The 212,229-nt window shown below is 30.5% G+C and overlaps 27 protein-coding genes across 30 annotated transcripts; 12 read left to right on the top strand and 15 right to left on the bottom strand.

Annotated features, from left to right (window-relative positions):
* Nucleotides 1–24,007: 24,007 nt before the first annotated feature.
* On the bottom strand, nucleotides 24,008–82,926 carry LOC130664894 (ubiquitin carboxyl-terminal hydrolase 48-like). Its single transcript, XM_057465073.1, has 11 exons — nucleotides 82,590–82,926; nucleotides 82,355–82,505; nucleotides 80,994–81,197; nucleotides 78,603–80,936; nucleotides 65,411–65,509; nucleotides 62,312–62,421; nucleotides 50,683–50,795; nucleotides 50,156–50,260; nucleotides 46,116–46,241; nucleotides 30,079–30,163; nucleotides 24,008–24,229 (listed from the first exon to the last, which is right to left on the bottom strand). Exons 2-11 carry the CDS (start codon nucleotides 82,498–82,500, stop codon nucleotides 24,207–24,209), a joined length of 3,345 nt encoding a protein of 1,114 aa, XP_057321056.1. The 5' UTR covers nucleotides 82,501–82,505; nucleotides 82,590–82,926; the 3' UTR covers nucleotides 24,008–24,206.
* Nucleotides 82,927–84,900: 1,974 nt separating this feature from the next.
* LOC130664440 (zinc finger-containing ubiquitin peptidase 1-like) lies at nucleotides 84,901–111,330 on the top strand. Of its 3 annotated transcripts, none has more exons than XM_057464308.1 (6): nucleotides 84,901–85,034; nucleotides 103,944–104,195; nucleotides 105,704–105,987; nucleotides 107,521–107,821; nucleotides 107,886–109,071; nucleotides 109,147–111,330. In XM_057464308.1, the coding sequence occupies exons 2-6, from the start codon at nucleotides 103,990–103,992 to the stop codon at nucleotides 109,189–109,191; spliced, it is 2,022 nt and encodes a 673-aa protein (XP_057320291.1). In that variant the 5' UTR covers nucleotides 84,901–85,034; nucleotides 103,944–103,989; the 3' UTR covers nucleotides 109,192–111,330. The 3 variants fall into 3 exon arrangements, with proteins under 3 accessions (XP_057320291.1, XP_057320290.1, XP_057320292.1); XM_057464307.1 differs by lacking the exon at nucleotides 84,901–85,034 and adding an exon at nucleotides 103,273–103,615; XM_057464309.1 differs by lacking the exons at nucleotides 84,901–85,034; nucleotides 103,944–104,195 and adding an exon at nucleotides 105,231–105,471.
* On the bottom strand, nucleotides 86,686–99,307 carry LOC130664439 (reversion-inducing cysteine-rich protein with Kazal motifs). Of its 2 annotated transcripts, XM_057464305.1 has the most exons (7): nucleotides 99,031–99,307; nucleotides 94,284–94,336; nucleotides 92,248–92,331; nucleotides 92,024–92,060; nucleotides 91,603–91,950; nucleotides 89,703–91,516; nucleotides 86,686–88,394 (listed from the first exon to the last, which is right to left on the bottom strand). In XM_057464305.1, the coding sequence occupies exons 1-7, from the start codon at nucleotides 99,104–99,106 to the stop codon at nucleotides 88,011–88,013; spliced, it is 2,796 nt and encodes a 931-aa protein (XP_057320288.1). In that variant the 5' UTR covers nucleotides 99,107–99,307; the 3' UTR covers nucleotides 86,686–88,010. The 2 variants fall into 2 exon arrangements, with proteins under 2 accessions (XP_057320288.1, XP_057320289.1); XM_057464306.1 differs by lacking the exons at nucleotides 94,284–94,336; nucleotides 99,031–99,307 and adding an exon at nucleotides 92,535–92,824.
* Nucleotides 111,331–115,195: 3,865 nt separating the features above from the next.
* On the bottom strand, nucleotides 115,196–115,796 carry LOC130664770 (histone H2B-like). Its single transcript, XM_057464860.1, has one exon. It carries the CDS (start codon nucleotides 115,770–115,772, stop codon nucleotides 115,398–115,400), a length of 375 nt encoding a protein of 124 aa, XP_057320843.1. The 5' UTR covers nucleotides 115,773–115,796; the 3' UTR covers nucleotides 115,196–115,397.
* Nucleotides 115,797–116,109: 313 nt separating this feature from the next.
* Nucleotides 116,110–116,738, top strand: LOC130665431 (histone H2A). The gene has a single exon (XM_057465813.1). The coding sequence runs from the start codon at nucleotides 116,151–116,153 to the stop codon at nucleotides 116,526–116,528; it is 378 nt and encodes a 125-aa protein (XP_057321796.1). The 5' UTR covers nucleotides 116,110–116,150; the 3' UTR covers nucleotides 116,529–116,738.
* A 3,302-nt stretch (nucleotides 116,739–120,040) lies between these two features.
* Nucleotides 120,041–124,784, top strand: LOC130665356 (uncharacterized). Its single transcript, XM_057465690.1, has 3 exons — nucleotides 120,041–120,218; nucleotides 122,753–122,959; nucleotides 124,267–124,784. Exons 1-3 carry the CDS (start codon nucleotides 120,112–120,114, stop codon nucleotides 124,376–124,378), a joined length of 426 nt encoding a protein of 141 aa, XP_057321673.1. The 5' UTR covers nucleotides 120,041–120,111; the 3' UTR covers nucleotides 124,379–124,784.
* Nucleotides 124,785–129,348: 4,564 nt separating this feature from the next.
* Nucleotides 129,349–130,094, bottom strand: LOC130666052 (histone H3). The gene has a single exon (XM_057466705.1). The coding sequence runs from the start codon at nucleotides 130,058–130,060 to the stop codon at nucleotides 129,650–129,652; it is 411 nt and encodes a 136-aa protein (XP_057322688.1). The 5' UTR covers nucleotides 130,061–130,094; the 3' UTR covers nucleotides 129,349–129,649.
* A 261-nt stretch (nucleotides 130,095–130,355) lies between these two features.
* Nucleotides 130,356–130,878, top strand: LOC130666056 (histone H4). Its single transcript, XM_057466709.1, has one exon. The coding sequence runs from the start codon at nucleotides 130,387–130,389 to the stop codon at nucleotides 130,696–130,698; it is 312 nt and encodes a 103-aa protein (XP_057322692.1). The 5' UTR covers nucleotides 130,356–130,386; the 3' UTR covers nucleotides 130,699–130,878.
* Nucleotides 130,879–131,675: 797 nt separating this feature from the next.
* On the bottom strand, nucleotides 131,676–132,732 carry LOC130666050 (histone H1-III-like). Its single transcript, XM_057466703.1, has one exon. It carries the CDS (start codon nucleotides 132,675–132,677, stop codon nucleotides 132,018–132,020), a length of 660 nt encoding a protein of 219 aa, XP_057322686.1. The 5' UTR covers nucleotides 132,678–132,732; the 3' UTR covers nucleotides 131,676–132,017.
* Nucleotides 132,733–139,081: 6,349 nt separating this feature from the next.
* On the bottom strand, nucleotides 139,082–139,530 carry LOC130666054 (histone H2B-like). Its single transcript, XM_057466707.1, has one exon. It carries the CDS (start codon nucleotides 139,504–139,506, stop codon nucleotides 139,132–139,134), a length of 375 nt encoding a protein of 124 aa, XP_057322690.1. The 5' UTR covers nucleotides 139,507–139,530; the 3' UTR covers nucleotides 139,082–139,131.
* Nucleotides 139,531–139,842: 312 nt separating this feature from the next.
* On the top strand, nucleotides 139,843–140,297 carry LOC130666053 (histone H2A). Its single transcript, XM_057466706.1, has one exon. It carries the CDS (start codon nucleotides 139,885–139,887, stop codon nucleotides 140,260–140,262), a length of 378 nt encoding a protein of 125 aa, XP_057322689.1. The 5' UTR covers nucleotides 139,843–139,884; the 3' UTR covers nucleotides 140,263–140,297.
* A 2,044-nt stretch (nucleotides 140,298–142,341) lies between these two features.
* LOC130666051 (histone H3) lies at nucleotides 142,342–142,813 on the bottom strand. The gene has a single exon (XM_057466704.1). The coding sequence runs from the start codon at nucleotides 142,777–142,779 to the stop codon at nucleotides 142,369–142,371; it is 411 nt and encodes a 136-aa protein (XP_057322687.1). The 5' UTR covers nucleotides 142,780–142,813; the 3' UTR covers nucleotides 142,342–142,368.
* A 265-nt stretch (nucleotides 142,814–143,078) lies between these two features.
* Nucleotides 143,079–143,477, top strand: LOC130666055 (histone H4). The gene has a single exon (XM_057466708.1). The coding sequence runs from the start codon at nucleotides 143,106–143,108 to the stop codon at nucleotides 143,415–143,417; it is 312 nt and encodes a 103-aa protein (XP_057322691.1). The 5' UTR covers nucleotides 143,079–143,105; the 3' UTR covers nucleotides 143,418–143,477.
* A 934-nt stretch (nucleotides 143,478–144,411) lies between these two features.
* LOC130664964 (histone H1-III-like) lies at nucleotides 144,412–145,454 on the bottom strand. The gene has a single exon (XM_057465171.1). It carries the CDS (start codon nucleotides 145,395–145,397, stop codon nucleotides 144,738–144,740), a length of 660 nt encoding a protein of 219 aa, XP_057321154.1. The 5' UTR covers nucleotides 145,398–145,454; the 3' UTR covers nucleotides 144,412–144,737.
* A 6,344-nt stretch (nucleotides 145,455–151,798) lies between these two features.
* Nucleotides 151,799–152,324, bottom strand: LOC130664757 (histone H2B-like). The gene has a single exon (XM_057464845.1). It carries the CDS (start codon nucleotides 152,298–152,300, stop codon nucleotides 151,926–151,928), a length of 375 nt encoding a protein of 124 aa, XP_057320828.1. The 5' UTR covers nucleotides 152,301–152,324; the 3' UTR covers nucleotides 151,799–151,925.
* Nucleotides 152,325–152,634: 310 nt separating this feature from the next.
* On the top strand, nucleotides 152,635–153,112 carry LOC130665432 (histone H2A). Its single transcript, XM_057465814.1, has one exon. It carries the CDS (start codon nucleotides 152,679–152,681, stop codon nucleotides 153,054–153,056), a length of 378 nt encoding a protein of 125 aa, XP_057321797.1. The 5' UTR covers nucleotides 152,635–152,678; the 3' UTR covers nucleotides 153,057–153,112.
* A 1,348-nt stretch (nucleotides 153,113–154,460) lies between these two features.
* LOC130665237 (histone H3) lies at nucleotides 154,461–155,625 on the bottom strand. The gene has a single exon (XM_057465559.1). The coding sequence runs from the start codon at nucleotides 155,589–155,591 to the stop codon at nucleotides 155,181–155,183; it is 411 nt and encodes a 136-aa protein (XP_057321542.1). The 5' UTR covers nucleotides 155,592–155,625; the 3' UTR covers nucleotides 154,461–155,180.
* A 268-nt stretch (nucleotides 155,626–155,893) lies between these two features.
* LOC130665400 (histone H4) lies at nucleotides 155,894–156,296 on the top strand. The gene has a single exon (XM_057465749.1). It carries the CDS (start codon nucleotides 155,918–155,920, stop codon nucleotides 156,227–156,229), a length of 312 nt encoding a protein of 103 aa, XP_057321732.1. The 5' UTR covers nucleotides 155,894–155,917; the 3' UTR covers nucleotides 156,230–156,296.
* Nucleotides 156,297–156,616: 320 nt separating this feature from the next.
* Nucleotides 156,617–158,480, bottom strand: LOC130664709 (histone H1-like). Its single transcript, XM_057464771.1, has one exon. The coding sequence runs from the start codon at nucleotides 158,421–158,423 to the stop codon at nucleotides 157,755–157,757; it is 669 nt and encodes a 222-aa protein (XP_057320754.1). The 5' UTR covers nucleotides 158,424–158,480; the 3' UTR covers nucleotides 156,617–157,754.
* Nucleotides 158,481–162,922: 4,442 nt separating this feature from the next.
* Nucleotides 162,923–167,209, top strand: LOC130665994 (5'-nucleotidase-like). Its single transcript, XM_057466627.1, has 6 exons — nucleotides 162,923–162,933; nucleotides 163,049–163,283; nucleotides 163,354–164,112; nucleotides 164,459–164,563; nucleotides 164,639–164,806; nucleotides 166,982–167,209. The coding sequence occupies exons 1-6, from the start codon at nucleotides 162,923–162,925 to the stop codon at nucleotides 167,207–167,209; spliced, it is 1,506 nt and encodes a 501-aa protein (XP_057322610.1).
* Nucleotides 167,210–176,691: 9,482 nt separating this feature from the next.
* Nucleotides 176,692–179,776, top strand: LOC130665993 (snake venom 5'-nucleotidase-like). The gene is made up of 7 exons (XM_057466626.1): nucleotides 176,692–176,834; nucleotides 176,951–177,185; nucleotides 177,256–178,014; nucleotides 178,384–178,488; nucleotides 178,561–178,728; nucleotides 179,242–179,437; nucleotides 179,520–179,776. The coding sequence occupies exons 1-7, from the start codon at nucleotides 176,710–176,712 to the stop codon at nucleotides 179,774–179,776; spliced, it is 1,845 nt and encodes a 614-aa protein (XP_057322609.1). The 5' UTR covers nucleotides 176,692–176,709.
* A 6,151-nt stretch (nucleotides 179,777–185,927) lies between these two features.
* LOC130665352 (uncharacterized) lies at nucleotides 185,928–188,291 on the bottom strand. Its single transcript, XM_057465686.1, has 4 exons — nucleotides 187,748–188,291; nucleotides 186,822–186,893; nucleotides 186,661–186,750; nucleotides 185,928–186,462 (listed from the first exon to the last, which is right to left on the bottom strand). Exons 1-4 carry the CDS (start codon nucleotides 188,279–188,281, stop codon nucleotides 186,406–186,408), a joined length of 753 nt encoding a protein of 250 aa, XP_057321669.1. The 5' UTR covers nucleotides 188,282–188,291; the 3' UTR covers nucleotides 185,928–186,405.
* A 2,026-nt stretch (nucleotides 188,292–190,317) lies between these two features.
* LOC130664750 (protein 5NUC-like) lies at nucleotides 190,318–196,007 on the top strand. The gene is made up of 7 exons (XM_057464831.1): nucleotides 190,318–190,603; nucleotides 191,962–192,193; nucleotides 192,372–193,136; nucleotides 193,731–193,829; nucleotides 193,930–194,097; nucleotides 195,350–195,545; nucleotides 195,629–196,007. Exons 1-7 carry the CDS (start codon nucleotides 190,434–190,436, stop codon nucleotides 195,799–195,801), a joined length of 1,803 nt encoding a protein of 600 aa, XP_057320814.1. The 5' UTR covers nucleotides 190,318–190,433; the 3' UTR covers nucleotides 195,802–196,007.
* LOC130664751 (putative gustatory receptor 28b) lies at nucleotides 195,532–197,340 on the bottom strand. The gene is made up of 4 exons (XM_057464832.1): nucleotides 197,153–197,340; nucleotides 196,992–197,063; nucleotides 196,093–196,182; nucleotides 195,532–196,023 (listed from the first exon to the last, which is right to left on the bottom strand). Exons 1-4 carry the CDS (start codon nucleotides 197,285–197,287, stop codon nucleotides 195,952–195,954), a joined length of 369 nt encoding a protein of 122 aa, XP_057320815.1. The 5' UTR covers nucleotides 197,288–197,340; the 3' UTR covers nucleotides 195,532–195,951.
* Nucleotides 197,341–198,299: 959 nt separating this feature from the next.
* LOC130665584 (SET and MYND domain-containing protein 4-like) lies at nucleotides 198,300–202,119 on the bottom strand. Its single transcript, XM_057466030.1, has 5 exons — nucleotides 200,601–202,119; nucleotides 200,255–200,532; nucleotides 199,691–199,852; nucleotides 199,478–199,621; nucleotides 198,300–198,663 (listed from the first exon to the last, which is right to left on the bottom strand). The coding sequence occupies exons 1-5, from the start codon at nucleotides 201,991–201,993 to the stop codon at nucleotides 198,388–198,390; spliced, it is 2,253 nt and encodes a 750-aa protein (XP_057322013.1). The 5' UTR covers nucleotides 201,994–202,119; the 3' UTR covers nucleotides 198,300–198,387.
* A 462-nt stretch (nucleotides 202,120–202,581) lies between these two features.
* LOC130665313 (protein OSCP1) lies at nucleotides 202,582–207,126 on the top strand. The gene is made up of 4 exons (XM_057465644.1): nucleotides 202,582–202,881; nucleotides 202,977–203,296; nucleotides 203,382–203,656; nucleotides 206,632–207,126. Exons 1-4 carry the CDS (start codon nucleotides 202,770–202,772, stop codon nucleotides 207,017–207,019), a joined length of 1,095 nt encoding a protein of 364 aa, XP_057321627.1. The 5' UTR covers nucleotides 202,582–202,769; the 3' UTR covers nucleotides 207,020–207,126.
* Nucleotides 207,127–207,140: 14 nt separating this feature from the next.
* On the bottom strand, nucleotides 207,141–211,447 carry LOC130665312 (enoyl-[acyl-carrier-protein] reductase, mitochondrial). The gene is made up of 3 exons (XM_057465643.1): nucleotides 210,920–211,447; nucleotides 208,657–209,109; nucleotides 207,141–208,583 (listed from the first exon to the last, which is right to left on the bottom strand). Exons 1-3 carry the CDS (start codon nucleotides 211,346–211,348, stop codon nucleotides 208,356–208,358), a joined length of 1,110 nt encoding a protein of 369 aa, XP_057321626.1. The 5' UTR covers nucleotides 211,349–211,447; the 3' UTR covers nucleotides 207,141–208,355.
* Between the last annotated feature and the right edge of the window lie 782 nt (nucleotides 211,448–212,229).

Here is a 212,229-nt window from a genome sequence, read left to right as displayed (position 1 = left end):
CGAGGGAGGACGAAAAGGGAAAGGGTAGACAGAGATGGAAGTTGGGAGGGTTAGATCGAGGATGCAGTTGGACGGTTTTTAAAGTGGGGGATAAAAATAAAAGGCCCTAGGTGTATCGCGCATCATGGGAGAGGCTAAGGATTTTTATATTTTTTATATTTCAGGTAATATGGATTATTGTTGTTATATATTTTATTTTTTTTCTCAATAAAAATTTTCGATTTTTCGATTTCTTTTTGTCAAGCGAAGGTCTAAATAATCAGTTTTTTGTTTAAAAAAAAAAGAAAAAAAAATTGGAATTTTTTTTTTTCGTGAATCAGAAATTTCTACTGGGGGCGGAAAAAATTCGTATTTTTATTGACGGAAAGTTATTTTGGAATTTTTATATTCAGTGCAACAGCAATATTTTTTTGAATGCGCATGAATTTGAAGAAAATTTTGATATTTTTGAAAAAAAAAAATATTAAATATTGCGAATTTGAATTTGAACTTTTTTTTTTTATGAAGATTTTGATGAAAAATTATTTTTAGACTTGTGTCTGGTATTTCAAAAGAAAAAAATTTTAGACATTTTTGACATTGGAATTTTCGGGCTTGTTTCTAAAAACGGAAAAATTTCTGACAAAATTCTGCTGGAAAATTTGTATTTTTTCCACTTGAATATTTAAATTATATTCGAAATAAAAATTTTTTCAGAGAAATTTCCAATCCATTTGTCTTAAAATAATCAAAAATTTTTTTCATAATTTACAAATGAGATTTTTCGGTTTGAGAACAAAGAAATTGGACCGTATTGAAGTCAACCATCTTCCAGTTTTTTTGAAAAAATTACAAATTTTTTCCTCACGGTGAAAAAAAAATGAAGACACGATGAACTATTCTGAAATTTCGAAAATATTAAATAACAAAAATTTATCTAAAATTTTTTTCCCACTCGATTGCCGAAAGATTAATTTCCCTTTTTTACCTGCATGCAGTTTTCCAAATGAAAATTCCGACTTTTTTCTAAAAACTTTTTACACTAATTTGGATTTTTTGTACTCCGTTAAAATATTAATTTCCGTAATTTTTTCCTGTATAAAATTTTCCCAAAAAGAGTTTTCTTTTTTCTGAAAATTTTTTGTGCATTTCCACTTATTTTTCAAAATTTTTTTTATGGTTAAAAATAGACAATTATTTTCTTTTCTTAAATTTTCAAAATTTCAAGAACTTTCCATGGAAAAATCGTCAGTCGGATTTTCAAATTCGTAATATTGAAAATTTTCTCAACAAATTATGAAACGAATTTTTCCGCACAGAAAGGGGGCGTCCTATTGTCAAATATCGATGGTCTATTACTTAATTAATAAATTAATTAATGAGTAAAAAAATGAATAATTGAATAAATGAATGAAATAAATATATGTATAAATTGTCAGATAAATTATAATGTTTGAGATGGAATAAATATATCGATGGATGAAATCTTATTATTATATGTACGGTGAGAATCTTAATTAATGTGCAAGTATCCCATCATTAATACATGCTTGTGTCCCATTCAATTAAAATCGCACTGGGACTGCGATACGAATACCAACGGCGACTTCGACGGTGGGCAACGCTCATCATTAATTCTAGTTCTTTGTAATAATAAATATAAATACATATATACATATATACATATATACATCAGTTGTTGGATTAAATAAATCCTAAAGCATTGTAATTAATTGCCAAGTAAAAAATTCACATCTTTTATTTTAATCTGACGTACATTATTTTTATTTTGTTTATTTATTTGTAAATACATAATTTATCAAGGATTTAATTGTCGTAAACTTTAGACAAATCAGTTTTGTTATTAAAGCCACTATTAATTTTATTTCATTACTTTTAGATGTTTAGAAACAAAAAAATTGTAATTTCATTTGATAGTTGAATTTTAAAAAATTATTAATTCAGTAGCAAATTGCCCCGGGTGACTCATTTTGGACTCCGTTTCTTTAAAATTTCATATTCTACAATTTTTGTCTGATAAAATTTTTTCATATTTTCGACCATTTCCGAGTTATACATAAAAATATATCAGAAAAAAAAATTTGGACGATTTTTTCCCAAGTCGAAATTAGTTACATTTTCAAAATTTTATAATTCAGTAGCAAATTTCCCCAGGTGACTTTTTTTGGACTCAATTTCTTTGAAATTTGATGCTCTACAACTTTTCTCTGATAAAATTTTCTCATATTTTCCACCGTTTCCAAGATATTTAAAAAAAATGTAAAAAAAAAATTTCGGCGATTTTTTTCCAAACCGAAATTAGTTAAATTTTCAAAAATCTATAATTCAGTAACGAATTGCCCAAGATAGCTCATTTTGGACTCAATTTCTTTGAAATTTTATGCTCTACAACTTTTCTCTGATAAAATTTTCTCATATTTTCCACCGTTTCCAAGATATTTAAAAAAAATGTAAAAAAAAAATTTCGACGATTTTTTTCCAAACCGAAATTAGTTAAATTTTCAAAAATCTATAATTCAGTAACGAATTGCCCAAGATAGCTCATTTTGGACTCAATTTCTTTGAAATTTTATGCTCTACAACTTTTCTCTGATAAAATTTTCTCATATTTTCCATTATTTCCAAGATATTTAAAAAAATGTAAAAAAAAAATTTCGACGATTTTTTTCCAAACCGAAATTAGTTTAATTTTCAAAAATCCATAATTCAGTAACGAATTGCCCAAGATAGCTCATTTTGGACTCAATTTCTTTGAAATTTTATGCTCTACAACTTTTCTATGATAAAATTTTCTCATATTTCTCACCATTTCCAAGATATTCATAAATATACATAAAAAAACCATTCCGACGATTCTCAACCAAATCGAAATTAGTGAAATTTTCAAAAATCCATAACTCAGTAACGAATAGCCCAAGATGACTCATTTTGGGCTCAATTTCTTCGAAATTTTATGCTCTACAACTTTTCTCTGATAAAATTTTCTCATATTTCTCACCATTTCCAAAATATTCATAAAAATATATTAAAAAAACCATTCCGACGATTCTCAACTAAATCGAAATTAGTAAAATCTAAAAAAATTCATAACTCAGCACCAAATTACCCTACTGACCTCTCCCAGCGTTCAATCTCTTCAGAATAAAACCCTCTAGAAATGTCCTCTCTTCATCTATTCTCATATTTCCAAGCATTTTCCTAATACGTCTCTTCTAAATCTCAAAACCTGCATTCCATTCTCCCTCATCAATAATAAGTTAACAAAAAAAACCATGAAAAAAACTTACTCTTGAGCATGGTTTAGCAAAAAGTTAAATATATAAGTCATTGACACATGTGACTCAAGATGTAAACAGTTGAGTAAGGTCAGTAAAGTTGATTTAACACGCAAAGCAAAAAGTCACCCCTAAAATAGTCCAACAATGGCAGTGGAAATTTTTTCCACACCCTTTTGTAGCACGCGGAGGGCTCGATTCAACTAACCAAGTAAAAACTCACCCTACCGACACATTCACTTCAGTCTGCATTCATATATATACATATACATATATATAGACCATTAACTTGCTCTTCTTTTTTATTACTAATTTTTTTTTCTTCATGACATTAAATATTGAGATAAAAACTAGAAAAGAGACAAATCTCTGGTTCAATCCAACCAAGGGTATAAAGAAATTACGTAGAAGAAGATTTTAGTCATGGACTTGGTCTAGATCTTGGACTTGGACCGGGGCTAAATGTTAGTCTCGGTCTGGGTCTGGGTCTAGGTCTTGGTTTCGGTCTTGGACGTGAATTTAAACTATAAATTGGTAAAATGTTTTCTACTTATACTGATACTGATACTCAGTGATGATCGTCGGCTATGTCCTAACAAGTAGCTGGTAAGAACGACTACCCCGTGCTTTGTAGAAGAAGACAAACAATCTCTTGCTCTTGCTGAGACATCCTCTGTAATGGTTGCTCAGAGCAAGAAAAACCTCGACACGCTTTTTCGGCCAATAAGGGGAGAGTACAAGAAGTTCAAGGCCGTGGGTTATGGTTATATAGATGTACTTGGTTAAGGGGGCACTTTTTTTTGTAAGACACTACTGACACACTTGGGCTGAAAGTTTTCTAAATCTTCATTTTTTATGCCGCCTTTGGATTTTTATTGCCGAAAAATGTGACGGTAAAATGGGTGTACCCTAAAATTTTGTGCTCTACAAATTCGCTCCTTATAGATTTTTGTGTAACTTTGATTGTTTGGGAGATATCTTCATATATTTGGAAAAAAACTGAAATTTTTGGAACAAGTTAGTTTTGGAAAAGGATTAAAAATTTATATCTCAAGGACTATTGGTCCGAGAAAATTGATCTTGGGTCGAGACTTTTCGGAATTTAATGCTCTACAAATTAAGTCCTTATAAATTTTATCGTATCTTCTGTCATTTCCAAGTTATCAATAAAAATATACGAAAATTCTAAAAAAAGATTTTCAAATTTTACCAACTGACTTTTTGACTAGACTTCAAAAATTCATAACTCCGAAACTAATGGCTCTAGAAACTTGGTTTTGGTCTCATTCTCTTCAGAATTAAATTCTCTACAACTTTTATATCAACAACTTTTGTCATATTTCTACTCACTTTCAAATTATCATCAAAAAACAGCCATGACAAAATTCAAATTTTAAAAGCCCAAATTTTTTATGAACACCAAAAACTCCATAACTTCCGAGATTCTGGTCCCACAGAGCTCACTCACAGCTCATTCTCTTCAGAATTCAATCCTCTACAAATTAGCTCCTCATAAATTTTTCCATATCTCTTATCATTTCCAAGTTATCCGCCCCCATAGCAATTAAATGACAGCAGAGACCAAAAAAATGGACTCAATTTTAATTACCAGATGATAAATATTAAGTTAAAATAAAAATTTTAACCAGCGGTAACGATAAGAATGCGAAAAAAAGTTGCTGGATAAAGTAAGAAGCGATTTATCAATTAGGAGTTTCTAGTTTTGTCTGGATTCCATGAAGAAATTCCAATGATCCGAGCCAAACTCCATAGTCATATTTTTCCAGTCTCCAGTCTTCAGTCTCCGGTTTCTGGTCTCTGATCTCCAGTTTCCAGATCGCAGACTCAGACTCCAGAGAATTCTCGGCATTACATCCAAGATGTCGCATAAATTAATTTGCAAAATAATCATCAAGTTTTCTTACAAAAAAAAATTCAGAAGATTTTTCCGAATTTTTTTTTGTAAAATTGAATGATGATTTTTTTTTAATAAAAATTGATAGAGTAACAATAAGTTAATTGGAATGAACACGTGATATGAGATTGTTAATATATATTCGATGAGATTGGCTGGCGGGAATAAAAAGCATGATCGTCGTTTGATGGCGTCACCGAGACTCGTATCTGGGGAATTTCAGGGACCTTTTTGCCGGCAACAACACACGGGATAGATAGATTTAATGAAAGACAACAGTTGAGAGTTAAATGTATATCGCTGTTAAGAATTCTAAGGCAATAAGCATTCAACCAGTCTCTATATATATATATATATATAGATATATATGTATACTGTCCAGGCTCTGACCGCGAACGGCAAACTTAAAACTCACTTCTTTAGTTCTTTGTTGCAGCTTAAACTTTTGCTGCAGCTTCGGTACCATCGCCGGCACCATCAGTATCAGTATCAGTAGCAACTGTTGAGGCCAATTTACAATAAATGTCGTTCCTAAGATCGATCGGTTTTCGATTCTTTATATTGCTTACTATACATACTTTTATATATATACGCTGAAAAAACAATTTATTTATATTAAATATATTGATGGAGTTGATGTTTTTTAGTAAGATCTTATTTATATTAAAGATATATTTTTGATAATAAATATATATAGTCATAATTTAAACAGTGACAAAATTTTGGAGTATTTATTACAAATAGATTATACTTGAGTAATTTATTCTTTTCAATTAAATGTCATTTTAATATTGAATAGATATTTTGGTTACTTTCAATTAGAACTGCGGCTCTATTGAAACCAATGGTTTTTAGTAATAAAACTACCTAAATTTCCCGCGAATATAATATCTTAATAGTTAAGATATCATACTTATTATTAAGATATGCCAAGGGTGCTCACACGCGCCAGCGGAAAATAATGAAATCAAAAGAAAAAGAAACTGCCCAGCCGTCTAAAAGATCGCGTAAATCAGCATCCATTTTTATTAATCAGTGTCAGTGCGATAATCATTTATAATTGTATACTATAGTGTTTTCAGTTAAATAAAAAATACTAAAAGCGAATCTTAATAATCTATTGAGACCAATAAAAGCCGACGTGTCGCGAGAAGGCTACGCAATGATTTCAAACAGAGAATTAGAGTGAATAAAATACTCATGTGAAATTGAATAATAATTTAAAAGCTATGATTGTTAGTTTTCGTTTTACTATATAATTATATTATTTATATTATATTCATTCTTATACTTATTTTTTATTAATTAATGTTTTTTATATTATTTTATTAAAATTATAATAATAAAAAATGATAATAAATGTGACAGTTTTATTATTGATTAAAATACATTCACTTTCCTCAGATAGTTTTACAATTAATTGAAAATTTTTTATTTTTAATTTAATCCGATATATTTTCAACGGAACTATTCGAATTATTAATTTAAATATAGACTTATTTAATATAAGTATCATATTATTAAATTTAAGAATTCTACTTCTTCATTCAAGTATCGATATCTTAACTATTAATATATCTAGAGTTGCGCTAACTATGAAGGATATTAGTAATTAATAAGTTCATGCCAGGTTCAAATACTGATATCTTAACTATTAATATATGTAGAGTTGTGTCAAGAATATTCGATTATTTAAAATGACTATATTGTTTATTCACAATGAACGAAAATCTAATTCTCCATAATTGACTCTCTCTAATCGAAAAATATAACCTTAATTGAACCTCAATACTGCAGAAACGGAAATAAGCGCAGCATAGAGGTTCAAATGAGGTTCGGAAATACGTTCATTAACAGCCGCAATCCGAGGTTGAAATTGAACTTCATTTTTTCGAGCCAGGCTACCATTTATTTGTATTAAAGAAAATATCTTTAAATATATCGTTTTTCATTTAAAATAAGTATATATATGCATATATTTGATACTAGTAATTATAATTGTGACTTTTGATATTTTATTTCGGTTTTTAAAAATTGTTTATTTTTAAAATTTAAAATTTACGAATTTTTTTCCCGCTCTTTTGAAGTTTGAAAAATTAATTTGAAAATTAAAAAATAAAATTCTCGAGAATTTTATCATAATTTTTTATGTTTAAGGAAATTTTTTCTTACAGATTTTTTTACTAATTGGTCAATTTTTGAAGATTTTGAAATTTACCTCAGAAAAAAATTTTTCCGTAGGATTTTATTTGAAAAATTAAAAACAAAATTGTGTTACACATATTTGTTTTTTATTAATTGAAAGGAATGTAATAATTTCTACGGTTATTTTTAGTCAAATTTTCCAAAAATTCTTTAAAAAAATAAAATTTTTCTAAACTTTCATTTGAAAATCGGAAAAATAAAATTTTCACTGTTTCTTTAAGTAAAACAATAATTGCCACAAAAAAACACTGGAGATTTTTCAGCCTTTATCATTCCAAAGTATCAACCCTAAAAAAAATATTTAAATCAATAACATTAATGACTAAAAATAAATAAATGTAAAAAAAAAAATGCTGTCATTCTATCCTCTATTTAAATTTAAATAAAAAATAAAATATAAAATAATCCACCATTGCCAACGAAACACCCCAAGCACCTGGTAAAGCTTAAACAATTCCAGCAAAAGATCCAAGGAGGTGCATCCGAGCAAGAGGGAGCGAGGATCCAAGAGAGGACACAAAGAGGATAACACACAGAAGGCGTTACCAGCAAATCCTATTGGCGGGAGTAACTGAGGATCTGGCCTCGCCTACCGCACGCGCGTTATTACAAAAAATACCAAACACACACACACACTCACCCTTATACATATATACATATATATAGATATATATGTGTTAAAGTAATGAGAGATCCTCAGTTGTATTGGAAGACTGGGAACCCAAGTCGATACAGTAAGAAAATAAAACCTAAACTTCACTCATACCCCGAACCAAAGTCTCAGTCATACTCGAGTCTAAAACTCGATGCCTGGAACCTAGAGCCTGAAATTTCATATCGAATCTCGATACTGATACCAGTCTAGTCTGTAGTCTGCAGTCTAGTATCTAGAGTTTAGTCTAGAGACTAGAGTCTAGAGTCTGGAGTCCTACCAGACTTCGAGTCTGACTAAAGGGGTTGAATTTCTTTTACTACTTAAACTTTAACAGCCGCCATGACAGTTGTCTTTTGCGTTTATTCTTATCTCGTTCTATTTAGGATTGAGGTTTACTCCTTTTACTCATATCCAGACATATATTTTTTTTTCTTATGCTCTTACTCCTTACTTGTACTCTTGCTGTTGCTTTTATTCTTACTATTGGTTATATATATGTATGTATATATATAACTTTTATTCTTATCTTACTTTACTTGATTCCTTTAAATTCAAGTCCATCAACTCAACTCGAGTCTTTTATGCCACCATCGTTTTTAATTTTTTTTTTAAAACAAGATTTGAATCTTTTGACTTTTCGCACTCATGATGGATTAGTATAAATATATATATATATATATATTTTTTTTTTTCGGTCAATTTTTTTGAAAATAATGTTTTTGGTCAAAATCAATTTGGCGCGGGAACCAGCATTAAATTTAAAAAATGACCATTGGTCAAAATTTTTCGCGGGTCAATTAACGTCATCGGTCCAGACAATTTTTTGTCTAACGTCACTAATATATAGTCTGTAAAAAAGTATTGGGTAAGATGGCCAGACTGAGTGTGTGACCATTTTAGAATTTTGACAAAAAAAAATTGTAATCTGAGAATTGGTCAGGAAGCAAAAATTACTCGACTAAAATTTTGCTATTTTATAAATTAAAAATACAAAAAAAAGAGGAAACCGATTATGGAAGCTTGTAGACTTTTCAGACATAAGAAGTTTTTAAGCTCCAGATTTAGAATCGACAATTTTTCCTCTTGAATTTTTTTGAGTTCACAAAATTATCAACTAAAAGTTCCGAATTCCCTCCGATTTGGAAGTTCACTATTATGACCTTTTTTGGAACTAATTTTTTACACGGGCACTGTATGGAAAAGTTTGTAATTAGTAGAGAAAATTTACAAATTTATTTTTTTTTTCAAATAACTAATAAAATATTCACTGAAAAAACAATGTATTTATAATTAAAATATTTTCTTTAAGACAAATAAATGGTAGCCCGGGTCGAAAAAATGAACTTCAATTTCAACCTCGGATTGCGGCTGTTAATGAACGTATTTCCGAACCTCATTTGAACCTCTATGCTGCGCTTATTTCCGTTTCTGCACTATTGAGGTTCAATTGAGGTTATATTTTTCGATTAGAGAGAGTTAATTATGGAGAATTAGATTTCCGTTCATTGTGAATAAACAATATATTCATTTTAAATAACCGAATATTCTTGGCACAACTCTACATATATTAATAGTTAAGATATCAGTATTTGAGCCTGGCATTAACTTATTAATGACTAATATCCTTCGCTGTTAGCGCAACTCTAGATATATTAATAGTTAAGATATCGATACTTGAATGAAGAAGTAGAATTCTTAAATTTAATAATATGATACTTATATTAAATAAGTCTATATTTAAATTAATAATTCGAATAGTTCCGTTGAAAATATATCGGATTAAATTAAAAATGAAAAATCTTCAATTAATTGTAAAACTATCTGAGGAAAGTGAATGTATTTTAATCAATAATAAAACTGTCACATTTATTATCATATTTTATTATTATAATTTTAATAAAATAATATAAAAAACATTCATTAATAAAAAATAACTATAAGAATGAATATAATATAAATAATATAATTATATAGTAAAATGAAAACTAACAATCATAGTTTTTAAATTATTATTTAATTTCACATGAGTATTTTATTCACTCTAATTCTCTTTTTTAAATCATTGCGTAGCCTTCTCGCTAAACGTCGGCTTTTATTGGTCTCAATAGATTATTAAGATTCGCTTTTTGTATTTTTTATTTAACTGAAAACACTATAGTATACAATTATAAATGATTATCGCACTGACACTGATTAATAAAAATGGATGCTGATTTACGCGATCTTTTAGACGGCTGGGCAGTTTCTTTTTCTTTTAATTTCATTATTTTCCGCTGGCGCGTGTGAGCGCCCTTGGCATACCTTAATAATAAGTATGATATCTTAACTATTAAGATATTATATTCGCGGGAAATTTAGGTAGTTTTATTATTAAAAACCAATGGTTTCAATAGAGCCGCAGTTCTAATTGAAAGTAACCAAAATATCTATTCAATATTAAATGACATTTAATTGAATAGAATAAATTACTCAAGTATAATCTATTTGTCATAAATACTCTTAAATTTTGTCACTGTTTAAATTACGACTTTACATATTTATTATCAAAAATATCTTTAATATAAATAAGATCTTACTAAAAAGCATCAACTCCATTAACATATTTAATATAAAGAAATTGTTTTTTCAGTGTTTAATTGAAGTTTAAATGTTTGGAATTAGTTTTGGAATTTTTATAAGTTTTTTAGTTAAGAAGTAGGGTGCTAGGGTTTAGGCTGAGTCATTGTGACAATTAGAGTAGAAAGAATTTTAAAATATCCATACATAGTTTATGAAGAATTTTCAGGGATAGGGTGAATCTACTAAAAATTTTCCTCGTTCTAGTAAAATAAAATCACCCCACGTAGAATAAAATTTTTCTTCACAGAAACAATTTTTTGGCTCAAGAAAATTTTTTCTTACTCCACGAAAATTTTCGTTTCAATTCTTAATGCAAAAATTTTCTTACGACAAATAAAAATTTTCTCGAGCCGAGTAAAAATTTTTTTTTCTGTGTAATCGTAAGTTTCCCAATTGGCTTCGATCGGCTCAATTGGTTCCCACAGAAAATAAAAATAATTTTTAAAAAAATTGATCGTGTGACGTAGACCGCAATAACCCGAAACAAAATAAAAAAAAACTAAACCGAATAATAAAATAGTCGAGTTCCTCTTTGACTTTATCCTCAATCCTAACCCTCTTATATTTTCAGATCGTTAACAAAAACAAATCCAATGGGGTTTTATTAGCATTTGTAATTCGCCTATAGAATTAAAACTCATCTCCGTCCCTTTATAAACTCTCCCGCTGTGAAATAAATATTATTATTTTTTTGCTAAACCGATCGATGACAATTTATACATTTTTTTTTTTTTTTTTTTTTTTTTTTCAACGATACTTTTATACGACGAGATGATGATTAGCTTAATTAATAGTTCCTAAGGGTAATCGACTGAGAGAAAACGTTTAAAGACAATATAATTCCTGTCACATCAATTTAACAATTATCGTACTCTAAAGTGCAATTAGCCTTCATTTTTTTTAAAAAATACAATAACACCAACTCTGGTGTCATCAGTTGTCTAAACGACAGCTCTATTTTATTTTTAACTTAAACTCTCAATAATTTATTTCTATTTGTTACTGTGGGAAAATTTTCGCACTCACTGGCGCACTATCTATTAATAAACAATTGTACGAGATAAGTAATTGAGTTACAACATTTTTAATTGATAATTTAATTTTAAGTGTTTTAGATTTTTTTGTCCCATTTTCGAACGCGGGAATTGAAGGAATTTTTTTTTTTTTATTTATTAATGGGAAAAAAGTTATTAGACTTTTTTTTTGGCGAAGAAAAGGGTAAGGAATTTTAGGAATGGATCCTTTTGAAAAGGACACTCGTGCCGCTTTATTACGTATACAATTAGAGTGCATTCTTTATATTTTTGAAACTTTATTTTTGTTTTTGTTTTTGGAATTATTTAATTATTGGGTTTAATCTGCGATGAAAAGTTTAGTAGAGATCCAAAATCGGCTGGAGATTTTTTTTAATATGGTAACGTTTAGTAAATGCCGATAAATTGGAGAAAAAAATTTATTTTGAAATTTTAAGGTCAGAAGATTTATAAAATTTTGGAAAAAAATTTTTTGGAAATTTACTTGCGACGCAAAAAAATCTAGACCATTTTTTACCGAAATTAATTTTAAATTTTTTTTCTCTTCAATGATTTGCCGCGCGAATTTTTGAGATCCGCGTTTCGAATTCTGCCCGCGGTATTTTTTCAAAAATTTCTTAACCATCAGATTTTTAATTACATTCAATTCATTTGTTGACCAAGTGCTCAAACTCGAATTATTAATAAATTCACAAACTTAAAAAATTAAAATTTCAAATTCATATTTCCCGCCTTTATTTCCCAAACATAAAAATCGTTTCTCAAAATTTTAATCTTTCATACGCGTCTAGCCTGAGGTCCGCGGTTCGAATCCCGTCCCGATATATTTCCATTTTTTCTTTTTTTTCAAAAATTCCTTTATTATAAAATAATTTTTTATTCGAATAAAAAAAAAAAAAAAAAAAAGAAACTAATGCGAATTCAAATTACGAAAAGATTAAGGGCTTAAAGTAACAGAGAATGTTAAATGAGACATGGGATAGATGGGACATAAACGGACACTGAAATCTCGCGGTAAAATTTACTGATCCCTGGATATAAACTACAATTGCTTTTATATATAAATATGTATATAATATATATATATATAAAGAATAAATGAACTCTTCTCTAGGCCACTGAAACATTTCGCGAACCAGCTAAAGATCCAACAAGCAAACGGTAGCAAAATCATACCAAAGAACCGCCAACTCTTTTATTTTTGTCTTGATCCTTATCCTGCTTGCACTCGCAGTAATTTTCTAACTGACTAGACTCTAACTCCCGCCTTGTCTGTCTTTCATCTTTACCTTAAGCTGAGGACGAGGATGGGGGTGAGGATGAGAACCAGGACGAGGGAGAGAGGGGATGGGACTGTTTTGTTCTTTTACACGGGTACGAAAATTCATCTGGACCTTACGGCTGTAAAAGAGCAGCTTTACGAGTGTGAATAGAACCAGTCCAATTACAGGCCTTAATTTCAATGGGATAATTGCTTACGGGGGTGGGTGTGCTGTGTAATGCAGAAGCTAAATCTCTTTTAGTTGTTGTGTACTTTTAATTGTTTATTTATTTTAAGACTAATCATTTTTATTTTTGTTCTTCATTTTTTTGGTCGAAATAATTAAGGATTTTGGTTTTGAATTTTTAAATACTCAAATTTAGTATATATTTTTTTTTAAGTAAGAGAAGAAGGGTGGAGGTAAAATGGACTGATAATTTTTTATGTATGAAAAATATAAGGGTGATTTGGGCCTGCGGAAGTTGCTTACAAAAATTTCGAAATTTGAAATCTGTCTTACAAATTTTTATGTGAGTAATTTAATTTGAATTTTGGAAATTGATGAGAAAAATAAATTTAACAGTGATAAGGTTGAGCGAATAATAGATTCGGGATCGATAAAATTTATTTTTATAATTTTTTTCGGGCGGCCGATTTTGTTGTGATTTTGAATTTTTTTCGCGACTGGGTCATATTGATACCAAATATGTGGGGGGCTAAAAAAATTGTAGTGAAAAAAAACTCACTGACATTTTGGTCTTAGGGGTCCTCCCTCACTCCCCTACTTTATAGATTTAAATAGATAATTATCCGATCGCTGACCTTATTAGTATAATTATTTTTTAAATTTATTGTTAAACAAAAATTTTTAAAATTCGTATGATAATTTAATGACATGTAAGGCGCAATAAATAAATTATTTTTGTTTCGGAAAATTATCACTCAATTGTGAGATAAATAATTTTTTGGAAGCCAAGTTCTCAAGGGGGATGAGAAAATAATTAAACTGAAAGTAAATATTATTTTTTATTTTTTGGGTAAATGGTCAGAGTTACAAGTTCTCTGTATATTTAAATAGATATTGTTTTATTAAAAAATAATGGTGAGCTAAAGGCCGGAATTTAGGCGCCTCAGGTTGTAACTGAGCGAATAAAGTTCATGTCCAAGAGTCATTGAGATAAATAATTAATTATAAAACTATTTGAGATAAAAATAAAAGATAAAACGTCCAACGCTCGTTGTCACTTTTATCGATAAATTTAAACGAGATCCCAAAATAAATATAATCCCTGTTATTTAAACAAACCAATCAGTGGTCGGCTCACATTTTATTTTATTATTTAAACAACAACAATATAAAAATATTTAAATAAAAACAGGACGAGTTGGGGCTAAATGGCCAGCGGCGAGATAAATCGATTCATAATTATTTAAATTTAGTAAAACAATAACTCATTAGATAAAAGTATATTTATTTAAAATCGAAATTACCGAGCGCCTTGAAAGGAAATAAATAAAATATAAATATTGTAATTTATAAGTTTTTTTTTTATCGGAAAGACAGATCGGTGGCGGTCATGTCGAGACACACAAATAAATAAACTGCTGGGACTTTTATTTGTTTGTTAAATAAAATCAGTAGCAACTTGTTTATTAATTAAATAAATAATAATTAAAAATCAACCGCCATCTTCCGGTTTCTCCCATCAGATCTATTTAAATATTTTTTTATTCTCACCATTCACCTCTCGCTACAATATTTATTAATCCTAAAGCAAAATCCCAATAAATTTATTTATTAAAAAAAAAATAATTTTCGGCGAATAAAAATCGAAGGGATAGTTAAATAAAAGTTAAAAGTTTGATGACATGCCGAAGGTGTTTGACGAGTAAGAGTACACAAGGATACATGTATAAACGATGATAAAAATAAAATAAATAGCAATAAAAAAAGTAATATAAGAAGGCGAATAAGAATAAGGAGAGAAGAAAAGATTCGCTGTTCGTGGAATGACGTTTTCAATTCGCGTCGCGGGTATTTTTTGTAATTAATCTTTAGACTACTCGCGGGACGCGGGGCTGTGATGGGGAATGGGTGAGCAAAAGACGAGGACGGACACAGGACCGAGCACTAGGTTGTGTGTCTTTCTGTCTTTGGGATCACCGAGCCTTCGTGGAAGCTAAATGGAAAGAGGTACAAGCGAGAGGAGACGAGACCCGAAGACCGGGAGTGAGAGTGAGCAGCAGCAGAAACAGGAGCTAAAGCTGATGCTGGAGCTGAAGGAAGAGTATGAGAAGAAGAAGGAGATAGAGAAAGAGCAATAAGAGAGACCAGTCTGGGTTGTAGCGTAGAGCTCTCGGTGTATCTGGTTTTTGCGGGCGTCAGATGACAGTCGCTTATTTACCGGGCGACCGGCAGTAGCTACGCTCTAGCGGCCATCTTGCTCAAGATCCACTGACTTAAGAAGGTACTTGGTGAAAAAGCTTAAGAGTAAAGAGTAAGGCGATGCCTGGGATTCCCCTTTGTCCTTTTTCTATCCGCAACTTAACTCTTTAGCTTACATCCCTTACCTCAAACTTCTTTCTAAATACTAATTTTTAATCTCTAATTACTATTAGTATTTTTTTTCATTAAATCGTAAAAAATGTGGAGTCAAATCGAAGTAAATTTGATTTTATTTAAATCCGCGTTCACTCCAATCCGAAGTGTCAACAAAATAGACTCCCCTTTGGAGTAAATTTCACTCCGAGGAAAGGGAATGAATAAAAAATCACCTGCGGCAAATTCACTATTTCACTCCGAATTTAACCCGCGTTCACTACGCAAATTTTTTGCAGTATATTTATTACTTTGCCCGGTCGAAGTCGGTTCTAGCGCCGATATATTAAATAATTTTAGGAGTGACCCAAAAGTTAGTAATTTTAGGATTTTATTTTTCGACATATCAATTGAAAAAAAATAAAAACTAAAAAAATGCACATGTAGAAAATTTGAAATACTATAGGTGCAATTTTTTCAAATATTTTTTTTTTTATTATTTATTGTGCAAAAAAAAATCCAAAAATTATTGGACGCCGGCGAACTTCAGTATCATTTTTAGGACCAATAAAAATTCATTTATTTTATATCAGTTACAAAAAAATGAAAACTAAAAAAATGCGCATGTAGGAAATTTGAAATACTATAGGTGCAATTTTTAAAAAAAATTTTTTTTTTATTATTTATTGTGCAAAAAAAAATCAAAAAGTTGTTGGACGCCGGCGAACTTCAGTATCATTTCTTAGGACCAATAGAAATTCATTTATATTATATCAGTTACAAAAAAATGAAAACTAAAAAAATGCACATGTAGAAAATTTGAAATACTGTAGGTGCAATTTTTTCAAATATTTTTTTTTTTATTATTTATTGTGCAAAAAAAAATCCAAAAATTATTAGATGCCGGCGAACTTCAGTATCATTTTTAGGACCAATAGAAATTGATTGATACCAGATGCTTGTATATAACCCATATAATTCCATCTGTTGATTGAATTAAAAACAATTTAGAATTTTATTTATACTCAGCTGATACTTTTAATTAAAATAAATTACGACGGCAACTAAAAAGTAAAAATTAATCAAAAATTATAGAAACCGTCGAAAAAAATTTTTTTCTCCGAAATTTCCACGGAAAAAATTTTAATACTGTTTTGATAAAAGACTTTATCTACAATTCGCGGTCAATAATAAGAAACTAGAGATCACGAGGTTCGAATTAAAATTTTGATCACTTTTGTACGACAATTTTTCTCTGAGTTATGGAGAATTGAAAACCAGCCTCCGGTCGCGGATGTACGGATGTGCGGACTCGAGATATCTCGGGAACGGATCACAAGATTTAGATAATTGGGGTCGCAATTTAAAGGGGGGGTCAATATTTAGCGCTCATATAATTTTGGAACTAAAATTTTGATCTTTTTTGTACGACAATTTGTCTTTGAGTTATGAAAATTTGAAAACTAGCCTCCGGTCGCGGATGTACGGATGTGCGGACTCGAGATATCTCGGGAATGGACCACAAGATTTAGATAATTGGGGTCGCAATTTAAAGGGAGAATTATTATTTAGCGCTCATACAATTTTGGAACCAAACTGAGGAATTTTTTGAACAAAAAATTTTAAAAAATAAATAAATGAATAAGAGCAAAAATTTTCACAGTCTCGTTTATTTCTAAGTATCATTGATGGTTAAAATAAAAAATAATAAAATAATAGGACTTATTAGTCAGGATTAGATAATGCGGGTCGGGTTGTAAAGTTACGGAAGCTGATGAGGGGAAACGAAAAACAAATTATGGGTAAAAACATTCTTCTACCCGTCTCTCATTCGTAAGGATTACAAACGTATAAAAACCTTGCTCAATATATGTATACATATATATATATATATATATATATACATATTTGTAAAAGTAACACGTAGACAAGAGATTTAAAAAAAAATAAGTAACACGAAAAATTCTTAAGGATTGAAACTAATTAGTAGATTTTAAATCTCATTAGCAACTAAATATATATAAATATATACATATACTATGATTAAATTATTATTACTGTACATTTACATTTAATTAATTAGCTAAGAATAATATTAATAATTAAAAGAGATTACTTTGTATGTTTGTATATATATTTAATGTACTGACAGGAAGTCTTAGTAAATACAAAGGGTTTTCCTTACTTTATATATATATGTATAGTACATATATAGATGTGTAATAGCAGTAAGTTGAACATTTTCTAGTGTTATATACATATATTTTATCCCAAGTACAAGAAAGTACGTAAAGTGGTAGATATATATATATATATAAATGCTTTGTTTAATTAAATTTATGCCAATTAACAGTGAATATATATAAATATATATATAGGGGTGGCCGGAAAAATCTACAGTGCCTGTAAAAATTCAAAATGTCGAGCAACGTTTAAATATTTGAACTGTGGGCTGAAATTTTTGGATTTAACAAAATTTTTTTTTCAAACTTTAAAAACGCGGGAAAAATTTTTAAATCTACGAAAAAAATTCGTAGGGTATTTGAAATTATTTGAGAATTCTCAAGAATTTTGTTTTTTAATTTTCAAATAGATATTGAAAATTTTTTTTTCTTTAATTTAAAAAAAGCGGGAAAAAATTTTGAAATTTAAATACGACAATTTCGCAGAAGTTTTCAAATAATAAAATAGATATGAGGGTGGCAATATATTTTTTCGGTTTTTTTTTCTTTTTTACTCTCACTTGAAAAACATTTGAAGGTTCGTCTGCAAGCTTAAGCTCAATCATGAATTTTCTACACAGAAAAAAAAAGATTTCTTGGCGGGAAAAATTTTTACTGCGCACAAAAAAATTTTCGCATTATAAATTGAAAAAAAAAAAATTTCTTGGGGCCAAAAAAAGTTTTTGGCATGAAGAGATTTTTGTCTTTAACTCATAATGTAAAATATTTCTCGCACCAAGGAACCGTTTTTTTTTTTTTTTTTAATATAGAGGTCGCTTAAGAATTACTAAACTTTTGAAAATCAACTAGAATTCATTAGGCAGCCGTAAATTTTATTACTGAGTAGAATTTCAAAAGGATTTATTTGAACTTATGGATCATTACACGAAAAAATCAACTAAGAGTTATAATTAAGTGTGTAGATTTTATATAGATTTGGTTAATGTATCTCGTGTTTATATTTTTAAGGCGCGATGTTTAAAGTTGTAAATGAGCTGGCAATGACTTGGAAGTTTGGAGATGAGACATCAAACCCGATAAATATAGATTGAATTTTAATTATGTTCTTTAAAAAATTTATTTGTTTACTGGGGATACGTTTATTTTTTACTTATAAGTTATTTAATAAATTGGATAAATTAAACTGACAGTAAATATTATTTTTTATTTGTTTGGAAAATGGCCAGAGTTACAAGTACTCCATATATTTAAATAGATATTGTTTTATTAAAAATTAATAGTGAGCTCCCCTACTTTATAGATTTGAATAGATAATTATCCGATCGCTGGCCTTATTAGTATAATTATTTTTTAAATTTATTGTTAAACAAAAATTTTAAAAATTCGTATGATAATTTAATGACATGTAAGGCGCAATAAATAAATTATTTTTGTTTCGGAAAATTATCACTCAATTGTGAGATAAATAATTTTTTGGAAGCCAAGTTCTTAAGGGGGATGAGAAAACAATTAAACTGAAAGTAAATATTATTTTTTATTTTTTGGGTAAATGGCCAGAGCTACAAGTTCTCTATATATTTAAATAGATATTGTTTTATTAAAAAATAATGGTGAGCTAAAGGCCTGAATTTAGGCGCCTCAGGTTGTAAATGAGCAAATAAAGTTCATGTCCAAGAGTCATTGAGATAAATAATTAATTATAAAACTATTTGAGATAAAAATAAAAGATAAAACGTCCAACGCTCGTCGTCACTTTTATCGATAAATTTAAATGAGATCCCAAAATAAATATAATCCCTGTTATTTAAACAAACCAATCAGTGGTCGGCTCACATTTTATTTTATTATTTTATTATTTAAACAACAACAATACAAAAATATTTAAATAAAAACAGGACGAGTTGGGGCTAAATGGCCAGCGGCGAGATAAATCGATTTATAATTATTTAAATTTAGTAAAAAAATAACTCATTAGAAAAAAGTATATTTATTTAAAATCGAAATTACCGAGCGCCTTGAAAGGAAATAAATAAAATATAAATATTGTAATTTATAAGTTTTTTTTTTAACGGAAAGACGGATCGGTGGCGGTCATGTCGAGACATACAAATAAATAAACTGCTGGGACTTTTATTTGTTTGTTAAATAAAATCAGTAGCAACTTGTTTATTAATTAAATAAATAATAATTAAACATCAACGGGCCATCTTCCGGTCTCTTCCATCAGATCTATTTAAATATTTTTAAATTCTCACAATTCACCTCTCGCTACAATATTTATCAATCCTAGAGTAAAATCTCAATAAACAAAAAAACTAAATGACAATTCGTGTGCACAGTTAAATATATTAATTAATAAAATATAATTACAAGTTATCATTATCGTCTCATTAATGAAATAAGTAATAAATTAGTCGTTGAATGTTTTATAAATATACAAATAAATAAAGTTGTGAAAAGAGGAGGTAGTGGATATCTATTAAAAGTATACATAAAAATGTCCAAACATGCCTGCATGAAAATATCATATATGGTAAACATATATTAAAAAGTATATGTTACAGATATAAATATACGTGACAATGCATGAAATCTTATATAAAACTATATATAGATTTTGGCCGATTTTATTATATTTCTATATATGTTTTCTCTTATATGATTTCATATATTTCCGTATAATTTCAATATATTATTTATATATATGAAAACAAATATGAATACATATTTAATTAATCATTATATGGCACGATATATGTACCATGTATTTAACTTTATAAATTTCTGTATATTTTTTGATATATAGAACCATATAAGTCTCCCCATATATATAAGAATAAATAAAATCTACACGGAAAGAAAATTATGGGAAGTTTTCCTATGCATTATGGGAATGGTTCCCATAATGGTATGGGAACCATTCCCATAATGGTATGGGAATCATTCCCATATATTATGGGAACCATTCCCATAATAGTATGGGAATGATTCCCATACCATTATGGGAATGGTTCCCATAATGATATGGGAATGGTTCCCATAATGGTATGGGAATGGTTCCCATAATGATATGGGAATGTTTCCCATAATAGTATGGGAATGGTTCCCATAATGGTATGGGAATCATTCCCATACTATTATGGGAATGGTACCCATATTAGTATGGGAACTATTCCTATAATATTATGGGAACTATTCCCATAATGTTATGGGAACCATCCCTATAATATCATAAAATTTTTTTTTTTGCGCAATAGTGTAGAAATTTCCCTCGTGATATCGGGAGATTCAAATGAAGCTTCTTCGACGCTATATTTGTATGGAAACACAAAATTTTTTTTTTTTGTGTTTCCGGCTAATCAGCACATTGAATTTATAACGTATAGACTATACTTGAATATGATTGGTTGCAGCATCTACGAGCATGCGCAACGAACCGCGAAGAAATTTAAAATTTGAAATTTTTACACATAAAGCATGAAGATAAAGTGTGAACTGCTTTTGATTAAATGTTAAAAATGATAATATTAATAAACTGTAAATAATTATGATCCTGAAGTTAGCAGACAATTAAAAATTTTTGGATTTTTTTTTTTCAACAAATCAATCACAAAAAAATAAAAAATAATAATATGCACATGTAGAAAATTTAAAAAACTACAGGTGCAATGTTTTAAAATATTTTTTTTTTTATAATTTATTGTTTAAAAAAAAAATCCAAAAATTATTAGACGTCGGCTAACTTCAGTATCATGTCAAATTAAAATTAATATAAACTTTCTGAGAATTTATACAAAAAATTTCAATTTTTGAAAATTTGAGATTTTATCAAAATTTAAATTTTTATTTCCAAAATTTGAATTTTTGTTTTTATGTTTAATAATATTTCTGTGTATTGTAGAAGTGATTACCACACTTTTCTTTAAATTAATTTTTTCATGATAATATGGGAACCATTCCCATAATATTATAGGAATGGTTCCCATAATGATATGGGAATGGTTCCCATAATATTATGGGAATGATTCCCATAATGGTATAGGAACCATTCCAATTGCATTATGGGAATCATTCCCATAATATTATGGGAATAGTTCCCATACTATTATAGGAACCATTCCCATAATATTATGGGAATGGTTCCTATAATTTATGGGAATGGTTCCTATAAATTATAGGAACCATTCCCATAAATTATAGGAATGATTCCCATAATATTATAGGAAGTATTCCTATAAATTATAGGAACCATTCCTATAATTATAGGAACCATTACTATAGTGTTATGGGTATCATTCCCATAATTATAGGAACTGTTCCTATAATTATGGGAAACATTCCTATAATTATAGGAACCGCTCCCATAATTTATGGTCGTAATTCCTATGATGGTATAGGAAAAAATTTCACAAAATTATGGGAACCGCTGCCATAATTTTCTTTCCGTGTATTCTTTTCTGTCTTCCTCTCTCTGTTATAAGATTCAAACATTGTGTTCAAAATATATATATATATATATATATATATATATATATATATATATATATATATATATATATATATATATATATATATATATATATTTATGTGTACTAGCTTACAAATTTATATATATAAATTATCAATGTATGTAATATATAGGTGTCAACATAAGTTTACATATATGATTATAAATATATATAATATATGTATTAACTTATAAACTTACGTATATAATTAATTATTTTGATACTTACTACACGGAAAGAAAATTATGGCAGCGGTTCCCATAATTTTGTGAAATTTTTTCCTATACCATCATAGGAATTACGACCATAAATTATGGGAGCGGTTCCTATAATTATAGGAATGATTCCCATAATTATAGGAATAGTTCCTATAATTATGGGAATGATACCCATAACACTATAGGAATGGTTCCTATAATTTATAGGAATACTTTCTATAATATTATGGGAATCATTCCTATAATATTATGGGAATGGTTCCTATAATAGTATGGGAACTATTCCCATAATGTTATGGGAATGATTCCCATAATGCAATTGGAATGGTTCGTATACCATTATGGGAATCATTCCCATAATATTATGGGAATAGTTCCCATACTATTATAGGAACCATTCCTATAATATTATGGGAATGGTTCCCATATTATTATGAAAAAATTAATTTAAAGAAGTGTAGTAATCACTTCTACAATACACAGAAATATTATTAAACATAAAAACAAAAATTCAAACATTGAAAAAAAAATCGAATTTGGCAAAAAAACATTAAAATTTTTAATAAGAATTTTTTGTCAGCACAAAATATTCAAGAAAATTTAAATTTTGGGAAATTTCTACACTATTGTGCAAAAAAAAAAATTTGATGATATTATAGGGATGGTTCCCATAACATTATGGGAATAGTTCCCATAATATTATAGGAATAGTTCCTATACCAATATGGGAACCATTCCCATAATGGTATGGGAACCATTCCCATATCATTATGGGAACTATTCTCATACTAGTATGGGGATGGCTCCCATAATATATGGGAACCATGCCTATAGTAGTATAGGTACTATTCCCATACCATTATGGGAACCATTCCCATAATGCATAGGAAAACTTCCCATAATTTTCTTTCCGTGTATATTATATACAAGAAAATATATATCGTTTTTCGTCACATATGGTTCCATATTAATTATATATTTTCCATATATATTTATCATATATGGTATTTCCATGCGGGCGGCTACAACAATTTATTACATATATATTACATTCAAAACTTACCTTATCCATTTTACCCCTTCCCCTCCCCCCTAATAAAATAATAAAATTGAATATTCATTCAGTTTTTTTTATTTAAACTCTGTACACAATATCTCCGACTTTTTTACAAACATAATATAAAAATTATATAAATCGTTATACATTAATATCATAATTAATAATTACTATTTAATGATAACACTTTCACTCTTCAGTAATGAGTTTAAAAATTTAAAAATCTCTCCATTACCAAATTTATTTACTCCATTACTAATAAACTTGCTAATGAACACAAATACTATCAACATTAAATATAAAACTGTATTTAGTTCACGTGGAAGATACAAATTTTTTTTTTTTACTTCGGTAGAAAAAAGAATAAAAAGTATTTTAATTCATTAATTTAATTAATAAATTTGTTCCATGACATTTTTTTCCTAATTACTCTATCATATATTATTTTATATATATACATAAATATATATATGTATATATATATATATATATATATATATATATATATATATATATATATGTATATATATATAACTACTATACTCGAAAGCGTACAAAAATATTTTATATTTCTTCTTTAATCAATTAATCAATTCATTAATTTATTAATTAATTGAAATAATTATTTTATTCTCTAGTATTTTCATTTTTAAATTATATTATTTTTATTATTATGATTATTAGTATTGTTAAAATTATTATTATTATTATTATTGATCGATCCATTCGTGTATTGATCAACTGGACACTAACTCCGTGCCTGTAAAAAAAAAAACAATTATTTTGTTTTATTTTATATAATAAAATAAAATCAAGACTAGTCGAAAGTAATAAAACTAAAAGTAAAACTTGGAGTAGAGTAGTCACTCATTGTAACAAACTACGATATATTTTCGGTTGGCTGCTTCAATTCTTTACAGATATATATTTATATACGTACACGAAAAGAAATAGTAGTGGTTACTGTTCTGCTTAGTAATCGATGAAAAGTATAGGGAAAAATACATTTTAATATGACTGATTAATATTAGATGAGGAGTAAGTCATAGCTTAACACGTACTATTACTTTTTAAACAGTAACCAGTGCTAAGCTATAGAGTACATGAAATATATGACTGGTTACTGTCAAAATAGTCGCCATTAACATCCAGAACAGGACTCAGTCCTGTTTTGGTATGAACGGTTACTAAATTCGTATGTGTACTTACTATTCTTGACAGTAGAAGTCTATGATTCAAATTTGTCAAGTATAGCTTATTAAAATTTCATTTAAATTCGGTACACGGTAAGAAATGCATGGCGTTTAACACCATACTACTATAGTCTGAAGACAGATAATAAAATAGTATGTGAAATATTCCATGACAGTATTGTAACAAGTCCCAAAAGTATGGTGTTATTTACTATACTGTATCCCGCATGAAAAAATATATATGTCGAAAATAAACGTGACGTATATGTGATATATACAAAATATATGTACGCAAAAAAAATATAGGGGAGGGTGGGGCAGAGCGGCCCCCTTAAGCCAATTATTACTTTTTGTGTCTTTCAACCATAAGATCACTTTACTTTCGTCCTATTTCGAACAAATTTATGGACATTTTGCCAAAATTCTGAAAATTTTTTTTTTTTTTGTGGGGCAGAGCGGCCCCCCTTCAAAAAGTGATAAAAAAAATTTTTTTTTTCGTTTTTTTTTTTTTTAAATTGTTTTCATCATTAAGAATGTATTTCTTTCTCTTGACAACTATTTTTGGTTTTATATTACTCGAAAAAAATTTTTTAAAGCGTAAAAAATCGTTCACTCTCGATTACCTTAATTACTAATTGTTATTTAATAAAAAAAAAAAATCAATTCTATAATTTTACTTTATTTCAAAAATTTATCAACTAAAAAAAAAATTTAATTTTTATAAATTTTTAGTGACCAAATTTGCCTCTTACATAGAAAAACGGCCGAAAAATATGAAAAAATAATTTTTTCGGAAGTTTCGGCTGGTCCATTTTGCCCCAGGTGTTATGCGTAGGGCTAGAAATGTGGAATTATAATAATTTTTTTTTAATTTGACGATAAAAATATGAAAAAATCACTTTTTCAAAATTTTGGGCTTGTCCTCTGCCCCACCCTCCCCTACATCAAATATATTTTCAGTTATATGTTGATATAAATGTATGCATGTATGATTTCATAGATGTCAGGATATACGTGGAATATATAAGAAATATATGCAGACATATATTTTCTCATATACGTCAATGTATATGCCTGCATTTAAATAAAAATGTACGAAAGTATATATCTCAATATATGTATCAACATATATGTAATTATAAATCTCAACATATATACAGCTATATACATTCACATATATATTAATCTATATAGAAACATATATATTTACATATATGCAAACAGATATGTTCATATATATGCAAATATATATTGACATATATTTCAACATATTTGTTACAATATCAGAAACTTACATGAATTTTTTTAATTTTCAATACCTGAAATCCCTAGTGAAAATTTTTCGGACTTTACTCTGAAAAACTCTGAAAAAGTCTAGATAATATATGTGGGTATACATACAAACATATATGAAAAAATATATGTCTGCATATATTTGTATATATATGCTCGTATATACACAAATATGTAAGTCAAAATATATTTAGTATATATGTAAAAATTTATGTAAAAATATATTTTTACATATATATAAACATATATGTAAAATATATGTTGGCGTGTATATAAAATATATGTGACTTATATATGAGAATATATGCAAACATATATGCAGTCTTATACATAAACATATATTTACACATATATGTAATCATATATGCGCACATATAATTTAATGCAAAAAAAATATATGTCAAAATATATATTTCTGTATTTTACTTATATTTGACATAGATTTATGAGTATATTTTTCAAATATATATTTTTCCACGGGGGATAGTACTGGAGCTATTGTATTGCTCATACGTATGCATAGTAAGCACGGCGAAACAACATGGCCTGAGACCCATACTACAATGCCGAGGGCACAATGCTACTAGTTTTTCCCGCCATAATTTCTGGGGTGTCAATCAATGTATACTATCGTATTACCACCAAAACGATATAGATGTCGTTAGACTAGGTTTATCGGCCAGAAGCAATGTGGATACGGCAATGCAGTAAAGGCTCGACGGCCATACTGACATTGCGGCGTCCGCGACAACTATTGCCAATGTTACTATTCCCGCAATGGTTGAATCATCTATGCATACAATGTTATAACCTATAAAAATTTTCGATACCATACAGTATGGCGTTTACGCCCATACTGGCATAGTGATATCCGCAAAACATTTCTTACCGTGTAATATCAATCAGTCATATTAAAATATATATTGATATAATTTTGACTGACTAAAAAATCCTAATGCTCAGTTACAAATTCAAATTTTAAAGTGGCTATTATTCGTTTTTGTGAAATACTGACATAGATTATGATTATTTTTACTTGCAAGACTAGTGTAGCTGAGCTCATTGACCCTCAAGGGCACGTATATATTTTTACGAGAAAATAAAACAAAAGAGTGTATACAGTCGGCAAACAATCAAGTTAGCGGTATGTTTAAACGATCCAAGGTGCCGAGGGGGTTGTATTGATGATCTTTTACTTTCATTCTTTTTTTTCACTTCTTCATACACATATATACTTATATATATAGGCAAGGTGTAGGTTTAGTTTAGAAAAGGTAAGACGTATTTTTAGTACCCAATTTTGCCAGCACATCGGCAGGTTTACTTTAACCCTGAGGCTTAGCGCCAGCAGCTATTTCATTTTTTTTTCTCATTTTATAATTTTTATTTTTTTTTTTTTAGTAAAAAAAAAAGTTTTTTTAATGTATTCTCAAACAATGCTAATTATAGTCTTCAACAAAACCAATTACAGCAGTATTTTTATTAAAAATTATTTTTAATTTTAAAATAATTAATATTGCACGTCACGAATAATTTGTCAATTATAATTATTTTTACCCCTCCGAATAATTACAAAAAAAAATTAATTTACGAATTAGTATTTTTGAAAATCGAAAAAAATTTATAAAAACGTAGATTTGTATCTCCTATGAATGTTCATAAAAGAAAATAACTCAATAACAAATAACATAGCCCGTAAACTAGCGAAAATGTATGCATTGACACGCGATGTCAATGCACTGAAAATAATCGAGAAAACGACGATTTTAAACGAATTAAAAAACTTGCATGTGAAAAATCAATTGTTGACGATAAATAAAAATTAATCACGTGGTCAGTAAATGAAAAATATGTATATATATTTCTGTATTGAAGCAAATAAATTATTTTGTTTATCGTAATGAGATAATTCAAAAGTAATAAAACAAAAATGTCGGACGGTTGTTTTCAACGCCTCGGATGCAGTCATTTGTACCTCGAGCTAGTAAATTATTCCTCAGTACCAACGATAATGTAATAATAAGTATAAGTTTGAGGTTTTAAGTATAAAAGAGGAGAGAAAGAATGAGATTATCCTGAATCCGAGAGGTTTAAAACAACTTGTAGATGTTGAGTATTTTAGTGTAAGAATATAGAGGAGTAGTGACTGACTATTATGTCGTTTCGAGACGAGCCTCTCAACTCAAAACCCTCGAGCACTTCACTACCATGAGAAGATTTTTTCGTAATAATTCTTTACGTTTTTGTATATTCATTTTTTTCTTTTTGAGGGGAAGATATGCAGTGCGGACATCAATGCAAGTGTTGGCCTATGGTGCTTATGGTTTTGAAACGGGATGGCGTTAAAGAGGCGGTAAGATATTTTATTAATTGGTTTTAATTAATTAGATAAAGGTGATGGTTTTGGAGATTTTGATATTGAAGGGAGAGATTGGGGAGAGACTTAAAAGGGAGTTTGATTATTTTGATAAATATGAGGAAAGAGGGTGGCTGGGTGGTGGCTATCTTTGCCACTCAGGTACGAGCGACGATGCAAGAGTTGTTTTTATTTTGGTGACCAGCAAATCTCAGGGCAGAGTCCTGATTTACGATGCCTCAAATTAGTTAATGACTTTAATTAACTTTTGATAAAATTATAAATACAATAATTATCATTAGTATGATTTAGTTATTTTTATTTAGATTTTTATTGCAACGAGTGTTGGACACTTTTTATTTCATACCAACACATTATTTATTTTATTTTAACTAAAGTCTTTTAATTATATTTTAGTTAATGTTTTAATTAAGATAACTCGTAAACTATTGGGTTTAAGTTTTAATTTGTAAGGACATTTTTTTTAGGAAATTTAATTCTCTACAAAAAAGTATTGAGTTATTCTTTACGTAAATTCAATAGTTTGTACATAATTTTAATTTTAACAAAAAATTATTATTTAAATCGAAATTTTTTTTATTAAACTTCAATTTAAAATTCACGTTTAATTATTCAAAATTAACGCTAAACTATTAAAGATACGTTAAAAATGTATCAGTACAATTTTGTAGGAAATTTAATTTTCTACAAAAAAGTATTGATTGACTTTTTACCTACAGTCAATAATTTCGGCAGAATTTTAATCTAAGCCCCAAAAATTTCTATTTCACTAAAAATTTATTTTTCTGAACTCCGATTTAAAATTCCCGCTCAATTATTTAAAATTCCATCTAAACTATTAAAGATACGTCAAAAATGTATCGATACAATTTTATAGACAATTAAATTCTCTACAAAAAAGTACTGATTTCCTTTTACTCTCAAATCGATAATTCCGATACAATTTGATCCCCAAAAAGTTCTAGTCCCCTCAAAATTTATTTTTTTGAACTCCGATTTAAAATTCCCTTCGAACTATCAAAGATACGATCAAAATACCCCAATAAAATCTTGTAGGAAATTGAATTCTCTACAAAAAAAGTACTGATTGCCTTTCATCCTCAATTCAATAGTTTAGTCCCGAATTAAATTCAAAGCCTCAATAACTTAAAAAATTAAGAGCAAAGTGGAATAGAAAAAAGATAAATAAATAAATTTCACTATCGCTTTTTCCGTTACTCAACACTAAAATTTTATCACTAGTATTGTTCTGTAAATCGTAGCATATTTGTCAGATTTCCGTTGTTATCTGCAGCATAAAAGCAGGAATGAGCGAAAGAAATGAAGAGAAAGTAGCTGGGGATTCTTAAGTGGATTGGCTTCATCTCTTTATTCTTACTCTTACATTTATCCAAACTCCTTACTCCTTATTATTTTATTTTATTTCTCCATTCACTCATTCTATTCTTTATTCTTTCTCACCAGACTAAACTCAATCGACAGCAGTCACCGAATCCTCAACTTTTACGTCCCGACCCCTTTCAAGACTTCAGTATCTACTCGATTTACTAAAGAATTCATTTTCACCCTCGATTTTTTTTCTTTTTCATGTTTATCTCTATCTCTATATATATTTTATATAAATATACATTTACAAGTATATCTAATTTATCTCTTAATATTTTTTATCATTCCCATAAAAAGTTATGACTGCTAATAGTTTATGGACTCGATTTTCTTGTAAAATTAATTTTTTTTTCTACTTACCCTTGAAACCTTTTTCTGGGGATGCAGCTTCTGGTCCCACGGAATCTGATTCTGGATTTGTTTCGCCATCTTGAGGAGTATCAATCTATAAAAAAAAAAAAAAAAAAATTTTTATTTAAATATTAAAATTTTTTTGTAAAAAATTATTAAAAAAACTTTTTTTTTTTTAATGTAAATTCAAAAAAAAATATACATATATATAAATATATACAGATATGTTTTGTGTATCGACAAATTAAGAAAAATTGAAAAAAAATTTTATTCGCGGATTTTAAAATTTTGAGAGAAAAATTGGCGGTAAAAAAAAAAAATTTTGAGTACTCAAATAAATACTCGATATCAATAGACCCCAATAATAAATAAAAATTCAAAATTCGGGGAAAATGGTCTATTTAAAAAAAAAAAAAATTCAGTTTACAGAATTAGTAAAATCGAAATTTGTAACCTGGTATGAAATATTTCAAATTTTTTTTTAAACAAAATTTTGAGTGGCCCATATTATACCTTGGAATAAAAAAAATGTTGATAACTTTTGTCAAAAAAAAATAATAATAATAATGATAATTAAATTAGTGGAAATTAAAACAGAATTACCACATGTTCACATGTGTGTATAAACTAGTGTATATTGTATATATGACATACGCTATTTTTAGACCGTTGGGAAAAAAGTTGAATGAGTACTTACACCTACATATTTTTTATACACATACATATATATATTTTTTTTATAAATTTATTAAAAAAAATTAAAAAATTAATTCGCATACTCATTACTAAAAACTAAAATATCACGTTAAGTATCAAAGATAGGGCAAAAATGAACATAAATAATTTTGTAGAGAATTAAATTTCCTATAAAAATGACCTCTGTACATTTTTTCATAAACGTCATAGTTTACGAGTTATAATAAAATAAAATTAAAATTTAATTTCTATAAACTGTTTAATCCAAATTTTTTGACTCTTCAAATTACCATATCTTCAAAAATATCAAATTCACCATAAAAAGTAATCAAAGCTTTTTTGAAGAGAATTAAATTTACTAAAAAAAAGGTCTTTGTACATTTTCACGTAAACTTGATTATTCACGAGTTATTTATGGAAACGTAAAATTTTTTATCACATTATTAATTTACAGAGACAGTCATGTAGTAAAATGATAAATATATGAAGTATGAAATATAAATAAATAAATAAATATGTTTGTACACGTTTATATATGATGAGGGAATTATTACCGGTATGCAAGGTTTATTAAGTCTGTGGCAACGAGTATTAAGACGCGGTTTAAAGGGGAAACTGTATCGTCGCTCTCAACCCTTAGCTCTGCGTTGAGGTTTCAAGAGATAAATACTCCAAGACATCTTGAGAATAATTTAATGATATTATTTCTCTTGAAAACTCCCAACTCATTTTTATATACAGTTAAAAAAAAAATTTTTTATTTAAAAAACAATATAAAGGAATTAAAAATTTGAAATTTCAATGATTAAAAAAATTCCTGAGGTTTAAACCCGAGGTAATAAGATGTAGTAAAATAAAAAAATTATTAAGTACGGAGATAAAAAAAAAATATTTTACAAACTGAAGATTAAGACATTCTCTGGCTAATAATTTTCAGGCTGCTCTTAAATGTTTTGTCCGTTTTGTTTAAAATTTATGCGGCTCGTTAAGAAAAAAAATTGAGATAAAAATTTTTTCGAGGCAAATTTATAGCGAAAAAATTTATATTTTTTTTTCGGGGAGGGGGTGAATTTTTTTTTAGAGTTAAGGTTTTTTTGGGAGGGGTTTCAGGAGTTGAATAAATTTTTTGGTGGACAATTGGTGTTAGTTGGAGAGAATTTGCCTGGAGGATCGGAGAGCCAGCAGATCTGTAGTCTACAATTATGAGCCATACCATGTCGGTCTGTTGCTCATAACGAACTTACTATATTACTCGAGTTATTTTCAAAAGCATATCTTTAGTTTAAAACCAAGAATTTTATTTTTTTTAACGTTGCTTTTTTTATTTACAAGTCACACTTTAGTACTTTGACTCGGATTTTACGTTTAAGTGAGAATGTAGTCAGGTATTTATTTGGGATTGAGTTTGTGGATAAACTATTGAATTGAGGATGAAAGGCAATCAGTACTTTTTTGTAGAGAATTTAATTTCCTATAAGATTGTGTTGGGGTATTTTGGTCGTATCTTTGATAGTTAGGAGGAAATTTTAAATCGGAGTTCAAAAAAATAAATTTTGAGAGGAATAGAAAATTTTGGGGATCAAATTGTATCGGAATTATCGATTTGAGGGTAAAAGGCAATCAGTACTTTTTTGAAGAGAATTTAATTGTCTATAAAATTGTATTGATATATTTCTGTCGTATCTTTAATAGTTTAGATGGAATTTTAAATAATTGAGCGGGAATTTTAAATCGGAGTTCAGAAAAATAAATTTTAAGTAAAACAGAAATTTTTGGGGATTAGATTAAAATTCTGCCGAAATTATTGACTTTAGGTAAAAAGTCAATCAATACTTTTTTGTAGAGAATTTAATCTCCTACAAAATTGTACTGATACATTTTTAACGTATCTTTAATAGTTTAGCGTTAATTTTGAATAATTAAACGTGAATTTTAAATTGAAGTTTAATAAAAAAAATTTCGATTTAAATAATAATTTTTTGTTAAAATTAAAATTATGTACAAACTATTGAATTTACGTAAAAAGTAACTCAATACTTTTTTGAAGAGAATTAAATTTCCTAAAAAAAATGTCCTTGCAAATTAAAACTTAAACTCAATAGTTTACGAGTTATCTTAATTAAAACATTAACTAAAATATAATTAAAAGACTTTAGTTAAAATAAAATAAATAATGTGTTGGTATGAAATAAAAAGTGTCCAACACTCGTTGCAATAAAAATCTAAATAAAAATAACTAAATCATACTAATGATAATTATTATATTTACAATTTTATCAAAAGTTAATTAAAGTCATTAACTAATTTGAGGTATCATAAATCAGGACTCTGCCCTGAGATTTGCTGGTCAGCAAAATAAAAACAACTCTTGCATCGTCGCTCGTACCTGAGTTGCAAAGACAGCCACCACCCAGCCACCCTCTTTCCTCATATTTATCAAAATAATCAAACTCCCTTTCGAATCCCTTCCCAATCTACACTTGAAAAAATCTAGACACCCGTTACCGAAATTCCAACTCAGTAAAAAAAAATGATTAATATTTTTCTTTGATAAAAAAAAAGAATTATTATATAATATATGAAAAATGACACAAAACAGTGACATAGATATGAAACAATACCGTCGGTTAATTTTATTACGAAACGACAACTCGGCATTATTTCGGGTGACTTTAACCGTTCCTTAAATATTTGCGGATTTTGTCTTGACGAAGGGAAGCTCATACACAGCGGGAACAGATAAAGAAAGAAAGAAAGAAAGTAAGGAAGGAAGGAAAGCATAAGACGACAGTGTTGTGTCGTATAGTGAGCATAGTAGTATTGTAGCAGCATATCAGAGGGTAAGTCTGGTAATAATTCTAAGGGGTGAATTAGCGCCATAAGTTTCTACGCGACGACAACGCGGCCACGGGACAATATTAATCTACTTTGAATTAATAGTCTCTTGTGCGTGACTTGAGATACATTGCAGAAATTCAAAATTCAACTATTTTTTTTTACTTATTCATTTTTTTGTTGTGAATGTATGGGGGAGCTTGGGCACAATGATATCTTATGAGTAATTACTTTCTATGATTTTTTGACGGCAAATTCAATTTTATTTAATTTTCAACAAATTTTTTTAATAAAAAGTTTCTGGAATACGACAGAATTTTTGGGTTCATTAAATTTTTAAGATGACCCGTTTTACCCCAAGTATTTTATTTTACTTTAAAAATTTTGAGGAAATTTAAAATAAAAGAATTTTCTACAAAAAAATTTTTGCTGACCACATTCTTTATGGTTCCATTTTACCCCGAGTATTTAATTTCGCTCAAAAAAATCGCGAGAATTTTAAAATAATTCAAGAAAATTTTATTTGCCCAAATTTTAGACTGATTTATTTTACCCCAAATTCTAAAAAAAATCCCAAATAAAATTTTTTTTTGTTGAACAAATTTATTGCACGGTCCATTTTACCCCAAACATTTGATTTTTCTCCAAAAATTCCGAACTCAAAATAATTGCAGAATTTCCGGAAAAATTTTTTTTTGCCCAGATTATGGACTGACCCATTTTACCCCAAATTAAAAAAGGATCTTATAAAAAATTTTTTTTTTAACCAAATTTATTGGATGGCCAATTTTACCCCAAAAATTCGAAAGAAATTCAAATAATTGCAGAATTTTAAAAAATAATTTTCTTTGTCAAAATTTGAAACTGACCCATTTTTCCTCGAGTTTGTAAAAAATTTTTATTTTACTGACCAAATTTCCTAAGTGACCCATTTTATCCCAAATACTAAATTTCTCCGAAAATTCGTAAGAAACTCGAAATGATTTCAGAATTTTCGAAAAAATTTTTTTTGCCAAATATAGACTGACCCATTTTACCTCAAATTAAAAAAAGATCCCATAAAAAAAATTTTTTTTAACCAAATTCATTAGATGGCCAATTTTACCCCAAAAATTCGTAAGAAATTCAAATAATTGCAGAATTTAAAAAAAAAATTTTATTTGTTTGAAACTGACCCATTTTTCCTCGAGTTTGTAAAAAATTTCTAGTAAAAAATTTTTATTTTACTGACCAAATTTCCTAAGTGACCCATTTTATCCCGACTACTAAATTTCTCCAAAAATTCGTAAGAAACTCGAAATAATTTAAGAATTTAAAAAAAACAATAAATTCCCGCCCAAATTTTGACTGTCTCATTATACCCCTTCCCTAAATTATTTCCGCAAGTCCTTGATATTTAAAAAATAAAAAAACCAAAGTGTGGAATTGACGTATCGCAAATTTTTTGAGCAAAATTCCTAATGAGCTGGGAGTAATACACTTGGATAGGAGAAGTAGATAAGAGGGACATAAGAGGATAGAGGATGGGAGAAATGACAGTAAGAAAGAGTAAGAAAGTGAGGAAATGATGGAACGTAAGAAGTATAAATAAGTGAGGAATATAATGTATGAGAAATATAAGTTAAGTATTAATGTTTGTTTTTCCTTATGAGGAATATGTAGTGAGGGTTTGCATGGAGTAGAGACACACGTGTGAACAGCTGCCGACGGATTCCAAAAGACACTTTACTCATCATCTTCCCACGCCGTTTTCTTATGACGTTCACATGTGATTTAATATGGATGTGTGATGATTATTTTAAATATTTTATCATTACTCACTTTTACAATAAATGACGAATTTTTAATCACCAGCGAATTCGTAAAAATCTAACCCGCTGACAACTTTTTCATTCAAATATTTTACTAAGGATTTTTTTATTTTACTCCAATAAATTATAGTAATTAAAAATTACAGGGGTAAAATGGGCCGGATTAATTTTTTTCACACAAAATTTCGAATGATCCTGAAATTGACAGACATCAAAAATATTTTTCAACAAATCAATTGCAAAAAAAAAAACTAAAAAAATGCACATGTAGAAAATCAAAAAAACTACAGGTGCAATTTTCTCAAATATTTTTTTTTAATAATTTATCTTGAAAAAATGAAATCCAAAAATTATTAGACGTCGACTAACTTTAGTATCATAATTTTAAATAAAAGCGCGATCGTACAACTTTCAAAAAACTAAATTTTTTAGTGAAAATTAAAATTGCAACCAAACTCTTTTTTAAATCCCTTCCCAGTCCATCCACTTGTCGCACTCAATCATTCCATCCATCCAAAATTAATCAACAAAACAAAAAAAAAAAATATAACACCCTGAGCAAAAAAATTAGCAAACAAAAAATGTAAACGATTTGCGCTCCCATTCCAACTCATGTCCCTCAGATTTCTTTCTTCCTCCTAAAAGGGATATCAGGGGCCGATATGGTCTTAGTGTGTCGCTTAGCACCCTATCTGCTCGTATCAACTCTCATCCCTCACTAGTATCCTCGCATCTAGCTTTCCAACCCTTAAACCCCCTTGAAAGCCTACAACTAAGCACGATCTCGAGTATCTAGAACACCCACTCCACCGGCAGATGAGCTAGGGACCCGTGGATGGAGATGAAGGGGACGTTGCTGCGTTTGTCGTGAGCATTACTCACTTTCTAGACGCCTACACCCTCCTCAACAAACCCCATCCCCATTCCCATCCCCAGTTCGGGGCCAGACTCGCACTGACTACATTACAGTCCAGACAAATCTTCTATTCCTTTGACGCCTGGATCTACAGACTTCCCACTAAGAATCTAGACGATGACCACTTTTTTCCCTCTCTCTGTCAAATTTACCCCGGATTTATATGATCCTGAAGTTAGCAGACAATTAACAATTTTCGAATTTTTTTTTCGATAATTTAATTTTAAAAAATAAAAAAAATAAAAAAATGCACATGTAGGAAATTTAAAAAACTATAAGTGCAATTTTTTTAAATATTTTTTTTTTTTTAATTTATCGATTTTAGAAAAATCCAAAAATCATTAGACGGCTAATTTATGATACTGAGGTCTAATAATTTTTTGATTTATTTTTCAAACGATAAATTATTAAAAAAAAAATATTTAAAAAAATTGCACCTGTAGTTTTTAAAATTTTCTACAGGTGCAATTTTTTTAAATATTTTTTTTTTTTAATTTATCGATTTTAGAAAAATCCAAAAATTATTAGACGGCTAATTTATGATACTGAGGTCTAATAATTTTTTGATTTATTTTTCAAACGATAAATTATGAAAAAAAAAATATTTTACAAAATTGTACCTGTAGTTTTTAAAATTTTCTACAGGTGCATTTTTTTATTTTTAATTTTTTTTTAATTTATTTGTTAAAAAAAAAAATCCGAAAATTTTCAATCGTCTGTTAACTTCAGGAACATGATAATTTCACTATCATATTTCAAATAATCCCGCGATTTAATTTCATAACCTCCATTATTTTTATAAATAAAATTAAAAAAAAAAATTATCAGCTCTGAAACTAATTAAGGATTAAAAATAAAACAAAAAATAAATTCCATTGATAGGAGCAACGGTCGACATTCTCGATGACAGTGTGATATTTCCAGTCGATCGAACATTTAGACACGGTTTTACATGGGTGTCGTCATGAAATAATTCTTGCTAAGAAAAGAAAAGAAATGTAACTTTTTTTTTAAACTGAGATAATTTTTTTTTTTTTGGAGGGATTATTTATTAAATTGTTGACGGTAGCGTGGATAAACTATTATATGTTGGGTCAAAGCTAAACAGCTTCTTCATTCACTGATAGACATGCGAGTTTATCATATTTGGGCGGTTTAGTTTAATCGAACATAAAACTTTTCAGCATTTTATTTTTATTAAGCAGGATACCAGTGGGGAGTCAGAGCATACTTCCGTTGCTTAATACAAAGGCGGCCTTTATTTTACTTTTAAATCTTGTTGTATAAGTGGGTATAAATAACTGGACTACTAATTTTATCTTAGTGTACTAGGTAGTGGAAATTAGTTTTTTTTTAGTTTATTTTGTATTTACATTTGAGGACTAGTAGTTAAGGCGGAGTTTTTTGGCGCGCAATTCAAATTTTCGCGGTTTTTTTTGAACGACGATTTTTGAAATTTTTTTGGCAAGTAAAGAAAATATTCATGCTAAGGAAAATTTATGGATTGTTGGGGCAAAATGGGCCACCATATAGAAGATTTTTTTACTTTTTGTCGTGTAAAAGAATTTTCGTTACTGGAAATTTTAAATTTCCCGCACTGTGAGCTGATTAATTTGCTGAGGTTTTTTTTACTAATGGTAACAGGATTTTTGTGTGAAAAATTTTTTTTTGTTTCATTTTATCCCGGGTTACATGGAAATGAGATGAAGTTTGTGTAGATTGGGTATAAAATGTAAAAGAAGATTTCTTTAATGATTATGTTGAGATAGCGAGTAAACTATTGAGTTTAAGCTTTAGTTTGTAAGGACATTTATAATAGGAAATTTAATTCTCTACAAGAAAGTATTGAGTTACTTTTTACGTAAATTCAATAGTTTGTACATAATTTTAATTTTAACAAAAAATTATTATTTAAATCAAAATTTTTTTTATTAAACTTCAATTTAAAATTCACGTTTAATTATTCAAAATTAACACTAAACTATTAAAGATACGTTAAAAATGTATCAGTACAATTTTGTAGGAAATTAAATTCTCTACAAAAAAGTATTGATTGACTTTTTACCTAAAGTCAATAATTTCGACAGAATTTTAATCTAATCCCCAAAAATTTCTATTTCACTTAAAATTTATTTTTCTGAACTCCGATTTAAAATTCCCGCTCAATTATTTCAAATTCCATCTAAACTATTAAAGATACGTCAAAAATGTATCAATACAATTTTATAGACAATTAAATTCTCTAGAAAAAAGTACTGATTTCCTTTTACCCTCAAATTGATAATTCCGATACAATTTGATCCCCAAAAAGTTCTAGTCCCCTCAAAATTTATTTTTTTGAACTCCGATTTAAAATTCCCTCCTAACTATCAAAGATACGACCAAAATACCCTAATACAATCTTGTAGGAAATTGAATTGTCTACAAAAAAGTACTGATTGACTTTTCATCTCAATACCATAGTTTAGCCGCAAATTAAAAAAATGTATCATAATTTCCTTTAGCTGATTAATTTGTCTAATTAATCCACTTAAAATTTTAAAAAAATATTGAAGATAAAAAAACGGATTGATCCTCCCCACTCCATCAAACTACACATCCTCTCAATAAAAATTAAATCGAGGATTTTAAGTATTCACACAACGAAACTCTCCGAAGTCAAAAAAATCTATACATAAATCACAGCATTTTCTAATTTTTTATTCCCCCGTTTTTATCAAACACACAGTGACCACGCGTGACCCTGTGCCCATAAATATTCCTATTAATATTAAGTTACGTTGTCTGTATACACATACACAGAACAGCACAATGCTAAGAAATCAGAGTGCACACGAGTGTCAAGTCTCGAGTTAAATCTCATAGTCGAGAAAAAATAAGCTAACGAAAATCGTTGGCAAGCAAAAAAATAAAACCAAAGAAGAAAAAAAAAGTAAATTTTGTATGCTAGGGACGAATCTCATATAGGACACAGCTGGGAATTGACCAGAGGCCAAAAATTCATGGGGAATCTCTCCGTTTATATTTTTTCATGACAGTTATCAACTTTCTTTTTTTCATATTTATCTTTATTAAATTATTTTTTTTTCTTTTATTTATTTTTAATTATTTTATTTTTTTTATTAAAGATCGCAAGAGATTTTTTTTTTCTAAAAATTATTACATATATATTTATTCATAAAATATATCGTTCATTTTTTTACCAATGGAATTTTGAATGACTGATTTTTGTGAACTTTTATTTTCTATCACAGAAAAAAATAAAAAAATAAATTCAAATTCGACTAGAAAAATCCGCGGAAAAAAAATTTCCAATTAAAATTAATAAATCGCTGTAATAATTTTCTACAAGTGAGATAAAATTTTCTAATTGGCCACCTAGCGGCACTTTTACGAACTAAAAGTAAAATTTCGTCATTTCTCATTTTTTTGACAAAATTTTTAAGTACCGTAATTTCTACTTTGAATTTGTGAGTCAGCTATTGATTTTAAGTGAAAAGTCAATCAATACTTTTTTATAGGAAATTAAATTCTCTACAAAATTGTACTCGTACATTTTTGTCGTATCTCTGATCCTTAAGCTCCCAAAATAAAATAAATTCAAAAATTATTTTTTCTGTCCCCTAGCGGTCATTTCTGAGACCCAATTCCGTCCGCCATTTTGTCGTGGTCATAAATAAACGATAAATTGGACAAATTTCCAGTTTTTTTATCACTGATTAACAAAAAAAAAATTTATTATCTTCATATTTGACAAAAATGGACCGGATGTTATTTATTTATCAATTTATACCCCAATCATTTAATTAAAAAAAAATAAATAATACGTTTTTTTGCAATAATGTTCCTAAAAAAAAAAAAGAAAAAAAATTCTCAAGCATTCTGATAAATAAATACGTTAATAAAAAATATTTATATTGTTTCCCGTCGTTTACAGTGTTGAGACCTGAAGCTGGTCTCTTTACGCGGCTCGAGTAAATAATAATAAACTCGTTACCGAGTAAAACCTTTAAGAACTTTATTACCCAAGATCTGGATGTGGATTTTCGGGGAGTAAGTGGCTCTCTGACACACCTGGAAACTGACTGACTGACTGACTATATAGTAGTATTATGTATATATAGACAAGTATATTCTATATATATAAATATATATGTATATACACAAGTGATTTGATTTTAATGCCAAGACTTGACCAGCGCGTATAATTATTGCCATTATCTGCACGAGAACCCGCGTTTACTGTCTTCAAGGTACCCATAAGATGAAAAATAAATAAATAAATATATAAAAAGTAACTAAAATGAAGAAAAATATATAAAAGCAAGTATGTACTTCAACGTCCAAGGAGACTATCCGGTTTTACGATAAACTCCATGTAAACAGGCTTCGATCTTGCCCAGAATTTCAATCTCACGCTTAACAATATCCACAAATAGAAAAGCTCATTGATAAAAACATTTTTTTTTTTTTTTTTTATTTAAAAAATTTGAATATAAAATTCAAATTATGGAAAAAATTAAGAAAACTCGTAAACTATCAATTTAAAAAAAAAAATTAATTAATACTTTTTTGTAGGAAATTTGATTCTCTATAAAATTGTCCCTTTACATTTTTTGGGTATCTGTGATATTTAAGCGGGAATTTTGAATTCAAATTTTTGGAGCATGAAATTTTAAAAAATTTCAAATTTCTGCTAAAATAAAGAAAACTCGTAAACTATCGATTTTTTGAAAAAAATTAATGAATACTTTTTTGTAGGAAATTTAATTCTCTATAAATTTGTATCCATACATTTTAGTGATATCCGTGATATTTGAGCGGGAATTTTGAATTCAAGTTTTCGGATCATATATTTAAAAAAAAATTTTTAATTTCTACTAAAATTAAGAAAACTCGTAAACTATCGATTTTTTGGAAAAATGTAATGAATACTTTTTTGTAGGAAATTTAATTTTCTATAAATTTGTTTCCATACATTTTTTTGGTATCTGTGATATTTAAGCGGGAATTTTGAATTCAAGTTTTCGGAGCATAAATTTCAAAAAAATTTCAAATTTCTCCCAAAATTAAGAAAACTCGTAAACTATCAATTAAAAAAAAAAATTAATGAAAACTTATTTGTAAGAAATTTAATTCTGTTTAAATTTGTTCCTATACATTTTTTTGGTATCTGTGATATTTGAGCGGGAATTTTAAATTTGAGTTTTTGACGCATGAATTTGAAAAAAAAATTTCAAATTTTTGCTAAAATAAAGAAAACTCGTAAACTATCAATTTTTACAAAAAATTTAATAAATACTTTTTTTTAGGAAATTTAACTCTATAAATTTGTCCCTCTACATTTTTTTGGTATCTGTGACACTTAAGCGGAAATTTTGAATTCCAGTTTTTGGAGCATAAATTTTTAAAAAATTTTACTATCATTGTTATTATTGTTGGTGTTGTTGTTGTTATTGTGACGATAATGATAATATTAGTGAAAATAAAAAAGTAGGATAGGACTGACAAGAATGTTTGAGTACAAGAGTGAAAGAGCGAGATTAATAAAAAGAGTGAGAGAGATAACTGAAAAGAAGAAGCGCGTCCAACGTGGACATTCGTCACACGACATCAAACGCGGGTGCCGACGGCGACGGCGACGGTCAACCGACTTTAAAGACTTTGTGTGTTGCGCGTTATGCGCCCGTACATATTGCGCTCCCGGATCATCGCTTTAATTTCGATCGAACGCGAATAGAACGTTAACGTGAACGCGAGCGCGAGCGCCCATCAACTAACTCTCTACTCAACTTGAGCCCGATTTTTGAGCCGGTGACATTCGGGGGCTGAGGGTGGATCATAAATAAACTGCGCTCGGGACTAAAAGTCACCGGACATTCGAATTAAACAAATTATAATATTTAAACAATAAATATCATTTAATTCGGTAGCATTGATCTCGGAATTCAATACGTCGGTGTTATCATTTTTTGGAATTTCAAAGTTTAGTAGGAAAAAAAATATTTGAATTTTACAGAAATTAAATCACTAGTTATTATTTTTAATTAACCGGCAAGTAGGGTAATTTTGACCACTAATTACATGGAATATATTTTAAAAATTCTTTAAAAGTATCGACTTTTCAATTGATTTTGATTAAAAAATTTTTATAAGAATTTATTGAAATATTTGACCCGGACATCGACTGAAAAATTTCAATTTACTGGGAATATTATTTTCTTTTTTTAATTGCGTTTGAATTTTTGTGTAAAGGGAAAAAGTTTTTGTGATTTTAAGTATTTAAAGTATCGCTTTTTCAACACTGATTCAAAATATATACGAAAAAATGTGAGAAGTGAAAATGAAAAAAAACAAGAATTTCAATAATTTAAATTTTTAAAAATTTCCCGCTCTTCCTGTGAAGAATAAAATTTTCGAAGAGCTTCATCCGCATGAAAATAACCTATATGGTCAAAATATATGATAAATATCAGAAAATATATGTGGCCAATTTAACTATATTTTCTGATATATTTTTTTTTATATTAAAAAATATATTCTTATCATACATACAAATATATACGTCTATCATATGCAAAAAATAAATTTTTATCGTATATAAAAAAAATATATATTTGTATTTTAAATCAGTTAATTCGATGCAAATATATATATACTGAATAAAATATATGTTTAAATATAACGAAGAAAATATATGTTGTCACATAATTTATATGCTACCATATATTTCATTTGATATAAAAATTTTATATTTTTTGAATATAATAGAAAATATATCGACACAATATATTTTAAGGTAAATGCAAATGTATACAGCTCAATATAAAAAACATATATTTACTACTGTATATAATTTTATATTAAATCAGCCAAAATCTCTATATGATTTTTTATAATATACCATATATATTTTCGTTGCAAACATATATGATTGCATATATTTTAACCATATATTGTTTTTTTATACGAGCAGAGTAAAATTTTTGTTCATACTTCGACATTGAGCCTCATGATGGTGTGACTTAAAAAATTTGATTTTATGAAAATCGTAATCGAAACAAATCGAATCGAAGTTATATTAGAGGTTACGAGTTTATTCTCAGTAGTTTTGTAAACAATACGATAATTACTATGAGTAATTTTAATTTTCACTGATAATATTCCCAGTAGATTAACAGTTACATTAAACACAGTAAGCGCGGTTGACAAACGTTTGTAATTTAGAGTTAAGATCTCAGACTAAGTCTAAGTCTAAGCCCTAGACCAAAACCAAGACCAAGAATTAGACCAAGAAAATTACATTTGCGGTATAAGAACAATAGTGTAATTTTCATAGTCATTATATTGTCGTCGCACACAAATCTTATGTCTTGATAACGAATCACATGATAAAGAATGCCTGACTTTAAACAACCGGTACATCTAACCCTTTTCTTACCAGGATTATAAGATTAAGTTGCGTTAAATAGAGATTTTGTTGGCCTGAGATATAAAAAATATGTCGATTGAGGCACGCGATCTTAACTTGGGTTAAAAAAAATGTTCGCTCTTTAATCTTTGAATTTTGAATTTTGAATTTTTACTATTTAAAATTTTTTTTAAATATCCCGCCTTTTTTTCTTAGATGTCGCTTTCCATTTTTGACTAATACGCCCACGCTAGTGCTGCTGTCAGTGGTCGGTGGAGAAAAAAAAAAATAAAAATAAAAAATGGCAGCTAAATTTTTAATGAATCACCGGTTTTAAGTTTTTTTTATTAATTACAATTAAACTAATAGGATTTGGATACTGATTTACAAAAGGGTTTTTGCGACAAAAAGTATAAAACTATTTAGAAAAAAATTAGATCAATTTATTATATTTTTTGAGAGTTATCGTGGTTCCAAAAATTCGTACCGACAGCAGTGGTTCCTTAGGTCGAAATAATTTATGTAAAATCAAATGAGTGTGAATGTAGCAGACATCTCGAAGAATATTTTACGTATAATTTTTGAAGAAAAAAAAAAATAGTCGATTTTTTTGACACAGCTTAATATATGTATTAGGTCGGTCGTTAAATATTAAATTTTCCCAGACGCCCCATAAAAAGCTTCTTTTTAGTAAAAAAATACGTGGGTAATTTGGTTTTTTCTTTTTAAGTAAAAAGAACACGAGCCTCAGGACGATCAAAGTTCATTTTTCGATACAATCGCGGTTTTTTTTAAATATCTCATGAAATATGCAGATTAAAGAAAAAAGTCATAGGAACAATTTTGTAGGAAATTAAATTCTTGACAAAAATGGTCATGTTTATTTTTTTTATAAAATGTGTAGTTATGAAGATATTTTTAAAAAACTTTTTTAGATCTTGTCAATTGAGCATTTTGAGGATTACGAATGTCAACAATAACGTTTTTTCTTAAATATCGACCACTTCGTAACTAGTAACATATCAATCATTGATGCTTGTTGTAGTTTCTATATACTTAGAAAAATGTTATTTTCAAAATTTGTAATCCTTAAAACGCTCAATTCATCAGATCTAAAAAAAGTTTTTTCAAAATATCTTCATAAATACACATTTTATAAAAAAAATGGACATGACCTTTTTTGTCAAGAATTTAATTTCCTACAAAATTGTTCCTATGATTTTTTCTTCTAATCTGCATATTTCATGAGATATTAAAAAAAAACCGCGATTGCATCAAAAAATGAACTTTGATCGTCCTAAGGCACGTGTTCTTTTTACTTAAAAAGAAAAAACCAAATTCCCCACGTATTTTTTTACTAAAAAGAAGCTTTTTATGGGGCGTCTGAGAAAATTTAATTTTTAACGACCACCCTAATATTTATATATAAAATACAAAATAACTAATAAATTACTGTAAGCGGAATAGGAAGTTTGAATGATGAAAAATTATTGAAGAAAATGGAGGCTTAACATTATGAAATAATGGATTTTGTAGTTGTTTTAAATTGTCTCGGGAAATATAATATATAATTGATACTTTGCGAGGTTTTATAGAGCAGAGTATAGTTGTAATAACTATTCAGTCGTAGCATTCTTCAGCTGGTATTACAGTTGACTGATTTTATTATTATTACTTCTTGGCATTGATTAAATAAAAGACAATGTAAACTATGTCATTAAATTCAATGGTTTAAGATAATTTTTTAAATTATTTTTACTACTAATTGGTTTATTAGGATATTTATAAGAAGTCGTTTGTAATTTTATGTGATTACAGAAAAACGGTTGAAGATACGGTAAATTTTGTAGGGATCAAATTTTTAGGGGGTTAAATTCTGAGAAGAATGAGCGGTTGGACAATTTTTTTGGACCATTTGTTCCCGAGTTATGAATTTTTGAAATTCAAGTCAAATTTCGATCACGAAATTTTGTATAATTTTTTCGTTGCTTTTTTATAAATATAAGAAAAATGGTCTGAGATATGAGAAAATTTGTGAATATGAAAGTTATAGAGGATTGAATTCTGAAAAAAATGAACCCTGGGTAAGTTTTCTAGGACCATTTGTTCCAAAGTTATGAATTTTTTAAAACAGAATTGTAAATTTGATGGCATAAAAATTATTTTAAATCTTGTGGTTTTTTTTTGCAAATATCTAACTAACGGTTCGAGATACGGGAAATTTTACTGATTTGAAATTTGTAGCTTAGAAAATTTCGAAGAAAATGGGGCCTTTAAAAAGTTTCTAGGTTTATTTTTTCCCAAGATATTCAGAGGTACCCGAGTAGAAGTCAATTTCCGAAATTTTGTCTGTCGATAATAAAATTAAAAATCTTACCTTCAGCCTTAATATCGCGCCGGGGAAAACACCTAAGGCGCCAATGTGCTGCGAGCTATCCTCGAGTTCATGTTCACCTAGGAGTAGGTGCTGGTCCATCGGCGGCGCGCCGCAAATATTCATCGTCTGCAACAGAAATTATAAAAGTTTCTGGATTCCATTAACTATTTGCTAAATATTTAAAATAGCTTTTATATTTGTTCATTTTTCAATAATTAATTATTGGTAGCGTAATGGAAAATTGGTGGAAAAATAAATCAGTATATAGAAAAATAAATTACTATGTAGATTAATATAGATAACAGTGGATTTTTGGGAAATTTCCATTTTTGAATCTGAGAGCGGGAACTTTTAAAATTCATAACTTCTAGGAAAATCGAGATTAAGGACCGATTAAGGGCTCAAATTAAAGGTTAAGGTTCAAGGATCAATTTTCATTTATGATTATTCAAGTTTCAATCGGTAGTTTCTGAGATATCGATCTATATAGATTCATATAGATTGCGGCAGATTTTTGGGAAATTTCCATTTTTGAATTTGAGAGCGGGAACTTTTAAAATTCATAACTTCTAGGAAAATTGGGATTAAGGATCGATTAAGGGCTTAAATTAAAGGTTAAGGTCCAAGGATCAATTTTCATTTATGTTTATTCAAGTTTCAATCAATAGTTTCTGAGATATCGATCTATATAGATTCATATAGATAGCGGCAGATTTTTGGGAAATTTCCATTTTTGAATTTGAGAGCGGGAACTTTTAAAATTCATAACTTCTAGGAAAATTGGGATTAAGGATCGATTAAGGGCTTAAATTAAAGGTTAAGGTCCAAGGATCAATTTTCATTTATGTTTATTCAAGTTTCAATCAATAGTTTCTAAGATATCGATCTATATACATTCATATACATAGCGGCAGATTTTGGGGAAATTTTAATTTTTGAATCTGAGAGCGGGAACTTTGAAAATTTATTACCCGTAGGGAAATTGAGATTGAGGGTTGATCAAGGGCTCAAATTAAAGGTTAAGGTTCAAGGATCATTTTTTATTTATGTTTATTCAAGTTTCAATCAATAGTTTCTGAGATATCAACGTATATAAATTTATATAGATAAGATATCGATTTTTGGGAAATTTCAGTATTTGAATCTAGTAGCGGGAACTTTGAAAATTTATTACCCGTAGGGAAATTGAGATCGAAGGTCGATTAAGGGCTCAAATTAAAGATTGAGGTTCAAGGGTCAATTTTCATTTATGTTTATTCAAGTTTCAATCAATAGTTTTTGAGATATCGATCTATATACATTTATATAGATAGCCGCAGATTTTTGAGAAACTTCAATTTTTGAATCTGAGAGCGGGGACTTTAATAATTCATAACTTCTAGGGAAATTGAGATTAAGGGTCGATCAAAGGCTTCAATTAAAGCTGAGGGTTTAAGGAACAACTTTCGTTTATGTTCGATCACTAGTTTCCGAGATATCGATCTATATAAATCGTCGTAGAATCTTTTAGAAATTTTCAATTTCTTGAGATTAAACTTTAAAAATTCACCTTAAATTCTGGTAAAAAAAAAAAATGACCGCATAGTAAATTGGGACTTTTTTTCAGCGGAGTGATTTCGTAAATCCGCATCTCTCTAATCCGAAGTTCCAATCATAGAATAAACTTCCATCTAAAGTAAATTTTACTCCGATAGAATCGAATAAATAAAAAATCATCCGCTTCGCTTTACACCGGATTTAATTCCCTTTTACTCCGAAAATTTCTTAGTTTACTTCTGAAAATTAATCTAATGCCAAATTTTGTCACAATAATTATCTACTGTCAGGAACTTAAGGTATTTTTCTCACAAAAAAATTTTCCCAGCACTGAATTATTTTAAAAAATAATAAATGAATAAATAAGACACACGTATAAAACAAATTAACGGCGCCTTGAGTATTATTTAAGCCTTACACATAACAACAAACCCAGTAATTGCTTAATTTGTGGAAGCACGTTTCTGTTTATGTCTCTCGGACCCTTGAGACTTAAATACTATAACCAACAGTCTCTCTTTATATTTATATTTATCTTTATCTCTTTTTTTTTTACTTTTTTACTTGAACTTGATAATATACTGAAAACCATATTCTCTTTGAATTTTACGAGCGCGAAACATTCAAGACGTTAAATGTTAACAGAAAAATAAATTTATCATTTTTTTTTCGGAATAATTTATCTTCTAAAATTTAAATTAACGAAATATAAATATTTTTATGGGATTGCGTTACATTGAGATTTGATAGTTTTAAAATTTGTTGAGATAAATTTAAAGCAAAATAAAACAAAGAGAAATACGAAGATAGAAAATGAAGTTAAGTCGAGGCCTGTTATTAACCCGAAGGTTTATGCTCTTGCTTTTTGCTTATGCTTCAGACTCTAAGAGATTATGGATGCTGTACACACTCCCAGGATATGTGGGGATATATACACTCGTTTTGTAATATAAATATGGTTAATAGTTTAAAAGTTGTGTGTAAGAGTGCGTGTGTGTGAGAGTGTGTGTAGCAGAAGCATATGCTGTCATAACTATGGATTTTACAACTTTCTGAGCAGAGTAGAGGATCTCAAGTTATTGAGATGCTCTTTGAATATCGGTGTTGGGAGAAAATTAGATATAATTATAATATAGGGGATAATTACTCAATTAGTAGGTTTTTTTTTTTACTCCGAGTTGGTTTTTTATTGACTGGCTGCGGATTTCTTGTGAACGAAGGAAAATATGGGTATGATATTTTTAGAGAATTTCAGTTGGAGGAGATTGAGCCCAAGACGGATTTTCTGGGACTATTTGGTCGCAAGTTATAAACTTTTGGGTGTAAAGAAAAATTTTGTCTACAGAAAATTTGGCTTTGAAGGTTGTTTTGGTTGATAACTTAAGAAGGGTTGGAAATATGAAAAATTTTGTAGATAGGAAATTTGTAGAGGATAAAATTCTGAAAAACAGGGACCCGAGATCGGATTTTTAGGAGGATTTGCTTCCGAGTTATGAATTTTTTAAAAATAAATCGGAAATTTCAGTCTTTGGAAAATTTGCTTCTATACTTCTGGGGTAAATTTTAGTGATAACTCGAAAAGGATCGAAAATACGAAAAAATGTAAAGATACAAAATTTGTAGAGGATAAAATTCTTTAAAAAGTGGACCCAGGTTCAAGTTTTTAGGATTAATTGCTTCCGAGTTATGAATTTTTAAAAAGAAATCAGAAATTTCATTTTTTGGAAAATTTGCTTCTGTTATTCTGGGGTAAATTTTAGTGATAACTCGAAAAGGATCGAAAATAAGGAAAAATGTAAAGATACAAAATTTATAGAGGATAAAATTTTGAAGAATATGGACCCAAAATCAGATTTTTAGGACTAATTGTTTCTGAGTTATGAAGTTTTGAATATAAATTATAAATTTCGATTTTTGGAAAATTTGCTTCTATACTTTTGGGGTAAATTTTACTAATAACTCGAAAAGGGTTAAAAATATGAAAAAATGTAAAGATACAAAATATGTAGAGGATAAAATTCTTAAAAAAGTGGGCCTAGGGTCAGGTTTTTAGGACTAATTGCTTCCGAGTTATGAATTTTTAAAAATAAATAATAAATTTCAATTTTTTATGAATTTGCTTCTATACTTCTGGGGTAAATTTTAGTGATAACTAAAAAAGGGCTGAAAATATGGAATAATGTAAAGATACAAAAGTTTTAGAGGATAAAATTCTTGAAAAAGTGGGCCCAGGAACAAATTTTTAGGAGTGATTCCTTCCGAAATATGAATTTTTAAAAATAAATCAGAAATTACAATTTTTGAAAAATGTGCTTTTATACTTCTGGGGTAAATTTTACTAATAACTCGAAAAGGGTTAAAAATATGAAAAAATGTAAAGATACAAAATTTGTAGAGGATAAAATTTTATAGAAAATAGGCCTGGAACCAGATTTTTAGGAGTCCCTGCTTCCGGGGTATAAATTTTCAATAATAAAAAAGTAAAATTAGTAACTATCACTTACCATAACTTTGAGCTCTTTGAGTGTGATTTGTGAGGAAACTTTAAGCTCATGCGATCCTTTGGCTTTTCTTCTCGATCTCGAGGGTCGCGAGCTCTTAACAGCACTCTAAAACACCGATGTACAACATATATATAAGACAAAGTATATAAAGTGTTAAGTCACGGTGAGAATGAATGAAGTGAGCGGCCTATAGACTGATTAAAAGTGAATTAAATTATCAGCGTTAAAAAAAATTAAAGACCTAAAATATAAAAAGAAATAGAGAAGGACAGAATGAGAGTAGTTTTAGGGTTTAAAAAAATCTAACAGTTAATTCACGAGCACTCAGAGTAACATAATAACAATTATTACTGTGAAATGAATGATAACTTTTTAATTATAATCAGCTACTATTAATCTACTGTGTGTAATAAAGTATTAAGTATATATTAGAGATAAAAAGTACTTTCTAATGAATTTATTGTATGACTTGACAGAATTAATCTTTTACTAATTTCAAATTATTTTTATTAAATCATTTTTTTTACCTCGGGCTCTTCGGCTCCTTCGACGCACTGAATAAAAATAGATGCATTTTCATACGTTAATAAGTCCATTCTCTCTTGTTCTTCCCTAGCTTCTATGCAAGAATTACATTGTTCTGAAAAAAATTAAAAAAAAAAATTTTCTTAAAATTGTCAATCAATTTTTCGGTAAATTAAAATTCTTCAGGCGAAAAATTGAAGATATCTTTGAAACGGTTGGAGATACGAAAAAATGTTATCAGATCGAATTTGTAGAGCGGAAAATTCTAAAGAAGATAAGCCATTGGTAGAATTTTTCGGACAGTTTCCTTAGAAGCTATGAATTTTTAAAAAACAATCAAAACTGTGGGAGAAAAATTCCCGTGATTTTTTGGGATATTTTTGTGGATATCTAGTAAATGGGTGAAAATATGGGAAAATTTGTGGGAAGGAAATTTGTAGAGGGTGAAATTCTGAAAAAGATAAGCTATTGATAGAATTTTTTGGACAGTTTCCTTGGGAGCTGTGAATTTTTGAAAAGTAATTAAAACGGTGGGAAAAAAGTTCCCGTGACTTTTTCGGGATATTTCTGTGGATATCTGGTAAATGGGTGAAAATATGGGAAAATTTGTGGAAAGGAAATTTGAAGAGGGTGAAATTCTGAGTAAGATGGACATGGGATGAAATTTTAGGGATGATTTGTTTGTATGTGGGGAGTTTTTGAAATTAAAAAAAAGGAGTAATTTAAAATGGAGAATTGATGAAATTATTAAATTGAGATTTATGTTTAATAAACAAGTGGGAAGGAATTAAGGTGAGTATGTATAATGGATTGTCTGTCGGCTTAGGTGATTAATATAGTAATTAATAATAAACGGTGACCAAGCGACGGGGATAAGAAGCACGAGTTTGACCATCGCCGACTGGACATGACAAAAACCCTCAGCCGGTCTTGAACTTACAAACTTTACTGTAACTTATTTCATCCGAGCTTATGACACTCAACTATTATTTTTTTTTTTATAATAATCAAAATAAAAAAAATAAAATAAAAAAATTTTAATAATTTTTGAATTGAAATTTCCATCACTTTAATTCAAAATTCCCGCTCAAAAATCACAGATACCCAAAAAATGTATAGGAACAAATTTGTAGAGAATTAAATTTCCTACAAAAAATATTCATTACATTTTTTTCAAAATTTGATAGTTTACAAGCTTTCGTCGTTTGAAAATAAAAAAATAATTTTTGAATTTATACTTCCAACATTTGGAATCAAAATTCCAGGCAAAATATCAGAGATACAATAAAAATGTACAGGAACAAATTTGTAGAGAATTAAATTTCCTACAAAAAAGTATTGATTACATTTTTTGAAAAATTTGATAGTTTACCAGCTTTCGTCGTTTAAAAATAAAATTACGAATTGTAAAATTTTTTTTCACGAAAATGATTAATAAAAATATTAATTAATTGAAGATAAATTAATTTCGATGAATGAAATTAATTAAAAATTAATTCAGTGTTATAGAATGGTAGCGAGTAATAAGTAATAACTGATAGGGCTGCGATAACGAGATAATCAATGAGGATTCGTCGGTCTTGATATCGGAGATTTACCGTTACCTCGTGATTGGTTTTAATAATTTCTATAAAATTAATTATTCATACAGATGATTATGGGTAAGAATAATGTAGATAATTAATCAATTATTCAATGCAATTTTTTTTTTTTTTTTTTTTTTTACTGATAAAAATTTTGATCTGAAGCCTCGAAGTCTCGAGGGGGAAAATATAGTTAGCGAACAATTTTATTGTCATGTAATACACAATGCAATACAATACAATAGGTAAAGTGTATATGGTAGTATAAGTAAGAAGACTAGGATGATTGTATTTCCCTAAAGTACCATAAGAGGGCAGTCAAACCATAAAGACGAACAAGAGCCAGAACTTGACAAAAAGTTTTGGACAGGATACGTGTTAACGGCGATGCTAACTTTGCTCGATTGTATTGTCAATTTTATATATACAGATAAAAGTTAAATAGTATATTTAGGATATGACCTTTGAGGTTTTATGGATTTTCGTTTTTATGGTTTTTCAAAATGGTTAAATTATAATGAGTTTTGAATTTTTTGAATAAAATGGATTTTCTTTTTTATTTTTATGATGGTTTTTTATCGGTAGATTGAAGAGGGTTAGAGATATGAAAAAAGTCAATCAGGTCAAATTTGTAGAGTATTAAATTCTGAAGAGAATGAAATTTTGACTGAATTTTTACGACCACTGGGTCTGAAATTATGAATTTTTAAAAACTAATATTCAATTTTTTTGAAAGAAAACAACTGACTTCGTCCTTATGATGGTTTTTTATCAATTTCTTGAGAACGATTGAAAATATGAAAAAAGTCAATCAGGTCGAATTTGTAGAGGATTAAATTCTGAAGAGAATGAAATTTTGACCGAATTTTTACGACCACTGGATCCGAAATTATGAATTTTCAAAAATTAATATTCAATTTTTTTAATAGAAAACAACTGACTTCGTCCTTGTGATGGTTTTTTATCAATATCTAGAAAAGGATTAAAAATATGAAAAAAATCAATCTGGGCAAATTTATAGAGGATTAAATTCTGAAGAGAATGAAATTTTGACCGAATTTTTACGACCACTGGATCCGAAATTATGAATTTTCAAAAATTAATATTCAATTTTTTTGAAAGAAAACAACTGACTTCGTCCTTATGATTGTTTTTTATCAATATCTGAAATAGGATTTAAAATATGAAAAAAGTCAATCAGGGCTAATTTGTAGAGGATTAAATTTTGAAGAAAATGAATTTTTGACCAGAATTTTACGACCACCCGTTCCAAAGCTATGAATTTTCAAAAACGAATTTCAAATTTTTGGTTAAAAATGATTAGATTTCGCCTTTATGACAGTTTTCGATAAATATCTCGAAAACAGTTAATAATATAAAAAAAATCAAAGAGATCAAATTTATAGAGCATTAAATTCTGAAGAAGATAAGCCTATGGTCAAGTGCCTGAGGTCATTAGTCCGAGATAAAAAGTTCAAAGTTTAAATAAAAATTATCGACTCAATTTTCATGAGTTTCCAAAAAATCTTGAAAACGATTAAAAATATAAAAAAAATGTTACTAAGAAAAATTCATGGTCTTTAAAATCTCGACTAAAATAAACCCAAGACCAGTCTCCTCACTAATTTCTTCCCATCACAAATTAAAATAAAAAAATATCCCGATCCCCAAAAGTCCAAAAGATTAATATTTCCAAGATAAATCTCAACTCGCGATCTTTATGAATGAATATAAAAATATGTATCAATATAATACAGTCACGTATGTCGCTAACGTCTTTTCAATTTTGATGGAAGACCCATCAATAAAATATTCTCCATCAATCCTTAAATTTAAGTTCTCTCAGAACTCAGAGCCCAAATCTTACAACTCCTGACATTTTTCTTCCCAATTTTATTTTTATTTTTCACAAAAAACAATAATTCGTGTCCACGACCTCTGACAATTTTTGACAGTACCACTTATTAATCACCTCAAAGATGAAAAATAACAAAAAAAAAAATTAGAAAAAAAACAAAACTAAGGACGAAAGAGTAAAAAATAAAAAGGGAATTTGGTCGAATGCCTTTAGGCACGGAGACAATTCTCTTTCTGTCTAACCGTGACGATCCTTATATTCATCACATATATATATATATTTTTTTTTTCGTTCCTTGTTTTCCCTTTTCGTCCATTTCAGTTTCCCCTCGATTCGCGTCTTCACAAACACACACGATTCCGCTTAATTCTCTCGAGGATTTTCGGCCTCGCCGGATATGGCTGGCTCGTGGTTAGTGTCCTTCATTCTGATATATTTTATCTTTGTCTAAAACTTGGTCTTTCTTATATTTTTTATTTTATTTTACTCGTCTTCTTCTTCCTTATCCTTCACTTTACTCGATCACTTATACACGACAGACTGCAGGAGCATCATCATACGATTGTCATCAAGGAGACAAGACAGGAGGAGTAGAGACCAGAGACAAGACCAAGACTTGGTCCCTTTTGTCGAAAAAATAGGACAGTCTCGAAAAAAAAATAATAAAAAAAGATTACTTGGATTTTTTGATTTATTGTTCTTAATTAGTTGAACAATTCTACGGGAATTGGTAATTATCTTTTCGACTTTGTCCTCTCTTGTATTTATGTCCGGCGTATTTAATTTTCTTTAACAAAAGGCCACAGGTGCACTTATTTAATCATACGTCAAATTGATTGATTGATTAATTATTAATTAAATATATATATATATATATATGTAAGGACATGAACCTCTAAAAATTTTTTTAGGTTTTCAAGGATAATTGTCATGGAAATTTATTGATTTTACAGGAAAAAAAAATTTTCTTGCGTCAAGAAATTTTTTTCTCGTTCGTAGAAAATTTTTATTTTATATTCATAATACGAAAAATTTCTTTGAGGGACTAAGGATTTTCTTGGGACGAGGAAAAAAATTTTCTTGGGTCGAAAAAAAAATTTCTTGTATCAAGAAATTTTTTTTCCATTCTAAGAAAATTTTTCTTTTCAATCCGTAATGCGAAAAATTTTTTTTAAGGAGTAAAAAATTTCTTGGGACGAGAAAAAAATTTTCTTGAGGTTAAAAAAAAATTTTTTTTTTAATTCATAGTACGAAAAATTTTTTCGGGGGACTAAGAATTTTCTTAAGACGAGAAAACAAAAATTTTCTTGGGGCAAAAAAATTTTTTGTATCAAGAAATTTTTTTTTCATCCTAAGAAAATTTTTCTTTTCAATCCATAATGCGAAAAATTTTTTTTAAGGAGTAAAAAATTTCTTGAGACGAGAAAAAAATTTTCTTGAGGTTAAAAAAAAATTTTGTTTTCAATTCATAGTACGAAAAATTTTTTCGGGGGACTAAGAATTTTCTTAAGACGAGAAAACAAAAATTTTCTTGGGGCAAAAAAATTTTTTGTATCAAGAAATTTTTTTTTCATCCTAAGAAAATTTTTCTTTTCAATCCATAATGCGAAAAATTTTTTTTAAGGAGTAAAAAATTTCTTGGGGCGAGAAAAAAAATTTGTTTTCAATTCATAATACGAAAAATTCCTTCGGGGGACTAAAAATTTTCTTAGGACGAGAAAAAATTTTCTTGAGTCGAAAAAAAAATTTCTTGTATCACGAAATTTTTTTTCCATTCTAAGAAAATTTTCTTTTCAATCCGTAATGCGAAAAATTTTTTTGGAGGAATAGAAAATTTCTTGGGACGAGAAAAAAATTTTCTTGAGGTTGAAAAAAAATTTGTTTTCAATTAATAATGAAATTATCATTTATATGCAATTGCATTGATAAATTTATTAAATGGATTAGTTACGATGGGCATGGGGAGAGATTGAGGTGGAGAAGAAGAAGGGGGTGGAGACTGAAAAGGGACAAGTTGATTTCTGGCGTTGGGTCACCGCACAGTGAATCAAGAGATATCGGGGGATACTAATCTACAAATTTGTGTTCTAAATCTAAGCTACATTGCGAATATTAATTTTCAAAGTATGCCCGAGTGGAATGGTGGCTAAAATGGACGTTTTATCTATGGCTGGTTTCTGAATGCTCGATTGTTGGGTTTGGACAAAGTATGACCACTGGTACTTGAGATGTTTTGCGATACTGTACCACTGTAGTAGAGGTATCAAGTGATTTGCGAGGACCTAAAGTTTTGTGATTTATTTATGGCTTTAATAAGAAATAAAGCTGATGGGAATTCGAGATTTAAATGTTTACTTGCACCATTTTATTTTGTAATTTATCGTTTATGATTGAGTTTTTTGGAGTTGAAGGCTGATATCTGGAGAACGCTTGAAAATACGAGATTAATTGATGGGATTGATTTTTTAGAGGGTGAAATACTGAAGAGAATGAGCGCAAGATCGATTTTTTTGGGCCACTTGGTCCAAAGATATGAATTTTTGAAAATTTTATTAGAAATTTTTGACTTATGGATAATTTAGTTTTTCTTCTGATGGTTTTTTTTAAATAAATAACAAACGGTTGAAGATACGAAAAAATGTTATTAGAGCAATTTTGTAGAGCATAAAATTTCGAAAAAAATGAGCCCTTAGCCAGATTTTTGGGACCGTTTGTTCCGAAGATATGAATTTTTGAAAATATAATTAATAATTTTGATAATGAATTTTTTGAATTTATCTATTGGTATTTTGTAAATATTTTGAAAATGGTTAAAAATATGAAGAAATTTATAGACACAAAATTTTTAGCTTATAAAATTATTGATAAATTGCTTCCATGACCAGGTTCCTAGGACGATTTGTTCTCGAGTTATGAACAAAGAAAAAAAATTAAGCGTGACAAAAAATAGTTTTTAATCAAATTTTTTTTTCACCTCCTAAATACAAAAATAAATTTCATTTTCATTCACTACAATTTATGAATGTACGGCAATAAAGAATCCAAAAACAAAAGAAAAAAATAAAATACAAAACAAAAGGACTACAAACCCGTAAGACTGAATCACATGTAATTTACCTTTTCGAAATTAGATCCGCACTGTAGGAAATCAAATTGGATACCGTCATCTCGTTCATTCACATTCTCACTCATCTCATTTAGGTTTTATTCCAGCCATTAAAATTTATCAAGCGATTTTTCAGGCTCTCTGGCATCGGAACCTCAAATAACAAAAAAAAAAGAAACAAACTTTCTAATTCTTTAACAAAGGGATCACTATAAAACAGAAAAGTGTCATAGGGATGTTGCTAGATCATGATAGATAAAATTAGCGCTTCAGGACTTATATTCCTGTCGTTCCCTGATCCTGAAGGAGGAAGGACTCAAGAAAAAAATGAGATTCTAGTTCGTAGGATCTATCCAGTAGTCGGTAGATGGAGTAGTTGACTGTGTTGTGAACAGACAAGATCCCTCTACTCTTGGACCGTGAAAAGACAACGGGGGGTTGGCTTTTCCTCGAGGATTAAATGGAGCGCCTAGATGACCGATGCTCAGCACTGGAGGGATACCACCGACGAGAGTTGCTTGCCGAGGGTGAAAAACAAGATAAAACAAAACTAAAGCTCGTTTACCAGCTAGATCTCGTCACTCTAACTACTAAAAGCTTATCTCATATTCTAATCAATTATATTTTTATAAATTTATTTTTAATTTTTGGGTTTTATAAATTACCATTGATTTTTTTTTCTATTCTGATAAATTACTCATAAACGGTTGGAAATACAGTTAAATTTGAAGAGACAAAATTTGTAGAGCATAAAATTCTGAAAAGAATGAGCTCGTCGCCATTTTTCTACGACCATTTAATCCCGAGTTATGAATTTTTTGAAATTGACTCAAAATTTTGATTTCAAGAATCCACCAAATCTTCATATACATTTTTATATATAACTCATGAACGATTGAAATTACGGTAAAAGTGAATCAGACCAAATTTGTAGAGCATCAAATTTTGAACAAAAATGACCTCATGATTAATTTTTGTATGATCATTATTTTCCGAGTTATGAATTTTTGAAAATTGACTCTAAATTTCGTTTCAAGAATCCATCAAATCTTCATATACATTTTTATATATGACTCATGAACAATTGACATTACAGTAAAATTGAATCAGACCAAATTTGTAGAGCACACAATTTTGAACAAAAATGATCTCATGATTAATTTTTGTATGATCATTATTTTCCGAATTATGAATTTTTGAAAATTGACTCCAAATTTTGATTTCAAGAATCCATCAAATCTTCATATACATTTTTATATATGATTCATGAACGATTGACATTACAGTAAAATTGAATCAAACAAAATTTGTAGAGCATCAAATTTTGAACAAAAATGATCTCATGATTAATTTTTGTATGATCGTTATTTTCCGACTTATGAATGTTTGAAAATTGACTCCAAATTTTGATTTCATAAATCCATTTATTCTTTATATACATTTTTATATATAACTCATGAACAATTGAAATTTCGGTAAAAGTGAATCAGACCAAATTTGTAGAGTAGGAAATTTTGAATAAAAATGATATCATGATCAATTTTCTATGATGACTTTTTTCCAAGTTATCAAAAAAATTATCAAAAAATTGAGTAACAAATGAATTTATTTGAAATTTTGTCATAATGAGCAAGTAGATAATGCAAAATAAATGGCTATTAAAGCAATGTAAGACGTATAGAATTTACATAAAAGGATTAATAGATTTAATTTGACAAGTTAAGAAGCTTAAAACAGACTTTGGTGTGGTAACGAAGATGTTTGCTAAGACGTCTGATGAAAACCACAGTTGCGTTAATATTTAATATTAATATAAAAATAAAATAAATAGCAAAAAAAAAATAAAAATAAAATAAACAGTGAAGATGTGAGGAAAAAAAAAAACACTTGTACATGTACATCTTCATTTTGCAGAAACCAAGTTTTTTTTTTTATATTTTTTGCCGTTTCTGGGAGACAAAGCTTTGGGGTAGTGATTGATACTAAACTCAGTCTGTGCCTAATGTGGCCCAGCGTTCTCATACTAGAGAACCCTAAAAGCCTCGACTGTACCCAAAACATAAACCAAAACACTCGAAATACTAAAAACAAATGTTTGCTCATTACTTTATTGTCTGTCGCCAAATTGTGATTTTTCATTAAACCCACCGACAATTTATTTCATTTTCGTAACACCAGAGACGGCTCTGCTGTTTAGAAAATATCGCGACCTTAGGACCAAAAATAAAGGGCGGCGTTTCAAGCGGCTTATTAATTACAACAATTTTTGAGTTTTTCAAAACTATTTTTTTTGATAACTTGCAATTTACTTGATGGTTTCATTAAAAACTCTAATCAGCTCTGAAACTTTACAAGCCGCGTCGAATGTCACCTCAATTATCAAAATCGGTTCATTAGTCCGAAAATAATCTTCGAAAGAATTTCGAAAAAGAGTTTTTTTCTATGCCTGAAGTTAGCCGACGTCTAATAATTTTTGGATTTTATTTCAAAACGATAAATTATAAAAAAAAATATTTAAAAAAATTGCACTTACAGATTTTTTAATTTTCTGCATGTGCATATTTTTAGTTTTTTTTTTTTGCAATTGATTTGTTAGGAAAAAAATCCGAAAACTTTTAATTGTCTTCTAACTTTAGGATCATTTTTTTCTAATAAAGTCAAAAATGTTTAACTAATTGGAGTTTTTTTTAACATGAGTACACGGAGAAAAAAATATAGCTTTTACTTAAAAATATGAGGTAAGATTACTAAATTCATATTGTAATCTCAAAATGCTATTGAAATTGTGTAACTTTTACTTTCTTGAGAATTTAATTTTTAGTAATTTTTATTATTCAAATATGGAATTAAATATAAACTGCATTAGTAAACTTGACTATATATTTAGTAAATTTTACTATATTACAATGGAAATAAATAAAATTAAATTTTTAATAGTTTTTCAACTTTTTATTATTATTTTTATTATTTATGTCATCTGTGTTGGTGTTGGTGTAAATTTTTATTTTTAAAAAATCACTTGTCTTAACCGAGATTCGAACCCTGATCTCCCGCGCGCGAGTCCTCTCCTATGTCTGACGGTCCGATGTCTCCTTTGAACAAAGGGTTTGTGAACTTGTAATGCATATTTGTATATACTATCCCCACCAAATTTTAATTTTATCGATCTGCTTCGGAAAAATTACAAGCCGTTTAGTAATTTGTTAGTTGCTGTACAATACTTAATACTACGCCATTCATCTGGTTTACATAAATTACTAAACAGATTGTAATTTTTGTATACTGTGGGGTATTTAATGCATATTCTTAGTTAATTTATATATTTTTAAAGATCAAAAATCGTTGAATCGTATTATCAAATGTAGTACTAAACGTTTAGTAATAATTTAATATTTTCTTTATAAAATTTGTTGTTTGATTAATAAAGAATACAAATAAATTAGTAATAAAAGTAATAATATATCAATTTTTCATAAGTAAAACACTTAGTATACGTATGGAAAACAGAGTGAGATGTATACGAATGTTAACGTGGAAAAAAAGGACAGAAAGACACATGGACGATAAATTTTAAGAAAAAATCTCAGAAAATTCATCGATTTTCAATGATATCTTTTAAACGGGAAAAAGTTAGTTGGTGATAATCAATAGGGTTCATCCCAAGGATGAATAACAACTTCTATAACAAGAATTATGTTGATTCATTGTTCGGGACAGCATAAATCCAGGCGACTCACAGACATACATCCTAAAGGACGTCACAATAATAAAAAATTTGTGACTGAATTTTCCTTAATTATAAACAATTAAATTTAATAAAAAACATCGACCGTCGTATCAATCAGATTTTAAGGTTTCCAAAAGTCAGTAATGAATAGACAATTAACTAATCATCTGCGTTATTGACATGATTCTAAGTGAGCATTTTGCGAAACGGTGGATATTCGACAGTAAAGCCCGCCTAAATGCTTCGCATTTGAGGCGTGCAATAATTGATATTAATAAAGTAAAGAAAAGTAAAATTAAACCGTAAGTGCAAGTTATTTAGCAATTCAAATATTTGGGATTCGAAAAACCCATGGCAGGGGTTGGTTCGGTGATAGTGGGCTGTGACAAATGTAGCAAAAAATAACGTACACCAAAAGACAGACAAGACAATGGGATGTTTAGAGATTGCCGTTAACTGTTTGTCCAAACGAAAAAAAAAAAAAAAAAAAAAAAACGAATTAAAATATAAATTCAAGGTATCGGAGTTTGTCCGTTCCCTTTTGTCGAATTTCAATGGCAAGTTGGCAAGTTGCTAAGATTAAAACTTCTTCACTTGTTTTAAATCTCAAATCATTGAATTGTCCTCGGAATAAAAAATAAAAATAAATAAATAAAAAATATAAAAGTAAAAAAACACCAGACAAATGAAGACTACCGAGCAATTTGCCTGCATAACAAGCTCTTATCGTCTGGAAATAAAGGAGAGTCACCCGATTTAAATTTTTATTTTTTTTTATCATTATTTTTTCCCGGTTTTTTTAAATGATTGTATGCAGAAGATGTTTTATGCTGTAAGTTAGTAAATAACGAATGACAAAAGAAGCTGAGAGAGCCATCAACTGTCTTAACTCGCTGTATCAAATGTCCTTTTATTTATTTATTTATTTATTTATTTTTCATTTTTTTTAAAAAAGACACTGGAGTTTAAACTTGTAGTTAATTTTAAAGACGCTAATTAATGAAGCTTTTTATGAGTTTATGGGCAATGGATTTATGTTAATTGTCGGCTAATGTCTTGGGGCATTATCATGCTCGTTTAAGTACATCAGACACGGGGAGAGAACAGAGACAAGCTAAAAGAGTGTACTCTTAGTCCAGTATGCTAAGTGTATGCTTCCGAGTATCACGAGTACGGTTTCCGTTATGAAGAGACAACGGGACGGTTGAGGACTCTATCCACCCTTAATTTACATAATGATAATGATACCACTGTTTGTTCGAGAGTTTTATCATCAGGGGAACGGTTCAAAGTTTGGGAATCGGTAATTGAAATATGGAAATTCATTAAATTTAATTAAAGATTTTTTAGGACTTACCAGGCACTGTGTGGAAATCGTTCTCGGAGAAGGTGATTTGGATTGAACAGTCGGTTTTGTAGAAATCTGATAATTTTCCCCATTCCTCGGAGGTTACTATACTGTATTTCCTAAACAAAATTGAAAAAAGGAAATTTAAGTTTTATTTAAAATTGGCGCGAAACTATTGGAGATATGATAAAATAGCTCTGATACATTTTTGTAGGAAATTTAATTCTTGACAAAAAAGTATTGATTTACTTTTTATGAAAATCCGTTATTTTGGGCGGAATTTCAACTTTAAAAATAATTTGTTTAGTTGAAATTTTTTTTGAGAATTTCAATTTGAACTGACGTTTAATTATTCAGATTTGACGAGAAACTATAGAAGATACGGTAAAAATGCTCTGATACAATTTTGTAGGAAATTTAATTCTCTACAAAAAAGTATTGATTGATTTTTTACGTAAATTCAGTAGTTAAGACACAATTTAAAATTTTAAGAGACATTTTTAATCTCAATTTTAAAAAATGAATCGATTTAAATTCCACGATAAATTTTTTTAAATTAACACTAAACTATTAAAAATACGTGAAAAATGGACTGATACAATTTTGTAGGAAATTTAATTCTTGAAAAAAAAGTATTGATTGACATTTTTCCTAAATTCAACACTTCAGACGCAATTTCAATTAATACAAAAAAAAATTTCATTCCAATCAGAAATATTTTTATCAGAATTTTTTATTACAAAAAAATATATAAGTTTGTAACTGGAATCATTAATTAAATCAATTATAAATTACTGTAAGTAGTTATACAAATATTTGGTATAAATTTTTACTTAAAGTTCACAAAATTAGTGATAATAAATTATAAGTGTTCTATTATGGACGGACGGACTAAAAATAAAATAAATAAAGGAAATTCTATTTACTTAACTTGAATAATGTGAGCAGATACATAAAGTAATATGAGAAATATATAGAGTACACACGAATAGTCTTGTAGTACACTACCGTGGAATTCACGATTTCCTGGTATAATCACCCGTACGTTTTTGCCCTCACTTGCCCTTAATTATACCGCAAATTAGAAATTTCTTGCCGTTAACTAACATCAACCCCTTGTGGACTGGCTTAAAAAGTTATTGTATTTACAGTAATGTAATCACGAATTTAAAATCGATTTTATTAAAACAAAAATTACTTGTTTACTTAATTAAAGAAAATTGAGTCGAAATGAGTCACCATTTTTTTTTTTAACAGAGAAACTTTTTTTTTTGTAAAAAATTATATACCAGTCAGATGTCAAATTGACTGACAATCGATCGTCAATTGACGTCAAAAACTTAACGGTCAATTTTTTGAAAAATAATTTTCGCGCAAAATCAAATTGGCGCGAACCGGCATTGAATTCAAAAAATGACCGGTGGTCAAAATTTTTCACTGGTCAATTTTCCAGGAATTTCTTTGCCTTTAATCACTAATATTAAAATTCCTAAAAAAAAGTATGGGGTCAGTTGGTCAGCCCAAGTAGTGCGACCATTTTAGAATTTTTACCAAAAAAAAATTTTTTTCACGTTTTCAAAAATTAAAAAAAAGTAATACAAGTATGAAAAATAAAAAAAAAATTTTTTTAGGATCATTTTACCCATCAATTTTTTGCCAAAAAAAAAAAATTTAGAAAATAAACGCGAAAAAAAAAAATTTTCGGCCAAAATTTTGAAAGGGTCATACTATTATAAAGTGACCAACTTACCCCAAATTTTTTTCTACAGGCAGACAAACATTTACAAAAGAAAAATAATTTTTTTTGTTAAAAAATAATGGGCATTTTGTCCCACTCCTTAAAATTATATGGTACTGAAGTTAGCCAACGTTGAATAATTTTTGAATTTTTTTTTAAACCAGTAAATTATTAAAAAAAATTATTTTGAAAAATTGCACCTATAGCTTTTTAAATTTTTTACATGTGCATATTTTTAGTTTTTTTTTTCTTTGTAATTAATTTGTTATCTTAATGATCATTAAAAATGATCCTGAAGTTAGCAGACAGTTAAAAATTTTCGAATTTTGTTTTCGACGACTTAATTTAAAAAAAAAAAAAAAAAAAAATATGTACATGTAGAAAATTTAATAAACTACAGGTGCAATTTTTCCAAGTAATTTTTTTTTTATAATTTATTGTAAAAAACAAAATCCAAAAATTATTGGACGTCGGCTAACTGCAGTATCATTCAGTAAAATTATCTAGATAAACTATCGTCAGTACAAATAATCAATAATAAATAATAATAAAATAAAGTGAATAATAATACGGCTGAATAATTTAGTATAAGCGATAATTATACCGTCAAATTAATTTCAATTCAACGCAACCTGTGCGTCAGTCTAATTTGAATTTTCCCTGTCAGTCGTGTTGCCGCTGCAAGAAACGTATGACGGTGTCACTATTTTCCCTAACGTTAAAATAATACGTCAGTTAAAAAAAAGTATAACAAATAAACTAAAATACGAGGCCATGAAAAATGAAAAGTCGATGAGGGAGAAAAAGTAAATATGAATATTCAAAAATTTATAACTCGTAAATAATAAACGGGGATGTGATGGCCGCTTAATTATTTTTTAAATTTTTAATGCTCTTGAAATAACGTTTTTTATCATAAAACATGAGCTGTTTTATCATATATGTTTTTGAAATATAATAAATAATATGAATAGGGATAAAAAATGGAAACATTAAGTGTCAGTTGGATGTATGGAGAGAAAAAATGATTTTTTAACGGTCGGAATCGGAGTTAAGTAGCAAAGGACTGGAGCGACATGAGAGGGTGAAATTTTCTGCTAAGGAGAGATACAGAGAGAGAGAGATAAACTTTTGTGAGGGACGGTATCTTAAGCAGATAGTGGACAATGGCTTAGCATAATGGTGAGAGGGTCGAATGCCAGTGGCCTCAGGGCGTGTGGTTGACATTTTCGCGTATCCATCACCAGCTAAGTCCCTTCATGAGGAGTGAAAGGCGTGCCGTGGCACGAGGATCAGGACAGACGTTTTCGTCCAAATAAACTACAAAAATAATATATATATTGAACTAAAAAAATATATAAACGACTTACTTTTCGGTGGACATGATTGGCTTGTGGACGAAACCCTTGTGATCCTGGCAAAGCAGTTGCTCGTTATTTACTTCCGTCGGTGGATGCCTTCCGCCACTTCTGCAATCAAAATGGTAACGAATTTATGATAATTTTTTGACGTCACTTGAAAGCCGGTTTTTAGCTCTGACGGCTGGTTGGTATGAGAGCTAATCGGAATCGGATGTTAGTGAAGATGGGTTGGGGTAAAATTATTGATTGACAGGATAAATGATCATGTGACCCAGAATCAGGGATCGGAAAAGTCTAGTCCATGAGTTGGTTCCTTCGGGACATTTAGTTGTGACGAGTAAGCAAGACAGAATGAGCGTGACATTTAAGGTTGCCGGGTAATAGTTGAACGAACGCTGGAAACCCACCAAAGGGAGTAAAGAAGTATCTAGAGGGGGACAAGTCACAGGATAATCGGGGGTTGTGCATCATTTTTCACATACCACGAAGGGGCGGACCGTTTTTGTGCTCCCTTAGCGACTACCGTGTGCCAGATAATGTCCTTAAAGGAGGATATCTCGAGTTGAGTCTACGAACAGGTATATGATTACTAAAATTTTATCGACAAGGAAAATTATCCTACAGCTGATGTGTTATTTTCATTTTCTGTTACTGAAATAAATTTTTTTACACAAATAATGGGGTTTAGTTCAATTTAGAAGAACGAAATTAAGATTTTTTATGGGAAAAAATGCACGCACTTCCGGTTAAAGCAGGAATCAAAATTTATAGCCTTCAATCCCTAGACTTTGAACTTCAAAGATCGCAAGTTCTGTATTTTTAGAACCGGTAATCAAAAAAACGGATTTTCGGCAAAAACGGATTTTCAATTCGGGCGTTTTGGGTTTTAATGTTTTTTGGCGGCCATTTCGTATCTAAGGGTCAGTTTGCTATGAAAATTTATACATACGTGAATACGGTCGGGCTGAAGGTGATAAAAAAATCTAAATTCCCTTCGGACTTTATACGGAAGTGTAAGAAATTTTTTTACACAAATAATGGAGTTTCCTTCAATTTTGAACTACAGATTAGAGTTTTTATGTAAATAAATATACGCACTTCCGGTTGAAGAAGGAATACAAATTTATAGCCATCAATCCCTAGACTTTGAACTTCAAAGACCATAAGTTCTGTATTTTTAGAACCGGTAATCAAACAAACGGATTCTCGGCAAAAACGGATTTTCAATTCGGGCGTTTTGGGATTTAATGTTTTTTGGCGGCCATTTCGTATCTAAGGGTCAGTTTGCTATAAAAATTTACACATACTTGAATATGGTCAAGCTGAAGATTATAAAAAAATCTAAATCCCTTTCGGACTTTATTCAGAAGCGTAAGAAATTTTAAAAAAAATGTAAAATCATCGAAATTTGAGCGTTTTTGGGTTTCGTTATTTCTGTCCATCAATGCGTCAGCTGGACATGAAAATCTGCACACACTTTAATTTTCCTAGCTTAAGGTGATAAAAACGAAAAAAACTCCGACTTTATTTCCAAGCGTAAATTTTTTCCAGCGAATGACAGAGATCCCTTTGAGGCGGCAGTTCCGCATACAATTCGCATGCTTTAGATCAAAATATAAAAGCCTCGCGAAAAGGGGACGAGCAAATACTAATAAATATAGTTCTGTGCTTTTCTCATGAGACAAACGAATGCGTATTAATTATGAGGCTTGTTCAAATATAACGAACACAGCAGGAACAAGGTGGACGAGCGTAAAACCACTAGCCCCTTATTACACTGAGACTAGAACAGAGAACATGGAGCCGAGGGTGCCGTGTAGGTGGACGCAGTGATACTAGCCTTCAACTCAGTGATATTTTTTCAAAATTAAACCTACCGTTTCATTGTTTAACTTTCGTCGCGGAATTTTTATCTCCATTCTCTTTTAATTCTTTCTATCGTCCACTCCAGAGGCTCTATCCCCGACTCTACTCCACACCACCCACTAAATTATTACTCCCTAGAGGATCCAGGCACACGATATACTCATATATATTTACTAAACATATATATTTACATTGTCCATGAATTAGCTCGCTCGGTATATTTATTTAATATAAAAAATGTCACTCTTGATACTCAGAATGGACAATAATTCGCAGATGAATAAAAATATTTCAATTGGTTGAACATAATTACCGCGTTATTTTCACTGGACCAGAGTAATATATCAGATAAATTTTTTATTTAGCTCATTGTCCAGTTATTGGTACGTATATAACCACAGAGAGTGGGCGTTTAGTCAAATGTTTGCCGTCGGGCGTTAAATCAGAGCTACCACCCAAGCTGGGTACGGTCCTCAACGGGATCCCGGCGGCGACGACGTTGGCTGGTCCCGAGGTCGGAAGACAAATGTCACAACCAAGGGTGACTACCACTACTTTAAGCATTACAACCTATCTTTGCTCTCTGTTCACTTGCTCCCATTCAGCATAAGAGTATCCGAGCTATCCTGGTATACTAGGTGACCGTAAATCAACGATGGTGATATTAAAAGGCCGCTTATACGCGAAAACATAAGATTTATTTCCAGATACTGAGGAGACGATGGTTAAAGAGAAACCAACAACTCTAACATTAAATAGAGGAGGATAAAATTATCGGGTTTAAGTTGCAGAGCTAAAGAATCTGAAAAGGACATGCCGGAAGCGTCATGCTGAAGAATAAAAAATCTACGATAGAAAATAATGGTTAAGTTTTAGTTTTCGCTCGGATTTACTGTCTTTGGCACGTGGGTCCAAGATATTTGGGTTTGGGGTGAGTCTATAATATGAAATGGCCCTAAGGCACTTGTATGTAACCACCTCATATATATTGAGCTACACAAAAATCGAGGGGATGAATTGTCCGAGTTTATAATATATTTATGTCAAGTCAATGTTTTACTTCAATTTAAGGTATTTAGTGACGCTTCATTACACGGATATATTTTTTTTTTTTTTTTCATAAATATTCGTAGACTGTAAAAAGTTTTGGACTCGGTGGTGTAAATCACTCGGTGTGAAAATTACATCAAATGTCGTGTTAAATTAAAGCGGTGCAAAAAATATTTAATGATCATTTGTTGCTCATTAATTGAAATTATATCGAGTAACACTGAATGGTGTAAAAAAAGTAGATTACACTGTTAAAATTGCACGAATAGATAATTTACACCATGGATTTTTTTCACCAATATTTCACACTTCACGGCAGTGTAAAATTATCGGGGGTCATTTTTACATCAAAATTTTGTGAAGTGTACACTGTGAGAAAGTGGTGTTAAATGAAGTCACACCCAAAAGTATGAGGGTGTGAGGATAAGTATTAAAGATCTACAAAATAGAAAAAAATTTCATTACCTAGAAAAAAAGCAAAGATACTTTTATTAAACTGAACAAATTGCTGAAATTTTTTGTGATTTATGTTGCATTTGCTATACATTCGACTTATTTCTTAACACCACTTAACACCGAGAAAATATTAACACCACTACAAGTGTATTTATTTTAACACCGATTTCGGGGTTAAATTTAAAACTGATAACCCTAACACCCATATAGTGTGGACTTACACCGTTTTTTAGTGTAATTTTCAAAATAATAAAATTTTTTGTATTTTTAATACGTTCGACTTTTGATAATTGAAAAATAAAACTACTTTTTTTTAACACCACCTAACACCGAAAAAATATTAACAGTGTTATGAGTGCTATTTTAACACCGATTTCGGGGTCCCATTTAAAACTGATAACCCTAACACCCATATAGTGTGGACTTACACCGTTTTTTAAGTGTAATTTTCAAATTAATAGAATTTTTTTGTATTTGTAATACGTTCGACTTTTGATAATTGAAAAATAAAACTACTTTTTTCAACACCATCTAACACCGAAAAAATATTAACACCTCTACAGGTGTTCTAAAATTTTTTACACCGTTTTCGGGGTTGAATTGCATACCGATAATCTTAACACCAAAATACCATGGATTTACACCGTTTGTTTTTAAGTGTAATTTTCAAAATAATAGAATTTTTTTGTATTTGTAATACGTTCGACTTTTGATAATTGAAAAATAAAACTCGTTTTTTTAACACTATCTAACACCGAAAAAATATTAACACCTCTACAGGTGTTGTTCTTAAATTTTTAACACCGTTTTCGGGGTTGAATTGCATACCGATAATCTTAACACCAAAATACCATGGACGTACACCATTTTTTTTGTATACCACAGCCGAGATAGAAAATTTAAAACACTATCTGGGTCATGGAACCTGAACCAGAACCGATCTTGGAAACCGTTTACCGCTAAGACAAAAAATATGAGTTCGATTGTCGCTATTAATTTTTCACACTAAATATTTCGTTAATAATTATAATTAAAATTATAATTAGAAAAATAAAATAAAGAAAGGTTTAAAAAGTAATTGACGGAAGTTGAAAATAGTCTAACGCATTCCGTGTTCAGCGAAGCATCTATTGATTTCTTGCGTCGCATAACTGAAGCCAATATTTTTTTCTAACCAACAATTTATTTTTTTCGGGCTGTTTGTTTAAAGGCCTGTTGTCACGTACTCAAACTATCCAAAGGAAGAACTAGCTCGCGGTCAGGATGTCGATTATCGACGCTTTTTCTTGAGACCTTTTTTTATTTTCGGCTGTATACATTTTTTAATATAATTAACAGATTACAAATTTCCGGTTTGAGAAAACGTATAAATTTACTTGTAATTATTATTTTTTAACAGAGTAAATAAATTTAATTGCTAATTATTTGCAGACGCAACAAATGTTGTAAGTTTAAGACAAAATATTACGAAGAGAAGGACTAATAGGAGAACGAGAACGAGAATGAGAATAACGTTTTAGATACAGAAAAGCAAACGTATAACCTGAGAAAGAAGAACCAGAGTAAGAGAAATGTGAATAGAAAGAGATACGGAGCCTTGAGCTCGCTTTGCCCGAGCACTGATGATAGTTTTTGCCCGGTAAGATTTTTTGCCAAACTCACCCCCGTGGGGTGGATGATATATGACCGCCCCCCCCGAGACACTGGCCACCCTTCTCCTTTTCTTCCCTCACTCTTCTACCCCTTCGTTCCTCTTTTTCTACACCCCGACTTTACTCGATCCCTCCTCTTGTGTGTACTAACTACACGTTAAATTATAGAAAATATATTAAAAAACTATTTAACGCCGTCTTGTTTGATCAATAAATATGAGAAAAAGTAAAAAGTTCCGTAATTTTTCGTTTTAAAACGAATTTTTTTTGACGAAAAGGAACAAGGGGTTGGTAATCTCGCAGGAATTAGCGAAATATCAACAACAAGTCCCCATCGAAATGTATTTAGTTTGATAGTGTAACGTTTTTTAGAGTGTATTATGTATATATATATGTAGTATTTGTATATATATGCAGGGTGTATAGGTATGGAAAGGCGACTGAAAGGGAAGACGCAATGAATCAAGTTATTTAAGGGTAGTTGGATTTCGCGAGTCGATGCACGATTGTTACTCTCTTATTTCTTTTATACTCAGTGTCCTTGTTATATTTATTGGTATATTTAAGGGGTTCTCTGTCTACTTGCTGCTAACTCCAAACTCTCATACAAATGATTTATTATATTCCTTCCGCATTCTACTATATCATTTCTCGTACTTTCAGGATTAAAATTTACGCAAAATACCCGAAATTTGGTTATAGTTTTTTTTATTTCTTACATGGGATGAAAGTTAAAAGAAACGGAAGTTGACTAATTTTGTAACTTTTTAATTTCTTTATAGATTTTTTTTTAGAATGCAAAATAATTTTTAGGGTTTGTTTAGTAAAAATCTTAAAAAATTAATGGTGAGTTCTGCACTGTAAAAAATCACCGGGGTAAGTCCAAGCGGTGTAGGTGTTAAAATCGGCGGTGTTAAATTTCAACACCGAAAGCGGTGTGAAAATAACGCCGCTGCCGGTGTAAATATTCTGTACCGGTGTGAAAAAAAATTCTCCGGTGTTAAAATAACACCGCTGCCGGTGTAAATATTCCAGATCGGTGTTAAAAAAATTATCCGGTGTTAAAATAACACCGCTGCCGGTGTAAATATTCTAGATCGGTATTAAAAAAATTATCCGGTGTTAAAATAACACCGCTGCCGATGTAAATATTCTAGATCGGTGTTAAAATAACACCGCTGCCGGTGTAAATATTCTAGATCGGTGTTAAAAAAATTATCCGGTGTTAAAATAACACCGCTGCCGGTGTAAATATTCTAGATCGGTGTTAAAAAAAATCTCCGGTGTTAAAATAACACCGCTGCCGGTGTAAATATTCTAGATCGGTGTTAAAATAACGCCGCCGCCGGTGTAGATATTCTTTACCGGTGTTAAAATATTTTACTTTGTAAATATTTTTACATACTCGATCACTATACTTGTTAATAAATGATATTTTTTATTAATTTTCATAAAGAACTGACATTTTTTGTGTTTTATAATCTTTAGAATTAATACTCCAAGCGGACGCAGTTTATCCTGCTTTTACACCAGTATTACACCGCTTTTACACCGGTTACCCCGCTTTTACACTGGTTATCCCGATTTAACACCGGTGAATTACTCCTCCTACACCGGTGTAATTTTATTTTAACACCGGGTGGAGTTAAAATGAGTCCATTTTTAACACCGCTCTTTTTACAGTGTATAGGTTACGGTCTGAAATTTAAATTGAATATTTTTTGTACTTTAACTGACTTGATAAATGAGTTTGCAAGCGAAAATCAGTAGCCATCAAGTGAGATTCGGTGGAACTACAATTTTAAATTATAAAACTGAATGATTGTAGTCTTTAGTACACGTGTGGATTATTTGACACCCAGGTAATTATTTGGTTATAGAAATTTAAACCATTACACTGAGAGGTTACTAAGGAAATTTATTATTTAAATAATTATTGTAACAATAAATAATTTTATGTAAAAAAATTTATCTAACAGACACGATAGCCAGAGCTGGTTTAAGGCGACTTTATTTATTTTGTTTATCAAAAGTTTTTAAATTTTATTTATTTAAATATTTCGCGCCCTTGCGGTCATGTGTCATTTGATTTTTAAAAATAAATAAATAAAATTTATATTAAATATATATTTATGAATAGACCAGCGAATTTTATTTTTTAAATTATTTAAATAATAATAAATATTTATAAATAAAATAAATAATTATATTTATAAAAATAAAATCCACAGCGATGTCTTTCGTTATTTTAAATAGATCGCGATATAATAATAGATTTTTAAACTCTACGATTAATTGTTTAAAATAAAATAAATAATTAATACGCGGTCGATAATAATAGAAAAGGAGTTGGTATATTTATTTATTGTTTATAATTAAGAAGAAAGGAGACAAAGGGCGCCAACAAACTTAAACAAAACATTTATTATTATTTCTACACATACTCACGTTTGTTTATTTATTTAAAGACAAAGTTAAAAAATTTCGATACGTCTTTTTTTAAATTTTCAAGTTTTCAGACCCGCGGCCCCAATTTCTGGGATATTTTTAACAATAAAAAAATCCTACTTTAAAATATTTATGAATCAAGTCACAGTTTACTAACAGCAACTGCCTTCATTGTATTTTACTAAATACTGACTCGCTTTTAATAGGAAGGAACTGCAAGTTAAATAATTAAATGTCACGGTCTATTAATAATATTGTAAATGATTGAGTAAAATCTTTGGGATGATAGTTATAATCGTAAATGCATTTAGCAATAAAGATAAATCAGGCGAATGAATCAAATGAGTTAGAAAAAAGTAGCCTCGTAATATAATGGGGTGTGTAGTGTCTAGTGTAAGCCAAAGGGTCCTTGTATCTAGATTTTCTCATTCATAAAGGAGATGAGGAATGAGGAATGAGGAGATGAGATGAGGGCACAAAAATAATACCGGATGGACATGGATCCACGGTATATACAAGACGCGAGTCATGTGTGCATGACGTTGCTCTAATCCAGACAAAGAGTTGATCCGTTGAGCACGTAAATGTCCAGATGGATTACACGCGATGTCATTCAAATTTTTTTTTTTTTTCATGTCCAATAAAAAACCGCAAACCAAACAACCATTTATCCTTTTTCTGAATATTAATTATTAAATTTTTCAGATAATTACCAACCACTGGGAAAATTTTTACGGAAATTCCTAGCAAATTACTTGAAATTATCAACAAGTTCAATTTCATTTAAATAATTAGATTTTTCTTTCCCTAAGTCAATTAATTTTAAATATTCATTTTAAAGCCGATAGATATTTAATTTCCCATAATTTCGACTGCAAATTTTTTTTCCATGTGTAATTAGTACGAAATACGCGAAATTTCATAGCAAGACTTTAATAAGCTCACAAATGTAAAAAACTAATTAAAGATTTTGAAAAAAAAAAGTTAGTAGTGTATTTTAAAAATTTTTTGAATTTAAATCCAACTAAAAATCGATTACATAGAAAATGTATGACGTATTGTCATTAAAGATTACGCAGAAAAAAAAGGATTTTCCCGAAAATTATTACTCGCCCCAAGAAATTTTTCGTATTATGAATTCAAGACGAAAATTTCTTATCCCAAGAAAATTTCAATTTTCAATTCATAGCACAAAAAATTTCTTGAGGCGGCTAAAAATTTTCTCAGGGCGTGAAAATTTATTACCCTAAAAAATCTTTTTTCTTTTTTTTTCTGTGTATAATTCGATTTTGTTTGAAAACGAATCGATATTCCAGTAAAATTAATAAATTTCCACGACAATTATCTTGGAAAATCTTAAAAAATTTCAATACTCGATAATTATTAGGGTCGTCGGTAAAAATTAAATTTCCTCAGACGCCTCATAGAAAGCTTTTTTTAGTGAAAAACTACGCGAGGAATTTGGTTTTTTCGTTTTGAGTAAAAAGAACACGGGCCTCAGGACGATCAAAGTTCATTTTTCGATGCAATCGCGGATTTTTTCAAATATCTTATGAAATATGCAGATTAGAAGAAAAAATCATAGGAACAATTTTGTAGGAAATTAAATTTTTGACAAAAAAGGTCATGTTCATTTTTTTTATAAAATGTGTATTTATGAAGATATTTTAAAAAAACTTTTTTAGATCTGATGAATTGAGCGTTTTAAGGATTACAAATTTTGAAAATAACATTTTTCTAAGTATATAAAAACTATAACTAGCATTAAGGATTGGCATGTTACTAGTTACGAAGTGGTCGATATTTAAGAAAAAACGTTATTTTTGACATTCGCAATCCTCTAAATGCTCAATTGATAAGATCTAAAAAAGTTTTTTAAAAATATCTTCATAAATACGCATTTTATAAAAAAAATGAACATGACCTTTTTTGTCAAGAATTTAATTTCCTACAAAATTGTTCCTATGATTTTTTTCTTTAATCTGCATATTTCATGAGATATTTAAAAAAATCCGCGATTGCATTGAAAAATGAACTTTGATCGTTCTGCGGCACGTGTTCTTTTTACTTAAAACAAAAAAACCAAATTCCTCGCGTATTTTTCCACTAAAAAGAAGCTTTTTATGGGGCGTCTGAGAAAATTTAATTTTTAACGACAACCCTAATAATTACATTATCGATAACTTATCTATATATGACGATATAATATGTAAATACAAGAATGTAATTTATCTACTATTATATATATACATATATATATAAATATCCTTAAAAAGTCTTCGCCAATTCGTCAACGTCGCAAAGATGGATTTTCAAAAGGATTAGCTATTTGCATAGACAATCGCTCAAGTCTGGCTTTTCTATCTGTCAGGGCTCGTGTTTTTTTTTTTCTTTTTTATTCATACATTTTTTACCCCTCAACTTGCTCAGCAATTAGCCGAGTGTATTGTCTTTAAGGTCTCTATCAAAATGCAAATAAACATTTTATAAATTTGAACGAACGCGCGAAAAAAAAATGCGCGAAAAAAAAATTCAAATCCTCCCTACTGCTAATGATATATAAGTAAGACTGAGTCGTCATTAATGAATGATGAATTGAGTGGGTGAGTGAGTGAGTGGGATGTTGACACGTTATTGTTATGTAGACAATGCCGGTAATTTAAATGTGCGGTCTGTAACGAGGACAACTAGACACCAAGTGTGTGCGATAGTGTTGTAATTAATAACTTTTAATTGATTAAGGTGTCAGATAAGTCTATAGAACCGTTACTATGACCCCCTTAATTCTCCATCCTCTTTAGCTTTATCTTTTATTAATACCCCTAATGTTAAATCTCTTTGTCTTTATCCCTCTTTTGGCTTACGCTCAAATATGATTAATAATTTTGAGATAACGCCAGACTATGGACCAAACCTTACATTTTACTCACTAACCCCATCATCCGTGAGGTCATTATTATTTTATAACCGGGTTTATGGTCACGTAAATGACTAATTATTGTACGGGAATTTTTTTTTATTATTTTGGCGATTGGATAAAAATTATTGGCAATTTTTTTAAATGTTGAGAAAGAATTTTTCGGAAAGTTATCGATGTAAATTTTATATTTTCACGGTAGTAAATTTGAATTTTGATTTGGGAATTTATTAAGAAACTAGGAAATTTAATTTGGAGGAAGAATTTAGTTTACAATTAAATTGCGGCTAAAATATTAGAGATATGATAAAAATGATAAGGGACCATTTTTTAGGAAATTTAATTTCTGATAAAAAAGGTCCTTGGAAGTAATCACTAAAATCTGGTAGTTTAGGAGTTAGGAATTATTAAAGTTAATTAGTAATATAAAATTTTTAAAAAATCACAGGATTTAGTTTTTTATATTTTTAAATTTTAATTCTGGCCAAACTATCGAAGATAAGGCAAAAATGATAAAAGACAATTTTTTAGGAAATTAAATTTCCTACAAAAAAGGTCCTCATGAATAATCACTAAAACCCAGTAAATTAGGAGTTAGGAATAATTAAAGTTAATTAGTAATATAAAATGTAAAAAAAAATCACAGAATTTAGTTTTTTATCTTTTTAAATTTAAATTCTGACCAAACTATCAAAGTTACGGCAAAAATGATTAAAAATAAACTTGTAGAGAATTAAATTCTCTACAAGAATTATCTTGATCAACTTTCACGTAAACTCAGTAGTTTAGACAGAATTTAAATTTAAAGTAAAAATTACAATTTCACCAAAAAAATTTTCAAATTTCTAATTTAAAAATTCTAATCAATTATTTCGACGTTTGAGTTTGCCGATGTGTTGAAAACTCTGTATCGTGTTTTATTGCTGGCTGACTTTTGTAATAAAAAATAACCGTCATGTTTATAAAAAAAAATATTTGTTGGGTTAAAAATATAAGAAAAATATATTTAGTATGAAAACTATTAGAGTAAAAGTTGTAATTGAGAAGGCAATGTAGAATATAAGAGTATAAGCATTTAGACAAACTCATTTTCTTTTCAAGAGGGTGGTAAACTCGATGTATCATTTGCTCGTGGATCGTTAGGCGGTTTCAATTAGTTTTCTGTGCTCCCTTCTTTACCTTAGCCCCTAATCGCGAGTGAGCCGGGTTTCCTTTTTTCTTTTTCATCTTCATCTCTGTCTTCCTCCCTTCCCTTTTTTTTTTCGACGCACAATTAGGAAAAAGGTCGTTAATACGAGACGGATAACGCTTATTTCCTTTATTAAGGTAACTTCCGTTTTTATTTTTCAAATGTAGATTTTTAAAATTATTTTATATAAAATTGTTATTTTTCCGGATAAATGAAAATTTTTAAATTATTATCAATAATTAACTATTGGTAGTAAAAAAAAAAATTCATTAATCGAGAGAAATATTTTTAAAAAATTTTTAATTTATCGCGGGTTTAAATTTCTATGGAAAAGGATGAAAAGATACTGAGCGCGCCATCTATAAGTTAGTTTATGACTACAGGCTGGAAATCCCCTGATAATTCAGTGAGGGATATCGACCTATGGGAATCTATGTGAACAACTTATGGTGAACAAATTCGAAATTTGATTTTCATTGATTTAAAATTTTTTTAAATTTCGGCGCGATTTTAATTAATTTCAAAAAATTCGAATTTTTATTAAACTGAAATTTAAATAGAAACTAAGAAAAATATTTATAGAGATGTTAACGTCAGGTGATGTTGTATCTTATGAAATTTTAATTTAAAAGTATGGGAAGTAAGTCAGTGAAACTTTAGAAATTTAATATTAATTTTTTATAACTCCTAGCTCTTAAACTACTAGATTTAAGTGATTCCTCATAAGGACCTTTTTTATAGAGAATTTAATTTCCTACAAAATTGTATTCTGGTATTTTTTTCGAATCTCCCATAGTTTTGCCATAATTTGAATTCAAAATTAAAAAAAAAAATATTCACAATTAACACCATAAAAATTACATATGACTTTTAATAGCTCCTAGCACCTAAACTACTAGACTTACGTGAATCCTCATAAGGACTTTTTCTACAGAGAATTTAATTTCCTACAAAATTGAATTCTGGTATTTTTTTCATATCTCCCATAGTTTTGCCACAATTTTAATTCAAAATTAAAAAAAAAAAATTCACAATAAACACCATAAAAATTGCATATCACCTTTACTAACTCCTAGCTCCTAAACTACTAGCGTTAAGTGTTTCCTCATAAGGACCTTTTTTACAGAGAATTTAATTTCCTACAAAATTGTATTCTGGTATTTTTTTTGTACCTCCCATAGTTTTGCCACAATTTTAATTCAAAATTAAAAAAAAAATATTCACAATAAACATACCATAAAAATTGCATATCACCTTTAATAACTCCTAGCTCCTAAACTACTAGCGTTAAGTGTTTCCTCATAAGGACCTTTTTTACAGAGAATTCAATTTCCTACAAAATTGTATTCTGGTATTTTTTTCGAATCTCCCATAGTTTTGCCACAATTTAAGTTTAAAGTAAAAAAAGTAAATATTCGATTTAAATACAAAAATTTCTTAAATTCAGTAGATCCAGAAAATCGAAATCTCTCTACAGAATAACTATCAAATAAATATTCCACTGCTAATAAAAAATACTCAACACCCAAATTTTTCCGTACCCCACAACCGCTCAAAAAAATCCGCGGATAATTTTAAGTACCACTCCCTTAAAAAAAACTAAACAAATAATTAAAAACTCACCTAATAAATGATTTCCAGGCGTCCAAGAATCCTTTCTCCACAACATAAAAGACTTTGCCTTCACACTTGGTAATATCAACCCTATTCTTCATATAATACAAATCCCCCAACTCTTCTTTCTGCATCTTGGCCTTGATCTTATCATCTTTTTTTGCCTTCTCCGCATTCTCAACCTTCTCCTCACAAATCATACAAGCCGCAGCCCCATACGGATACTCAGCCGCCTTAGGAAAATATTTTTTCAAAATACTCCAAGCCGCAGCCGGGACTATTTTCCTCCCCGCATCCGGAGTCCTGAGCTCCCCATGCTCGCAATGCAAGTCCTCATTAAAATTAAGAATTCTATCAGCCTCATCATCAGCATCATGATGTTCCTCCTGATGCTCATGATCATCAAACCCACAGTTGTCCCCCTGATTGTCTTTGTCATCCAGCAGCTCCATAGCCAGCCGCCTCCAGTTTTTCAGTGAATTTGCGCCGACAATAAAACAATCCTCATTAAATTCCTTTATTTGCTTCATTATTTCCATCACCTCCTTCTTGTCTCTCTCCAGCTCGGCCTGGAACCTCAGGACCCGGCACCTTCTTTTCACGCAGCTCTCGCACAGCGACTTGTTGTCCATCCGCGGGCCTCCTTTATATTTTATAAAAATCATTTCCGCGGCTTCCCGCGGCACACATTTTGCCCGGTTTATTTTCAACGGATCGAGCCGCCCGTGGGAGCACATCAGCACCGAATTGTCAACCGGCACAACAGCTTCCGGGTTACCCGAGTGATCATTTAGCCATTTGGTTAACCAGCTAGTGGGGATCCACTCATACTCACTCCAGTCTCCCTTGCCAATTATTCCATACAAGTCAATGACTTCCTGTCTCTTTATATTCTGGTTGTCAATTTCCCTCAAATTTTCCGCCTGTATCGCCAGCAAACTGTCCTGGTGCGTATCGTTCTCTTGCCTCACTATTTTCCTCAATGTTTCGCTCAACTCCCACTTGTCGAACTCAAGATTCTCATAGTAATCGCGCTTGCAACAACTCATTGCTCGATGAGCGTCACCATTTAATGACCTGTATTTTTTTTCCCAGCTGTCAACGTCATTGACTTCTTGATTTACTTTATCATCGAACTCTATTTTACGGACAGCTGATTTTACTTTTATATTTTTATCATCGACTTCCATCAATTCATCAACTGATTCCTTATCATTGACCTGATCATCATCACTTTTATATTTTTTACTCGGACTAAATAATGATGGGGAATCATCAGGATCAAGATCTGCTGGTTCTTTTCTCTTCCCATTGTCTGTTATATTTAAATCCTTTATTTTTATTTTATTTTTATCGTTATCCTTAAATATTTCGTCGTCAGCTAAATTATTTTTATCATTTAATTTAAGCGATTCTTTGGCAGCAGATCGTTCTTTGCTGCTCAGACGTTTGTAGACCAACATGTACGCGCTGTTTGATGACAAACATCCTTTTAAAATTTTAGTTTTCTTTACTTTACCCCCGCCGTCATTTATTCCGTCTTCTATGCGTTTGTTGTGCATGCGCTCGACTTTGTCGTCACTGAACTGATACCACTCGTCGGAGGACTTGCATATATTTACTATGTAGTGTCCTGAGTGTGTAGAAGGCCCTTTGTGACTTAGGACAGCGACCAGTGAGTAGAGGTGCGTTCCTGCCGGGCAGTTCAAGTACTCGGACATGTCCAGTTCCTCGGGGAATTGTATCGACGAGGTCAATTTTTTTTTTTGCGCTGACTCCCTGTGGAAAACGAACCTCAGGAGCTGGAAGTTTAGAGTATCGGGAAGAGTATTGAGTCTGATAAAACGTTTTGCGTCGCGTTTATCTTTGCAGTTCATGCATAAATACTTGTTGGTACCGGACAAGTCTTCTTCGCTTAGATAATTACCGATCGCTTGCTTTAAAGTCGGGGCTAACTGGAGATCCAGCTCGTAGAAGGTCGTGGGAGTCTCGTACTCGGTACTGCAAGTCGAGCAACGATTCACGTAGATGTAAGTCCCTTGGGTGAGCCGCTGGAGAAGAGTTTTTAAGTGATGGTTCTGCTGGATTTTACCTTCGATGTGAGCGAGAAGAAGTTTTGAAAATTCCTGGGCGTCTTGCTGGGTTCCCGTGTCGAGGGACAATGCGCGGGCGAGACTTGTCGGGTCTAGGAGACGGCGATTCCCGAATTGCATCATGGCGAAGATGTACTGGAGCTGCCCGACGACTGTCACTGGCTGGTACGGAGAGTTTTTGCCCTGGGAACGTTGGAGAGACTCCCGTTCCTCGGGGTCTTCTGTGATGTTCCACTTGTAGATTATCCGCCTGGAAAGTTTTGGTGGTTAGTTGGTGCAGTGGAGGGTTGACGGTGATGGAGCTTACCTCATGTCTTCGTTGTGGAACCAGACTTGGATGAGACTGTTTACGTAACATGTGGCGCCTAAATTTTTTAAACCGACGTACTGCGTCGGGTCCCGGAGCTCTGCTAGTGAACTTTCTAGAGACGCTGACTCTATAGGCTGGGATTTCAGGTATTTTTCTTCGCCTAGTCCTACTAAACATCGTGGGTTATAACTGCAGTTACGTCTGGAAAATAAATTTTGATGATTAATTAGCGTGCAAGACATGAGTTCATGGATATTTTCAACTTTGAACGATTATTGTGGCTCAATGGTTGGAGATAAGACAATAGCGCTCAGGGAAATTTTTTTAGGAAATTTTACGCTTTATAAAAAAGGTTCTAACAAATTTTTGAGTAAATTAAATAGTTCGGCCAGAATTTTTATTTTAAGAAAAATAAATGTTTTTACTGATTATGACGTTTTGATAAATTTAGATATTATGACTCAATTATTGGACATACGATAAAAATGAGTCAGTTAAATTTTGTAGAGAATTTAATTCTCTACAAGAAAGGTCTCATTGATATTTTACCAAATTTGATAGTTTGGAAATAATTTCGATTTTAAGTTCGAATAGAATTTACAGACGAAAATTTTCATAGTTAATAAATTTGAAATTGAAATTCCCGCTTAAATAATGAAAACTAAATAAAAATGCTCTCTTACAATTTTATAGGAAATTAAATTCTCTACAAAAAAGGTCTCATTGATATTTTACATAAATTTGATAGTTTGGAAATAATTTTGATTTTACGTACGAATAGAATTTACAGACCAGAATTTACATCGTTGATGAATTTGAAATTGAAATTCCCGCTCAAATAATGAAAATTAGATAAAAATGCACTCTTACAATTTTATAGAAAATTAAATTCTCTACGAAAAAGGTCTCATTGATATATTACATAAATTTGATAGTTAGGAAATAATTTCGATTTTAAGTTCGAATAGAATTTACAGACCAAAATTTTCATAGTTAATAAATTTGAAATTGAAATTCCCGCTTAAATAATGAAAATTAAATGAAAATACTCTCTTACAATTTTATAGGAAATTAAATTCTCTACAAAAAAAGTCTCATTGATATTTACCAGAAAATCACTATTTTCCACATGAATAATAAATTTTTAAATTACCCGCCTAAATATTCCCAGTCCCAAATTAAATTTAATTACTCTCTTAATTAATTATTTCTATGCAACTTCTCTGTCATAAATTCAAAAATCGAATTTTCGATTGTCATTAAAAATAAAATACACAGCAGAAAAAAAACAAAACATTTGAAGTTTAAAAAAATATCTGGTAACTAAAAAAAGTTGAATAAAATTTGAAAAAACTCACTTGCAATTCTTACAAATATTTAATGAAACTCTGTACGCTAGATCTAAGTGTTCATTAGTTATATTATCTGGAGATACGGATTCAGACCAAGACCAAGCTTCTTTTTCAGCAACATCAGCTCTCTTGGGATACGCGCGATTTGGCATTTTGTCTTATAAAAGAAATAAATTATTTGAATATTTAAATGACAGTAAAAAATAAATAAAATCACCCACTCAAAAAACTTACAACTCACCTAACAATTAACTGGCAGTTGTATTAATAAACTTTTTCTTCATAAGCTAATTACCAAAAAGTTATTAACTTTTTTTCGGGTAAAAAAAATGGCGGTTTGTTGATTGAGGTTATGTTCACTTAAATAATTGACATTTAAATTTTTATTTATTATTAATGAGTAATTGAGTACTTTTTTAATTTCCACTGTTTAATTTTTACTTAAATATTAACTTTTTTCAATTTATTATTTAATTACTATTGTCTTTTAACGTTATTATGATTTAATTTTATGGAAGGCCACTAAACTTTTGCCAGGACACGCGCAAACTCATTTTTTATTTTTATTTTTCCGGCTGCCAGAGACGTCCGTAAATGGAATGTACGTTGCAGGGGAATTTATATGAAACGAAAGTAGCAGGTATATATATATATATAGACATTAATTGTTAAGTGATTATTCAAAAAATTTTAATATAAAATGTAATTAATGAAAAAGTATCGCATGTAAAAACTTATGAGTATAGCAGACAGACAAATTTAAAATTATAAATTAATAGAGTAAATAATTTAAAAAATAATATTTGAAAAAAATGCACTTATTAATTTTTAAATTTTTTAAATGCGTATTTTTTCTAAATTTTAGTTTGTTAATTATTTACTCTATTTATTTATAATTTTAAATTTGTCTGATATCTGCTACATTCACGCGCATAAAAAATTTTGATCGGATAGCAGACAATTAACAAATAATTTTTTTTCAACAGTTTAATTTAAAAAAAAAAAAAATAAATAAAAATATGCACATGTAGAAAAATGGAAAAACTGAAGGTGCAATTTTTAGAAATACTTCTTTTTTCATAATTTATCGCATTAAAAGAATCCAAAAATTATTAGTCGGCTTATTACGGTGTCATAAGTTAGCAGACGATTAACAATTGGATTTTCTCTCAATGGTTCAATTTAAAAAAAAAAATAAAATAAAAATATGCACATGTAGAAAATTTGAAAAACTTAAGGTGCAATTTTTTTAGATATTTTTTTTTCATAAATTATCGTTTAAAAAACTCCGAAAATTATTAGTCGGCTTATTTTAGTATTATAAGTTAGCCGACAATAAACAATCGGATTTTTTCTTTTAACTTTAATAAAAGAAAAATAACAAAAATAAAAATATGCACATGTAGAAAATTGGAAAAACTAAAGGTGCAATTTTTAAAAATATTTTTTTGTTCATAATTTATCGCATTAAAAGAATCCAAAAATTATTAGTCGGCTTATTACGGTGTCATAAGTTAGCAGACAATTACCAATTGGATTTTTTTTTCAATAGTTCAATTGAAAAAAAAAAATAAAATAAAAATATGAACTTGTAGAAAATTGGAAAAACTAAAGGTGCAATTTTTGAAAATATTTTTTTTTTCATAATTTATCGTTTTAAAAAAATTCAAAAATTATTAGTCGGCTCATTTATGAGTGTGAACGATGATCCTGAAGTTAGCAGACAATTAAAATTTTTTGAGTTTTTTTTCAATAAATTAATTACAAAAAAAAAAATAAAAACTAAAAATATCCGCATGTAGAAAATTTAAAAAACTATAGGTGCAAATTTTTCAAATATTTTTTTTTCTATAATTTATTGCTAAAAAAAGTCAAAAAATTATTAGACGTCGGTTAACTTCAGTATCATGAGTGAACGTATCAGATTTGAGACAAATTTTAAACTACAAATAAACGAATAAAACAATAAAAAATCGAAAAATAAAAAAAATGCACATACTGATTATCAAATTTTATAAATGCGCATTTTTTTAATTTTATTCAATTTACATTTAATTTAAAATTGCCAGCTGCATTCACACTCAGTTCATTTTCAAAAATTATAAGTTCGCGCCATTAGCAGCCATATTGTAAACAAACAGTTCGATGTAAATATAAATAAAAAAGATATATTTTATTAAATATATGAGTGTAATATATATTAATAAATATATTTTGTGTTAAAATATACATTTTTTATCATTAATTGATTAATTAATCAATTAATGGCTTCAATAATTGCGAGAAGTTCCTCTTAATTTAAAAAAAAAATGTCCCAGTGTCAAATAGGTTAGAATTTTTTTTCCATTTTTAAAATTTATTTTGAATACTCATGAGGTTTTTAAATTACAGTTAGTTGCGATATTTTATTAGAATTATTGGAAATATCTTTCAATAACATTCTCTACGCACGTCAGTTGTACCCACGTGAAATATTCACTAAAAAAAAAATCTACAGTTCTGCTGTTTATAAATCAGAGCATCCGGAGGTCAATGAGTATTTTAAAAATATTTTATCATCTATCAGGGAATTATTGAACTCAGATGTGACGTCAGTTAAAAAAATTAATTTTGTCATTTGCGAGGGAAACCAACAGATTGAAAAATTTGTCTTTGATTTGTTTAACTTTCGCATCACGGATAATGAGTAAGTTTGTCTCTGATTAAAAACTCCGATTAAATCCAATTAAATCTGATGGAAATTCAATCGGGTTTCTGTCAAAACAAGTCGGGAACGTTCCAAATATCCGATTAAATTTAAATCGGATTCATTCTGAACTTTCCGATTAAATCCGATAGAAACTAATTGGAGGGCAATCGAAAATTTCCAATTAAATCCGATAGAAATATTTAATTCGAATGTTATCGGAAAATAATAATTTTCTTTCCAATAAACTTTCCGACTTTCGATTAACATCCAATCAGATTTATTGTGGGCTCCGATTAAATCCAATAGAAATATTTTAATTGGATTCTATTGGAAAATAACAATTTTTTAAAATAATTTTTCGATTAACTTCCAATCGAATCCATTCCGGACTTTCCGATAAAATCCAATAAAAATATTTTAATTGGATTCTATTAGAAATCAACAATTTTTTAAAATAATTTTCCGATTAACTTTCCGATGTCCGATTAACTTCCAATCGAAATATTTTAATTGGATTCTATTGGAAAATAACAATTTTTTAAAATAATTTTCCAATTAACTTCCAATCGAATCCATTCCGGACTTTCCGATAAAATCCAATAAAAATATTTTAATTGGATTCTATTAGAAATTAACAATTTTTTAAAATAATTTTCCGATTAACTTTCCGATGTCCGATTAACTTCCAATCGAAATATTTTAATTGGATTCTATTGGAAAATAACAATTTTTTAAAATAATTTTCCAATTAACTTCCAATCGAATTCATTCCGGACTTTCCGATTAAATCCAATCGAAAAATTTTAATCAGATTCAATCGGAAAATAATAATTTTTTATCCGATTAACTTTCCGATGAAATCCGATCAGAACTAAGTGGAAGTCAATCAAAAATTTCCAATTAACTCCGATAGAAATATTTTATTCGAATGTTATCGGAAAATAATAATTTTCTTTCCAATTAACTTTCCGACTTCCGATCGACTTCCAATCAAATTCATTCTGGACTTTCCGATTAAATCCAATAGAAATATTTTAATTGGATTTTTTCCGGAAATAAAAATTTTTTTTAATAATTTTCCAATTTCCGATTAATTTTTACTCGGATTCATTTGTAACTTTCCAATTAAACTCGATCAAAACTGACTGAAAGTCAATCAGAAATTTCCAATTAAATCTGATGAGAATTTTCCAATCAGATTCAATCGGAGTTTTTAATCGGAGTATTATAAAATTTACTCCTTTCTAAATACCCCAAGAAAAAATAAATATATAAATTACATATTTTTAATTTCATAGAAAAGATCCTTATTTTCTAAAAACGGAAGACGCACTACGAGAACTAACTCTCAAGTTACTAATGTCCGATAATTATTTAAGTAAATTACCGGAAGATCGCACATTTTTCATTGAAATAGAAACAAATGAGTCAGCCCACATCGGTCTTAGTGAGAATCCAAAGTGCTTGGAATTTCCATGGATCAGCAAAGAACCCGCAGGTTCATTAACTCAGGACAGTAATTATTTATTACCATTAAAGACAATAAAAACAGAATATCTAGGGTTACAAATATATGTAGTGACTTCTAATCCTCTAAATAAATAAATTAATACCCAAGTTTATTATTTTTTAATTCATTATATTTTTAAAAATATATTTTCCATACAAATTTAATTTACATTCAGTTTTACTTCGATCAGTAGTTTGACAACAAGATGGCGGTTTATTTCAAAATGACCGCTCGTTAATGTCCGAGGTTACGTTCGGATTGTAACCGCAAATTTATTCTTTCAGCAGCGGAAATTTTATTTTTGAATTTAAAAATTATTTACAATAATTTTAATTATTAAAAAAATTAATTTTATTTTCTTATTATTTTTTATAATAATTAACAAAATTTACAAATAAATTTTTCAATATTTTTATTAAGGGGGGAAACGGGTCTGAGATACAAAAAAAAGAGGATATTGTGATTTTTTTTTTCAGAGTGACTTCGTTATTAAAATTCTTAAAATTTGTGGCATTATTGAGCGACATTCCAAGAATATTCTGCTAAATTTTCGGAAAAAAATATTGAAAAATAAGCCAGTGGCAGTGGGGAGAGACGAGTCACTTAAAAAGAGTCTCCATGCCGTAGGCAGGATAACTCATGACTGCCTCATCTGAAATAAAAAAACCAAGAAGATTTCTTTAGTACATAAGTTTATTTTGGATTTGAACGAAGGAATAAACAAAATATTCATTTTTGAATTTTTGGTAAAGGCGCAATAAAAAAACTTTGATTTTTCCCAAAAATTGCGCCTTTTGTTTAATTAATAAATAAGTAGTTACTGAAAAAAAAATCCTTCGTTCAAATCTAAGATAAACTTGTGTACTAAAGAAATCTTTTTGGTTTTTTTATTTCACATGAGGCAGTCATGAGTTATCCTGCCTACGGCATGGAGCCTTTTTTTAAGTGACTCGTCTCTCCCCTCTACCACTGGCTTATTTTTCAATATTTTTTTCCGAAAATTTAGCAGAATATTCTTGGAATGTCGCTTAATAATGTCACAAATTTTAAGAATTTTAATAAAGAACATACTCTGAAAAAAAAATCACAAAAATATCCTTTTTTTTTTTTGTATCTCAGACCCTTTTCCCCCCTCAAGGTATAATTATAATAATAAAAATTTTAAATTACACATTAATTAATAACTAGAACACACAGTAACAATAAATTCATATCAATAAGTCAAATAATTAAAAAAATTATACGCAAATAATCTTATTTCTAAATAAAACAAACAAACCAATACGCGTAAATAATTCTTCTTTGGCAATACAAGTTTTAAAAAAAATACTAATTACATATAAAATAAAAAAAAAAGTGAACAATCTAAATAAAATTAAGTATAGGCACTAGAAGGATCACAGACTTGAACACTTGGCAGCCACGGAGGGCGCCAATGGTTAAAAAAATTATTGCGTTGTATTTTACGCAACGAATTTGATGGTAACGTAGAACAGAATCGTTATCGCGAGTGAGGAAATCGGTGAGGTGGCCGTAGAAACGTGTCCATGAGCGATTTCTGCTCGGGTTAGGGATCCTAGGGGCACTTCAGCGACGACTTTGGAACTGCGTTCAGTGATTCGAACGATGAGTTTCTCGGTTTCCGCGATGCAAGCTCTCAACTGCAGAGCCGACGGCTCTTTTACCGTTGACTGAACAATGACGAATATGTCGTTCTCTGGGGTAACGTGACCGCGCAACGAGCACTGGGCAACTTGGATTTGTCTTCCTAGGGCTAGTAGAAGTTTGTCGAGTGTGACGGCATCTTTGTCGGCTTCTTCTTCCATCATGTAGTAAATCCGGTCCAACTTTAAATTTAAAACAAATATTATTGTGTCAGATTGTCTCTCAATAGCGAGCGTATTAAAAAAATCCATGGGGGAATGCGTGGGAACCCATGGGAATCCATGTGAGAAAGTATGGATTTATGTAAGAATTCGTGAGAATTAATATAGGAGTGTATGAGTTTATCTAAGAATTTATGTACGAAACCATGGGTATCTGGATTCTCATATGTGAAATCCATGGGTATCTGGATTCCCTTAAGGAAAATCCACATAGAAAACTGTGGGTGTCTGAATTTCCATATGAGAATCCATGTAGAAAACGATGGGTATCTGGATTCCCATAAGCGACATAAGAAACCATGGGTACCTGGATTTCCATATGGGAAACTATGCACAGAAAAAACAGATATCTTGAGTCAAGAAAATATTTTTGAAGACAAACGTTTTCGGGAACCAAGTCAAGATTTTCTTGAGCCAAGAGAATTCGTCTTGGTTGGAGAAGATTTATACTTTATCTGAGAAAATTTAGGTCTCCAAAAAAATTTTCTTGAATCAAGAATATTTACCTTCAGTCGAGAATTTTTTTTTTTTGTGTGTGTGTATCTGGATTCCCCTAAGGAAAATCCACATAGAAAACTGTGGGTATCTAGATTTCCATATGAGAATCCATGTAGAAAACCATGAACATCTGGATTCCCCTAAGGAAAATCCACATAGAAAACTGTAGGTGTCTAATTTCTATATTGAAATCCATGTAGGAAACCATGGGTATCTGAATTCCCATATGGAAAATCCACATAGAAAACTGTGGGTATCTAGATTTCCATATGAGAATCCATGTAGAAAACCATGAACATCTGGATTCCCCTAAGGAAAATCCACATAGAAAACTGTGGGTGTCTGAATTTCCATATGAAAATCCATGTAGAAAACGATGGGTATCTGGATTCCCATAAGCCACATAGGAAACCATGGGTACCTGGATTCCCCTAAGGAAAATTTACATAGAAAACTGTGGGTATCTGGATTTCCGTATGAGAATCCATGTAGAAAACCATGAGTATCTGGATTCCCATAAGGAAATCCACATAGAAAACTGTGGGTGCCTGGATTTCCATATAAGAATCCATCTAGGAAACCATACAAAATTTCCATATGGATTTGGCATGGTGTGGATTCCCGTAAGAACCCATGTGAGAATTTATGCTGGATTTCTATAGGAAACCACATGGAAACCCATCCGAAAAACGCCGTGGGAACCCACATAGGAATCTAGGCTGGATTCCCATACAAATTTTTTTGATAGGGAAAAAGTAATCAGTGACTCACTTGTTTTTTGGAGTAAAATATACGGGCAGCGCCGCCACAAACTGGACAGCAACTTCCTGGAGGAGTAACGCCAATGCAATTCGTAGGATTTAGTCTAGGACATTTTACATTGTCACCACATCTAGGGATGTTCCGATCGCCAATCACACCCACGGCAACGCAAGTTCCCACGTAGTCGACAATAGTCCTATCAGCCCAGGCAGCACATTCGCTGCTGTAAACTTCACCATTTACGGCACAAATCGGCCCCCGAAGACTGCATCCCCGTAAACAAGGCCCGTGATACGCTAGAATAGCTCCAGATTTTACTAAAGCACATGACGAATTGTGCTGACGGTTGTCCCGATCGCAAACTGGATCCCCGTCTGCACTCCGAAGATCGCAATCCATGGGAACGCATTCGTACTGTCTGCAAGGTTTGTGGATCGGCGATAAACAGACGCGTGGTTTGCGCAGACATCTTTCATTGGTCTTGCATGGATTCGGTTGGCATGGATCAATGGACGAGCAACTTCCGAATTGAATTTCTGTGGAAGATAGTCCTGTGCACTTGGCCAAGCAGGCGCTCGCATAAGTGACTCCAAGCCGGCTGCAAACTGGGACATAGTGCGCGGGACAGTCACAAGGTAGTGAAGGAACCCGTAATTCGGTACACGTTTTCCGTGAGCAAGTAACTTCACCTTCGAAACAGTGGCACGGATTGCAGTCCAGGAAAAAGTTGGTCCTATGAGCTACGAAGCGATCTTGAACCCAGCACGAATTTGGGTTGTAGCAATTGAGTGTTTTACACTTTTCTAGCCCATTAGAAGTGCACTGACAGACCCGGTGGCATCCTTGCTGGTCAATCCGCGGTATCTGAACCCAACTATTCAAAGGAACTAACAATCGCGACATTTCTCCCAAAGTACACGAAGCAACGCACCTGTACAATTTACTGTCATTGGGCGTGATAACGCAGATTTGATCATCAGGGCAGGGATTTCGTTTACAAGGAGTCGAAACGTCTGCCGAAGGTAGAATCCCCCCAAAAACTTCTAACTCCTGAGCATCTTCCATAAACGGCCTCAAAGAAACGCAAGGCATCCCGGGTCTTGGTGGAGACAACTTGGCACAGAGACTCGCCGCCGTATGAGTCCGCCCTATTGCCGTCCAATCGACACAATTGGCCATCAGTTCTAGGCAATCTTCCCGACACAGTTGAGTCTCGTGAACGCGGTTTTCGCAAGGCCTTAACTGGAGAACACACGCCGCGGCACGCAACGATTCCAAAGGACACGAAGGATCCGCACGAACCGGAACACCCAAACCCCGGATCACTCCCCCACGGGCCCAATGGTCAGCTTCCCAGCGTGCCGCGTCATCAGCCGACTTCGAACACGACCTAAACAAGTTTACCGGCCGGTTATTGAACTTAGTGCAGTAAGACAAACCAGTGCAGCCTATTTCGCACGGTTCTTCCGAGTCATCAATACACCGACGCAAGTCTGCTTCATTTGCCGAAGACAAGCACTCAGTCTCCATTTGCGACCAAGCGACTTCCCAATCAGCTTGGAACGCTTTCCAACATAAGCTCTGGCAATTAGTACTCGTAGCACGCGAACAACACGTCAGCTTTCCAATATCTAGCGGTACTCGCGATGGTTTTATTGGCGTTGTCTGCAGAATGCAGCTCCAAAGAGGCGTATGCGGCTTAACTGGGCCGCATTTCTCTTCCAAAGTATCCAGAATATCACGAATTGACGATGCACTGAACAAAACCTTCCTACAAGCATCCAGACAACCAGGCGTCGATGCTTCTTTACAGCAGTTCAAGTCTGAAACAGGTCACGGAAATTAGTATCAGTTGAACAAATTCGGTGTGAAATAAATCTTATCGGGGTTTTGTTGGGCGTATGCTTACACTGCTTAGGATTTTCAGGATTCGCTGACTCCGCGACTGTTTTCAAGCACTTTGGCACTTGATGAAAGCATCCCTTGCTACTGTACAATTTTAGACTGAATTGCTTGCCCGGTTTATGAAATAAATCACGACAGACCGAGCGGCACGTTGTGTTGGAAACATTGCTGCAGCAACTTTCACCCTCTTCCCGTCTTTCTAAGCATGAATAGAATTCCAATTCATCACTCGGACGGCAGGAATTTTCTAAATGCATCCGTGAGCCTGCTAATGCACAAGATGACTGACACAGTGGATACTGCGCTAAGTGGCAGCAGCTTCTGCCGACCCAGTCTCCATTATTTTCAGCCTCTATAATATTTTTATTATTTTTTATCAAAACGTTTGCTGTTAAGGCCACAGTTCAAAGCAATTTTCTACCTACCAGTCAAAGTCGAATTGACGCATGCCCAAAATTCCGTCTGTAAAATATAATTTTTTTTTTAAATTACGCACAATAACGAAATCGGAAATCGGCTGTAGTCTAGTGGGAAAATATTATATTGCTCTCTATTGTGCAATTGATCGATTGATCGATCGATTAAAAGAAGAAAGAACATAATGGGCATGGAAAGGAAGATAAAAAATGAATTTAATAAAAGTATTTACCATTTCATGAGAACATAATTCGGTCAATCTCGAGCTGACGTTTTCACGCGCTTCGGAATCGGCTCCTATGGCGACCAATGAAATCTTTGATAACAAAAAAAAAAATTAATACTTTTGAGATAACATTTAAAAACTTGGTCATGTTTTTATGAGTCGTAGGTTGTAGCAATATCCTGTTCTACGACAGAATATCAATTGATGAGGAGGAAAAAAAATAAAAAGGGACATGAGCTAATAGTGTATACATTAAGTTTATAAAAAATATAAAAAAATAATTTTGTTTATACTCAAGTCCTCATTGGAGATTCAATAGACGTTTTTCTTATGGTATTTACATTATATTAGTATGTGTCACGTATATTGTTGCATATAAGTATGAGTCGGAGAAGGGTCGAGCTGAGTTATAACTTTGGTAATATAATGTAACTAGTGTATACAGTATAAATGCTTTTGTGAATGTAATATAATAAGATAATAAGATGGATTGTATAAATTTTATATATTATATAAGTATTGTGGGGATAGAAAACGGAAATGTATAAGTAGCAACGATTATCTTAAATTCAGAGTACAAGTCAGGGGTCACGTTCTTTTATCAGTTTATCTAGTTTTTTACGAAATTGAATGAAACCCTGTTGATTTAAATATTTATTATTATTATATCTTCGATAGTTTTGTTTGAATTTATAAAAATGTGACCGGTTCAATGAATCACGTAACTCCCATGAGAAGTTTTTTACTTTGAAGTGAAATTACAGCGGAACTATCAAAGATACGGCAAAAATGTTCATGATCAATTTTGTAGAGCGTTAAATTCTCTACAAAAAAGGTCCTAATGACTTTTGATATAAGTTCGATAGGTTGGAAAATATGGCGGTTTGAAGAAAAGTAAGAAAATGAAATCGCAATATTTATCAAAATTGATTTTTTTTGAAATTTTGATTGTAACTCGTAAACTACTGGGTTGTAGGGAAAATATGTAAGGACATTTTTTGTAGGAAATTAAATTCTCTACAAAAAAGGTCCTGATGACTTTTGATGTAAGTTCGATAGGTAGGGAAGTATGGCGGTTTAAAGAAAAGTAAGAAAATGAAATCGCAATATTTATCAAAATTGATTTTTTTTTGAAATTTTGATTGTAACTCGTAAACTACTGGGTTGTACGGAAAATATGTGAGGATATTTTCTGTAGGATATTAAATTCTCTACAAATTTGGACTCATACATTTTTACCGTATCCTCGATAGTTTAGGAGAAATTTTTAGTTTTAGTGTGACGTTAATTAAAAAATGAAAATTGTTACTTTAAAATAAATAATTATAACATTTATCCTCTCGAAAACCCTTTGAATAATTTTAAAGCATCTAACTAGAGAGCTGGGTATTTGAACCGCGATATTATTAGCAACAACTTCCTTTTATATTTTTTCCTCAGCTGTAAATTCGCGACCCTCACAAGAGTACTTTTAGAAGACAAAATAAAAATTAAAATTGAAAATATAAATAAATAAAATAATTGACGTTTATTTAAATATTTAAAAGTATGAATTATTCAAATAAAATAAATTTACTCATAAATGAAAGTTACTAATTACGTAAACTTTCAATTTAAAAACAAGAGAATCAAATATTTTTAAAAAAATAATTTTTAAATTTTATTAATTTTAAGTCGAAAAAATAAAAAAAAATAAAATTCATATCCGGTTTGTCTAAAATAACAGAGGAAGTATTCATCAACAGTCAAAACCATCAGAGATTCGTCACTTTTCATTTATAATTCCATCTTCACCTTTTTTTTATTTTCATTTCTTTATATATTTATATCTTTATCTATATCTTTTAAATCTTAACTCTAGCTTCTTGATCTTTGAAATATGAAAGTTATATTTTTGTTTACTTCCTATCAAGTCATTTTTATCTGATAAGTTATCTCGCTAACAAATATATCGATCATGGTAACGGATCTTCGTTAAAACGTTGGATAGATTTATAGATAAATAAAAAAAAAATATATATATATATATATAAATTTGTTACCTCAGAACATGCGTTACGACACGGTCCCTCGGCAGCTGAACAACAAGACATTTCTGTAAAAAAAATTAATAAATTAATAAAAAAAAAAAACAATTTTTTGGCGTTAGCGATTTTTGAATTTTTATCCCAGGGCTTAAAATCAAAATTTCTCCTGAACTATCAATAATACAGTAAAAATTTATATATACAAATTTGTAGAAGATTAAATTTTCTATAAAAAAGATCTCTGTGTATTTTTACTTAAACTCAATAATTTACGAGTTGTAATTAAAATTAAAAAAAAATGGATTTAATTAAATTTCACAATAAAAATTTTTTACACATAAAATCAAAATATCTTCTAAACTATTGAACTTACGTCAAAAGTTCATGAGTACTTTTTTGTAGAGAATTAAATTTCCTAAATAAATGTTCATGTAAATTTTTTTTATATCTGTGATAGTTTCGCTGTAATTTGAATTCAAAGCAAAAAAAATTCTATGGGATTTTTTATAATACGATTTAATGTATGAAATACTTAAGTAATTAAAAGATTTAATTAAAAAAAAATTAATTTGTTGACTAAAAAATGACTGTAAAAGACTAAAGATGAAATTAAAAACGAGATACATAAAGTAAAATATCCAGACAAGTTACAAAAGTAAAACTGAACAGTTTAAAAAAATATGTCACTAATTTTTACGTATGTTCTGTGACATGTAATAAGAGAGGTAGGTCATGTGGTAGGAAAAAATTGGTGTAAGTGTAGGGGATAGAATAAGTAGAGAAATAAAAAAGTAAAGAAAAGTAAAAGCAGAATACGGAACGTATGGTTTTGTTACAAGAGACGTGAGAGACTTTAAAGAAGATGCCGGTCACAGGCACGCCCTCCGTGTCATAACGGGGGCCCTTTGTGGACCCCACATGCGGGACCGTTTGACGTCTGATCTATACTAGATCCAGAGATCTACAGACCAGAGATCCAATCCAGAGACCGAAGACCAGATACTCTGCAGATGTAATGAGACTACTATCGGGCCCGGTTGCTCTCAAGAGTCGCAAGGGTGTCAGTGCGGGTGGAGTAGATCGAGTACGTTACCTAAATGCTTGTACAGGAAATGCTCATTCATTGTACATTATACAGTTGGTTTAAAAATCAAGGGGAGAAATATTGTAGATTTACTTTCATTTGACTCATTCGACCTTTTGTAGTATCGTCAAATAGACCCGATGATTGTTGAAATTTTTTTTTTTTCTTCTAAAATAAATAAATTTGTACAAGTGACACTACAAAAAATTAATTTTAAATAAATATAGATATAGGAGACTGGACAACGAAATACTGAACCGCGTAATTTTAAATCATTCGAATAAAAAAAAAAACTGGAGCTCCGAGTTCGGGTTCTTGTCGAAATTTTTATTAAAAAATTTTTTTTTCTGACTCAAGGAAAATTTTTTTTCGCGGCCCTTTTTACCCCAGACAAATGATAATTAAGAAATTTTTTGGTGTCCATTGCGCCTGCCCTTAAATTTTTGAAAATTGGGTTTTCTAAAAACCAAAAAAATAAAATTTTTTTATTAATAAAAAAAAAAATTACGGAGCAAGACGAGCTCTGACTAAATTTTTCTCTGGTTTTAATTACTGGATATAATTTAATTATACATATAAATAACGAAACTAATTACGTTGATTTATCGAAACTTTTTTTTTGGAGCAATAAAAATTTTTTTCCGCGGCCCATTTTAACCCAGAGTTTAAACCACTAAAATTTTGAGTAGCAAATTTTACTTAAAAAATTTCTTGGTGTCCCATCGCGCCCTTCCGTAAATATTTAAAAATTGTGTTTTATTAAAAATTAAAATTTTTTTATTAACAATAAAAAAAAAAAAAAAAAAATTATTAAGACTGTAGTGATACTGAATGATGCATGTTGAGTTCTCTGCAAACGAAACAGCAAGACAATTAAGTTAATAGATGCCAATTAGTCTGCAAATTGTTCTGGCATTTCAACTCATATTTTTAAATATTTTTATTATTATTAATTTATTATTATTATTATAATTCCAAATATTTTTTTATGTAAATTCACTACTCAAAAAATAAATTTATAGAATGTAAACATTGGACCCTTGAATTTTGTTAACTTCCGGGAAATATTTAAAAATTTTTTTAGAATTTTCATGTTTACACAGCTGGACTGTTTTATAAATGTCTATATATTATATTTTATTCTATAAAAATATAAGTATTTTATTTAAGTAAAATAAAAAATATATTTATAATTATTAATTTTTTGGATTTTTGCCAATTCGATGTTGGGAGCTCGTAAAATTTTAAGTACCAAAAAAATAAAACTCGCGGGATTTTTGTGGCTTATGATGTGGGATAAACGAAAATAGATTAGACGTTGTGGTGAATATTTAAGCGCAAAGAGAGTAGTCTGGAGAGTTTTATTCGAGTTTGAGTAATGTCTGTGATATCTGGTATTTATTAAGATAACAGACACTTTTAACACACTTTTTTAATCATTTTAATAACAATTCATTCATCATTTTTCATTTTTCATTAGTACACTTAACATTAATATCAACATTTTTTTATTTGCTTCTAATAATAATTCAAATTTTTCATTTTATTTTACCCTAAATTATTTATATTCTCTTGGAAATTCCGATTTTTCAAATTAAAACGCAAACCTTAAAATTTTCTCTACAACCCTAAGGTCCGCGGATCGAATCCAGTCCAAAGCAAAAAATGACTTTTTATTTTGTTTTTATTTTTTTGTTAATAATTTTTACGTGTACAGATCAAATTTCGTCTGTGTAAAAAAAATGTTCGGACTCAAAAATTTTAAATAAAATTTTTATTATTAATTACCAGAATTAATTATAAGTGGAAATTTTATTTATTATCCTGAGGTTTACGGATCGAATCCCATCGAATGCAAATTCAACTTTTTTTTTCAAATTAAAAAAATCATTTTATATGATAGACTTGAATATTTTTTCTATTAGTGAAATTTTTTTGTTTTTAATAATAATTAAAATTTTTTATTTCATTTTCCCCTAATTTATTTATATTCTCTTTAAAATTCCGATTTTTTAAATTAAAACCCAAACTTTTTCCTACAATCCTAAGGTCCGCGGATCGAATCCAGTTCGAAGCAAAAAACGACTTTTTGTAAAAAAATTTTTTTTTTCGTAAAAATTAATTATATATTTCATAAATTATTTAAAATCCACAATAAATTTTTTTAGCAAAGAATTTTCCAGTCTACGAATTAAATTCCGCCCGTATAAAAAAATTCAAAATTTGACTGATTCAAATTTCCAAATAAAATTTTCCAACAAATTCTTATCAAAAAATTTTCTTCTCATTTACTAAAACAATTAATTATAAGTAGAAATTTAATTAATTATCCTGAGGTCCAAAGTTCGAATCCCATCGAATGCAAAATAAATTTTTGACTTTTTTTTACAATCAAAAAAATTATTTTCACTAATAGACAAATATTTTTTCTATTAATCAAATTCTATTTTCTCAATCTTGAGGTTCACGGATCGAATCTCATCGACTGTAAATTAATTTTTTTTTTTAACGCTTGTATATTTAAGCACTCGGTTAATTACAATCTAGTCACGAAGTAAAAAAAAAGTATTTATGCAAAAGATGTCCAGAATAAAAATGACTTGAATGCCTGCAAGTCTTAACTCTCATATATTAACTCGTAAATAAAAAAAAAATTTAATACTTAACGCTAATTTACTCAATTGCATAGATATTTAAATGACGCAATTATCACGGCAACCACATCCACTATTAAAATGAATGAAAAAAAAGTATAAAATCATAGAAAGTGCTAAATTGAATTTAAAAACTAATCGGCGGCAATAACCGACACTCGCTACTAGTTTTCACTAAAATTACCGCTACCGCATCTACTCATATATTAAACAAGTTTACAATATTTAATATATATCACTCATCATAAACGGTGAATAGATTTATTATATATAGATATTTAAATTCAATAGCCGTTCATCTCTTTACTTAATTTTTTTTTTATGTATCGCACACATGTGGGTCACTTAAATCCTCAATTTATAATCATATCTACTAACGAGAAGTTGACTCCATGTACTTTGAATGAGTTCTTATTCTTACTCTTCATACTTTTTATTCTTTATATATATATTCAAGAAGGATGGATCGCGCGAGAAATTAAAGTGAGCGTGAAATAGCTCTCACATTTTATTATTTTTTTTTTTCTTATTTTCATTACCTGGTTTATAAATTTTTTTTTCTTTTTATAGAAATTTGTCAATTTTTTTTTTTTATTTTTTTTTTAACGCACGTGCGCATCAAATTTTTTGTCGCGAAAAAATTCGCTAATTTTTATTTTTTATTTAATTGTTTAATTTATTGACACAGAGGAAATTTTTTTTTTTTTAGATAATTAAAATATTTTTTATTTATACCGGATGTTAAGACAAATGATAATTGCAACAAATATATATATACATACATATGAGAATGAAATGAGATAAATTCAGTAGTAAAAATATTTAAAAAAAAAAAAAAAAACTTATGGCGGGAAGCTGTCGTCAATATTTTATTATATACATTAATATAAGAGTGATGACGAATACTTATGACGATGGGTTCAATGAATTTGTCATATGTAATATTTGAAATAAAAAAAAAATTTTTTTTGAAAAAAACAAAAAAAAAAATTGGAGTATAAAATAGAGAATGAAAATAAATTACCTTGTAAAGAGTATGATAAATTAAAAATTCCAAATAAAATCCATGGGCACAAATAAATAAATTTTTGAACCCACATTTTAGACACTGGATTATTTTTAAAAAAATGAATTCGGAGTAAAAAATAAATAATAATTTAACGGGTGAATTAATTGTTACATATTGAGAAATTAATGGGAGTATATAAGTGATTTTATTTATGGTAATAAATAATGTGACGAGAAGCGTTTGGTTCAACGCGTCTCGATCGACTGAGTAGTCCGGACTCCGGAGCTTTTTGTATTCTAGAGGCGTTGAGAGTAAGCTTTGACTGAGAGAAAAGAGGATGGATAAAAAAAATATAAAAGTAGAGGGAGGAGGAACAGAGATAGTGTCGGGAATTACTGTGAATAGAGATGAGAAGCTGGTAAGATGCAAGAGAAGAGGATTAAAGAGAATGTAAAAGATGCGGGTGTAAACACGTGCTTTGTTGACAAAAAAAGTTTATTTATTTCATTTTTTATTTAAAAAAAAAAGGTTTCAATTTAAAAAATTCTTGTAATCAAAATTACGGGTTAAATATTAAGAATACAGTAAAAACATATAAAAACAAAGTTGTAGAAAATTTAATTTTCTATAAAAAATATTCCTGTGGATTTTTATTTTGACTCAGTAGTTTACGAGTTATCGATAAAATTTCATTTAAAATTCGATTTAAATAAATTTTTTAAGCTCCATTTTTTTGTGCTCTTTTAACTCGTCATATCTTTGAAATTATTTGATTTACGTGAAAAGTTATAAGAATATTTTTGATAGGAAATTTAATTCCCTACAAAATTGCTCATGTGTATTTTTGTCGTATCTGTCATAGTTTCGCCACAATTTTAATCGGAAGTTCAAAAAATATTTTTGAACTTTATTTTTCTATCATTTATTGTTGCGGAGTTAAAATAAAAATTCTAGCTAAAATATCACAGGTACAGTAAAAATGAATAAAAATGAATTTGAAGAAGATAAAATTTTCTATAAAAAAAATCTCTGTACATTTTCCTGTAAAGTTGATAGTTTACGAGCCTCATTAATTTAAAAATTTAAGTAAAAAAAATAACAATAGTTTATTTATTTAACAAAGAAAAAGTTAAATAAATAAAAGTTTAGTAGGTTTTTGAAAAAAAAAAAAAAATAAAAGTAAAATAAATAGTTCCGTGAATGGACGCACCTTCTGCAGTACGTGATCTGAATACTGATGATAGGATTCCTCTAACTGTTGATTTCTGGCACTTGTTCATAAGAAATAAGTCAACAAAAATAAATATGTAGATAGATAATAATAATATCAATGCCCTAAATATCATCAATCAATAGTCATATGTATAAATATTAGCTAGAGTTAAATTTAATCATCATAATTTAATAAAATAAATTTATTATATTTTTGACTTAACAGATTGATCTTTGATGGAATGTCTTGTATTTCCTCATTGTTGAGTGCAAATGTAAATGTACTGAGATAATTGAGAATAAAACAATCGTCTCACGTGATGTGTAATTTAAATACCAAAGGAAAACGCATTAAAAAATAAAGAGAATGAATAATTGGTAGTGAATTCAATTGTCAATTTAATCACGTGCTTATGATTGATAGGCGGTCAATACAAATTTTTTTGTTTTTATGTTTATTGCAATAGTAAAAAGTAATTTTGAGGTCACAAGATCGTTCACCATTTATGGAATAAATGAATAAATATATGAATTAATTTAATTTCAATCATTAAATTTTTTTTACGGGTTGAATATTTAAAAGTTAAATCTTGAGGCGAATTATTGAATAAATTGATGGAAATTTTTTTGGATTAGAAAATAAAATACCGAGGCCGGGATTCGAACCGCGGATCTAAGAGACACGAGACGCGCGCAGTAAATGTCGCGTGTCCGACAAAGAACAATTTTTAGGAGAAGTTTTGGGGTTTTTTCTACTAGAAGACATCATACCAAAGAAAAAATTTCCAACCCTGCGTCATCTGAGGTGTCCAGATGCCAAAAAAAAGTTTTCTCGGAATTTTTTATGACTTTGTGTACTAGAGGACTCAATAAAAGACAAAAAACATTTATTTTGTATTGAGTAATTCCTAACAGGAGCAAAAATACGGGCCACTTTTCATAAAAATACGTCAGTGTCGTCCTCATTCACCCTCATATGGTTCATGAGTAAAAAAAAAAATTATTTTGGGACCTATTGGGTTTTTTTTTTACCAAAAGATATCAGAAGAAATAAAAAATGTTCATATTGTGTTGAGATGTTGGCAATAGGAGTGAAACTACCGGCCAATTTTCACCCTCTGTGATCTTTCCTAACTCGAGTTCTCCCTAATCTGACGCATGGTTATGGACTACTGTGGGTGAAAATGGTCACACAGAGTCAAGAAGACGAAACAGGACCAAACTCCGAGTTACATATCACTCACTCTTTCTCCCTCATTTCCGTTGCATTTTTTCATTACGTTTCACTTTTTCTGTTAGATCCCAACCCCAAAAATTACGGCCTACTCTTTATAAAAATGCTTATACGGTATCCTCCTTCTATCCCCCTACTCCGTCCCGGCGTCATAAGTAAGAAAAAAAATTTTTCCCATGACTTTTTGGAGCTTTTCCTACTAGAAGACATCGTAATGAACAAAAAACCTTTATATTTTATGAAACTCCTAACTGCCCGATGAAAAAAGATTTTATACAATTATATATAGACTGTATATAATTATATATAGCCTATATATAATTATATATAGGCTATATATAATTGGATAGAAAAAATACAAATTGTATACAATTCTATATAATTATATAGGGGAGGGTGAGGCAGAGCGGCCCCCCTGAAATTTTGACCAAAAAAAAAATTTTTTTTTTTTTCGACTAATTACTATAAATCCGATATGTTTGCGCATTTTTACCCCTACGCATGACATTTGGGGCAAAGTGGACAAGCCCAAAATTTTGAAAAAGTGATTTTTTCATATTTTTATCGTCAAATTAAAAAAAAATTATTATAATTCCACATTTCTAGCCCTACGCATAACACCTGGGGCAAAATGGACCAGCCGAAACTTCCGAAAAAATTATTTTTTCATATTTTTCGGCCGTTTCTCTATGTAAGAGGCAAATTTGGTCACTAAAAATTTATAAAAATTAAATTTTTTTTTTTAGTTGATAAATTTTTGAAATAAAGTAAAATTATAGAATTGATTTTTTTTTTTATTAAATAACAATTAGTAGTTAAGGTAATCGAGAGTGAACGATTTTTTACGCTTTAAAAAATTTTTTTCGAGTGATATAAAACCAAAAATAGTTGTTAAGAGAAAGAAATACATTCTTAATGATGAAAACAATTTAAAAAAAAAAAAAAACGAAAAAAAAAAATTTTTTTTATCACTTTTTGAAGGAGGGCCGCTCTGCCCCACAAAAAAAAAAAAATTTTCAGAATTTTGGCAAAATGTCCATAAATTTGTTCGAAATAGGACAAAAGTAAAGTGATCTTATGGTTGAAAGCCACAAAAAATAATAATTGGCTTAGGGGGGCCGCTCTGCCCCACCCTCCCCTACAATTCTATTATTGCAATTATATAGAATTGTATATAATTATATAGAATTGTATATAATTTGTATAAAATTGTATACAGCTATGTAGACTTGTATACAATTTGTATAGAATTGTATACAATTTCTATACAGTTGTATACAATTGGATCGGGCCATTTTTTGTATATAATTTTATACAATTGTATAAAATCTTTTTTCATCGGGTGGAGCAAATCTACCGGTAACTTTTCAAATCAAACTATTTTTTTCAAAAAATTTCTGAGGTCATACTCCACAATTCCAGTCCTCAGAATCTCCTAATTCTTAGAAACCGCGAAAAATTCACGTAATTTCCCTAATTCCGTTTTGGCGCGAAAAGAATATTTTCAAATTCCGATGTCATAAAATCCATGCTGAGGCTCATGTGTAAAATAATAAATAGAGTGACATGTATTTTTAAAGTTCGAAAATCTGATACATTTATATAAATATGAAGTAAAAAAGTTAACCAGCAGCTAGTAAAATATTTTTATTACCACTAGAGTAAATCGATTATTTAAACCCGAAAAAGTTTTCAACCCTCATCCAGCGATAAAAGGAGTAGAGACAGCGAGTCTGGCATAGCCTGGGGTGTCTGTAGTAACTCTGTGTAATGCACATACACAATAGTTACGTGAGGGTAGGTCGAAGTCGAACTCGGCAACTCGCGGAAGTACCAACGCGGGGGTGATATAATCTGTCATATGGGGTCGAGGAAGGCGCCGTGTCGGTTCTTTTGAGCCAACACGGACGCCTTTAAGTCGCATCGATAACTCCAGTTTCAATAATTAAATAGAAAAAAATATATATACATATATATATAAATTTTTTTTTCTTCGTATCAATAAATCGCCTGAACTTTATTTATTACACCATTTTCTAGTAACAAAATAAAAAATATATATATATAATAATAAAAATAGTAAAGTGAAGTGAGTGACAGTTTGACCTGGAGTCTCATTTATAAATGGGTCAATTCAACTTAGCAACCATACAAGTAATTTTATTTTTTATATCCTTGAAAAAAAAAGTATATTTATTAGTCTTGTATTGTCATATATTTATACATTTTTAAAAACATTATTTTTATAATCAAAAAATTTTTTTCAATCGATTATTTTTTATAATTGCACTCTTGGTTAACAATCGATTCGAGCTCCTCTGCCAAGATTATGAAGATTAAAAAATATGAGAATAAAAAAAACTAATTAATTATAAAATTAAGTGGCAGTTTATTGATTTATTTTTTTTTTTTAATCTATCGCTTGTATATATAGAAGATTTATGAGCTTGTGATAAAAATTCCGTTATATTTTTTACAATAGGAAGAGATTATAAATAAATAAGGAAGGATATAATAATATAATAAATATGGCGACGTGTAAAGCACCGGAAATGACATACACGTGTGAGATTTGTGGTCTCGAGGGATTCAATGACGAAGAAATGAGATCTCACATGGTTTTATATCATCTTCAGGGTGCTGCCAGTTGTCCTTTTTGCGATCTTGGTGAAATATCACCTGCTGAAATGCTTGTACATGTCAATAGTGCACATTTGGATTATTTGACACCCAGGTAATTATTTAGTTATAGAAATTTAAATGATTACACTGAGAGGTTACTAAGGAAATTTATTATTTAAATAATTATTGTAATAATAAATAATTTTATGTAAAAAAATTTATCTAACAGACACGATAGCCAGAGCTGGTTTAAGGCGACTTTGTTTATTTTGTTTATCAAAAGTTTTTAAATTTTATTTATTTAAATATTTCGCGCCCTTGCGGTCATGTGTCATTTGATTTTTAAAAATAAATAAATAAAATTTATATTAAATATATATTTATGAATAGACCAGCGAATTTTATTTTTTAAATTATTTAAATAATAATAAATATTTATAAATAAAATAAATAATTATATTTATAAAAATAAAATCCACAGCGATGTCTTTCGTTATTTTAAATAGATCGCGATATAATAATAGAGTTTTAAACTCTACGATTAATTGTTTAAAATAAAATAAATAATTAATACGCGGTCGATGATAATAGAAAAGGAGTTGGTATATTTATTTATTGTTTATAATTAAGAGGAAAGGAGACAAAGTGCGCCAACAAACTTAAACAAAACATTTATTATTATTTCTACACATACTCACGTTTGTTTATTTATTTAAAGACAAAGTTAAAAAATTTCGATACGTCTTTTTTTAAATTTTCAAGTTTTCAGACCCGCGGCCTCGATTTCTGGGATATTTTTAACAATAAAAAAATCCCATTTTAAAATTTTTATGAATCAAGTCACAGTTTACTCACTTGTGTTTAAATTGTGTCAAATTTTTTGACATTTTCTTCTAATACTCATCAAAATTACATTTTTTGTTGCCGAATTAATTTAATTTCCTGATTAATTTTTCCGTTAAAAAATTTCCCAATCACTAATTAAAATTTTCATTTTAAAAAATCCAAAAATTAAATTATCATTCATTTCATTCCAATAATCACATTTAAAATTCAAACATTTACGCGGGAAAAATGATTTTATCGACTGCGTTCACCCAACAGCTGTCCACTTTCGCACATTTTTTTTTATAATCAATCACAAAAGTCTCTGCACTCACACTAACCTCATCACTCAGTACTCAGAAAAAATTTGGCTAAATTATATCCATTATTATCCATAAATTTAAAATAATACCAAAATTATTTAAAAACGCGCCAAATTTTCCGCCAAATTTCAAATAAAAAATAAACATTTTTTGTAAAACTCAACTTAAATCGTAAACAAAAAATTGTAAATCAATAATGACTATAAAAAATCAGACTTCGTGTAAACGGAAACGAAAATGGTAATTAAATATTTATATAAATAATTAATTAAAAAATTAATTAACTAAAAATATATTTAATGTTTTTTTTAATTTTGACAGATAAATTAAATTATACATATATGTAGTACTGACATATCTATATATATATATATATATATATATATATATATATATATATATATATATAGTTTATTGTTATATAATTTGAATAATTATCAATTAATTAATTAATTAATTAATTAAATTCCAGTACACCCGAGAATGACATGATGGCGTTTATAGACGACGACTCATTAATGGACGACTCGATAAAAGAAGAAGAATCTCAAGATTTATCATCATCATCATCATCGTTATTCACACGTCAACATATGGTAAATGGCTGGAGCGAATCATCACCGCGAAATGGAGAATCTTCGAGTTATAATAATAGATCGTCATCTTCGTCAAATGATTTGACTAAAAATCACACCTCGGTATCGAATGTCAATAATATAAATAATAATAATAATGCACCAGCGACTAGTATCAATGGTAAGTAAATAAATAAATAAATGAATATATGAATACTAATGACTATTTTTAAATTTTTGTTTGAAGATCAGTTTATATTTTTATTTAGGTCGTAATTAATTTTATTTTTGATCCTGAAGTTAGCAGGCAATTAACAATTGGATTTTTCTTTTCGACAGTTTAATTTAAAAAAAAAATAAAAATAAAAATCTGCACATGTAGAAAATTTAAAAAACTATAGGTGCAATTTTTAAAAATATTTTTTTTTTTATAATTTATCGGTTTGAAAAAAATATAAAAATTATTAGACGTCAGCTAACTTTAGTATCATATTTTCTTTTCGGCTATTTTGATATATTATCTATGATATTTTATTATTAAAGGCCTATTAGTGTGACTGTCCGAAAAGAAGGTGGTTTGAATATAATTACTGTTTTAAGGGAGGAAACGGGTCTGAGATACAAAAAAATCACGAGTGTGAGTGAAGCAGACATCAGACAAATTTAAAATTATAAATAAATAGAGTAAATAATTAATAAAATAGAATTTTAAAAAAATGCACATTTAAAAAATTTTGAAATTAATGAGTACATTTATTCAAATTATTATTTTTTAAATTATTTACTCTATTTATTTATAATTTTAAATTTGTCTGATGTCTGCTACATTCACATTAGAGAAAAGGGGATATTTTTGTGATTTTTTTTTCAGAGTGACTTCGATATTAAAATTCTTAAAATTTGTGACATTATTAAGCGACATTCCAAGAATATTCTACTAAATTTTCGGAAAAAAATATCGAAAAATAAGCCAGTGGTAGAGGGGAGAGACGAGTCACTTAAAAAAAGTCTCCATGCCGTAGGCAGGATAACTCATGACTGCCTCATCTGAAATAAAAAAACCAAAAAGATTTCTTTAGTACACAAGTTTATCTTAGATTTGAACGAAGGATTTTTTTTTTAATAACTACTTATTTTTTAATTAAACAAAAGGCGCAATTTTTGGTAAAAATCAAAGTTTTTTTATTGCGCCTTTACCAAAAATTCAAAAATGAATATTATGTTTATTCCTTCGTTCAAATCCAAGATAAACTTGTGTACTAAAGAAATCTTTTTGGTTTTTTTATTTCAAATGAGGCAGTCATGAGTTATCCTGCCTACGGCATGGAGACTTTTTTTAAGTGACTCGTCTCTCCCCACTGCCACTGGCTTATTTTTCAATATTTTTTTCCGAAAATTTAGCAGAATATTCTTGGAATGTCGCTCAATAATGCCACAAATTTTGATAATTTTAATAACGAAGTCACTCTGAAAAAAAAAATCACAATATCCTCTTTTTTTTGTATCTCAGACCCGTTTCCCCTCTTAAAGATATATAATAAATCCATGATAAAATTTTTGGTCCACAAAACCAAAAAGTTTATTAAACTAGGTATTGACTCTCGATCGAAAAAAAAAATTGAAATTTCCCAAAATAGCGGAAAAAAGAAAATTTATTTCAACTTTAAAACTAATGACTATGACGAGGACGATTAATTTATTATATATAACGCAGGTGAAAACTCAGCCGGACACGGGTCTCCATTACGTACAAGTTTAAATTTACAATTACGTTCATACGCGACGCCAAAGCCACGTGTTCAGGAGTGCCCGATGTGTCCATTTAGTTCAGACAATCCCTCTAAGCTAGAAGAGCACATCAACCGCCAGCACTTTGATCTCACATCGCCCTCGTTTCCTCCAGAGTCGCCGCCTACTCGTGACGGTTCTTACAACTGTCCTCTCTGCGTCACATCATTTCCTAATCCTTCGGATCTTGAGCTACATGTTAACATTGAGCACAAAGATATTCTCAGGTAACTTTACTATTATTTTTATTTTATTAATTTATTTATATTTAAACATATCTTGTAATTACAGCCCAGCAAAAGGCACAACATCAACTCCTGAAGTAACATCGAATGACCCACCAGCGTGTCCAGTTTGCTTAAGCACGTCGTTCCGCACAAACGAGGAGCTAACCGTCCACATAGAAGAGCACTTTGCTAAGAAAAGCAGCACACCCTCGCCAATAGACGTCGCTGACAGTTCTCTGACCTCAAGCGACCGGTTGCTGGCCCGGGACATGGAGCGTCGGGAGAAAGAAGTCCGCAAACTCCGGGAGCAGCGGGAATTCGAGATGCTTCGCGCCCAGTACGGGATGGACAACCAGGGGAACTTCAGAGAGCAAAGCGTCACTAATATGCAGCGCGCCGTCTACGCGGGGGAGATGTCAGTCGCAGATTACTACGAGCGGCAGATAGAACTGAAAGCCGCGGAGAACAACGGGATCGATGACGGCAGTTCCTGTACCCGCGGACTGGTGTCGCGGGTCCGAGCAGTTTCTCAAGCCTGCCACAATGTTATCACCACCTGGATGTGTTCAACAGTCGACCACTACGCGTCAACTTACGGCGACAAAGGCTGGGGATGCGGGTACAGAAACACCCAGATGCTGATTTCTTCTCTCCTTCAGCACACGGGGTACAATGAGTTGGTCTATCGCGCCTGGAGTTCAGTAGCCGCTGGATCGACGGCGAACCCAATGCGGAGCTCAATGCCCTCGATATCGCGGCTCCAACGGATGATCGAGTGGGCCTGGTCTCTGGGCTTTGACGTCCAGGGCGCAGAGCAGCTCGGGGGTAAATTAGTAAACACGCGCAAGTGGATCGGAGCCACCGAAGTCGTCACTCTGCTGTCCAGTTTGAGGATACGCTGCCAGCTCGTGGACTTCCACAGGCCCACGGCTCCAGACGGCAGCCATCCGGAAATGTTCCAATGGGTACTCCAGTACTTTCAGCGCGCTGACGACTTCAAGCCTCCCCTGTACCTCCAGCACCAGGGCCACAGCAGGACCATCATGGGCGTCGAACAATTGAGAGATGGGTCAATTACGATGCTCGTACTCGATCCCAGTCACACTCCCGCGCAAATGGGTCAGTTCAATAGCACCAGCAGCGCTCCGGGTGCCATGAGATTGATCAGAAAGTCCACAGCTGCCATGAAGGCCAGGCAGTATCAGATTGTCGCGGTCGTCGGGACCATGGAGACAGAGTCGCGTTATCAGGTTCGTATAAATTTAATAAATAAGTAAATATCCATTGATTTATTTATTTATTTATGGATTTTATTTTTATTTTAGATGAGCAAAGTGCTGAGAACGACGCGAATTCCACAAGATAGGTGAGAATTAGCTGAAATTATCAAAACAATGACGTCTATAATTATAATTATTACTGAAAGAATTTATAACTTTAAATTATTTATTGACTACAAAATATGTCGGTTAATTAATCACCGGTTTTATCTGTTGATTAATTGATTGACTGAGCTATCACTTCTGTCCATTTATATAAAACAAGCTGCTGCTCAATGTTATTATTTTTTTAATTCGTATTGTATTTTTACTGTTGTTTTTAATTATTGTCTAATCACTGATGCTGGACTTCGTGAAGTTTTTTTAATAAATTCAATTTTTTTTATGTTGTTTTTTTTTTAATTTATTTAGATCGGAAGAAATTCATTGATCATGATCAGTATTTTATGATTAATTAAGTAATGGTAATTAATAAGTAATAAATATTAGTCAATAATTATGTCAATCCAGTGTTTGTCACTATTTTTAGTCTCAGGTTTACATAAAAATTTAAATGCTGATATATTTAAATGTATATATCGTGTCTTTAATACTGAAGTAAAAATTATTTTTATTATTTTTTTCGGGTGGCTGATTTTGTTGTGATTTTGAATTTTTTTGTGACTGGGTCTTATTGGTACCGAATATGTGGGGGCTAAAAAAATTGTAGTGAAAAAAAACTCACTGACATTTTGGTCTTAGGGGTCCTCCCTCACTCCCCTACTTTATAGATTTGAATAGATAATTATCCGATCGCTGGCCCTGTTAGTATAATTGTTTTTTAAATTTATTGTTGAACAAAAATTTTTAAAATTCGTATGATAATTTAATGACATGTAAGGCGCAATAAATAAATTATTTTTGTTTCGGAAAATTATCACTCAATTGTGAGATAAATAATTTTTTGGAAGCCAAGTTCTTAAGGGGGATGAGAAAATAATTAAACTGAAAGTAAATATTATTTTTTATTTTTTGGGTAAATGGCCAGAGTTACAAGTTCTCTATATATTTAAATAGATATTGTTTTATTAAAAAATAATGGTGAGCTAAAGGCCTGAATTTAGGCGCCTCAGGTTGTAAATGAGCAAATAAAGTTCATGTCCAAGAGTCATTGAGATAAATAATTAATTATAAAACTATTTGAGATAAAAATAAAAGATAAAATGTCCAACGCTCGTTGTCACTGTTATCGATAAATTTAAATGAGATCCCAAAATAAATATAATCCCTGTTATTTAAACAAACCAATCAGTGGTCGGCTTACATTTTATTTTCTTATTTAAACAACAACAATATAAAAATATTTAAATAAAAACAGGACGAGTTGGGGCTAAATGGCCAGCGGCGAGATAAATCGATTTATAATTATTTAAATTTAGTAAAACAATAACTCATTAGATAAAAGTATATTTATTTAAAATCGAAATTACCGAGCGCCTTGAAAGGAAATAAATAAAATATAAATATTGTAATTTATGTTTTTTTTTTAACGGAAAGACAGATCGGTGGCGGTCATGTCGAGACACACAAATAAATAAACTGCTAGGACTTTTATTTGTTTGTTAAATAAAATCAGTAGCAACTTGTTTATTAATTAAATAAATAATAATTAAAAATCAACCGCCATCTTTCGGTTTCTCTCATCAGATCAATTTAAATATTTAATTGTTCTCCCAATTTACCTCTCGCTAAAAAATTTATCGAGCCTAAAATAAAATCTAAATAAACTGAATTTATTTATTATTATCGACACGATATATTAAAATTACTTAAATTTCAATTACTAATTAATTGCAATAAGTTTAATTAATTATACAAATAAGTAATGACTAATAATTAAAGAATTTAATCAATTAAAAAATAATAAAATAGATAACAAGTGCACGTTACCTCACGAAAATAAAAATCACGAATTATCTGACGGTTATAAAATTTAAAAATAAATAAAATATGTAAAATTATACTTTCATACTAACAATTGATAATTAATAATTAATAATTAACAATAAATAAAATTAAAATAAAGAGTATATTTAATAACTAAATAAAGTTTAAAGTAAAAAAAATATTAAATCACAATTGACCTTTATAGTTTGTAAGTCCACGTAAATTTGCTGTGAAAAATTATAATTAATCTTAAAAAATAATTAATTAATTAAATTATAAATTGTCACTAATAAATAAATAAATTATTTATCTAATTAACGCTTAAAAAAATTTAATCTCACAATTAATTAATTAATTTAAAAAAAAAATTAAATATACTAGACTGTTATCAAAATTAAGACTAAAATTAATAATTATATTAAGTAATTAGTTTATTTATTAATCAATTTTTATTTATTACTGTCTGTGATGGAATTGGACAAAAAAGTGATGAATGTTAAGTTTTTATAATTAAATTAAAGTGTTTAATTATTAAAATAATTCGAATCGCTTAATTATTATTAAGCACTTATTTATTTATTATATTAATTAATTAACAGATTAATTTATTATTTAGTGTAATTAATAAATTTAAATAAATAATTGTCATCAATAAAAATTTATGCTTTGTTAGAATATTGTATTTATTTTTTGTTTACCCAGTAATTTTTATTTTCCTTTCATTTATTTATTAATTACTATCTATACATTTTGAAGTAATTCGAGGATTTGCAATAAAGGAAAATTTTTTTTTATTAAGAAAATTTAATTAATAGACAAAAAAAATATTAACGAGTGATGGAATTAAATAACTAAATTATTATTTGGTAATTAAACTTTTACATTGTAATAATAAATTAATTTTAAGTACTCGATACTCATTAATTAATTATTCAAATTTTAAATCCATAAAAACGCATACAGGCTTTGTGGGCTTCTATCAAATGTCCGCATTCTGTTTCTCCATTTTCAATTATACTGAAAATAATTAATTATTTATTATTATTATTATTAATGGGGAGGTTTTTAAAAGTAAGAAGTTGGTTTTGATGATACATAGAAATTAATTTGTATATATTATGAAAAATTAAAGTGTCCCGTTAAAATTGACCCCGATGATTTGATATTTCAACGAGTAATCCTAGACAACTGATCCTGTAATTCAAAAAGTCATGTCCTGAAGGTAGTACGAGTTGACGTGGGATCATGTGTCTAGATCAGTTGATATGAAACCGGAAATTAATTATGGAAGAGAATAAAAATTTTCTTAATGATCCATGAGTGTAAATGTATGAGTGTGAATATAGCAGACAGGCGAATTTAAAACTATAAATGAATAGAGTAAATAATTAAAAAAAAAATATTTGAAAAAAACGCACTTGTTAATTTCAAAATTTTTTAAATGTGCATTTTTTCAAATTTTATTTTATTAATCATTTACTCTAGTAATTAATAATTTTAAATTTGTCTGATGTCTGCTACATTCATACTCATAAATGTACCAGTAGGGTGTATCAAAAAAATCGACTAATTTTTTTTTCCTTCATCATATCGAAAATTTTGTTGGAAATGACGAAAAAAAAAATACTGTGAAAGTTTGAGCTCTTGATATTAATATTAACAGCTGCCGCATCGCAATTTTCTATTTCCCGTTTAAATAACATGGGAAAATTTATTTTTTAAGCTTTGGAATTTTGTAGCTCACGGTGGGATCAATACTTTTGAATGTTCAAGACACATTCTTATGGGAAATTTGACGCTCTACAAAAAAGGTCTCTTATAATTTTTCGATATTTTTATTTATTCAAAAGTTATTCAAAGTTAAAGTTAGATTGATGATAATTTTTACATTTTTTAAATTTTTTGACGCAACCATCAACTTTATCGGAAAATTTTATGGGACATTTTTTGTAGAGCATTTTATTTCCAATAACTTATCTCAGAGAAAATTTTTGATATTTCTCACAAGTCGTAAGTTATTGGCAATTAACTGAAAATTTTCTGAAATAATCTAAATTTTGTTGCTTAAAATTAATTACATTAAATTTTCAGTTAATTGCAAATAACTTACGACTTGTAAGAAGTATCGAAAATTATCTCTGAGATAAGTTATTGGAAATAAAATGCTCTACAAAAAATTTCCCATAAAATTTTCCGATAAAGTTGATGGTTGCGTCAAAAAATTTAAAAAATGTAAAAATTTATCGTCAATCTAACTTTAACTTTGAATAACTTTTGAATAAATAAAAATATCGAAAAATTATAAGAGACCTTTTTTGTAGAGCGTCAAATTTCCCATAAGAATGTGTCTTGAACATTCAAAAGTATTGATCCCACCGTGAGCTACAAAATTCCAAAGCTTAAAAAATAAATTTTCCCATGTTATTTAAACGGGAAATAGAGAATTGCGATGCGGCAGTTGTTAATATTAATATCAAGAGCTCAAACTTTCACAGTATTTTTTTTCGTCGTTTCCAACAATATTTTCGATATAATGAAGAAAAAAAAAATTAGTCAATTTTTTTAATACACCATAATGTACCAGACATAAGACAATTATTTAATTACATATAAAAAAATAAAATAATAAAATTTTAAAAAATGCATCTACTGATTTTCAAATTGTCTATACGTGCATTTTTTTATTTTTATTTTATAAACATTTTATATTATTATTTCAAAGTTTTAAAAATTGTCAGATGTCCGCCAACTTCATTGTCTTTACCGATCCTAAAGTTAACATACAATTAACTATTTACGGATTTATTTTTTAAGTTTAATTAAAAAAAAAAAAAAAACTAAAAATATGCACGTGTAGAAAATTAAAAAAACTACAGGTGCAATTTTCTGAAATATTTTTTTAAAAAAATTATTAGACGTTTTTATAAATTCCATGTCTCAAAAAAATTAAATATAATTCTAAAAAGTTTTCTGCAAAATTTTTTATGATACCCAGTGTCAGACATCGAAAAATTTTTTAATTTTAATAAATAATTTTTTGTAATAGAAAAAAAAATTTTTTTAAACTGCAGTTTCATTTATGATAGTAAAAAATTTTTTGATTAAAATAATAATTAATAATTAATTTCACAAATTTCATTAATGTTGCATCATATTATAGGTTAAAACCAACTCCTTTCCCACGAGTTTTTTGAATAAAAATACGATCGTCATTAAAAAATAATAAATCGTTACAGAAAATCAGAGTATCAATTATAATAATTAATAAAAATAATAAATTTAAAAAACCCACCATTTGTCGCGGATTTGTTTAGTCTCCGGACAAGCACAGCAAGGTTTTAATTTCTTGTCATCTTTAGGTTTACTATCACCTTTTATCGGTTTCACTTCTGCTGTCGTAGCCGAATTGCCCATCTTTCAATAACAGATTTTTTACAATTCAGCTAATTATTTAAAATATATACAATTAAATATTGAACTGTTTGGTTAAGATATAAATTTTATATAAATAATTACAAGCTTGAAGGTTAAAGAATTCGATATCTCGATCTCGAATTGTCAGCGCGCGTAATTTGAATACTTCACGTGGTGTTTAAAGTTTTGAATATTTTGGAGTAGAGAAAATTGAGAAAATTGAGAAAATAATAAAAAAAAAAAATATTTTAAAAAATTGCACCTGTAGTTTTTGTGATTTTCCACATGTGCATAATTTTATTTATTTTTTTTTTAAATTAAATCGTTGAAGAAAAAATTCGAAAGTTGTTAATTGTCTGTTAACTTCATGATCCAGAAATCAGCAGACAATTAAAAATTTTCAAATTTTTTTTAACCCATTAATTTAAAAAAAAAACACAAATACAAAAAAATGCACATGTAGAAAATTTAATAAACTATAGGTACAGTTTTTTCAAAAAGTTTTTTTACTATTATTTATCATTATAAAAAAAATTCAAAAATTATAAGACGTCGGCTAACTTCAGGATCATTTCTTAGGAGTTTTTCTTTAGAAATAATTTTTTTTGCGCATGCGCAAATGTGGATGCGCAGAATTTTTGCGCGTTTTTTTTCAAGGGCGTCTTAAGAAAAGATTCGGGGAAATTAATTCATATTTTCTATGACAGTTTAATCTATAGATTATCTAGACACTTTGAGTAGATTTTCTATAGAATTTGTAGGGAGTTTCTATGGATTTGCCAAGACAGTGACAAGGTTGGGTATTCTATAGATTTTTTTTAGTTGTAGGTAGGACATTATATATTTATTAGTAAACGTCATTAACGATTAATATTCAACTTGAGATTAATTTACGTATTAAAAAATTTTGTGGCCCTGAAAAGGGCCGTTTTGTTTTAAGATTTGGATCAGGAAATTTATTTGGAGCTGGTGTATTTAGTGACAGCTTTGGTTCCTTCAGAGACGGCGTGCTTGGCCAATTCACCAGGAAGCAGAAGACGAACTGCAGTTTGGATCTCCCGGGAGGTGATGGTTGACCTCTTGTTGTAGTGCGCAAGTCTTGAAGCTTCGGCAGCGATACGCTCGAAGATGTCGTTGACGAAACTGTTCATGATGCTCATCGCTTTACTGGAGACTCCAGTGTCGGGATGAACTTGTTTCAACACTTTGTAGATGTAGATAGCGTAACTTTCCTTACGCTTCTTCTTGCGTCCTTTCTTGTCACCCTTGGTGATGTTTTTCTGGGCTTTACCAGACTTCTTGACGGCTTTACCACTTGCTTTCGGAGGCATGATGACGGAGCGATGAGTTGACTATTAGAGAGTAGTCGGACTGTGGCAAAAATTTTTTTTCGAGGTGATGCCATAACTTTTGAATCGGTAACTGCGAGGCCAATGGAATTGCGTAAAAGTAAGTAGAGGGGATAAATGTAATCTTATTAGCGCGCTGGTACCGACGGCTTAAAAATAACAACAATAGTAATCAAATCGGGACCTGCGAGCCAATGAGAACGCAGAACTGGTGGAGGAGATAGAAACTCGTTCCGGATTGGGTCGCAGGTCCCGATGAAAAGTTGATAACACTCGATTTTTCGGCGCCATCTTGTATAACAAACCTAGAGTTCGCTCTGTTCACTTGTGTCACGTTTTTTAACCTCAAAACTTATCATCATGTCTGGTCGCGGTAAAGGAGGCAAAGTAAAGGGCAAGTCAAAGACCCGTTCAAGCCGTGCTGGACTCCAGTTCCCAGTCGGTCGTATCCACCGAATGTTGCGTAAAGGAAATTACGCAGAACGAGTTGGTGCTGGTGCTCCAGTCTACCTCGCAGCTGTAATGGAATATTTGGCCGCTGAAGTTCTCGAGTTGGCAGGCAACGCTGCTCGTGACAACAAGAAGACTCGTATCATCCCACGTCATCTCCAATTGGCCATCCGTAACGACGAAGAGTTGAACAAACTTCTCTCAGGAGTCACCATCGCTCAAGGTGGAGTCTTACCCAACATCCAAGCTGTCTTGTTGCCCAAGAAAACCGAAAAAAGCAGCTCATAAATTGAACATCAATTCAAATAACTAAACAAAACGGCCCTTTTCAGGGCCACCAAATTTTTTAAAACGAAAGATTCTTATTTAAGTTCATTATCTGTAAAACTTGTACACTTCATCCATTTATTGCATTATTCCCTATATCAATTTTCTCATAACTCGTTTTAAATTACAAACGTTTTAGAATTTAAATAAATCAAGCCTTTTTTTCACATAAGTATGAATGAAATCTAAAAAATTCTATCATGTCACACATTGCAATTGTTGATCCTACCAAACTCTACTGATAAATGATATCAATTTTCAGCATCAGCAAATTATCATCTATTTGATCGATGAATGAAATATCAAACATCTTACGAAAGTACACGGAGAAAAAAATATTGCTCCTCGAACGATCTAAAGTATAGTAACTCGTAGATCGTTACCACAACAATACGTATGCTTATGGTAACAATACCGTATCGTTCCAGTAACTATCTATTAGATAGCTGTGAGCCCTATACGACTTTCCGTAGTCGTCACCTCACACGGCACCGTCTAACCTAACTAAACATCCATTTTCGCGCCAACTTTTGAATATTGTATAATTATTGCTAGCAGACGTTTAATAAAAAAAATAGTGTAAAAAATAATTGTGATGTTGAAATATGGACCCACGGATAATTAATAAATTAACAGTAGAATCTCCATAACTATGTTGATATATTTATTGATAAGTGTTTTTTATGCTTTTTGTAATCAAATATACATTCATAACCAAAAATCTAAATATTATATATAGTCGATGTTTTATAATTTAAATGTGATACGTAAATAGTAGAAAAATAATTAATAAACAAATGAGATCTGAATTATTATTTAATTTAAAATAAAATTAATAATAAATAAATTCAAAAAATTAAAAGATATATTTATATTTATATTTAAAATTTATTTAGATTATAACTAACTAATAAATCAGTTTTATAAATTATTTTATTTAATGAAAGTTATTTGCTTATCATTTATTTATAAATGATAAAGGTTTTTAAATATCTCATATAATTTGCAACGCGCGTGACGTCAGATAGGGCTCAGAACGATACCGTATAGGTCTCAGAGCTATCCACCGTATTGTTGTCAGAACGATACAGTAGATCGTTGCAGTAACAATCTAGTAGATAACTATAGCGTATTGTTACTGTAACTATACAGTATACTTCTGAGAACAATATTTTTTTCTCCGTGTACTGATCCATTTCATAGCATAAACAAAATTAACAAATCTTGTTCTCAACGTTCAGAGATTCCATAGATCAAAACGAATCAATAGATCTCTGGTTTCACGAATAATCGGATACCGAAACCTCTTATATTATTTGCAGGTGATATTTTTCCTGCAATCGTCTAATCAATAAGATGTTGAACTATAATTTTTACACCATTCAATTTCAAAACCTGAGTCACAATCTTTTTATTGCATCAACAAGGGTGTCATCGAATTGTCCTCAAAGCTAGTTACCCACAATGCTACAAAATGTCAGTTGCTGTTTGTTCCCTATATAGCTACGAAGCAGTTGATATTTATGCCGGATGTATTTAATTCCAATGACTGTTTCAGATAGAAATATTTTTAGTCTTTCAAATTTAATCACTAGTATACTTAAATGCATTTGACTTTAGAACCATTATAATTTCAGCACCAATGTATTAAATCTCTTATAGACTTAAGCCCCATGATTGTTATCATCTCTTATACTTGTTCGAATATAAAAAAAATTTTTAAAACTTATTAATTAACAATAAGAATGCCAGGACGAACCAATGTAAGAGAAATCTGTCTGATCAGTAAAAATAAAGTTTTAAATATATTCGTAGCTCAATATTATTTTTTAGATTTTTGCGTATTCATATCTGGCAATCTCTTTTATATTTTTTGATGTCTTTTTTTTATTGTTGTACTTATGAAGTCGATTATAATAAATGCAAAGTTTCTTTTGTATTTCAGATTCAGCTGATTAACGTTAGCAAATATTTCGCTCACACGCATTCTTTGTCCTGCGAGAATTAGAAATCTTTCAGGTCGACATTTCGTCCTTTTTGAATTTAGCAATAATCTATTTTTCGAAGCATCATTCGAGAGAAGCACGTTACATACATGTAATTTGTGTAGAGCGGTGATTTACTGCAACGAATACGTTTCTACTTTTTTAAATGTTTAAAAAAAAATTTTAATTAGGGGAGGGTGGGGCAGAGCGGCCCCCCTAAGCCAATTATTATTTTTTGTGGCTTTCAACCATAAGATCACTTTACTTTTGTCCTATTTCGAACAAATTTATGGACATTTTGCCAAAATTCTGAAAAAAATTTTTTTTTTTGTGGGCTAGAGCGGCCCCCCTTCAAAAAGTGATAAAAAAAATTTTTTTTTTTCGTTTTTTTTTTTTTTTTTAAATTGTTTTCATCATTAAGAATGTATTTCTTTCTCTTGACAACTATTTTTGGTTTTATATTACTCGAAAAAAATTTTTTAAAGCGTAAAAAATCGTTCACTCTCGATTACCTTAATTACTAATTGTTATTTAATAAAAAAAAAAATCAATTCTATAATTTTACTTTATTTCAAAAATTTATCAACTAAAAAAAAAAATTTAATTTTTATAAATTTTTAGTGACCAAATTTGCCTCTTACATCGAGAAACGGCCGAAAAATATGAAAAAATAATTTTTTCGGAAGTTTTGGCTGGTCCATTTTGCCCCAGGTGTTATGCGAGGGGCTAGAAATGTGGAATTATAATCATTTTTTTTTAATTTGACGATAAAAATATGAAAAAATCACTTTTTCAAAATTTTGGGCTTGTCCATTTTGCCCCAAATGTCATGCGTAGGGGTAAAAATGCGCAAACATATCGGATTTATAGTAATTAGTCGAAAAAAAAAAAATTTTTTTTTTGGTCAAAATTTCAGGGGGGCCGCTCTGCCCCACCCTCCCCTACTTGCTATAAGCAATACTTAATAAAAAAAAAATTTATAATGTCAATAAACAATTTATTACTTTAAATACCTCATAGTCTTTAATTTTTATGCAACTATACATTGTTAAAATAAATGTTTGAAATTTTATAACATTGTATATAACACCATAAAATCATACATTTTTTGCTTGAAATTTTATTGCAAATATCGTATAGAATTTAAAATACATGGTTTTAAAAATGAAATAAAACGTATTTGAAAATTAAAAAAAAAAAGTAATTAAAAATCGAAAGCGTATATTTGAAAATTTAAAAACGTTAATTGTATATTCTATATAAAATTTTAAATCAACTTTTAATCACAAATGTATGTAAATCCATATTTTGTTAAATTTGGTAGATATAGATATAAAAATACATGAGTGGTCGGGTACTAGTTGATTGGTCGGGTATTGGGGCTTTTACCCCTTCCTGTGCAGAAATAGCAGCGAGTGTGATGGCAGGAGGGGATACAAAAGGGTACGGTCTGGCTGCACTGCCAAGAGCTTTAGTGTCCCGCCAAACTTGGTGTTGTGATAGCGCGTGTCAGCATTTTATTTTTTTCAACATTATATTTTCATAAATATAAAAAAAACATGACCCATAGAGTTATTTATCGACGTAAAAACTCTCGTTTAAAGTTTTTTGAAAAAATTCATGATGGCTACTCATATCACTGTTATCAAACTACCAAGGATACCAGGTAATTGACACATGACTTATTAAGTATAAATATACACTGTTAAAAATGTTGTTTGAATTTTCAAAACATTGTATATAACGCAATAAACACATACTAAAACACATGTGCTTGAAATTTCATTACTAATTTCATATACACGGAAAGAAAATTATGGCAGCGGTTCCCATAATTTTGTGAAATTTTTTCCTATACCAACATAGGAATTACGACCATAAATTATGGGAGCGGTTCCTATAATTATAGGAATGTTTCCCATAATTATAGGAATAGTTCCTATAATTATGGGAATGATACCCATAACACTATAGGAATGGTTCCTATAATTATAGGAATGGTTCCTATAATTTATAGGAATACTTTCTATAATATTATGGGAATCATTCCTATAATTTATGGGAATGGTTCCTATAATTTATAGGAACCGTTCCCATAAATTATAGGAACCATTCCCATAATATTATGGGAATGGTTCCTATAATAGTATGGGAACTATTCCCATAATATTATGGGAATGATTCCCATAATGCAATTGGAATGGTTCCTATACCATTATGGGAATCATTCCCATAATATTATGGGAATAGTTCCCATACTATTATAGGAACCATTCCTATAATATTATGGGAATGGTTCCCATATTATCATGAAAAAATTAATTTAAAGAAGTATGGTAATCACTTCTACAATACACAGAAATATTATTAAACATAAAAACAAAAATTCAAAAATTGAAAAAAAAAATCGTATTTGGCAAAAAAACATTAAAATTTTTAACAAGAATTTTTTGTCAGCACAAAACATTCAAGAAAATTCAAATTTTGGGAAATTTCTACACTATTGTGCAAAAAAAGAATTTTATGATATTATAGGGATGGTTCCCATAACATTATGGGAATAGTTCCCATAATATTATAGGAATAGTTCCTATACCAATATAGGAACCATTCCTATAATATTATGGGAACCATTCCCATAATAGTATGGGAATCATTCCCATACTATTATGGGAATGGTTCCTATAATGGTATGGGAACCATTCCTATATCATTATGGGAACCATTCCCATAATGGTATAGGAACTATTCTCATACTATTATGGAGATGGTTCCCATAATATATGGGAACCATTCCTATAGTAGTATAGGTACTATTCCCATACCATTATGGGAACCATTCCCATAATGCATAGGAAAACTTCCCATAATTTTCTTTCCGTGTAGAATTTAAAATACATGTTTTTGAATTTTCAAATTAACACTTTGGATTTTCAAATACTTTTTTTTTAATTTTCAAATACTTTCTTTTTAATTTTTAAATAAATGTATTTGAAAATCTGAAGCGTCTATTTGAAAATTCAAAAGCGTGTATTTTAAATTCTATACGATCGTTATAATGAAATTTCAAACACAATTGTATGTGTTTATTGCGTTATACAATGTTTAGAAAATTCAAACAATTATTTTAACAGTGTATATCACATTTAATACTGTATCATTTTATCATTTATCATACTGTCAATGATGTTCAGTTCAGTCACAAGTTTTATTAACTTTATATTATTGAGGAATCAAAAACTTAACAATAATAAAGTCTGATGTACATCGCTCACATTACTCACACAGATATTATATATTTCACTACACAATCCTTGATTACTGAACGCGCAGCACGTCACGCGCAGAAATTTCATATACAAGCATTTGAATTTTCAAAAAAGTATTATGAAATTTCAATTGGAATTATTAAAACTCAATATGTCTTAGAATTTTCAATACTTGCTTTGAAAATTTAAAAAACACGTATAAATTTTAAGTACGTTTATTAAAATTTATATTTTTTATCTTAATTTTAAATACCAGCTTGATTATTAAATTACGTATGTTTGAAGCTTTTTTCATTGAAAATACAATTCAAATACCTAGTTATGAAAATTCAATTCCTTTTGTATTGTAATTTTCAAATTATTTTTAACAGCGTATACCCAATAATAGAGACCTGTGCTGACACGATTAAGTACACGTAGCCCTCACTCATAGAAATATTTTCAAATCTTTTATAAAGTATCAATTTTTCAAATTTATTAATCCTCGCTTTTATTTTTATTTAATTCAGATAATTATTTTTTATCCTCAAAAATTTATTTTGCTTTCAAAAGTAATTCGTATGACAAAAAATTTTTTGGCTATTGAGGGATTATGTATTTCATGAAATGGTTGGTGATGAAATTATGGATTATTAAAGTAAAATTAAAATTATTTGGGACAACAGATTTTTAGCGTTTCCCAAGAAACTTATTACAATGCAGTGATTTTTTCGTGCCGAGAAAGCTTTTCTTTTCTTTTGAAAATTTTCATATTTAATTCATAATTTAAAAAATGTCTTGCACCGAAAAAATATTTTTTTTTTAAATCCGGGCTTTTAACGGATCCTCCGACTTGTAGTAACCTCAACTACAGCTGCTGTTGTAGCAACTATAATTTCTTTTCCGTGAAAGTTTACTTTTTTTAAATAAATTTATTGTGTATGTATTTCAGATATATAAGATGCTGTGAACATCGAAGTCATGCTTGTCCTGCTCGTGGAAAAATAAAGAATGATGTACTTGAGTTATCGAAGGATCATAACCATGTCAGAGATCCTCAGTTGCAGAAATATTGCATCTTTCAAGATGCATTGTTTATCGCGGCAACGGCACGCCCTTATAGGTCCCTGAGACTTATATATGATCAATTGAGTGTGCAGTAAGTTTTTTCAGTAGCTTAGATTTTTTTTTCGACACATATGTGCCCTTATATATATATATATATATTAGGGTGCATTTATTTTTGCGACTATTTTTTTTTTTTCGCTCCCATCCTGAAAATTTGTTGGAAATACCCTCAAAAAAATTTCCTGCGAGTTTGAGTCCTTAATATTAATATTAAGTACTCGACCACAGCGTGTGAAGATTTCCCATTTAAAATACACGTAAACTTGGGTTTTTATTTTTTAAACTTCTATAACTCCGCGGCATTTTATGATATCATCTCGCCCAAAGTCGGGATTTTCTCAAAATTAAATGCTCTACAAAAGTGCCCGCGGTCACGAAGTCGTAACTCATACGGATGGGATAGTACGGACTGCTAAACCGAATTTTTTCATAGAATTCTTGTTTTTTCTCTCAACAACAAGACCTACAGAAAAAATGTAAATGACTATTTTATTGGAAATTTTATTTCCTACAAAAAAGGTCCTGAGCACCAAATCACTCAGATTGATATTTTCTGAGATATTAGTCAAATAACAAATCAATATTTTCTAAGATTTGATTCGACATTTTATGAGAATTCAATGCTACGTAAACTTCAATAATTAATATCTCAGAAAATATCAATATTAGTAATTTGGTGCTCAGGATTTTTTTTGTAGGAAATAAAATTTCCTATAAAATTGTCTTTTACATTTTTTCTGTTAGGTCTTGTTGTTGAGAGAAAAAACAAGAATTCTATGAAAAAATTCGGTTTAGAGGTCCGTACTACCCCACCCATATGAGTTACGATTTCGCGACCTCGGGCACTTTTGTAGAGCATTTAATTCTGAGAAAATCCCGACTTCGGGCGAGATGATATCATAAAATGCCGCGGAGTTATAGAAGTTTAAAAAATAAAAACCCAAGTTTACGTGTATTTTAAATGGGAAATCTTCACACGCTGCGGTCGAGTACTTAATATTAATATTAAGGAATCAAACTCGCAGGGAATTTTTTTGAGGGTATTTCCAACAAAATTTCGGGATGGGAGCGAAAAAAAAAAAATAGTCGCAAAAATAAAAGCACCCTAATATGTATATATTTGTATGTATGTCTACAGTTATAACTCCCTTGCTGTATCATAAAGTCTAACTATTTCGTTTTTTTCGAGTATGATCTTCTGTAATTAAAAATTTGAATTATTTTTTTTATTTTTTCAATAAACTTATTCTCTATTCTGTCTACCAAATGCGAATTTTCTCATTATCTACTTGAATTCATGTCAATATCGGATGAATAAAAATATATTCTTTTACATAGACATCATGAAGCAGCATCAGAATTCACATGGGCGAAAATGCAGCCGCTTATGGCAAGTTGGCGCCGCAGTGACCGACAAGCTCGTCCACCGATTCCAAATAATCTACAATAGTTCGCCAATTATTTAAACATGCCACAGTGGGCCAATTTAAAAAGCTACCCACAAGGACAATTAAGTGTTTCTACGTGTGCAACACCTGATGGCAGTTTTTTAACCATCCTGTATAACTCGAATTTTGTACAATCTGTAACGAATATAACAACATTATTCATGGACACAACTTTCAAGATAACGCTTAAAAAACCAAAAATTTATCAAATTTTTAAAATTCTTGGTTTAATTAACGATAAGAAAGTTAGTAAACTGAAACAAAATCTGAAAAGCGGCTGACCCGCAGATGATCTCTGCAACTTTCTACTATTTTTGAGCTTATATCGTTTAAAATATTTAGTTATATGTACTTTAATGAGCTCCACGAGCTCAAAATATAAGATATCTATACATTCTGTACTTAAATCTCCAATAAAATTTAATTTTTAGATGAAATTGTCTAGAATGTTTTTTATAATACAGTTTTTTATTTTATCCTCGTGTTTGGTGTTAAACTTCTAGTAATTTACACTAAACATATGTAATATAAAAGAATTAAATTTCTAAATTCGATAGTCTGACCATTATCGTTAGGTGTATCATGATTGTAATTAAAGCGTCGAATACACCAGTCACAAAAACCGAGAGATATTACTAAATACCAAATTTGCAAATGATTTTCAACATACTATAACTTAGAGAAAATGGCTGTACAGCAAAAACTAAAAAAAATAAAATTATACATTTTAGTGTCTACTTTTTAGACCTAGACTTGGAGATTTTATCATACACTGCTCCGGAGTAATCTTAGATCTTTAGAAAACTACTGAAAAAAAATTTTTAATTTTTGCCATTAATAAGATACAGAATGAATCATTTTTTATTTTAATAGAATATAATTACTTGTTAGCAAGAAAATTTTTTTTGTAAAATAGAATACAGTTGAAAATTTCTCAAACTGGGAACTTTTTCAATACCGAGATATTTTGCACGACTGTTAATGCGAAGCATTAGAGTGTGCTTTACGATAGAAAAATACTTTACAATATTACTGCCCTGTTATGACAAAACGACGTATCTCGAGATACGCTGTTTTGTCGTAACAAAGCTAAAAAGGTTTATTTAGTGTCACTTAATAATAGGGTATCATCAAAATTTTACTAATTTAATTAATTATGCCAATAATATTGATCAAATGTGCGTATAAAAGAAATGAAAAAAAACGTATCTTTTTTGCATTGGAAATTTAATTCTTCGAGTTACAGCTTTTTGTCATAACAATTTCATCTATTTACCAAAACAAGCATTAGTTTCTTACGATAAAAAAATCGTATCTCGAGATACGTCGTTTTGTCATAACAGAAATTAATTTTTCTGTTAAATTGTACTCAAATTCTGTTAAAACTTTAAACGCTATTTTCTCGAAACTATAATTTTTGAGATAGGGGAGGGTGGGGTAGAGCGGCCCCCCTAAGCCAATTATTATTTTTTGTGGCTTTCAACCATAAGAACACTTTACTTTTGTCCTATTTCGAACAAATTTATGGACATTTTGCCAAAATTCTGAAAAAAATTTTTTTTTTTTGTGGGGCAGAGCGGCCCCCTTTAAAAAGTGATGAAAAAAATTTTTTTTTTCGTTTTTTTTTTTTAAATTGTTTTCATCATTAAAAATGTATTTCTTTCTCTTGACGACTATTTTTGGTTTTATATTACTCGAAAAAAATTTTTTAAAGCGTAAAAAATCGTTCACTCTCGATTACCTTAATTACTAATTGTTATTTAATAAAAAAAAAATCAATTCTATAATTTTACTTTATTTCAAAAATTTATCAACTAAAAAAAAAAATTTAATTTTTATAAATTTTTAGTGACCAAATTTGCCTCTTACATAGTGGAACGGCCGAAAAATATGAAAAAATAATTTTTTCGGAAGTTTCGGCTGGTCCATTTTGCCCCAGGTGTTATGCGTAGGGCTAGAAATGTGGAATTATAATAATTTTTTTTTAATTTGACGATAAAAATATGAAAAAATCACTCTTTCAAAATTTTGGGCTTGTCCATTTTGCCCCAAATGTCATGCGTAGGGGTAAAAATGCGCAAACATATCGGATTTATAGTAATTAGTCGAAAAAAAAAAAATTTTTTTTTTGGTCAAAATTTCAGGGGGGCCGCTCTGCCCCACCTTCCCCTACGTCGTTTTGTCATGACAGGGCAGATTAGGACATTGTGATAAAGCTTCAGTGAGTTACATAAACTTAAGAAATGATACAAATTACTGCGCTACAAAATTAACACAGAAAATTTATCCTAATTTCATTTTCATTCTATTGTTAATAAGAAAAAAAGCATCATTTTATTTTTTAATTCGAAAAATGCTCATATTAAACTATTTAGTTTTGAAGAAAAAAAAGACAGTATAGTTTTAAAAAATTACTAAATTGCTAAATTCACTCCTTCAAAAGTTGTTCAAGGTTGAAGTTAAGTAAAACGACTTTAATAATCTTGAATAACTTTTGAAGGAGTGAATTTAGCGAAAATTGTTAAGAGACCTTTTTTGTAGAGCATTCAATTTCCTTCAAGAATATTCATTGACTTTCTCCGGAAACTTATTTTTACATATATTAAAAAATTCCAAAGTTGAACAATCAAATTTTAAAATCATACCAATGTTCAAAGCATGATTATAATGAAACGGTTTAACTGATGAAAAATTTCAATCAAACCCTTTTTGTAGAGTATCAAATTTCCTTCAAAAAATGTTTCCAACTCAATTTCGATTATCTCGATGGTTTGAGAGTTACGAGACAAAAACCCGCTCATTAAAAAAAAAATCAAAAATTGCGATGATACACCTTTCAATTTCATTATTAAGGGCTCAAATTTTCACAATAATTTTTTTTTGTCATCCCAAATAATATTTTCACAGTATCGTTAAAAAAAAAAATAGTCGATTTTTTTGGCCCAGTCTAATAATTATAATAATAGAAGTGACAAAAACTGAGTTGATAAGTAAGAAAAATAGTCGGCACATGTTTTTCAATGTCTTCAGGAAAAGAATGACGTCTGTAAGTCGAAAAAAAAAATTATCACGATAACATAATTTCCCTAATCAAAAACTTTGATTGAAAAATTCAAATTGGGTTTAAATCGGAACTTTCTGATTGGCTCAATAGGATTGAATCGAGTTTAAGCGAAAAATGATAAATTTATTTTTCGATTATTTTCCGATTTAATCTTATTGAAAAATTTCAATCAGATTTAATGAGAGTAGTGATAAAATTATTTAATAATATTTTCAGAAGAGAACGAGAAGGTTTATTACGCATTTTAGAGATCGATGGAAAACCTAAAAATCAAAGACACAAAAAAGTTGATCCCGCTAAAACAATAAAATGTGTTCCAAGATCCAGTATGGGGAAGTCATTTGCGGATGACCCTAGTGAGTTGAAACCAGAACCAGTATTTATGCTCACAGTCAGGTATTTATTTAACAAGTACATTTATGAACGAAAATAATTTATCTGTATAAACAAATAACCCATGTTAATTAAATATAATATGTTTTTCCAGAGTTTCACTCGAAAAAAAGTAAGCTGGAGCTTAATTTAGGAATTCACACTCAACAGGATCAGGGCAATAAGACAAGACATGATTATATAGAGATTAAATGCAATCAAAAGTATTAAAATTTCAGAACCAGTTGTGAAATCTCATATTTATGCGGCTAAAAGGTAAAAAAAAATTCAATCATCATTTATTTATTGAATATTACAACAAATATTCTGTTTTAAGAATACGGAAGAGACCTTGCCAATGCCTATATACGACTATTGCAACTGCGCACTCACGAACTTAACAGTGGACCTCGAGAGATCACTGTTGGTTTCATTAAATAACTGCGTACGATTTGTATTGCGAATTAAGAGAGATGAGCATATATCACAGTATCGACATCGATTAGGATGGCTAACACCTCATAGTCGTAGGCTACAGCTTGTCTCGTGCGAATTCTATAAAGCTTTATGTCTTATGCGACCAGGTCTTTTTGGGCATCAGTTAGTCCTCAGGCCCAACATTGCGTCTCGTAGAGATTTAACCAAGACAGATACTCTTTTAGTTCCATTTGCTCGAACAACAACTTACCAGAAGTCATTTTTGAATACGGGTTGTAATTTCTGGAACTCGCTTCCAATCGAAATTACGACATCAGTAACTTTAGATGAATTTAGAAGTAAATGCTATTTGTATCTAATGGATCTAGAAAATAAGTAAGCCTTAATGAATTAAACTATTGTATTGTTGGAATGAGTGAGTAAGCGTCTAAATTATATTGTATTCTGTTGAGTTCATTTTAACTCTGATTGCTAATAACAATAATAATAATATAACATGTATATTGATATTTGATCACATGGAGCAGCAGCTCCATGATCGTAAATAAATAAACTAAACTAAACTACACTAAACCTTTGAGGAATTCTGCTGATGTTCACCAGGAAAAGAAACCGACGGATTAATTTGAAAGAAATAATCAATCCTCCAACAGATGCACCATTGAAGCTGTATACCTCTTACTTTATGAATTTGTAATAAATTTATATCATAATTTTTTTGTTTGTGTATATAGATATACAGTTTGCATGGAGTGACCACTTCTCAATTCTTTTCAATCAATATTTTTAGTCAGGGCGGTTACAAAATGCATCCACTTTGCTAATAAAGAATCATAGTTATTATTACCGTTAATTGTCATCATCTTATAATCGTTGGGATTCAGAACATAATCAATTTATTACTGAAATTTAATTATTAATGAAATCCTCAAAAAATTATTGCGATAGTCAGCTAATAGATTGCATGCTTTTTGTGCTGAAATTAATTCCGAAAACATATAACAAATTTATTAGTTCAAATAAAAAGATTTGGTAGTTAACCAGTCCATGGATTTTTAATGGAAGTAGTTAAATAACCATATAAATATATGTAGTGATCGGCAATTGGGATTTTAATTTAATATGAAGACATTGAACCTTAATCTATGAAAATAGAAATAAGGGTGAAAAAAGAAAAAATTCTCATAAAAAAGGAGCCTCATAATTAGTCATTTTCATCCGATTGAATCTAATTATATTTCGTATGGTTGAGTAGATGATAATAGATATGGTGAATTAATTATATATTTAATATAAGTTAACAAAATAAATTAGAAACGAGTTAAATTTTCTTAGTTTGAAAAATTTGGTGGCCCTGAAAAGGGCCGTTTGGTTTGTAAGTTTTGGAAGTTGAGATAACTTAGGCACGTTCTCCTCGAATACGACGAGCCAACTGGATGTCCTTGGGCATGATGGTGACACGCTTAGCGTGGATGGCGCAGAGGTTGGTGTCTTCGAAGAGACCAACTAAGTAGGCCTCGCTGGCTTCCTGGAGAGCCATCACAGCTGAGCTCTGGAATCGGAGATCAGTCTTGAAATCTTGGGCGATTTCACGAACCAGACGTTGGAATGGAAGTTTACGGATGAGAAGTTCCGTGCTCTTCTGGTAGCGACGAATTTCACGGAGAGCTACTGTGCCGGGACGGTAACGATGAGGCTTCTTGACTCCTCCGGTGGCTGGCGCACTCTTACGAGCGGCTTTAGTAGCCAGTTGTTTGCGTGGAGCCTTTCCACCAGTCGACTTACGAGCGGTTTGCTTAGTACGAGCCATTGCAAGGTAGCGAGAGACTTAACGTAACGACACGTCCAAGAGATTCAGGCGAATTAAAAAAATGGCGCCCGTTTTTGCCTTTTTGTCAACTTTCTCGCCACGTGGCGCGTTGTGATTCGTTCATTTTTGGTAGAGGGAGATAATTTAACGAACGTTTCTGTGATTGGTTCAAATTCAAAGGTGGGAGAAAAATTCACCGATTCGTTGCAATTGAGCAGAGAGGGAAATCGTAAGAAAGTGCTTAAATACGGCTACTTTGGATTTCGAAGTCACAATATCTCCGACTCTTGTTGACTAACCGTGTTCGTCTTCTTAAACTCGTGAAAATGACTGGTCGTGGTAAGGGAGGAAAAGGATTGGGTAAAGGAGGAGCCAAGCGCCATCGTAAGGTTCTTCGTGACAACATCCAGGGTATAACTAAACCAGCGATCCGTCGTCTGGCTCGTCGTGGTGGAGTCAAGCGTATCTCTGGTCTGATCTACGAAGAGACCCGTGGAGTTCTCAAGGTCTTCCTTGAAAATGTGATCCGTGACGCTGTCACCTACACCGAGCACGCCAAGCGTAAGACCGTCACTGCTATGGACGTGGTCTACGCTCTGAAACGTCAAGGCCGTACTCTTTACGGTTTTGGAGGTTAATTTTATCATTCGACTCAGCAAATATCAATTAAACCAAACGGCCCTTTTCAGGGCCACCAAATTTTTCACACGTAAAAAATGAATCAAGTTATTAAATTTTCAATCCCATTGTAATTCTAAGTTAACAGTAACTAAATAATAATTCTTCGATTTCTCCAATACTTGCATTTCGACCTAACTACCCAGTTCCAACACCTATGAAATGTCGATCTGTTTCAAGGCAATGAAAAAAATCCTAACTCGACCTTTCAATATTTTCTAGTATCTAATAATTTCATTGTTTATAAATAAATCGAAAATTACTTTCTATTCAGCTAAAGTTCACTCTCGCCACACCACCTGAGAACGCCGCGCCTCACCAGTAGGTCGGCAGCACTTGCCGATATCGACCGCTGCGCGCGAAATTTCAGCCAATAATAAAATCTATAATTCAAATTGATTAGTTCCAAAATTACACAAAAGAGCTGCGACATGAAACGCACTCATTGGCTGAAGTTCCTAGATGCCACTGGAATTTTCTCATTGGCTGAAAAATCATCTGCGACTTCTACTAATTTTCCCATTGGTCAATCTCTCTGACCCCACTAGGAAAAAGGAAAAAGCTCTTGACCGGTGGTTTTTTCCGCTTGTGAGTAGAAGTACCGTTTTTGGCCACTTAGAAATTTTGAATAAAATAATTTGGAAAATACGCAACAACATAATTAATTTTTTTAAATGTGATTGAAGATATTTTTATCACACTATTGCAATAAATTTTTTTTTGTACGTTTTCATTATTTAAAATGAAGTATAAAATATCCAAAAATGGAACAGTGGTCACAAATGGAACTTCTACCTTATATTCCAAATCTATATTCTACTGATTACTTGTAATAATTACTGGTTTCTAATTTATTAATTTTAAATTACTGAAGCAAATTCATTTTTCTTTAATGATTATTTACAGTTTTGAATATAGCTAGTATAAATAAGTTTGGTGGAAGTATGAAGCGAGATGAAATTTTATAGCATGAATCAAATTGCAACAGACCTAAAAATATGAATAATAAAAAACTAAAAGTCTCAATTGAAGTAATTAGAAAAATAGGTAACTTGTTTAAGGAGATGACATTAACTATCAAAATTTACATGGAAACCTTCGTAATGATGAAAATATTATTTAGGAATTGTAATTATTAAGGGTCAACAGAGGAAGATCGTGGGTGATCGATATCTTGAACTATTTCTAAATCTCAAAGAGTTCTTTCCGTTTTGAAAAATTTGTTTGGCCCTGAAAAGGGCCGTTTGTTTTTAAATGTATATGCAAATGGATTGAGTATTTAATTCCTGACTGCAGGTGCTTTCCTAGCTGCAGGTTTAGCTGCTTTTGGAGCCGCAACTTTCTTGGGTTTAGGTGACTTAGGTTTAGCTGTTGGAGCCTTGGCAGCTTTCTTGGCTTTTGGAGAAGCAGCAGCTCTAGTTTTGGCTGGTGCTTTGGCGGCTGGTTTCTTGGGCTCAGATTTTTTAACTGGTGCTTTTTTGGGTGATGCAGGCTTCTTGACAGCTTTGGCTTCACCGGTTGCTTTCTTGGCTGCTGGTTTTTTGGCAGCTGCAGGTTTCTTTGCAGCAGCGGGTTTCTTCGCGGCAGCTTTAGGTTTAGGTGCAGCTTTTTCAACTGGAAGTTTGAATGATCCAGATGCGCCTTTTCCTTTGGTTTGAACCAGAGTTCCCTTGATGACGGCGGCCTTGAGGAACTTCTTGATGAACGGTGCTTGCCTTTCAACATCAACCTTGTAGGTTGCAGCGATATACTTCTTGATGGCCTGAAGAGATGATCCCCCACGTTCACCAAGAGATTTGATGGCAGCAGTGACCATGTCTGCAGCACTTGGATGAGTTGCCTTCGTTGCTGGTTTCTTGGCAGCAGCTTTTTTGGGCGAGTCGACCTTGGCCGGAGCCTTCTCTTCAACTAGAGCTGGAGATACAGATGTCTCAGTCATCTTTACGAATATTAGTTCAAGTAAAACTTTGAGTAAACCCAAGAATAGCTTCTAAAAACTGACGTTAGTAGATTGTGGCGCCACCTCCACTGAACGCAGGCCCAACCCTGTCACGCGGACCATGGAGAGAGACTGCTCTGTGACTCACCAGAATCATGTCAACAAATTTTACTCAGCGGTGTTCAAGCTTCACATTTATTTACATTTTTTAAAATATATCTCTTGGAATTTATGATAAGTAATTTTTTTTTCTGCTAACAAAATGTTTGATAATAATTTACAAAAATTTATTTCACTAAAAAATTAATATATATCTAGTGTAATTGGCATTTTGCCAGAACACTATGGGTTCGGAAACTATGAATGCCGCTCTAATAACTTAAATTAATAATAATATATAAACATAATCATCATATAAATAATTATGAAAGATACCTTGATGTTTATCGATCTTAAAAAAAATATCATACCAATCAAACCATACATTATTACATGTAATTTAAATATATACACTCGGGTCTTACGAACAAAGATCACGCGCGTTCAATCGGTTCTTATTTTTTACTCTTTAAATTTTCATTCCCATAACAAAATTTATTAATAAACCATAAATGTTATACTGTTTAAAAATTTTTGTACGAAGTAATTGCAAAAAAAAATCATTACGGACTATAATTGAGTAAAATTGATAACTTTAGGTCGTGTTAAAAAATGCTAACTATGTCTATCTTGCAATGGAAAATGATTACCATCTCAATCTGATAATCATTATCATGCTTTTACGTTAACTATTCGTTGCTTGTATAGTAATATTAACTATTACTGATAGTACTAGTTACCATCTAGACAGTAATATTTCTTATGTCTAAAAATTTTTTAATTTTGCCTTCTGAGATAGTAACGCTCACCATCTCCAATGGGAAAAGTTGACATAAAAGAATGAGAATCATTAAAACGTTAAGATAGAAATAATTACTTTGTTAAGATGGGAAGTATTACCACTTTTTTTTCACCGTGTAGTTATCAGAAAATAATCCGATGCAAAATGCAATAATATTAAAATTTGAATTTATAAGTTCTTTAAGGAATTTTTTTATCAAAGAGTTCCGAAAATGTTCAAAATTAGTGTCAGAGTCGAAATTTAAATCGTATATTAATTTCCGTTGACATTCTCTCTCAAATTGAACCAGTGAAAAGACCTGAAAATCAGTGAATATTCACTGCGAATCAGTCCCAAGTATATCACTGATTCAATTAATGATATACTTGGGACTATTTTTGCAGTGAATATTCACTGATTGCAGTATTTTTCACTGATTCATTTTAAGATAGTTGAAAACGTAAATTAGAACTTTTAAGACTTAAATTATAATTAAATCTCCTGTCAAATTTTTTTGAAGTACCAAAAACCTAAATAAGACTTTCGTGAACATAAAACGTAGGAAAAATTATTAAGATTTCGAATAAAAAAATTAAATAATCTTAGCATTTTGTTGCGACTAAATAATCTAGAAACTACAAGTCCATTAATAAAAACCCTACCACCTGTGGAAAAATCCCAAGAGCCTTGCAGATGTAAATCCTCTTTAGTCCTGGTGCATTTATTTCCTGTAAAAAATTTCTGGTGTGAAATTGGTTCCCGAGGGTTTTACATGGTGACCTTGGTGTGAAACATCGAACCATGTCTTTTTAACATGGAGTTATTGCAATTTTACACAGCAGAAGATGTTATTAGCTTAAAATTCATACGTTGTCCGATCATATGATCTGTAATTAAAAATTACCCAATAACTGTTTTTTATACTAAAATTTATTAAATTAACTTTAACTACAAAAAATTATTCGCTACCTTTCTTTAGTAATGAGTTAAAAAAATTACAATTAATAACTGAACTAACAAAAAAATTGGTCAGGTTTTTTTCATTAAAAGAATTATTCATTACAAGTTACAGTATAATCATTAATTAAATGTCAATTGCAGACTAACAATGATAAATAAACCTTTGTTATTGATATTTGTACGACCTTTACAAGGTTTTTTATGGTGCAAACTTGATAAATTTACGATTTTTATACCTAGCTAATGTAATTGAGAGAGAGCCCTTAAGTGTATACCCTGTTTAGAAAATTAACAAAAACGACAGGTTTTTTTTCTCTTAATATCCTGTCAATTTTCATTGCTTAATAAAAAACAAAATAATTTGACAAGTAAAATTATTGTATTTTAGCACTTTTCCTGTTACGAAAATTTAAAAAATACGGGATATTATTGTTTAAGCATTAATTTACTAATTTTCTTTTTTTCATATTATTAGAACTCATGAGTTATTTGTCTGAAAATTAATTGTTTGTTGTTGAAGGCTTTACCGTTGTGTTGGATACTGATGAAAAGAAAAACTACTCATTCTGATGAAACAGGGTTGTAATTTTTTGAAAATCAAGAGGCACCGCACATTCATCCACAAATAATTATGACGGATTTTGAAAGCGGATTAAAAAATCCCATTCGATCGGTTTATCCACAAGCTGTTCATACTGGGTGTTACTTTCATTTTTGTCAGGTTGGTTTTAAAAGAGCATTTATTATTTGCATAATTTTATTAGAGCAGAAAAAAAATATTTTACTTTCATTAGAAACTTTTTTCATTTATTTATAGTATTGTATTGATTGTTTACCTTTAGGCGATTACAAAAAGATTAAAGCAGCTTGGGCTGCTAGAATTGATTCGCCATTGGAAATATGGATAAATATTTGTTAGGAAAATTATGGCATTGCCTTTATTGCCTCCAGCAGATGCAGAGCAAGGGTTCAGATGGTTACAAGCTAATACTCTTTTAGAGATTTTGGGAATATTTCAAGAGTTTCTTTTGCATTTTAATGATCAATGGATCCGGATAGTGCCACCAACATCATGGAGCGCTTATCGCTATATTCACCGCACTGATAACTTTACTGAAAGTTATCACAAAACTGCTAAAATTCGTTTCGGAGAACATCCTTCAATTTGGGATTTCACTGGTGAGAATTTAAAATTGATCGTTTATATTTACATATGGACTTTCACCGGTTTCAACTAAACCAAAAATTTGCTCTACATGGTATTTATCTATATCTACTCTTCTTCTATATACCGTAAATTCAAAAAAAAAAAAAAAAAATAAAAACTGACAATCGATTAACTTTACAGGCAGTCTCTGCACTCAAAATAAATCTATCAGTACGTTATTAAGCTTCGCGAGCTGAGATCATGAAACGTCTATACTTCAGCTCTTATCTTAGCTCAAAAATTTAAGATTTAACATATTTAGTTAATAACATTAATAACAAAAATAATACTTTTTTTTTTATTTGAATTTTGTAATTTACTTTACATATTGTGAATAATGAAAATTGCATAATCTCGATATCGTATTGGAATTACAATCTCAATTTAGTATTTTCAACTTCTTTTCTTAGTTTCCTCATTCTTTTAATTTTCTGTATTCTTTTTGTTTTCCTATGTCTAATATAGATCCTTTTTTTAGAGAACTTAAATAAATATGTTTTTATGAAATTCCATATTACAAAATAATGTCTTATAATATTTATTAAAAAAGACAACTCAATCTTTTGTAATATGGTGTCTCATATACTTTTTCGTGTAGAGTATATTTTACACAATTTTTTGTTGAATTAATAAAATATTAATTGGATGTATTTTTCAGAACGCCTCACTCAGTTACAAGCTGTCACTCAAATAGAGTACATATCTCTACAAAATGGTTTAGATGTAAGTAGATCAGCACGGCCTCAAACAATCTGCACAAATTTAAAAATTGAAAAAGCCTGGAATTTATATCACGCGGAGTCATTAGACATCTCAAATTTCCTTGCATGTGCAAGTAATTTTTTGCGCGCATTTCAATGGGAATTTCAATAACCTGCCGAAAACCAAGTGGTAGCTAATCACCAAATCAACGTTGCTGGTATTAAATGCTAGTGATTATTTTTTTCGCGTTTATAATTTACGAAAATACACTCATTCAAAAAATTAAAAGAGCAGATAAATTTTTTAATTTTGAGAGTGTTGGTCGTTTTAAAAAACAAAAAAAAAGTATTTCGAAACTTTCTAGTTTTCGAAACTTAACATGAAATATTTTTTTTTTATTGGAAAATTTGTCTGGAGCCTAAATACAATTTTGGAATTGGAAAAAATTTTAAAAAACCTTCTGTTGAGTTATATTTTTTTACCTGACACCGAGATTGATTGACTGAAAAATTTTTCATTTTAGGATTTAAAAACTATTGACATTAAAAGCTCCCAATCACTTGTTTTGCTTCTTGAAATAAACACTGCTCACTCAAGTAGAGCTTTTTAAAGTTCACTAAAAGATGTAGAAATGTATATACTTCCTTAACTCTTTGACTGAGTGTGTATTTCGTTTAGGTTAAGGTAATAATAAATTTAATTAATCTAATTTTATTTTAGGTAATGCTGTTAATGTGTTCCAAAACAATTACGACCATCTTTTAGTATTTTTAGAGCTCGACGTTTTATACTATGTTCAGCGGTATATGTCAGTACGGCTATTGCGCTGTTCTACCGGTTGCTCGGGAGCATTGGAATAGTCTAGCTCAGAAAAAGTCCTTGCTCCAAAAAATCTTTTCTTTCTGTGTTGTTAGAGAGCTTATCCTATCGATGCAGTAAAATTCGTCCTATCGCTGCAATAGGGCTAGTTTTATAGCTTTGATATGATAATTTGAATCTTACTTTCATGTAATGGAACCATGAACCTTGAATTTATACGTGCTTCATCGATTTTCGAGTCGCGGTCACCAGAGTTTCGTTGAAATCGCAGGCAACAATCTTCAACGAAGCTTCAATACTCGGCATTTTTTGTATGATGCAGTCCCAGACTGCAGCATACGTTTCTTCGGTGTTTGCACTACATATAACGAAGAATCCAGGAACTCCCTAAAAAGGAATAATTTTGTGTAAAAAAATGCAGGGAAATGTGGGACAAAACAAAATGGTGAGGCTTAAATGTTAAAGTTTACTCGGTTAAATTTTAAAAAATCAAAAGTCATCAGCTGCACAGCTTCTGGCATTGTTGGAAGTGACTGAAAAAATAGATTTTCATATAAATTAAAGGTTATTAAAAAAAATCCTACATTTTTAGGTGAATTCCGAAAGAGAGAATTGGCAAAAAATAGCCATACACTCAGGAAAATAAATAATAAAAACTATCTAGTTATGGTGAAATTTCTATCATCAATCCGACAGTAGTGAATATTATCTAGATGATTGTATATATTATCTTGATCGTAATATTCACCATATTTATAATAATTGTTATAATTCTGAATGTTACCCAGAGTTAATTATCATTATTATTCTAAATAGTTAAATTTATGATCCAGATGGTAACAGTTACCATCAGAAATTGTAATTCTTACGATCCTCATAGTAACTGTTACGAAATTTATGGCAGAAGCAAATATTATCATCCTGATAGTAACTGTTACGAAATTTATTAAAAAAGTTATCATCCAATAATTATTAATTCTATTAAAAAAAATTATAACACTATCTATTTTTGCATTGGAAAATGCTCTAATCATTCTAGCTGATTGGAATTGAAAATTTAGCATAATAAACACGATTACTTAATTTTCTGAGAGTAAGACAAGAATAAAGCAAATTGAAGCTCGAAGTTTCTAATATTTATAAATAAATTTTGAGCTTACCCTACTGGAACAATCGATTGAAACCTCGTCAACAGATTTAAAATTCCGTAACATTTTATTGTTCCCCAAAAAACTGCGGTTTCTTTCTTTTCGAAGTCGAGTGAAATACAACACCGATAAAGACTTTGTCGCAGTTTATATTTCTTAAATACTTGATGAATTGCGATATATTCTTCGGAATAGCAGGTCGTTCAGCATTGCGTCGCCTTAAAATTATTTGCTTAGCTGCGTCCTTTGTCATTTGCACAGCAGGAAATCTGAAAAAAAATATATATTGCATTAAAATATACTGTTCTATTAAATTATACTCAGAAAAAAAGGATTTTAATTTGGAGGATTTTAAGTCAATTTTCAAACAAATTATGATTTAACAAAAAACAAGCAATTTTTTTTAAATAACTCGTAACTTCTTTTCGGTTGGGTAAAAAACTTTGAAAAAATTCTGAAAACTGTTTCCAATAATGCAGAGAAAGATATAGAAATTTCAGAAAAGTCCAAAAGAGTCGATGTCAAATGTGGTCGATTTGGCATGGAATGCCCCATATATACACCGAGTGTATAGTTTAAATGATTTAATTATAAATCAATTCGATGACGTCAATAATATATTAACGGAGTTGATATTTTTTTTCAGATATTGATTAAAAACTGAGGAGTAATATACGTTTTAAAAAATTTGGTGGCCCTGAAAAGGGCCGTTTGGTTTATTGATTTAGATCAGGAAATTTATTTGGAGCTGGTGTATTTGGTGACAGCTTTGGTTCCTTCAGAGACGGCGTGCTTGGCCAATTCACCAGGAAGCAGAAGACGAACTGCAGTTTGGATCTCCCGGGAGGTGATGGTTGACCTCTTGTTGTAGTGCGCAAGTCTTGAAGCTTCGGCAGCGATACGCTCGAAGATGTCGTTGACGAAACTGTTCATGATGCTCATGGCTTTACTGGAAACTCCAGTGTCGGGATGAACTTGTTTCAACACTTTGTAGATGTAGATGGCGTAACTTTCCTTACGCTTCTTCTTGCGTCCTTTCTTGTCACTCTTAGTGATGTTTTTCTGGGCTTTACCAGACTTCTTGACGGCTTTACCACTTGCTTTCGGAGGCATGATGACGGAGCGATAAGTTGACTATTAGAGAGTAGTCGGACTGTGGCAAAAATTTTTTTTCGAGGTGATGCCATAACTTTTGAATCGGTAACTGCGAGGCCAATGGAATTGCGTAAAAGTAAGTAGAGGGGATAAATGTAATCTTATTAGCGCGCTGGTACCGACGGCTTAAAAATAACAACAATAGTAATAAAATCGGGACCTGCGAGCCAATGAGAACGCAGAACTGGTGGAGGGGATAGAAACTCGTTCCGGATTGGGTCGCAGGTCCCGATGAAAAGTTGATAACACTCGATTTTTCGGCGCCATCTTGTATAACAAACCTAGAGTTCGCTCTGTTCATTTGTGTCACGTTTTTTAACCTCAAAACTTATCATCATGTCTGGTCGCGGTAAAGGAGGCAAAGTAAAGGGCAAGTCAAAGACCCGTTCAAGCCGTGCTGGACTCCAGTTCCCAGTCGGTCGTATCCACCGAATGTTGCGTAAAGGAAATTACGCAGAACGTGTTGGTGCTGGTGCTCCAGTCTACCTCGCAGCTGTAATGGAATATTTGGCCGCTGAAGTTCTCGAGTTGGCAGGCAACGCTGCTCGTGACAACAAGAAGACTCGTATCATCCCACGTCATCTCCAATTGGCCATCCGTAACGACGAAGAGTTAAACAAACTTCTCTCAGGAGTCACCATCGCTCAAGGTGGAGTCTTACCCAACATCCAAGCTGTCTTGTTGCCCAAGAAAACCGAAAAAAGCAGCTCATAAATTGAACATCAATTCAAATAACAAAAAAAAACGGCCCTTTTCAGGGCCACCAAATTTTTTAAAACGAAAGATTCTTATTCAAGTTTTATTATCCATCAAATTGATCTATCGTTACATTAACCTGTGACATCGATAAATTTTTTATCAACGAAGTCATAAGTTATCTTTGACATGGAATCCAATATAATCTATTGAAAATGCATTGTAATAAATCATGAGTGGGTTCGAATTTAATTTCAAATCTCGTTTCCAGCCACTTTTACTTTTCCCCAGACTCAACCCATCGCTATCATACACATATTCTTAACTGAATTTTTTTTTGAAACAAAACCTCTGTATATATATACAGACTACACATTGATACACTACTATCTAATCTAGCGAAGTACGCTTGAATATTCGTATAATATTCGTTTATTTACGAGAAAAACAGCCTGAACTTCCATTCGCTACCTAAGGGCAACGAAGTAGTACCATTCGAAGATTTGTATAATAGGGAAAAACGGACAAACTCCTCTTGAATATGTAATTTTTCTTTGCTCATAATATTCGATATTTATGTACGAAAACTATAGTATCCAAAATTAATCGGATTTGTTACGTTCATGTCGATGAAATAGGTTGTTATTTAGAGGGGTTTGCCCATTTTTCTCTATTACACAAATCCACGAACGGTACCACTTCGTTGCCCTTAGGTAGTGAATGGAAGTTCAGACCGAGTTTATCTCGTAAATAACCGAATATTATTCAAGTATTAAAGCGCACTGCGCTAGATTAGACAATAGTGCATCAATATAAAGCCTGTAGTTTATATTTAGAGGTTTTGTTTCTAAAAAACAAACTCAGCCGAAAACATCTGATGACCCCTTAAGCCAGCAATTGTTATTTACTGATGTCGGCAAGAGGGGGAACACTACCAAAACAATAGAAATCTGCAATACCGCCGTCGATATACATGGACTGTGGTATCTTCCATACTGGCCGTCTAGAGGTGGCGCTAGTTGTATTGTCTGTGGCCGGGGACTTAATGACAGTTGGGGCTTCTTGGTGGGGGTAGGGGGTAGATAATGTAGATTTGGGACCTGCATCATGGCGGAGGGGATATTAAGTAGGGGACATGGGATTGATAAAGAAGGTTTCAGAAGCCTGGATTGAAGTATAATAATGTAGATTTCAGGATGATAATATAAATTAAGGTGGATCTAGAGGTCCTTGCTCAAAGTAAGGATATTTGTTTACATTCCAGGTGACAAGCTAATGCTAGTTCATCTTTTGTCTATATTGTTGCTAAACTTATAATTAAGGGTAATAAATAGTATAAAACATAATTCCAAATCGCTCATAGGCTATTAGTTCTGATAACCTGAAATAAAAAATTTTGTTTACTTTATACAAATAAAGGCTCTATCTCGATTACATTTTTTAGGTATAAGAATCATTAATTTATCAAGTTTGAGCCATAAAATACCTTGTAAAGGTCGTGCATACATAAATAACAAAGGTTCATTATTTATGTACGAAAGTTATAGTTTATAAAATTAATCGGATTTATTACCGTTAAATATCAATTTGTTTATATTGTCAATAGGAATTTTCAATCAGGAATGAGTCTGTTGAATAAGATTTCATAAATTCATGTACACACATGTTATACCCGGAATGATAAATAAGAAACAATTCTGTAAATCAAATTCACTTGCATGTCGTTTTAGCACTGAAGTATTGAGACTAATAAAATTTTTTAATAGACTAATCTATGAAAATAATTATTAATAACTAATAAGAAATTTTCCCTACAACAGTCAGTCTTGGATTCTGATTGCTATGGTCAAATAATTTTCAAGGTAATTGAGAATACGGGATAAGTGGGAATATAACAATCAAGTTACCTGAACTCTCGAAGCAATAGCACTGGTATAATTAAGCTGTGGTCGATAGAAAGAAAATATGTTTTTCATTGTGGGGAAATCAGGTTTAATATAGTATTTTTTTTCTAAATCGTAATTAGTAAAGTAAATGAGAAACGAGTTAAATTTTCTTAGTTGGAAAAATTTGATGGCCCTGAAAAGGGCCGTTTGGTTTGTAAGTTTTGGAAGTTGGGATAACTTAGGCACGTTCTCCTCGAATACGACGAGCCAACTGGATGTCCTTGGGCATGATGGTGACACGCTTGGCGTGGATGGCGCAAAGGTTGGTGTCTTCGAAGAGACCAACTAAGTAGGCTTCGCTGGCTTCCTGGAGAGCCATCACAGCTGAGCTCTGGAATCGGAGATCAGTTTTGAAATCTTGGGCGATTTCACGAACCAGACGTTGGAATGGTAGTTTACGGATGAGAAGTTCCGTGCTCTTCTGGTAGCGACGAATTTCACGGAGAGCTACTGTGCCGGGACGGTAACGATGAGGCTTCTTGACTCCTCCGGTGGCTGGCGCACTCTTACGAGCGGCTTTGGTAGCCAGTTGTTTGCGTGGAGCCTTTCCACCAGTCGACTTACGAGCAGTTTGCTTAGTACGAGCCATTGCAAGGTAACGAGAGACTTAACGTAGCGATACGTTCAAGAGATTCAGGCGAATTAAAAAAATGGCGCTCGTTTTTGCCTTTTTGTCAACTTTCTCGCCGCGTGGCGCGTTCTGATTCGTTCATTTCTGGTAGAGGGGGATAATTTAAGGAACGTCTTTGTGATTAGTTCAAATTCAATGGTAGGAGAAAAATTCACCGATTCGTTGCAATCGAGCAGAGAGGGAAATCGTAAGAAAGTGCTTAAATACGGCTATTTTGGATTTCGAAGTCACAATTTCTCCAACTCTTGTTGACTAAACGTGTTCGTACTCTTAAACTAGTGAAAATGACTGGCCGTGGTAAAGGAGGAAAAGGATTGGGAAAAGGAGGAGCCAAGCGCCATCGTAAGGTTCTTCGTGATAACATCCAGGGTATAACTAAACCAGCGATCCGTCGTCTGGCTCGTCGTGGTGGAGTCAAGCGTATCTCCGGTCTGATTTACGAAGAGACCCGTGGAGTTCTCAAGGTCTTCCTTGAAAACGTGATCCGTGATGCTGTCACCTACACCGAGCACGCCAAGCGTAAGACCGTCACTGCTATGGACGTTGTCTACGCTCTGAAACGTCAAGGCCGTACTCTTTACGGTTTTGGAGGTTAATTTCATCATTCGACTCAGCAAATATCAATCAAACCAAACGGCCCTTTTCAGGGCCACCAAATTTTTCACACGTAAAAAATGAATCAAGTTATTAAATTTTAGATCCCATTGTAATTCTAATTTAACAGTAACTAAATAATAATTCTTCGATTTCTCCAATACTTACATTTCGACCTAACTACCCAGTTCCAACACCTATGAAATGTCGATCTGTTTCAAGACAATGAAAAAAATCCTGACTCGACCTTTCAATATCTTCTAGTATCTAATAATTTCATTGTTTATAAGTGAATCGAAAATTACTTTCTATTCAGCTAAAGTTCGCTCTCGCCACACCACCTGAGAACGCCGCGCCTCACCAGTAGGTCGGCAGCACTTGCCGATATCGACCGCTGCGCGCGAAATTTCAGCCAATAATAAAATCTATAATTCAAATTGATTAGTTCCAAAATTACACAAAAGAGCTGCGACATGAAACGCACTCATTGGCTGAAGTTCCTAGATGCCACTGGAATTTTCTCATTGGCTGAAAAATCATCTGCGACTTCTACTAATTTTCCCATTGGTCAATCTCTCTGACCCCACTAGGAAAAAGGAAAAAGCTCTTAACCGGTGATTTTTTCCGCTTGTGAGTAGAAGTACCGTTTTTGGCCACTTAGAAATTTTGAATAAAATAATTTGGAAAATACGCAACAACATAATTAATTTTTTTAAATGTGATTGAAGATATTTTTATCACACTATTGCAATAAATTTTTTTTTGTACGTTTTCATTATTTAAAATTAAGTATTAAATATCCAAAAATGGAACAGAGGTCACAAATGGAACTTTTACCTTATATTCCAAATCTATATTCTACTGATTACTTGTAATAATTACTGGTTTCTAATTTATCAATTTTAAATTACTGAAGCAAATTCATTTTTCTTTAATGATTATTTACAGTTTTGAATATAGTTAGTATAAATAAGTTTGGTGGAAGTATGAAGTGAAATGAAATTTTATGGCATGAATCAAATTGTAACAGACCTAAAAATATAAATAATAAAAAAACTAAAAGTCTCAATTGAAGTAATTAGAAAAATAGGTAACTTGTTTAAGGAGATGAGATAAACTATCGAAATTTACATGGACACCTGCGTAATGATCAAAATATTATTTAGGAATTGTAATTATTAAGGGTCAACAGAGGAAGATCGTGGGTGATCGATATCTTGAACTATTTCTAAATCTCAAAGAGTTCTTTACGTTTTAAAAAATTTGTTTGGCCCTGAAAAGGGCCGTTTGTTTTTAAATGTATATGCAAATGGATTGAGTATTTAATTCCTGACTGCAGGTGCTTTCCTAGCTGCAGGTTTAGCTGCTTTTGGAGCCGCAACTTTCTTGGGTTTAGGTGACTTAGGTTTAGCTGTTGGAGCCTTGGCAGCTTTCTTGGCTTTTGGAGAAGCAGCAGCTTTAGTTTTAGCTGGTGCTTTGGCGGCTGGTTTCTTGGGCTCAGATTTTTTAACTGGTGCTTTTTTGGGCGATGCAGGCTTCTTGACAGCTTTGGCTTCACCGGTTGCTTTCTTGGCTGCTGGTTTTTTGGCAGCTGCAGGTTTCTTTGCAGCAGCGGGTTTCTTCGCGGCAGCTTTAGGTTTAGGTGCAGCTTTTTCAACTGGAAGTTTGAATGATCCAGATGCGCCTTTTCCTTTGGTTTGAACCAGAGTTCCCTTGATGACGGCGGCCTTGAGGAACTTCTTGATGAACGGTGCTTGCCTTTCAACATCAACCTTGTAGGTTGCAGCGATATACTTCTTGATGGCCTGAAGAGATGATCCCCCACGTTCACCAAGAGATTTGATGGCAGCAGTGACCATGTCTGCAGCACTTGGATGAGTTGCCTTCGTTGCTGGTTTCTTGGCAGCAGCTTTTTTGGGCGAGTCGACTTTGGCCGGAGCCTTCTCTTCAACTAGAGCTGGAGATACAGATGTCTCAGTCATCTTTACGAATATTAGTTCAAGTAAAACTTTGAGTAAACCCAAGAATAGCTTCTAAAAACTGACGTTAGTAGATTGTGGCGCCACCTCCACTGAACGCAGACCCAACCCTGTCACGCGGACCATGGAGAGAGACTGCTTTGTGACTCACCAGAATCATGTCAACAAATTTTACTCAGCGGTGTTCAAGCCTCACATTTATTTACATTTTTTAAAATATATCTCTTGGAATTTATGATAAGTAATTTTTTTTTCTGCTAACAAAATGTTTGATAATAATTTACAAAAATTTATTTCACTAAAAAATTAATATATATCTAGTGTGATTGGCATTTTGTCAGAACACTATGGGTTCGGAAACTATGAATGCCGCTCTAATAACTTAAATTAATAATAATATATAAACATAATCATCATATAAATAATTATGAAAGATACCTCGATGTTTATCGATCTTAAAAAAAATATCATACCAATCAAACCATACATTATTACATGTAATTTAAATATATACACTCGGGTCTTACGAACAAAGATCACGCCCCTTGTAGGAAAAAAAATATTGACAACGGGGCCAGTCTTGGCACAATACTGGGCTACCGAGGCTCGGCCTCCCAAGGTTGGTCCGAGATCCGACCAACGTTCAAGTGACGAGGCTTGGTTTGCCAGTCTTGGGCCAAGTTTCAGCCAATGCTCAAGTGACAAGCCTTGGTTTGCCAGTCTTGGGCCAAGATGGTGCATTTATTTCCTGTAAAAAATTTCTGCTGTGAAATTGGTTCCCGAGGGTTTTACATGGTGACCTTGGTGTGAAATATCGAACAATGTCTTCTTAACATGGAGTTATTGCAATTTTACACAGCAGAAGATGTTATTAGCTTAAAATTCATACGTTGCCCGATCATATGATCTGTAATTAAAAATTACCCAATAACTGTTTTTTATACTAAAATTTATTAAATTAACTTTAACTACAAAAAATTATTCGCTACCTTTCTTTAGTAATGAGTTAAAATAATTACAATTAATAACTAAACTATCAAAAAAATTGGTCAGGTTTTTTTCATTGAAAGAATTATTCATTACAAGTTACAGTATAATCATTAATTAAATGTCAATTGCAGACTAACAATGATAAATAAACCTTTGTTATTGATATTTGTACGACCTTTACAAGGTTTTTCATGGTGCAAACTTGATAAATTTACGATTTTTATACCTAGCTAATGTAATTGAGAGAGAGCCCTTAAGTGTATATCCTGTTTAGAAAATTAACAAAAACGACAGGTTTTTTTTCTCTTAATATCCTGTCAATTTTCATTGCTTAATAAAAAACAAAATAATTTGACAAGTCAAATTATTGTATTTTAGCACTTTAACTTCCTGTTACGAAAATTTAAAAAATACGGGATATTATTGTTTAAGCATTAATTTACTAATTTTCTTTTTTTCATATTATTAGAACTCATGAGTTATTTGTCTGAAAATTAATTGTTTGTTGTTGAAGGCTTTACCGTTGTGTTGGATACTGATGAAAAAAAAACTACTCATTCTGATGAAACAGGGTTGTCATTTTTTAAAAATCAAGTGGCACCGCACATCCATCCACAAATAATTATGACGGATTTTGAAAGCGGATTAAAAAATCCAATTCGATCGGTTTATCCACAAGCTGTTCATACTGGGTGTTACTTTCATTTTTGTCAGGTTGGTTTTAAAAGAGCATTTATTATTTGCATAATTTTATTAGAGCAGAAAAAAAATATTTTACTTTCATTAGAAACTTTTTTCATTTATTTATAGTATTGTATTGATTGTTTACCTTTAGGCGATTACAAAAAGATTAAAGCAGCTTGGGCTGCTAGAATTGATTCGCCATAGGAAATATGGACAAATATTTGTTAGGAAAATTATGGCATTGCCTTTATTGCCTCCAGGAGATGCAGAGCAAGGGTTCACTGTTAAAAATAATTTGAAAATTACAATACAAAAGGAATTGAATTTTCATAACTAGATATTTGAATAGTATTTTCAATAAAAAAAGCTTCAAATTTAATATACGTAATTCAATAATCAAGCTGGTATTTAAAATTAAGATAAAAAATATGAATTTTAAAAAACGTACTTAAAATTTATATTTGATTTTTAAATTTTCAAACCAAGTATTGAAAATTCTAAGACATATTGAATTTTAATAATTCCAATTGAAATTTCATAATACTTTTTTGAAAATTCAAATGCTTGTATATGAAATTTCTGCGCGTGACGTGCTGCGCGTTCAGTAATCAAGGATTGTGTAGTGAAATATATAATATCTGTGTGAGTAATGTGAGCGGTGTACATCAGACTTTATTATTGTTGAGTTTTTCATTCCTTAATAATAAAAAGTAAATAAAACTTGTGACTGAACTGAACACCATTGACAGTATGATAAATGATAAAATGATACAGTATTAAATGTGATATACTGCTAAAATAATTGTTTGAATTTTTAAAACATTGTATATAACGCAATAAACACATACAATTGTGTTTGAAATTTCATTGTAATGATCGTATAGAATTTAAAATACACGCTTTTGAATTTTCAAATAAACGCTTCAGATTTCCAAATACATTTATTTAAAAATTAAAAAAAAAGTATTTGAAAATTAAAAAAAAAGTATTTAAATATTAAAAAACTTGTATTTAAAAATTCAAAAAAAAGTATTTGAAAATCCAAAGTGTTAATTTGAAAATTCAAAGTGTTAATTTGAAAATTCAAAAACATGTATTTTAAATTCTATATGAAATTAGTAATGAAATTTCAAGCACAAATGTATGTGTTTATTGCGTTATATACAATGTTTTGAAAATTCAAACAATTTTTTTAACAGTGTTCAGATGGTTACAAGCTAATACTCTTTTAGAGATTTTGGGAATATTTCAAGAGTTTCTTTTGCATTTTAATGATCAATGGATCCGGATAGTGCCACCAACATCATGGAGCGTTTATCGCTGTATTCACTGCACTGATAACTTTACTGAAAGTTATCACAAAACTGCTAAAATTCGTTTCGGAGAACATCCTTCAATTTGGGATTTCACTGGTGAGAATTTAAAATTGATCGTTTATATTTACATATGTACTTTCACCGGTTTCAACTAAACCAAAAATTTACTCTGCATGGTATTTATCTATATCTACTCTTCTTCTATATACTGTAAATTCAAAAAAAAAAAAAAAAAATTATAAAAACTGACAATCGATTAACTTTACAGGCAGTCTCTGCACTCAAAATAAATCTATCGGTACGTTATTAAGCTCCGCGAGCTGAGATCATGAAACGTCTATACGTCTTCAGCTCTTATCTTAGCTCAAAAATTTAACATTTAACATATTTAGTTAATAACATTAATAACAAAAATAATACTTTTTTTTTTTTATTTAAATTTTGTAATTTACTTTACATATTGTGAATAATGAAAATTGCATAATCTCGATATTGTATTGGAATTACAATCTCAATTTAGTATTTTCAACTTCCTTTCTTAGTTTCCTCATTCTTTTAATTTTCTGTATTCTTTTTGTTTTCCTATGTCTAATATAGATCCTTTTTTTAGAGAACTTAAATAAATATGTTTTTATGAAATTCCATATTACAAAATAAAGTCTTATAATATTTATTAAAAAAGACAACTCAATCTTTTGTAATATAGTGTCTCATATACTTTTTCGTGTAGAGTATATTTTACACAATTTTTTGTTGAATTAATAAAATATTAATTGGATGTATTTCAGAACGCCTCACTCAGTTACAAGCTGTCACTCAAATAGAGTACATATCTCTACAAAATGGTTTAGATGTAAGTAGATCAGCACGGCCTCAAACAATCTGCACAAATTTAAAAATTGAAAAAGCCTAGAATTTATATCACGCGGAGTCATTAGACATCCCAAATTTCCTTGCATGTGCAAGTAATTTTTTGCGCGCATTCCAATGGGAATTTCAACAACCTGCCGAAAACCAAGTGGTAGCTAATCACCAAATTAACGTTGCTGGTATTAAATGCTATTGATTATTTTTTTCGCGTTTATAATTTATGAAAATACACTCATTCAAAAAATTAAAAGAGCAGATAAATTTTTTAATTTTGTGAGTGTTGGTCGTTTTAAAAAACAAAAAAAAGTATTTCGAAACTTTCTAGTTTTCGAAACTTAACATGAAATATTTTTTTTTTATTGGAAAATTTGTCTGGAGCCTAAATATAATTTTGGAAATGGAAAAAATTTTAAAAAACATTCTGTTGAGTTATATTTTTTCACCTGACACCGAGATTGATTGACTGAAAAATTTTTCATTTTAGGATTTAAAAACTATTGACATTAAAAGCTTCCAATAACTTGTTTTGCTTCTTGAAATAAACACTGCTCACTCAAGTAGAGCTTTTTAAAGTTCACTAAAAGATATAGAAATGTATATACTTCCTTAACTCTTTGACTGAGTGTGTATTTCGTTTAGGTTAAGGTAATAATAAATTTAATTAATCTAATTTTATTTTAGGTAATGCTGTTAATGTGTTCCAAAACAATTACGACCATCTTTTAGTATTTTTAGAGCTCGACGTTTTAGACTATGTTCAGCGGTATATGTCAGTACGGCTATTGCGCTGTTCTACCGGTTGCTCGGGAGCATTGGAATAGTCTAGCTCAGAAAAAAGTCCTTGCTCCAAAAAATCTTTTCTTTCTGTGTTGTTAGAGAGCTTATCCTATCGATGCAGTAAAATTCGTCCTATCGCTGCAATAGGGCTAGTTTTATAGCTTTGATATGATAATTTGAATCTTACTTTCATGTAATGGAACCATGAACCTCGAATTTATACGTGCTTCATCGATTTTCGAGTCGCGGTCACCAGAGCTTCGTTGAAATCGCAGGCAACAATCTTCAACGAAGCTCGAATACTCGGCATTTTTTGTATGATGCAGTCCCAGACTGCAGCATACGTTTCTTCGGTGTTTGCACTACATATAACGAAGAATCCAGGAACTCCCTAAAAGGGAATAATTTTGTGTAAAAGAATGCAGGGAAATGTGGGACAAAACAAAATGGTGAGGCTTAAATGTTAAAGTTTACTCGGTTAAGTTTTTAAAAATCAAGTCATCAGCTGCACAGCTTCTGGCATTGTTGGAAGTGACTGAAAAAATAGATTTTCATATAAATTAAAGGTTATTAAAAAAAAATCCTACATTTGTAGGTGAATTCCAAAAGGGTGAATTGGCAAAAAATAGCCATACACTCAGGAAAATAAATAATAAAAACTATCTAGTTATGGTGAAATTTCTATCATCAATCCGACAGTAGTAAATATTATCTAGATGATTGTATATATTATCTAGATCGTAATATTCACCATATTTATAATAATTGTTATAATTCTGAATGTTACCTAGAGTTAATTATTATTATTATTCTAAATAGTTAAATTTATGATCCAGATGGTAACAGTTACCATCAGAAATTGTAATTATTACGATCCTAATAGTAACTGTTACGAAATTTATGGCAGAAGCAAATATTATCATCCTGATAGTAACTGTTACGAAATTTATTAAAAAAGTTATCATCCAATAATTTTTAATTCTATTAAAAAAAATTATAACATTATCTATTTTTGCATTGGAAAATGCTCTAATCATTCTAGCTGATTGGAATTGAAAATTTAGCATAATAAACACGATTACTTAATTTTCTGAGAGTAAGACAAGAATAAAGCAAATTGAAGCTCGAAGTTTTTAATATTTATAAATAACTTTTAAGCTTACCCTACTGGAACAATCGATTGAAACCTCGTCAACAGATTTAAAATTTCGTAACATTTTATTGTTCCCCAAAAAAACTGCGGTTTCTTTTTTTTCGAAGTCGAGTGAAATACAACACCGATAAAGATTTTGTCGCAGTTTATATTTCTTAAATACTTGATGAATTGCGATATATTCTTCGGAATAGCAGGTCGTTCAGCATTGCGTCGCCTTAAAATTATTTGCTTAGCTGCGTCCTTTGTCATTTGCACAGCAGGAAATCTGAAAAAAAAATATATTACATTAAAATATACTCAGAAAAAAAGGATTTTAGTTTGGAGGATTTTAAGTCAATTTTCAAACAAATTATGATTTAACAAAAAACAAGCAATTTTTTTTGAATAACTCGTAACTTCTTTTCGGTTGGGTAAAAAAATTTGAAAAAATTCTGAAAATTGTTTCCAATAATGCAGAGAAAGATATAGAAATTTCAGAAAAGTCAAAAAGAGTCGATGTCAAATGTGGTCGATTTGGCATGGGATGCCCCATATATACACCGAGTGTATAGTTTAAATGATTTAAAAATAAATCAACTTTTGATTTATTTATAAATCAATTCGATGACTTTAATAATATATTAACGGAGTTGATATTTTTTTTCAGATATTGATTTAAAACTGAGGAGAAATATACGTTTTAAAAAATTTGGTGGCCCTGAAAAGGGCCGTTTGGTTTATTGATTTAGATCAGGAAATTTATTTGGAGCTGGTGTATTTGGTGACAGCTTTGGTTCCTTCAGAGACGGCGTGCTTGGCCAATTCACCAGGAAGCAGAAGACGAACTGCAGTTTGGATCTCCCGGGAGGTGATGGTTGACCTCTTGTTGTAGTGCGCAAGTCTTGAAGCTTCGGCAGCGATACGCTCGAAGATGTCGTTGACGAAACTGTTCATGATGCTCATGGCTTTACTGGAAACTCCAGTGTCGGGATGAACTTGTTTCAACACTTTGTAGATGTAGATGGCGTAACTTTCCTTACGCTTCTTCTTGCGTCCTTTCTTGTCACTCTTAGTGATGTTTTTCTGGGCTTTACCAGACTTCTTAACGGCTTTACCACTTGCTTTGGGAGGCATGATGACGGAGCGATAGGTTGACTATTAGAGAGTAGTCGGACTGTGCCAAAAATTTTTTTTCGAGGTGATGCCATAACTTTTGAATCGGTAACTGCGAGGCCAATGGAATTGCGTAAAAGTAAGTAGAGGGGATAAATGTAATCTTATTAGCGCGCTGGTACCGACGGCTTAAAAATAACAACAATAGTAATCAAATCGGGACCTGCGAGCCAATGAGAACGCAGAACTGGTGGAGGGGATAGAAACTCGTTCCGGATTGGGTCGCAGGTCCCGATGAAAAGTTGATAACACTCGATTTTTCGGCGCCATCTTGTATAACAAACCTAGAGTTCGCTCTGTTCACTTGTGTCACGTTTTTTAACCTCAAAACTTATTATCATGTCTGGTCGCGGTAAAGGAGGCAAAGTAAAGGGCAAGTCAAAGACCCGTTCAAGCCGTGCTGGACTCCAGTTCCCAGTCGGTCGTATCCACCGAATGTTGCGTAAAGGAAATTACGCAGAACGAGTTGGTGCTGGTGCTCCAGTCTACCTCGCAGCTGTAATGGAATATTTGGCCGCTGAAGTTCTCGAGTTGGCAGGCAACGCTGCTCGTGACAACAAGAAGACTCGTATCATCCCACGTCATCTCCAATTGGCCATCCGTAACGACGAAGAGTTGAACAAACTTCTCTCAGGAGTCACCATCGCTCAAGGTGGAGTCTTACCCAACATCCAAGCTGTCTTGTTGCCCAAGAAAACCGAAAAAAGCAGCTCATAAATTGATCATCAATTCAAATAACAAAAAAAACGGCCCTTTTCAGGGCCACCAAATTTTTTAAAACGAAAGATTCTTATTCAAGTTTTATTATCCATCAAATTGATCTATCGTTACATTAACCTGTAACATCGATAAATTTTTTATCAACGAAGTCATAAGTTATCTTTGACATGGAATCCAATATAATCTATTGAAAATGCATTGTAATAAATCATGAGTGGATTCGAATTTAATTTCAAATCTCGTTTCCAGCCACTTTTACTTTTCCCCAGACTCAACCCATCGCTATCATACACATATTCTTAACTGAATTTTTTTTTGAAACAAAACCTCTGTATATATATACAGACTACACATTGATACACTACTATCTAATCTAGCGAAGTACGCTTGAATATTCGTATAATATTCGTTTATTTACGAGAAAAACAGCCTGAACTTCCATTCGCTGCCTAAGGGCAACGAAGTAGTACCATTCGAAGATTTGTATAATAGGGAAAAACGGACAAACTCCTCTTGAATATATAATTTTTCTTTGCTCGTAATATTCGATACTTATGTACGAAAACCATAGTATATAAAATTAATCGGATTTGTTACGTTCATGTTGATGAAATAGGTTGTTATTTAGAGGGGTTTGCCCATTTTTCTCTATTACACAAATCCACGAACGGTACTATCTTCGTTGCCCTTAGGTAGTGAATGGAAGTTCAGACCGAGTTTATCTCGTAAATAAACGAATATTATTTAAGTATTAAAGCGCACTGCGCTAGATTAGACAATAGTGCATCAATATAAAGCCTGTAGTTTATATTTAGAGGTTTTGTTTCTAAAAAACAAATTCAGCCGAAAACATCTGATGACCCCTTAGGCCAGCAATTGTTATTTACTGATGTCGGCAAGAGGGGGAACACTACCAAAACAATAGAAATCTGCAAAACCGCCGTCGATATACATGACTGTGGTATCTTCCATACTGGCCGTCTAGAGGTGGCGCTAGTTGTATTGTCTGTGGCCGGGGACTTAATGACAGTTGGGGCTTCTTGGTGGGGGTAGGGGGTAGATAATGTAGATTTGGGACCTGCATCATGGCGGAGGGGATATTAAGTAGGGGACATGGGATTGATAAAGAAGGTTTCAGAAGCCTGGGTTGAAGTATAATAATGTAGATTTCAGGATGATAATATAAATTTAGGTGGATTACAGTTCATTATGTGGATCTAGAGGTCCTTGCTCAAAGTAAGGATATTTGTTTACATTCCAGGTGACAAGCTAATGCTAGTTCATCTTTTGTCTATATTGTTGCTTAACTTATAATTAAGGGTGATAAATAGTATAAAACATAATTCCAAATCGCTCATAGGTTATTAGTTCTGATAACCTGAAATAAAAAATTTTGCTTACTCTATACAAATAAAGGCTCTATCTCGATTACATTTTTTAGGTATAAGAATCATTAATTTATCAAGTTTGAGCCATAAAATACCTTGTAAAGGTCGTGCATACATAAATAACAAAGGTTCATTATTTATGTACGAAAGTTATAGTTTATAAAATTAATCGGATTTATTACCGTTAAATATCAATTTGTTTATATTGTCAATAGGAATTCTCAATCAGGAATGAGTCTGTTGAATAAGATTTCATAAATTCATGTACATACATGTTACACCCGGAATGATAAATAAGAAACAATTCTGTAAATCAAATTCACTTGCATGTCGTTTTAGCACTGAAGTATTGAGACTAATAAAATTTTTTAATAGACTAATCTATGAAAATAATAATTAATAATTAATAAGAAATTTTCCCTACAACAGTCAGCCTTGGATTCTGATTACTATGGTCAAATAATTTTCAAGGTAATTGAGAATACGGGATAAGTGGGAATATAACAATCAAGTTACCTGAATTCTCGAAGCAATTGCACTGGTATAATTAAGCTGTGGTCGATGGAAAGAAAACATGTTTCACATTGTGGGGAAATCAGGTTAAATATAGTATTTTTTTTCTAAATCGTAATTAGTAAAGTAAATTAGAAACGAGTTAAATATTCTTAGTTTGAAAAATTTGATGGCCCTGAAAAGGGCCGTTTGGTTTATTAGTTTGGGAAGTTAGGATAACTTAGGCACGTTCTCCTCGAATACGACGAGCCAACTGGATGTCCTTGGGCATGATGGTGACACGCTTGGCGTGGATGGCGCAGAGGTTGGTGTCTTCGAAGAGACCAACTAAGTAGGCTTCGCTGGCTTCCTGGAGAGCCATCACAGCTGAGCTCTGGAATCGGAGATCAGTTTTGAAATCTTGGGCGATTTCACGAACCAGACGTTGGAATGGGAGTTTACGGATGAGAAGTTCCGTGCTCTTCTGGTAGCGACGAATTTCACGGAGAGCTACTGTGCCGGGACGGTAACGATGAGGCTTCTTGACTCCTCCGGTGGCTGGCGCACTCTTACGAGCGGCTTTGGTAGCCAGTTGTTTGCGTGGAGCCTTTCCACCAGTCGACTTACGAGCAGTTTGCTTAGTACGAGCCATTGCAAGGTAACGAGAGACTTAACGTAGCGATACGTTCAAGAGATTCAGGCGAATTAAAAAAATGGCGCCCGTTTTTGCCTTTTTGTCAACTTTCTCGCCGCGTGGCGCGTTCTGATTCGTTCATTTCTGGTAGAGGGGGATAATTTAAGGAACGTCTTTGTGATTAGTTCAAATTCAATGGTAGGAGAAAAATTCACCGACTCGTTGCAATCGAGCAGAGAGGGAAATCGTAAGAAAGTGCTTAAATACGGCTATTTTGGATTTCGAAGTCACAATTTCTCCAACTCTTGTTGACTAAACGTGTTCGTACTCTTAAACTAGTGAAAATGACTGGCCGTGGTAAAGGAGGAAAAGGATTGGGAAAAGGAGGAGCCAAGCGCCATCGTAAGGTTCTTCGTGACAACATCCAGGGTATAACTAAACCAGCGATCCGTCGTCTGGCTCGTCGTGGTGGAGTCAAGCGTATCTCCGGTCTGATTTACGAAGAGACCCGTGGAGTTCTCAAGGTCTTCCTTGAAAATGTGATCCGTGACGCAGTCACTTACACCGAGCACGCCAAGCGTAAGACCGTCACTGCTATGGACGTTGTCTACGCTCTGAAACGTCAAGGCCGTACTCTTTACGGTTTTGGAGGTTAATTTTATCATTCGACTCAGCAAATATCAATTAAACCAAACGGCCCTTTTCAGGGCCACCAAATTTTTTATACGTGAAAAACTATTAAGTTATCATATTTTACATCCTAATAAATATCAATTGATTAAAACCGTGAGATGGACGGTAAAGAAAAAAGTCCTTTATGGTATAATGTCATTTTAACGGTTATTATACTGTAAAAATTACATTTATCATTAAAATTGTTATTGATATAATAATAATGATAATTTTATTTTATGTGATTTCACTGAAACGACCAGGGATTTTATTTTTTGTTAATGGAATCATAAAATCATATATCATCAATCATAAAATATAGTAAATTCAAGATTTGATTTAATTTGATAAATGTATTTATTACAGTGCGTTCTATCAATATTAGTCTACATGTATTTATTAATACGATGAATTAATCTATAAAGTCAATAAACAAGACCAGAATAGTCATGATTCCTTTAACAAAAAATAATGATAATAATCATCATAATTAATTTTTTTTTTGTTTTTTTAAATTATTTAATATTATTAACAAATTTTACCTTCTTCTAGTTCCCCAATTTTAATATCGACATACGATTATCTACACTAAGCGTATATGAAACCTCGACCGATTGATCTAACGAATTATAGTAAATCCTACCTAATTTCACTTTTCAGTATTCAATCATTTAATTCTTTATTCATAAATACATAAGTAAACGTTCGACTATACCAAGAAAGCGACCTATGCATAGCAAGTCGTTAATTCTTGCAAGTTTCAGAAACAAAAATAACGGTTTTCCGGGGCCCTGGAAAAGATCATGGGTTTTACCGGTTATCGAAACCAATGAAATTAATTACGTTGCTTGTATTATTGAATCTAACTTATCTAAGTTTTCCAACCATTATATTCTACTAATTATTCGCCGTTATATTTATTATTTTAAAATTTACCGAGACAGACTCATCATTTCCTACGAAATTGCCTGTCGATCTTAAAATAATTTAAGTGGAAATATGGAGTGAGAAGGGAACTCATAACAAAAAGACAATTGTAAGCGTCCTCTGAGTATAAATAATATTACCGAAATTCTGAATTAAAGTAATTAAAAGAATTAGTAGTATGTCCAAGGAGATTAGTAAAATTACGATCTCGAAGTTTTCAGGTAATTAACAATTTTCGGTTCGTTCTTTCAACAATTCAATTTGTAAAAAAATGACAACTAAAAATGCGCACGCGTAGAAAATTTCAAAAAATACAAAAATTTTTGTTTTATAATTTATCGCTTAAAAAAAAGTCCAAAAATTATTGAATGTCGGCCAACTTCAGTATCATATCAAAATTTCCATTGAGAATTGTTATGTTCAATCAGCTTATTTACTATTTGTAATTCTTAAGAGAACAGAGGAATATTGTGGGTTATCGACATTCAAATAGACTCAAAAAGTATTTTACGTTTTGAAAAATTTGTTTGGCCCTGAAAAGGGCCGTTTGTTTTTAAATATTTATGTAGAAGAATTGAATATTTATTTTCTGACTGCAGGTGCTTTTCTAGCTGCAGCTTTAGGTGCTTTTGGTGCAGCAACTTTTTTAGGTTTAGGTGATTTAGGCTTAGCTGTTGGACCTTTGACTGCTTTTTTGGCCTTTGGTGCAGCGGATTTAGGTTTAGCTGGTGCTTTAGCTACTGGTTTTTTTGCTGCAGCTGGTTTCTTAACTGCTGCTTTTTTAGGAGCAGCAGCTTTTTTGGCTGAAGATTTGGCTTCACCAGGAGTCTTCTTGGCTGCTGGTTTCTTGGCCGCTGCAGGTTTCTTCGGTGCAGCTTTTTTCACACTAGTTGCTTTTGGTTTAGATGCAGCTTTTTCGACTGCAAGTTTGAATGATCCAGAAGCACCTTTTCCTTTGGTTTGAACCAGGGTTCCCTTGGTGACGGCTCCCTTCAAGAATTTCTTGATGAACGGCGCTTGTTTTTCAACGTCGACCTTGTAGGTTGCAGCGATGTACTTCTTGATGGCCTGAAGAGATGATCCTCCACGTTCACCAAGAGTTTTGATGGCAGCTTTAACCATATCAGCAGTGCTCGGATGGGTTGGCTTGGCCGATGGTTTTCTGGCTTTCGCTGCTGCTTTTTTAGGAGCGTCGACCTTGGCAACAGTCTTCTCTTCAACAGGAGCTGGAGACACAGATGTTTCAGTCATCGTGACAAAATTAATCGCGTATTACTTTTTACGAAAACGAATAAAAAGTTTCAATAATTTGACGTTATTGATAGTGGCGCTGCCGTTCAACTCTAGTTGATGCCACACTTTCGCGCGGACCATGGAGAAAGACTACGGCATTTCTCACCGAAATCGTGCCACAAGTTTTTGCGCAACAGTGTCCAGTCCTCATATTTATTTAAATTTTTTAACATAAACCCATAACTATTTATTATTTTCATTCATTTTTTCTTTTAACAAAATGTTTAGTAATAATTTTTAAAATCTCTTATCCCCTATAAACTTACAAGGTAATAAAAATATTCGATATTTAACCCGGGCACTATGCCTCTGAGGGTCATGTATGTTGCACTAATTACCTAAATAAACAATAATCCAATTACACAATTATTGTGAAAATAATTTAAGAAGATACTTAAATGTTTATTCGAGCCATAGAAATTTTCAAACCTATAAAATAAAATTTTTATACATAAAATATTAATATCTGTACCCGAGTGTTCCGAACAAAATTAACGTATGCCTGCAAATAATCTGCATTACTGCAATAAAATAATATTTCCTGCAAATAAAATTTCATTTCACCCTCCAGTAACAATAATTATATTTTATATACAATTAATGTCATAAATTTTTTATTCACACGTCTCAAATTTATGTCTGCAGACCCTTATGTCCGTCTTGCTCACAACTCGTTTATCTGAATTCAATCAGACTTATAGTTTATTAATTTGTCTTTCAGTTTATCATCTCCAGTTATCAAAAAATTAGACTACGCTTTTATTTCATTTCTAGATCAATAAAAATCCTCATAAATTCGATGATTTTTTTTTTTTCGATAAAAGGATAACAGACCCAGTAATTAATTTTTTTTTACGAGTCATCTTGCGTTTTCTAAAAAAAATCAGTCACGATTGAAATGTAAAACTTTTTTTTGTCAGTATATTTTTCTATCATTTACTGCTGATATATATATAAATTTATATCAAGCAAATCGGTGTAAAAAAAAAAATGATTTTTATATTAAATTATACGAAACATCAAGTAAAATTAATACGAACAATGATAATAATATTTAAATTACTCGGACTTGCGCCATTTACAACAGAAATAATTTCGACAGTAACAAATAAGAGACAACAATTAAAAATATCATTTAATTACTCAGTTATGGGGTCACTTTATAATTTAATGTTATCGGCATATTTTTTATCGACGATCTACATTTTTACTCTACCGAGCAAACATAAAAATTTATCTACTATCGATCGTTTCGCACGGACGACTTTAACGATAATCGAAAATTCCATTTACACAGCAATTATTTTATCCTTTTGTTTCAAACAAGGAAAATATCTTAAAATAATAACACAATTATTGCAAGTCCAAAATAATTTACGCACTAGTTCATTGGTTCATAAAGTCAAATATAACAATATAACACTACTATTTTTAATAGTGCAGATAACAATTACGCTGATGTTATTTATATCTGAAATTTGCGCGGACGGATACTTGAAATTATCTACTGTCGTTCACACAGTACCGACACTAGTTATTGCAACTACGGTAATTTCGTACACAAATTTGTTGATAATAACATTTAATTTGTTTAAAATTGTTAATAAGTCATTTGAAAGAGTAATTAAGAAAAAAACTGAGTGTGTTAATGAAAATGAAATTGAGAAAAATATAAATAATTTGAGAGAATTAGTTTTACTCCGTGAAACAAATCGTGGGATCTATCATGTTTTGAGGAAAATAACAGGATACTATTCAAAGCTCATGCTGGTCATTGTTGTTCATTTTTATGGTTCAGTAACGTACAGTTTTTATTTATTGGTATTGAAAATTTTATCATCGGTTAATATGACGACAAATGGATATATACTTCAATCATTATGGATGATTAAGTCTGTTATGCCAATTGTATATATAACTAGTTACATTAGTGAAAATATATCTGAGGTTTGTTGATTAGATTTCCTTTTCAGTATTTAATTTATTATTTACTTTTACTATAGTAACATTAAAAAATCAATATTTGCTTTATTTTTTTTTATGGTATAGAAATAATTCAACAATTAATTTTAAGGTTGAGTTTTTTTAAATTTTATGCTGCATATGTTATAATAATGTTTCTCTCTCTCGTGCTGTTACTATGGCAACATCCCCCACTCCCATTCAGTTGCTATGGTAACCCCCCACTCCCATTTGGTTGCTATGGTAATCTCTCCCACTCCCATTCGGTTGCTATAGTACCATTTCCCCCACTACCATTGGGTTGCTATGGTAACTTTTCCCCACTCCCATTGGGTTGCTATGGTAATCTCCCCCACTTTTATTCAGTTGCTATGGTAACTTCTCCCCACTTCCATTCGGTTGCTATGGTAATCTCCCCTACTCTTATTCGGTTGCTATGGTAACTTCTCCCCACTCCCATTCGGTTGCTATGGTAACCCCCCAGTCTCATTTGGTTGCTATGGTAATCTCTCCCACTCCCATTCGGTTGCTATGGTACCATTCCCCCCACTCTCATTCAGTTGCAATGGTAACGCCCCATTCCCACTGTTGCTATGGTTTCTCCTCACTCCCATTCGGTTGCTATGGTACCCCGCACTCTCATTCGGTTGCTATGGTACCATTCTCCCCACTCTCATTCAGTTGCAACGGTAACGCCCCATTCCCGCTGTTGCTGTGGTAACATACCCCACTCTTGCATGGTTGCTATACAACGTTCCCCCCTCTCACACGGTTACCATAGCAACGAATCTCCTCATGCTACTTTTATCAAGCTGTCACTACTTCGAAGAATTATAAAAATCATAGTTCGTTAAATAAATTTAAGTATTACAATATTTTAAGAAGTACAATTAAATAAATATATCGACTGTCAAAAATAAAATATTTTTACCTGATTTACATTAGATGGAGAAGACTGGTGACATAATTCACACGATAATCGACGATGAAGAAACGGAGAAAGAGGTTAAAAATGAGGTAATTAGTTTATTTATAATAAGAAAAATCGATTAAAAGCAATCAAGTAAGTATGAAAAAAGTGTGTAAAAATGTTGTTTGCAGATGAAGGAATTTTCAGTGGAACTATTACATCGCGAAATCAGAATAACAGCTTGTGAATTATTTTCTCTTGATGGCACTCTTTTGACTTCGGTAAGTTATTTAATAAGACGTAACTTATTATTGCCAGTAATTCAATTTTAATAAGTGTCTTTTTTTTAAGATTTTCAATTCGATGTTGACGTATTTGACGATAATTTTGCAATTTCAATTATCTAAGGCTTGAAAAGTGTTGAGTGAAGTTAGTATTGAAAAACAAGAAAAATTTAGTAATTAGTTTATTTAAATAGTTATAAATATATCTAAATTTTGTACTTGTGCTCTAACATCAATTACATTTTTTCTGTATCTGTGGAAATAAAAATCACAGAAATATCTATATTTGATGTATTTTAAATAAATGTTCACCGAAATTTGTAATAAATATGAAAATGCGAATTTGTTATCATTAATGTTTTTTTTCTACGTTTAGATTTGATAATCAACCAACGAAAATTTGATCATATGTTTATCCTGAAAATATAACACATCGGGTCGGAGAAAGATAGGGAGTTTACGATCTATTTTTCTGTTATTAATATATCCCTGGCGAATCCAAATTACGGTAATTATCGTAATTTACGGTATTCGGAGAAGTCACTGATCAAAGTAATAAGAGTAATGATCAGAATTTTTTATTAACTATTTGAGCTCCCGAATGAAGGAAAATATATATTGTGAAACGCAATACCTCCACTTGAGCAATTATTTATGGACGTATCCATGAATGTAAATATAAAATAAAATGGGACCAAGCAGTAGAAGTGTAAACAGTTATTATTTAGGCAGCTTGCGTGTTTTCATATTCAAAGACAAATCAATAATATTTAAATTATGTTTAACGTTTAACAGTCACATTTCCAACGCGATAAGTAACAATCACAAGTCTATACAGCCTCAGCGTCTTTTATCAACTGTAGAAATAAAACTCATCAATATTTTAACTAAAAATTTTACAAAGATATTATTTACAAACTTAAAATTATACTGAAATATTATTCAAATATTTTTATAGAAGCAAGTATTTATTATGATCATAGAATTTAATTTTCACATAGAAAGATGGTCGTGTCAAATCTATATATATTTGAATCCCCATACAATTCTATATAAATTTTTTTGATAGGGTCCCGTTTCTGAATGATCCCACCAAACAAGAATTTTGTACAATAGTCATCATATATGATGCAATATAATTATCTAATTAGCTTATTTTTGTAGAAAAGTTCAATTGGGCATGAAAAATGAATACCATAAATGATATCATTAAATTTATTCTTATCTTCAGTTTGTGCGGTGAAATCCTAACATTTAAGAGTAACAATGAATGGACACTCAATATTGTGCATACAAATGATATGCATTCAAGGTAAGAAAAAAAAATCTGATAAATCAATTGGTGATTGTTTAGAATTACGAGTGAACAAATATTGATTATTTCATTCGAACGCGATTCTATGATAGGAAACTTGTTTTTGTACTAGATTCGACGAAACTTCTCCGCGAACTTCACCACGCTGTCGCGATCGAGATGTGAGAGAAAATAATTGTTATGGTGGATTTGCGCGACTTGCAACTCTTATAAAGAAAGCAAGATCATCATCAACCCCGACACTGTTTCTTAATGCTGGTGACACTTATCAAGGTTCCGCATGGTTTGCTAAAGATAAATGGAAAGTAGTTGCACATTTTCTGGAGCTATTAAAACCTGATGCCATTGTAAGTATTTATATTATAATAACAATTCAGCGTCCATGGATTAAAATATTTATTAATTTTATAATCAAAGTGTTTAGGAAACCATGAGTTCGATAAATTTCCAGCGGGTCTGGTTCCGTTTGTCAAGAATGTCTCATTTCCTGTTCTGGCGAGCAATTTGGATCTAAAAGATGAACCAGAGTTGGGAGGAGCAGGAATTAAGAACTCTGTTATTCTTGATGTTGGGCATCACAAAGTTGGTATTGTTGGTTTTCTAACACCGGAAACTAAGACGTCGTCTATTGGAACTGGCAACGTTATATTCTTGGACGAAATTGAATCCGTAAGACGTGAAGTTAAAAAATTGAAGCAAAAAGGAGTGAACATAATAATAGGACTTGGTCATTCGGGTTATGAACGTGAAAAACGTATTGCGAGAGCTGTCGAAGACCTAGATCTGATTATTGGTGGCCATACCAATACATTTTTATACAATGGACCACAGCCAGACTTGGAAGCTATTGAAGGCCCTTATCCGACAGTAGTAACTCAGCGAAATGGTCGTAAAGTTTATGTCGTGCAAGCTGGTGGTCACACTAAATATCTGGGGAACTTGTCTATTGTGTTTGACGGAAGAGGTGAAATCAAGAATATCCATGGAAATCCCATTCTATTGGACCGTAGCGTTGAAAAAGATGAAGAAATGCTTAAGGAACTTGATGCGTGGCGCCCAGAGTTCGATACTTCTGAGTTGGGTCAAACGAGAGTATTTTTAGATGGTGATACTAAAGTTTGCCGTAGTTCTGAATGTATTCTTGGAAATCTTATTACTGACGCTATGGTTGATTACGTAAGTTTATATTTATTGGTTATCGACGATTCTAAGTGACTATGAATGACCTAGTAACCTTACAGGTTAAAGTCACTGATGGATTTTTATTCGGAGTTAGGATTTAGGAGCACAGTAATGAGTATTAGTTTACTGCCCAATTTATTCACTGTATGAAATTTTAGTGATTAGGAATAGATTTCTTCTTAGGTGTTGCGCTTGTATCGTACATAGTTGATCGGCATAGTAATTTACATTCCTAGGGATTCTGATAGGATTTCTATAGATTTCCACTTGAATTTTATAGATTATGGTAAAGAAATTAAAGTAAAACCGTTAAAATAAATTATTACTGTTATTGTTATAGAATGCATTTGAGAATAATGATGCTTATAAATGGACTGATGCAGCGATAGCTATTTTGGGTGGAGGAATGATTAGAAGTTCAATTGAATCATTGTCTGGAGAAATGGTTGAAAATTTTTGTTATTTTCCATTTTCATTATTATTTTTATGTTTTTTATTATTTTAATTATTAACAATATAGATACTCTATGGAGACATAAAACTGGTTTTACCGTATTCTAATCAACTTTCGAAATTAAATGTAACTGGGGCACAACTTTTTGAAGTATTAGAAACCAGCGTTCGTTATTTAAAAAATAATAGCACTACAAATTTATCCGGAGGTTTCTTACAACTTTCTGGAATAAAAGTAAGTAATTTTTTAAAATTATAGTATTCTATTTATTACTTTAAATTTTTATAACTATCGCCATTAAAAAAAAATTTTTCAATAAAATTAAAATAAGTTTTGGCTTACAAAATGCTGCAACTATAACATTACCACACAATTGGAACAAAAGAGCCTACACTGTAAAAAGAGCGGTGTTAAAAATGGACTCATTTTAACTCCGCCCGGTGTTAAAATAAAATTACACCGGTGTTAAAAATACCGGTGTTAAATCGGGGTAACCGGTGTAAAAGCGGAGTAAAATCGGTGTAAAGGCGGGGTAACCGGTGTAAAAACGGAGTAACATCGGTGTAAAAGCGGGATAACCGATGTAAAAGCAGGGTAAACTGCGTCCGCTTGGATTATTAACTTTAAAGATTATAAAACACAAAAAATGTCAGTTCTTTATGAAAATTAATAAAGAATATCATTTATTAACAAGTATAGTGATCGAGTAAGTAAAAACCTTCACACAGTAAAATATTTTAACACTGGTAAAGGATATCTACACCGGCGGCGGTGTTATTTTAACACCGGTCTAGAATATTTACACCGGTGACGGCGTTATTGTCACACCGCTTTCAGGGGTAAATTTAACACCGATAATTTTAACACCTACACCATTTGGACTTACCCCGGTGATTTTTTACAGTGTAGGTATACAGTCGACTTTCTACACGGAAAGAAAATTATGGGAAGTTTTGCTATACATTATGGGAATAGTTCCCATAATGGTATAGGAGTTGTACCCATACTACTATAGGGATGGTTCCCATATATTATGATTTGTTCCCAAAAACTAATTATGATTTGGAGGTCTCATCAACATCTTAAAGAAGTCTTTACGAAGTTCTCAAGATGTTGAATGAGCCAAATGATATTTTTGCTTAAAGGATTAGGGGTAGTCAGGATGTTCAAAAAATCGATTTTTTGCTTGATTGTTGCTTGATAATAAATAATTTTTTTGAAGCATAAATATTTAGTTGTTGCAGCTTAATTTTATGCTATTAAGGCTACATGAAAATCATGTTGCTGCCACATGTTTTACTACTTATGTTACCGCAACATGATTATCGTGTAGCCGAAACATGACAAATCATGTGGATGCAACATGATTCCATCATGTTTATTTACCAAGACTGTATCATTTTGCATTTACTATTTATTTTTTTCTGTGTAAGACTACTTAAGGGCGCCTTCTAAAAGAGGTAATAGAGCGGTCATTCCAACTTTAATGCTGTCTGGGTCGATATATTGCATTTTTTTACTTATCATATTATTAAATTGGGGGTAAGAGGGGGTAGGCGAAACGGGGTACCCCCAAGATTTTATAAAAAAAAATTTTATTTTTTAAATGTTTTTTAAACATTCCAAAATTACTTCTGTAAATATTATTATGTATTAAGTATAGTGCCGGATAGCTCAACTGGTAGAGCACTCGGCGCGATACCGAATTGGTCTGGGTTCGATTCCCAGTTCGGGCTATCTATATTTTTCTCAATTTATCTATAAATTGTCTTATTGAGAAGGTTATTTGCATGTTTGCATGTTTAGGTTTCCACTATATAATAAATGTATAATTGAGTATTATTTTGAATTTTTTTTTGTTAAACTTTTTCAAAAATCGAGTGTCAGTCAATAAATATTAATAGCTTTTGTTTGATGATAAAAACCAATAAAAATTTTTTTCTTCCTTTGCATCAAATAATGATGTAAAATCTAATTTTTCTTTATGTTAATTACTTACAAAAAAATGTAATTTAATTAATTTTATTAAATATGCAGAATTTTTTTTTTTCATTTTTTTAAGGGGGTACCCCATTTTGCCCGCGAAAGTAAAAATTTTTTGTTTCAACGGCAACTAAAATTGTTGATTATTTACTTTGAATATCATTAAAAACTAAAAGATTTAGCGTATTTCAGTCTTCGAAACCTTAGAATTTTCTTGAGTACTCGGCTTTGCCCCCCTACCCCTACAAATTCAGCCAGATGGCCTAGAAATGGGATTTGGTTACAAAACTTCCGAATTTCTCTAAATTAAATCCACTTAGTAGATCATATTTCACTTCGAAATTTTACTTTACTTATCATTCATTTAATTCTTTTGACCCAAATTGTTTTGCCAAACAATAAATGTATTTATATAACTTTATTTAGGTAACCTATGACTTAGAGAAGGAACCAGGATCAAAAGTAGAACGTAATTCAGTATTAGTACGTTGTGCTGATTGTTTAATACCTCGTTATGAAAAAGTAGATATGAATAAAATCTATACAGTACTTGGTCCTAATTTTCTATTCTCAGGCGGTGACAACTATAAAATATTCAAAAGCATAAAAAAAACATCATTGAGTATGTATTCGATGTTTACACAAATCCATTAGTAGTAATTCTGGTGATAAAATTAATCTCATCTATTAAATTAATTAATTTAACAAATTAATCTAGATATTGACATCGCAGACGTCATAGCTGGCTACATAATATCGAAAAGTCCAATACAGGCTGAAATTGATGGAAGAATAAATTTCAAAGTAAACGATCCATTAGTCTATGACAAGAAAGACCTAATTTATAAGATTCGAAAAGAATTAAGTAAAATCGTAATCAATATAAAAACTAATAATTCAATAAAAACAATTCGATTATTGTAATTATTCTAAATATACTATGTAAGATCGGATCGAAGATGAGAACGAGGAACATATTTAACTCAAAATTATTAATAAAAATATTTTTTTCTCAAAAATCTTGTTTTTTATTACAATCATTTTCTTTTTAAATTATTTACCGCATCCTGCCCGCATGAAAAAACTTTATATGTGAAAAAATATACTTTAAAATATATGAATATTATAATGTGATATATTGCACAATATATAAAATAATATTTACATTTTCGCCGTATTAATATATGATAATATATTAAAAAAAATATATTGCTACAATATATTAATTATATATTTATCAATATAACTTTTTTTATGTATGTTTAGCATATATGTCTTGATATATTTCATTATATACTGATATATTGTATTGAAAGTAGGATATTTATTAATATACAGTATGATGTAGGGGAGACTGGGGTACGAATGCCCCCTTAAGCCGGTTTTTTCTTGTCGTGGCTTTTGACCATCAGATTCGTTTATATTCCGTCTATTTCGGAAGAATCAGTCGAAGTTTTGTAAAAAATCGAAAAAAAAAATTTTTTTCTGGGGCACGTAGGCCCCCTCCTCAAAAAATTATAAAAAAAATTTTTTTTTTATTCCCCGTCAAGTTATGACTACTACAATGTTTTTAACATATTTTAGGTGAATATATGATATATGGGGTAAAATGAACTACTCGAAAAAAAGAATTGTAATAAAAAAATTAACTTGACAAAAAATAAAAAAAAAATAATTTTTTCGTTACAATTTTTGTTTTCGAGTGGTTCATTTTGTCCCACATATCACATATTGACCTTAAGTATAATAAAACCATTACAGAGGTCATAACTTGACGGAAAATGAAAAAAAAATAATTTTTTTGCTATAATTTTTTTTATCGAGTGGTCTATTTTACCCCACATATCACATATTGGCCTAAAATATGATAAAAACATTATCGAGTGGTCATAACTTGACGCAAAATGCAAAAAAAAAAATTTTTTTTTTCGGGTGGTCTATTTTACCCCACATATCACATATTGACTTAAAATGTGATAATAACATTGTAGGGGTCATAATTTTACGGAAATCAAAAAAAATTTTTTTACGTAATTTTTGAGAGGGGCCTCGTACCCCAGGGGGCCAAAGCACCCCGATCTTCCCTCTATCGAGAAAAATATATTTTTTAATATATTGAAAAAATATAACTTCAATATACTGCAAACCATAGATTTAAACATATAAGTTCTTCCTTGTATGATCAATTATATACAGACAATATATCACTAATTATATGAATCAAAATATATATAAATTTTATTATATTATACTTTATAAATAACATATACACCATCCATATATGACAAAAATGTATTGAGCATTATATGAGATAATATATATAAAGAAATATAAAACATTAGATAAAAAGAAATATATTATTAAAAATCTATAATCCAATATATGTAAAAAACATATATTCATAAATATATATATTTTTGCTGCCATATATTCATCACATATTCACCATATATATTTTTATATATTTTTAACAATATGTAGCTTTTCCATGCGGGTGTTCTGCGTCACAAAATTTTTCTAATATCACTAGTATCTATCTCATTGTCATCCATATCTATATTCGTGTCGACATGACCCAGCAAAAACAATTTTTTTAAACGAGGGTCAAAATAAGTCACCTTAAAAATTTTACGTTGATTTAACAATTTTCCGTAATAAATTTTCAGTGGCCCTAATTACCCCATAATGTTCATTTTGCCTCTTTGTATAATTTCGCTCCCCTTTTTTTCTCCATAATTAATTTGCTTACAATAAAAAAAAATAAAAGCAGGAAAACTTGATATTTAAATTAAATATTTATCAAATAAATTATTCACCCTCGCATTTATTTTACTTCTCATCATTTTGTTTGATTGTCTATCTATCAATAAAGTCTACAACAGTCATAATTTAGTACTCAAACCGTCACTCTTTAAAAATAACCCAAAAAAATATGACAGTGGCCAGTAAATTAACATTTTTAAATCTATTAATAATTCGCGCCATTATCGTAATATTCAAATTACTTGGACTCGCGCCTTTTTCTATTAAAATAAAAAATCTAACGCATAATAAAAATAATTACGATATAAAAGCGTCAGTCTCACTCAGAGGTTTTGCTTATAATTTATTATTAACAATTTATTTTATTTACTCGACAGTTATTGACTTATTATCGATAGGCGGTAATTCGATTTCTCAATTGAATCAATTCGTACGTGAGTTAATAATTATTTTCCGAAGTGTTTCCATAATAGTAACATTAATTATTTGTAATTTGAAACAAAAGTCAGCGGTAAAAATAATCAATGACTTTTTGTTAGTAGAAAATTATTTTTTTACAAAATTAAATTATAAAAAATCAACTACAAAATATTTATTATTATTTTTTATTGTAATAATACAATTAATAATAATAATTTTTGTAGTGATAATAAAATTAATTAAAGGTAATTTTGAATTGCAATTAATAGTAATTAAAAATTTGATAACTACAATAATTATTAATTTTTCATTGATACAATATATTGTTGTTTTATTTGTTATTAATTCGAAATTAAATTCTTTAAATGAATTGTTTTCATGGTTAAAAAATAATGATAATGAGTATGGAAGTAATTGGTTTATAATAATAATAAATAATGACGAAAATGATTTTCCAAAGATTAAAAATCTTGAGAGAGTACATGTTTATGTATATAAAGTGTTGATTCGTGTTGCAAAATTTTATTCACGATCTATTTTACTTGTTTTGATATATTATTGCATTGTAATTATTTATGGATTTTATTTATTTATAATATCGAGTTTTTTGGGCGAAAAAAGTGAAATTTTTACGGTCGATAATAGTTATTGTTTTTTTTGGATGCTGGAACATTTGTATCCTATTATTGTGCTGACAAGTTGTGTAACAATAATTGATAAACAAGTTGGTATTTATTATTATTCCGTCAAAATCTAAGGCATAATTTGAACCTAAATGAGCATTGTAAACCTACAATAGACTTCTTAGGATATAATCATTATAAAGGCTTGAAGTAAACCAACTTAGACTTACAGAGGCATTAATTAGACCTACGAAGACATGCATCATAAAACGGACGAACTCGACGAAGAATTTTTTAAATCGACCCTCTGTTAGTCTCGGGCTGCATGTGGAATCCAATCCACCCTTGGGTATCATTAGCCTACACGGAAAAAAATAATCGGTAGCTGCTACCGATTTGAATCGGTAACGGCTACCGAAATAATCGGTAACAGCTACCAATTATTTCGATAACGGCTAGCGATCACCAATCGGTAGCTGCTACCGATCACCAATCAGTAGCTGCTACCGATTATTTTTTTCAGTGTACGGGAGAAATGACTAGATCACTTTCATCAATTTTCCAGTAGTCCACAAATTTATTTATTTTTCTTTTTTGTAGTATTCCTTACAAGTCCTTCGTTCTGTTAAATCTGGGTACGTTCGTTTCACGATTTATGTCTATGCAGGTCTAATTCACGCTTCCATAAGTCCAAGTAGGTTCAATTCAAGCCTGTGTAAGTCTAAGTAGGTCCATTTCAAGTCTTATAATGATTATGTTCTGAAAAGTCTAATGTAGGTTTTCAATGCTTATTTAGGTTCAAACTATGCCTCACATTTTGACGGATTATTAATTATTATTATTATTTACAGATAAATAAAACCAGTTTAATTGTTCATGAATTAATTCCAATATATAAATGTAATACAAAAATAAAAAATGAGGTAAAAAATTTAATTACAAGTACGACCTGCACGAAAAAAGAATAGTGAGAAAATTAAATGTATATCCAAGATTTATTAAAGTTTCAAATATCAGCAAAGTTCCTCTGCTTGAAAACTGTAAATATTACTTTCTGAAACGTCGCAATTATTACAGTTTTATACAAGACTTTTTTCAGTCCTTAGTAGCAAACAGGTTTTCTTACGCTCTAAACATGAATGAGTGGATATTCACTTATTTCACCAACTCATGTTCAGAGAGTATACATTAGAAACTATGAAATTTACTATCTGTAGGTGTAATGACTTTTTCTGTAAGAAGTAGTCTTACACTGTAAAAAGAGCGGTGTTAAAAATGTACTCATTTTAACTCCGCCCGGTGTTAAAATAAAATTACACCGGTGTAGGAGGAGTAATTCACCGGTGTTAAAAATACCGGTGTTAAATCGGGGTAACCGGTGTAAAAGCGGAGTAATATCGGTGTAAAAGCGGGGTAACCGGTGTAAAAACGGAGTAATATCGGTGTAAAAACGGGGTAACCGGTGTAAAAGCAGGGTAAACTGCGTCCGCTTGGAGTATTAATTTTAAAGATTATAAAACACAAAAAATGTCAGTTTTTTATGAAAATTAATAAAAAATATCATTTATTAATAAGTATAATGATCCAGTAAGTAAAAATATTCACAAAGTAAAATATTTTAACACCGGTAAAAAATATCTACACCGGCGGCGGCGTTATTTTAACACCGGTCTAGGATATTTACACCGGCAGTGGTGTTATTTTAACACCGGAGAATTTTTTTTAACACCGGTACAGAATATTTACACCGGTGGCGGCGTTAATTTCACACCGCCGATTTTAACACCTACACCGCTTGGACTTACCCCGGTGATTTTTTACAGTGTAATTATTACAGTGCAAACTAGAATATTTGAAGATTTTTATGAGGGCCCTTTTTTATTAGGATTATTTTTTTTCTCCCCTCCGGATGGAAAGCGTCAACTTTTGTCCCACTGTGCAAAACAAAGTTTCCGCTTTCCGCCTCCGTCGAGGAGAAAAATAGTATACGCACCTTAGGCAGTAAATAAAAAAACTTCAGATCACATGTTTGTTGACCTCAGCTTCGCCTCGGCCAAAAATGACACGTGGTCTGGAACATTTCTTGCTTTACTGCCCTAGGTGTGTAATATACTATTTCTGTGTATAAAAGTTTTGTTCAAATCTTCTGTAAGAAACTTGAGAATTTTCGCCAAGCAACAAGACATGTTTCTAGGATGGATTTGTTTCGTTAATTTTTTATTTTATTGGTTTTTATTACAGCTTAAAAAATTTTCACTGACATTGTTGCATCGTAGAATTCAAATAACTGCCGGTGGATTGTTTTCTCTCAATACCAGTCTATTAACATCTGTAAGATTACTATCATTTTCATGATACCAGCATCGAAACTTAGTTTCAGTGTCTCTACAGCCAGTCGAAAGATGATAATTGCAGTCCAATGTCGCGAATGAAATTCAGCAAATGCGCAAATTTTGAATGCCTTCAGTCAGCGGGCAGAAACAAATTTGTTTCGTTCCTGGGGTAAAAACAAATAATTTTTTTGCCCGCTGACCGAAGGCTTTCATATTTTAGAGTCGGTACTTGTCAATTTTTGAATAGTAATTTTAGAGGATTAATTTTATTTACGTAAATGACAATTCTGACTGCCCGAGTCGAAATATTACACGTAAGTTGAACGTTCTTAACGTTTTAAACGCAATTTGAACGATTTTTTTGTATTTTGGTTCATAAAAAATTGGTAATTTCATGAGTTATGATTATAGTTTAATAATAACATCAATAAATTTATTTCAATATTTGTCATCACAATTTTCATCACCAAGATATCATAATATATGAACAGATATACATATATAGTGTTAAAGATAGAAGTATGAAACTGAAAAAATTTTTTTTTCAAAATACGAATTCTTTATTTAAGAGCCAGAAAAGCGGACGTCAAAATTTTAGGGAATTGATATGATTATATTCCAGAAGTACAAAATCGATGAAAAAGATTTTTTGGTATGCTTATGTTTTCTTATTTTAAGTATAAATAGGTTTTAGTTTTATGATAAATATGTTTTCAATTTATGATACTCCAATCTACGTTCAAAACGTTAAAAACGTTCAATTAACGTTCAAAACGTTCAATTTACGTCTAATATTTCGACTCGGGATGTGATTAAGTTTTATAAAAATTGAAACTGACAATTTAATAGTTGATGACACCATTGGTCGAAAATTGACTTGTTTTGGCTGGCTGCTGACACTGGAACTTTAAGTTCCAATGCAGGTAATCATGAAAAATTTTCTGTGTAACTCAGGATGAAAGACGATTTCAAACTGCGGGCGATGACAGCCAACTAAATTCTGATCTGAAATCGTTTTGTTTCATCCCTTATCGCACAATAGACAATTTAATTCTTAACGAAAAAATAATTGATTATTTTTCCAACCAACTGATAATTTTTTAATTTTTTTAAGCTTTTTGGTGCAGCCATAATTTATACCGTAATTCTTATTGAGCTCAATGGTGACAAATAAAACATCTGGCTACTTTTCAAGGTGTTGTTTATAAAAAAATTAAAAAACAAGTTAATTTGTAACGTGTAATGTCATTAATAATCTATGACTCATAAGAGTTTTAATTATTTTTTAATGTATAATCGACTATCAACTTAGATTGAATAAAGTATCTTTTTATTCCTAGTAGCAGGTATGTTATTATGACTAATAAATTAACTTATCAAGAAATTACACTTAATGTACAACGATAACTAAATAAATGAAACTGATGACCTTGGATTAGCGATAAGTTAAACTGTGTGTAATGAGATTTTGTATTTTATGGAGACTTGAACAGCCTAAAATACCAGAAAAAAAAACAAGTAGAGATTTAAGTGATAGCTCTAATGTTATTGATAAAGTCTACTAAAAAGATAAATTAAATAAACCAATTCGTCATAGTAATTCAATCGTTGCTGCCGAACAGGTGAGTCTACACTTAGAAATATCTATTAGTCATTATCCTGATTAAACAAAATGATTAAAAATGATTTAAAATGATTTGTTTTTTAATCATTTTAAATACTTTTTAATCCTTCAAATCATTTCTAATCCTGTCTCTTATGGACATTTAACGTGTGAAATCATTTTTAATCATTTTGTTTAATCAGGGTAGTTATTACGTACACTGTCAAAGATGGGTGCCATACTTTCATCCCAAAAACATTTCTGGACATGTACTGGATCTACTATACGACAACTTTAACAAAATGCTTGATCTTAATCGCGGAGATTTAAGAAAGAACTTAAACAATGGATCTACTAAAATTAACAAAATTAGAATTAATAATTGTAAACGTACCACAATCTATAGCGGCGAAAATACAAACCATTAATCAACAGATCGAGTCAACAATTGTCCGGTCTGTTGATTAATTTGGTAATATGTTCAGAATCGCCGTTGTTAAAACTGTACTCTTGTAAGTTTCGCCGGAAGACATTTTGGTAATATTTCTATTACAGCCGTTTCATATTTTCGCCGTTATTGGTTTTAGTGCGTTTACAATTATAAATTCTAATTTTGTTAATTTTGGTAGATCCATTGTTTGAGTGCTTTCTTAAATCTCCGCGCGCGATTAAGATCAAGCATTTTGTTAAAGTTGTCGTATAGTAGATCCAGTACATGTCCAGAAATGTTTTTAAGATGAAAGTATGGCATCCGATTTTTTGACATAAGGGCGGGATTTCAATAAAATTTAAAAACAGTAGAACCCATAGAACTCGAACTCCAAGGGAGAGGGAAAAAATCGAGTTATAGAGTTTTCGAGTTATAGAGGATTTCGAGTTAGGTAGCAGGAGCTGTCGAAATTGATGTGTATTGCAGTGAATCCTAACTAAGTCTAAGGGTATAATAATTTTACAATTGCCAATAGAAAACCTGACGTCGGCTATAAACTCCATTACTATTTCGTAGAACTGGTAATCCTAATAAGATACTTACATACGGTAATAATTTTGAATTCGAGATAAAGAGGTCCAAGTGTATGCATTCGAGTTATGGAGGGTAAAAATGTACAGAAATAGCTTGTAGGAACTCACTAATTATTTCAACTTATAGAGGGTAAAAATTTCGAGCAACGGAGGTTTTGGGGCTTGGAGGGAAGGGGATAAAACATTTCTTTGAGTTTAGGAGGTTTTCGACTTATCGAGGATCGATTTACAGAGTTCAAAAATTAATATTTGAAACAATGAATAAGAAATTTACTACTTTTAAGTACGAAACCATTTACTGAGAATGTATAAGGATAAATGATGATGGATGAAGATGGGTGTAGATGGGGGAAGATGGGTGAGGATAATCATGGATTTTCCTATCCATTTCCATGATTATTTCTCGCTTTCTAATGTCGGAATTCGCAAATCGTAAATCTCAAATTCGACTCCACCGTCCATCTTACGGCATTAATTCTACTGTATATTCAATTTTTTTTTTCCGTTATTTATCATTGAGTTTTAAACTGAATAATAAATTTATTAGTAGTCATTTTAATTCATGTGACAAATAATTTTTATAACTGTTAGTAATGTTTTATTGATTCCTTTTTATTAAAAATGATATTAATTAATTATCTTAAATTGTTTTTATTATTATCAAGTTCAATATTGACTAAAAAAATGCCTCGATATTTTTCATTAACTATTCAATCCGCCTCCTCCCGGAATAAAGGAAAATACATATTTGGAAACGGAATACCTCTACTTGAACAGTTACTTACTGACGTAAGCATAAATTAAACTATGAAACGAAATAAAACCAAGTATTAGAAGCGTAAATAGTTATTATTTAGGCAGCTTTCGCGTTATCAAATTCAAAGACTAATAAATAATATTTAAATTACGTTTAATTTTTAGCAGCCACATTCTTAGTACGAATAATAACAGTCACTTTAGAGGACTCCAACGTCGTTTATTAGCTATAAAAATAAAACTAAGCAATATTTTAATTTAAAATTTGGAGGCAGGTATTCATTATTGTTGTAAATGTTAATTTTTACATAAAAATTAAAACGTATGATAAAAAAAACGGTGAAAATTACTTTTAGCGTAGAAATGATTATAATCTTCTTAATTTTCAATATTTTTGTATGGTTTTCTATACAGTAATTCGAATGTTCATATTTTTCTTCGCAGGATCTTATAGAAGTTCAATTTTTTTCATATATATGAATTCCAATACAATGCTATATAAATTTTTTTGATAGGGTTCCGTTTCTGAATGATCCCACCAAACAAGAATTTTGTACAATAGTCATCATATATAATACAATATAATTATCTAATTAGCGTATTTTTGTAGCAAAGTTCCATTGGGCATAAAAAATGAATACCATAATTGGTATTATCAAATTTATTGTTATATTCAATTTGTGCGGTGAAATCCTAACACTTACGAGTTACAATGAATGGACACTCAATATTGTGCATACAAATGATATGCATTCAAGGTAAGAAAAAAAAAATTTGATAAATCAATTGGTGATTGTTTAGAATTGCGAGTGAACAAATATTGATTATTTCATTTGAACGCGATTCTATGATAGGAAATTTGTTTTTGTACTAGATTCGACGAAACTTCTCCGCGAACATCGCCACGCTGTCGCGATCAAGATGTGAGAGAAAATAATTGTTATGGTGGGTTTGCGCGACTTGCAACTCTTATAAAGAAAGCAAAATCATCATCAACCCCGACACTGTTTCTTAATGCTGGTGACACTTATCAAGGTTCCGCATGGTTTGCTAAAGATAAATGGAAAGTTGTTGCACATTTTCTGGAGCTATTAAAACCTGATGCCATTGTAAGTATTTATATTATAATAACAATTCAGCGTCCATGGATTAAAATATTTATTAATTTTATAATCAAAGTGTTTAGGAAACCATGAGTTCGATACATTACCAAAGGGTCTGGTTCCGTTTGTCAAGAATGTCTCATTTCCTGTTCTGGCGAGCAATTTGAATCTAAAAGATGAGCCAGAGTTGGATGACGCAGGAATTAAGAACTCTGTTATTCTTGATGTTGGGCATCACAAAGTTGGTATTGTTGGTTTTGTAACACCGGAAACTAAGACGTCGTCTATTGGTACTGGCAACGTTATATTCTTGGACGAAATTGAATCCGTAAGACGTGAAGTTAAAATATTGAAGCAGAAAGGAGTGAACATAATAATAGGACTTGGTCATTCGGGTTATGAACGTGAAAAACGTATTGCGAGAGCGGTCGATGACCTAGATCTGATTATTGGTGGTCATACCAATACATTTTTATACAACGGACCACAACCGGACTTGGAAGCTATTGAAGGCCCTTATCCGACAGTAGTAACTCAGCGAAGTGGTCGTAAAGTGTATGTCGTGCAAGCTGGTGGTCACACTAAATACCTGGGGAACTTGTCTATTGTGTTTGACGGAAGAGGTGAAATCAAGAGTATCGATGGAAATCCCATTCTATTGGACCGTAGCGTTGAAAAAGATGAAGAAATGCTTAAGGAACTCGATAAGTGGCGCCCAGAGTTCAATACTTCTGAGTTAGGCCAAACAAAAGTATTTTTAGATGGTGATACTAAGGTTTGCCGTAGTTCCGAATGCATTCTTGGTAATCTTATTACTGACGCTATGGTTGATTACGTAAGTTTGGTTTTTATTGGTTACTGGTATTTCTCAGTGTCTATGAAGGGCCTGGTATCCTTACAGATTAAAGTCACTGCCTAAAACATTCCTATGGACTCTGATGGATTTTTATCTGTTAGGATTTACTAGAACAGTTATAAGTATTAGATTAAGACCTTATTTGCTGTAAATTACGGCAATTTTGCGTAATTTGCGGCATTTTTACAGTAAAATCTCGCAGGGTTGCCGCAAATTTACTGTAATTTGGATCTGTCAGGGTTCCCATAGAATTTGATATGAATTTTTTAGATTGCAGTAACATACAAATTAAAGTAAAGACGTCAAAATAAATAATTATTATTACTATTATTGTTATTATTATTATAGAATGCAAATGTGAATAATTACATTGATAAATGGACTGATGCAGCAATAGCTATTTTGAGTGGTGGAACGATTAGAAGTTCAATTGAGTCATTATCTGGAGAAATGGTTAAACATTATTGTTATTGTTCATTATTATTATTATTATGTTTTTTATTATTTTTATTATTATTAATATAGATACTCTATGGAGATATAAAACAAGTTATACCGTTTGCTAATGAAGTTAAGAAATTAAATATAACTGGGGCCCAACTTTTTGACGTATTAGAAAATAGCGTTCGTAATCTAAAATATAATGACACTAGTAGTTTATCCGGAGGTTTCTTACAAGTTTCTGGAATAAAAGTAAGTAATTTTTCAGAATTATAATATACTATTTATTATTTTAAATTTTTATAACTGTCGCTATTAAGTAAAATTAAAGGAAGTTTTAGCTTACAAAATGCTGCAACTATAAATTTATCACATAACTGAAATAAAATATCAAACAAGATTACGTATTAAAAATGCTTCTGTGTCGCGACTTACAGTAGACGTCGGTCGAAGCGGTAGAAGACTTTAGTTGTAAACGGAAGGTCTAGTGTTCGAATCCGGGACTCGGCACTAAGCTTACAAGTCACTAAAGTTACACCCATGGAAAGCAATGATTATTTTTTTTTACACCATACTATTAAATTATAATTCAGCCAGATGGTCTAGAAATGGGATTTAGTTACAAAACTTCAAAATTTCTATAAATCAAATCCACTTAATAGATCATATGTCGCTTTGAAATTTTATTTTATTAATCATCCATATAATTCTTATCACCCAAAATAGTTTACCATCCAATAAATGTATTTATATAAATTTATATAGGTAACCTATAACTTGAAGAAGAAAGCAGGATCAAAAGTTATACGTAATTCAGTATTAGTACGTTGTGCTGATTGTTTAATACCTCATTATGAAAAAGTAGATATGAATAAAATCTATACAGTACTTGGTCCCAACTTTCTATTGACAGGCGGTGACAAATATGATATGTTGAAAAATATAACAAAATCATCATTGAGTACGTATTTGATATTTACATAAATCCATTGGTAGCGGTCCTAGTGATCTAATTAATTAATTAATTTTTCAAATTAATTTAGATATTGACATCGCAGACGTCGTAGCTGGCTACATAAAATCGAAAAGCCCATTACAGACCGAAATTGATGGAAGAATAAATTTCAAAGTAAACGATCCATTAATCGATGACGTGAACAACCTAATCAACGAGAGTCGAAACTATTTGGACAATATGCAAAAACACAGGCAAAATAAAAATTATCGAAACGTAAGATCTATGAAATCTAGACGGCCTAAATTCGATCATTTTGGTAGATGGAATGGCGCAAAATCATAACAGAAACTTCATTAATTAGAGTTTATTCATAAATAGGGGAAGGGGGGGGGGGGGGGCAAAACGGGATAGGCCGGCAAAATGGGATACCCTAAAAATTTCGTCAAAATTTTTTTTTCTCGAAAAACTTTCGAAAATGGTCAAAAATGACATCTAGTATCATTTTACACTATTAAAAGCTAAAAAAAAAAACATTTTTATATTTTTTGCGAAAAGTATAATATTGGTGCCAATTTCAAACTTTGAAACAAATAACAAGGAAAAACTTCTTTAGAAATATGTTGAGAGTAAATTTTATTACTTACATCAATTTAGAAAGACATTATTACATCAATTTTATTCACTTAAAAAAAAAAAAAAAAATTTTCTTTTTTTTGTGGTATCCCATTTTGCCCACAGAAAATAAAAATTTTTTTTCTGATGGCAGTCTAAAATTCGTTACATTTATTTCCAATAGAATCAAAATGAAGCCAATTTACGATATTTATGTCCCTAAAAACTAAATTTTTCGTTAAGTATCTCGTTTTGCCACCCCCCCCCCCTTCCCCTATATTTGTGTAATACTTAATATTTTATGTGAACATTATAGTGGAAATAATATATCGTAATTGTTTAAAATCGTGTATGGTCACATTTGTAGCTGCCTCTAGTATAAAAGTTACTGAATATTACAATATTATGTTTGGTTTTAAAATAAGTTCAATTGTTGTACTGTTAATTTGACATAATAAAGAATCTTGAAATTAATTAATAATTTATTTATTGCCGTCATGAAGTATAAGCATTGATTTAGTAAAATCTATATATTTCAACATTTTGTTGACTATATAAAATTATACAACTCTGAACTATGTAAATAGATGCATTAGGGTACGCTACTATCCGCCTTTATTTGTTGTCGGTCTAACGCATTAAAAAATTACAAGAAGAGATAACTATGTCACTTTGTGGATATTGATATTTAATAACTCATACACATAAAAAACATTGTATTTGATACTTACAATGAGAGATGTCACTTTCTGCATATTGATACAGTCGAACTCCACTAACTTGGACAGTTAGTCTACGGAGGAGCGGAAATTTCTTTGAATTTCCGAGTTAACGAATGCCCTTTCTCTCTTAAAAAGTAAACTATACGCATGCGCGCTTACATCCCATGAATGATGCACATGTAAACATACGCAGACGCATACAAACGTATCGCATCGGGTGGGAGACAGCGTAGCTTGTAGTGGGGGTCAAAATTAAGGGGAAGTTCCGAGTTGATTGAGTTCGACTGAACTTAACAATGCATATACATAAATAAGATGATATTCAATTGTTATTCATGTGAACAAATACCTGTGACGCGAAGTACTGGTATAAATAGGGAAGAAAATTTACCGGTAAAATAAATATTTTACTTATTTTACCAATTTTCAGCAGGTTATTTACCGGATAAATAATAAATAACCAAAGTAGTTAATTTTGTTCCGTGGGTGGCGTTGATGTGCGATTGAAGATGTGTACAACATAGACTAAAAATTATTAGCAATTATCTATTATCTTTCAATATTATTGAGTTGATAAATAAATAGTTAAAAATGATAAAAGTAAAACATTGATCAAGGTTATTCGCGGATCTTGTCAAATGCAGCTTTAGTATTTAAATACGACCTTCTGTAGAGTTCTGTAATAACAAAGTTGGTTGAACAGAAGAATATGATATTCATCGACCCAGGTTCGAATCTGCGGCATGCAATTTATTATTTTTTTTATTTTACTGAAGTTAGCCGACGTTTTTAATTTTTTTTTATTTGTTTTCAATAATTAATTTAGAACAAAAATCATTTCTTTTAAATTGCAATTAAAGTTTATCAAGTTTTTTAAAAATACAATTTATTTTTTATTTTTTTGTAATAATTTTTTCAATAAAAAAAAATTCAGTACACCATATTGCTTTTAAAACTTAGTATACTAAACTATATACACATTCGACGCAAGTAGATATTTATCATTTAAATTAATATTTTACCGGTTAAATAGCCAAATAACTTACCGGTTAATAACCGGATATTTGTCCACTTGAATCACTAGGTATAAATGATCTTTAAAACATCATTGTTCTAGGATTTACTTAAAAGCAATATCTTTGAAACGAGATAGTCGACATACAAAAACATAACTGGCAGTTATTCTAAACCATAACGAATATATTTCATTGTTTTTAGTGATAATTATTTCCCTGATTAAAAATGTTGATTGAAAAAAATTAAGAAGCGGTCGCTCCATGCAAACTGTATGTCTATATAATTATATACGAACAAAAAAATTGAAATCAATTGAAATTATTGGAAAGAATTCGATTTTCATCACTTTTAATTCTTTTCAATCAATATTTTTAAACAGGGTTGTGGTTAAGTTGTAACATGATGGCCATGTTTGTTATTGTCGTGTTGATAATCTGAAAGAAATAAAAAAAATGTTTCACTGTATATATTTTAAAGAATATTATAAGATATTTATATTTATTTTCCTAAATTATAAATACTAGAAGTAAGGATTCATAAAAAATGTGATTGCCTCGAAAGCATAAGAGTGGGAATTTAAGAATATGATTGAAAAAATTACATAATTTTTTGAATGTTAATATATAATTTAAGAATAAATTTACCGATGATAAGAGACGATTGTCGATATAAAACAATCCACAAGCTGTAAACTTGAAATTTCTATGCAATAGTCCCAATGAAAATAACTCGAACTGCAATACAAAAGCAAATAATGATTATAAATAATTAATTCTCGTATTCAAGTATCATATAATTGTTTTTTTGAGAATATCATTAGTAAGGTTTGATTACTTTGTCTGCTATCGTGGTACTCATAGGATATGTTGCCATAATAGAGTGAATTAACAATGGCGTGTTTTTAACCTGAAACAAAACTTTAGTGACCTTCAGAATTCGCAGGTTTTTGAGGGCAGAACGGAAACTTCTAAAATATTATTTTAAAAAACTATTTTAAGGATCAAAGGCATGGGAAGTATTCAGGGCACATAAGAAATTTAGTGAAAAAATATATTTAATTATGCAATAATCTGTTTTACCGGCAGCAGCTTCGTGACCGTACTAAAATTGTTTTGCTAACAGAGGTATTACCGGCGGCTGGCAAAACAGTTTATCATGTACATTCCCCATACAGCTCTATGGGAATTATAAATTTTTTAGTTAAACGAAGTATTCAGAGTAAGAAGTACTAGTAACACTAATGAAAAATTTTCGTGACAAGTCAGTATCCGTTAAATTTCCTTAGGTTCCCGTTGTGCCTCAGCTTTTTCGACGCGTAATATAATGAATATATAAATGACATACATACTTGATTAATAATTGCAGTAACATTGCCGGTCAAAAGCGCAAATGGAAAAAAAGTTCGTAAGATCCATAAAATTTGTATAACATATTTCATTAGTGTAACATCTTTATCATAGATAATGTATCTTAACATCATATAAGAAGTGTATGCTAATGAAAGTGACCAATGTACAACCACAACTAAAATAAGCGGCGAATAAAATTTTTTAACAGCTTCTGTTATTTTGTAATAATTATAATAATTTCCTCTTATAAATTTTAACTCCATTTTCGATAGACTATTTCTGAATCCATTTGTCATCATTATTTCACATGGATTATTGTTATCATTAAATTTTGGAAATTTTATAATCAAATAATTGATTATTTCGAAACGTTTATTTAAGAATATCAATAAACCCACATACTGACCAATAGATGAATTTATAAAAATAGTTAATATATTATGCGTAAAAATATTTAATTTTAATTTTTTTTCATCAACTGTTTCTATTATGAACAACACTATTGGTATTATTAATTGTAATGTAAATATCATCAATTGATATAACTTATTATTCAACAATTTATCATTGTATAAATTATTTATTAACGTGTCATCTAATTGTAATAAACCATTTAGTATCTCAACAATTTTTCTTTGCGTGAAACAGTAAGTGGACACGATCATAAATATTGAAACATGTTCAAGTATTGATAATAGTACACGCACCGATTTGTCGATTATCGCTAATTCTGCGTATTTTATTTCAATGCGCCTTATAAGGTAGATCAAATTTAAAATATACAATGATAATACTATAAAATTATACAATGATCCTACTATCGAATAAACTATTTTTATTTTTAATAATTTTTTTTTTTTATTCGTTTTATTCATAATCGGCGTTATTTTAACGTTAAATGGCGCGAGACCTATTAATTTAAATAATACTGCGATTACATGAATTAATAATTCATTTAAATTTAATTTAAAATATTTTTTAAAATAATTAAAATTCATATTTTCTGGTCGTTTATTTTTTCGAATAATTTATCATGTATTAGAAAAAAATTTTTTTCAACTGATTTTCACTAGACGTAGAAACTAAAAAATAAATATATATATTTATATTTTTGATGAATCATATTAATTTATTATTCATTACTATTCTATATATAGTATATATTTATAAGTAGGGGTGGGTGGGGCAGAGCGGCCCCCCTAAGCCAATTATTATTTTTTGTGGCTTTCAACCATAAGATCACTTTACTTTTGTCCTATTTTGAACAAATTTATGGACATTTTGCCAAAATTCTGAAAAAAAAAATTTTTTTTTTGTGGGGCAGAGCAGCCCCCCTCCAAAAAGTGATAAAAAAATTTTTTTTTTCGTTTTTTTTTTTTTAAAATTGTTTTCATCATTAAGAATGTATTTCTTTCTCTTGACAATTATTTTTGGTTTTATATTACTCGAAAAAAATTTTTTAAAGTGTAATAAATCGTTCACTCTCGATTACCTTAATTACTAATTGTTATTTAATAAAAAAAAAATCAATTCTATAGTTTTACTTTATTTCAAAAATTTATCAACTAAAAAAAAAAATTTAATTTTTATAAATTTTTAGTGACCATATTTGCCTCTTACATAGAGAAACGGCCGAAAAATATGAAAAAATAATTTTTTCGGAAGTTTCGGCTGGTCCATTTTGCCCCAGGTGTTATGCGTACGGCTAGAAATGTCGAATTATACTAATTTTTTTTTAATTTGACGATAAAAATATGAAAAAATCACTTTTTCAAAATTTTGGGCTTGTCCATTTTGCCCCAAATGTCATACGTAGGGGTAAAAATGCGCAAACATATCGGATTTATAGTAATTAGGCGAAAAAAAAAAAATTTTTTTTTTTTATCAAAATTTCAGGGGGGCCGCTCTGCCCCACCCTCCCCTATGTATTTATTATGACTATAAATTTTTGATTTGACATTTTAATTTTTATTTATTTGATTTCAACCAATCAAGTAATACGGTAATTGTTTAAAAAAGAATTCCTGTATAAAATTGTATTCGTTCGAAATTTATGTAACGTAAATTATTCACATTTTCTGGTCATTTTTTTTCCTTAAGTTTTTTAAGGCAAATGACTATTATTATCATTGTATAACTAATATTTGTAACTGATAAATCAATGATAAAGATCAAGGTCAATTTACTTAATAGCTTTTCGATATAAAAATGATTTATAGGTGTCATTTCAAGTATAGTTATATTAGAAATAAATTTAGAGTAGAAAAATATTTTTTTGTCTATTTATTTTAATTTGATCGAGTACATAAAAATTATCATGTTGGTTCTAATTTATTGAGTTTTTATTGTATTCTATTTATTAAGACGTCATAACGAGTTTTGAAATATGATAGTATTTTTATTCATTGCCATAAAAAATTATGAGCTTTAGATTATTAAAATTTTCATATTTCAGCAATTTGATGACTACGTAATATACAACTCTGAACCATGTCAATAGATGCATTACACGGAAAAAAATAATCGGTAGCGGTCACTGATTGCCAATCGGTGGCCGCTACCGATTATTTTGGTACCAGTTACCGAAATAATTGGTAGCTGCTCCCGATTAATTTTCGGTAACAGCTACCGATTATTTCGGTAGCCGTTACGGATTGAAATCAGTAGCAGCTACCGAAAAAAAATCGGTAACTGCTACCGACGATTAATCGGTAGCTGTTACCGACAATTGATCGGTAGCTGTTACCGACAATTGATCGGTAGCGGCTACCAATTATTTTTTTCCGTGTAGGATACGCTACTATCCGTCTTCATTTACTGCCGGCCTAACGCATTGAAACGCACTACAGAGTTTTGGCTCTGGTCGTACTTGTAGAGAGTACTCTAGGGCAGGTGACATCAACATCAGCGGTGTTAAGTTTGCTAATGTCCTTGAGATGTAACTATCAACCATTATGTCTTTCAGAACCCTTCATATAGACGAAAATAATCTTTGATGTTCAGGTAAAAAATTACAATAAGAGATAACTATGTCACTTTGTGGATATTGATATTTAATAACTCATACACATAAAAAAAACTTTGTATTTGATACTTATTTAGCAGAAAAATATCTGTGATGCGAAGTACTTGTAAAGATGACCTCTAAAACATCATTATTCCAAAATTTATTCGGAAGCAATATCTATTAAACGAGATAGTCGACATATAAAAACATAACTGGCAGTTACTTTGAACAATAACGAATCTATTTCATTGTTTTCATTAATAACTATGTGTGGTTAAGTTGTAGCAAGATGGCCATGTTTGTTATTGTCGTGGTGATTATCTGAAAAAAATGTTTCACTGGATATATTTTGAAGAATATTATAAGATATTTATATTTATTTTTCTAATTATAAATACTAGAAGTAAGGATTCATAAAAAATGTGATTGTCTCGAAAGCATAAGGGTGCGAATTTAAAAATATGATTGAAAAAATTACAATTTTTTGAATGTTAATATATAATTTAAGAATAAATTTACCGCTGATAAGAGACGATTGTCAATATAAAACAATCCACAAGCTGTAAACTTAAAATTTCTATGCAATAGTCCCATTGAAAATAACTTGAACTGCAATACAAAATTAGTATGTAAGTATTATAATTATTTTTTTTTAACTATCATAAGTAAGTTTTAATAACTTCATCTTTCATCGTGGTACTCATCGGATATGTTGCCATAATAGAATGAATTAACAATGGCGTGTTTTTGATCTGAAACAAAACTGTAGTAATCTTCAGAATATGCAGGTATTTCGGGGCTACGACGGGATACTCCGAAAACTTGGTAAAAAAAAATTTTTATCCGCTTACATAGTCATAAAATTTACGTGTACTGAAGTTTCAAATTCATATGAAGTACTTAGGGCACATTAGAAATATACTCCGATATCCAGTTAAGCTCAATTCGACGTAAACCAATACAAGTTACGTATCCTGCTAGCCAAATTGGCCGCAACTTGTTGATAACCTACTGCCGTAACCTGTCGCCAAGTTGGCCACAAAAGTTGGCATTTCCATAATTTGACGGCAACTTTCAGCTCGAGTAACTGTTGCTGACAAATTGCTCAGAAAATTGTCGACAAGTTGCGGCAGTAAGTTGTCACCAAGTTTCTGAGCAACTTGTAGTCAACAGTTACACAACTGAAAGTTGTCGTCAAGTTGGTCGCAACTCATTTATCCCAACTTTCTGATCAGAAACTATGGCTATCAGGATACTGTTTGACGTAAAATTGAGCTCAAGTGATTATCAGGGTAGTACGGTATATGAAACTTAGTTATGCAATAATCTGTTTTACCGGCAAGAGCTTCGAGACCATACTAAAACTGTTTTGCTGACAGAGGTAGTACCGGCGGCTGGCAAAACAGTTTATCATGTACATTCCCCATAAAGCCCTATTGGAATTATAAATTTTATGAATTAAACGAAGTACTCAAAGTAAGAAGTACTAGTAACACTAATGAAAAATTTTTGCGACAAGTCAGTATCCGTTAAATTTTCTGAGGTTCCCGTTGTGCCCCAGCTTTTTCAACGCGTAATATAATGAATATATAAATGACATACATACTTGATTATTAATTGCAGTAACATTACCGGTCAAAAGCGCAAATGGAAACAAAGTACGTAAAATCCATAAAATTTCTATAACATATTTCATTAGTGTAACATCTTTATCATAGATAATGTATCTTAACATCACATAAGAAGTGTATGCTAATGAAAGTGACCAATGTACAACCACAACTAAAATAAGCGGCGAATAAAATTTTTTAACAGCTTCTGTTATTTTGTAATAATTATAATAATTGCCTCTTATAAATTTTAACTCCATTTTCGATAGACTATTTCTGAATCCATTTGTCATCATTATTTCACATGGATTATTGTTATCATTAAATGTTGGAAATTTTATAATCAAATAATTGATTATTTCGAAACGTTTATTCAAGAATATCAATACACCCACATACTGACCAATAGATGAATTTATAAAAATAGTTGATATATTATGCGTAAAAATATTTAATTTTAATTTTTTTTCATCAACTGTTTCTATTATGAACAACACTATTGGTATTATTAATTGTAATGTAAATATCATCAATTGATATAACTTATTATTCAACAATTTATCATTGTATAAATTATTTATTAACATGTCATCTAATTTCAATAGACCATTTAGTATCTCAACGATTTTTTTTTGCGTGAAACAGTAAGTAGACACGATCATAAATATTGACACATGTTCAAGTATTGATAATAGTACACGCACCGTTTTGTCAATTTTTGATAATTGCGCGTATTTCATTCCACTGTACATTATAACGTAGATCAAATAAAAAATATAAAATGATATTAAAAAATTATACAATGATCCTAATTTCGAATAAACTATTTTTATTTTTAATAATTTTTTTTTTCTATTCGTTTTACTCATTACTGGGGTTATTTTAACGTTAAATGGCGCGAGACCTATTAATTTAAATAATACTGCGATTACATGAATTAATATTTTATTTAAATTTAATTTAAAATATTTTTTAAAATAATTAAAATTCATATTTTTTGGTCGCTTTTTTTGAATAATTTTTCATGTATTTGAAAAAATTTTTAGTGTACTGATATTTACTAGACGTAGAAGCTAAAAAATATATAGATAAAATCCTGTAATTTATATTTTTGATGAATCATATAAGTTTATTATTTATTAGTATAACATCAGCATATTATATAATCTAAGTGACTGTCAACAAGCTGAACTTGAGCGACTATAAATTTTTAATTTGACGTTTTATTTTTTTCGTAGATGTCAAGTAATTAATTAACTCGTCAAATATTAAAAAAAAAATTTTGTAGAAAGTGTATTCGTTATAAATTTATATGACGTAAAATATTCATAATTTCTGGTATTTTTTTTTTCTTTAAGTTTTTTAAGGCAAATGAATATTATTATTGTATTACTAATATTTGTAACTGATAAATCAATGATAAAGATCAAGGTCAATTTACGTAATAACTTTTCGATACAAAATAATTTTTTATTGGTGTCATTTGAAGTATTTGTATTAGAAATAATTTCAAGTAGAAAATACTTATTTAAATTGTAATTAGGGAAACGGAGGGGGGGGGGAGCGGGGTACTTAAGGAAACACTAAGGTTTCGAGGACTGAAATACGCTAAATCTTTTTGTTTTTAATGATATTCAAAGTAAATAATCAACAATTTCAATTGCCGTTGAAAGAAAAAAATTTTTAATTACGCGGGCGAAATTGGTTACCCCCTTAAAAAGGTGAAAAAAAAAATTCTGCATATTAAATAAATTTGATGAAATTAAATTGTTTTGTAAGTAAGAAAAAAAATTTTGTATTGATTTTTATCATAAAACAAAAGCCACCAACATTTTTCGACAAACACTCGATTTTTGAAAAAGTTTAACAAAAAATATTCAAAATAATGCTCAATTATATTTACAAAAGTGATTTTGGAATGTTCAAAAAACAATTAAAAAATACAATTTTTTTTTCATAAAATTTCGTGGGTGAACCCCCTTTTGCCCCTCCTCCCTTCCCCTACTCGTAAATAACTGAGTTTATATAAAAAATTACAATAATTTTTTTTTAGAGGATTTCATTTTCAATAAAATTGTCATTCTCGTGCAAAAAAAAATCGTTTCAAAAAAATTCCAAAAAAGTTCGACGTGAAACCTCTAAACTTATGACAGATTAAAACTTCGAGTGAAACTTTTTCGAACTTTTGTAATTTTGATAATAAAAAAAAAAAAAAAAAAATTGGCTAGTACTTTGTATAGGCGAATTTTGATAAAATTAAGAACGTTTTGAAAATTTATTTCTCCACTGGTTAAACAAAACAATTCACTCAATGTTGAATGTATATCTATACAGAAGTAAAATAAATGTATGTCGACATAGTAGTAAAATTGAATCGTTTCTTTCAATCAGGGTCAAAACGTATCTTCGATAAATTTTACCCTCGTTAAATTTAATGACAGTTATTATTACTATTTAAATTTAAATAGATCAAGCCGTTTAATAAAAACATATATTTGTGATTCAACGTATGTATAAATACAAATTTGTAATAGATACGTCTATTTACTTAATAGCTTCCCGAACACAATGTTCGTTATCAGTTGAATTCCGAATATAAAACTCATTATAAATATCTAGTAACAGCTCATAAAAAAGTTAATAGTAATTTTTTTAGTGCAATAGATCTAAGAATTAAAAAAAATGAATTTGTCTACAATCACTTCAGTATTATTAATTATTTTTAGTATTCATTTGACTATAGGACAAGGTTATAAGTCAAGACGGATTCATCGACGCGGAAGGACTAGGCAAGCTTCTAATAATGGCGATTGGAGACTTAATATCATTCATACAAATGATATGCACTCAAGGTAATTAATTTATAAATTTCTATTCAAGATTTAAGTTATCCAATTAGTTAATGGGTACCACTAGTGTGAAATTAAAAAAAAATCGATTTTTTCGCATACTTCGATAGTCTATAGCTTCAAAAATGACATATTAAAATTTTAAGTAGGGGAGGGTGGGGCAGAGCGGCCCCCCTAAGCCAATTATTATTTTTTGTGGCTTTCAACCATAAGATCACTTTACTTTTGTCCTATTTCGAACAAATTTATGGACATTTTGCCAAAATTCTGAAAATTTTTTTTTTTTTTTTGTGGGGCAGAGCGGCCCCCCTTCAAAAAGTGATAAAAAAATTTTGTTTTTCGTTTTTTTTTTTTTTTTAAACTGTTTTCATCATTAAGAATGTATTTCTTTCTCTTGACAACTATTTTTGGTTTTATATTACTCGAAAAAAATTTTTTAAAGCGTAAAAAATCGTTCACTCTCGATTACCTTAATTACTAATTGTTATTTAATAAAAAAAAAAATCAATTCTATAATATTACTTTATTTTAAAAATTTATCAACTAAAAAAAAAAATTTAATTTTTATAAATTTTTAGTGACCAAATTTGCCTCTTACATAGAGAAACAGCCGAAAAATATGAAAAAATAATTTTTTCGAAAGTTTCGGCTGGTCCATTTTGCCCCAGGTGTTATGCGTAGGGCTAGAAATGTGGAATTATAATAATTTTTTTTTAATTTGACGATAAAAATATGAAAAAATCACTTTTTCAAAATTTTGGGCTTGTCCATTTTGCCCCAAATGTCATACGTAGGGGTAAAAATGCGCAAACATATCGGATTTATAGTAATTAGGCGAAAAAAAAAAAAAATTTTTTTTTTGGTCAAAATTTCAGGGGGGCTGCTCTGCCCCACCCTCCCCTACATATCTCAAATAGTTTTCGGGTTACAGCCATCGGAAGAGCAGCCGCTCATCGGTTATCGAAACTACATTTTTGAAATTTGCTGTAGTTATAACTCGAAGACAAATCAGAGGATTGATTTAATTCATACTGCAGCTTCTTTTATGTTTCTCCATACCATGAATCTCCAGTTCTTCGATCGAATAGAAAGTGTAATTTTGGCAGGCCAAAAATCATAAAACTTTCGCGCGAAATTTGAAACTTTTTTTAAAAACTCTGCCATTTTTTTAAATTTCATTTTTTTTGTCCAACAATTTTATCATATATTTATTATATATCCAAAAATATATCGGTAAAATATTTAGATATTCCATGCATTAGTTTTCTTTTAAAAATTCCCAAACATCACCTCTTTTTCAGACGGTCATTAGTGGTGCCCTTTCAAGTGTTTTAAGTTTTTAAATTATTTTCTTTGATAAGGTTCGACGAAATATCAGCATCGGCAACCCCATGCAGTGATAAACAAAAAGAAAAGAATGAATGTTATGGTGGGTTCGCGAGAATATCTACTTTGGTTCAACGGGCAAGAAAATCATCGACTCCAACTTTATTTTTGAACGCCGGAGATACTTACTTTGGGTCGACGTGGTTCATTCACTATGGATGGGAAATAGTTGCCAAGTTTTTAAATATTTTGAAGCCTGATGCTATTGTAAGTGTTTTTTTTTTTAATTACTCTGCCGGGTTCTGATTACCGTAAACTTATCCATGCACTGTAGAAAACTTGGGGAGTGAGCGCGAATTAAATTTGGAGTGAATGCAGAGTGGATGATTTTATATATTTATTAATTCCCTCGGAGTGAAATTAATTAATAAATATATTTTTTCAGTCATTAGGAAATCATGAATTTGATTTAGCGCCAGAAGGATTAATACCTTTTATAAATAACGCAACATTCCCAGTCGTAACATGCAATTTAGACCTCACAAAACAGCAAGATTTAGCGGTACCAAATCTTAAAAACTTTACGATTATCGAGAAAAATGGAAGAAAAATAGGAATAATTGGTTTCTTGACCAAAGAAACGGAAGTGATATCAAGTGTTGGGAGAGTTGTTATTTTGGACGAAATCGAGTCAATAAGAGATCAAGTAAAAATATTAAAACAAAAAGGCGTAAACATAATAATAGCGCTCGGCCATTCAGGTTATGAACGCGATAAGGAAATAGCCAAAGCCGTTGATGATTTGGATCTCGTTATTGGCGGCCACACAAACACATTTTTGTACAATGGGACTGCGCCGGATCAAGAAGTACCTGAAGGACTTTATCCAACGACGGTGGTACAGAAAAACGGGCGCAAGGTTTACGTCGTTCAAGCTTTTGCGTACACTAAATATTTGGGTAATTTGTCAATTGTTTTTGATTCTGAGGGTGAAATAAAACAAATTGAAGGTAATCCTATTCTGGTAAATCACGAAATTGAAAAGGACCAGAATATTGTTGAGCAATTAAACGGTATGAAACAACCTATTGATGATCTCATGAATAAAACAGTTGGTCAAACGAAAGTTAAATTAGAAGGAGGAAAAATACCCTGTCGAGTACGGGAATGTAATTTGGGAAATCTTATTACCGATTCAATGGTCCAACACGTAAGTTAAAACTTTTCAATTCTGAATGAATTTTCCAAATTTAGAACCCTGAATTTCTAATTTTAAAACGATTAATCAGAAAATTAATTGATTAATTGATTTGTGTTATCAATTAATAGGAGTAATTATTGGAAATTTCTCTTATTATTTTGTTGGGAAAACAAAACTCATCACGTAGAGAAAGTTTATTTTTAAATTCAAATTCGATTAGCAAAAAATATCAATTAATCAAACGGATTACGGTACATTAATCATTCAATACAATCATTTTAATCGTGATAACAAATACGCGATCTGAAAGTTTGAATTCGGATACTTTGAATCACTTAATCAGTTAAACAGTAAAATAAAAATGTAAATTTTACGGATTAACGAACTGATTAATCGATTAAACAATAACGATTAATCGTTTTATTTTTCAATATTAATTATGTTAATAGACCCGTAGTACATCGAACTTGAATTTTTACCTCCGAAATTGATTAATCCATCGATTAAGGAATTAATCAATTAATTAATGAAGTAATCGAAGCATTCGCGCTTTGCATACTTTTGAAATTCTTTTGATTAATAATTTGTTTTTATTTTTTCAAGAATGCTGGGCAATACGGAGGTGACGATGGATGGACGGATGCCGCAGTTGCTATTTACAATAGTGGCGCGATAAAAACTTCTATTGATAAATCACACGATGTAATTATTAATTTCACTTTTTAGTATAAATAATATCAATAATGATAAATAATAAGTATTTTTCTTATTGAATATTAATTAACGAATTCTTTTATTATAGATAACAAAGAATGATATTTATAACGTTTTGGCACATTATAATGTCATTGGAAAAATAAGTATGACTGGAAAATTATTACTGGATGTTTTAGAATTTAGTGTCGCATCTTTGAAACCGGATCCAGGTCCAGATCCTTCAGGACGTTTCTTACAAGTCTCTGGACTAAAAGTAATAATTATAAATTATTATTATTATTATTTGTTTCTTTAAATGCTCACGGGGTCATCAACAAAATGATTAGCATGCGCAGCAGGCTGAGTTCTGATGTTGCTTAAGTAGACGGAAGGGTCCGAGGATATCAGCCTTCTGCATCCGCGATGCCAGAAATTCAACTTGCGACTGACAAGTTGGTACTCTCGCTAGTGCAGATACAAAAGACTGTTTCATCCCTCTAAGAACGCCAACAATGAGTACGACAAGATTGACCCGGTAGCCTGGGTAAAGTTTGCCAATTTCAAACAGGAGATCCTGATATATCTGACGTTTCGTCCCCTTTCTAGATAAATCTAGTAACTACTTTTTTGTCATAATTAAAGTTATGAGTGATTAACATTCGTTAGTACTGCTGTTGCGAAAAAAAGCTTCAAATTTGAGTAATTATAACAGAATTTTCGAGAGACTTTTGAATTTTAATGTTCCTATTAACGGACGAGTAACAGAATAGATGTTTTGACCGATTTCTGAAAAAATTATAATTTTACAGTTACGAGATTTAACCAGAAGGGAGACGGTTGGTGCTCTTCTTTAACCGTGATGTCCTTGTTTAGAAAATCTCATAGAATTTAATAGACTTTCATGCTATTCTATCGAAATTTTATAAGTATGAATGAGTTCTAAAGTGGTCCCAGTAAGAGAATACACCTCGGAAATTGCCCCCACCACCGAACATTTATGAACTGCGCATGCGCACAGAAAAGTGGGAAAACATTTAACACATAAAACATCCAGAGTGGGAGCAAAAACCGACGACACCCGAGGTGCATTCTCTTGTTGGAATGACAATATACGAAGTGCTATAGTTGAGTATAGGGGCTTATACATACAGCTATAAAAATCTATCGGATTTTTTAAGCAGGTGCTAAGAAAATGACATAAATGTCACAAGTGGTTTTATCGAAGAGCACAATATCAGGTTTATTGTGATCAATCTTCCGAGTTGTTGTGAATGTCACGTTCCAATAAATACGGCAACGGTCATTCTTAACAACTTGCGGAATATCTCCTGGCAGATAAGGCAGCACTGGTGTCTTATCGATACCGTGCGTGTGTCGAAGATGGTAATAAAGTACTCGCAGAGCAGCATTATGACGATGAATGTATGCACTTTTTGCCAACACAGGACATGCTGACAAGAGATGCATAAGAGTTTATTATTATTATTATTATTATTATTATTATTATTATTATTATTATTTTATAGATTGTTTATGATTTATTACAACCGGCTGGTTCAAAAGTCGTACGTGATTCAACATTAATACGCTGTGCTGATTGTGATGTTCCAAAATATGAGAAAATAATAGAAGATAAAATATATAAAATAATAACTGTAGATTTTTTACACACAGGTGGCGACGGTTTTGAAATGTTAAAAAATTTACCATGGCAGTCTGATAGTAATATATTTATATATTGATTTCTATAATATGTAAAATGAATTGTTATTAATTAGTTAACTTGTTTAATTTATTATTTTTAGTTTCGGCAGAAACAACTCGTTATGCGTTAGGCATATATATTGAGAAGAATTCAATTGTTTTTCCATCTATAGAAGATAGAATTAAGTTTATTAATGAACAGAAGACTGATGATTTTACTACTGATGGCGATACTTACAGTATTGATATTGATTTAGACATTTTAAATGATTAAATTTTTCAATAGTATATACTATTATATAGTATTATTATATACCAGAATATTCTGGATGTTTTAATTTTAGGTTATGATTTAATCAGCGGTTATTTTAGTCACATTTTTAAACTGGACTTAAATTATATTAATAAGTTTTTTAAATAACCATTAATTATTTTTAATGGCTCTCTCATCCAACTGGCAAAGTATTACCAAGTATGTAACAGTTGTATGACAAGCCTGTAAATAAAATAATTTAAAAGAACAAAATTGAAGTTTGTATTTGTGTTAAAAATTATGATTCCTTACAGAGATCAATAGGCTGCTGTCTAATGTAAATAATCCACATCCGGTAATTTTTACACTCTTGTGTGATAATTCACCTCTGAATAGCGTAAGCTGAAAAAATGGATTTCCGGGAAAAAATGATCAGACATGAACAGGCATGATCATATCTGACATCAGGCATGGTCATGCATGATTAGGCCTGAAGCATTTAACGCTTCAGACATGACCATGCATGAATAGGCATGATCATGTCTAATTTCAGGTCTGATCATACATGAACAGACATGATCATAACTAATTTCAGGTCTGATCATACATGAACCGACATGATCATAACTAATTTCAGGTCTGATCATACATGAACCGACATGATCATGCCTAACTTCAGTCCTGATCATGCCTAACTTCATTCCTGATCATACATGAACAGGCATGACCATGTCTAATTTCAGGTCTGATCATACATGAACCGACATGATCATGCCTAATTTCAGGTCTGATCATACATGAACCGACATGATCATGCCTAATTTCAGTCCTGATCATACATGAACAGGCATGACCATGTCTAATTTCAGGTCTGATCATACATGAACCGACATGATCATGCCTAATTTCAGTCCTGATCATACATGAACAAGCATGATCATATAAGAACAGGCATGACCATGTCTAATTTCAGGTCTGATCATACATGAACCGACATGATCATGCCTAACTTCAGTCCTGATCATGCCTAACTTCATTCCTGATCATACATGAACAGGCATGATCATACAAGAACAGGCATGACCATGTCTAATTTCAGGTCTGATCATACATGAACAGGCATGGCCATGTCTAAACATTTTATCCCGAGAATAGTTAATAATATTCATTTTTTTAGCGGGAAATTCAAAAAATTCAATTAATATAATTACTTGATTAGCTATTTCCATACTGTCCGTCTGTGAATTTATTAAATTATTAACAATGTCTTTGGTTTTGTCGAGCTGTAACAATTAATTGTTTTTAATAATCGATATTCTTAGTTATAAATAATAAACAATTCAAATATTAATATCATATGTCCACAACTTACTTCATCCACCAATCCTTTGATTGATAAAATTATATTAACCATCAAAAAACTATGAACTCCCAACCACAATAGGTTAAATACCGCCGATTTCACACCATAACCATAAAATAACTTCTGAATATTTCTTACCAACATATAGCAGTCGTATATCGCAGAGACGCCGTAATTAATAACAATAAATAATATAATCCACGAATAAAATTCAGCGGTTTCATTTAATATTTCGTAATAACTACGATGTAGTTTACGTAAAAATTTCAATTCATTCGTTATTATAAAATTATTTTTTTTTTTCGAACTTGTTACTATGAATATATCATTATTGACATAACCTATATCATTATGAGATGAAAATAATAATTTAATTGATTTTTTTATAACAGAAAATTTTACTTTCATATTATTGATAATATATATAAATTGTAATAATGATGACCCTAATATCAATATCGTAAAAATATGTTCGATTGATCGAAATTGTATGTAACCTTTGTTAATATATTCAAAGATAAATAAAGACAGTGCTATTAATATTTGAATTACGAATATTAACTTCCAGAAATTATTCATTTTTGATAATTTTTTTTTATAATAATATTTGTTTATGTTTATTATTTTTTTTTCTAATGTGAAAAATTTGTTTATCATTTTAATTATTGTTCTTTGTTTATAACCGTATAGAAAAGATATTACTATCATCGACGCACTTTCGCCGACGGATATCATTATACGTATTGTCGATTCAATCGAATTGAGATTTTTGTATTTGGTATTGAACAATGATGATAATTTAAAAACTATGACGTAAATTATTATAATTGCGTTGTAAATTAATCCGATTTGCGAATAATTTAGTTGAATTCTCGATTCATTAGAATTAATAAAATTTTTATTATTGTCGGAAATTTTAGTCACCATTTTGAAAGGCAGAACACCCGAAATTTTAAATATTATTATGATGATATTGTGAAAAAAATTATGAAAAATGGTTTTTAAAAATTCCATTGTTCAAAATTTTGTTTTAGAATTTCGAATATTTTTTAAACTTTTAAATATTTAAGACTTGGATTCAATATTAAATGATGGGGACGAATGTATGAGAAATTGAGAGAAAAAATGTAACATTTTAAATTTTTATAAATTATTTTATTCATATATTTATTGATTATGATCGAAAAATGAAGGATGATTGCATGACAATTCAAAAATAAAAGACACGTTCATTCATTGATGGCTTAGATATTAATAATAGTTGTGATAGTATCACTATTGAGTGATTGTAAGCGATTACCAAGTAAAGAATATACTTTTTTCAAAATTTCCATCACGTTATTTACTTCAGTGCACGGTAAATCCACGTATTTATAGAGTATCTTCAACATTTTACACAAATCTGTTATTATTTCCGGCTTATCTTCGACATCTCCCCTACTTGCTAACGTGTAATATTGGTCCAATTTTTTTAATGCACGTGATATATCTTTTTTAACTGTTTTTGACAAGTCTTGATCCTTCAAAAAGATTAAAAATGAAGAGTTTTTATTTTTAGCAATTCATTCAATACCCCGGTGGATCCGAAATACCGTAAATTACCGTAATTTACCACATTTGGCTGTAATTTACGATAAAAACATGATATATTATGGCAAATGTGCCGCATTTTATGGTAATTTACGGCTATTTGCTGTAGTATCCGTCAGTTTGCGGTATTTTACGGCGAATTACGGTAAAAAATACGGCAATTTATGGTAATTTACCGCATTAGGCTGTAATTTACGATGAAAACATGATATATTATGGCAAATGTGCCGCATTTTATGGTAATTTACGGCTATTTGCTGTAATATCCGCCAGTTTGCGGTATTTCACGGCGAATTACGGTAAAAAATACGGCAATTTACCGTAATTTACCACATCAGGCTGTAGTTTACGGTAAAAACATGATATGTTATGGCAAATGTGCCGCATTTTATGGTAATTTACGGCTATTTGCAGTAATACCCGCTAGTTTACGATATTTTTACGGCGAATTACGGTAAAAATGCGGCCATTTACCGTAATTTTCGGTATTTTCACCGTATTGTCCGTATGATTTTTTATTTTTACAGTTTTTACAACGCAATACTTTACGTCACGGTAAAATACCGCAGGCTTGCCACAATTTGACGGTAAATTACCGCAAATTTACGTTTAAAATGCGTTACTTATGCCGTAAAATGCCGTAGGTTTTCCGTTAAGTACCGCATTTGACCGTAAATACCGCAATTTACCGTAAGTTTATCGTAAAGTACCGTAATTTGGATTCGCCAGGGTAAAAAAAATTACCTGATAGGATTTATAATTGCCGTATAGAGGCCAATTTTCTGCACAAGCTTGACAGGAACACGTGAAATGGTACTGCTGTAATAATTTCTGTTGTCTTTTTGCTTTAGAAGTTATCGCGTAATGCTGCCCGTAATTATCAAATATCTTGAAATAAAAAACAATTTTTTGATTAATACTTTAGTGGTCATATTTTATTTTTAAGTAGTAAACAACCTGTTGGCCCTTTTTTATGGGACTAATAGCAATCAATGCTATTTTTTTGCCAAATGATCGCCTGTCTACCATTGGATTGCAGCTGTGATTAAATAAACTGTAGAAGGGCATAAGTGCAGCCGCTCTATCGATTGGTAGCTGATCTAAATTGTCTTCAGTCACCTGTAAATTTGCTTATTAATATTAAAAATATAATTTTTTTTGCATACTTTTATATCAGAAAATACAAAAATATTCGAAAAAATATTTATTTAATAGAAATTTTCAATACAGCGTAGGAACAAGACTTAAAACTGTGTTTTTTAAGAGTTTTAGATGTGAGCGGTACTACGCGTGAGACTCGACTGAAACTCAAGAGCCAGCAGAGCTCTGAGTCCCCACTCTCTCATCCCCACTATCAAAAGTAAGCGCGCGCTACCGAAGATTTAGAGAGGGGGATTCTATGCAATGCTGCATGTACTTCACTATGAAGATTAAATTTTTTGAACTTGTGAGCTTAATAACTGGTCTATTAAAGAAAAAAATATTGTTGACTGAATAAAATAACGAATGAATGTAACTTACACTGTGAACATTGCTGGGAATAATTTGCAAATGTCTCATGATCAATCCGCCAATAAAACTGACCCATGGCAAACTAATGAACTCTTCAAAATCGCCTTTGAACTGTTCGCCGAACATCATACTCTCTTTTGCCAGCAAATAAACAATAAAACTGGCATTCAGCGATCGCCCAAATAAATCGGGAGTTGATCTCTCGTGGGTATTTCTTGCTAGTGTGTATACACTAGCGTATTTCCGGTCATCCAGAATATTATTAGTGAATCCATTGGTTCTCAAATCTAAAATAAATCATGAATAATAATGGCAACAACTAAATGTCAATTTCCATCGTCACCAAAAAAATTACCTGGAAGTGAATCAATTTGGGCGAGATGATCTTTCAGAGCTTGGAAATCACCAGCTTCATTGAAAGCACATACAGTCAGTCTGAGTGCCATAAGTGCCATGTGGTTCAGCTCCATATTTATCACAGGACCCACAATGCGACACTCGATCTGGTGATAGCTGTCCCAAGCGTTACGCCGACATTGTTCACTACAATAAATGGCATATACGCAACTATTACACGGGATACCAGACCAAGTTTGCTTTAAACAATGCGCACAGTGTGTATAAATTTTATTCAACATCAAAACTGTAGCATAGCCTTCATTGATGGCCAAAATTTCCCCGATATCAATATCACGAGTTGCTCGGACATGTTTTCCAAACACATCAGAATATTCTACAGCAACTGCCGATGTAGCTCCGCGAATTTCTTTATTATCGGCAATAATATTCGGTAAATCACGTTCATCATCAAATTTAATGAATGCTGCATCATTCTGTCCCATCAGTTGTAAATTATTTAGCGTTTTTTCCACTAATTTAACTCCTGAATCCTTTAAATCCATCTTCGGCAACCATTTACGTATTTGACACAAAGTTTCTTCTATTTTTTCACCCAAGCTTGCAGCTGGATCTCCAGCAGAGCTTGCGACCGAGCTCAAACTTGAAAGTGAACATACAGACACTGCAGTATTGGACGCTGCGATCTCATTTCCGAGTGAGCTTGCGGCCGAGCTTGCAGCCAAGTTCACCCCAGAGCTTGAATCTGGCCATGAACTTAAACTTGAACTCGTAGATGTGAATGCACTTGGACCCGTATTTGAATTATGAGGCGAGCTTTCAACTGAGCTTGCGACCGAGCAGTTATCTAAAAGCGAACTTGCAGATATTGTTGTTCTCGAGCCTGGGATTGTATTTTGACATGAGCTTGCAGCCGAGCTTTTACCCAAATTCGCAATTGAGCTTAAACATCGAGCTTTTCGCGCATACAATTTAGCTTTCCATTTATCTGGATAATCGAGCTTCAAAGCTCGTTCACAATCTTCAAGACAGTCTTCATACAAGTGAGCTTTAAATAATGCCGCCGATCTATTGGCATATGCCAAAGACAATTCACGTGCTCCCGGTGCATATGCGATACTTTTAGTATATAATTCAATAATTGTATCAAAATCACAATACACAGGATTATTTATAAATAATTTTGTCGCTCTGTCATTGTATTCACGCGACTGAATTACATTTTTTATGTCACTTTTCACAGGTAATTTAATATCGTAGTCTTTTATCAAATTTAATGTAAAAATAATACGTTCCTCGTCGGTTTTTAATCCAGAATATTTTTCATTGCACTCTTTGTGTTTTTTTTCAGCTGTTAATTTTTTACTCAACGTTTCTAATACCGCGTCCATATTTTTTCATTGCATTTATTTTTTTTACTCAGAAACTTTTTATGTTTTTAAGGATTTAGTTGAGTGATTTGGGATGGACTTTGAACGATCGCGATACTGTTGAGAGAATAAATACTGAGATGAAAAGAAAGTTTCTAAGCTTCGCTATAATTAGAAAAGACAACGCATGCGTTTGTGAACACGTGTTCTGAGTTTTAGTTATATTTAAATTTTCATACCAAAAAAACTACATTATAGATATTTAGGTTTTTTCAAATTTTATTTTAAGTCAATTAAAAAAAAAAAAAATTACTGACTATTTTAAAAAAACTTTTTTATAATTTTAAAAATTTATTTCGAAAATAAAAAATAAAAATGATTTGAATTTGAATGAACTAAAAATTATTTGCGTGAGAAGGAAATGAACGAAAAAATTTATGTATGTCCTGAAAAATTTATCTATTTAGTAAAATTGCATAAAATAAAATATTAAATAATAAATTTATTTAATACATAAGACCTTGATACTTAAATTGGGTCCGCAACACATGCGCACATGGACGTCAAATCACCATAGTAATGACAGTAACAACAAATAAAAATTTTATTTTCCTTTATTGTTTATTCTAGGTCAAACGATGCAATTATTCATTTTTAAAACTATTATTCAAGTGTTAACATTACGTTAAATTTACGAGCTCGAAAAATTTACTAACAATTAAAAGTTAATAATCAAAAATCAACAATTGAAAATTTAAATAATTAAATTCTTTGAGTAAAAAAAAAAAGTATAAAAAATGTCATTACATTGCAATCCATTAATTTATTTAAATATGGGGGGTGAAATGTTATATGTTTTGCAACAAAGATTGAAAGCGCAAAAAATTAACACACGTAAAACAACAACAGGTAAAAAAAAAATTTACTTTGAATTCTACACATATTTTTTTTTTTTTTTTTTTTTTTTTATTAAAAATATGACTGATAAATTTTTTTTATCCAAGTAATGGATGAGATAACAGCAGCATTAGTGCATCCAAAAATATTATCAACGATTTTCAATGACGCGCCGATTTCGAGCTTAAGTTGGATGCGATCGACGTTAGAAAATATCGCGTTGTGTTCAATAATGCGATTAGACGCTGATAGTATGAATAAATTATTCGATTTAATGATGATGATGGTCAAGTATCAGCTGTCAGTTGCCACTGGACCAAGAGAAGTTGTTCTGTTGACGATGAATCACGTCGACTCATTTCGGAATATGGTCACGCGCAGTGGGACACATGAAAGAATTGCTGTCGTTCATGAAATGATAATTAAAGTACGTAATTGATAATTATGATAAATTTTTAACGACTGTCATTCGTCTGCAAAAATATTTAAATCGATTTAATTCTTGCTCTTAGAAATATGGGAAGTTGACTTATGACGAAATATGGCAGGCGAGGAATGAATGCTTGGATTTACTGTGCGGCATTAATGTGCGGGTGTCTATTCTACTGAAATTGGGATTGCAAAATGAGGATACTACTTTCAATAATCATCCACGTAATTACAATGAAAAATTTGAGTCAAAACGCGATGAACTGGGAGCTATTAAATTAGTGGATACACCTCAGGCTCATAGAGTTGGATCCTTCCAACTGCTGGGTGACCGTGTCACGTTTTTGGGAAAAAATATGTGAGTAATAGTGGAATTTTTATTATTTTTCGTATCATTTGCCAAGATGGCAGCAAGCTAGCGACAGTCTACTGCAGGAACTTGTCATCAAGTTGACGGACAGTTGCCTATAATTTTTACAAAAAATTTCGTAACAACTTGTGGTCAATAGTTAAAAAAGCTGAAAGTTGTCGTCATATTGATTGCAACTAATTGACACCAATTTCCTGACCAGAAAGTTTTGCTATCAGGGTGTATAAGTCTTCAGTCTAGATTCCTATTTAGTAGGGGAGGGTGGGGCAGAGCGGCCCCCTTAAGCCAATTATTACTTTTTGTGTCTTTCAACCATAAGATCACTTTACTTTTGTCCTATTTCGAACAAATTTGTAGACATTTTTCCAAAATTCTGAAAAAAAAAAAATTTTTTTTTGTGGGGCAGAGCGGCCCCCCTCCAAAAAATGATAAAAAAATTTTTTTTTTCGTTATTTTTTTTTTAAATTGTTTTCATCATTAAGAATTTATTTCTTTCCCTGACAGCTATTTTTTGGTTTTATATTACTCGAAAAAAATTTTTTAAGGTGTGATAAATTGTTCACTCTCGATTACCTTAATTACTAATTGTTATTTAATAAAAAAAAAAACAATTCTATGGTTTTACTTTATTTCAAAAATTTATCAACAAAAAAAAAAATTTTATTTAAAATAATTTTTTCGGAAGTTTCGGCTGGTCCATTTTGCCCCAGATGTTATGCGTAGGGCTAGAAATGTGGAATTATAATAATTTTTTTTTAATTTGACGATAAAAATATGAAAAAATCACTTTTCAAAATTTTGGCTTTGTTCATTTTGCCCCAAATGTCATGCGTAGGGGTAAAAATGTGCAAACATATCGGATTTATAGTAATTAGTCGAAAAAAAAAAAAATTTTTTTTTGATCAAAATTTCAGGGGGGCCGCTCTGCCCCACCCTCCCCTAATTAAAAATAATTTCAGATTAATAAGATTTTTATTTTCCTTGGTTTCGAAATTAGACAATTCTTGGTAAAATTACTAGTGGTTTAGTCTGTATAATAGTTTTCAGAATTACCCGTATGAAAAAGCAATATATGAGCTTCAGTATAATTCAAAATATATGATAAATTATATGGAATTATAAGAAGTCATATATGGAGCCATATACAAAATTTTGCCGAAATATTATATGATTTTATAATTTGCAACATATATATCGGTAATATATTTTTTTACATGCTAACTTATAAATATTGCTTATAATATTTTATACTATACTTTAAGTTATATGATAAGATATATGATTTAATTATATGACTGACATATAATATTTATACGTGTAAATATATAATTACAGTAGAACCTCGATAAGTTAAAATTCAAGGGAAACGTAAAAAAATTTGAGTTATCGAGTTTTTTACTTATCGAGAGTTTAAGTTAGAGAGGTTATTAAAGTAAAATTTTTAACTTAACGAGGTTTATTGATTGGAAACTTGAGTGTGAAAAAGATACATATAATTCAATAGAAATGATAGATTTTTATTTATTTATACATATATATTTACTCTTATATGAAAATTCCTACTGAGTAAAGGTCCTCCCCCTCCCCTTTATCCTTTATTTCCCTAGTTCCCGATTAAGTGAAAGACTAAAGTGAAAATCAATTAAGCTTTTGGCGAAACCTTTTGTTTGCATACATACTTAATACGATGACTCAATGATATTACTTTAAGTTATGGAGGTCACCAAAATATTATTTTAAGTTATCGAGGGCAATGCTCAAAATAATTGTTTGAGTTATCGAGGTTTTGTACTTTAAGTAATAGAGGTTTTAAGCTGTGAAGGGAAGGGAATCAAAAAAATTTTTAAGTTACAGAGGTTTTGAACTTATCGAGGTTTGAGTTATCGAGGTTCTACTGTATATAAATATATGTTCACATATATTAGTAGAAATGTATGTAAATATATATTTATATAGATATATGTTTATTTATATTCACACAAATATAAAACTAGAGATTTCAAGCTATAAAATGCTTTTTTTTTAATCTCGATAAGATTATTTTTCATCAAGTTACAGTCTTGCAAAAATCACTAAAAAATTTCTAAAATTTTTTTGTTCTTTAAATTTTTGGTATGAGTGTATTTTTTAAATTATTTATGTATAATAATATCGAAATTATTATAATATTGAAATTATAAGTTTATGTATAAAACGAGAATATTATTTGAGATGTAATATCATATGTATACAATTACATATATTATAAATTATATGGATTACAATAATATTGAAATTATAAATTAATTTATAAGATGAAACATATATTTTACGTTATAAATTAATATATAAAGCGGACATATAATTTTTGATACAAAATCACATGTATATAATTACAAATATTATAAATGATATGGAATATTATAATATTAAACGTTTAAATTATTATATATGATAAATCATATATTAATCAATATTAATAATTTTGCCGCCATATATGTTCAGTTATTTACCATATATTTTTTTATATATTATCGACAGTACATGTTTTTTTCAGACGGGTATTCTCGTAGAATTTGTCCCTATAAATAGTAATTTTACTCTTATGTTGCAAAGTCTAATAATTTTATGGACTTAATTATCTTATTCAGAGGTAAAATCGCGAAATTAGACCGTTTTCTACGAAATCGCAGGAAGGTTTCCCTGCACGATAACTTTAAGAATTTTTTTCGATTGCTTTGTTCCCAAAACGTCCATTTTGTCTTCATTCTGTGAATTCTGAAGATTCTGCGGACGTTATTTTCTTCTACAGAAGTTAGATCGCGAAATTAGACAATTTTCAACAAAATTACGAGTGAATTAGTCGGCAAATTAATTTTCAGAATTTTTGCTGGTTGTCTTTGTTCCTTAAGACGTCCATTTTACCCTCATCACTTTGAATAAATAATTATTCTAACCTCTAATCATTATAAATATGATTGCAGATACACAATGAACTTTACATTTGTAATAAGCAAACCGCAACAATTGATGCCTACTAAAAGCAGAGACAAATTGTTTGTCAAAGACAAAGGAACAAAAGCTGAACTTGGAATGCTGGCAATGCAGTTGGGTACTGAAGATACATCCTCATCAACAAGGACATTCAGTCTTGACCTCTTTGATGACATTGACGTCAAAACCGATGATGACACCGAAAAAAGTGACCCCAAAGATCCCGCAGCGAATCAAAATAACGAAAACAATGACAAGATAAATACAAACGATGACTATAAGAACAAATTGGAAAATATCTGTTCTGATTTTTTGACCACCGAAGATAAGATAGACAACAAATTAAATCTTTTACAGCTTCTTGATGAGGCCAATTAATCTATTATAATAATTATCATTCATTTAAATATTTAAGTACACAATTGATTTGTAAGTGTGATAAAATTTTATTTTTTATTGTAAAAAAAAGAAAACAAATATATTTAATTACAATACATTGACTCTAATCAATTATTTACTAGGTAAATTAATTAATTAACGCAGTAGTGATGTAATAATTACTGTGATGTACAGTAATAGTTACTAAGTAGTTAGAGGTTAGAGAAAAAAATTCCTCCTGGAATAATATTGGACACGAATGAAACCGAAGATACTCGACTGGTATTCTTTTGCTAACTAGTCGGAAAAAGTACTCAGATACGATCATATATGATATCTGATACCTTTTATCAGTTCCAATTAATAATTATTAATATTCATATATTTATATGATCATGTACAATATTATTTATGATCATATATGATTATTTCTGGTCATACTAGAACATATATGGCCATAGCTAAAAATGTATGTGGTTATACATCAGTTCATGTATGACCATATATGATCAGACCCGACCATATATGAGTATATATGATAAGGTGTGATCATATATGATCACACCTGATTATACATGAGAATATATATGATCATATTTGACCATATGTGAGCATATATGATTATATCTGGTCATACTTAAACATATATGGTCATATCTATGAATATTAGTAGTTATGCTTCAGTTCATATATGACCATATGTGATCACACCTGGTCATTCATGACCATATATGATCACACCTGACCATCCATAAACTTATAGGATCATGTCTGGTCATACTTGAACATACATGACCATATCTTATAATATATATGATCATGCTTCAGTTCATATATGATCACATCTGGTCACACATGAACATATATGATCATATCTGGTCATACATGAACATATATGATCATATCTGGTCATACTAGAACATATATGGCCATAGCTAAAAATGTATGTGGTTATGCATCAGTTCATGTATGACCATATGTGATCACACTTGACCATACATGAGTATATACGATCATATCTGACCATACGTGAGCATGTATGATTATATCTGGTCATACTTAAACGTATATGGTCATATCTATGAATATTGGTGGTTATGCTTCAGTTCATATATGACCATATACGAACATATATGATCATATCTGAGTATTTTTTCCAGATCATTTTAGTAACTTTTTCTGCCCTGTACAGTGATAATTACTGCTATTTTTTTCAATGAATAAAAAAGACGGTATTTTATAGAACTAAATTTTTCGAATGTATTTAATATTAGCCGTAAAAAAATGGATGTTCATATGACTATGACATATATATTTGTATACATAAATAAAGTTATTAAGCTGTTAAATCAATAATATATTTAACCCCAACTTTACCATCCGTATTAAGAGCATTTGTTACAGCGTCTTTGTATTTAGAAAACGGTACTATTTTATACGGCGGTGGTTGTAATTTTTTTGTTTCGAATAATTTTCCTATTTCTTCAAACATTTTAGTATTCTCTTCAGAGTTTCCGTGAGCTTTTTTCCAGTTAGTCATCCAAAATCCTCTTATTGAAATATTCTGCAAAAAAAAAGTTGCCAATTAAACTTGGGCGCAGGTTGCAATTTTTTTAGAAAAAAAAATAATAAATTACTTTAAAAATTAACGCAGAAGCAGGAACAGTCAATGGTTCCCTAGACATGGCTCCATAAGTGACCATCGTTCCTTCAGCCTGCAAGTGCCTCAGAACTTCGACGGCATTTTGACCACAGACACAATTGAGCGCCAACTTGGGCGCCGGTAATTTTTTGCTTTTAAATAAATCCGTCGTTCGTAATTCGGCCTCTGTTAGTACTTCAGTTGCCCCAATAGTTTTTAAATGTTTTTTCAACTCATCAATATCATCACGGTCCCTTACAACATTAACACTTTTTAATTCCCAAATTTTACACAACTGGATAACTAATTGCCCTACGGCTGAATTGCCGCCATTTTGTATAACGGTATCACCTGGTGTTAATTTTACAAAATCTTTTAACATTCTGTACGCAGTACAAGGATTTACGATAAGCATACTGGCTTCAACTGTCCCAAATGATTTGGGAATCTAGAAAAAAAAAAGCTCTTTGTTCATGATTTTTTTTTTAAACTAAATAATAACCCTATCAAAAAAATCCATAGGACAACACAGCCCTGATTAAAAAAAATGATTAAAAAGTATTTAAAATGATTTGTTTTTTAATCATTTTAAATACTTTTTAATCCTTCAAATCATTTCTAATCCTGTCTCTTATGGACATTTAACGTGTGAAATCATTTTTAATCATTTTTTTTAATCAGGGAGCCTAGGTTCCTATGTGGGTTCTAACATGGCGTTTTCTGATGGATTTCCATACACGGAAAAGAAAGAACTGTTGCTGCAAAAGGACTGATCTTGTAGCTGTAACAGTAACGTTCCTGTTGCAGCAAAATTTCTTTTTTTTCGGTGTATGGTTTCCTATAGGAATCCAGCATAGATCCCGGTATAAATTCTCACATGAGTTCCTATAGAAATCCACACCATGCCCAAACCATGTGGAAATCTAGTGTGGATTCCTATGTGAATTTTTACGATGATTTCCCATGGGAATCTGCACCATGCCAAAATTTATATGGGAATCTTGTATGTATTAGGAATTAGGAAAATCAACAAAAAGCGTCAGGTTATTGATACAAATACCATAAAAAGCTCATGGGTTTTCATAAACTTTCTCGGAGTACAATACTGTCGTACGATTCCTAATTTAGTGTTTTATTAAAATTATTTGTAATTTCTATAAAGATGTAATACTTCTTGTGTTAATTAATAAATCAATATCTTATTAGAAATACTGATATAAAGAGCGTTAGTTAATCAATTTTTTGTTAAAAAGTATCCTGCCAATAGAATATTAATCTGTTCTTTTATTTATATACGCGTATCAATAGACAATAGACGTAGAAATCCAAATACTCCAGATTCTCTATAGAAATTACTTACATAGAAACCCAGATTTCTATATGAATTTTCCACAAAGAAACCCATATATCCTAGTTCTTAAATGGGAATCTAGATACCCACAGTTTTCTATGTGGATTTTCCATAAGGGAATTCAGATACCCATGGTTTCCTACATGGATTTCCATATGGAAATTAGACACCTACAGTTTTCTATGTGGATTTTCCATATGGAAATTAGACACCTACAGTTTTCTATGTGGATTTTCCATATGGAAATTAGACACCTACAGTTTTCTATGTGGATTTTCCATATGGAAATTAGACACCTACAGTTTTCTATGTGGATTTTCCATATGGAAATTAGACACCTACAGTTTTCTATGTGGATTTTCCATATGGAAATTAGAGACCTACAGTTTTCTATGTGGATTTTCCATATGGAAATTAGAGACCTACAGTTTTCTATGTGGATTTTCCATATGAAAATTCACCCTGCATAAAAAATTCGATAGATTCTTATAGCTGTATGCATAAGGCCTATACTTAACTATAGCACTTCTTATAGAACTCATTCATTCTTATAAAACCTATATGGGATTTCATGAGGATCTACTAGATTCTATGAGATTTTCTAAATAGGGTAGATACCCATGGTTTCCTACATCAATTTCCATATGGAAATCAAACACCCACAGTTTTCTATGTGGATTTTCCATGTAGGAATCTTGATACTCATAGATTCCCATATGGAATTCCAGATACCCATGGTTTCCTACATAGATCCTTATATAAATCCATACACTTCTATATTAATTCCTATGGATTCTTACATAAATCCATACTTTCCTCTATGGATTCCTATGGGTTCTCACGCAATCCCACATGGATTTTTTTGATAGACTATAGAATTTTTTTAAAGATATAAAGAATTACAAACCTTAAAAACATGATTGGCTTCATAATTACCACTTGTAGTCCAGGTTCCAATATTATTTGCATTAGGAACAACACGATCACCGATTTCAAAATTTTTAACATTCCCGCCAACTTCAATAACTTCCCCCACACCTTCGTTACCCGCAACCGCGGGTAATGAAGGTCGACTTGGATATTTACCTTGCAGTGTATTAATATCCGCAGGATTAACGGACGACAAAAGCCATTTAACAGTAATCTGATTAGCTTCCGGTTTTTTATCAGCAACTTCTGTTAATTTAAGGACTTCGGCAGGCTCGCCGTAATTGTTGTAAATCAACGCACGTCCACTGCACGCGCACGTCCGACTTATAGACCGCGACTGGTTTTTGCTGTACCCCAAAGTAGTTTTTAAATTTTCAAACACTAATTTCGAGAGGGAACGAGACATTTTTCTTTTTTTAACTCAAGTATTTTTAAACCCGGCAATAATTGGAAACGTTTTCTGATAACTGCTAGGTTACGACTACAGCGCTACTGCAAAATACATATACATATATATTTTATATACATGCGCAGACACATTAATTATCACGTGTTATGTAAAATTGATATGTAATTTATTTGTTTATTTTGAAATTTTTTATCCACTATCAGGATTAATAAATTCTGTCCCCATAAAAAAAAATTCACCTTAGATTCCTACATGGTGTTTTCGGATGGATTTCTATATCGACGTTCTAATTAGCAAATTGTCTAACTTGATATTTTTTAGTAGCCCTATCCAAAAATTCCCATAGAATCCAATCAAATGGGACAAAAACCGCATAGAGATTCTATGGGAATTTTTGGATAGGGAGCCGATTCTGTGCAATTTTCAGATAGTAATTCCATGGGAACCTTGTCCAGACTTCTATATGAATTTTTACAATGATTTCCCATGTAATTCCAAGCCATGTATAAATTTCTATAGAAATCTCGTAAGAATTTCTATGAGGATTTATAGATGATTTACCATCTATATTAAAGTTTTACATAAAAATCCAAATATTTAAGTTTCTATATGAATTTTTTGTATGGGAATCTTACCCAAAGCTTCCTATGGGGAATTCCTACGTGAAAATCAAGATACCCATAGTCTCCCATACGGCTTTCCTGTATAAAAATCCAGGCTTCAACCCTGGTGGAAATTTTTCGGAATTTCCTCTGAAAAACTCAGTTCTAAAGTTCTAAAGACTTTTTCAGAGTTTCTCAGAGAAAAGTCCGAAAAATTTCCACTAGGGAAGACTTTCCTATATTCCTCTGGCAATCCGTACTTTCCTACGTTGTTCC

This window comes from Microplitis mediator, chromosome 3, assembly GCF_029852145.1.
Source record: "Microplitis mediator isolate UGA2020A chromosome 3, iyMicMedi2.1, whole genome shotgun sequence".
NCBI classification, from domain to species: domain Eukaryota; kingdom Metazoa; phylum Arthropoda; class Insecta; order Hymenoptera; family Braconidae; genus Microplitis; species Microplitis mediator.
This window is presented reverse-complemented; position numbering and strand designations above follow the sequence as displayed.

Excerpts from the sequence above, each read along its gene's own strand:
- LOC130665994 (XM_057466627.1), top strand. Across the intron at positions 163,284-163,353 it reads TATTAAAACCTGATGCCATT|TGTTTAGGAAACCATGAGTT; the intron begins GTAAGTATTTAT and ends TTATAATCAAAG. Across the intron at positions 164,113-164,458 it reads CTGACGCTATGGTTGATTAC|AATGCATTTGAGAATAATGA; the intron begins GTAAGTTTATAT and ends TTATTGTTATAG.
- LOC130664964 (XM_057465171.1), bottom strand. The coding sequence starts at position 145,397 with ATGACTGAGACATCTGTATCTCCAGCTCTAGTTGAAGAGAAGGCTCCG.
- LOC130664709 (XM_057464771.1), bottom strand. The coding sequence starts at position 158,423 with ATGACTGAAACATCTGTGTCTCCAGCTCCTGTTGAAGAGAAGACTGTT.
- LOC130666054 (XM_057466707.1), bottom strand. The coding sequence starts at position 139,506 with ATGCCTCCGAAAGCAAGTGGTAAAGCCGTCAAGAAGTCTGGTAAAGCC.
- LOC130665400 (XM_057465749.1), top strand. The coding sequence starts at position 155,918 with ATGACTGGCCGTGGTAAAGGAGGAAAAGGATTGGGAAAAGGAGGAGCC.
- LOC130665584 (XM_057466030.1), bottom strand. The coding sequence starts at position 201,993 with ATGGACGCGGTATTAGAAACGTTGAGTAAAAAATTAACAGCTGAAAAA. Across the intron at positions 200,533-200,600 it reads CCAAATTGATTCACTTCCAG|ATTTGAGAACCAATGGATTC; the intron begins GTAATTTTTTTG and ends GATTTATTTTAG. Across the intron at positions 198,664-199,477 it reads GCAATTATAAATCCTATCAG|GATCAAGACTTGTCAAAAAC; the intron begins GTAATTTTTTTT and ends ATCTTTTTGAAG.
- LOC130665431 (XM_057465813.1), top strand. The coding sequence starts at position 116,151 with ATGTCTGGTCGCGGTAAAGGAGGCAAAGTAAAGGGCAAGTCAAAGACC.
- LOC130666056 (XM_057466709.1), top strand. The coding sequence starts at position 130,387 with ATGACTGGTCGTGGTAAGGGAGGAAAAGGATTGGGTAAAGGAGGAGCC.
- LOC130664440 (XM_057464308.1), top strand. The coding sequence starts at position 103,990 with ATGGCGACGTGTAAAGCACCGGAAATGACATACACGTGTGAGATTTGT. Across the intron at positions 104,196-105,703 it reads TTGGATTATTTGACACCCAG|TACACCCGAGAATGACATGA; the intron begins GTAATTATTTAG and ends ATTAAATTCCAG. Across the intron at positions 107,822-107,885 it reads GAGCACAAAGATATTCTCAG|CCCAGCAAAAGGCACAACAT; the intron begins GTAACTTTACTA and ends TTGTAATTACAG.
- LOC130664894 (XM_057465073.1), bottom strand. The coding sequence starts at position 82,500 with ATGCCAAATCGCGCGTATCCCAAGAGAGCTGATGTTGCTGAAAAAGAA. Across the intron at positions 81,198-82,354 it reads AATATTTGTAAGAATTGCAA|ACGTAACTGCAGTTATAACC; the intron begins GTGAGTTTTTTC and ends TTTATTTTCCAG. Across the intron at positions 80,937-80,993 it reads TTCCACAACGAAGACATGAG|GCGGATAATCTACAAGTGGA; the intron begins GTAAGCTCCATC and ends AAAACTTTCCAG.
- LOC130666051 (XM_057466704.1), bottom strand. The coding sequence starts at position 142,779 with ATGGCTCGTACTAAGCAAACTGCTCGTAAGTCGACTGGTGGAAAGGCT.
- LOC130665237 (XM_057465559.1), bottom strand. The coding sequence starts at position 155,591 with ATGGCTCGTACTAAGCAAACTGCTCGTAAGTCGACTGGTGGAAAGGCT.
- LOC130664751 (XM_057464832.1), bottom strand. The coding sequence starts at position 197,287 with ATGTTGGTAAGAAATATTCAGAAGTTATTTTATGGTTATGGTGTGAAA. Across the intron at positions 196,183-196,991 it reads GTATGGAAATAGCTAATCAA|CTTACGCTATTCAGAGGTGA; the intron begins GTAATTATATTA and ends CCATTTTTTCAG. Across the intron at positions 196,024-196,092 it reads ACAGCAGCCTATTGATCTCT|GCTTGTCATACAACTGTTAC; the intron begins GTAAGGAATCAT and ends TTTTATTTACAG.
- LOC130664770 (XM_057464860.1), bottom strand. The coding sequence starts at position 115,772 with ATGCCTCCGAAAGCAAGTGGTAAAGCCGTCAAGAAGTCTGGTAAAGCC.
- LOC130665352 (XM_057465686.1), bottom strand. The coding sequence starts at position 188,281 with ATGATATTTACATTACAATTAATAATACCAATAGTGTTGTTCATAATA. Across the intron at positions 186,894-187,747 it reads TTACTGCAATTAATAATCAA|ATCAAAAACACGCCATTGTT; the intron begins GTATGTATGTCA and ends GTTTTGTTTCAG. Across the intron at positions 186,463-186,660 it reads ACAATCGTCTCTTATCAGCG|ATAATCACCACGACAATAAC; the intron begins GTAAATTTATTC and ends CATTTTTTTCAG.
- LOC130665432 (XM_057465814.1), top strand. The coding sequence starts at position 152,679 with ATGTCTGGTCGCGGTAAAGGAGGCAAAGTAAAGGGCAAGTCAAAGACC.
- LOC130665313 (XM_057465644.1), top strand. The coding sequence starts at position 202,770 with ATGTCATTACATTGCAATCCATTAATTTATTTAAATATGGGGGGTGAA. Across the intron at positions 202,882-202,976 it reads CACACGTAAAACAACAACAG|TAATGGATGAGATAACAGCA; the intron begins GTAAAAAAAAAA and ends TTTTTATCCAAG. Across the intron at positions 203,657-206,631 it reads ACGTTTTTGGGAAAAAATAT|ATACACAATGAACTTTACAT; the intron begins GTGAGTAATAGT and ends ATATGATTGCAG.
- LOC130664750 (XM_057464831.1), top strand. The coding sequence starts at position 190,434 with ATGAATTTGTCTACAATCACTTCAGTATTATTAATTATTTTTAGTATT. Across the intron at positions 192,194-192,371 it reads TTTTGAAGCCTGATGCTATT|TCATTAGGAAATCATGAATT; the intron begins GTAAGTGTTTTT and ends ATATTTTTTCAG. Across the intron at positions 194,098-195,349 it reads TACAAGTCTCTGGACTAAAA|ATTGTTTATGATTTATTACA; the intron begins GTAATAATTATA and ends ATTATTTTATAG.
- LOC130665312 (XM_057465643.1), bottom strand. The coding sequence starts at position 211,348 with ATGTCTCGTTCCCTCTCGAAATTAGTGTTTGAAAATTTAAAAACTACT. Across the intron at positions 209,110-210,919 it reads AAGCCAATCATGTTTTTAAG|ATTCCCAAATCATTTGGGAC; the intron begins GTTTGTAATTCT and ends TTTTTTTTCTAG. Across the intron at positions 208,584-208,656 it reads CTTCTGCGTTAATTTTTAAA|AATATTTCAATAAGAGGATT; the intron begins GTAATTTATTAT and ends TTTTTTTTGCAG.
- LOC130665356 (XM_057465690.1), top strand. The coding sequence starts at position 120,112 with ATGACCCATAGAGTTATTTATCGACGTAAAAACTCTCGTTTAAAGTTT. Across the intron at positions 120,219-122,752 it reads CAAACTACCAAGGATACCAG|ATATATAAGATGCTGTGAAC; the intron begins GTAATTGACACA and ends TATGTATTTCAG. Across the intron at positions 122,960-124,266 it reads TATGATCAATTGAGTGTGCA|ACATCATGAAGCAGCATCAG; the intron begins GTAAGTTTTTTC and ends TCTTTTACATAG.
- LOC130664757 (XM_057464845.1), bottom strand. The coding sequence starts at position 152,300 with ATGCCTCCCAAAGCAAGTGGTAAAGCCGTTAAGAAGTCTGGTAAAGCC.
- LOC130666050 (XM_057466703.1), bottom strand. The coding sequence starts at position 132,677 with ATGACTGAGACATCTGTATCTCCAGCTCTAGTTGAAGAGAAGGCTCCG.
- LOC130666055 (XM_057466708.1), top strand. The coding sequence starts at position 143,106 with ATGACTGGCCGTGGTAAAGGAGGAAAAGGATTGGGAAAAGGAGGAGCC.
- LOC130665993 (XM_057466626.1), top strand. The coding sequence starts at position 176,710 with ATGAATACCATAATTGGTATTATCAAATTTATTGTTATATTCAATTTG. Across the intron at positions 177,186-177,255 it reads TATTAAAACCTGATGCCATT|TGTTTAGGAAACCATGAGTT; the intron begins GTAAGTATTTAT and ends TTATAATCAAAG. Across the intron at positions 178,489-178,560 it reads AGTCATTATCTGGAGAAATG|ATACTCTATGGAGATATAAA; the intron begins GTTAAACATTAT and ends TTATTAATATAG.
- LOC130666053 (XM_057466706.1), top strand. The coding sequence starts at position 139,885 with ATGTCTGGTCGCGGTAAAGGAGGCAAAGTAAAGGGCAAGTCAAAGACC.
- LOC130666052 (XM_057466705.1), bottom strand. The coding sequence starts at position 130,060 with ATGGCTCGTACTAAGCAAACCGCTCGTAAGTCGACTGGTGGAAAGGCT.
- LOC130664439 (XM_057464305.1), bottom strand. The coding sequence starts at position 99,106 with ATGTGGGTTCAAAAATTTATTTATTTGTGCCCATGGATTTTATTTGGA. Across the intron at positions 92,332-94,283 it reads GTCGTAACGCATGTTCTGAG|ATTTCATTGGTCGCCATAGG; the intron begins GTAACAAATTTA and ends TTGTTATCAAAG. Across the intron at positions 88,395-89,702 it reads TATTTTACTCCAAAAAACAA|TTGGACCGGATTTACTACAT; the intron begins GTGAGTCACTGA and ends TTAAATTTAAAG.